General features: G+C 36.2%; 12 protein-coding genes across 17 annotated transcripts; 5 read left to right on the plus strand and 7 right to left on the minus strand.

Annotated features, from left to right (window-relative positions):
• Window positions 1-427: 427 nt before the first annotated feature.
• Window positions 428-28,219, minus strand: LOC137389694 (tubulin polyglutamylase TTLL13-like). The gene is made up of 18 exons (XM_068075771.1): window positions 28,133-28,219; window positions 25,322-25,514; window positions 24,308-24,434; window positions 23,424-23,464; window positions 20,898-21,016; window positions 19,831-19,961; window positions 18,777-18,933; window positions 17,055-17,198; window positions 16,856-16,944; window positions 13,870-14,095; window positions 10,064-10,248; window positions 9,306-9,491; window positions 7,244-7,415; window positions 6,161-6,364; window positions 3,870-4,034; window positions 3,013-3,169; window positions 2,613-2,648; window positions 428-1,133 (listed from the first exon to the last, which is right to left on the minus strand). Exons 2-18 carry the CDS (start codon window positions 25,488-25,490, stop codon window positions 847-849), a joined length of 2,595 nt encoding a protein of 864 aa, XP_067931872.1. The 5' UTR covers window positions 25,491-25,514; window positions 28,133-28,219; the 3' UTR covers window positions 428-846.
• Window positions 28,220-29,452: 1,233 nt separating this feature from the next.
• LOC137389984 (histone-lysine N-methyltransferase set-1-like) lies at window positions 29,453-49,623 on the minus strand. 2 transcript variants are annotated; one of them, XM_068076188.1, is made up of 7 exons: window positions 49,522-49,623; window positions 47,813-48,008; window positions 47,183-47,420; window positions 45,583-45,676; window positions 37,617-37,676; window positions 34,245-34,435; window positions 29,453-30,339 (listed from the first exon to the last, which is right to left on the minus strand). In XM_068076188.1, the coding sequence occupies exons 2-7, from the start codon at window positions 48,006-48,008 to the stop codon at window positions 30,126-30,128; spliced, it is 993 nt and encodes a 330-aa protein (XP_067932289.1). In that variant the 5' UTR covers window positions 49,522-49,623; the 3' UTR covers window positions 29,453-30,125. The 2 variants fall into 2 exon arrangements, with proteins under 2 accessions (XP_067932289.1, XP_067932290.1); XM_068076189.1 differs by having other exon boundaries at window positions 34,245-34,431; window positions 37,613-37,676.
• Window positions 38,401-45,089, plus strand: LOC137392107 (uncharacterized). Its single transcript, XM_068078733.1, has 8 exons — window positions 38,401-38,554; window positions 40,059-40,205; window positions 40,476-40,810; window positions 41,390-41,617; window positions 41,779-41,887; window positions 41,961-42,240; window positions 43,945-44,070; window positions 44,249-45,089. The coding sequence occupies exons 1-8, from the start codon at window positions 38,401-38,403 to the stop codon at window positions 45,087-45,089; spliced, it is 2,220 nt and encodes a 739-aa protein (XP_067934834.1).
• A 4,113-nt stretch (window positions 49,624-53,736) lies between the features above and the next one.
• On the plus strand, window positions 53,737-79,406 carry LOC137391789 (protein strawberry notch homolog 1-like). Its single transcript, XM_068078321.1, has 26 exons — window positions 53,737-53,891; window positions 56,070-56,364; window positions 59,184-59,350; window positions 60,214-60,316; window positions 60,394-60,494; window positions 60,787-60,980; window positions 63,506-63,593; window positions 65,714-65,878; window positions 66,428-66,655; window positions 67,067-67,234; window positions 67,538-67,818; window positions 68,861-68,988; window positions 69,106-69,315; window positions 70,028-70,130; window positions 70,340-70,482; window positions 70,626-70,804; window positions 71,009-71,174; window positions 71,496-71,710; window positions 71,913-71,984; window positions 73,946-74,045; window positions 74,175-74,249; window positions 74,418-74,564; window positions 75,146-75,333; window positions 75,947-76,202; window positions 77,036-77,197; window positions 78,716-79,406. The coding sequence occupies exons 1-26, from the start codon at window positions 53,802-53,804 to the stop codon at window positions 78,865-78,867; spliced, it is 4,176 nt and encodes a 1,391-aa protein (XP_067934422.1). The 5' UTR covers window positions 53,737-53,801; the 3' UTR covers window positions 78,868-79,406.
• Window positions 79,407-80,257: 851 nt separating this feature from the next.
• On the minus strand, window positions 80,258-92,779 carry LOC137391904 (RILP-like protein homolog). Of its 4 annotated transcripts, XM_068078460.1 has the most exons (9): window positions 92,337-92,779; window positions 91,496-91,634; window positions 89,165-89,280; window positions 87,702-87,899; window positions 87,312-87,476; window positions 85,316-85,491; window positions 83,923-84,087; window positions 82,171-82,224; window positions 80,258-80,815 (listed from the first exon to the last, which is right to left on the minus strand). In XM_068078460.1, exons 1-8 carry the CDS (start codon window positions 92,622-92,624, stop codon window positions 82,179-82,181), a joined length of 1,293 nt encoding a protein of 430 aa, XP_067934561.1. In that variant the 5' UTR covers window positions 92,625-92,779; the 3' UTR covers window positions 80,258-80,815; window positions 82,171-82,178. The 4 variants fall into 4 exon arrangements, with proteins under 4 accessions (XP_067934561.1, XP_067934560.1, XP_067934563.1 ...); XM_068078459.1 differs by lacking the exon at window positions 82,171-82,224; XM_068078462.1 differs by lacking the exons at window positions 82,171-82,224; window positions 87,702-87,899.
• Window positions 92,780-93,021: 242 nt separating this feature from the next.
• Window positions 93,022-100,295, plus strand: LOC137391905 (transmembrane emp24 domain-containing protein 2-like). Its single transcript, XM_068078463.1, has 4 exons — window positions 93,022-93,433; window positions 95,190-95,391; window positions 97,412-97,519; window positions 99,959-100,295. Exons 1-4 carry the CDS (start codon window positions 93,242-93,244, stop codon window positions 100,081-100,083), a joined length of 627 nt encoding a protein of 208 aa, XP_067934564.1. The 5' UTR covers window positions 93,022-93,241; the 3' UTR covers window positions 100,084-100,295.
• Window positions 100,296-101,059: 764 nt separating this feature from the next.
• On the plus strand, window positions 101,060-148,339 carry LOC137389737 (small G protein signaling modulator 2-like). Its single transcript, XM_068075823.1, has 26 exons — window positions 101,060-101,171; window positions 101,730-101,782; window positions 103,103-103,178; window positions 105,670-105,841; window positions 112,469-112,615; window positions 115,109-115,176; window positions 117,178-117,344; window positions 117,886-118,026; window positions 118,347-118,531; window positions 119,759-119,845; window positions 120,154-120,221; window positions 122,795-122,959; window positions 125,214-125,234; window positions 127,765-127,914; window positions 129,456-129,604; window positions 130,727-130,823; window positions 134,451-134,596; window positions 137,763-137,876; window positions 138,260-138,496; window positions 143,459-143,603; window positions 144,195-144,325; window positions 144,950-145,109; window positions 146,317-146,426; window positions 146,708-146,804; window positions 147,151-147,318; window positions 147,906-148,339. Exons 1-26 carry the CDS (start codon window positions 101,129-101,131, stop codon window positions 147,992-147,994), a joined length of 3,186 nt encoding a protein of 1,061 aa, XP_067931924.1. The 5' UTR covers window positions 101,060-101,128; the 3' UTR covers window positions 147,995-148,339.
• Window positions 148,340-150,863: 2,524 nt separating this feature from the next.
• On the minus strand, window positions 150,864-166,720 carry LOC137390294 (serine/threonine-protein phosphatase 6 regulatory ankyrin repeat subunit B-like). The gene is made up of 6 exons (XM_068076629.1): window positions 163,924-166,720; window positions 162,495-162,749; window positions 162,257-162,382; window positions 156,143-156,247; window positions 153,130-153,246; window positions 150,864-151,923 (listed from the first exon to the last, which is right to left on the minus strand). The coding sequence occupies exons 1-6, from the start codon at window positions 166,718-166,720 to the stop codon at window positions 151,736-151,738; spliced, it is 3,588 nt and encodes a 1,195-aa protein (XP_067932730.1). The 3' UTR covers window positions 150,864-151,735.
• Window positions 166,721-174,350: 7,630 nt separating this feature from the next.
• On the minus strand, window positions 174,351-184,847 carry LOC137390200 (squalene monooxygenase-like). Its single transcript, XM_068076491.1, has 10 exons — window positions 184,619-184,847; window positions 184,064-184,289; window positions 183,787-183,967; window positions 182,124-182,220; window positions 179,528-179,659; window positions 178,636-178,792; window positions 178,293-178,436; window positions 177,686-177,877; window positions 177,159-177,246; window positions 174,351-175,113 (listed from the first exon to the last, which is right to left on the minus strand). Exons 1-10 carry the CDS (start codon window positions 184,835-184,837, stop codon window positions 174,927-174,929), a joined length of 1,623 nt encoding a protein of 540 aa, XP_067932592.1. The 5' UTR covers window positions 184,838-184,847; the 3' UTR covers window positions 174,351-174,926.
• A 4,638-nt stretch (window positions 184,848-189,485) lies between these two features.
• Window positions 189,486-207,436, minus strand: LOC137391447 (signal peptide, CUB and EGF-like domain-containing protein 2). 2 transcript variants are annotated; one of them, XM_068077927.1, is made up of 12 exons: window positions 207,356-207,436; window positions 206,652-206,790; window positions 204,089-204,163; window positions 201,815-201,965; window positions 198,946-198,983; window positions 198,320-198,383; window positions 197,823-197,911; window positions 197,163-197,226; window positions 194,221-194,309; window positions 193,460-193,575; window positions 191,845-192,013; window positions 189,486-190,168 (listed from the first exon to the last, which is right to left on the minus strand). In XM_068077927.1, the coding sequence occupies exons 2-12, from the start codon at window positions 206,719-206,721 to the stop codon at window positions 190,035-190,037; spliced, it is 1,059 nt and encodes a 352-aa protein (XP_067934028.1). In that variant the 5' UTR covers window positions 206,722-206,790; window positions 207,356-207,436; the 3' UTR covers window positions 189,486-190,034. The 2 variants fall into 2 exon arrangements, with proteins under 2 accessions (XP_067934028.1, XP_067934030.1); XM_068077929.1 differs by lacking the exon at window positions 191,845-192,013 and having other exon boundaries at window positions 190,024-190,168.
• A 216-nt stretch (window positions 207,437-207,652) lies between these two features.
• Window positions 207,653-269,225, plus strand: LOC137391845 (histone deacetylase 6-like). Its single transcript, XM_068078387.1, has 26 exons — window positions 207,653-207,667; window positions 211,746-211,822; window positions 212,729-212,866; window positions 213,990-214,021; window positions 230,323-230,464; window positions 232,119-232,256; window positions 234,004-234,101; window positions 234,402-234,575; window positions 234,863-234,989; window positions 235,636-235,761; window positions 237,358-237,554; window positions 238,469-238,585; window positions 248,831-248,974; window positions 249,238-249,420; window positions 250,734-250,902; window positions 252,453-252,583; window positions 254,295-254,493; window positions 255,664-255,750; window positions 255,883-255,942; window positions 256,620-256,709; window positions 256,903-257,074; window positions 258,620-258,686; window positions 260,853-261,072; window positions 262,302-262,448; window positions 268,035-268,163; window positions 268,729-269,225. Exons 2-26 carry the CDS (start codon window positions 211,772-211,774, stop codon window positions 268,792-268,794), a joined length of 3,204 nt encoding a protein of 1,067 aa, XP_067934488.1. The 5' UTR covers window positions 207,653-207,667; window positions 211,746-211,771; the 3' UTR covers window positions 268,795-269,225.
• Window positions 269,226-271,582: 2,357 nt separating this feature from the next.
• Window positions 271,583-276,635, minus strand: LOC137391647 (U-actitoxin-Avd3i-like). The gene is made up of 3 exons (XM_068078164.1): window positions 276,409-276,635; window positions 272,445-272,624; window positions 271,583-271,929 (listed from the first exon to the last, which is right to left on the minus strand). Exons 1-3 carry the CDS (start codon window positions 276,597-276,599, stop codon window positions 271,893-271,895), a joined length of 408 nt encoding a protein of 135 aa, XP_067934265.1. The 5' UTR covers window positions 276,600-276,635; the 3' UTR covers window positions 271,583-271,892.
• Between the last annotated feature and the right edge of the window lie 3,493 nt (window positions 276,636-280,128).

The raw sequence follows: 280,128 nt of genomic DNA on the forward strand, positions 1-280,128 counted from the left end.
AATCAGATCCATCTATCAACAAGCCACACCCGTGGAGTCATAGAAATCCCGAAATTTGAATTCTCTGATTATTTTTGGTTTTCAATGAAGAGAAACATTTTTTGTAAGATGCAGACAACTCCAAGAATATGTATTACCGGTAATTAAGAGCAAAATGAGCAATTTTTGCTATACAATGAAATCAAGGGATTTGTATTTAGACTTTAATCAAAAGCGCTAGGTTCAAGCACATCTCTAATGCAAGGTTTAAGCACATCTCTAAAGCACATTATCCCAATGAATGGGTTTATGAAGATGCTGACCTAATGCATCTCAGTGAGTTAATGCCAGCAGCACCTAGTTAAGCCCTTAAGTAGTGATGGTAACAAAAACACATACTCATCTTATTATATTTATTAAACACGAAAAACCAAGTAAATTTCCGCAATGTTACTATCTGATGAGCCACATAGTGAGGTAAGTTGATGAAAGGCTGCGCTGGACTGTGCTACTGAGCGATAATTGTCACTGTCCACGCAAAACATTAAACAAATTGTAGATATATAAGATGTACATATGTATATGAGCCCGAGTGTATATATATATATATATATATACGTATGCCTAAAGATATGTATATAAAAAATCTTCATAATGGACGGTAAGTTGAATTGAGTAAAATCCAATTCGTTGTTGATTGTGTACAAGGGCTAGGCAAGCCTGAAAACAGGCAAAAAGTGCTTAAAAGAAAAAAATTTAAAATTCATCTCTAACAAATGAGCACAAAAAAGGACTCTGCATTGTTTAGCAGTGTAGCGTATAAAATGTATGATTTTTTCACATACTAGTTACAAGGAGAACTATCTACTAGCTGTACACCAGGGTATTTGGGCCAGCTTCGAGAGTCTTAAGTTTAACAGTTTTACGAGCGGGTAGCCTACTCCCAGCACCGCGCAAGGCATTTTCTAAAGAAGCCAACTTTCTACTAGGTGGCAGGTCAGGTCGCTGCATAACCGGAGCGGGTGCAGATATGACCGATAAGTGCTGAGTATTGGCTGGCTGAACTTTGCTGCTGTAGCCTTGAGTCGTGATTCCTAGGGAGTTGACGTCTAGTCCAAGAGATGGCTGATTCATAGCTACAGTCTTTCTTGCACCTACACAACAATGTCATCACTTAATTACGCAACAGGCTTAATGTTTCTAGTTTGGCTGTGTCGAACAAATATAACTAAATGGTCATCTACGAGTCTGACATGGGCAACAAAACGGGCATCCTCTAGAAAGAATTGATAGGACATCAAAGAAAAAGGCAAATCAGTTTGTCAGCAGCAATTGTTAATTTATAGAAGAATTATAAAAACAGTAATAAAATTTTAGTACATAATAATAAATTTATAGAGATTGTGTAGCTTAGGCAGTTATGTTCTGGCATGTTGACTAAGCCCATATGTATCGATGTCAGAGGTTAAGCCTTGCCTCAGAAATTTATTTTTCAGCTGAAATATAGAATATAAAAAATGTTCAAACTGATTTGCTGAACTGAAAACTACACTGAGACAGTCGAAAGATGACAATTTTAAGATTGTGTGGCAAGACAAAGGCTGCGCAGACATAGGAGCTTAGACTTGGACATTGTAAAGACAATAGCTAGCAAATGTTTTGCTACTTTCCTAGCAAAGGTGCAGAGAAATATGTGTAATAAAATATATTCAGGGAGAAAGAATTTTGAATTTATTTTAATTATAATGCGCTCAACAAGTTCTGAAGCTCGCAATTTTAAATTATATTTATTCTGTGGTGCTTAAGCAAAACTCTCAATCCCTGAATATACATTTACAAAATGCACCAGCTGCTGCAGTCACCTCTCTTTTTGATTAATGGTATTATCAAGGTAGGTACGCGCAAGTGGTCCTCTGAAATCAAAAACAAAAAAGCTGTGCAGATAAAAGACCCTTTAAACATCAAAGCTACGCTGTATACAGGGCCACACAAATTGAAACAACAAGGTTATTTAATATTCAAGATTATACTCTCCTTTTCTAAATAAATAGGGAATACTCTGAATACCGGAGGGTGTACGAGCGTGATAACAATAAGCAGCTAGTCAAGGACTACAGAACCCTCACACTCTTTGCCTAGTAGGACTTCACCCCAGCCACTTTAACTAAGAACAAAATATTACCTTTACTAAATATGTGCACAAAAGCAAACCAATCGTCTAAAGTGGCAAGGAAAATGGTTTATCAGTAAGCAGCTATAATTACTATGCTACTGTCTAATGGTTTAGTTCTAGAAGTGAGTCACTCTATTAAAACCTGTGTCAACCAGCCCCATTTGAGCTCCCAACAAACTCTTTTTGGGTAAGAAAATCAGTGCTTTACCGCCCACATTTCATATTTGGAGCCCATGAAAACAACACAACCAGGTTTTGTTAACGACAACTTGATAAAGAATGAGTTGAGTATGTAGCTCTATTTTACTTAACGGAGATCTATAAAATGAACAGAATGAGTGCAGCAGCTGAAAGCCCAACTAAACACAACTGCAGGCAAACAAATTGGACTTAAAATCGAGCACCTCCCCGCATGCCACAAAACGCACTCTATGCTAGGCTAGCTTCAAATGCTGTATACCTGGTCGTCCAAAAATATCCCGAGACGGAATTAGCACTGCAACGAAGAAATGACATATTCATTTGTGCTACTTTCTATAGCTCAAAATAGAATACATATTTAAAAGCCTTACGGAAGATTTCAGAACCTCCGATAGAACGTGTGAATAGTACCACAAAATGAGTAAAAAAAGAGACTAATATAATCAATTTTCAAATAAAAAATAATTTAATTTTAAGAATTTTTGAGTAAGTCAACTGTGAAAACCTCTACAGATGAACCTTCGCACAATTTATAAGCAAGAGTGAGAGAAATAACATCACAGAGCAATCATACACTAGCTGCTGTCATAAAGCTGCTGCCGCCGACATAAATGCACATAAAATTATAGCACGACAATTCAAACTGATCCATAACCTACCTGTTCCACTGAATGTCCGTGGATTATAGTAATTAGTGTTAGCTGATCCAGCATCACTCAGGGCATTCCTCATGAGGCTCTTTCGATCAGCATCCACTTCCACACCGTGCTTCTTTGTGTTTGCGAGTTTGCCTCGCTGCCATTGTGTTGTGCCATTCTAAAGAAGAAAAACACTATAGTGGAGTTGTCTGCTCTATCATGCCAATCAACATGCAGCAAATGATAACTCCAGTCAGTGAACATTTAAAATTTTATACTATTGGAACTTTAATCTAGAAAAAAGGAACTTCAATAATCTGGACACGGCTGAGAAAGCTTACATAATGAGCACTAGAAGTGATGATATTTTATGAAAGTGCATGACAAGTACGTAATCTATACGGCATTAATCTATACACATTGACAAAATCCCAGTTTGTCAGTCTGTCTGTTAGTCTGAAGAAACGCTATGCATTTCCACATTATTGACTGATTTTGTCCAAACTTGAAACACATGCTTCATGCCTTTCGCCAAGTCAGTAAAAATATTTGGTTTCAAAACTGCGTCTGGTTCTTGCGAACCGCCATGTCTTCAAAACCCACCTGAGACCAATCTGACGGAACAGGAAAGAACTCCCATGCTGGTAATGGCATTAGCTTACTGCTAATAAACAACTAATATATTAGTAGAAATATCCATCTAAACTACGCATGCTGTAGGCTTGTCACATAATATTAGTAAAAATTATAATAAATACTCCGAGTTGTGGAGACGGTGACAACCATATTTAGACATCAACAGAATGGCTGAAATAAAAGGTGGTACATCTGCAGGGTCAGCACATGATACTTAACGCATACGTGGGTGAAGCACAAACCTGGGCAGAGGGTGACACAAAGCCTTGCATGATTTGACGTCGCTGTGTGGAGGCAACGAATGTGCTGTGCTTAGCGGCAGAGCTAGTGGAGGGGTTGATAAGGGAGAGCAGTGATTGTGCAGTGTTGTAGTCAGCAGCGGCTTGCTGCGCCTGCTCACTAGGCTCCTGCAAGTAGCATGCTGTAGCTTAGGTGTCAGCAGCAGAGGAGGGGAGGAAGTTGGTGCAATGAGAGCAAGCATGTCGGTGTTTTTTTGTCAAGGATTTTGACAAGCCGCGCTTCATTGGCATACAAAAAGAACTGTGTTGCTATCTGTATAGATTTGATCTTGATTTACCAATGTTTATACAAGGAGAAAAAGATTTTGAGTGAGTCGAAATAGCGAAATCATGCTAGTTGAATTAAATTACTAGAATCATGTGATAAACAGAGTTGGTGCCAAGATTTGCTCTCACCGGCCAACACCGTTAGCGACCGAACAGGGAAAGGGAACTGAACCAATATGACACAGGGCACATACAGCTGTTATCGTAAAACCTCTATTTGAACGGCAAGGCGCTCTATTTTTCAACCCTTTTTTAGTGGCGTTTAATGGTGACGTTCAAATAAATGGTGGCACCGTATTTTTCAACTAGCTCGTCAGAATTTTGAGAAGATAAATTTAACCCTTTTATGGGAGAAGTGATGTCATCGTCACCTAAATTATACGCTCTCCTTCAGGTGGATCAACATTAATGCTGTCGGCCTCAGAATTTTTGCTAAACCGTTTTTATATAAGTGGAAGTATCACACTGGGTTAAACAAGAAATGACGATGATTATACAATATTTGATTGGTATCGTTATCAAGTATTTTGATGGTGTCACTTTCAAAGTTTAAAAGAACAAATCATGAAGCTTTAGAGTTAGAAAATGGACACCACGCTTTGAATTTTTAAAAACATTTTTAACGTTTCAAAGTCAGAATACGCCATTACAATGGTTGCTATTGTGTCGTACAAGAAGAGTATTCATTCCTGAAGAGTATTTTCATCATTCATCAAAACGCTTTCAAATCTTCGGGTAAAATTGCAAACATTTTTTGTTGAAATTAAAAACAATAGATATAATTTAGACCTTCAAATCAGTGACTTCGAATCAGCGTGTAGTTCCGATGATTGTGACAATAGACCTTCTCAGGTACATTGTCACTAAAACTATGGCAACCACTACAGCAACAACGAAAAGATTAATTGTTACTGATGTAACCGAGTCAATATTAGTACTATTTTATTATATTAGTATTATTTTGTGGACACTTCTACTGATCACTTTCTATTATGGTTTCATAAAGATCAAAGAATGTCAAAGTGGCGGACGCATAGAGGTGGCCTTCAATTAAAGGGTAGCACTGTATTTTTTAACTCTTCTTTCACAGTGGCCTTCTATTAGAGGTGGCGTTCAAATAAAAGCGACGTTCAAATTGAGGTTCCACGGTAAGTCAGTTTCAGTCATGTGGTAACAGAAACACAGTGTGTAGCTCACCAAAAGCAAGAAATTTATCATGAACCAAATGACTGCGTCTCTAAAGGAATGAATGGTCAATGAGAAGAGAAGTTACGCACGCTTGAGGAAAGGCTGATGGAGGATATAGTGAGAGACAGAGAGAGATTTGTTGAGCTACTATCTAAGTGTAGGCAATAATTGTTGTTTCCATTGGTATTTCTGCAATGGTTATCGCCTTGGCTCTTTTCTCTGGAGGTAGGAAGGTTAGGGACATGACTAAGGCTTTGCATATCAATCTTGTTGATTTTCTTATTAAACTGTGAAAGCATGCAGATAGCTGTTGGGTGGTCAGCGAGCTTTTCTTTTCGTCGCTAGAGAACAGCAAGTGAATCGAAAAGAATTTAAAAAATTAACAAAAAAGTATAATCCATCCTTGTGTCAAAAATAATTTAAATACCTGACTATTTGATGGCACAGTGTGTAAAATTGATAGCTAAAACTTTACAGACAAGTGGCAACAGGTGAATGGCAGATGACTAACAGGTTATGATTGACAGACAGGTAATAACAAATGCTTAGCGAGAATGTGGCACCGAGTGCTTGACAGTCAGATGACACCAAAGTGGTAATAGCTTGTGACACTGTTTCAATGATGGTCATTGTTTAGTGCAGAGCCATTGAGATCAAAATTGTTTGATTAAAGTGAGTAAACATGGACACTGAGTTAAATGCAGCTTATAGCAGAGCATAAAGAGAGCGTGAGGTGTGTGAGACTCAAAGCACCTTGCTAGTAATGTGTACATGGATACCTGTGGCCTTGTTTGGGTATGCACAGTGCCCGGGGCTGTATGTAACATTCTATAGACATGCTCCGGTATACCCAGGCCTCTGATTAAATTTTCCCTCTGCAAGAGCCCGCTGATTCTATCGAGCTCTTCATTTTCAGAGATTTCTTGAGCAGTCATTGTGTCTATGGAGGTCGGTGATAATGTACGAGGAACTGTCAAGGAACCCTGAATAACACAGCCGTTGGAAGTGTAGCTGCTGCTCGCTGTCACTCCATCGTCTCCAAACAAACGCAACTCTATAATTACTTTTTTATTATTTTTATATAATTTTTCATTTTTTTATTATGGCAGTCACAGTCAAATGGCAAATATCGATCCAATAGTAAATGCGTTCAATACTTTTTGCGGATGTTAAATCAAATTTTCATATTTTATTTTTGAAATGCATTTTTCTCTCCTAGCTTCTACTCTAGTTTTATTCCTTTACTACTAAGTCTTGTATGTTTCAATATTGTCTAATATTTTCCCTTCAAAACTGTTAACCATTTTGGCTACAAATTGAGGTTCGTTATGGAAATGCATAAATATCAAAATAAAACGTTACTAGTTTGACTCACTGTGAATCGTTAAATCATTAGTATTTTCACAGTAGATGATTGTCAGTGATATTTGATTTCATCACTGATGTGCAGCATCGAATTCCTCGATTTTTATTAAATGCCATCGTTACAAAAAGAAATACAATGTTTTTAATGTTCTGAACCTTATATTACCGATTTTCATGTGAAAACATCTCAGCTTTGAATCTTTTTTGATTGAAGCACCTTCAACAACAAAAACCACACGCACAATTCAACACACAACCACAACATTCAACACACAACCACAGGCACAATACAACACACAACCACAACATTCAACCACAGGCACTATACAAGCAGAGACTACATGTATTTATACTATGCCAATGCGAAAAATTCCAACCTTTGCCAAGACAAATTAATTGAAATGGATAAATCCAACTAGCACTCCTTTTAACAAGAAGGTACCACTTTTTCAGCGGTGACACAGAATGCTAGAAACAAGTTTAACCTGTTTTCTTACATCTGTTGATTTCTGTTGAGTCTGGTTGACTCGTCGTGAATTAAGAAGGGGGCGCCGCGTCCTCCGCCTTCCTCCACCGGGACTTTCCGGTCTCGCTGAGGAATCATTCTTTTTCCTCTTCAGTATTGAGTCTAACTTTTCTTGTTTCTGTCTAATCTCTTCTCGTTGAACCCTGGTGAGCATACAGGCCGCGCATCAGTACAAACCGCAGAATGGTGAGTCCAGCGCTATGAGTTATTGATTTGAACAACAATCTGTATGGCAGCCTATTTCAAATCAAACTATCAAATTATTCTGGTATTTATGAGAAGTAGTTTCTACTAGCAGTTTGCTACACAACTTACATACAGCATCGTCTGCTGCCAATAGCTAGTTAGCAAGGCAAATAATACAACACAAGGTTAAAAGATTCAGCTTACACTGAGCGTCACACCATTTTACAACCGGGTTGTATTAATTTACAGAGCCAAGTAATTAGCCCCTTGAAGAAGGTCACACGAAGAGAACTTGTCTCGCGCTGACCTGACGTCACCGGCTGAGGTCACCACGAGATGTCGTTACACTTTGCCAACATTCTCCACCAGAGAAGTCTGTTTCATTTAAGTTTGACCAAAGCAAACATTCCCGTTTGGATAACAAGTTTTCTACGTCAATGTTCACATATTGATCGAATCAATTCTCTATTAGCTCTGCATTTTTATGGTGTCCACCCTGAGCCTCGCTCAACCCTTTGACAACATTTTGCAGCAAGTTTTCTCTGATTGTAATGTCGTCATGACAATGTGATCAACAACAAATTTGGGCAGAATGATTTGTCTCCATCATAACAAGCTTTTATCATAAAAAGTGAACTTTTGTTGAAAACAGGTACAGAAAAACGTTACTTTATCCAAGAATTGACATAGCACTGTGTCAAGTCACATCGCCACATTATAATGTATTAAGTCTATGACCTTATGTTTTTCTTTTATTTATTTGAGCAAAAAGTACACATCTGGTAGTTGAACACACTGATTGGTTAAATGTTCTTAACAAAAAGCAGTAACATCCTAAGCAGTCTGTTGCTAGCCAACAGCATAGCTGTTTGATGAGAGCAAAGCTTAATAGTTTTGAATCTCACAAAACGCAAATGAAGGGCATTGTGAAAACGTGTCAACTTTCAACTAGAGTCACAAGCACCTGTACCGAGACTTCGATGCCACTGCTGGTGCCATCATTCCACTATCTCCATCAATAGAACGATGAGATCAGCAGGTGGTTTTGAAGTGACTCGCGGGTGCTTGTAACTTCTGCTGTAACTGAGCTGGAGAGCTAAGATGACTCAATCCAACTTTCATGCTTTGAAAAGTAAAAAGTCTGATTGTGTCTCTTTTTATACCAGAACTTCTTTAGACACAAACATGCTGCTCGCTGGTCATGTGATTTGGAGAGCCAGGCCAATCACAGGGCATTTTATAACTATTCACTTTGATCAGAAATTTTAGCTGTAATATTGCCTCCAGATGATTTCTAGAATGTCCGGTCTAGCAATACACCATGGCATAACATAGGACAGTCTGGGAACAGAGTAACTAATATATGTACTCATATCTGAAGTACTTTAACCAACCACACTGCAGGTTTAACAGAGAGCAGGTGGATAAGGGTAATCGTATGACCATATTCTTCGAGTTGTGCCAATGAAATAACTTTTCTAGTTCTTTATTATTACTGCAATAAACAAATAACTTACAAAAAACCTGCAATTACTCAGCTCATAAATCATAAAATAATGCGAAGACATTCATCGTTGCTAATAATTTCATCTGCCAGCTCATCCAATAGAATTTGATTGCTTGAGCTTGTATCGACCGATGATGAATGAAGCTAAAATGAATTCAATTTTACATTGATACTCGCTGCCTAAGTGTCTAGTAGCCCATGCTAGACTAGATTAGGTGAATAACTTTACATCACTTCCAGCTATAAGCCAGGTCATTGATAGGATTTAATAGGTGTAAGAGGTGATATTAAGTGACTAGCTCAGCTAGTGAGGCGATTAGCTCAGGCACCACATACTGACCTGGCAGCTTCGCTTCTCGCCTTGTAAGCCGCTGTCTCCTGGAAGAGAGAGCCCGAAGAGTGAAAGAATTTCTCATACTTTTCCATGTCGGGCCGGGGGTAAATTCTCCTAAAGTTATTCATGTTCTCGAGCTCGAACTTGTCTAGCTGCTTGAGGTAGGCTGCCTGTTGAATCTCTAATTCCTCCCTGTAGGGTAAAACACTCGGGCTAATTCACAGCTAATTTGTGAATAACAGGTCATTCACACTAAAGCCGTGAGAATCTTAGACTCTATCATAAAAACTCATCACATGCAAAATTTAATGGTTTAGTTGCATATCATACAGATAAAAGCCAAGAAAACTTGGTCTAATTTATATATATATATATATATATATATATATGTATGTATATATATATATATATATATATATATATATATATATTTAAAAGCTGAATAGTGGGCAGTGCAAAGGCTATTTGAGTCCAAGACACCAAAATACAAAGTACAAAAAAGATGCATGAAATGTGCAGCTCGTGGTAATTAAAACTAGTTAGCCCATCGCGTGCGGAGGAGATAACTACTAATGGAAAATCCTAATATAATATGTATTTTCTGAGCAGGATTGTTGACATTATACTGCGGAAATTTATTGCAGGTAGTCATAGAGAGCCGCCAACACAAAACTCATATCTTTACAACAATTTACTAATTCCGTTCTAGTCAGGGAACAAAGCGAAAAAGGAGAGTAATGACATTTGCGCTGTATCGAACTTACTTTGTCTCTTTCTTGCCTGGTCCTCGGTTGAAAAGTCGCTCTTTGATCTTTCGCCTCTCCTCCTCGATTACCTTTTTCTTATCAACGGCGCCGCAGTTGACGAGGTTCATAGTATCATAAAGGAGGGATTCTTTGATCTCCTTGTCAAGCACGGCATCCGTGTGAAAACTTGGTGAGTGGTTGACCTGAAGAAAACAGCAGAGAAATATTGAACCTAATTCTACAGACCACCAACTCACCATTCTTAATTACTTCTTTTGGTAGCAGGTTTCAGCAGCCCAAACAATAGAAACCTGCCAAGTTGCTAGCAAGACTTTGCAAATTCTCACAACGAGTAAGTGTGGTGTAAGTAGTAAGTGTAACATAGAGTGGTGAACATACACAACTTTATGAGTTGAAAAGAAATCAAGAAAGCTTATAGGACTTCAATGTCACCGCTATCATGGTTGAGTCTGGGGGCTCAGAGCTTACAAGCGTTCATGGGCAGGCAACTACTAACTGTCTGTTAATAACAATATCTGTGGATAGAAGAACTCCTTGAAAACATGGTTAAGATGTCATCATTGATTATCGGTAGCTCCGTATAGACAGTGGCAGATGACAAAAATATCTTGTAGTACTTTTAGTCAAACAAGATGTACTTGTAAGAGGCATTTATATATTATTTTTTGCGGATTCATATAATATTTATTGATCATTTATATATTACATTTTGTAGCCTCAAACTGAAATATATTGTACAAGTAAACAGAAAATCATGTGTCATAATGACTTGCTTCTATGAGTGTTTCCAGTAGTCTATCTGCACTGAATTAAACAACCAAGAACAGATCACTTTGATTATTTGCAATCTCACATTTCTTACATACTAGTACAGTAGTGAGCTGTGATATATACTAGTACAGTAGTAAGATGCGAACATTATGCATGTAGTTAGCCTGGATTTTTCTCACTATTAATTAATTTGTCAAATTCTAGAGGAGATGTTCGAGCACTACCTCGTGTCTACAATCTGGTGTGCTGAAAGTAATTATAATGCAACATTTAAGCCAAACAAATCATACATTGCCAACTGCTGACATAAACAAATGAATCTGCCAGCCAGAAGGTTTGACTAAAAAAGTTGCACGGTGGCTTAATATATTCTCAATGCAATTGTCTGGTTAGTTGGTCACAAGGCGTGCATGCTAATCACTGAACCATATTGAATAAATACGTTAATGAGTGCAGACAATCGTCCATACCGTCGGCTTAAACGTCGTCGTAAATGTACAAGGTAACACCAATGAGACACAGTACCATGAACAAGGCCATCATGGATTGCGATCACAAGCCCAGTAATAAAACACTAGTAGGCAGACAATGATATAGTACCCTAGGACACTTATATTTCGCTAGTATTTAGTTTCGTGAGTAGCATACAGAGTAAAATTTCGATGCAACTTAATTTCGCAGCTCTGATGAGTGCGAAAATATAGTGATGTAAAAATAAATGCAGTGGAACAAACATAATTAGATTCCTCAGGTTCGGTTCATCGGTAAGAAAAATTTTTTCAATTTGGGACTAGTTTGTAATTGTGCACCCCAGGTAGAATTGTGTGGCCGAAATCGATAATGCAATTTGATCGCTTGCTGCCATTTGTTTCTTGGACTATCAATGAACAAAGCTATTTAATTCCACGTTTTCGCTCGTTCGTTGTGATAGTTTAGTTTCGCTCATGAAGTTTTCGCGAGAGGATGACTCCGCGAAAACGCGAAAGTTAGATGAGGCGAATACATAAGTGTCCTAGGGTAATCTCCTCCGATTGGGGCAAATGGGCTGTACAGGATACGGGTCGTTACAGCTAGTTGTACGAGCAGAAGTAAAATAGAAAGAATCATATGGAACAGCGCACCCCAGCCATAACTGTATCCTACATCATATCACTCAACAATCTCAAATTAATATCATAGTAACCTTTCTCCCAACCCTCTGAGCTGGAAGCAAAGACCAGCTAACGAATCAGCTACTGAAAGAAACACATCTCCATCCAGCTAACTAAAACGGTATATCGAAACCTATTTCTTCTAGATACAGCCTCAGTCAAACAGGCATTACACGAGCAACAATGCCTTCAACCCTATCGCTAGTAAGTCTCTATTCAAACTTATCAGTATTATGCTATCTATACAAAAGAATTACGGATAACATAAACACAGGTGAGCTTTAATACAAATAATATTTCTTTTATAAAATTGTTACTATTTGTTCAAAGGCAAACACAAGATAAGCACATGCCACGGCTAAAGACAGGGTGTTCGCTGTTAAGGCAGCAGTGCGCAGCGACAAATGTCAGCAGCCGAGTGCAAAGTTGAGGCAGAGTGTAGAGCAGCCAATACAAATACCGCTGACTGCGAGACACTCAAGATAAGAGCATTTCTTAAGCTGCCTGTTTACTTAAAATTGTATATCTTTCTCAAACATTAGTGTCTTATTTGAGCTAGCACCGTCTGCCAACATCTTAGATATAGCAGTGGCTGCTAGCCTTATCATGAAACCATTATATTGTGATAACCTTGAAATGTTCACAGCCAAACGCTGTGTAACAACATTATAAATGTTTTTTGCTTGAATAAATAATATACAGTCTGTTGAGATGGCTAGTCCAATCCCTCACCAAATACCTGTCTGCAGTTCTCTTCTGGTGATGCCGGGTAAACTAGAGACCATCAGTAAGAATTATGCTTCTTATTTATAACTCAATTTATAACTTTAATTACTTTAATATAACTTTAATCTTAAACAGCTAACTCAGTTCTGCAACCCAGAAGTAGATTCCAAGATACCTACAGATTAAGAAAAATGAGAGCTATTCTTCAAAAAAATCCATCCTTCACTCAACAGACAGTTGAGTTAAAAAGTAGAGCCAACCACATTATTACCAAATTTCCATTCATTTTGAAGGATTCATGGTCAAATGTATATCAGTTCATTCAAGAGTTGTCCCATCATGACTGATAAAAACTCTGTATTCCCAAAAACCAAAAATGTTCCCAAAGCGTACAGTTGAAATAATTTATCTAGGTCAGTAAATATTTTTCTACTAATAACCCAAGCATGAAATCATTTTTTATTATTACGTTATATTTTGGGTTGTAATAGAGCATATTAGTTAATACGCTGTCTTTGCATTTACAAAAGTATGTTATCATACTAATAACATTATAAAAAGGTGTGAACATTGTTGTAGCCTTTATAAATGTAACTTTGAATTGCAACATCAGAATTAATGTAAACAACCGGTTCAGAACCAAGACGAACAAAAAGAAATCAATTTTATCACATTCTGATTAGATTCAGCTTAAGTACAGGAAGTGAAGGCTATAACTCATCATAAGACACGGAACAGCATAAGTTCAGTGGTAAAGTTGGTGGTAGAAATACCAGGTGTAACTTACACTAGATACTGTCTAAAGTAATTTACTTTATATATTATTTCATTTTACATATAATTTTAAATTTCTGTTGTCTGTTTTACTATCATCAAAAATTCTAGTTGAAAAGTATTTTGCATCTTGAAACAAATATTTTTGCTCAATTTCTATTTTGTGTTCAAAGATTTGAACACAAAATAAAACTGATTCATTGAAAAGTCTTACAAACCCACCGATAGTATGACAACGAAATCAAAGCCAAACGAGAGTAAAATATCCTCTCAATATTCGCCTACATCTTGTTAGCACACCAACTACACCTACATCTTGTTAGCACACCATCTACACCCACATCTTATTAGCACACCAACTACACTAATTGTGTCCCCTACCTCCACCACGTAAGGCTTGAGCTTCCTATCAAACATGACATCAAAGCCAAGAATCTCAAAACAAGCGCTGCCGCGGGTGTGGTTGGGGAAGCAGGTACGGTAGTTGTGAATGAGAATGTCACTAATGGATATGAGGGTCTTTATGACCACATCGTCTATATCGGCCCATATCTTGTCTAGGTCGTATCCATTTTCCTTCCACCACCGGTTTATCGTTGTGATCCGACTGCAAAAGCAAAGCAGTCAGATTATTTTATACAACGAACAATGAAGAAACCTAAACAGTAAATATGTTCAAATGTTCAAAAGACATTGACTGGTAGATCCACAGACTAAAGGTACTACAGATGCGCTAAAACTTTTCCGCAATAGCGTGTAGGAGCTCATCACTTATTCTACTTCTGTAGTTATCAGCCCATGTATGTTTGTATATACCATTGTATACACCTATCACCTAGATGGTCTGCATTGAGTTCATTAGCAACATAACATATAAGAGCGATAACACTAAAAATTTCATAGTGCAGGTTTTTGATTAACTAACACTATGGTGAATGGTCAAAGAGTTTAGCTGAGCCGTGATTTGATAGCTAAAGAAAACAAGCTAAGCATACAAGACGCTGATTTTATGTGAAGGTGAGAGCTGATCGATCCGATTACAGATAATTAATACGGAAGAGTAGAAGTATAATAGCATAAAGAAAGTCTACATTATGACAGTAGCATAAAAGAGAAGTCACCATGACAATAGAGCGCTGACAGACAGCGATTAATAACTGAATAATAGGGAAACAAATAAGAGATGTGACAGAAAGCTAGAATATTGACTCAGTTGATAGTCCAGGGTATTGATCAGCTAGGCTAATCCTATCGTAGAGAGAATGTGTGGTCTCAGTTATGGATCACTTGATGAGAGGTGTGAAAGCATGCACATCCGGTATGAGGTTGCTTATAAGACCTCATTTAAGTATCATGTGTTCACTAGAATACTTGTCAAAAAACTACAGTAATCTATCCAGTCCAAATCCTGGTGTCCTCTACATTGGTCAGCACACCCATTGCAAGAAGTTCAATACTCAAATACAGCCTGAGAGCTAAAGAGCCGAAGGCTGTGATGATAGAAAGTATAGTATATCTATAGTCTTGACTCCTAGCCATGTCTAACTCTCTCCTTAACTATAACTATCTTCTTAACAATAACTAACTTTCTCCTCAACTATAACTAACTCTCTCCTTAGCTATAACTAACTCTCTCCTTAACTATAACTAACTATTTTCTTAACAATAACTAACTCTCTCCTTAACTATAACTAACGCTTTCCTTAGCTATAACTAACTCTCTCCTTAACTATAACTAACTATCTTCTTAACTATAACTAACTCTCTCCTTAACTATAACTAACTCTCTCCTTAACTATAACTAACTCTCTCCTTAACTATAACTAACTCTCTCCTTAGCTATAACTAACTCTCTCCTTAACAATAACTAACTCTTTCCTTAACTATAACTAACTATCTTCTTAACTATAACTAACTCTCCCCTTAACTATAACTAACTCTCTCCTTAGCTATAACTAACTCTCTCCTTAGCTATAACTAACTCTCTCCTTAACAATAACTAACTCTTTCCTTAACAATAACTAACTCTCTCCTTAGCTATAACTACGATGTCGATCGAGGCTGTCATGCAAGTACAGGCTATACACCAGTTACAGCAATCAAAACCTGTTAGAAAATAAAATTAACACATCTCAAACTAGTCTTGAATAGATGCCACCTCACTAATTGGAGTTATCTTAACATCCATGTATTCTCGCAAAATTTGAGTTTTAAATTTTCAAAAGATTACGAAAAGATACATGTATTTGATCCGAAATAATTTTTTTCTTGAGTAAAATTTGCAGTTTCACACACCTATGCCCCATTTTGGACCAGCAAAACTGTGACCAAATGCTATTGTATTTATTTGGAGCGTGAAGTGCAGAAAAAACAAAGCCGTGTTCATGTCGAGTTGTATGGTGCAGACGAGCTGAGTAACTCCACATGAGATAATTGCATCAACCCTAAACAATTACCACGAGTAAACAAAGGAAAAATGCAATGCAAAAATCAATTTGCCAATGATGAGCGTAGTGAATTTATTAAGACAGTGAAATGGGGAGGATGATTTATCAGAAAGTGGGGGCGGGTGACGCGTCAACTCTTAATCGTTCTCAGGCAGTATGAAAATAATCATCGTCATACTGAAACTATTTTTAGCTTTCCTTCCCTATATATATGTATATATATCATATTCTACATAGAAATAATATATTATGCGTATATTATATAGATGAAAGAGATATATTACTTTCATAAACGCAACAGTTACATGAATACAATATCCATATGGATACAACTATTATACATAAACATAGTATATACATAAATAATGTTTAGATAGACACAACATTCCCATAGACACAATATATGCATAGACATAGGCACAGTATATACAAAGACGCAATATGTGTATAGGCATAGTATATACATAGACACAATATATGCATAGACATAGTATATACATAGACACAGTATATACTTAGACACAGTGTATACATAGGCAAAATATATACATAGACACTGTACAAACATAAACACAGTATATATTTATATAGACACAGTATATACATAGACACAATATATACATAGACACAATATATACATAGACACAATATATACATAGACACAGTGTGTACATAGACACAGTATATACATAAACACAGTATATACATAGACACACTATATACATAGACACAGTATGAAACATAGACACAGTATATACATAGACACAATATATACATAGACACAGTGTATACATAGACACAATAGATACATAGACACAGTGTATACATAGACACAGTATGAAACATAGACACAGTATGTCTATACATAGACATAGTATATACCTAGTCACAGTATAGAGATGGACACAATAGATACTCACCGTTTACTGCCTCCTTCCTCATCATCTCTGATGAAGTTCTCACTAGTTTTGTTAATTGCATAATTGGTGAGGTGCATGAAGACATTATCCTACAAGGAAAGTAGAAGAAAGACTTTACTGTCTCTGCATTTATTGGTCACACACTCTTTCATCACAATATTGACAAGGCGGTGAGATAAGACAGCAGCTACGGACTCACCGTGTTGCCCGAGTTGGGATCATGGTAAGGTACTGTGGCAAACCTGGCTAGGCCATCTTTAAAACAAAATATTCTCAGCGGGTCACAAGAGGTCACCAACACGTACAGACGAAAGTCAAATTTGAATCCGTCAATGAGAAAAGGCTGCAAGAGAATGTACAGATATAGTAACGGAACTACTACTACTACTACTTATAATGCTCAGTGTCCAGTTAACACCTAGTAACTATTTCAGTTTGAGCATTACTGGTCATTTATTGATTAGTGTTATGTGACCGATAATAAAATGTTTAATGGCCGGCCACGTATCTCAGAACCTAAATTTTAACTGAAACTAAATAAGTTTGCAAAGAGTTGTCAGACTACATCGAAAATGACTCACATTGGATAATGAAGACTTAATGGTGAAACATATTCGCTAACAATAAACAATCTAAGCGTATTTGCTTAGAAGTGGTACCATCTCAGAAATTTTGTGATGTCATTCAATCTTGAGGAAAGATTACGAAAGCACTAGAGGTGAAAAAGTAAACTTACAATTTCTAATAACAGTTTATAAAAGTACATTGACTATTTAAACTTAGAAGTTCGCTGCTTTGGACTAAACAAATGGAGCACAAGCTACACAGTCCCGCATGAAGATTCTCATGACTGAATCGCTATATAAACACCGATTCAGGCATGAGAATTAGTGTTTATATACTCTCATCTCTGAGATGAGATGTTTCTGTTGTTAAGGTATAAACACACTAGGCGATATTTAGAGCGATATCGCGCTGCGTGGCGCTAATCTGCGCTAGAATTCACCCAGCGTGCTCATCCAGAGCGATAACGCTAGACTTTCTCTGCACAACTTTATCGCTAGCGAGATGCATTTCGATTGGTTGAATTTTACCAGAATGCAATTTTATGGCGGGTAATTATTTCTTATCGATGTTCACGAACGTACAGCAGCGACAATTTGCTATTTTGTTAATATTGAAACATCTTCAGAACGAGCACTGAATTGTTCACAAATTTAATAATAGCACTCCCAGTCATGTGCACCATAACAAACAAAAATTACAAAAAATCCAAGTTGAAAATCAACATTTGGAATCATCGTTGCACAGGTTGACCATCTTGAGAACGGTAAATATTTAATACATTAGGCCTAAATATAAAAAACCACTACAAAATAAAATATGTATAAAAATAGTGAAAAATATTACAGTTAAAAATGCAATAATCGTTTTTCTTATGTCTCCTTGTAGTGTAGGCAGTGTACAATCCGTGAAAGTGAGATAGGTTTAATAACAAATGCGTAAGTTGTTTACGTTGTCGCCTAGACGGCGCCATATTGACTGACCTAAATTTATTAACAACTCCGAAGAAACTAATGATACGGAATTTTATTGGCAGTTTGTGGGCGTGCCCATTATATCGCTTGCTAGTGAATCGCTCAAGTGTGTTTATGCACACGCTAGCGATATCTCCGCCCTCCTCATGACGCTCGCGATAAAATCGCCTAGTGTGTTTACACCTTTAGAAATTGCTCTCACCTCACCAAGTGGCAACGATGCTTACTCAGCCGAAGCAATTCAAGAAAACAAGACAGGTTTTTCAAATGAATATGGAATTCTAGCAAAATGTAGATAGCTAAAATGGGTGGAAAAGTGTCTTTCCGTAAAATATTATAGGCTAGCCTGTGATCTATACTTGCTGCCTGTTAGTGCAACTGACCCGAGAGAGATACTGCTGACAGACCATATGTTCATGCGCTTTTATTTCCTTGACATTCCTTGTTACCCAGATGCCCTTTCCCTGGCAGCCACTCGCAGGTTTTAAGATGTATGTCTTGTTCTTCTTTTGCCGCGAAAAGCTCAAGAAGTCTCCGTAACTATAAAAGGATTAGACGTGCCAACTAGATACAACAAAATTCATTCAAGTTGCATTGATGCTAATTATTTTTCAGCAGAAAGAGAGGGGGCCAAGCCACCATCAATAATTGCTTGAGAACTACGGCTAAGAAGGCCAGTTAACCTCTCTATATATAGTAAATGTTAACCCGTTGCCAAAAATTAGTGTAGCAGTTAATTGACAACAGACGACCTTGACCTTGTTTTACTACAATTATCTCCCCTGAACTAAAATCTTTGAACACAAAATAGAAAATGAACACAAATATTTGTCTCAGGATGCAAAATACTTTCCAACCAGAATTTTTTAATGATAGTAAAACAGACAACAGAAATTAAAAATTATAAAAATGATATACGTAATATATAAACTAAATTACTTCAGACAGTCCTAGTTTAAGTTAGTAAAGTTACACCTGGTATTTCTACTACCAACTTTACCACTGAACTCATGCCTTCTCGAATCTGCACTTCTATCAGCATGTCATTACAGTCAGATAACAACAAGACCTTTTTACCAATAATCACTTTTAGGTTTCTCACATAGTTACATATAATGTATTAGTTTTAATGACGTATATAATTACATAATTTATCATTGTTGTTTGAGCTCTGGACACAAAATACAGTGTATTTTTGTAAACAGATTTGCTCCAATATAATTCGATTTCGGTAATGAGAAATAACTATGACAGTAGGAGACTATAGACCCTACAGATACTGCAGCAGGTAAGACCACGGTCAGTATTTATATAATAGTATGAGGTTATTCCATGGTCTCAATTGAGCAAATCTTAACTTTAACTACCTCTGGCCGCACCCAAAAGTATTGTTAACAAGTGTCGGACAGTGGGCAAACCCCCTACTGATATGCTTACTCAGCGGGAAGAACCCAGGACTTGGGGAAGACATTGTATTCCTTAGGAAAGAGTTTAATCATCTTGTTGAGATTGCGAGATAGTAAGTCCTTTCTGCAGATCTCCGTCATGCCAGGAAAATGGTTTATTTTCTGCAAGAGAATAGAGGTGAGATTCAGAAATATGTTAACCAAAGGCATAACATATTAACATAATATTTTAATAACATCTTAACATAACATAGTAACATAACATATTAACATAATATTTTAATAACATATTCCAATAACATCTTAACATAACATAGTGACATAACATACTAACATAGCATATTAACATCAAATATTAACATAATATACTCACATAACATATAACATAATATACTCACATAACATATAACATAATATATTAACATAATATATTAACATAACACATTAACTTGTTATAATAGCATAACATATTAACATAACATATTAACATAACATATCAACATAGCACATCAACTTGTTATAATAGCATAACATATTAACATAGCATATTAACATAACATATCAACATAAAATATTAACATTATAAATTAACATAACGTATTAATATGACATATTAACCTAACCAAAAACAAGCTGTTAACACCAAAGCAATGCTTCTTGTCGACAGTGATATTTAATACAATGAACAGACTTATCAAGGTGAGCTAACGTGTGACAATGTCGGTTAATAGATAACCTTTTCATATAAGTAATAAATGTGCAGTTAGGAACCAATTACATGCGTGTCTCGACTCAGAGTTCAATTAGCGTTGTATTATTTTATTGTCGTCTGCTTTTATTCACTCATACAACCCTAAATTTTCATTTTATAGAAAACTATGCTAGGAAAAACTTTCAAAAATCGTGTGAAGTATTCGCAGCGGTGTATCAACTATTATAATCTTTAAAGAGCAGTCATAAATGGCACGTACTGTGTGGGCAATCTGAACCACAGGGGAATAACCTTGAGGTTGTAATCAGAAGGTTTAGCTTTTTAATGATGTAATTTAATGATTATGGTTTGCACTTGCATAAATAGATTGTGTGGTAATGCAGCACCTGGTAGCGTTTCATCTCCATTACTCTCTCAAGCGCCACTGAGTAGTCTGTCCAGAAAAGGTTCCATTCATCCTCTTCTGCCACTTCACGAAACCCAACCTTTTTTGACACTCTTCGAACTAAACACAGAAAACGGGCACCGATTATCAACTAATACTAAACACAGAAAACGGGCACCGATTATCAACTAATATTAAACACAGAAAACGGGCACCGATTATCAACTAATATTAAACACAGAAAACGGGCACCGATTATCAACTAATACTAAACACAGAAAACGGGCACCGATTATCAACTAATATTAAACACAGAAAACGGGCACCGATTATCAACTAATATTAAACACAGAAAACGGGCACCGATTATCAACTAATATTAAACACAGAAAACGGGCACCGATTATCAACTAATACTAAACACAGAAAACGGGCACCGATTATCAACTAATATTAAACAAAATGATCTTACAGGCTGCGACTAAGCGAGGGGAGGGAACTCACTGAAACTATTTGGTTATCAAGTCAGATGATTGTTAACCAATAAGGATACAGAGTTAGATATTAGCCAACCAATAGGGATACAGAGTTAGTTGATTGTCAACCGATGAAGCTACAGACTGAGATGATTTTCAACATATGGGACTACATAGTGAGATAACTGTCAACCAATGAAGCTATGGAGTGAGATGATTTTCAACCTATGGGACTACATAGGGAGGTAACTTGTTAACCAATGAGAGTAAGGTGAGTGAAGATTTATAACCAATGAGGCTACAGAGTGAGATAACTTTTAACCAATGAGAGTAAAGTGTGTGAAGATTTATAACCAATGAGGCTACAGAGTGAGATAACTTTTAACCAATGAGAGTAAAGTGAGTGAAGATTTATAACCAATGAGGCTACAGAGTGAGATAACTTTTAACCAATGAGAGTAAAGTGTGTGAAGATTTATAACCAATGAGGCTACAGAGTGAGATAACTTTTAACCAATGAGAGTAACGTGTGTGAAGATTTATAACCAATGAGGCTACAGAGTGAGATAACTTTTAACCAATGAGAGTAAAGTGTGTGAAGATTTATAACCAATGAGGCTACAGAGTGAGATAACTTTTAACCAATGAGAGTAGAGTGTGTGAAGATTTATAACCAATGAGGCTACAGAGTGAGATGATTGTCAACCAACGAACTGACAGCTAATGTTGAGAAGTCACATTGCAATTATTAATATTGCTATTCTGTATTCTACATTCTGTGAATATATTTTCTTTTGATAAATATTATACATTATCTGCGAAATTTTTATTGAAAAATTTGAACTTACAGTTTCCTATATCTAGAATAATGTGATAATAACAGTCAGCGGCCAAATATGGCGGTTGAAAATAAAATATCTCAGTCAAGGACAATGTGTGGACATTCAGTCTCAGAGTGAGACGATCGAGGGCAAAGCATGGACAGTCACTTAAGGGTGGGTTTAGACAGCTAGTCACATAGTGTGACAGTCAGTGACATGATTTGAAAATCAATGAAGAGGTGTAACAACATGCTAAGCGCCGATAGAACGCCGATAGAACGCCGATCTAAAGCAGAGCTCGTCTAAGAAGGTCAAGCACAAGAGATGTAAATCGCTCAAACCTCTGACAGGTTGCTTAGCAAATGGTGTCTCACGCACAAAATAGCCACTCAGATTGGAGAAGCATGGTATGAAGAGAGCGAATGTTTGTAAAGCCCTAATCATCAGAAGGACTCACGGGTATGAAGCACCCTCTTACAGACTGAACAAACACTCATCCTGTAATGCCTTTATTAAAGCTTTAGCCACTTACAAGCGATGCAAACTTTTTATTTAATTGCTGTAATGAGATATACGTCTCTAGTTCCAATAATGGATTATATCGCACTGTAAGGTTGCTATGACTTGCAAATCAACAGCATAAATTGTATAGAGTAATGAGTAGCTGCGACAAGCAGCCAGACTCCAAGCTACATATGCGGACTATAGACACCAAGCTACATATGCTGACTATAAACACCAACTACAGATGCTGCCTATAGATGCTGACTATAGACGCTGATTATAGACAATGACTATAGACGCTGACTATAGATGCTGGCTATAGACGCTGACTATAGACACTGACTATAGACACTGACTATAGACACTGACTATAGATGCTGACTACAGACACAGACTATAGAAGCTGACTATAGATGCTGACTATGGACGCTGACTATAGACGCTGACTATAGATGTTGATTATATATGCTGACTATGGATGCTGACTATAGACGCTGATTATAGATGTTGGCTATATATGCTGACTGTAGACGCTGATTTTAGATGTTGACTATAGACGCTGACTATAGATGTTGATTATATATGCCGACTATAGATGCTGACTATAGACGCTGATTATAGATGTTGACTATATATGCTGACTATAGATGCTGACTATAGATGCTGACTATAGATGTTGACTATATATGCTGACTATAGACGCTGACTATAGACTACTGTACTTACTGCTGTCGTACTTGCAGTTACTCGTGCAGATGTACAGTATCCTACAACAGATAAATAGTGCTCAATATTACCTTTGACATTACAGACATTGCAAATGTCTGTTACAGATTAATAGCACATTTGTGTTTATAAAAACATTTCTATTGCTTTCATCTGACTGAACACAGATTTCCAAAAGAACTCTAGTGTTTTGAGTGCCCCCAGACAGTAACATGTAGTGTGATAAAAATGATTTCACATTAGATCTAAGAATAAAAGAGGTAAAAGTCGGTATATAAATTAGTACAACAAATTGGTTTCGTGTCAGTATTGTTAGATATGACAAACTACTGTCATGACCTGCTCTTCTCTCTTCATTCACAGTTCTGTTAACCAGCTTTATGTTTAATCTCATTTCCAATACTCTGTCTAAATGTCTATGAATACCTCTGTCTAAGAATTAGTCACTTATTTGTCCAAGAATAGAGCATGATCATCCATGAATAAAAAACCTAGGTCTGAATAAGTCATCTATGTCTATGAACACAATACACAGAGGAATAACCATGAGTCTAAATATACACACAATATATGACTATTTTGGTTACTACTAACCACAAACGTACTATATTAATAATCTCTTGCAGCATAACAACTCCTTAACCTTGGAAACAGTAAATTACAACACACTAGCTCGTAACTGAATCATTTCCTATGGGAGGGGGCTGTTGGCCTGAGCAGTGGTCAGCACAGGTTACTGCCCAGTAACAGAATACCGCTGTCTCTCACACAAATCAGCCTACCAGATATGAAGACAAAAAGTTTACTAGCCGCTCTATTAATCAAAGGAAGTTCATTCATTGCTCCACTAGAAGTTCCTCCCACGAGAGATGACCTGTACTCACTTTCGTTTCTTCTTCTTTTTCTTTGGCTTGTTGTCGCCATCCGCTTCTTCCGTTTTCGTTTTTGATTCGGTAGATGTGTCAGGCAGCTCGGGGACGAGTTCTCGGTAGCTGTCAGTTTCTCCAAGATCTACACGAGGGTGCAAGACACAGGATTGAAGTAACTAAAAAAATCTCTATGCAACAAACCAGCCATGAAATTGAAATCACGTTCTCCTAGTCCAACAGAAAAAAGATTTGATTGTAAACGGGTTCTATATCCCAGGCTTTACCAACAACTTGTCTAGAAGTTTTGCAAAATGAAAGAGATTTCATGATAAAAGCTCCAAACGTCCCTTAGAAGTAAAAAACAATAGACAGAAGGACATAAACAAGAGAGCAGCATGAGAAACACACGCATGCCATACATAGCGCTGATAAGCTTAGGGAACACAATAAAGCACCCGCGAATAACATGCAGGCACTTATTTTCAGATTTTATATCGGTATGATTGGAATCAAAACACACTCTGTAAAAAATCTAAGGTTTTTGCAATGCCTTATATTGAGCTTTCAGTAATATAGGGTGCTTTCAAATTCTCAACCGAATGCAACTGAGTATATACGACGTGTTCAGATTTAAATTATTTACCCCCCCCCCCCCCCCTTTTAGGAATATGGTAGTGTTTGCCTCGATCGGAGTAACACAAAGGTATATGATAACCAAATAGAGCAGGGGCCTTTGACAGTGAACCAACAAAAGCCATAGCCTGAGATCTTTACATATAGTTTATAGGCTTCCATAACCAAACACCAAAAATGTTTCGTCGGATCTGTCCATGGATCTAAAGTAATCATAGAGTAATCAAAGTTTTAGCAGATAACTCCAAGTCTATGACTACTTATAGGACTGAACTAATGCTTATCAACTAGTCCATTCCACTATATATGTTTTTTGACATTTATCACACACACCCATCAAGAGTGCCATCAGGAATCCATGAGCCCCAATGATAAGCTAAAAGGGAGACAACTCACAAGCCTCTGACTCTCCCCTATCATCTGGTGGCAGCACCAGATCTGTGTTAGCCTCATCATCTAGCAATGTGAGACCTTTGTTGCCATTCGAAGGATAAGGAGTTGCCTGCTCATCTTCTGAGTCACTGCTGCTTGAACATGACTCATCGTCATCAGCTCGAGAAGGCATCCTAGTTACTACCTGCTTGTACTCCTTAAACAAACACACTTCATATTACCATGTAAAAACTTGTTAAATTTTCATGCGCAATAGTAGATGTTGCCACGAGTTCATAAAATTATTAGCATTAGGGCTAAATGTGCAATGACAAGATTCATGTGTGACAAAAACAGGCAGGTAGGAGAGAGGTTTCAAGCAAAAATACTATATATTTGGCATACATATCTGCTGAAACTGCTTTTGAAAGGCATGCGTTATATATATTGCATGGAGATATACACTCCATATACATTTCATGTGTATATAAACACTACAAGTGCATATATACATTTTATGCATGTATATATATGTATATATAATATATACATATTACTAAATGTATAGAAAACCATTATTACTATACATATTACTATTACTATATTATTACACACAGGATAAATAACTACGTATAGATAAGTAGTTATTTCAAAATGTTCTACGTTATGTTCAAAATCGAACAAATACACCTGATGGGCGATACCGCGAACCAGACTTGTAGCGCAGAAAAATTCGTCCTTTCAGATAAATTTTAGCTGATACATATATCATACGCAATATATAAGTATTTATATATATTGATGAATATGTAAATATTTACATATATTGCTGAAGTAAATAATTATCTAAAACATAATTACTTAAGCAAAGCTAATAAAGACTGCTCAACACTAAGTGTAGAGTTCAGAATATCAATAGTTTGAGGAATAGTTTGTACTTAGCTTGTTGCTACTGTCAGTTTCAATGATGCAATTATCCCCTCATGAGACTGTTTTAAGGAAAAGAAATGAACTGTAAACATTTGAAAGTACAGGCTGATGAGAGTAAAGACTGCAGCTGACAGTAGCTGGAACCTAAGTACTAACTATTTCTCACACTAATTTATATTATATATATATCTATCTATATATATTTATATATATATATAAATATATATATATATATATATTGTTACATTTTAGCATGCTCCTTTGGTAAACTTTGACCTATTGGTGAACTTTAGTTTATTGACTTGCTGATGACATTCTCTCCTAGCAGACCCACTCCTCATAATTACCATTCTGGCTAATATTCTTTCATGTCATATTCCTATCACCTGATGCCTTATATTCAACCGAGTAAAATGTCATCAGTTATTCCAAATACCAGAAACAGACTCCATATTTAATAATAGTTGTTCAATTTTCACGTTTCGAGTTGACTGGGCAATGTACATAAAAACGTTAGGATAATCCAACCACCCAAAGAGAGTGTATACAGTCCTTTGTACCTGAAAAGCTGTTCAGCAATGTTCATGCTGCCAGATCTACATACTAACAATGGGTTTATTAAATGTAATCCGTTTAAATAAACCAGGTAATTGTTTTCAAAGTACACAAGTCTTGGCTCTAAGTTGGCTATAGCCATGCAGAGGGTCTGAAATAATGCAAAACAAACCGACATTAGTGTTAACAAAAGAAATGGACTGTAAACATTTTGTTCTGAGCCGTTCACATAAGTTGAACATGAATAAAGATGGAAAGATTGCGCATAACTGGTACAGTACTAGTGTTTAGTGGCCAGCCACATTCACATAAATGTACTCAAATTATAAAAAATTACTTCTAAAAAAATTCCTTTTATGATTTTCTCGATGCAGCTTGCAATTTCTGACGCATTGCAATAAATCTTTTCAAGTGATTTATTTTCAACTTGTAAGAAAAACATTATTTTCGTTTGTTTGGACACAAACTGATCAAATCAATCATTAATAAGCTTTACTTATTACTTACGTTTCAGCCATAAAAAACAACAACAAAAAACGGTTTAGGTTGTTAGCATTCTAATTTTTACAATTTATCGTGGATTATCTATCAAACCCTGAGCTGCCAAACTACATTTTAACTATTTCAAATCTAAAGTACACGAAAATTAAATTCAAAGCAAAGCTGAGCCGATTTTGCAAAGAAAAACAAACGTAGAGAAGGGTACATCAGACTCCAATAAAACAACAAAAACTTCATAACCAATAAGATTAATTTATTATTTAATAATTCAAAAAAATTTACGACTCAACTAGCCTTGCATCCACAATTGATCCAGCCATCATCCATGATTACAAGCATCTAATAAACAGTTTAAAGAACTTAACTACAAACCAGATAGTGTTAGATGAACTGATGAGATGAAGCAAGGAACTAAGTTGCCAAAAGGTCAAATTTCAAGCTCCACTGAGTTATAAAAGAATTCATAATAAAAAAACACATTTAACTACTATATTAACTATTGCCATGCAGATGCAGCCTGGTTCAATCAAACTAACTCCTATCAAATCTACATAAACCTTGATCTAAACCTAAATCTTGATAAAACGCTAATTGTCATGTCATTATTAAATGTTGATGATGCTGAATGCAATGGCAACATCGGAGACGAGAAGAGCGCGCAAATTCTACTGACATAAGAAAATTGTGATATAATGACAGGTGTCATATAGGTATCATAGGTGTGACAGGTGTCATATAGGTATCATAGGTGTGACAGGTGTCATATAGGTATCATAGGTGTGACAGGTGTCATATAGGATAGTTTATCTATCAACATGAGTAAATACAATTTTTATCATAAAAACTTACAGTCTTAGCCTTTTACTTCGGAGAAGGCATCTTTGAAAGAAGACAGCAATGAGAGCTAATGAAGTCTTAACAATGACAAGATCTTTTTGTAGAAACTGTTAAATACAATGATGAAACAATTAAAAATCCTGAGCAACTCAGTTCATGACAGTTGTTCTAAACAAGAAGGTTTTTACTGACAATCATCACACGTTACAACACAAATGTTAATGAAAATGAGTCAGTACACTGAAAAATATATAAACTATATATCATTAATGTGTACTTCAAACACTTTTAAATAAGGGAAAAGGTGAATTATTCAATTTTCTTACAACGCCAAATAGTTCAATCTTGGCGAGTTCACTTTAAAATCTTTTAGCAAACTATCACATTTCGGATAACCGAGTTGTCTCTTTTGATGCTTCCCAAGTGACTCGATCATATCGACGTTGATTATGCATATTTTCTAGTACTTCATACACAAATAGTTTTATCTAAAATTTCTGCAAATTGTCTTAGATCAACTGTAAGATCAACGTTATATTTAGAAAATAAAAGGGAGAGACTACACTTTGTAGAAATTGTAGTAGATGTGTTCCTCTTAAAAACAAAACGTTTTTATCTATGCTATTTTTTATGTATCTAAGCTAATGGCGTTGTATAATTTTACCTTAGACAACTGTAATTGACTAGTGATGTCGAAAAACCGTAACCATTGAACAATTAAGCAATAGACAGCAAAGCTAGTCACACTTCAATTAGGACTCGCCGTAATGCTCGCTGCAGGATGCACTACATGCGGTGCAGCATTTCAATTGATTTTTGTGACAGCGCGTCAAAAAGTAACAACAAGGAAAGTTGAAATAAAGTACAATAAAATTAGTTTCGGTTAAATTATGCTTGTATTTTTATCCACTAGTTAAATTTCAAATTACATTACACATTTAAATGTAGCGTTAAAATAATTAAACAACACAAACCAATGCGGCGAAATATTATCGATAAACGAAAATCTCGTACTCGATTGGCCTTTCGGTTTCTACTAGTTACCATAACCTCGGCTTTAAAATTATACTAAATAATCTTTGAAGCTGCTCAGAACCCACGCCGTGTTGTGGATCCTAAGCCAACTCTTACAATTCCATTTAATGAAAATGTGAAAATTCTTGATGCACCTCATTAGCGACCACTCACTAATGTTATTTGTGAAAGTAGAAGATAATTCGTCAAGCGTAGTTTATCGCTATGAATAATGTACCTGAAAAAATTGTTGGCGTAAATAACCTGTTCAAGCAGCAAAAAATAAACTCCCAAAAGAAAAGACATTATTGTGTAGGTTGTAGCTTTTATAGTTTAAATACTTAGCAATCATACAGTATAGGTATGTACATTGTTTCACATCCATACATTTTTATGTACAAGAGAAGTGAGAGTTAAATAAAAACACATTGAAAAGATATCAGATAAAAAATTGTGAAAATGATTGCCCACTTCAAATAAAAACAGAATGGGTCTTGCGCAAGCTTTACCATGCCAGTGGGTTGAAAACGAAGCAAGGATGACAACTTCATTTGACACTGGTCAAGCCTATCATTTGTAAAGTTTTAAATAGTGTGTCAAGACCAATTCGAGATTACTGTATGTCACAGGATGTGATGTCACAGAATGTGCAAAGATAAGTGCATTCGCTTAAATGCAAACAGGGTTGAAATCAAGCCTTACATAAAAATTCTGCGGATACTGGTGTATATAATACCATATACTCTGTGGTGAGATGTACTTGTGAGTAGATGAGACACGCTTGTAGAGTAGTCTTAGAATAGTCTGTGCGCAGTCACATAAATATAACTTGCCAACTGTGTAAAATCCAAACTGCTTCCTGTTGAGATGAATGGTTGATTGGCTCGCGATCAATGAATTAATAAAGACTTCTCCTAGACTTCTCCGATTCCCTACATGATTGCGGTGACATTAAAATAACTTTGAAGGCGATAAAGCATCGACACTGAGATCAGTCTTTAAGCCAGGGATTATTTTCCATAGCCTCTTTGCTTCTGTCTCCATAGTCATAGACAAGTTCCTCACCGGGCTCGATGTCACGACTAGCAACTAGTATAAGATAAGGTTTGTCACCAATATCGAGTGTTTTAGTCACACAGTTAGCTTTAGTTCTGCTATGGTTGAGGAGCCTTCCCTTCCGCTCTGACTCTTTGGTTGCATCAATGCTAAAGCATAGGATTAACTCATTCAATTTGTGTCATTTCTCAAATGACAAGTACAGCAACATAAAATATGAGGATAAGTTTATCTGATACTGCTTTGAAGCCCCAAACACATTAATGAAATCTAGATGTTGAAACAGTTGGACATTCTCAAAAAAATAACATGAACTAAACAATAACATTTAATATTAGAGTTGTCTAATCTTTAAAACCAAAATTATCAAGAAACGACAACTCTATAGTGATCTAAGCCAGTCAATTTACAGAAGAGAAGAATGAGATCTTTACATTAACATGTATGCTGAATGTTAAATGAGATGCAGAAAGACTGAACACTTGAATCCTTCCTGGTGAGCTTTTTCAACAATGATGGTAAAATGGTCCTTCAAAATACATACTGCATATGCATTTCCTAACATCATATCACTTTTACATGTTCTTATAATCTTAAACACATTATTCGTCTAATAGAATGGTTTATGTATGTATTCGGGTGATTTTTGGTAACATAGTGGTAGCTACATTGAACTATTTAACATACTGATTATAGTCAATACACTTTGGCAGCCAGTTGATAGCCCTAAGCATTGCATATAGGTTAAATGACAAACAAAGATATATTGTCAACATCTATAATAGACTTTAGAAATCATTTGCTTAGCGCTAGCATGCAGCTTGGAAGTACGTAACCAAAAATATCTTCGGTTTATTAACTCCATTTAACCATTGGTTTACACCAGCTAACTTCCGATGTAATGAAATATATTAGTTAACAGCTGAGCACGCTTTATAAATAATTCATATTATAGTTCGCTTCTCATAAATTTGACCCTATTTCAAAGATGAACTGCGTTTATTTGACAATAAGCAACTATAAAGTTACTAACTTCGCATTCCTTATGGAATCACAACGAGCTGAAAACTGAAGCCAAGCAATGACTAGATATGTGATTTTCTACCACTCAATAAATGGTGCTCGCTGTCTTATTCTTGCTCTTTGAACTATGTAGCTGCTAGACTAAAAAACCTTCCATAACTTTTGCTGATAAAATAGAGGCTCATTACAAAAAGGCGAGTGACTACATAGATTGTGTGCATTGCTAAAGCTATATGAAGCTACGAAGCTAAACCGATCATCTACAATGTTCCTTACTCTTACAAAACCATTACTTTCACCACTATCAGAGTCAGTGTTACTATTGCTATTTTAATTATCAGTGCAATCAGAAAAATCTGAATCGGCTATCATGTCATCAACATAAGTAGTTATTTGTTTTCTAACTCGGAGACGTTTACCGAACTTACACAAAAAACATTTGTTTTTAAGTTGGAAATTCTCAAACAAAGATTAAAAAATTAAACTTTAGGCTAAATTTATAGAGAAATCTTAGGACAACACTGTCACTACCATAAAAGTTCTAACCATCAGAGTCAGAGCTGTCACTTTTATTATCTGAGTATTTAATTAAAGGTTGACTTGCAACAAAATTCACATTACAGTTATTTGATATGAAAAGATTCACCATGTCTTACTCTGTTGTGTTGTAGGTGCCAAATATGAGGGAATGTGATTACAAGCTCTTAAAAGCTCAAAAACAAACAGTTAATCGCAGCCACACGAGACGGCCGTAGTTTGGATTCTCTTTCCAAAACGGCTCAAATGTGACGTAGCTGTGGTAGATGGTTTCTGTTTACACTTTCATGCAACCTTATTCGTCGAAATAATTTCACAAATATACACAAACCATCTCTATTGTTCTTACGCGTCTGTTTTATCGTCATTGTAATGCTGTCACTTTTAGCACTGATATCTTATAACTTACCTTACCGTAAAAATTCATTCAATTTTTCAACCTTACCTCGAAGGAGTACATATCGTTGTCTAATAATCATGACGAGCCTGTTGGTCACCTGTGATAATCGAAAAGTGCTGCAAAAATTATTTGCGAAGTATTGGGTCACATGATCAAATTACGACTTGCCGATTAGATCAAGCCGAAAAAAAACTGTAAAGTAGCGAGCATCTATATTTGATACAGGGTCTTCGGTAAAACCTGAAGTGTTTGTCATAAACTAGTGCTACGATAAGTTTATATTGAGCTTTTTATTGGCTTTTCAATTCACGTGAGAACATCACGTGACAAGACAATAACCAAACTGTCATGGCTACGTCAGATAAATAAAAAGATTCCAATCTACGGCAGCTTTTCGTTTTTGAGCGTTTAAGAGCCTGTAATCACATTTCCACACATTTGGCACCTACAAAACAACAGAGTAAGACATGGTGAATCTTTTGATACCAAATAACTGTAATGTGAATTTTGTTGCAAGTCAACCTTTAAGTGAAGCTACTTGACCCTCATTTTCAATTGTTCCATCGTCCACAACCCAGTAAACAAAACTTTATTTTTTTGATATCCAACGATTCCAGAAGGCTGTTCAAAAAGCGATTTGTTTCAATTGCGAAATCATTTTTTCATTACAATGTAAAGAATTTGTTTCAAAACTAAAAACGACTCATTTGGATATCATTTGACACAATGAACTGTATAGTAAGAGAACAGGTGATTTTTAAAGTACACTGAACTCATCATAAATACTCTATTAATAGAGAAGAATAGGCTGGGAAGTGTATTACCGTACCTGCAGCAACTCGTACACCAGCCTTGTTTTTCAGACTTGTGCATAAAGTATAATTATGTATGAAATAGCTGGTATGCTTTATTCTAAGGAGAAATAGAATAGTACACTGTTACAGTACGCAACAAGGAATACTGTCAGTATTTGGTACCCAGAATGCTTACAACAGGTCAGCGATCGTTTTTGATGTTTTGGATGTTTGGTAACTTGACTGTCAGAATGCTTCAAAATTAAAATTTATAAAGCTTCATAATAGTTAAAACGCTCAGATCATGCCAAAGTGCAACTATGACGATCATAGTTGCAAAAAGACCGAAAGAATAGAGACGCGTAACGCTGCAACTTGAGCGCAATATCCGATATCAACTATAGTAACATAGCAATTAGTGACATCATTTCGCACTTATTTTTCATTCGAGCGATTTGAACGCAATCAAGCTTTTGTTGATTTTAATCTTGAAGCATCCTGGCAATCAGATCATCTCATACATTAAAAGCAATCGCAAATGATAAAAAAATATTGAAACATTCCGAGAAAAATCTGCAAAGATTTTGTGCAATTTTATCTTTAAATACGGCTTTAAATAAAGATAATGAGGGAGAGAGTTGCGTCATTCAGCAAACGAGTCGGGTCATTGAGTTTCCTCAGCTTATCTCAGGGCTGTTCGAATTACAGGTTTTCGTTTAGTAGCAGAAAATATACAATTTTTTGTAACAATATATACTAGTTTGAGATCTAAAACAATCGAAAACCAAGGTTGAACTCATTTTCAGCAAATTTCATTCGTCCCACAGGCACTCTGTGATCATTTTTCATTCGCTGTTGCAGTGTGTCTAACAAAGCCATAAGCCTGGTTTCCATATCGATTGCGAGACTCCGGCGGTAACTTGAGCGGCAAAACGCTTGTGACGCTAGCCTCGACGGCATCTGTTCACATAAAAGCTGCATCGCTAAACATAATTGCATAATCGAATAAAATGTTCGCTCGCCATGCCATTTCTATAATGGTGACCTTCACCTGTACAGTGCATTTCGGGACGATTTTGCCTGCGGCCTTTTGCGAAATTTGAACAGCGCTAAACTATTGCGTTGCCGCCAACAATTACCGGCGGTCCTCGTCGGTACCCGGCGCATAGGTTTCCATTTCACCACTAATAGCCTGCGGTGCTGTCGCCGGTGCTTTGCGACGTATATGGGAACCAGGCCTTAACTGGCATCTGATTGACTGTCTCATCCTGTCCTCCAAGCTAAAACAATTATAACTCACCAGTAGGATTTGCCGGCATGGCTGAAGAAGTACATGTAACAGCCAAAGCTCACGTCCTTTTTGTAGTGTTGTTCTCTAAACTTGGCTTCTTTCAGTTCTACCAGATCCCCTGCATACTCGACCACAAAGTCTCCCTTACTGAAAGGCTTTGATGCGGCTATACCTCGGCCCTTACCCTCATAGTGCACTACCTGTAGGAGAGACATGGCCTGCATGAGATGTACTATTCCACCTGCAGCATGAAATGTACTACCTTCAGCATGAAATGTACCACCTGCAGCATGAAATATACTACCTGCAGAATAAAATGTATTACCTGCAGCATGAAATGTATTACCTGCAGCATGGAACGCATTACCTGCAGCATGAAATGCACTACCTACAGCATGAAATACAATAACTGCAGCAGGAGGTGCGTTACAGGTTCGAAACACGGGTATGAAAGCGATGAACTACTTGCAAGAGACGACCTACCTGCGTGAGATGATTACCAGCGTGGGATGTACTACATTATTCCGCCTACCAATCCAGCAACTTCTAAAATGTTTTGCTAGGAGGAAAACCAATTTTATTTAGATATTTTCAAGTAACTTGAATTGGCCAAAAAGTGAACAATTTCAAATCCAAAATAGAATTGACCAATTTACTGCTGACAAAAATGAGCTGATAACTCCCAGTTACTGTGTGTCAGCCACTGATCTGCTCACTAATGTAATAACTATGATACCATATGACTAATGATGAGGCGAATAGCACAAAAGCATTCTGGAGCAAAAGACAAAACTATATAAAATGGGAAGGCTATGCATCATCATAGTAAGAAAGTAATTGTGTGCCTTGGGCAGACTTCCCTGCTAAGCAATCAATTTAATTGTGTGAAATTTGGCTGTTTTGACACACAGTTACAAAGATGAAGAGTACGGAGGTAAATACAATTTCACATAATTACGTATTCGTAATCCAAAGCCAATCAGAATCTTGTTTGAAGCGTGACACGCAATTTCCTCCTCGTGGCTGTCAAATGCCAACAATAAAGAGAGAAAAGCAATAATACAGTATGGAAATCATATTTTCCAATCTCATTATACAAGATGCATCAATATTCGTCTTTGAAAATATGAATGAAAAATCTTTGAAGCTAGATTTTTGCACAAGATTATAATTGCAGCGTCAAGAAGAGCAACGCAAAGCAGGTGGCCGATTGCTATATGCGTGTATATCGCCATCTCATGTATGCGTACACTAGGCCTCTGCTAACATACATTACACAAATCTATTTGACTAACAACCAGCTTTGTAGAGTGATAATATAACTCCCATGAAGTTTTTAGATAGTTTAAAACCACATTACCATAAAGCTCCTATTTGAACGCTACCTTTAGTTGAACGACACCTTTATTTGACAAACACTTTGAAACTTTTTGATCTTTATAAACCCACAATAGGAAGTGATCAGTAGAAGAATGTCCACAAAAGTGCATTAATAATGACTCGGTTACATTAATAACAATTAATTCTTTCATTGCAGCTGTAGGGGTTGCCATAATTTTATTGACGGTGTACTGGAGAAGATCGATCCTCAATCATCAGAACTATACTCCGATTCAAAGTCACAAAGGTGTTTGTGACACATCATACAACTATTTTCAGATTCGTCCATAATTGGGTTTACAACCTGACCTGAAGACTTCAAAGTGTTTTGATGAACGATGGGAATACTCTTCAAGAATACTGTACGACGTAATAGCATTCATTGTTATTGGCATATTGAAGTCCATTTTCTAATTCCAAAGCCTTACAGTTTTTTCTTTAAAACTTTGAAAGCAATGCTATCGGAATAATTCACAACTGCATCTGACTAATATTTTTTACTCAAAGTAGTTCCTTGTTCAACTTCGACGTAACTAATAACGGTTTAGCAAAAATGCTGAGGCTGACGGCATTAATGTTGATCCACCCGAAGGAGTGTAAAATAGTGGCAACATCAGTATCACTTCACCCATAAAAGACGTTAAATTGGTCGTCCCAAAATTTTGATGGACTAGTCAAAGATACAGCAATACCCTCCATCTAAACGTCACCTCTAATAAAATGCTGCTATAGGGGAAAGGTTGAAAAATTCAGCGCCGTACCGTTTAAATAGAGGTTTTACGGTATATGAGTATTTGACCAGCTATTTAGAACAAGCCATTTGACATCCATACGTTGAGGCAGAAGACCGTTCAAATCAGCGTCTTCACAGATACGTCTTAATAGCTTTTAGCGAAAACCATTTTAAATTTCACAGCATCTCACTATTTATTTCATTAGGTTTCTACGCAAAGGAACTCATCATTGCTAGACGATTGAAGCAATGTAATCCACCAATCACATCTAAATGATTGCTACAGCAGATCTGCAGTTCATCTTCTCTGATCTAAGTGATTTTTCTAAAGCTCCCTGCAACTTAGCACGAGAAGACGAAAGTGCTGTAGACACTTCAGAAAGCGGTATAACGACCATTGCCATTCATAGAGGAACATTGAAGTGGTGCCAACACAGTTTAACACGGAACACTCCAGTAGTGGTATTATGGTGACTTGTTATAAAGTGAATAATAGGAATGATAACCTCTAGACAACCACGAGCAAGTGCCATTCTACAAAGACAGTCGTTCCAGACATCTCGACAAACATACTCCGGGTGTTAGTCTCAACTGTAGGAACAACCAACATGGTTTCTAACAGAATGTTTTTATCGTACGAATTATGCAAATTTGGAATTGTGCGCATGCTGAGTTACAGGTGTGGAGCAACACAGGCGCTTTGTTAAAAAAGATAAGGAATTCTACCCAAAAGGCCATAGCAGCACACTCCTGTCTCTTCAAATTGAAATAAGGATGAGTGATATGTAAAAAAATGTTTAAATTGGAATAGCTTGTACAACATTTTACTGGTGCATCATCGGCATGTGCCGTTTCTACGTTTCACAAGAATGAAATACTCAATAAAAATTTGCGAGTATCAAAATTTGCTTGACTTGCGTTTTTCGCTGTTTCCTCCTTGCGGGTGACTCAAACTTGCGGATTACCTGCGTCATGGAAACATAGCGACAATTAATATTAGATAGGCACACTGTTCGCAATTTGCTCTCAAGATCTTTTACAACGTTGCCTTGTTATTAATCAACAATCTGTAGGCAATTAAACTCGATTAGCAAGCATCTCTATGTCAACATTGATCGTTAAATAGTAAAAATTAGAGAATGTTCCCTTGCATTGTACTTTGTATTGAATCTAAGGCTAACAAACAACACACATGGCATGAAACTCCTTTGGAGCTATCCATATATCCGGAGTGCGTGACATAAATCACTTGATGAACTTGAACTGACCTTCAAACCATCCTCGCACTCATCCAAAACGAGATTCCTCATCAGTTCATCCCGCTCCCTCTAGAAACAGAAACACTACTAGTATCAGAGTAATGATTATAAAGGCTCTGTGTCCATCGTTGCATTGCCATAAAGCATTTTAAAATTAAGTCTCACCAATAATATCTCTACAATTTATTCGGCATATTAATTGTTGGCGCATAAATAGTTACTCCCAAGTGCTCATAGATGGCCAGCTGTCCATGTCCACGCCTTGCTGCTGAGACCAGACGAGACACAAGTCCCTCATCCCAGCAGACGGTAGAGAACATTAGAGCATTCATATGACAGAATATGCAACTAAATGTCCGTCTAACTCCATTCATTCTATAGGCTGATGCCATGACAGCCATTGGAAACCCCATCAATACAATACAATGCGTGATGAGATTGCAGATAATAGACACTCGACAGCACCCGCGCGTATGAGACATGGGCGGAGACTCAACGCATTCAATTTGAATTCTCTGACTTGAAAAGGCGTAAGACGAGTAACAAATACACTTATCAACGTTCACCATTTCTACGTTAACCTAATCCAATCCCAATATTTGTACTGTCTTTTTCGCACAACTCACGGGTTTACATAATTTTGACAACACTTAGTCTTAGATCCTCGTGCAAACAGACCACCAAAACCAAGAGTATCTATTTCACACTTCATCAAGTATTCGATACAATGCAAAGATTTCAAAAGGGTTCTAACTTGCCTACTCAGTTACAGCGCTTGGCAGCACAGTCAGCAATGGCAGCGCGTCCGAGCAGTGGCTTTGACACTAGAGAAGAGCTGACTTTTAGGGATGTTATCAACATCACGTCCAATCCCCCAGCGCAGCGGTCACGGAGGGAGCTGCACGCCATTAGCGACTGGATACAAAAGAGTGCAGCACTGTTCGCTGGTAAGTCAAATGTTATATGATTAAGCCTCAACTTTTTTATGACAATGATTTGCTACTTTAAAACCTTATACCGTCAAAAATGGACTAACTTAGAGGTGAAATGAAAAGAAGGCATGAGATTACTGGGCATACTCAGAGCTACACCCATTGACAGGTACAACTTGGCCCATTGGCTGTCAACAACTTCAAAAATCTTACAGGAACCAAGCGACAGAGTTACTCTTATCGCAAACATTAGGCATTGTGAATTGATGTGCCTTAGTCGGTTTCCTGTCTGAGCTACCCGTATTTCAGTCTTTTAATTGTGCTTCCGAAAGGACATGGCATTATGTCCATCAAAAACTGTCTTATAACCTAACAAGTAGCAGTGGCCACAACGTATTTTTAAATGTTCAAGCACTCTGCTGGTCGGCCAATTAGGAGGTGAGCCAGATGGCGATTGCTATGAGAGCTTTACCGGAAAAATCTTCTTTCCGCATGACACAATTCATGGTTTGTGCCAATCCGACCCGCACCAAGCAGGCCAGGTAACAACAGTGAATTGTAACCCGAATGCTTAGCAGTTTGAGTTTGCACGACAATGCGCAGAACTAAACCTTCATGCGGAGAATGAAAAGTGACTCAGAAGTAGTGGACCCGTTAGTTAAATATATTAAGGTTAACAGTTGGTCAATCTAAATTTTTAAAATAGGACACGGTCAGGTAGAGCTGTGGAGTCAGGTGGCACCGCAAAAAACTCACAGGATTAACAGCTAATGGAAAAAAAACACAAGATTTGTAAAAGCTCATCTAGTTTTAATAACATTGTTTCATATGGATTGATATATCATATGATTTTCATATGGATTGATATATCATATGATTTTCATATGGATTGATATATCATATGATTTTCATATGGATTGATATATCATATGATTTTCATATGGATTGATATATCATATGATTTTCATATGGATTGATATATCATATGATTTTCATATGGATTGATATATCATATGATTTTCATATGGATTGATATATCATATGATTTTCATATGAATTGATATATCATATGATTTTCATATGGATTGATATATCATATGATTTTCATATATCACTGATTGTATTATAACAACTTCAAGTTGTCACAAGACCTTAGTTTGAATGATTTCCAAACAAGTTATTAAACACAAATCCAGCTATTTGCTGAGCAGCAAGTGTCCTATACAGCAAGCACTTTCAGGTCGTATAGAGAGCACTCTATATAAGACGTGAAAGCTACAATGAACAGCAATTCATAAATTTCTAACAGAAATGTCTATTGTGGACATCACCATGCAACTGAGGCCTAATATCACTAATAGCAGTGCAAATTTTCGAGGCTTTTAGTAAACCGAGGGTAATAAGTCCGGCGTGCAGAATGAAATGAGCCCTCATTACCAACATATTCAAGCAAAATGAATGTTTTTTTGCAGGTAATCTGAGTTATGAATGTTACAAAAATATACAGCAACTGTTTTAGATATGGACAAGGATATTGTGTACAATGTCATGAAGAGCTGCAAATGCCAAGTGCTAGTCAAAGATACAGTCGTGGTTAGGCAAGGAGAAAAAGGAGATGCTTTTTACATTATATTGCATGGGAAGGTATCAGTCTATGTAAATGAAGGTAGGTGAACTGAATCCACGAGCTCATTGTCGCCGGACCGATGATCATGACACTCAGCAAATGTCATTTGTTTTGTAATGCTAACCAAAACACTTCTATATAAGCAAAGATAATTTCAAAACATTTTTCAAATTAAACTAATAGAACGCCAAAGAGTGAGAGTAGCCTTCACTAGATTGTAGACAACTCGTTGTTCATAATCACTGGTTGACATATGATGAAAACTAACTTGGTTGTTTCTTACTTCATAACACCATAACAATATTCTAGTTATGGAAAAGAAAAAAAGCTTGCTGAGTGAACTGCTAGAATCCGATGACGAGCCAGAAAAACCTCCGACACCCGAGCCATCGCCAGAAAACTGTGAAGCCGAAGAAGACAAACAAACCGGACCATCAGTCCGACAGCGATTCAGAAGGTCACTAACCAAACTCAAAATCACACAACAGGTCACACCAAAACTAAAGAAACCAGCGACCAAACCGAACCCAAGAGAGGGACTAGGACAAAAAGTGGCTGAAATGAGTGATGGAAGGTCCTTTGGTGAACTCGCATTGCTAAACAGTGACAACAGAAGGGAAGCTTCCTGCGTGACCGAGAGCGATGTATGAAAATCATGCAATACTGACAGATAAAACTACTCATTACCTGCATCTGAATGCTCGATTGCTTGTCTCATTTACTTTCAAAATCAAAATCGTGACAAATCTAACTGTTGTGGTAAATTCTGTTATACAGGTAGTGTTCCTAGTGGTAGCGAGAGACCTTTACAATAAGAGCATCAAATCATTTCAAGCAAAACAACAAGCATTGATACGAGGATTCGTTAGTCAACATCCTTTGTTTGCCCATTGGCCTAGCAAGATGCAGGCACAAGTGCTCAATAGTGTTATACAGGTATGCAAACACACTCCTGGAGTTGGCTGTAAGTACGCTCTTTAATTCTATCAGTGCAATAAAATTCTCAGTGTGATAATTTTTTTTACACGGAAATGAACGACTTATATGCCCAGAGTTATCTATCGTCAAAACTTGCCAAACACACTTTGAGACAAAGCAACATTAACGATACATGCCGATTAGTCATCCAAAATCTTGGCAATAAAAGTTAAAACAAACAATGTTCATAAATTAAAGATAGTCAACATGAAAACAGCAATAAAGAGGTAGCTTTGATATTGTAGATGAAACAAAAAGCCGGGGAGACTATCCTAAAACAAGGACAGCCATACAATGGCCTCTTCTTCCTTATAGAAGGAGAGGTGAAGGTAACAGTGAACAACAGTAATTACTCCAAACAGGACATTGATACAGCCAATGCTGGTTTCAGGAAAATTAGAAGTATGGAAGACAACTCCAAACAACGATATTTGGGACACAGAGAGATTCTGAGATCCCTCGCAGTGCCCATTGTACATGTAAGAATGCAGCCATTACGAATGCTTAACAAACCTGAAAACATTACACTTTCTCTAACATTTCAACTTTGTAAACTTGACAAAAAAACTTGTGACACGCTTTCACTGTTCTTACTGCAAAATGCAAACTATTCTAGCAAAATCAAATTCTTCAGATACGACGTCGAGGAGGTTACTCTGAAGCGGAGAGCTTTCAAAGCAATAGGCATCGAGATTTATGCTTAAGTGGACCTACTATTACATTTGGAGAGGTTGAGCATGTATGTCTCTATCCAACACAAGTTGTCATGACAACAATATTATCATTCACATATCTGTTTCAGATGGACGACAAAAGATATGCTCTCTTTTCAGATTCTTGGAATTAATTCTTATATACAAACCATTGTGACAGAAAGTTCCAGCAAATTGTTTCATATTAACAAGGAGAACTGGGAAAGGCTTTTAAAACTAGCCAACAATATGGGGCATACAGTGAGCAATCCAACGCTGACTGCTCTGACTGAGATGGCGCATATGACATGGAGCACCAGACTCGAGAAGTTTTCTGTCAATGGGGAACAGTTGTCCTGTCTTCATGCTATGACAAAAGAGCTATTTAACCACCTAATATTAAGGTAAAACAACTCTGACTAGCCTTCATACATTGTCTCACTTCTCTCTTAACATTAGGAAATTATTTGCAAATTTTTCATTACATTAAAACTATATATGTAATCGTACATGTATATGTATAATATTACACATTATATATATATATGTGACATATGTATATGTAATCGTTCCGATTTTCTTATAGGAACATAACCAACTAAACACATTCAGAGTTAATGAATGTGTTATAGGTTTTGCAGCTTGAACATGATAACATAAGATATAAATCAACTTGTTGGGTTTTGCATACGAGTAGAAATATAGTTTTTACTTGATAAAAATTAAAGAAGCCGTGAAGTAAATTAATAACTAAAAAATTGATATTGTGTTTACCAACTTATTTGTCACTTATCACTTGATCACTGTTGATGCAAGAGTGTGAAATGATATTGAGAGAGGACTTGGCATTTAAAACTTTATTGACATCTTGTTTGAGCAGACCAAGAGTCAATGTTTTTCCTATGGCATATTTGGCCAATATAAATATTAGTATGTAGTTCACGCCTTCGCACAATCTTATCTAAAGTCTATATGCTGTAATTCTTACCAGTTAAGATATTAACATGATCGCGCAGAGCGAACTTTCATATATATATATAATACATAGAAATATATATATAATATATACATAATATATATATATAATCTAGATTCATTATATGTATAAAAATATATACATGTATATACATTTATATATATAATATGTATATAGTATATGCAATATATATTATATATATAAATATATTTATGAAAGTACTCTAACAATAACCAACAGACGGACATGCGAAGGAGAGAGTAACGATTTTGTATATTATTTTATCTTAAAACCAATTTCGTGTAAGATTCTACTGCAATACTTGTCTCGATATTCCGTATATATTTGTATCAGAAATTTATCTCCTAACAGGCCTTGCTATTTCAGATAGTTAATTATGTTAAATTATGTTATTACGTAGACTATAGACATTTACAGGTTTAAAGAGCTTCTATGACAATGTCATAATTTGAAAACTACGTAGATTTAGATAAAAAAATATATTGGCAAAATAAAGAACAAAAATTAAATGCTTAAACATATTAATAATATATATATATGATGAAAGGATCGACTCATCCTTGAAATTGACAGTAGCTGAAAGCTAAATACACATGTGCAAACTATTTTTCAAATTATTTATTGATTTAGCTGTGTACTCTGTGTACTTACTCCTTACTAGCTTCACTTAAGTAATTATGTTTTAGATAATTATTTACTTGAGTAATATATATAATATACATATACTTATATATACATCTATATATTATATATTAACATGTAATATCAAATATCATCAAATATATATATATATATCTATAAATATTAACATATGTATATAATTGATAACAAAACTATAAATACATATGACTGACGAGCAATATGAAATATTAGCAAGATTCTGAAACACATGGTAACTTTGATGTTATGACAGTTGCTCAACAAATAATGATGAAACTCTCCAGTAATGAAACTCTCGACTGCATGATCCCAGGGCCTAATATACATTTTATTACATAACAGAGAAAGTATTTCAGTAATTATTTTCCAAAGCTCAAGCATTTGAAAACGGCATAACAAAAGTTATAAGATGTTATGAACAACCTCAACAGTATGTTAGCGTTTGGTACAGGACCAAGAGTGAGACACCAACAGCAATGAGCAGAGAGGAAAGGCTGTTTGAGTCACTAATAACTTCCTACCTTAAAGACGAGACGCCATTGATTTCACCATTTGTCGAAGGTGGTCCGTACTACAGGTAACTATTTTACCATTTCTCTAGGACCGACCTTCTTTAAAACTCTTAGGTCGTATTTATTGACAAATTAAATTTCATTCTGAGATGCTTAAATAAGTGGAGATGAAAAATCTAAAGACAGATTTATTCAACATACTTCTTGATAACTTGTTAATGCAATTATGATGGTCTGGTTCAGGTCGCTGATGAAGGATCGAGCTGAATTGCGAAAAAAGCAAAAGGACAAAAGGGGAAACGTCAAACCTCCCTATTCTCTACAACCACTCAAGAATGATCGTACGCCGCGAAGCATTGCTACCTTGAAGGAACAGATAAAGAAATACAACAGCTCAGACGTAGACCTGCTTATCCCGCCTACAAAACGCCCAACATTGGATCCAATCACTAATGTTACCAAAACAAAAAACACAACTAAGCAAACTGCAGCTTCCCAAAGCTATCATGAACCGATGCCTGTTCCAAAACTGGCATCGGATAATCAGGCCTTGGACCCGTCAAAACCTCTTCATGAGTTTGACATCCTGCTGGAAGAAAAAGCGGAACAGGATGAAAAGAGGGACTGGTACACGGGATTTGAACATATCACGGAACAGGATGAGAACGGAACAGCTTATGATTTAAGCGTATCCGCAGAAGTAAAGGCTGAACCTGTGCTCATCACGGAAACGCATGACCAATCGGAAAACGTAGACCTGGTGCAAGGCAAAAGCCTCAAGTTTTATAGTCAGTATCTCAAGGGCCGGCTTGATAGGGAGCACGACAAACCACAGGTAGATGCTCAGGTGGCAAAAAACAACAGAGATGTAGAAAAAATTGAACAGAAAATGTTTCACTACTTACGAGCGTATGATGGAACAACTGGAGTGAATAAACTGCATCGGATAGACGAGTCAAAAGACATGACTGTTCTGCCAGGAGCGAAATGTTTTGTAGAACGTGCGCCATGCAAACTGCTGAGCAAGGACTTTCCACTGCGAGCTCATGAGCACGTAAAACGCCACATTGTTGAGCATGTGTAATGGCAGCCATATTGTTGAGCATGCGTAATGGCAGCCATATTGTTGAGCATGTGTAATGGCAGCCATATTGTTGAGCATGCGTAATGGCAGCCATATATATATATCTATATATATATATATATATATATATATATATATCAGTGATCATGACAGGTTACAAAATTATACATTTTAATAATTCAACAAAACTATATTTTTACTTTAATATTAGTATCATTTTCTAAAAGGATGCATGTCCAAATAAAACACACTAAAATATAACCAGCACCACAATTCTGTGAGTGAACTACAAAAACGCTCAGAAGTAAAAAACTGTGTTCTTGATCTATGCCATGGCATGTAGCGCATGATTTTTTTCAATGGCTATGCAACAGAATTTCCACATGTTTGCAACAAAACCTTCCCACACGCAAAAAAAATATTCTCTACTTTCCTGTTCATCTACACGTTACAAAATGTTAACTATTGAATATTTTGAGACAGACATTCATACCTGAATTTTCTTTGCTGTTTTTCTGGAACTTTTACGGACAGGAAAAAAGTCTGTCAAGAGATGATTCTGTTTGGACTTGGAAGCTTCTGATTTCCTATAACAGATGCAAAATCTATCCAGAAGTCGTCTTACTTTAGCAATGTTAAGACAACTACGAAATGCACAAACTCAGATACTCTTGTACATGTTCGAGTATTGCATATAGTATATTAGTGAAGAAATAGAGAGACAGTCAAGCTCTCATCTAGGGAAGTTTTCATCTTTACTATGATAAGAATCGTCTCCATCCATAGCCATGGTTGAAAGTTGGGAAAAAGATTGCATTGTATGGGATTCGAACCTACAACTTTCAGCATGGGAGCCCAACACTCTAACAACAGCGCCACTGGCCACTGACAATAAATGTACATATATATTTATTACAACTGACGATTTCCCATGGCCCATCAGACTGCTAAGGTACTAGCATCTATCAAAGTTGCATAAGTTTCACAATAGAAACACGTTGTAATCAAGCTAACTAAACGTTCAAGTTGAGGATTTAGGCTAGGCAAATCTGACATGATGGTGAAATTCTAGGCCTCGTGGCTAACCAACTGTAAAAGCAGATCCCTGGTAAGTTGTTTGCGGTTTGCCACTATACGAGTGAGAGTTTGCAGCAGTAAAATATCCAAAATATGCGGCTTTTTGACCAAACATGGGCAAGTTTAGTCAAAGGCAACAAATGTATGCATATTGGATTACAAGAGAATTTCTACTGATGTATTTACTGGCAATTGCATAAATACTCATATATAGTGAATATACAACCAACTTTATACACACTATCTCAACTACGCATCATTTGGAGTTTCTTAGACGAAGCGGGACATAAACATTGTACAAAATTTATAATTTCACATTTAAATTTCAGTTCAAACTCGTATCAGGTTCGCTCGCATCATTCAGTCTGCCATTTATGCAACGGTGTATTCAAATGTTGACAATTATACACCTTTACTGCTGCCTATGCAATACTTCATACAGGCATATATACAGCGCCATTGAAAAATCAATAGTGTTCATATTGATAAAAAAATGTTTCTGTAATATTTCAATGTTTGATAGAAAATCTAGACAATATAAAACTTTGCTGACCTCCAAGTTAAGGGAGTAGCGATATATTATTGCTTGTCTTGATTTAAATAGAATTTGTATAAACGTATATTTCTTAAAAATGTTTTTTAAGTTTATACACGATGAAGGCGTCATCAAAACTACTCGCGTAGCGGTATACGTTTTCAAGATAATTAATAGGCTATTTTAAACCAAGCTCTATATAACAATAATTATATACTCTTAACCAAAAGTTAAAAAGGCACTAATATCACATTGTTTGTAGCATGAAGTTCTTATAATAAACTGCATTTACATTTCTATAATGACCATAATTCCTCTCTGTCATAGACCCGAGTGTTACATGATTATAGATTGTCACAAAAGGAAATAACTCCTGATTAAAATGATGTTGTCTGTCCTTTGAGTTTTGCAAAATATGCATACTTAGTTGCTGTCACACCTCTTTTAAACGCGTATCTTTCGAGAGAAAACAGTTGCTCACCCGCTGTTAGGTCGTCCACGCCTACGAGGCTTGACATCTGGAGAAGATGCTGAACAGTCCGAGCTATTACTAGTGCTCGATGAGCTCGTCAGCTGCTGACCTGAGTCAGCAACCATCTCTGAGAGCGAAGATGCAGTTATTACTATTTCGCTCTTTATAGTCATCTCGGCTTTTTCAGGAGACACCTCAGGCGTAGACAGGCAGCCTATTGACACTATCTTGGCATCTTCTGTCAGCTCTGCGATGAGCACATACATAAGAGATCTGAAGAGTGACCCGGCAAAACACACTGACCAACTTTAGGTTAAATAAACAGTGGATATGCCTATCCAATCAAAAAGCTGGTTGTTCCTCTAGGAATGTTATAATGCTAGAGTTACCCGACAATCAAAGTTGTCTCATCGACATACATGTTACATTAACCTTACACCGCACATTAAAACAATGTTAGCATGAATTCAGTAACATAATCTAAATTGTAATTATTACTAAGCTAACCAAGTGAAGGCTAAGTTGTCTAAAATCTTTAAAAACATATGAAAGAACATTGGAAGAATGCAAGTCTACAATTTGTACCCTATATCTCTCAAAGTTTTAGATAGCTAAGCAGTATGTTGTGATGATACCCACCATCTTTGCCGTTCTTAGAAACACGCGCGTCATCGCTGGCATCTGACTTTGCAGTGAATCCCAATTTTATGTCAGTTTTATCATCTGTGGGCGTATGAAGAAAATATGCATCGATTTTTTTGCTAGATGAGGTGTCTTCATTGGAAACCACCAAAGGTTTCCGCCTTAAACCGGATCGTTTAGTCTTGGAAGGCATCTTAGAAAATAAAAAGGAGTATTTTAGGAATCGTTAAAAACCTCGTAGTTGCGCTGATAAATTAATCAGAACTCAGAATCCAACCCAGAATACTTGAAACTTATGAACAGCTTTATATTTATGAAATGCTAAGGCGGTAAGTTAATGGTCAAGATGATCTAACTACTGCTTTACTTAAAAGTGACGAGTGATCGTCACTTTTAATCGACGAGTGATCGTCACTTAAAAGTGACGACCACTTGACGAACACTCATCGATTTATCTGCTCCTTAGTAGACAAATACATATACTTAACTACTACTGTAAGCCTAGCTACTACTGTATGCCTAGCTACTACTGTGGGCCTAGCCACTACTGTGGGCCTACTACATTTCCGAAGACCTTTGGTGAATCAAACTACCAACAATCGTTAAAAGAAATGTTGAATAAGCACTGCATGGACCTTTCTAATTGCTTGCAAAATATTCTATGTCATCTTTTCACTCAAACAAGCTAATATGATAGTCAACAGAATAAAACAAATCATGCACTTAACATGAATATCTTTTAAAGGAAATCGAATATTTTTGATAAAAGAGATTACAGATAAAATCTTTTTGGATTTTTCCTGCAAATTCAAAATTTAAAAAAAATTTCAGTGTTAAAACTCAATCTAACAGCATAAACCTTTTATCACTAAAGTATAAATTAATTTTGCTTTTAAAATAAGGGTATTTAAAGGCTTCTATGTTATATGTGGAACATCAAACCTTTTTGCCTTTTTTTACAAACTATCTTGAATATTTATAACCTTATCTACTTAATAAAATCGACAGTCTTGCGCATAAGTACAAATTTGGACAAAAAAATTACTTTATTATTTATAAGCTAAACAAGTTTTCCTACTCTGAGCTTCTTTGGGTCATAGTCAAAACTGGCTTTGCCTAATGTTATTTGTCTTATTTTATTAGAAAATGGCTGAAATTAAATACGCTTGAGAACCACTTTAATCTAGTCGTAAGGCCATAGCAGCATCTCCATTATATACTATTTAGAGAAAAACTGCAACCTCGTCCTTACTCCGACGAGGTTCTGTCTGTGTAACACTGTTGGGACTTGTCAGAATAATTTCCGACCTAATGTAAATTTCATTTTGCTAGTTTTGTTTTCTTTTCGCGTACAACTTTTATTTGATGAATGAGATTTTACAATAAACAAGAGACCATAAAATAGTATAACGGACTAGAGCTACAAAAACCTGGGCACAAACTTGACAGCTAGCTTTCTAATCACTAAGTTTTGTAAAAATTACCAGTTGAAAAAAGTTTAAAAACTAATCTGCTGTGCTCTTATGGGTTTATATTAAACAACAGTTTGATTTCATTTACAGATACGGTGTAAATGACATCAAATAATAGTAATTGTTCGATCAGGGATCAAAGCAACAAATCCAGGTAATTATAATTGCATGACAGTATAAAGTGAACACTTCAAATAATGTATTATTCGTATAAACGTAATAATGAAGTTATACCTTTCCAGAGCGTCATAGAGCGCGTGTGTTGGTATATATACACACACGCGCACACGTAAACGTTTAGATTTATTTAGGTTTTCCGTTGTTCGGAGTTTGAATATTCCGGAAACAAAAAGATCTCTGAATATTCCGCATTGACGACATGGGATTATAGTCATTCGGAAACTGCAGGTCCGATATCTTGTGATCGGATATCACCGAGAGCACATTTTTAAAAGCCACAGGACGAGGATGCATGCTTTAGAAGAGTAGTATGGAAGAGCGCGTTATTTTTTGCTAGAATAGCGTCTTTAATCGTTATCTGTATTGATCATATGAACAAATAGCCATTTTGCAACGGAAAACATTGTGAAGAACTTATATGTCTTCATAAATATTTGAATAATAATAATAAAAAAGGTTTAACAATATATAAAATGATAACCCGAGGCAAGGAATAATACCAAATATACTCCTACTTTGGTGCCCCGAGCAATATATGCGTTTCGAATTGCATGTATTGGCCTACCTGTGCGCGGTACGGCTAACCCTTGTAGGGTGAAACGTTAGTTAAAAGGAAAGATGTTGCTTGTGAATTGGGGATTATAGCAGTAATTTGTATTTGTTATTTCCAGCTTTGTTATTTTCAACGTATTATCGTTAATGCAAGCGCATTGCACCATATTGTTAAATGACCATTTCGGAAGATCGGGCGTTGCAATCAGCATAGACTAGCACAACGTGTCCAAGTGGTTGAGACTTCAATCATTGCATTATTTAGAGGTGACAAAGCTGTTTTGTGGTATTTTTTATGACAGTTATGTAGTCCTATGTCTATGAGTCTTGAATGAGCATGTGATTAGCAAGCATAATGATGATACGTAGGCATTAACAAGCCACTGTTTCTACTAATTTCCTTTAAGTGACCCACAAACATTATTTTTGTTACTTGCTTACTCACTAGTTGTCAAGGTAAATAAAGGTTTAGTCAAAAGGCTATTAGTGGAATTCATATGCTAATAGTCCAATTTGAAGAATATTGGAAGGCCTTGTCATATAACACTATTATTTTGCTATAATTCTTGAAATTACACATCTAGTCATAGCATCACTTTTATGCTATATCAAAATATTTCACTATAAATAGCCTTTGAAACAAATAAACATGCATAGGCCCTATCAGTAAGGTTGTAGTAGCTTTCAACAAACCGAATTTCGCATAGCGATTTAGATCTTGAGTTACGGAACACACAATATGCTATACATGTATCTATTATTAAAACCATGTCACAAAAGTTGGTGCTTGTACATATCTTTTCAACTTAGTTCATACACCCAAAAAATACAAGAACACAACCAAAGTCTGATAAGCATTAACTGCAAATAATGTCACAGTTAGAATAACTTTACATAGTTGGCTTGGTTACACACGAAGGTTTTGGCTTGTATACTCTGTAGTAAGTTGAACAATTCAGCTGAATAACAATTTGATGTCTTTGATAAGACCATATATAAGCCTCTATGAACCACAACCAAAGTTTTGTTAGCGCACTTACATAACATAAGAAATTTGCTCATGTCAATTTGATGAACAATGAAAAAGTATATCATAAAATTATCTTTGAGAATGGAAACACCACTTTGATACACTTGGGGAAAGAGCTACATAACTGTATATGAATAGCTTTTTCAGATCGATCCTAATCTCTCAGCTAAAACCCTAGTGTTTTAAAGCTGCAATGTTTCTAAAGATATACCTGTTCAATGTTATAATGTTAGACAATACGCAAACTCTTCTAGTACGTCACTACTGTGTAAATGAACAAGAAGTGTATCTAGAGAGGCCACCGCGACGTCTTATCAAAAGCTTTAATAAAGTCAAAGGATGCCAAGTAGTATTCGTTAATGTATTTTTCTGTACTATTAAAGATTATGTAGTAACTCTATGTAAGCCTTGCTGAGTTAGCACCAAGTTTGCCACTAAAATGATATTTTTGTTTATATGGTTTCACATAAAATCCCTTTAATACAGCTAAATCTCGGCTTAATTATTGTGTTTCAACGTAGAACAAAAATATGAGGAAATTTTTGTCTCAGTGTACAAAGTAATTTTCAATGTATGATGTTCAAAGTTGTCGTAAATTTTTCAGGTTTGTAAACCTGTACAAGTGCTCGCCTTCCTCTAGTGCTACTGCTCATGTAGGCCTCATCATGCCTTAACAATTAGTTAACAACTGAGTTATCATTTGTTTTGTTTAACTTAGTCAATATTATAACCATATCTTCATTTTGCTTAATGTTATATTTCTACTAAATGATGAAATAAAATACAGACTCACAATTTTTATGTTTCAAAATAGAACAAAAATATAAGGAAAAATCTGCCTCGGTGTACAAAGTAATTTTCAATTTATCAACTTCAAAGTTTCTGTAAATGTTTCAGTTTTGTAAACCTGTACATATGCTCGCTTTCACCTAGTTTAGTTTTACATTACTTGAATACTATTAAACATAACATATTACTGCTAAATAATTAATAAAGTTTAACTTAATGTTTAAGCTACATGCTTTTCGTTTTTAGTATGCAATCATTGATCCAAGAGGACTAGTGAGAGTGGTAGTTATACAAAACCCATGCTTCAATGAATAATAAAAAAATGTGAGCAAAATTCAGAAGACAGTTAGCAGTTACAGTAAGTAAAAAAATTGATACCAAAAAGTCAAAAATGAGTGAAATTGGAGAAGTTGGCCGTGGTAGAAGTAAAAAACTCATAAATACAAAAGAAATATATAAGTTATGTTAATTTGTAAATTAGAATAGCTCCATATCCCCGTTGCAGCCATTACTTGCGCGCTATCCATTTTTTGTTGCACCAAAGTTTCACATCAACTTGTTAGTCTTTAAAGTTTAGGCGTCATGACAATAAAAGCTTCTTATTGATTATTGTTTTATTCAGTTCTTGCATATAATTTAGTTTTTGATTTATCTTTTTACATAGTTTTATTTCATGCTGTTATTTCAATATTGTTATTTGTAATTGAAACATTTATTGCACAGATTTTTGGGCTAGTGGTTTAAATGACATGCAATTTTTGCTCCATGTGACAGTCTCGACATGTGACAGTCTCGACATGTGACAGTCTCGACATGTGACAGTCTCGACATGTGACAGTCTCGACATGTGACAGTCTCGACATGTGACAGTCTCGACATGTTACAGTCTCGACATGTGACAGTCTCGACATGTGACAGTCTCGACATGTGACAGTCTCGACACATGAAGTCTCGACATAAACTAAAATAAAAAAAAGGATTAACTTTGTAAGTTGAGATTTCACTGTGTGTTTTAAAAAAATTTAAATTCCAGTAAACTTAACAAGGAACAAGTTAATTGCTAGTGTCTTGCCTTTAATGATAGGATATATGCTTGCTTTTCGCACAAGTTTTATGTGTCAGATGAAAGCTCAAGTTTTTATTAAAACTGTCTCACATTTGTGTGAAAAAATAAGGAGCCTTGGCTATTTGTTGTATTGAGAGTTTATTACCTGAACATGCAATTCAAAGTCTAAAACACAGTCTATACACAAACTTGCATTTGTTAACAGCTATTCAGCAAATTGTCAAAAATATTACATGTGTATTTTTGGCAGTGCGTATCGCTGATAGTTTTCCTCAAAGGACTTGTGATGTTGATAGTCGTTACATAGGAAATTTCAGAGCTAGGAGAGTTGTAAATAGTTACATAACCTAGTTATTGCGACATTCTTGTTTTAAGATTATCAGGCACTCATTTTCTTCCTCATCTGCTGGTAACCCAATTGTGTATTGAGCCATTGCTTTGTTGTTTGAGTGCGAGTGCAACTGTCAGGCAGGGCGAGTTGAAGAGATTTAGCCAACCATTGTTTAGATATTTCCGGTTGAGTCTTCAGTAAATCACTGTTATATAAGGGCACGTGTGTCCTTTTGGAGTATTTAAGTTCGGGTTACATCTCCTGTTGGCAGTAGCAGGCTAGGTGCAACAGTAGACTCTTCACGCTGTGGTTGCCTGTAGCTTTTCTTTGTAAGTTTTTCACCAGCTTGTATAATTAGTGTAAACTAGCAGCTTTTTGATTGTTTTTGTAGCTTTTATATTTTTTCCAATATAACTAGCAGCTCGGTGACCAGGTGAATGCTAGCTTTGTTTACAACTGTTCAAGTCTGCAGTATGTGTAGGATATATCTTGTGTTTGTAGAATGTAACCACTGGATATTTTTATTACGAAAAGTCAAAGTGTAATAACCCTCGACTCGTTGGGAAATGTCGAAAATAGATTCGTCAAAGGATGACCAGGCTGATCTCTTCAATCAGGCACTTTTTATGTTAGATGAATCCAGCAAAGATGTCGAGGTAGGTCAAGGGTTCAGCCAACATTCTACTTGTTTGTAGTCGTGGTATTATACTTTTGTGTTTGTCTTAGTGAATTCTATAAGTTGTTGTAAATGACTCTCAGGAAGTAGCATTTCTATGGCTGTTTAAAAATTTATGCGCACTAACAAAAAATGTGAAAATTTTTAGCTTATCACAAACCGTTGTTTTCTCTCTATTTCCTTAACCCAAGACTTGTGTGCATCTATTACCTGCTCATCTAATTTTATGTCAACAAATCCTTTATACTTTTGTTTAAGAATCCATACCTATTGGTTTTTCATAGCTATCATTGCAATCCATGTCTAGTTTCAACATTTTAACACTGTATAGAAGGTAGTACAAGATTTTTAAAACCGATCTCTTGAGTCTTTAAAATTAATATAGATACTGTAGCAGTTCAAGTTGTTTCTTTGTGAAATGCAAGCTTTTTACTTATCCATCGTTTTTTTACGTCATCAAGTCGTTTGCACATGCGCTCATTCACGAAAAAGCCGCCATATTTGTAGAAAACGATCATTTTTCTTTTATTTAATAGTACTTTTTGGTGTTGTTTTGATACTAAAATAAAAAAAATTGCAAATAGAAGCATCGATTTCAAACATTTATTGCAAAAGCTTCGTTTTTTTAACGATAAAATTGTCTATAAAGATGGCTGACAACGATAAAATTACGAAGGATTCCTATTCAGAGACAAAATTTCATCATGGTGTGTTTTTCGTTAGTCAACATACTATATTAGTACTGAAAGGCTTCAACTCATTTCAACTTAGGTGAGATGAACAAATTGCGTACAACCACTACCAATTATTTTAAAAATATCATTGCTAGCTTGCTTTAACAATCTTCCACCTAATATCCGTTCTCTTAGCAGAGAAAGAAATTCTAAACACTATTCGTCAAACTATTTATTTGATTTTAGTAGCTGTTTCCCTATTTTTCTTTTTTGTTTTATTATTGTATGGCATAATTTGAAAAATATTTCTGTTTGAAATAAAATTATTGCTAATTAAGTAATATATATGAGATCCATGACTTATGTTCATAGGCATGCGCATCTGTTTTGATGATTTTTTATTAATTTGATCCTTCTTGAGGTAATTTTGCAGTATAAAAACTCCAACAATCATATGAATCCTAAATTTGATTGTCACACGATCATCTGTTACATTCACCCCGCGACCGTTGGAATATTTGTACCTTCTAAGGATTGTTTATGTTTCCAGATAGTAGAAGATGCCTTCATATAATCTTTCAATCATTGCTTTACGGTAACATAACTAAGCTTGTCTCTAATACCATTTCTTAGCACACATTTATATTAACTGTGAGAGCTGACCACTATGTTGGTACGTTTGGGTTATACAGATGTGATGGTTTTGCCAGATGCTTTGTAGTGCCGATCAGATCATTGGCGCTTCATACGTCTGTTTACTCGGTTATGTGGAAAACTTGTTTTGAACTAGTTGCAGTTGCCAGAAAACAAGCAGTTGTGGTGTGAAACTGGCTTCACAGTCCTGTAGTGTCAAAAGCTATTCTGTGAAAATATTTTTCTTTTCGTTATTAACCAGTTTTGTACTCTTCATTTGTTGTAAAAAATTGCTAATTTTGATAATTTTTCTCATTGATTTTTCATGAATTTTATTGTTTGTTGTCATACACAATTGAACAATATTGATCAGAAAAAATTTGTAAAATATATTTGCAACCGTGTGGATGAAATATCAAACCTCAGCCTGAATGCCTTTGTGAAGTAAAAATGCTACTGTTTATGTGTGTTACTGTAGACACCAATGTCTTTATACGGAGATGGATGGTGTGTTTTGACATCAATGTTTTAGAATATTTTGCATCAGAGTTGATCCGTCATTGTGAAAACTACATATATATATATATATATATATGTGCAAAAATTCATCAGAATTATTAGGCATGCAAAAGTAGAATGAGGTTATATAAAACTCTTCATTATATAGTACCTCGGCATATATGATAAACTAGATGAGTGCCTGGCATATGCAATCGATTGTTATGTAAAAGCAGTAAAGCAGCATTCAAATAATTTCTTCTAAATGCTTCCTCACGTATAGCCAATATTGAAGCTGGAAAGGCATCGTTCTGTCGTTCCATTCATTGATGTCTGTCTGGCTTCCTTTTCAGGACACACTCCCTAGCATATCAAGCGAGCCCATCATGGACCCAGAGAGCAAGAAGCCAGAGAGTGAAGAGCCAAAGCCATCGGTCACCGTAGCTTCAAGTTCTAGTGTTAGTGACATTCTTAAGATGTCTGTACAGTCTACAATTCCGTCAGCGTCTCTTGTGAAAGAAGAGGAAAAGCCGACTGTCACTCGGGCACTCACTCCTCTGATAAAGATGAAAGATGGCCGATACATAATGGCGCCACAGACGAATAATATTCAGCTCGGCAATGGTCGTGTGCTGCAGGCAATCGTCAGTAAGTACAAATGGTTCCTCGATATGAATTTTGAATTCAGTTTTAATGTTCAATTCAATTTAGACATGTTCAACTCTCTCACTATACATGTAATGTATATTACATGTATGGTAAGAGAATTTGTGAGAATTTTCTAAACTTTTAGGACCAATAATTTTTGTATTGTCATTTAGGGCAAAACTGAATTTATATTTCTCTCCCTTGGTTCGCCTTTCATTTGATAGCACACTTTTACCTTTTCTCTACAAGCTGTCCTATTCATACAAGTGCATGTAGTGAAAAATGTATGTAATATTTTTAATGTAGCTGTAATTCAGGTATCCTTGATGTTTTTATCATAGGTAAAATTTCACTTTACACGCATTGCAATAGCAGCGGGTCATACACTCAAATAGTTTAGCAATATGCCATGAAGAAAATCAGGATTTATAACCAAGCTCCTATAATTATGGGATTAGTAGGCTTTGTATGCCAGACTAATATTTGGCCATCTTATGTAAAAGCACTGAGTATTATGAACTAACTAGCAGTTGCATAAGGTTGGCAGTGAGCCCCCCAGAAATGTCAGAGTGATTAGAATGACATTTTTCCTTGACTCATGCTCTGGTGCAAGCATCCAAAATTATTCCACAAGGAAAGTACTCCAGATTAAGTTGTCGGCGTCATAACCATTTTCATAAAATTAACTGGCTGGGCTTGTCCTAACTTTTTTTCAAAGCGTCTCTAACTCACTTTTTAGCTGTAGATATCAAAGATGATCCAGTTCTGGTGTCTGTGTTAGTATTGGCCACGAAATAGAATTTTAGTATTTGGGTCAGTGTCGACCAATAGAATTTGGGTCATTGTCGACCAATAGAATTTGGGTCAGTGTCTACCGATAATTTCTTAAATAAATCTTGAAACCTTGTGTACTGACACAAACGTTCTTTTAATCATGGCAATACTATCTTAAGGGGTGGTCACACGAGAGCCAAAACGACGTCGCTGTAAACTGTTCGGCCAAAGACATTTCTGGTCGAAACGAACCATTTCGGTCCTGCTTGAAATTTCTTGGCCGAACCCTTGCTCTTATTGGCTGGTTAAAATTCTAGCGAGCACGCATCACATTTCTCCTTACGTGCGTGTGAGCAAAGTTAAAAAAGAAATGGGACGATACCTTTATTTCGTTAAATAAACAACATGAAGCAATTTACGGCAAGGTTCACCCAGACTTGTGATTGTGTTGCATAAATGTAAGATGTTGCACTTAGGTTTTGCATAAATGTAAGAGAATGGTTGGGATTTTCTTTCGTGTAGAATATAAGTAATGTGTCATACTCATCCTGATGAAGTATCGTTGACTGATTTATTTATGTAAAACCACAGTACTATGATAAAGACTTTTTGTTTGTTATGTACTCAGCATAGAAAAACATTCATATGTTAATAAAAAATATAACTATGTTGTGAAGGGTTCTTTGTATCGAGTGATTTATTTTGAGCAGCTGAACGATCTTCTGATAAATCTGCTGCGTAATTATAACTTATAATTGTTCCTCAAAGTTTTTGTTTACAATAGAAATATTTAACTCAAATACATAAAAACTACCAATGAAACAGTGTCCTGTCTCCATACGTATGGTATCTAGGAAGCGAAGTGACGTCGGTTGCTGTGTTACATGTGGCTTAGCCGAACCGAAGTAAAACGACTTTCGAACCAAACCTAAGTTGGTTCAGTGCTCGTGTGACCACGCCTTTAGCCTACCATCCCAACAAGAATAAGCCGCAAATTTTATCTCAGATAGGAATATCTAATCAAATCAAATACAGTAGACGCTCCTATAACGTATAACTCCTATAACGTGTAACTCCTATAGCGTATAACTCATATAACGTATAACTCATAAAACGTATAACTCATAAAACGTATAACTCCTATAACGTATAACTCCTATAACGTATAACTCCTATAACGTATAACTCCTATAACATATAACTCCTATAACGTATAACTCCTATAACGTATAACTTATGTTTCTGGAATGGATTATTTACGTTGTAAGAGGACGGTACTGTACTGACCATTTGCTTTTTCTCATACCAGATTTGCACCGCGACTAAAACAAATCGTTGACTAAATGTGTCGCAATTTCTATTTACTATGTTGAAAACTATAACGCAGTGTAATATGTAATATTGCTACTTAATAGCATCATGAAATTTAGTTAGATAATTATATTTTTCTTCCTTGAACGCTAACAAATAAATAGCTGCATGTTCTATGCAACCCTTGTATTTTAAGCTGAGGCACCTTGAGTGAACATTACATAACCTACATTACTTTAGACAAACTAAAGTGTACGTCTTTACTTCCATTCTAGTTACAGACATCAAATACGTATCTATTAGTGTAGTATTAATGTACAATTTTTTATTGTTAGTTGTGTTATTTTACAAAACTCGTTTGCATATTGAGCCTGCGGTAGGTTTTTTAAAAGTTGCTTAACATTGGATCATTATTTTGAATGGAATGGTTCAAGAACAGTAAAATATATGTTGTACAAAAATCAACAATTTAGCCTTTGCCATTGCACTTTTCCATGTTAGCCATTGTTAAGAGTTTTTCTAAGGAAATTTTTGTGAATGCAAAAATCTTCTAGTTTTTACAAAGATTTTACGATTATGAAGGCGTGGTTTGCTCTTTAGGCATCGCATTCTACATTATTTCCATATCTTCAAATATAGGCATGTTTGTTTCTGTTTTGATTTCTTTTGTAGAATTTGCAGAGAGATAATTGATTAGTTTTTATTGGGTTAATATGTTTTCTTGTTTTTCTCAGCCGATGGAACTGGCCGAGGGTTGGCTCGTAACGGGAGTGCTCCCAATCTCTCTAGCTTATTACCAGGAAACACTGGCCATCACCAACCGCTTTCTCACAAAGATGTCTCTAAAATATGGAATAATGATTCAGTGAACGTAAGGAGGATGAATCCACTGCTCGGAAATGTACGTACATCGGGTTGTCTTGCCTTTTTCCTTTTAATGTCATTAGGAGATGCAATATTGTTGATTGCAAGTATGAAGATTTAGGGATGCAGTGTGCAAAATAAGGGTCGGTGAAAAGATGATTCAAATTCATTACCTCATTATGTGGTACGGAGACATTCACTATGTTTCTAGGATGCACTCAATCCGCAAGATCGCGTCATTCGTAAGGTGGAAACGCCAGAAGTCCAGTGAGTTTTTTTACTCGCAAATTTTTACCAAATGTTTCATGCATGCAAAAGATAGAAACGGTACTTGCGTATGATGTGCAAAAAAAATTGTGCGCAAGCTATTCCATTTTAAACATTTTCACACTTCAGTTGTTGCTATTTCAAAAGCATGCTGCTAAGCGTGACAAGAATGCGTCGTCATGACCTCTGACATAGAATTCCATATCTTTTTTAACATGCCAATGTCCATTAGAATGCTTATCGCACAAAAACTCGGCGTGCACACAACTCTGAATCCACATTCACGCGATGGAAACGTAGTGATTGTTGTATATTTTATAAAATGTACGATCGGCACACATCCCTTTGTTGTTTCAAAGTTGCAAATAGCAAAGTCGGGACAAGTAATATTTTGTCCAGCCTAACTATTTGACAAGGAGTGTAGAAATGCTCATAGTGTCAGTTACCATTGTTACCAATTATTACACATGTATGTGAAACGGCTGATGTTAAACCATTTGTCTGCGTGTCCTTCAGCTGCCTCTGACCATACAAATTTGCAAGTACTAAAAGATTGAAATAGATTGGTTTCTAATTCAAATGCATCATATGACTATTTTGTTTATATAGTTGGTTGTTTAACTTGTTTATCAGCCAATGAGTGGCGTGAAATCTCCAGATGAACAAGAAGAAGCGGATGAGGAAGAAGAGGAGCTAGGGGTTGCGGAGACGTACAGTGACTATATGCCCAGTAAAGGTAAGTAAGGCGCCAAATCCTATACCTGCACAGTCAGTCTTGCAAATGTTTACGCATTGTCAATATTTATATTGCAGTCCATATCGGTGTCAGACATCCTGATCCTGTAGTGGAGACATCATCTCTTTCATCTGTCGCTCCTCCTGATGTCTGGTACAACCTCAGAATTCCTGAACACGTAAGTCTATTGCCACCTGCTATGTACATAAAGATTTGCTCTTGTATCGTCACTTTTGCAACTGCAGTGGACCCTCGGTTTTTGAACGCGTCGGTTCTCGACCAATTTGGTTTTCGAACAACCTTCTGGAACGGATTATGTACGAGAACTGAGGTTTCACTGTAGTTTGAGTTTGGGAAAAGCAGTTACAAAAGGCTACAGTGTGGGTGGATGCTTGCTCCATTGTTTGTCATCAACATCTAAGAACAACTTATCAGTACATGTACCTTTCTGCATAATTATATCACTTTAGATAATAGATGGTGGGGAGTTGTCAGCTCTACAGTTGGAAGCTATAACATACGCATGTCAGCGGCATGAAACAATGCTACCATGTGAAGAGAGGGCTGGCTACCTAATAGGAGATGGGGCTGGTGTGGGCAAAGGCCGAACAGTTGCTGGAATCATATATGAAAATTACTTGTGCGGTCGTAAGCGTGCCCTCTGGTAAGTGGCAATAAACTGACAAGCTCAGGCAGGTGCTCAGTGTGTTTATAGACTCGCCAATCTATATCTATTATTATACTGTGTACATATATTTGATCATGTAGCTGTAAAACCAATTTTCTTAGTCTAAATTTATTGTTAGTCTTGGGTAGAAGGAATGGCTTAGTAGTGTGAATTGTCATACACGTTTTATGCCATTCCCTCTGGGCCTATTTAGCGCATTATTTGCACCCGTTCCATCTATTTCTTTTCTAATATTACATTTGGCATTCCTTCAGTAATGATCGTGCGTTTTGTTTTTATCCGATCAACTAGTACCCTAGCTGTCTAGTGGGTTGTAGGAGATCGTCAGGTGTGCCAACAAAGCATAGAAAATCACTATATGCAAGATTACGCTGAGAGGCGGTTGATTGGTGCAGGTTTTAGAGAGTCAGTCTATTTACCTGCATGTCACGAGTGGGAATCATGTATGATGCATGTTTTTCCCATACCTGCTGTCATGGCTTCGGATGGGCAGATACGAATCTTATTATAGTAAAGATTTATTACCACAGTGCACCCTCGAGATCCGATGTTAATTCGTTCCAGGGTTGGCATCGTATGGTGAAAAATTCGTATGTCGGGGTATAGAGACCATTGTAATTATACAATGCAAACACCCCCTGGTGAAAATCGTCAATTTTTTTTATAAAAATGTGTACATATTGACAATTAGCAACAAAATAGTATGTTAACTTTAGTAATTATAGTTACCTACAGTAACTGTATTGTATTTAGTGTATTTAAATGGTTATGATCTGCAATAAAACGCAAAATTATAATGTGTGTACCAAATGTAGTACGTACGGTAAGGAGTTCTTGCCTTCAAAAGGTACGCATAACATAATCTTTGAATTCACTTCAAGTTTAGCTTGCTATGCCTACATTTAAAACTAAGTTTTAGTATGTATTTTGAACTATTTTACTGAATTTCAACTTTTTATCACGAAATTTTATCCTTCAGCAGTTCCTATCTTCACTTTCACTATAAACTTTAGCCTATCTGGTTGAAACCTTTTTCAACCTAATTCAATAAGGCCGAGCGATGCAGTTATAGAAAGCGGCCTCTCGCACACTTGACCATTTAATGGCTACCGAAAAGAAAAATAAAATTGTTTTCTATACTGGACGTACATACCTTTGGAATAACATGGCTTTAGCTGGTACATGTAGCGGGTAAAGCAGAGAGGAGGCAAAAATGTATCAATGCTAATTATAGTGCTGTACACTTGAAAATAAATTTAAAACGTAATAAATTGGAATTTTTAGCAGGCTAAAAGAAGTTGTCCATTCCTGTCCAATTTTTCTACGAAAAAATTGATGGTGCAATGCAGAAAATTGCTAGCTAGCGCTTGTAAAAGGATCCAGAGAATGTGGTACAGTAGTTTGTATTGTATGAAATGTGCACAAGAATCAACGTAACCATACATACAAAGTTTGTACGTATTTATACCCTATGGGGGGACAGGGCTTTAGCAAGTTTTAAAAAGTAATGTGGATGCGTCAACTATCTTGAGTAGCTAGTTATATGAGTTACATACATACCATGAATTATATTCACGTAGAAGATAACAAGCCCACATGCGAAGACATGGTTAAACAAGAAAATATAACATAAAATCAAAAGGAAACAAAATTAATAAAATATGAAAAACATGCCACACAAGAGATAAATAATATATATTATACATGCATTGTTTTAATGTACCAGTCCATATCAGTAAATTAAACACTTGAAATATTTCTGCGAATGTGGGATTTTCTGTATCTTCCACATCCTCGCCTTTACTAAATGGTTGCTCCTTTTGAATGCTGATCGCGTGCATGACCTAGCTCATTCAAATCTTCAGTCGGAAGCTCTTTCTTGTGCTTGCTTAATGAAGTTCTTGTTTTAATAATAATTGCAAATGCTGATTGGTTGCGATCATATTCCTTGACAATGTTAATAATACGGGTCCCTTATTTACGACATCCAACTTTGTTGACATAGAAATCATTTTTCCTTCGTTTTGTAACGTTTGTATTGGTCTCAGATTCCATAGATAACAAATTAAATGTAGCTAGTTGTAGTTATATACGTATGCTGACTTAAAGGTTTATAGTAAAAGCTATAATAACGCTACAAATGAATATTTGCTCTCGCTTGTGTATTTCACACGAAATTTTCCACGCGAACATGAGAGAAGTCGATCATCGTGTCTCTTCTAAACATTCTAAGAATGTTTTCGGCAAACTATATTTCGGTGTCTTTTTTATTTCGACGTGTGTTATGAGCACACCGACGACCAAATTTTAACTCAGGCGAAACTTTTCTCAAATTCGTATGGTGAAATAAAATTCGTATAGCGAGGTGAAGATATCACAATGTTTGACTTCGTAAGGTGAAAAAATCGTATATCAGGGTAATCGTATCTCGAGGGTGCACTGTAAATGTCATTAAAAGACTTGATGGAGTTTCACTTCGATGTCTGGCTTCTCTTGTGCAGGTTGAGTGTGAGTTCAGACTTGAAGGAAGATGCCGAAAGAGATCTTGCTGATATTGGTGCTAAAATATCTGTTTATCCGCTAAACAAGGTTTGTATATTTTCCACACCCTTTAGCTAATTTAGTGTTATGTTCTTCTGAAAGATGTTTATAGACTGTTGTCAGACGATTGCTCGGCAGTTCTACATCATTTCCTCAGAACTGGCAGTTTCGTTAAAGAATTTAGTCTCTTCTTCTTATTAGAGGTACAATGTACCTGGTTACAGTGTTCCTGTTTTACAGTTTTTTAGCCTTGCCTTAAGTAACAGGTTTTTCTGTCTCATTATTTACATCTACAAAAGTGCCTCTCAAAATTCAAATGTTGCGATCAGGGTGCTAAATACGTTGGAATCACAAAGATACCGATATGCTATTTTTTTAAATTCATCCCACAACGCCTGAAAGATATATGATGCTCACGCGCTCTTTAAGTTCAGCATTTTTCGTGTTTCATAAATGCCTGCTATTGTGAGCGTGAAAAAAAGTGAAAGTGAAAATTTATTGTGCATTTTAGGTTTTAATATAAGATTTACTATAAACTTCAGTTCATTATACATATCATATATAATTACATATATAACTTTAATTTATTAGCGATGGGTCCTCAGATTTATTATGACGTTAAAGGGAAAGTAAGAGAACGATTATCATGGTAAAGAAGCTACAGTTACTATGTTAACTATAAGATAACTATAGTTACTAAGATTAATACAGTGCACCCTCAGAATACATTTTCGATTCGTTCTAGGGTTGGCATCGTGTGGTGAAAAAAATCGTATGGAGGAGTATAGAAACCATAGTAATTATATAATGCAAACATCCCCTGTTAAAAATCATCAAAATTTTATATACATATGTTCATATTAAAAATTAGTAACCAAACAGTATGTCAACCTTAGTAACTATAGTTACCTACAGTAACTTTAGTGTATTTATTGGTTATGATCTTCATTAAAATGTAACGTTACAATGTGTTATGTGCAGTACGTACCCTAGAGAGTTCTTACCTTCGAGACAGCCGTACGTATAATATGAACTTTAAATTCACCTTTAAAAAATTTAGCGTACTAAACACCTGAAGCTAAGCTTTCGTATGTATTTTTAACTATTTTACTGACTTTCAACTTTTTATCACTAGAATCTTATTACCTATCAGTTTCTGGTTTCGTTTTCACTGTAATCTCAGCCGGCCTCATAAAAACCTTTTTCAACCTAATTTGGCAAGAAAACCCAAATGATGCTGTTTTCGCAAGGGAAGTGCATTTTGTTAGCAGATAAAGGGAAGTTGTCTTATCTCTGACCCTCTGTTCAAAGGGATCGCTATTGCATAACACTTTTCGCATAAGAAATACTGAATTGAAAGAGATCGGTCATCGTATCCTTTTCAGGCGTTTTGAGAAAGTTTTCGGCGGACAAAATATTGGCATCTTTATATCGACGTGCCTAATAAGTACACTGACTGCCAGATTTGAACTCAAGCAAAAATTTTGTTGAGTTCGTATGGTGAAATAAGATTTGTATGGCGAGGCGGAAAAACCATCATGTTCCAATTTGAAAGGTGAAAAAATCGTATAACGGTAATCGTATCACGACGATGCACTGTCTACTATTTTGTTACTAATTTTTGAATATGTACAGTGTGCATATAAATTTTTGATGTTTTTTACCAGGGAGTTTGCATTAGATAATTACTATGTGTTTCTGTACCCCTTTAGATGGGATTTTCACCTTACGCTACCAACACCGAAACAAATTAATGTTGTATGACGGGGATCCACTGTATATGCTTCTCAATTAACTGACCAAGTTTGCATACTTGTCTGTAGCTAAACGAGTTTGCTATGCCTCTCCATGCTATCTCTATCGCCTTGTCAAAATCAGCACAGCTAGTAATTATTTTTTCAAGACCTTTCAGGTATGCAACCGACAAAAAATTGAATTTTGTCGAATTTGAGAACGTATGATCTGTTTTCAATTTTCGCCACTCGCGACTTATGTGAACTGCAATGCGTCATATGCTGTGAGCTGAGTACTTAGCAGCTTTTGAATTCTCTTTTTAGCAAATGGTGGGCTAAAAGGGTAGCATCGGTGGTTGCTTTTTGGCATTTGTAAAATCTTGCCAAAAAATAACTGGCTGTAAGTTGGCAGTCATTGGTTCATTCTTTTTACAGTTTAAATATGCAAAGATCTCTTCAGAGGAAAATGGTAATGTGAAGAAAGGCGTTGTTTTCTCGACTTACTCATCTCTAATAGGAGAGAGCCACAGCTCTAGCAGCCGTTACAAGACGAGGCTGAAGATGTTGCTCAACTGGTGTGGTCGAGACTTTGACGGAGTTGTATCCTATTCTCGTTCATTCCATTTCACCTTTTACCTGTTACCAAGACAGCATTCTCTCAGAAATGTGCTTGTTCATTAATGACAAAAGCACAATAATGGACAGGCACATTATTCATATTGCTGAAACTTATTACATTGGCTTTAATACAAAGGTACAAGTCAATGCTGTCTGTCAAATTCAAATCCTTTTTTTCAAAGAGCAATCGTTACCCCTGCTACTTCGGGCTTCACTTCCTCAAACTTTTAATTGTTTGGGTAATGTCCAGGGTGCTTACAATTGTCCAATGCGACTGTGTATTTCCGAAGAATGACGACAACGTTGACCTTTACGTGGCGACAAGCGACGCGTGCGCATGAGTTTTTTTTTCGCCAGTTTTCCACCCACCTGAACAGTGTTTTCAAGTGATTCTGGAAGAAATTATGCCATCATTTTGCAGTAGAGTAGTCATTGTGCGAACAATTGAAAGTTGTCTGTACTATGTTGAAAAAGCATTTCTTGAACCAAAATGTTGCCCAGTCTGCATCTTCCTTAACCTCAGCGCTTTAGATCGTACTAGATGAGTGTCATAAAGCAAAGAACTTGTGTCCAACTGGCTCTTCTAAACCAACAAAGACCGGTCTTTGTGTCTTGGAATTACAGCAGAAGCTTCCTAATGCTCGGGTCGTGTACGCGAGTGCCACCGGAGCGAGTGAGCCTCGGAACATGGCCTACATGAGTAGACTCGGACTCTGGGGCACAGGAACACCATTCAATGAGTTCACGGATTTTATACAGGTTTGTGACGTGTCTTTGTAGTTCTCTGACAATGGCCAAAATTCACTGAATATTCAATAGAGCATTTGTAGTTCATTTTGAAAACTCACTCTGGTAGGTTTATGTTCTTCAACTGTTTCCTCCTAGATCCTTAAAGTGAATCTGCTAGTACTAGAATCGATATGTTGCATTTCATCAGTCAATGGAGGTCTATGACATAAAATTCCATAATTATAAAATAAATTATTATAAGTAAAAATGCTTTCACGTTATTTGTTATTGATTGCAGCCTTGTGGAGTACTTAGGAATATATGGAACCAATGGTAGCACGATTATGAACATTTTGATATCACAAGAAAACTGATCGTCTCGTTTTGGTGCTTCACTCAACGCATCATCTCGGAATAAAGTTAATATTCTTGTCGTTGCAGGCAGTTGAAAAGCGGGGAGTCGGTGCGATGGAACTGGTAGCCATGGATATGAAACTTAATGGCATGTATATAGCTAGGCAGCTGAGCTTTCAAGGGGTCTCCTTCAAAATAGAGGATATACCAGTGCCAAAGGAGAGCATTAAGATATACAATCAGTCAGTGAAACTTGTGAGTGTTCAATTGGGCAATTGTAGCTTCCGTGTAGCATCTCAACTTTAGTTTCGTCATAAACCTCATGAACTGAACTGGGTAAAATTGGATCTATCTGACTGACTTGGCTAGCAGTGAGTGGTGAAGTATATGTAAGGATGGCCTCTGTTGCTGTAATCTCCATTTCTGTTGAGTTATAGATGTTTTGGTCGGAGAATTGGCATCATTTACTTGAGTATCTACCCTAAATTACTTGGTGCGTGTTCATCTATTAGCATATACGTTTATTTGTCCTTTGTCTTATGGTTATCTCCCCTTTAGTGGGTAGACGCCAGGAGTAAGTTTGCTCAAGCAGCTGATCTGATCGACGCTGAAAAGTCAATGCGAAAGTCAATGTGGGGTCAGTTTTGGTCGGCCCATCAACGCTTTTTCAAGTACCTCTGCATCTCATCTAAAGTCAAGTTCGCCGTCAAGATTGCCAAGGAGGCGTTACGAGAGAAGAAATGTGTAGTCATAGGTTTACAGTCTACCGGTGAAGCAAGGACTTTGGAACAGTTAGAGGAAATGGGAGGAGAGCTCAATGATTTTGTATCCACAGCTAAGTGAGTAAAACTCCTATATCATTTCAATTTAGGTTACAAATGTTGCACTACAGCTCATAGGAAGATGATGTACTAGCTATGCTACAAGATATAGGACGTAGCAGGACGTAGGATATATACAGGATATCGACATAGAAATTGCCCTAGTTCAACCACTATTCTCGTTTTACTAGCTTTGTAGGTGTGTGTTACAGGCCTGTATTCCCTGGGCCCCAAATTTTTAGTGGTTTTCTGTGGCTCAGTACTAAGAATTGCAGTCTAAGCTCATTCACTTATAATTTCCAACAATTAATGTACTAGCAGCTAGCGTTCTATATTGTCTCCGTGGTGATCACTTCAAATGAGTAATCTTGTGAGACTTTGTTAAGACTTGGAAACAGAACTTAGTTGCTTATAGTGGGGATGTGAAGAAGACCCCCAAACTTGCAAAGACCATTTCTGCACTGAAGCGAATCAAAACATCGATGAGGAGCACTGTGGGACAAGCTCGTTTAAATAATCTTCTAATATTACACATATATAAAGATGTTGAAATACATGTAGATACAGAATCAGTTGTGAAAGATTTCTGCCATGGAATAAACGCCATGGAATTTCTGCCATGGAATAAAATAATAAATGCCATTGACAGAACAAGAGCTATTGCGATAAAGAAGTAATAGCTCTTGTTCTGTCAATGTCCCTTACAGAAATCGATGGTGTCATGAGTTTTATATTGTTCGTTGAATAAAGAAAAAGTTTTACCTACCACGAACCATAAACAATATATTTATGTAGATTTTGATGCTTACAATTGATTGCATTTATCATACTTTGCGGGTTGTTAATGCTTAAAAGGTCCAGACCTTCGGGGTGCTGCCCGGGCTTACACCACCCTCCAAACTCCCAGGTTTTCATAACTAGTCGCCTAACATTTGCAGCTCCAGCTTGTAACCAGAGAATAAAGGCCTGGTGTGTTGTAGTGTTGCTTACTTTATACATACGGGTGTATTATAGTGTTATCTGCTTTGTATGGGAATCTTCTAGCTTTACCTGTTTTTAGGGGTGTATTCCAGTCACTAATTGAACGACACTTTCCAGCACCAGACACACAAAAAACACTTAGTATATTCGGGCTGACTGGGATCAGCCTAAACAATGTCCTTTCAGATGGAAAAGAAAAACGTAAAGGTGAGTCATGCCTGTATGCGGGTAACATGGCATAACAATAGCAACTAAATAGGAAGAACAATTCCCAAGTCCAACTTTATATAACATCAACACGGATTGTAACTTCTCTTGCTACAGCGACTCATAAGGTGAACAGCTCAAGGCGGACCCGTTCTGGCAAGGGTAGTTTATACATGGAAGAGGGATCTGGTGGAGATGTCTCTGGATCAAGTCAGAGTGACTTTGAGCCACCAGAGAGTGAATCGTCCTCAAGTGAGGAAGTGTCAGACGATGAGGAGGATGATGATGAAGAGTTTAATCCCTTTGGTGGGTCTGACAGCGACGAGGGTGAGTGTCGGAACAGCAATTATGTTTTCTCCATTCTGCACTGATTTGGTTTTGGCTTCGTACTTGTGCAAAGACTAGCGCTGAAAAATGTTGCTGGTCTTCTGACTACGTATCCGCAATGTTCAATATAATAAACTCATCGAAAATAATGAAAAAGATGGAAACAAGCGTATTAACTTTTCCAATATGTCTAACAATCTAATTCATAAGCATTTAGATCGCAATTGGTATTTGCCAGGTGTTAGGAAACAAAGGAAAGTTGTCTTGTAATGCTGTCGATCTTGTTCATACTTGTTCAGAATTCACTAGCTCAAGTCTTATGTTCACTTCAATTAAAAACCTAGATGTGCTCTTCTAATATTTTGCCTGGGAATAAATTGTATGTATTTATGTTAACTACAATGATTCACTTTCAGCAGATCTTTAATTTTAAATAAGATCTAAGATTTAGTTTTTTCTGAAACAAATTGTGTTTTGGCATAGATGCCTAATTGGGTTGTGCTTCGCTCTTTTGTTTCTGTTTCACAACTACTGCAAGGTTGTTTGAGATACATACGAGTAGTTTTAGTACGCATTCTGTGGAGTTGGTGTTGAGTTAGGATCAACTGAGTTGAACATTCAATCAGTGGTTGTTTGCGCCAACTATATAGAGCAACACTTTTAGGATTGAAGCTGTAGCAAGCTCATAGTAATTCTATTTATCACGCAACAGATCCGTGGCTGAAAAAGTCTAAACAGAATCCCAATGGAAACAAACGGAAAAAGAAAACAAAGCATAAGAAATCTTCAAAGAAACCAAAAAAAGAACATAAAGGGTAAAGTTTATGCTGATTTGTAGACATCTCAGTGACATGCGTTGCGTTTGCCGCCATCATTGGATAGAACTATCTATCTTCATGTGTGTATTTCAGTCGTATTGTAAGCTGATACGTTTGGTCGCCTACACTTATGATCAATCATTTTTACGACCTCACGAGTTTCTGCTGATGTTATACATAAACTAATGTTCTTGCTATGTCTTCAGCGTCAACTCAACATTAAAGCCATCTAAAACCAGACGCGACAGCGGGGCATCCTCATCTGATCTCGCTGGTTCAGACATTGATGATCTAATGGATGCAGTACTTGGTAAAAACTCTAATCAACCTACCTCACAGAAACCTCAAGGTAACATCCCATCTCATTGATCTCATTCTCATTCACTGGTGGTGCACATACCTGTTGAAACTATGTTATGCAGTCAAATACGCGCTTTGTATGTCTATCGGTTATGTACTAAGTAGGCCTGGATGCATCCTTTTTGTATGCAGAAGTGGCTAGTAAGATGGAGTCGTCTCTCCAGAGTCTCAGTCCGGCGCAGGCCAAAGAAAAAGCGTCTGCAATGAAAAGAGAGTTACTGGAAGCGATAGATAGACTAGGGGACAGCCTCCCACCCAATACTCTAGATGAACTCATCGATTCCTTTGGTGGCAGCGATCAGGTGGCTGAGGTAGGTTGTCTGTAGATTCTTATCATAATATCCTGAGGCGCCCACTAATAGTGCAGCCGATTCTGGGTAGTTCTATTATTACTCTTGGTTGGTCGTTGTACGATTTGTTTTTCATTCTGTTATGCGTAGAATAGTGTGTTGCAGAATATCTAAACATCATATGAGCATCTAGACACGTCATAGCTTGTGTTGTCCGTTCTGTAGATGACCGGTAGGAAGGGTCGGGTGGTCACAGATGAATCTGGATCTGTTAACTATGAGTCTCGGACAGCGAATGACGCTCCTCTAGAAATACTTAACCTCACCGAGAAGAAGCGGTTTATGAATGGAGAGAAACTCGTGGCCATCATCTCGGAGGCTGCCAGCTCGGGTAGGATAAAGAGTTGTTACTCAATCATGTCCTACTCCTGAACCTTGTGTTCGTAGTCGATTTTAGATCTTATAGATTGCCTGCCATGTCATTTGGTTTTGTGTATATGTGTGTGCATGTGTATGGACACGTTAGTCTATTTGATTGTGTACCGCATTGTGTTTTTGGAGATATTTTGTTGGAAGAAACAGGGTCTCTTCGAAAAACTGTCTACGGTAGTTTTACCTCAATCAACACACTTAACAATAATAAGATGGTTGCTAATCGAAAAACATGATACTTGGTTTTGTCTCCTTGCAAAATGGCTTTCTCGTATTTAAGGTATTTCACTGCAAGCTGACAGGAGAGTCAGCAACCAACGAAGGAGACTTCATATAACGCTAGAGCTGCCATGGAGCGCCGACAGAGCCATCCAGCAGTTCGGAAGGACGCATCGATCCAATCAAGTCAGCGCTCCCGAGTATATGTTCCTCATCTCCGAGTTGGCTGGGGAGCGACGTTTTGCCTCGACGGTAGCCAAGCGATTAGAATGTTTGGTGCGTCTTACACTTTTTATTTTTCTGTCACTTGTAATTTAGTTCATTTGAGTTTAATTGGACACTTGTTATGTCATCATCTCTTTCTGATCTACTTATATTGCTATTTCCTTTACCATCCCTTCATATCGTCAAACTTTTAAAGGTTCTTTAAAAGCTCAGCTTATACGCTTTAATAGGTAGCTAAATGGTGTTATTTTAGGGGGCGCTGACACACGGTGACAGAAGGGCAACACAATCCAGAGATCTCAGTCAGTTTAACATTGACAACAAGGTAATATAGCTTACACAGGCTGAGTTAGCTACTGTTCGCAGTTGGTTGTTTATGATGATAATTACTTACCCTAGTTTAATTCACGAGGATAAAATTGCCATCACCCACTCATAATAAACTGTGAACTGTGGGAGAAGGTCAACTTCTCAGACTAGGTATTGCAATAAGTTGTCGAAGAATCTAAATGAGGTGTTCAATTCTAGGTTGTTTTTCGCCAATCTCCAAGGTTAAACTCTGGCCTGTCATAATATAAATAATGTTATTCTCAAGTTATATTTTTAGATAAATAATACAGTAATAGCAGTGAGGGCAATTATTAATTTATCCTGTACAGTGCTCCCTCAGGATATGATTTTGATCCGTTCCAGGGCTAGCATCGTACGGTTAAAAAATCCTATGTAGGGGTATAGAAACTATAGCACTTATATAATGCAAAAATATCCTGGTAAAAATAGTCAAAATTTTGTATAAGTGCTGTGCATATTAAAAAACAGCAACAAAATAGTATGTTAACTTTAGTAACTATACTTACCTACAGTAATTTTAATTTAATGAATTTATTGGTTATGATTTGCATTAAAATATAACGTTACAATGTGCTCAGCTACGGTACTATGTACCGTAGAAAGTTCTTACCTTCAAGATAGGTGTCCGTATAATAAAACTTTGAATTCACTTCAAATAAGTTTAGCTTACTAAACACACACACTTAGAGCTCTAGTATGCATTTTCAACTATTTTACTGGGTTTCAACTTTATCACTAAAATTTTATCACCTATCAGTTTCTGTTTTCGCTTTTACTATAACTTTAGCAGACATGTTAAAAATATTTTTCAACCTAATTCGGCGAGAAAACATGAACGGCGCTGTTTTCGTAATGAAATGGATTTTTGTTAGCAAGTTAGTAGAAGTTGTCTGACCACTAGACCATTTGTATGAAGGGCTCGCAACTCTAACTTTGCTTCTTGTTTTCAAGGGAAAACATTACTGCTTTACACACTAAAATTGCTGAACTGAGAGAAATCGATCATCGTGTCTCTTTCTGACCTTGTAAAAATATTTTCGGCAAACAGTATTCCGGTGTCTTTATTATTTTGACAGACATAATAACCACACCGACTGCTAAATTTGAACTCGGGCGAAATTCTTTGCAAATTAATAAAATAAGAGAAATAAGAATAATCTGAAATAAGATTTGTATGAAGAGGTGAAAAAGTCATCATGTTCTACTTCGTAAGCTGGAAAAATCGTATATCAGGGTAATCGTTTCCTCAGGGTGCACTGCATGTTGAAATCATTCGCTAGCTGTGGTACAACAATAGTTTTCTGAATAGCACAAGAAGTCAAGTGATTGGACGCACAAGATTTATTCTTACTGTTCCGTAATTGGTTAGCTGCTATGGATCCTTTAGCATCAACATATCTTTTCACTCAAAAGTGGCTACTTCTAACGTTGATACTAATTGATTGAAAGCCAAGTGTGTTCCCAGTTTGGGAATGCAAATTCAAAATGGTTGTTTCTACGATGCAGTTGGCTGCATTTTTCTGTTGTTGTTGTTGCACTAGTGTTTAATATGTATGAATAATACACATTATTGTGTTAAACTGGTGCGTCATAGTCGAGACAATCCTTTGGTAGATTTGGTAATGATTTGTGGGGAATAATTGCGCTGTTCATGTTTTCTACCAAGATGGTCCTAGCAGAAGGATACCAAAGCATGTAGGTTAAATATGTAGTCACTAGCTAGGTCTACATGGATATGTCTCATGGGTGCGTGGAATAAGTTGATGCGAGTTTTAAGTGCCTGGCCTATGCCTCATTTTTGTCGCAGGGTGATGCTCTTCAAAAGGTGTGTGTCTTATGTTTGGTCAACAGTTTGATAAAAAAAGCAACAACACCATGTGCTCTGTCCTGGTTGTAAAATTATTTCTCTATATATCTCACCTTTTATGTTAATAGTACGGACGAGCTGCTCTTGAGATCGTGATGAAGAGCATAGTTGGATCAGACAGACCTCTCGTTCCCCCTCCATCCTCCTACCAGGGAAATTTTATGGAGGGTAAGCTGTTCACATGCCATGCTCTTGTGGTTTCTTATGCAATCTGCCCCACACTAGTTTGTGTTAAAAGTGAGTACATGCTGTTGTCTTCTCTCTGAATCATCCACTGGCAGCGCTTTACCGTTTTAGACATGAAGGAATCTCTAGCAGGCGTTGGGCTCATTAGTTTTGACAATCCATATAAAGTGGCTTCACTTGAGAAAGGTAGGCAATTTCTGTGACTTTTTACGTCGTAAATGGGAGTTGTCTTGTTATTTACTATTTTATATATTTATAACATTATGCATCTTGTTGCGCAGGTTTTTGCTTCCTTTAGATCCATCAGTAGTCTGAATGTTTCTTAGTGATGCAGGGCTGTTTCTTTGTTCACAGACTACAATGTGATCAGCAAGTTCCTCAATAGAATACTGGGAATCGCTGTAGAACCACAGAATGCCTTATTTCAGTACTTCACTGAAACTCTCACAGCTGTCATACTACAGGCCAAAAGGAATGGCCGCTTTGACCTTGGCATTCTCGGTGAGTGTGTGTGGCTGACACACAACTATTGTCAGGTTACTATATTATGGCATTGTGATGCATTGTACGGATGCTCGTTGTACGGATGCTCGTTGTACGGATGCTCGTAGTACGGGTGCTCGTTGTACGGGCGCTCGTAGTACGGGCGCTCATTGTACGGATGCTCGTTGTACGGATGCTCGTTGTACGGATGCTCGTTGTACGGGTGCTCGTTGTACGGGTGCTCGTTGTACGGGTGCTCGTAGTACGGGTGCTCATTGTACGGATGCTCGTTGTACGGGTGCTCATTGTATGGGTGCTCGTTGTACGGGTGCTCGTTGTACGGGTGCTCGTTTTACAGGTGCTCATTCATCTGCTAGAGTTGAAGCACAACAGTATCACTATGGTTTTCACCGTATACTTAGCACCGTGCTCTGAGTTCTGTTTTTGTTTAGCTAGCAAAGTTGCTCTAGACTTTCAAAACATCTCTCTCTGTTAATGCTGTTTGAAGCCCTGGTGACTGCATGATATCTTGTAATACAGCTCTCTGTCTATGACATAGTATGTCTAAAGTTAATGCCATTACATGTGGTCCGTTGCAGACCTGGGTGCCGGCGGAGAACACGTGAAGGTGCTGAGCAGGAAGTGCTTCGAGCAGGAATGGACAGGTAGTGTAGCTAAAACTGAACTAATCACCGTTAAGGTGGAGAGAGGGCTGAGCTGGGATCGTGCCATGAATGTGTGGCGGGACCACTATGGCTCTGAGGATGGCTTCTATATCAGCATCACTGTAAGGCTTTTATACACATTGTCACTTGTTGATTACAGTTTTCGCAATTTTTCAGTCACATATTTTGTGATACTTATACCCCTCTGGTGTACTTACACTCATCCGGTGCACTTATACCTATATATATATATGTCTGGTGTACTTAAACCCAATTAGTGTATGTACACTCGCCGGGTGTACTTATACCCGTCTAGTGTACTTACAATCATCAGGTGTACTTATACCTGTCTAGTGTACTTACACTCATCAGGTGTACTTATACCCATCTGGTGTACGTACACTTATCTGGTGTCATCGAAGTCTTTAGTACAGGAGTATCTAGCAGAGATAGTCATAGCGATGGCTTTACCTGCACAGCTGGCCTAGTTTGATCTATAAGAAACTTCCTCGCTAGCTTGTGCACTTTTCAATCAACAAGTATTGCGTAATAATGTGTAAGGAGAGTAGTGAGCTCAACATATAAGTATATCTCACATCTCATCTTAGATCATTTGTAATTGCTCGTCATTTTATAGACTCATTTGTCAGTATCTACAGTATCTACAGAATAGTTGACGTTCTAATTTCTGCTCTTACACTAGAAGTGTCGTCCATCTCTCTGTGTTGTTTGTAGTCTACAAGTCAAGGTAAAACTGTGGCAGCTCTAGCTGTCGCCATGACAGGTACAAGGAAAAAGAATAAGCTCTATCAGGTGTACAGACCAAACACGGGTCTGTCACCTAAGGTCGAATCCCTCGGCGACTTTAAAAAGCGCTACAAAAAGTGCACGGCGGACCAGGCGGAAGAGTTCTGGCTAGAGCAGTACCAGCACTCAGCTGAAATGTGCAGCCATCTTTACTGGAGAGGCTCTTGCAAAAGGCACACTCAAGGTGAATGTATTGTGTAGTTTGCAGATTCTTTCCATCCTTCATCTCTAGCGATCAGGGTTAGTGCCTCACTAAGTGTCCGATTTTTGTTAAGTGCCGCAGTAGGGCTCGGTCATCTGTACTAGAGAATGTATAGGTTAGCCACAGTCCTCCTTTGTCTGTGTATATATGCAATTAGATACCTTTCCTGCAAATAATTGCTAATTCAATCATTAATGCAGTTTTTTTCAAATGCTTTTTTAATGATTTAGTGGATAGTTCAACTTTCAAAAAAATTAATTCTCTAATTCAATCTCAAATCTGTTTTCTTGACAAGTTAGTTTGGTAATTTAATGTATGATTCAATTGAATCACTATTTAATTTATTAATTGAATTATTAATGCAATTATTTTACAAATTAGTTTGTTAACTTAATGCACAATTTAATATGAATTGATTTGTTAATATATTAATATATATATTAATATATTTATGTAATTAATCTTCAAACTAGTTTTAATTTAATTTTTAATTGAATTTAAACAGAAAATAGTTTAATTCAATTAATGCGAGTTCACAAACCTGAAATTAATAAATTTAATTATTAATGCATTTTCATACTATAAATTAGTTCGTAATTAAATTGCAATTTTCCCCATCGCTCCAACGCTGGCTAGGATTTTATGGTAGATAAACGTTTGTTAATTTTCTAGTGGCAGCTTGATTCACGGTGTCATTTGAAACAGTCGATAGTTTCATATCTCACTAATGGTGAGACTGCAAGACACTTTGATGTAGCAAACGGCTTTGCGCTATACATTATTTCATCATATCTTGTACGTGTTCCTGATTTTAGGTCTTCCGTGTGAGATTGGCCTAAGGACTCGAAATTATCATGTGCTCACCGGTTCTGTGCTAAGTGTATGGAACAAAGTAGAGATGGCCATAGCCACAAGCGCAGGGACAAGCAAAATGCAGATTATAAGACTGCGAACAGATACTGGGCAACGGGTGGTGGGTGAGTACGCCTTTCGTGTTGCTCAGTTCTTGGCTGTTTGACTTGCGGATGTTTTATTTGCAGATCATTTTGTTAGTCAACAAGTTATGCTATTTGTGACAACTCTACAAAGAGTATGTTCAAAATAACGGGTCAAATATGCAGGATGATAGCTATGTCAATCCTTTTTGTGACTTCCAACCTGATCTCATATTCTCCTTATAACGTCCTACAGTCAAACCTCTGTTTTTATCTTCTGATATGTTGAACATGTTGGCAGCGGAAACAAAAATATGCTTGTTTTGTCATTGTGACATAAATTGACAATAATGCCTGACTCTGTCAGTTACTAGTTCTCTCTCCATGAGAGGACCTGGTTAGTAATCAATGCTAGTAATAAAGGTATAATTATAGTTTTATTGATGCATAATTGGACGACTTGAGCTAAGTTTCTTTCATGGATAACATGATATTTGATAGCTAAATGTCTGTGTACAAAATATTTGGGCGATTCTACCTAAAAGGCTATGCTTCACAACATCTTGTTAAAGGTTGACTTGCAACAAAATTCACATTACAATTATTTGGTATCAAAAGGTTCACCATGTCTTACTCTGCTGTGTTGTAGGTGCAAAATATGTGGAAATGTGATTTCGAGCTCTTAAAAGCTCAAAAATGAACAGCTAATCGCAGCCATCACAAAAATTTCGTAGATAGGAATCCCTTCAAAACGGCTCAAATGTAACGTAGTTGAACACGATGCGCTTCTGTTGACACTTCCATTGCAACCTCATTTGTAGAAATATTTTCACAAATTAACTTCACGCATTTAATAAAACCATGTATATTGTCTTTACGCGTCTATTTTATTATTATTGTAATGCTGACACTTTGAGCACTGATATCTCAAAACCTAGCCTTGAAAATTATTTTATTTTTCAACCTTAACTCGAGAGGGTGCGTATGATCCTCCCATAAACATGAGGAGTTTGTTGGTCATTTGTGATGGTCGGAAAATACTGCAAAGGTTGTTCGCACCATTTGGCAGAAAATATGGGTCACATGATCAGATAATGACTAGATGATTAGACCAAATTGAAACAAATCTGTAAAGTAGCGAGCATCTATATTTGATAAAGGCTTTCCGGTAGAACCCCTAAGTTTTTTGTCATAAACTAGTGCTACGAGTAGTGTTATATTGAGCATTTCATTGGCCTTTCATGTCACATAATAACATCACGTTGAGTTGAGTGCGTCATCAAAATAAGGGGATTCCAATCTTTGGCTTGCTTCCAATCAAAGCTTTTAAGAGCTTGATATCACATTTCCACATGTTTTGCACCTACAACACAGCAGGGTGAACATTTTGATACCAATTAAAGTTTTGTTGCAAGTCAGCATTTAATAAATTTTTTCACCTGAACACTTCCGATGGGACATTTAATAACCTCTTTTATGCTCTTATCATGAACTCACTTGAGTATTTTTGCTACTCTGGCTTGTGAATTAGTAATAGACTGTGTCAACTTTACGTTACAGGCACACTCATACCAGCTACAAGTATCACTTCTCTCACATCTATATTACAACAAAAGGGTGGCCAGTCTCAGTCTAACCTTCCAGCCAGCAACCTAGCTGTGACTCGCGCACCACAAACTATGCAAAGACCCCCAGTCTTTATTGTCCGATAGCGGTATTTGTTCCCCGTTAATCATTATCAATCGGCTGTTGCTGTCAGGCCCTTAGAAGAGGGAATACTATTGTCTACTGCATTTGCTTATTCAAGTTATCTCTTGTGTATGGACAATACCGGTCTCTGATAAGGCATTTTACATAGAGCTATGTATTGGCTAATTCTATTGAAGGATTGGATTATAGAAATGATGTAAATATAGATTATTTTTGTTTGCAGTATGTGATTAGAGATGGCTTGTTATTAGTTTTATCAGGGATAATCTTCCTCATCTTTGAGCTTGTAGGATAATTACTTTCAATTATTCCTCATCATTCCATCCAGTATATTTTTCTTAATTTTCTTCATAATTCTTATTGTCTTTGCTGCTAGACTGTACGAAGCGGAGGCAGCAGGCAGCTGATGCTCATTTGATATTGTAGATGCTGTTGTTATCGAGTTCTAACAAAGCTTCTGAACCACAATAGTAACATCTCATGTTCTGGTTATTCAGTTAGTTTATGATAACTGGAGGCCCATGTTGTCCTCTTCAAAATATTTATTCAGTCCCTGCAAGTGTTTCCTATAAGTTAGTTTTGAGAATTTTGTGCCAAACGCGTGATTTTCGCAACTAAATGACCTTAGTTTTGAATCTCATGCATTAACAATGAAAACTCATGTAAAACTAGTGAGCACACACAGATTAGTATCACCAACTGTCGTAGAGAGATATTGATAACCAATGTACAGAAGGCCATACGCTCTCAAAAGGTAGCGTTATACAATACACTACATGTGCGCACCAACACTGAGTTATTGCTCTGGCACCCGATTCTTACAAAACTGTTTGAAAGCATTGCTCATTGAAGCAAACGGTAACATCGCTCAAATGTATTCGTCTGAGATTAAGCAATCGGTTGAAAGTCTTAATGTGGCGGTGTTGTTTATACCGGTAAATAGTTCTCGCGAATAGTTTGCTTCAATGAGTCCATTTTAAATACTAAACTATCAGTTACTCCAGGCTGTTTATTCCAAAGAAATAATATCTTAAAGGTGATTGTGGGTGGAGCAGTTCTTTGAAGTTTTCTTTGTAGTAAAAAGCCGATCACAAAGGTCGGTGACATATTTATAGAGAACATAATTATTATTAATATTTAATGTTTCATGTCATAATGGTGGTGGTTCATGTATTTGGGAGGCCTTCAGAGAGCACAGATGCCAATACAATATCTTATTTGTTTGTGTGGGAAATCTCATGAAAGCGATAAAATCGTAATTAAAAATTCTAAGGAAGTTATTAAAAGAGCATTACCCCATGAAATATGCATGTAGCATAGTGTTTTATTGGTTGTTCTAGTTCGTAAATTTGTGCTCTGAAGATCGCTTACACAATAAAAGATGGAAACTCGTTGGTTTACAGATTGGTTTATAAAGCGGAAGCTGAATGGTGCCAAATTACTTATAAATAAAAACTGTACCATAATGATTACGTTTCAGTGAAACGTAGCAGGATGTTTGGATAATAAATAAACACATTAAGAAATGAATGACAAAAAATATACAACGAGATGGTGTGCCCGAAAGAGCACTAAATTACTTATATACCAGATTAATAATTAGCGAAAGTATGTCACAACAATCCTGAGATCATAAATTAACACAAACATCTTGAAAAGTAGGCAGCATGTGCTAAAACTATTTACAAAACCGAATGAATATCGAAGCGGCAATAAAATCGACAACAAAATAATTTTATAGACAATAGGTTTTATGGCTAAATGCACAAAAGGTAGTTCACAACAGTAAAAAAAATAGGAGGCATCATTCTCATGATTAGAGATTTGGTCTCAATATGATTCTGAGCTAATTGGTTGTTGGTAGCATATCACTTTTGGGACGTTGAACGCGTCTAGAAGACCTTGCGTCGACGCCGCTTCGGCTCATCCTTAAGTCCCAAAAACTTGAAGCTGCAGTCAGATATACACTGATCATGAGTCTCTGAGTTATAGGAACAACAGGCTATGAAACTGTCAGATCAATAGAAATATAACAAAACAAGCTAAACTACTGCAAGAAATCATTTACCACAGCAAACAACAACTATACACAACCAGACATGTAATCTATATAGCTACTGCTTTTGTTACTGGCTCACAGCTTTGAACATATCGACGCTTAACTAATAATTGGTCCAGTATAGCAACTCGGGTAGTGTGCGAAAATTTTTAATGTATTTAAATTAAATGCCAACACACCATTCTCCTTACAAAGTTATTGAAGTGAAAAACAGTGAACAACAGACTAGATAGCGTTTTGATAAGATGAAATCATGAGATAGATAAAAAAACATCGACTAACATAAATGTATATCACACGTGGAACTACCCTATAAATTATCTTAACATATATCACACATAGAGCTACCCTTCAAACTACCTTAACATATATCACACATAGAGCTGCCCTACAAACTACCTTAACATATATCACACATAGAGCTACCCTTCAAACTACCTTAACATATATCACACATAGAGCTGCCCTACAAACTACCTTAACATATATCACACATAGAGCTACCTTTCAAACTACCTTAACATATATCACACATAGAGCTACCTCATGAACTACCTTAACATATATCACACAGAGCTACCCTTCAAACTACCTTAACATATATCACACATAGAGCTACCTTTCAAACTACCTTAACATATATCACACATAGAGCTACCTTTCAAACTACAACAAACCTTTCAAACATATATTACACACAGAGCTACCCTACAAACTACCTTAACATATATCACACATAGAGCTACCCTTCAAACTACCTTAACATATATCACACATAGAGCTACCCTTCAAACTACCTTAACATATATCACACATAGAGCTACCCTTCAAACTACCTTAATATATATCACACATAGAGCTGCCCTACAAATTACCTTAACATATTTCACACATAGATCTACCCTTCAAACTACCTTAACATATATCACACATAGAGCTACCTTTCAAACTACCTTAACATATATCACACATAGAGCTGTCGATTTTAATCTCTAAACATCCTGGCAGTCGGATCACCTCAAGCATCAAATACAATTGCAAACAATAGAAAAATACGTACTATCATGCACTCACTTTTTGATAAAATCTACTAAAATTTTGTGAAAGTTCTTCTTCAAGCATCTTATGAGGGGAAGTTATCTTATCGTGTGAGAAGGACGAGTGAAGTTATATAGCGAGACAAGTCAGGACAGGCATGATTACTCAAGCTACACAACAGCGAAACGAGGAGTTGTCTCATATTCACCTTAATCGCTACTCTGTGATCATGCCGTTCACCCGCCGACATAGCTCATCAAAGCTACATCAATAACACAAAGGACTTGCATTCTCTCTAGCGAATATGATAGGTATACCCGCAGTAATTTGCAGCTAATAGTCCTTACTATCAGTGCTGCGAGTAATAAATGCTCATTACTCTGTTGGTTCACCGTTTCTAAGTAAATGCTTATGAATGGCTGTTACTCAATTGGTAGAAGACAATTCCATGAACCAGCACAATAGGGAGTACACCCAGTTTCACAAAAATCCAACTACTTTATAATAGTGCTTAAAGTGTAAAGGTGCAAACCGGCTAGGCGATATTTAGTTCGATGTCACGCTGCGTGGCACTAAACTGCGCTGGAACTCGCTCAGCGAGCTCATGCAGAGCGACAATGCCAAACATTCTCTATCACAACTTTATCGCGCGCGAAATGCATTTCGATTAGTCGGATTTTCCCATAATTCAATCCTATTGCTGGTCATTTTTCGTATCGATATTCACCAATGTGTAGCAACAACATTTTGCTATTTTGTTACGATTGAAACATCAAAATTCACAGTGAATTGTTCATAGATTTAATAAAAGCACACCCAGTGCTGTATGACACAACACACAAAAATTACAAAGAAACCAACATTTGGGAGTCAATCGTTGCACAAGCTGACCATCTTGAGAATGGTAAATATTTATTATATTAAAAATGAACAACTACTATAAAGCAAACTATATATGAAAATCGTAAAATAATACTGTTAAAAATACAATAAACGTTTTTTATGTCTTTTTGTTGTGTACAATCCGTGAAAGTGATATAGGTCTAATAACAAAAGCGGAAATTGTTTACGTCGTCGCCTAGAAGGCGCCATTGACTTAAATTCATTAACAACTCCGAAGAAACTGATGATATGAAATTTTATGGGCAGTTTGTGAGGTGAGCGTGCCCGCGTTATCGTTTGTTGGTGAATCGCTCAAGTGTGTTTCAACAAGCGTCAGCCATATCTTCACGCTCCTTATGACGCTCGCGTTAAAATCGCCTAGCGTGTTTGCACCTTGACAACTGTTCTATAAAAGCCTACACATATGTAACATATTTGTTTGAGTATAAAACGCATTCACGTATAAGTTGCACAGCCATATCCGACATAAAGAACAGTACAACAGTCTTCTAACATCGTTTACTCATTGCAGTCCAATAACATGGCATACTTACGCTCTGCAGCTGTTTCTGTATACTACCGCAAATTTTACAACCTTCAGTTTAAAAGCAGCATCATAACATGAATGATTTCCTTTAGCAACCATAACACCATGCAAATTTTGCAAGTAAAATGCTTGTTGTTGACACATTTTAATTCACATGTAACGTCATAATCACATGCAAAAGAATGTTTCAACTAGGTACATCTGTCTCGTGCAATAGTTTATAGAAAGCAATGGTGAGGAAATACCTCTGAAAAGTCCATTCGCGTATGTCGCACCTGATTTTTAGGCGATATTTTATACCGCGAAATGCTACGTACACTCAAATAAATATGGTAAGTAATAAAGTTCAATAATATAATAAATAAACATCTTAAATATAGTAAAGTTCTGAAGAGCTCAAGGGAAACACAAATATTTAAGGTCGGATGGCTAAATAAGCAGTCTTTGCTAACTTGGGATACAAATAGTTGAAAAACTTGAATAAAAATCAAAAACACAATTACTTTATCTACGGGGTAAGCATGCACTTACAATTTTCTGATTCCTGATTCTGGTTTGCCATCACCGTAAAGTTTCTCCCAGGGTTCTTTGTTGATCGGCCCTTGCACATCTCCCGCATAACAGTCATCGACACTTGGTGGTTCTGTAGCTAGCTCCTCTTCTTGCCAGCTTGTGTCACCCTCTGATTCATTTGCTCTACAACGTGAATCACCAAATGCAATGTTTTGACCATTAGAACTGAAGTTGGAAGGACCGATGACAACTTTTTTATCCTATGTTGGGAGAGGACAACTGCCAAACATCCCAAGTTTGATACCACCATCAAAAGTTGTCTTAAAAATAAAATCCAACAAAAACTATTTGAAACACTTGTTTTAAAAGAAAACCCGAAGTTCTAATTAGCTTAAGTCTAAATAATCTCCCAAGGACAGACAACTCCCCTCCATATATCAGTTTCATCATAACTAGTCATGCTGATCGTTAATATTCTTAACACTCATGATTATGAGCGCCGACCTTTGTAACCTATTGACCCTGATAAGCTTTTCAACTAATGACCTTGATGATCTTCTCAGCACGTTCACTGTAAATAACCTTTCAACCAGAATACATCCAGTATTTTTCTTAACCTTATGACCCCCTAATAATCTCTGCAACCTAATGACTTTCAATAACCTCTTCAACCTCATGACCTCTGATAGCTATTACAACCTTATGACCTTATATCACCTCTTCAACCTTATGACCACCTGACATCCTTAACAACGATGACATCCAATAACTTTTTTGACTTTGAGATCCACACAAACATCTTTGCCTTTCTGTATTTGACTTCTAGGAGCATTTCAAATCTTTCAACACTTATAGGCCTTGTACCCATGACAGCTTACAAACGTTAGTCTACAAGGCTTTTCAAATTTTTTAAGGCTGGTTCACACTATATCGCCATAAATCTGCGTTTTCCTTTCGGCGTTCATTGTCAATTATATGAACCATGAATGAAGCATCGACAAAACATCGCGAACTCGTCGAGAAACTTTGCAGCTGTCAAATTTTCCCGATATTTAGCCGAGCGTCGATGACCGCCTTTTCAAATGTGAACCATTTCGGCCATAGTAATTCGCAATCGGCGTGATTTATTCGTGTCCGTTTATGCTATTCGCTGCGGGGCTATTTTTTTATTCCAGCACGCGAAAACAAGGAGTATTCTTCGCGAAAATTTAAAAAGAAAAATGAGAACACGAGTCGCGGAGTATTTCCTGATGCAAACACGGATGGGTTTGTGATAGTGTGAACACCGTTATCATCGACGATCACTGAAGTATTGTGGCATCAATGCCGAGATACGGCAATATTGTGTGAACTGGCCTTGAACCGTACAGATCTTCCTACCACACCCACACAAAGAGCTACATCTTTATACCTCGTCTTGTAATACTGAAGCTCTTCTTCAATTTCGATGAGCTTTGATTTCAAAGTGTTTCGCTCGGTGAGAACATCCTTGAGTTCATTGAGAGTAAATCGAGGATTATCAGGGTCTGACACATTGCCAACAACCTGCCCGATAATATTTGGCACCTCTCCACTTGCCCTGTCACCCTATAAACCATCACATGGCTAACGATCAAGAATTTACAAGTTTGAGAGCAGAAATATAAGGAAAACACATTATTCGCCTAATAGAATGGTTTAAGTATGTATTCGGGTGATTTTTGGTAACATAGTGGTAGCTATATTGAACTATTTAACACACTGATTATAGTCAATACACTTGGCAGCCAGTTGATAGCTTTAAGTGTTGCATATCGGTTAAATGACAAACAATGATATATTGTCAACATTTATAATAGACTTTAGAAATGATTTGCTTAGGGCTAGCGAACAGCTTGGAATTACGTAACCAAAAATATCTTTGGTTTATTAACTCCATTAATCATTGGTTTACACCAGCTAACTTCCGATGTAATGAAATATATTAGCTAACAGCTGAGCACGCTCTTATAAATAATTCATACAATAGTTCGCTTCTCAAAAAATTGCCCCTATTCCAAAAATGAACTGCATTTATTTGACAATTAGCAACTATAAAGTTACTAACTTCGCATTCCTTACGGAATCACGAGCTGAAAACTGAAGCCAAGCAATGACTAGATATGAGATTTTCTACCATTCAATAAATGGCGCACGCTGTTTTATTCCTGCTCTTTGAACCAGGTAGCTGCTCGAACGAAGAACTTTTCATAACTTTTGCTGATAAAATAGACGCTCATTACAAAAAGGCGAGTGACTACATAGATCAGTTTTGAAAAAGTAAACTCTGCACACGTGTTTACTCAGATTGAGTGTCCGATGCTCTTTTTGCGTGAGCAAAACAACCTAAATTAGCAATTTTCAACACTATTGGACAATTGATGCGCCAAAAACTTTTTTAACAACTGTTATTTTTGACGAAAGTAATTTAACCCTTTCTCTACCATCCATGTACAAATTTAGCTTTGACCTACTGCCAGCTAATTCACTGAAAATTGGCGATTTTGTTGCATGATATGTATACACTTCTTTCAATTTCAAACACTATCTAGAACATTCCGAGTTGTCAAAATGTTAACAGAGCTAAGCAAAAAATTCAACGTATCTATATTGTGTGCATTGCTAAAGCTATGTGAAGCTACGACCGCTACGAAGCTATTACGATCATCTACAATGTTATTTACTCTTACAAAACTATTACTTTTACCACCATCAGAGTCAGTGCTGTCACTTTCATTATTTGAGTATTTAATTAAGTCTGAATCTGAAATGACTTTAATGTCATGAACAAAAGCTATTCTTTTTCTAGCACGAGAGGGGCTTGCGCAAGTCATATTACAACTAACAACTTTGCTCATCAGAAAAAAAATGTTCGTTTTTGACTTGGAATTTTTTGATAAAAGATTATAATTTGCTTCACAAATATAGACTATTTTTTTAGAGAAATATTCAGACACTACTGTCAGCGCTTTACAAATACTAAGGATCGTTGGTTATGTAGTCAGGACTACAGAATATTTAGTTACTACAAACCGCTGTAAATTTCACAAAAATGTATCCACGGCAGTCAATCATAGATTTTGCATAAACTCCCGTAAGGCAGTGAAAGGGTTAATGGAGAACTTGTGTTCCTGGTGGTTTCAATTTCAAAATGCAAAAAAGCATGCTCGCTATGATAAGGATTAGCCAATGAGATGGATGAATAATAGAAAAGCACTTCAGATGAATACCGACATTTTGTGCTAAACACCCATAGCACTAGAAGTGTACCAGTACCATCAGATTTAACATGTATGCCAAACATTGGACTGCAATGTCACATCTGCATAAGGTTTTTTCAATAACCAATAATAATAATATTCATAGAAGCCATGAAGATATGAGCACACCTGACATCGCTCTTCTATAATTCGCAACTGCTGATCACGATCTTGCAGTAAGCTTTGTAATTCAGATTTTTCATCTATCAAATGCTTAGCTTGCATGGTTTTGATATTAGTCTTCATCCGTGTGTCCCGTACTGTGCTCGACAACTGAGCAACTTGCGTTTGCATCTGGCAACAACCACAGACATTCCAGTTCTAGGACCAACAGGTTTTATTTTTTAAAGAAAAAAAAGCGAACCACAGCAAAAGCTAAAGCGCCAGGCCGGGTCATATGATGTACAGGCTTACTGCAAGATGGCTACCAGTCAGTAAAACGAACAACGAGAGGACAACATGCAACAGCTCTAACTCAAATAGGGAAAGTGAGCGCGGATGGTTAGCAAACCCACTTACAAAGTTGCTGCAGTGATGTGACTTTTCACACAATGTGATCTTATCTTTGATTGATAATATGTGTTGGTCTTTCTCATGAAGAGCATTTTCTAATTCAACCTGCTGAGAAACTAAATGCTCGGTCTCAGCCCGGCAAGAGGAAGTAGATTTGCGTAAGGTCAGATTATCAAGGACTAACTTGTCAAGCTGTTTCTGTATCTACAAGTCATGCGACAACAGCTACAACTAATAACACACAACAGTGAAACCTGCTATACCCTGCCACAAGCACCTGTTTGCGAAACCGACAAGCAAAGCAGATTCTAGCTTAGAAAAATGTTCGATGTGATGTTGGAGCAGGGCAGGACAGAACAGATAAAATTAACAGAAGTAAATGCATGCCCTGAGCTATACAAGAGACAACACACAAATATTAAAATAATAAAGTGCTTCATTTACACACATCATATGACAGCAAGAGATTTGCCACATGGCAGTTGAATACTTGAATAAATACATGGAAATCGACACTGTTTTAGCATTCCATCCCTGTTCACAACATACATGTATGTACTATTAATGACAACAGAGTCATGCAATATAAAATAATTAGACTGAAACTTGAGAAAGATCATTGGAGAACCAAACTCCAAGTGGAGCAAGATTAGTTGACAGCATTGAACAGTAGGCAGCATTGAATAGTTGGCAGCATTGAATAATAAAAGGTGAGGTTGTTCAAGCGTAGAGAGAGTTAGAACAAAGATGAAAGGATGAATGTATATTGATTAACTCTGTTTATATCAGTGATTAGGCTTAACCCAGGAGACATAGTCTTAATCAGCTATAGCCTAGGTCATTATTCCCTTTTAACCCAGTACAGCCAGTCAGCTAATGCACTGACCAATCAGTCAGTAAATGAGTGGATCAACGACCAATCAGGCTGAACATGAGTGGATCAATGGCCAATCACACCGTCATGAGCAAACTGCGATATAAGCTCTATCATAATTGTAAACAAAAATATGAAATTTAACTTTTATGAAATTAGATTTTTCAAAGATAAACGCTCTTTACTGCAGTAGCAGTTACAAAAAGTGTTAATTGGTTTGCCATTATACTGAAGTAGTGAGCATTTTTAAAGATCACTTCAAATTTGATACACGAAGCAATTTAATGTTACACGATTTTATCCCAGACTAAATTGAAAACAGTGTAAATACATAGCTACTACTGCCATACATTTTGCTATAGTCATGTAGTTGTCTCCTCTTATCATTGGAATACATAAGCATTAGTCCTCTCACAAATTTTGCCTTTGAAATCTGAATCTAAACATAAGTCCAAGTCTATGAAGCATGAAAGTCTTCAACAGAAAATCCAACTACACAGTTTCATAAAAGAAGATCCTCAATTTGAACTTGACACATGGAAGCGGAGAAGCATGGCAGTTTCAAAGGAGTCCTAATTATATCATAAATACTCACAGAGTCTAATTCCAAGTCTTTGCTTTTGACCTCTTTCTGCAAACCTTTGATTTGTCCTCTCTGTTCATTCACTTTTTCTCTTAGGTTTTCTATCATTGTGGAATCTTCCTCCGTCTCTAGTAACGCATTCACACTAGGTTTACGTGCATCACAAGTATTGCTCAGTTCGTTTTCCATAGACATGCTGGTCAGACAACTCCACTTAAGATCACATCCACTTATCGATGGAGAGGTGATCTAATTGACATTTGCATTGTCATCTCAACAGTTTATCAACTATGAAAGATGTATCATTCTGAATGTTTTCATGTGATTCGAGAAAACATGTGCCCTCATTCTTAGAATGTTTTAGAAAATAAAAATGGTGATCATTATGTTTAATTTGCAAAGGTAAATTTTATATTTGGCAGTAAAATTGACCGCAGAATAGCCGATCTCAGCTAGCCTATCAATATTTCTAGCAATAGCTTCAGCCGATGAACTGAAAACGGATTCATGAATAAACATTATCAAAGAACCTTTGCTAAATTAAGGCTTTTTGCTGAGGACTATAAGTAGCTAGAAAAACTACTACAACTACCTCCATATGAGTGTATGGTCTAAATCTGACTTTAAACATATAGTATAACAATATATTCTGTTATCTACAGATGTCACATACAAAGTCTTACTGTCTAAAGCTAAATATCATATCTAAATAAACAGTTGACATAGTTTACAAGTACTTGCAAGTACTTGCCAGTACTGGCAAGTATAAATATCAAACGAATCCCCACTAACTCAGCTTGTCACTCAAACAAAAACTCGCCATGAGAAATTGAACTAGGGTACAAAATTTTATCTTGTACATTACCACGAGTTAAACATATTACATGGAAAATACTTTGAAGTTGCATAAAAATAAGATAAGATACTTTGTATGCGATAGAGGCTGGTCTGCAGGACACAGTGCGAAGTTGCTAGACGACCGCTCTGTAAGCAGACATTGTGATAAGGTTACGTGACCGGTGCTCTCTTATCACAAATGCGAGACATTTAACAAAGTACATATTTAGGGAGGGTCAAGATAGTTGATACAGCATCACTGCCTGATTGAAAGCTGGCTCTCAGTGCAAGCTAGGTGTCTGGCTTCCTTCTGAGAAGCAGGTAATGATTTGCAGCAAGTTATCAGCTGAAATCTTTAAGAGATCTTTGCAGATCAGAAGCTAGATGATGGATAAGTGCCACACTTATAGACGAGACGCAACTAAACGAGGCTGGGAGAGACAAATAATCAATGGAATGTGATGGGCTGTTACGAGCCAATCAATATTGCAGCTCGGAGGAAGCTGACGCTGCCTTGTTTCATTAAACACTTTCCCAGTTATGAGTCATCAAACGGAGCAGTCACGAGAGGCTACTTGTATTCCTATTAACTCATCAACTGGCTTGGCAACTAGTCAAACATTTACTACAGATATGTAGGCCTATGTATCCATGTTATGTGAAATCGGAAGCGCGAGAAAGTCTAGTGTCTATTTCTTTGAGTTCATAAAGACAACCCCATGAATATTGAAACTGTAGATACCAACAGCAGTACTTGCAAGTATGTGAGGGGACTGCCATTAGTGACTTCAGTTTCAATGCCTTACATAACCTAGGACACTTATGTATTCGCTTCATCTCTTTCGTGTTTTTGCGGAGTCGTCCTCTCACGAAAATTTCATGTGCGAAACTAAACTATCATAACGAATGAGCGAAAACGCGGAATTAAATAGCTTTGTTCATTGATAGTTCAAGAAACAAATGGCAGCAAGCGATCAAATTGCATTATCGGTCTCACCCACACAATTCTACCTGCGGTTCACAATTACAAACTAATCTCAAATTGAAATTTGTTTTATTACCGGTGAACCGAACATGAGGAATCTAATTATGTTTGTTCCACTGTATTTATTTTCACATCACTATATATTTGCACTCATCAGAGCTGCGAAATGAGGTTGCGTCGAAATTTTACTCTGTATGCTACTCACAAAACTAAGTACTAGCGAAATATAAGTGTCATAGGGTAATCCGCTACACTGCTGAACTGATATGACATATGTAAACCATATCGTGAGACCAAACAGCTTTATGGGTTACAACCTGCTGATGATTTCTGACTCACACCAGGCAATGAAATCAAAAAGCCAAGGAAAACTTACACAGCTCAATTATTTTCGTTCAGATAAGTCAGTGATTTTACAATAACATAAAAATATACTAAGAACCAGCCACTACTTCAGTAGCTCTATAACTCTTCAAACAAAACTAATAGATTAATCAGGTGCGCTTGAAGACTATTCTTACTTTCTAATGCTTCTTCTTGACCTGATACATTGTCTTTCAACCTCGCCTGCAGTCGCCGATTCTGGTCCTGTAGATGAGCCACCATTTGACACAAGTCCTTTGTTTCTTTCCTATATGACTCTTCAATCTGTTCAATCTCCTGCAACCGCAACGCATACTAGAATACCGCAGTATCGGCAACAGTAATAATTACTTGTTAATCTTTAACAATTATGTTCAGAATATAATTCAATATACATGTATACAAAATAAGAATGTTTTACGGTGACTAACAATACTTTTGATATCAAACAGCAATTTGAAAATAATATGCATAATGTGCAACAAAAATGATATATATATATATAAGTTTTCGTGAGTTACACATCATATTTACCGCCAAAGCATTTTTTTATCCAACTAGAGAAATACAAAAATATGGTGAGCACTAAGTTAGAGTTACAAAGACAACCTACATTGTGATGTTTATATTGACATGCGAACTGAAAACAATAACATTGTTGACAACTGAGCAAACTGTTTCAACTGAAACACTCCGGACACAAAATAATAGCTATGTGAGGCTTTTCTGCCAAACTCTTAACAATTGCTGCCCAAGTTGAGATTACATCACATTCTAAAGATTTTTGACATGCACTGAGTCGTCACCACTTACGCATATGCGCAGCAATGAACTTTGAGAATTATGTACGCGTCATAGACAAAAGACAGTTGCTCCATATCGGAGAGAGCTTTTATTCCTTCGGTAATAAAAGCTTGTGCATTAACTGTGCTAGACTTTTCTACTACAATGTAACAAAATAGCAGGAATTATTTACTGCAAACAATATTTAAATCCTACCTGCTCGTATTGTTGTCTTTCCTTTGTTCGCTCATCTTTTTCACTGTGCAAACGTTTGATGGTGGACTCTAGATGAAGCAGTTCTTCGTTTTCCTTCTCATACTTGCCAGCTAGATATTCTAATTGTTCCAAAACTCTAATGACTTTCGGCATTAAATCTGTTACTGTTTCCACGCCATACTGTTCAATCAAGTACTCAAAGTCTTTGCCAATCAAAGCAGCCGAGTCGTACACATCCACAACTGAGACGTAATCTTCCATTTCTTTTCTGTATAAAGAGCTTTCCATTTCCACCAGAGCAAACAAGAGAAATACCCGCTTTTAAAAGGCACTCTCTAACATTTATGTTTGGTTAATAATTGAAAAAAATACGCTATAGTAGTATCATATCTCGGTCCCAGAGTTAGGAATTGATCGCAAGAAAATTTAGGCCAAGACGAAAACAAGTGACAATCTGGTGTGATGTGGTCATGTGACCGAGGCATGTGCTTTTGCTATTTACTAATAGCATTTCCAACGAATCACGTAACAAAGTTAGACGCACACATCCGGCTTTAATAACATCGTTATATTACAGAAGGAATTTAATGAATTAAAAAAGCATTGCTACTTTGTAGTCTAAAACTATTTGTCGCACACATACATCGTGGTCACCAAAGTTGTAGCGTAGAATCAGCCTGCTGTTTGTAGGACTACTACGTGGCGTCGAGTTTGCTTTTCTGCAAATTCTAGTAGAAGGTTGTATACGAATATTGTACAATACTGCAAAAACTCGAACCACGTAGCCTCTTCACTGTGCGAACCAGTTTAGACTTTTGCTTTATGCCTTTTTGTGCATAGTGAAACACGAATTGGTCTTTTTAGCCACAAGTTTCGTCTACAAACGGTTTCTTTTACTAATCGACATGATTTTTACAAAAATTATAAATTTGTCAACTGTTGTATTGGTTCTATGCATATGCGCCCACGTTCGAGCATACTTCATACACATTGACGCCAACAGCGAAGAATGCTTTTTTGAACAGGCTCAAAGAGGAGAGAAGCTTACGTTGACATTTGAAGTAGCTGAAGGAGGCTTTTTGGACATCGACGTGAATGTAAGTTACAACAAGTAGCTCTTAAATGTCTGTTTGTACTTTTTGGATACTGTTTGGCCAATTTTAATATGCATTTGGCATAAACCTTGAATATAGGTTATTTAAACTTTAACTTCATTAATGTCAATTGAAATATTGCTATCCTAATACTTCATCATTGTATCGCAAAATATTTTAAAACATTTCATAATAGAAGACCCATAAAATGTCATAAAATTTATAACTATAAAGTGTTATAACTACTAGTTATAATAACCTTTACAACTATTAACAAAGAATGACACAATTCGATCTGTCAAGTGTATAATATGCTTGAAAACTTTGGGCTGTGTGATTCTTTATGTTTTCAGTATAGTATATAATCATGTTTATGAGCTGAATAGTTTACTCAAAGATTTAAAAAAATAGTCTTTAGCTCTTTCGCAACTACTGCTTTCATATTCGCATATTGTTTTCATGTTTTTATTGTCATACTTTTGGTTCTGATGGTTTAAATACAAATATACACCATGGTTAGATTAGTGCGTGTGGCCAGTTTTAAACAATGTCACACAAAAAAGTTCCAACAAAATGTGGTTTGAATATAGCATTTACTTTTCAGATAATGGCCGATTCATGAGGTAGAAAATATATCTTTTTTCTTCAAACAAATAAAAGGCCTATCTTAAAAAATAACATGCAAGTATCTTATTATTATCTTGGTATTATCTTAAAAAATAAAAAACTGCAAGTAATTAATTCTGTATATAGCCAGAACATGCTGATCATGCATTATTAGCGAAGACCTTTATTCTTTAAGCTGATTGATCCAGTGGAGAAGGCCATGTATTCCAAAACTAAATATTGAGTTCCTGCAAAAGTTTTATTACGTCTTTGTGCTAGTAATTTGTAACTGCAAGAAACTGGAAGCCATGTTGCAGTGTCCTAATACATCAATGAAGGGTCAAGGCATTCACAAGCACCTTTTTATTTTTCCAAAGCATAAAAAGCTTCTATCAAAGATGTTTCCTCTGATTAATACTTGTATTTGACTCAAAATATCCAATGAATTTCTTAATTTTAAATCTACTTGATTAATGTGATGTTTAATTTTTTTTAAATTTGTAGTTACCTAAAAATATAGATTGTAGCAAGAACAATGAGTAAAATTGGATGTAACGAACAAATACCTGTGATGTTTTTAAAAATGTTGTCGCTCCGATAAAACTAAACATTATGTGAAGAACAGGCTATTCAACTAGTAGTTAAAGCTATTTTCTTTGGAGTAAATTAGTTTCAGAAAAAGATTACTCCCATCAACCACAAAGTTAAATGTAGTGTCTTAATAGGACCTCACAGATCCCACTAAGGTCTATCTGTGTCACTCATAGACTTAAGTTTTCACTACCGTTGTCATACACTCTTTCAGTCAGAATTTTTGGTAGCTTATCAGATAATTGGGTCATTTAATCTTTAATTTTGCAATTAGTCCCGACGCGTTGTGATATTTGACATCATTTTCATATTATCACACAGGTAGCATTATTGGCTCTTATGCCTTGGTTTTATAATGTGCCACATCGACCTACAGTTTGCACTGATGATTGAATCATATATTTTTTGGAGTAAGGTAAAGGTACATCAACTTGACTGTCTGTTTGGTTCACAGATTTAATCACTCGATAAAATAGGAAAAATTTGTCTTCATTTATCTTTTTCTGTTCTTGGTATGATCAAACAATCTATTGCTGGCATTAAACACTCATATCTCTGACAGGTTATTGGTCCAGGAGGAAACTCTTTGTACTCTGGAGAGAGAGAGTCTAACGGAAAGTTTACATTGAATGCTGAAAATGACGGGATATATAAATATTGTTTTGGTAATAAGATGTCTTCTATGACACCAAAAATGGTCATGTTTTCTATGGAGCTCGGGGAAAAGCATCAGAATCTTGCTGAGGAGGCCAAAGATGGAGACGGTGAGCATCTATATATCGTTTATTGTAGCAATTATTAGCTTGTTGATTTGTTTGACAAACGACAAGTGCAGATGGGTTCTTTGCTAATTTGCACCTATTTTTTAAAAGTTTGTCCATCACAATCTTTGGTTCATGGAACATGCAGAACTATAAACGTTCAACCCTTTTCAAGAGGTTGAACCTTTCATGTTTATTCCTCAATTATCCGTCTGTGAATGCTTCTTAGACTTTTGGAAACGCTCATCTTTAACCATTTCGTTTATCATGTGTGATATCCTGTGTATGTTTAAACGCACATACTATAGTTTATTTAGTAGTCATTAGTTTGCTAGAATAAAAAGTCAATTTAACATACAATGAAGTCTGGAAATATTAAGTAGATCAGTCTCGATACTTGCACCCTATGTTCATATTATCGCGTGATCTTTTATTTTGTCTAGATTTTCTTACAGCTCGACATACCTCACTATGAGTGTTTCAAGATATTACATATAGCATTTACACGAATGCATTACATATACCTACAATAACAAACAGTGTAAAAATCTAAATTATTAGTAATAAAATAAATCTAGTTATAATAAGGTATTTTATTGCCGTATCACATTTACATTAAAGACACGTGTAGCACGATACAGGAGAGACACCATAACTAGATAATGGGCTCTATAATGCTACTGAGCTAGCCTAATATAAACTATGTGTAATACGAAAACTTTTTTCAATTTATTTTTGTTTTAGTATTTGAGATTGTTTTACATTTAACTTAAACTAGCAGTCGGCCCCGAGATTTCTCTTATTTTTAATCAGATCATTTGCAGGTGGGTGTTTCAGAGGCTGGTTTTCAGGAATCAGACTGAGATTTGACTCAAATATTTTTAGCGACCTGGCGGAGTACACGAGCATGTGCTTGTTAAGTTTGGATGGTATTGGTGAAAAATGTGGAAACTCAGCGTTAACGGAAGCTCGCATACACACGCAATCTATATAATAAAGTTGGATTTGTTTTCTCTCAAGTTATCACAGCCAGCCTTTACTTTTATCACTTGCATACTTTCTATTATTTGTTTTAATTTCTTTCATTTCATAGTTACAAGAAAGCTTCAATGTTTTTCAAAAAACTTTAAATAATTTGCTCCTGTTTTTTATTTGTTATAATTTCGAATAAAGGCACCTTCTATCTTTCATGGCTACTACCACTCTGGCAATTTTTTTGTTTTGAAACACAGAAGGGAAGGCGTGTGGGACAAACCTATATCAAATCGGTATCAAACCATTTGCTGGAGAACTGTATCAATGTGTACTGGTTTTCAAAATGTTTCTAAAATCTCAATGTCATAGGCTGGAAGTTGTGACAAATCTTTGCTCTAATTTCGTGTTGCATGTTTAACAATTTGTACATAAAGGTGATCTCAGGTAGAGGCTTGGCTACAATTTTATTTTGGCGCCAAACTGTTAAACATTGTTACTATTACATAAGTATAAATAACATTAAAACAAAGTTGCTGGCAGTAGTACATCTGTCGTGAGGGTCTACATGACCAGGTTAGCTACATTATAAAATGTTCTCGTCTGTATGTTTATTTAGATACTTTGGTGTCACTTGGATTTTATGAAATTTGGCTAGATACTTTCTTCTCCTGCTACATCAAAACCCATCGTGTGATGACTCTTGCTAAAGATAACTTTGAAGCTTGGAAAGGCAATGGTTGACGTAGCATATATATAAGTGTGGTTACAAAGGCGATCATGAATCGAGCTGATTATAAAAATGTTTTTTTGTGAAAAGTTCATCTTAATCAATAGCAATTTCATGTATCTCCACATGTATCTTCACGGCGGCTCAGCATGAGAATTTTACAACCTTGGTGCAATGATATATACTTGTTCATAATTTTATTTTTATCTATACTTTTCTGACCTCATGCTACTGCTAATATTGATAGGCTGAGGCATGTTAAGCGCTCAAACGGTGATTGTCTGTTGTCATAGTCGTTAAATTGTTCCCTGATTTTTACAGAGTCACATAACAAGCTCGCTCAGGCAGTGAGCCAGCTATCAGATGCTCTACTTGGTGTTAAACACGAGCAAGAGTTTATGGAAGTGAGGGAACGTGTTCACAGAGCGAGTGAGTTTATACTACAAATAGCGTCCACTCTCCTTTCAAATCTATAACAGTGTTCTACATAATTGGTGTTCCGTTAAATATCTGTACTTTTGCAGAAATGCTCTTTTTACGTATTTCAAAGTGGCTTTGGAAGCGCTGGTTTTGTTTTTATTGGGTGGTTTTTTTCAATGGCTCATATATTTGTATGCAATAGCTGTCCTGGTTATGAAATGATGTGCAAGCTCCAGTGATTATGCACAATTAATTTTATATTGAATGATTTTCAATTCAAACTTTCTTAAATGTGACAGAAAACTTACCAGTGACTATATATCCTTTGTCCAATTAAAGAATCGACCGACACTATTGCGTATCAAAGGATATTTTGTTATTTTAGGAGACAACTCCAGGTGCATACCAAAAGTTGATGAATCTCTTAACAATAGTCCTCAGAAGTTCATGTGCACTGTCTATGACAAAACTAAATTCCACAACGTTGCAACATTTATTTGTTTTTTCATTTACGGTATTAACGTGTAAATTATATCCAGCGTTACAGCGGTGTAAGTCAAAGCAGTTTATGCAAATTTTCCTGTGCCACTGGTGCAATCAGGTTTAGCATTGTGCTGAAGGTTAGCTCACCACATATAAGGTGAATATGTGTGGTACATAAATTAGTTTGTTAAAGACACTTACGAATGTGTAGATGAAACAGCATAATTCTTTGTTTACACTAGAGAGTGGTGTTATCATGCAGGTTTGCATACAAGTAGACATATTCAGATAAGGCAATGTTTGTGTATTTGATAGGTGCTATGCATAAAATACTACTTCATGCATGCAACTTTTTAATACTATGGCAACTTTCTCTGCATTCCTGAATGAGTTCTCTTTGTACAAATTAGAGAGGGTTTAAATGAGAAGGCAACTCTTGTTGTCTCAACAGTGCAGTAGTGTGAAAAATGAAGGGACCACCTATAAAACTGTATCATTGCTACTGTTCAGCACTCGAGGTGATTAAATTCCTCATTAAATTCCTCATTAAACTTTTGTTGTTGAGTAGAACACTTACAAAGTATACATTAACAGAAAGCTAAAATGAGTAGAACTTGAAACAATTAATTTTAGTTTGAAGCAGCAATGCTAGATGACTTTTAGAGAGACTCAAAGTTAGCAATTATTGTTAAACCATAACTGTCACGAACAACTTCTATCGTTTTTACTAGGTAAATCAGACACACTGATTCCGATTTTGTACTCAAAATAAAGATTAGTCCACTAACTTTCAGAGTAATGAAGGCTTTTTTACAGCGTTTTAATATCGGTCTCGAAAACATCACGATCGGCATAACAAGCTCCGCCCATAAATATGTGACGTAACCTAGCTTTTTTGGAACAGAAGTTACGTAGGGATGTTTAGACCGATTAAGAATAATAGAGATGGGTGTTTTAAAATCCATTAATATCTAAATTCAGCCTTAAAAATAATATCAGTCTTTTTTGAAAGGTAGATAAGCTATTTAGCATTGCATATTTAAAAAAGCGCGATAACAACGCTAGCTTGAGATAAAACCGCGCTTTTTGAGCTTATTTTTCTTGACGTTTAGCCCATTTAAACGTCATGTAACAAGCTACGAGCAATTTTAAATAGTTTATATACCTTTCATAAAAAGCTGAAATTATTTTACAGGCTGGATTTAGATAATAATGGGTTTTAAGACACCCATCTCTATTATTCTAAATCAGACTAAACATTCCTAACATCCGTTCCTGAAAAAGCTAGGTTTCGTCACATATTTATGGGCAGAGCTTGTAATGCCGATTGTGTTGTTTTCAAAACGGATATTGAAACGCTTTAAAAAAGCCTAAATGACTTTGAAGGTTAGTGGACTAATCTTTATTTTGAGTACAAAATCGGAATCAGCGTGTCTGATTTACCTAGTAAATACGATAAAAGTTGTTTGTGACAGTTATGGTTTAATGTTCCACTCATTTTGACTAAAGGTAAACCTGTATTTTATTTGCATTCAAACTTAAAGCAGTGTTGTTACTCAGATCAAAGGTGGTGTGTAAAACAATCCTCATATTAGTATGTTTTGCTGGATACAAAACTTTGTCTTTGAAGTCGCTAAAAATTAAAATTACTGATTTTCAGTTTTTGTGCTAGCAAGCAGCGCAAGTCTGCATTTCCAGTCGTAAACTACTTCAAATGTGCTTTTGATAACATATCTGAATAGAGAAGACCCAGAGCTTCATTTTAATATATAATAAGTGCAACTTCAAAGAATTGGCTAGCAACTATGAAACCATATTTATTGAAATTGGTCAAAGTTCTAGGGCTGTCCACTTATTTTTCACTCCACTGTAATTCTACACTCTCATACACCAGGCTTGATTTATTTATCAAATGTTTCAATTGCTTGTTACGGCTGATAACTGATGTCCTTATGTTGATTGTAGTCAATGACAACACTAACTCAAGAGTCGTTCTGTGGGCCTTCTTCGAGGCCCTCGTACTCGTCGCTATGGTTCTCGGACAGATCTATTATCTCAAACGATTCTTTGAAGTCAGAAGAGTTATATAGACGCTTTGTTAAAAATGGTTTTCCATTTTCCATAGGAAAAGTAGTATGTAAGATGTAGGATGGAGTCTTGCTAATGTATGCTGCTTGTGTGATATGCTGCCACGCATCACGCCATGTCATTGCTGGCAACTAGTTAATCTCTTGTATCTGCTCACAGTACTTTGTGTCAGGAGCGATGTCATATTTGATGCAAATAAATCTTATATATATATTGTATGCTGTGTTCTTATCTGATGACTTATCATCCATTTCAAACACTCATCGTAGCAACATGTATTAATGCAATAATCTGCTGAACGGAGTTAGGTGGTTGCAACCAAAGCTCTGCAAAGCAAATGGTAATTTAATCACTTTATTAAAGGAAAAGCAGTGTTGGGTGAATGGAGCTGTGATTGTCAATAGTAGAGCTAGTAAGGACTAGTACGCAATTATAATCTTGGTCATAACATCTTGATCTAGTCCACCAGCAAGTGTTATTCAAGCACAACAACTTCAATGCACAATGCCAAGGTTATTGCGATATTTCGTTTCATAGTGTTGGGGCTCAACTACCATGTTGAGCATCAAATGTTGGTTCCATTCAGATAAATTTTTGTGAAAAACCTCATTTCATACAAGATTAGCTAAAATCACTATGCCTATGTTATTATAATGTAAAATTGGTAGCTCATTCACGTATAAATACTATAGCCTAGGCAACTGCAAGATCTCTCAAACTAGTAGCCGAAGTAACAGTTGTACTATATGTTTATGAAGTTGCTTCCTCCTAACTAGATAGCTGATCGAGCCCCATGTGCTTAGCTCATGATCCATCATGAACAGCGTGCGGCGGAGTGCAAAGAGTTTGTTGATCAACATCCAATGAACTTTGTCTCCGAGCACGATGAACTAATCATAGCGAAGGTCATAACTTTAACCAGCGGTGTATTCAGTTGTCCGACGGCTATTGATTAGTGGAGGCTGGAGTCTGTAACCTTTGAAAGTCAGCATTCTTCGGCATATGTTGACTATGCTCTTCTTCAGAACTTCGTCGAAAACATGAAGCATGACTGCGTTTGCGATGTTTAGGCGTCAGGCCAACGTAGATCGTGAGTATTAGTTGATACGCATAGTCTGCACAACATATGTGAAATTATTTTTATGCTACAGGCCATTGTCTATAATAGGGGCCTAATACTAAGTAACAATATACTGTAGGTGGTTTCCCAATTTTCAAACTGCATATGTTGCGAAGATCATTTTTGTAACACGCGTCAGTAGGTTATGCGATACGCTTTTACTATAATACTAAGGTTTGGTGCGTGATGTACTTTTTTGCAACAACAAATTTATATTCTCATAGTTGTTAATCCCTATTAATTGTTACGAAGTTCATGAAGCTCTGTACATCATGGTTTAACGAATCTTTGGATTACTAACTTATTTACTATTGCTGATGCCATTACTATTGTTATGATATGTTTTATGTTATAGCAAAAAAGTGAGGCAACGTTGTTAGATTTTAGTACGATGACATATGATAACTCTAGTGTTTTTCTGCACCTCTCGATGCTTATGTAAACCTGCAGCAGATTTTTATTAAACTTTTTGCCCTTGAAATGTGATACTTTATTAACTGTTTTCTCATCTGGTCTTTTTTGTTGCAGCGGAGTTTCAAGGAGATGTTGTTGACAATCTACTCAGCTGTGTCAAGCGCCAGGTATGTTTGAGTAAAGTACTTTGCTTGCAAAGCTTTTTCAAGCTACACAGTTGGTTTGGATCTAAACAAAGGCAGTGAATGTAGTCTAAACAACCTAGTAAAAGTTGCACTGGACAGCTGTCTTAGTCTATGGAAGTACCCGACAGCTGTCTTTTGCGCATTTATTGAAAGGATGGAAATTTTATGTGAAATTTCTTAGCTTAGGTTATTGATTATGAATTGTTGATGTGCTTCTCTGAAAACTCAAAAAACCCGTGATCTGGATTGAACTTAGTTTTAATAAATAGTATTTTATATTGTTTAGTGTAATTTATAACATGGATTGTGAAAAGGTTTATTACTAATAGGTCATGGTCGTTATTATGGCTTATGAGCCTGTGCTCCATAACATTGTTGTTGTAATAAAGTTATGCTCACAGATAAAATATCTCATGTTCATACACTAGATTAGCCAAATTAAATATTATCATTAGGTTCTTAAAGACCTTTACAAAATTAGTGGCCGTAGAGGTTATGATTAAAGTAATTACATTGAGCATAAAACTTTCTCGGATGTTTTAGTTAAGGTTTAAACAAATTCAAGTTGCTAATAGAATGAAATTCCTTGACATCATCCAAAGTGTTTCAATGCTAATTATTTCATTGTCTTGTCATCAACACACCGTGTTGCCAATTTACAAATACACAATATCTCTTAGGCCCTCAGCATGCCATATTTTGTTCACTTCGTGATCTCACCTAGCAGCAAAAGAAGTTTGGTCAACTGATACATAATCAATTCAGAGATTTTTGCATGTAAAAATTTCAGGTCAATTCAAGGTCAATTCTCCGATGTCCTTCACTGATACATTAACTCGAATCATGCAAAATCATGCCAAACTAGATATCAAATTGTTCCTATTTTGCAGCTTTTTCTTTGGTTTTACTGAAAATTGACTTTTTGCTATGTCATTGGTTATTTTAAGCAAAAAACTTTTCTATGTGTCCCATCGCTAATCGTTGACAGCCTCATCCATGTTAAATTAGTAAACTGCAGATATTTTACAGTCACACTATATTTTTTTTATATATATTTTTATATATATTCTTTTTATATATTTTACAGTCACACTAAATTCTTTTTATATATATATTTATATATATTTTTTTTATATATTTTAAAGTCACACTATATTCTTTTCTTACTTTATTGTAAATTGCAGCATTATTTTGCTGGTGATAGTTTTGCTTACTGATTTGACAAATAGGACTCTGTGTGAATGGTTTCTCTCTATGTATGTGCAGTATTGATACAGTCAATGTGAATATCTCTTTTTGCAGGTGAAGCAGATTATGGAGGAGTCAGTAACAAAGAAATTCATCCACGAGGACAGCAGCAGCATAACAACATTATGTGGTTAGTTGGATCAATCACTCTATGATAAAAATCACTCTATGGTAAAGTGTTTGCTGGATAGTAAAATGTGATTTCACTTTTACATAGCGCGATCACTCTATACTATGATTGGATAGATCTATGGCAAATTGTAATTCCTATATGGCAATTGTATTGTTCTATGAAGATATTTTTTTGCTCAATGACAACATTTGGTAAAATTCGCTTGCTCTACGATAAACTGTAATAACTCTATGGTTGATTAGTTCCCTCTATAGACAAAACTACTAATGTTGTCTGTAGCTGATATTAAGCTCTGAAAATAAATTTTAACAAATGGTTGCATACGTAGTCTTATACATTAAAAGCAAGATTTAGCTACAAAGATATATCTAAAGCACTCCTGCAAGGCTGTGATAGTTGTTAATGTGGTGCATAGCAACGTAACATGTGATTAACAAGTCGCTATGGTTACAACAGACAAAATTTTTTATTGGTTTGCCTTGCCAATGAATGTGTTTTTTCTACTGTCTAGTGGCTAACAGTTCAGATTCTTCGCCACACCTTTTGCTTATTGGTTATTTTTCATGATTTGTGTTTTGCAACTCGATGTGCCAACAGTCATCAAATCACTTGCTGCAAGTTGCATTGTATAGCATGCTACTGAGCAGCGATTTCTTGCTATTGCTGTATTTAGTGCAGCCAAAGAAGGTTTCTAAGTAACCAAAACTATTTGTACTGATGAACCATTTTGCGATCATAAGTTGTTGATAAAAGGATGTTTAAATAAAGTTTCATGAATTGAAGCTCATAAGAAAAGCGCTAGACATTTGAAATAATAACTATGACTCACTAGTTACGAAGCATACAGAGGAGGCTGCAACCACTACCTTGTCATTTACGCGAATGAGTAACTCTATTCCGTATAACATTATTGATTTAGAATAATTATAGCCTGCCAACAGTGCAATTAAGAAATCTCTTGCTATTGTCCAATGACTTCTTAAGAGGCTGATGTAAGCTGACTATACCGTATTTGTTGTTTCTACCTACTCTACGAAGTATTGTTTTTGCTTCAGCCGTTTTGTAATCCAAGTACTCGGTATTATCTCTGGTCTATAGTTTGTTAAGGACTGCAAAATCTTTTAGCAGTCGTTTCTACATTTGTTTTTGTGTGTAAGTAGGATTCAAGTGAGTTAGGGGTCGGTGAGTTAGGGGTCGGTACAGCTCTTGCGCTGTTTCTAATCATGCTATCGCAAATATTTACTCAATGAATATTGCAAATTGAGGTTAGAAAGACATTCAGCGTGATAAACACTCCAGAAAGGTGAACTTCAGGGAAGACTGTCTATTGATCGGTCATGGGTTTAGTTAAACTTGTGGAAAGTCACTGGAGTTGTGTTCCCAATTACCGAAGACAAACATGATATCGACTATACATTTGTAGTTGGCATTTGAGACTTTGACACTTAAAATTAAAAAGTTGTTAAATGTGATCGCTAGGTCAGCAAGAAACAAATATGGTATTGTTTAATCTAAAAATGTCCATAAAATAATGTTTTAATGTTGAGGCATTACTTGGTTTTATTAAGGAAACTATATCTGTTGACTGATACTCGCCTTGGATGTTACTATCGCATCATCTAGACACAAGTTAATTATCATCGCAGTTCAGTCGCTATTCTCTTACTTAGTGCAGTTTACTTACTCGTCGATTTTAGAGGTAATTTATTAATTAGTCACCCGCTTAGAGCAGTTCAGTCACTAGTTGCATAGTGCAATTTTTAGTATTTTTGCTTCTCAAAAATAAAACCAACATTCATTCCCCAGAGTATTTCTTTAAAGGACTGACAATTCCTATACAACTATAGCTAGTGTGGTTAAGTATAGCTATAGCTATGAAATCTACTGAATTTATTTTTATGACTTCGTTAATTATTGAGCATCAAGTTCCTGCCATTCGTAACAAGATTGACATACCATCATAATACGGTGCGGAGTTAGGCTTTTTTGCGTGGAAGTAAACTTGTCACTCAAGGATAACAGGGAACTATTGTGCAGTTTTGATTAAAAGAATTCTTTGCCTTTGTTTATAATTAAAAATATTTATTAAAATCAAATAATGTAGTTTGAATGGCTAGCTCAACCCACTAAACTTGTTGTCAGCTGAACTTGTAGCTAGCGTACGAGTTCAGCGCCTGTAGTTCTGTAAGCTTTCCAGGGACAGCTTTAGAGAAGTGTTGGGCTGCTTGTAGTCTTCAATAGCAATCATAAACCATTTTTGAAAGATCTTTGCTTCTAGTATGTCACAATTCCGTTATATCTTATAAAAAAGCACTCATTTCTTATCGGTTATTTAGGTGTGCTAGTAGATGGTGACTATAGGTATCTTTCTTCATACATTGATGTCTTCTGCTGTGTGAGTGCGATAGAGACTGTATCGCAGTTTACTAGTTACAAAGCAGTCATGTATCGTCTCTAAGTACATGTCACGATCAACTTTTCTACTCAGGAGCTGTAGAGGCGTGTCTAAAGTACAAAATGAAGCGGCAGTTGGTGAACCTTTTCAGCAACACATCCTCTACGACTTTTCTGTTACACCGAGTGGCTAAAACTCTCGACGAAGCTAAGGAGACATCACGCGCTGTGGCGGAGTTAGAGGGTGGCACAGACGCGTTGTCTAGGTACGTATTTAAGAGATAGTTGTGTGACGTAACGTCACGTTTGAATGACAAACATACTCTTACGTAATGATGTGCGTTTAGACCTTTTTCTGCTAGTCATAATCTTGAGGTAAGGTTGGAGTCAGTAACAAAGACGTACTTACTTAACAGCTCATTAGTTTACTGCGTATGAACAAAAAATGAAATGCTTAGGGTGCCTGAATTCATAGGGCTCTTACTAACTTCTCACGTATCAACTTTTTTACATTAGCCTAGTCTTTACACTTTTTTTTACATCAAGTTTAATTTTATTTAGCATATATTTGTTCCCTATTATTTGAACGCCATCGTTGTACGAAATGCCAGTTTTATAAAAAGGTGGCTGTTGCTTCTGTCATTTCTCTTGATTCATTTGACCAACCTTTGTTGGCTCATGCTCACATGATAGCAAGGGAATCATCAGCTATGGGCTTTTAATTTTTTTTTAAAGTAATGAGTTTTCAATATTTAAGTTGTTTTTCATTCAAGTTATTCCAGTCATATAAACTACTTCTTGATATTTATTTTATATTTTGCCATAAGTTGATAGGATGAAGTTGGTCTGCGAAAGTAAAGGCAACCCGCGTAGCAATCAAACCTAATCTTTGGAAAATGACCACCAAAGTTTGCAATAGGCTGCCAACAGTACAAAATAAAAATCTAATAACATTGTTTTCTTTTGCTGTGCGACTCATTCTGTTATATCGACCTTTTGTGGAACTAAAGTGAATATTCAATTCGCTAATAGCAAATTGTCCAATCAGCAGTGGGATTTGGTCAGATGCGGTTAAACTAACCTGAGCATGACCGAAGTCACTTGTTCGCAAGTTTTTAGGTTTCTCTTACTTCAGTTGGTTCTCTCAACTGAAGTTTCCGTTGGTCGAATCTCTGGCTAAGTTACCATACAGCCATTCCTTTACGATTTGTATGACACCCTAATCACTGGTATTTCATTGTATGCCTTCACTTCTTATCTATAGCTGGAGGGACTATTTTAATATCGCCAATGTATATATATAATGTATGTATATATATACAGTGAAACTCGGATAACTCAAACTTCAAGGGACCGAGCAAAAGTGTTCGAATTATCAGAGTGTTCAAGTTATCAGAGCACTGTCACAAGTCCATGTATTTACTTATTTATTAGTAGATACATGAACATATACAAACTATAATATAAATCAAAAGCACAAATGGCTTGTTTCAAATTAAATGCTTCTAATGTAAAGTTTAAAACGTTTTTTATCAAAAAGTATAGATTTTTTTATCACTTGAGATTGGTTTATTGTTTGAGGTGATGTTATTGCCAGGACGTTTTTTAGATTGACATTGGCAAAACTTGATCTTTGCTAAAATGCTCAAAAGAAAAGACATCTTTTTCTTTTGAGCGTTTTACCCACGATCAATTTTGCCGATTTTTCTTGAAGTTTATTCAAAGATTACCTTACTTTACCTGGCATTCGTTAAGAGCAACACTCCGAGGCAGTTCAATTAAAAGTTTTACGAGGTTTAACGGTACATTGTATATCACTAACGTTTTTTGAATGGATGCTTATTGAATGTACACACGTATTCTGTGTTTAGGTCAAACGATGAATAGTTTTTTTAGCTAAGACAACGTATACGTTTAACTACAATTTTTAAGACGTTTTAAACATTCAACATTCCGACGTTGATTCAACTCGGAATCCACGTCGGAAAACTATTCATCACGGGCTAGCCGGGTCACGCACTCAAGGATTTTCGCCACGCAAATACAAAACAAAAACAACATGCTGTTTTTGTTTTGTATGTGCGTGGCGAAAATCCTTGCGCCCGTGACCCGGCTAGCCCGTGCTTTTCATCATATAGTAGTACGTATAAATCAAATTTTACCAAACCTTTAGAAAAGTTGTTAACAAAAATATTTTGCCGATGGTGGTAATAACGACGCTTATGAATTACGAAAAGTTGAGGTTTACCTCTATGGCTTGGAATAAAGTGATTTTCTAAAGCAATAGCAACCGTTTCGGTAGCCGTTGGGCGAAAAACAGTTCGAATTAACAGTGTTGAGTTCGAGTTATGTAGAGCCAATTATCATTGCGTGGGAACGGACCAAGCAAATCCAGTCGAGTTAACCATGTGTTCGCTATATCCGAGGGCGAGTTATCCATGTTTCACTGTATATATATATATGCGTGCGATTTTATTGATTACTAAGCTAAGGTCACCTTGCCTAATTAGATATTTCTAGCAAATCAACGGTATTCGTAGAGTATTGATGATAGCTCTATAGGTATTTATATTGCTAGCCGGCATAGCGCTCTTTTGATGGGGTATACGAGCAGTGTACCAGTATATCAGTGACCAGTAGAAATTTTCGATGTATGTAGTGACACTCATAAGGTATGGTGACACTCACAAGGTATGCTGACACTCACAAGGTATGCTGACACTCACAAGGTATGCTGACACTCACAAGGTGTGCTGACACTCACAAGGTGTGCTGACACTCACAAGGTATGCTGACACTCATAAGGTATGGTGACACCCATGAGGTATGGTGACACTCATGAGATATGGTGACACTCATGAGGTATGCTGACACTCATAAAGTATGCTGACACTCATAAGGTATGCTGACACTCACAAGGTATGCTGACACTCACAAGGTATGCTGACACTCACAAGGTATGCTGACACTCACAAGGTATGCTGACACTCACAAGGTATGCTGACACTCACAAGGTATGCTGACACTCACAAGGTATGCTGACACTCACAAGGTATGCTGACACTCACAAGGTGTGCTGACACTCACAAGGTGTGCTGACACTCACAAGGTATGCTGACACTCACAAGGTATGCTGACACTCACAAGGTGTGCTGACACTCACAAGGTGTGCTGACACTCACAAGGTATGCTGACACTCACAAGGTATGGTGACACCCATGAGGTATGGTGACACTCATGAGATATGGTGACACTCATGAGGTATGCTGACACTCATAAAGTATGCTGACACTCATAAGGTATGCTGACACTCACAAGGTATGCTGACACTCACAAGGTATGCTGACACTCACAAGGTATGCTGATAGTCATATGATATTTAGGTTTATCGGGACACTCATGGAGTTCATCGTTGTTTGTTGTTTGTTGTTTTGCACAACTGTCCTTCCTGTTGTTCCTGCAGAATTTACTTTTTGTGGTATAGATGTATTGTTTCTGCTATGACTTCTTTTGGATTTCTTGATAACAAAATTGATTATCAGGTTTGATGTTCAAACCTCATTAACTCTTAGTCAACAAAAAGAAAGTTTTTTTTCTTGATACCAAACTGCCCCAAGGGTAAGGGTGTGGGTTGAGGACAGGAAGTTTGTCATGTACCAAACCGACACACGGGCCATAGAGTCTTATTGCTGTTGAAAAGCCTATCAAGTGCTGATCTGTCAATGCTAGATGAAGGAATCTCAAAACAATGGCTCTATTTTGAAATTGCAAATTAATAAAAAAAATGTTCATGATTTTATCCATAAATTACCTTATGTTCTGCTCTTGGCTGTCAACTATATTGTTTTCATATTCGGATTTTATCAGAATAGTTTACTTTTGTGCATTTCTAAGGAAGGAAAAAACAGCGCTGTAGTTCTAAAAATTTATCTGTTGCGAAATGCGACTGGTCATTAGTTAAATTCCCATGGCAACAGATAATTCTGTTCGCCTGGTTATTGGCACAGAGTGTTGGTGATTATACGAATAATTTGCACTAATGGGAAGTAATGTCAGGAATGAGTTCAACTGGGCGCACCAGTGGAGTTCGTGCTCTGTTTATTGACCTATCACCAGCATTACTATGGCTTGCTGCCACTGCAGCCTTTTGCGCTCAGCTGCCACAAACGTCTCCAACCTGCCTTGGCATCACTTATAAACAGAATGTCTCTTTCTGAAAAGCTTTTTCAGCCGTCCCAAAGACCACTGACACGTCCCACTGTTATTTCTAGGTGTGAGCCAAACTACAGTAAATCGACTAGTAGGCAGTGGTTCCATGCGCCGTAAGAGATCATCTGGTGTAATAAGTATCTGTACAATTATTCCACAGTACAGCAAGCTGGTCGAGTGATGCAATTGGTAGTGTGCCAATCTGTTAAGTCGAATATTGGAGTTCACTTTTCGTGCGACGCGTGTTTTTACTAACCTTTAAGCGTGTCTTGTGATGGACGAATGAGAACGGCTCTTACTACAGTGACGACTGGACTGTTACTATTGCTAAACGTTTGCTTTCGTGCGACGACTGCACGTATTTACACAAAGTTTAATTTGTCGCTTGAGGTTAGGTGTTATATGCATGTGTGATCAGATGAACACATTGGGATGCATATCATATCTTGACTGTCATAAGGCTCTATATTCTCTGACAAGTTCAGGCGTCAATTTTTACCAAACTAGCAAAGTAGTAAAGTGGTATTTTAAGACTACTAGGAAAACTCACAGTCATATATGTTATACATTTCCATGCAGGGTGGGTTGTCCTTGCATGCAATTTACATATACTCATGTCAAATTTCAGGTACCAAAATAGTTGAACAATTGAACACATTTCCAATCCGAATTTGTGTTTCCACTTTTCTATTTTATTGTTCTGGTTGTAAACACTGCAAAACTCACATAGAACTGTAACTAACTTTTTTGTAAATTAGTTCTTTGACCATTAAAAAATCAATAGGTCTGTGCTCCTGCTGCCTGTGTGGTAGGGCTACAAAGGGAAGAAGAATCCGTTTTACTATTGGTTAAAGGTTAAAAGTTAACAGTTGATCCAATGAATTTTGTGATCTGCGCCAGCAACTGATATCCTGTATTGGTTAATTTACAATATTATGTCATGCAGCTTCTCGGATGATTGCTAATTTTAATTAGAATCCATTTGTGGACAAAAGGTTATGACCTCCGAAAAGCTAAACTAATTATTCAAAGTTGTGGTTTGCCGAGCTGATCATTCTAAGGCCAGGAATTACTTTCACTCTATAGCAGGTGCTCAGTTTGAAATCAACTTCCTTGTGTCAGCTCAGTTTGTCTCCATTGCTAGACATAGAAGATTGCCTGCAGTGAAAGTGAATGACATTTATCAGAACTCAATATTAACAAATATTTGTGCACACACATGTGTTGTGTGTTATTTCATCAATTAGTAGAAATATAACATTGAGCAAAAAATTAAGACGTAGTTACAATATTGATTAAATAAAAAAATGAAAGCCTAATTCCAACATATGCAAGGTATGATGAGGTTCACTTGCGCACTAGCGCTGTAGCTCGTCCTCTCTGAGGGACTGCGCCCATAGAAATTGGCATATGTTGACTTAAAATTTGAAATATTTGCCATATTTTATCGAAATTCAAGTAGCAGGTCAGTCTTGGATAATCTAGGCTTGACAAGGGGCTCCTAACATTTCTTTTAAAACTATTAAGTGCTGAAATTTTTCGCAAGTCTTTTGGAGGGCTGTTCCATGTGATGGAACTCTGTATTCAGTTGTTTTTTGACGAGAAACACTATGAAATGTTAGTAGTGGTAGATTGGATTTTAAAAATCTAGTATTATAGTGAGAACCTGTTTTCACTTTATAATCATTTGAATAAAATTTCGAACGCACTGTCAAATAATTTTATACTGGTAAAGTTTATCAACAGACAACACAAAAAGCGTTTTGAATACAGTATTTAGGACATTATATTTATATATATATTATTTATAATATAAATGTATAGTTATTTGTATTTATAATGTGCCCTGGACACGAAAAATGTCCAGTCACAAATATTTGTCCTGAATATCTTCACATATGCAAATGTGAAAAAGCCACAGGACCAGATGTGCATTATGAAAATAGCATTTTGCAAATGGACAAAAGTGAACCTCAGCATGTGGTTAGCTGATCAGTGACATTCCAAGTCACTGACAAATCTACGCTGACAAGCATAGATTTGTCAGGATACTCTGTGGTTATCTATCCAACACTAAATATTTCATAGTTCCAGTAAAAAGCTTGGTGGGAAAGATAGTAAAAGCGATTTCAGGATGCAATGCTAAACTTAATTCATAGCAAAAACACTGCTCAACTAGCTATAGAGTTGTCTGTCCATTAAAACATGCTCGTTTTGATAAATCTGCTGCAAAAAAGGCATGTAATAAACTTTTATTGTTTGAATCAGTTTGAGGTTGTTAGGAGTTGTCATCTCAGCTAAAACTACATGAAGTAGTCAACGGTAGTAGAAGGCTATAAATCTGCTGATAATCTCAAAGTTTGATTAATAAGATACAGCTGACTATTTCAAGTGTACTCTCTGGTGGTGTTTTAGCTTATACTAGACTGTAGCCTGCTTGCAGCCATCTAGTAATCGAGCTAATTATGAGGTCATCTACCGTCTGGAACCTCACAAGTCTGATACAGTTGTTCTCAACATTCGCTAGTTCCACTTTATTTAGTTGTCTAATGCAAAATCTAAGAATTTTATTTTAGGTAAATAGGTGGGATGTGGCAGTTTCATGGTTTTGGTAAGGGTGTCACCTTTATGAAGGATGACATCAATCAAATAAGTATTTTATTCATATTCTGGTTGGTTTATAGGTTCTCTCTAAAAGGGTTTAGAGCTGACAGCAGCAATACCTCCCCCAGTCATCAAAGAAATGGGCACCACAAATATGCCTGGATCCGGATGGCTCTTCAAAACAAGGTTCTAGCAAAAATTGTTGCTTACTTGGTCGCTAATAGCAGGTTAGTAGCTCTGCCAGTATTAGTAGTGGTTTACTATACCTACTAATACTAATAGTGTGTTAGTATACCTACTAGTACTAATAGTATGTTAGTAGACCTACTGGTGCTAATAGTATGTTAGTAGACTTACTAGTACTAATAGTACGTTAGTAGACCTACTAGTACTAATAGTATGTTTGTAGACCTACTAGTACTAATAGTATAGTCATATTCCTACTAGTGCTATGTTAGTATACCTTCTAGTACTAATAGTATGTTAGTATACCTACTAGTACTAATAGTATGTTAATAGTCCTACTAGTATTAATAGTATGTTAGTAAACCTACTAGTACTAATATATGTTAGCATACCTACTAGTACTAATAGTATGTTAGTAGACTTACTAGTATTAATAGTATGTTAGTAGACCTACTAGTACTAATAGTATGTTAGTAGACCTACTAGTACTAATAGTATGTTTGTAGACGTACTAGTACTAATAGTACTAATAGTATAGTAATATCGCTACTAGTGCTATGTTAGTATACCTTCTAGTACTAATAGTATGTTAGTATACCTACTAGTACTAATAGTAGGTCAGTAGACTTACTAGTAAAAGCTGTAAGACTTGATGATGCTCTTGTATACCCTCATACTATTAGTATAGCAGATACACAGTTTATTCAAACCCAGTATACTCCTAGCAGTGGCACTAGTTACTTGTCCATAACTTCACTAGGTTTATGTAAAGACTACCAGAGAGAGTGTCGCTGTAGATTATAGCCAATCTTTACTGTAATAAGACTAGTGTTCCTTCGTAGCCGCAGTAAGAGCGTTAGAAAGAATCGGCCTCAGAAGGGAATCGAACTCGTATACTATGATTTGCAGACCGGCGTGCTAACCACTAAACCACTCAGACACCTTGCCATTTCATGAATTGTCTATGCACATACAGATTACGGCTTCTCACAACTGCCAAACAAACTCATCTCATTGTTTTTAATGGAAAATTATGTTTATTCAAAACAATGGTCTCTTTGTTATTTGTTTTTCATAGATTTATAAAACACTTTTCAGAATAAGGAAAGTCATTTCATTTTGTGGAACTACGAAACCACTAATTGAAGTTCACTCTTTGTTTAAATCACAGTACTATCGATGCGAATTATTAATGTTTATATTCCCGATAAAACCAACGAAACAAAGCTAGGAATAAACTCCGCCTTCACCTTTATGCATATACGTGCAACTGGTCGTGTTAATGATAATACAATATGTACATATAACTGGACATGTTAATGATAATACATGTATCTGCCAGTACAGATCTTTTCATTAAACATTTTCACACAGCTGCTACTTGTCACCTATAGTGTTCCTATTATTATTATTATTATTATTGCAACTGTTATTATCATCATGGTGTATTGTTGTCAGATGACTCCTCGATAAGCGAATATCTATCGTTGCTCTAGAAAATATCACTATCTTGAAGCAACGTATACTGCTCAGACTCTGACAAATTCACCTGCTAGCTGATAATGAAATTTGCTTTAACTTTCTTATCCGCTTATGTAAGATCTGCAGTCTCAAGGGCCCAGCTGATTGGTCGACTTTAGTGAAATGTTAAGCCAGCAAGAGTTGGCGCACGGAGGGTGATGGTGAGTTTCCTGAACCTTCTGTCAGTGACTAAAGAATCAGGGTAGCTTTAAAAGGTTTTAGATACTGACCTTCCCTTCGGCTTCAGGCTAGTTACAATAGAGATTACAAAGGATGCTACTGCATGCCTTATGAAGGCTTCCTTCATGTAGAAGGTTTACCTCACAGGGCTGCTGACTTTACCAGCTTCAGTTTGAAGGAGTCACGTAGTTTTTTTTACAAATACTAATTATTGTGTAATTCATTTCCTGTCACTGAACACCATTTGTGTACCTGGCATTACTGTCTTTTTTAATTTTTGCGGTTATTTTGTTTTACCAAATCAAATAGTCAAGTAGATATAAATACTTTAATAAAATTTATTTATTTAAAAATCAACTTTTTAAATAAATTAGAAAGTTTATTAGCCTGCTGTGAGGCACACATACCATATTTAGATAATGATGTCAACCACTGCTGAGTCTGCTGTCATACCTAATGCAGACTTTGTAGAGTCGTGGTGGAGTTTTGGCTAGCTACTTATTTGTGAGATTTCCCCTGTTTGCTGCAAACAGAGCAGGGAAAACTGAAGGTTGAAATTGGTTTTCATTTTTTGTTACAAGAAATGTATACGCAGTGTTTGATAGGCCCTCGCAATAATATTATACCAAACCCACTTTCAACATTTATCTCAGAGCATAAACAAATCAATTTTTGCTCATGATTCTTTTCTGAATGCAAACTGTTTTTAATGTAAACATTTTTGTATGTTCAGTTTTTTTGACAAAATATAATTGCTTTACTTGCGGTATCTGTTTTCAATTGTGTAATCATCTCGGAATATTGATTCACTTCTCCAATTATTCTACTTGCAGCAAGTATTATGAGCCTGCCTCCCTTCTCGCTGACCAGTCTAAAGGAAGACTCCTTGCTGAGTTGCTCGGTATGGTATTGTCTTTCTTATTCTTTACTTATGTAGCGGTGACTCGTTGCTAACCTTCTATGCTTAGCTTTTATGAAGAGGATCTCCAAAGAAACCTAAAATAAAACCTTGTAACTAAATTTGTTTAGGCCAAAGCAATAAGTCTGCGAAGGTTTCATTGCAGTCGAGCCATGTCAGGTTTCATTAAGTGTTTCGGGAAGAGTATCTATGTTTGAGTAGTTACAGCGCTTTTATTGCCTCGTGTGATGAAACTTGTTTCATTCTATTGGTGAATTGTTTGGGAAAATAATGGTGTTTAAGGCGCATGCAGAATATAGCTTGTGTTGTCATGGCTGAAACAGACAGAAAAAATTTGACGAGGTTTGACTACCCTGAAGAAACTTTTTGTTTTGTCTTAGGTTCTGTTGAAGGTTCATTATTTTTTGGACTTAGCAACACGGTTTTGCTTTTTTAGACGACGTGAGAATCATTTTCAGTCGTTATAAATCGTCAGAGTTTGTTGCTGAACTTTCTGTATACAATAATAAGACAGGGCCGCTCGCTGTCGGTTTTACGAATTTATTTTTTAAATAGCGAAGACAGCAAAATGAGTAAAACTTAGGCTTTAGTTATTAAAGAGATTTTATGCACATTTCAATACAAACTTGAGCAATGGCCTCAAGTATTGTCTTTATAGGACAGCTCAAAAGATACCTATATCACATAAATGTGCATACAATCTCGGAGTTGTGCTACCATTTTGTTGGTAAATGAGTATTGCCAAATTACTATAGCATTTTGCCAATTAGGACAGTTACTCCTTATTAGAGGTGCAGAGTGTGACAGATGTATCAAAGTCCTTCATGGTTTAAACAGTATGGAGGGGCTTGTTGACTGGTGCTGTCGCTGGATCTGTGCATGCTGTCGGCACGCTCATTGCTTAACAGTCTATTGATTTCTGCTACACATTTCTCATATCAACTCATCAGAACACTCACATAATTTGAAGCCTCAAGCTTCAAGTATACATGAAGACCATTGGAGAGCCGAATAGCTCTGATGTGTTTGACCATAGACCGATTCAGCTAATTTATGTTGATCTATTTTGCAAAAAAAGTACCAGCAAACTTTTGTTTTTAAAAAGCTAGTCACGTGAATATGACGGTAGCCTGAAGCCATGCCATATTTTGCATTATCGTGTTATCTAAATTTAGAGGGTGGCCTTGGAAAACATTCAGAACATTTGAAGGTTGTGGTGCATGTGTGCATGTATGTATAGAACTCTTTGAAGAAGCCAGTTATGCTAGTTTGCATCCTAAATGGTGTCAATTGAGCGCGTTGTTCATTGGGGTATTACTGTCTTTCAATATCTTTTTTACCTGAATTAAATGTAGCAGTACGCTGGCAGTTCTTTGCGCTGGGAGAGATCATCCTGTGTAATAACTATATGCAAACGTCTTTTTGCTCATCAGCAAGGTGGTCCGGTAGCGCAGTTGGTAGTATGCCTGTCTGCATACTGGTATATTGGAGTTCAATCTCTGTATAAGGCAATTCTTTCTTAATGCTTTTATCATGGTTTTGCATGAATATGGCTTTTCTTATAGACTTATAGTGAAGATTTTTTCCTAACGCTCTTAGTGTGGCGACGGACAGCCACGGCTCTTATTATTGTAAAGATTGTAGCTGTAACGTTTAGTTTATCCAAGTTATCAAACCTTGAAATACAAGCATTTGGAGTTGTCTTGCTTTTGTAAATTGGTAAATACATGTATATAAGCTCTGTTTGGTGGGATTCGTTTGATTGATTAGTGAAGGTAGAGTTTTGGTTTAAGTTACACTTAGCTCTAATATGACTCTACAATGGCAAAAGTTATTCAATAGAAAAGTTTCAGAGCAAGCTTATGGAGGCCATGCCTTCAACCTAACTTAATGGCCAATAGAGTAAGAAGGTTTTTCACTTTTTATTAGTCTGGTTAGATTTATAAATAGCTTTTCTATCAGCAGACGTTTTGTCATCTGCAGATGGTCCGTGTGCCTTGGAGTATAGCAAGATACGCACTACGGACCACTTATATACTGACCCAAACGCAGATGAATTGGTGCTAAGACACAGGCTACATAGTAGCACATCAGTAGTTAGTCAATCTTCCGGATCTTCTCCTCACAGACGTCCTGCTTTAGGCTTAGGGGTGGGTGTCATAGATATCTTATTCTTAGGCTAGGATTGAATACATTCTAGGGCTAAAGTTGAATGTATTTTAGGGCTAGAGTTGAATATATATTCTAGGGCTAGAGCTGATTACATTCTCGGGCTAGAGTTGAATATATTCTAGGGCTAGAGTTGAATATATTCTAGGGCTAGGGTTGAATAGGTTATAGGGCTAGGGTTGAATAGGTTATAGGGTTTGTGTAGAATATTACTCTCCTTCAACGGATGTCCAACTATCAAGTGTGAATATTATGTATTGCTTTTTGTTACAATCAGAGAGCCTTTTGAAAAATCTAGTTTGTGATTTCAGTGGAAGTTGGTCAATTTACTCTTACTAGTCGTTTTTGTCTATCAAAAGACAAAATGGCTTTTTTCTCAATTTTTAATCATATGAAGAGCCAACGTCTATGTCTGTCTGAAGTTTTGCTACAAGCGAACTTGACACTTTCAACAGTTACTAAAATTCAACATGAATTTCGAGTTGTCGACTGCAAGTACATGGATATAATGAACTCTTGCAGAAAGCAAGATGTAATACAAGTTCTAGCTCTGAAGACAGTGCAAGGTCAGTGCCTATGCACGCCAGAGAGTATGTCGACTCCCTTCATCAGAATTTTAAAGCTAAATTGCTCTATGGCAAAAACAATGTCAAGGTTCTTCCTGTGAGTAGCTCTTATTCCTCTCATCCTCTGCCTGTTTGTTTTGCTTTCTAGTAACTTGTACTTACAAGTTCTATGGTATTGATACAGATAGCTGTCATTTGTGGTATAGATGTTAGTTATTGTGATTCGTAATGTCGATATTTCGTGTTGTGAAAAACTTAGCCTATGCAAAATGTTCATAGCCATGAATTTTGCAATAATTTTTATTCTATTGCAGGTTTTAGTGTCTGCGCCCTTGAACTAAGGTTTGACTAGTTCTGGGCTTCTCATTTGATGGTTTTTTGGCATGTAAATCTTTCTCATACTTTTCTATGGTGCAGAGAGATGGAGATAGTCGTCTACCTGGTTACCTTTCCCTCCACCAGACTTCTACCTCTCTCAGTTTGAAATGGACCCCCAACCAGCTTATAAGCAGCAACAGCACTTCGGGCAACAGCACGTCAGGCAGCAGCAGTGAGACTGTGCTTACACCTACAGAAGATGAACCTAGTTTCTCCGACAGCTGGTGAGCTTCTCGTTTTTGGTCTGGTAACACCTTGATGTCTGGGCCCAAGCTAATTCGGGGAATTGTTTCCACCTGATCTTATGCCCGAGTAAACTCTACTTTGTAGTTTCACTCTGTCTTTTTGTACTTCCGGTTTATGTATAGTTATGACATTTTGGTTGCTCTGTATGATATGCATTAATAATATAATTACAAAGTTTCAAGTTAATTGAGTTATTAGTTCTTGAGATGTTGCTGGAATATTGAGGGGACTTCTAGCTGACCGAGAAATCAGAAATGGACGCTGACAGAACATTAGTTCCTGATGACACACTGAGTTAAATTTTTAGTAATAAAGGATGAAAAATAAACAAAGCTAGAAGGCTTCCTCTCCTCTGCAAAAAGAACTTTACAATAAAACTATTTGTTTTTCTATCCATAACAAATATACATCTTTTATTCGACTCCGCGTACTGCAATCAGGATGTTTCTTCAGTTACCTCCAAAACATCTCTTCTTTCAAAGAATGTGCAAAAAACTCTTTACTCTTTTTTTGTTTTTTCTTTTCAATGAGTTCTGCAAACTCGAAGTCTCAAAATGATATGTTCTCAAAGTTGAAAAGGAGTTGTGCTATCTTAAGTGCTTTCATGGTTGATAGAAAGTCGCAAACATGGTTTAAGACTAGGGGATTTGCATGTATATACAGGGTTAGGTATCCAAGGGGCAAAGTTTTAATAGAGGCTATTTTTATTGTGCTCAACTTTTAACAGATAGTGATTTAGTAAAAGTGATATTAATGCTTTACTAGTAGACAATAGCGTTGCCTTCAAATGTTCACTAGTAGGCTAACAGTTCCGATCTCTCAGCAGTCACTGAGTGATGTCATTTGATATCGTCATGTGTAAGCACTATATCCATAATTATTTTGTGGCAAAGCAAGTTGATCGAGTGTTGTAGTGGTTAGTGTGCTGGTCTGTAATTCGAAGAAGCTGAGTTCAATTCCCGTGTGAGGCGATTGTTTTCCTAATGTTTTTCGCAGCTTCCATCCGTGGCGACGGATTATGAAAACTGGTCAACTGAATTTGTAAAATAATGGCTCAGTTCATTGTTTATACATGAATTTCTATCAAAAAAGATTAATTTGTTAACGTTTATTCATCAACTTTTTTAATAAATGTTAAATTGTTTGTCAGTTAGTAGAAATATAATGTATTGAAAGTTTTACATGAAGATTATATTCACTTACAGCTATGTTGGGAAGACCCACAAGTGTCAGACAACTTCCGCTAACTCAGATCCTTCCCACAATCCACGACTAATGACTAAACCTCTAGAGTAAGCTGATATAGTGTATAATATCTTTCATATGAATTAATCTGTTTCTATTCTACCACAGCATTAATATAACCTTGACCTTGAAACTATTTGTCTAGCCAGGACATGCACTCATTTTATACCATATAACATGTTTTGGTCGAAGTGCAATTACTTGCGTTTTATGAAAGTGTGTGGTTTCTTTACTTGATGGAAAACGGTTAACACCCTTTAGTGCTAGCTGAATCTAGCTTCAAGCGTGTTGTATATCACATGGCAGTAAAGAATGCATACGGTTTGTATTTTAAATTGTTGCGCTTGTGTTGTAGACTCCTGTGGGATTGTGCTATCACTGTAAATATTGATGAAATAGTTTATCTGCATTGTCACCATCAAGGTATGTGACATGACTTTATATAATACTAGCTGTAAGCAATGATATACAGCCCCCAAGAATAGCCGACGGCTATCATATGGGTGGGGTTTAATGATGGAGCTCTGTTAGGATTGTGCTAGCTTGGGTTTCGGAGCAAACACAACTCTCGCGAGGCGGTCGCGTTGCCTTGTTAGGTTTTGGAAAACACGACTCGCTGTTATCGTTTCATTAGCTGATTCAGTCAGTAGACTCCGTGGTTCACAATAGCAAACCTTGAATTTCTACAATGTAGGGGTGATACCTAACCAAAATAATAGACCCATGCAAAATAAAACATTTCAAATTACCTACTTTTAATAATTTTAAAATTGGTAAAGGTCGTAGTATATGCTTAAAGTTGAATATAATTTACCCGAACAACGGCCTTTTTTTCCTAGTTTTTGATTAATATTTTGCCACCCTTAATATAAAATGACAAAGTCTTTCATCGTTGTCACATTGTTTTACCTGGCCAATAAGATGGGACAGTAGGCAAAGCTGTGCAGTGTAGTTTTCATACTCAACATCTAAATACAAAACCGAATTTTGGCTATTTTACGATTGTGACTATTAATACCACGAATGCTTGCGAATGGCAACTGACTGATCATAATGGTGACAATATTGAGATACTATATTTATTTGACAACAAAATTAATTCAACAGATAAGTAAAATAACCACTATAGTTCATAATATTTGTAAATTTACAAGGGGCTTTATTCAGTATATTTGTTTGTTCGGGTGCCGTGTTCGGGTTCATCCCAACAGAGCTCCATCATTAAACCCCGCCCATATGAGAGCCGTCAGCTATCCTTGGGGGCTGTATATCATTGCTGTAAGCCGGTGGTGTCCAGGATTTCTTTCATTTATCAATCCCATAGCTCGCAGCAAGCGGGGACATTCTCAATCCTAATTACTACACTGCTTTCATGACAGCAATCCATGAATGTGTTTATTAAAGACAATTGTCCTTCATACATGTGAAGGTGGAACCTTGAGTTTCTAATCTGATAGATTGTGACACATTTATTATGATAATGAAAGTTCCAAGATTGCCAATTGAGCCTGACATTGCTTGAAGTAAGTGTTTGAAGGCATTGCTTGAAGTAAGTGTTTGAAGGCATTGCTTGAAGTAAGTGTTTGAAGGCATTGCTTGAAGTAAGTGTTTGAAGGCATTGCTTGAAGTAAGTGTTTGAAGGCATTGCTGTAAGTCAACCCACTTTTACACATTGAATAAGCTGTAGTGAGTCTGCTCCTATAACTTTTCCCTCACATGACAATCTGTTAACATCACTCTTTTTATCGTAAAGCTTATTCTGCAAAGCTGGATGGCAGTCGGATTAGCTTGTAAAAGAGTGTTCGCCTGCTAAGGCAAATATCACGCATTCGAGTGCCGTATAAAGCAATCTTTCATGGGGCACTTTGATTGCTGCCTGTATTATTTCTTTACAATGAAAGTTATGATAGTTTTGTAGAGTTTTACGAAAATGAAGATGTAAAGATAGATGAAGGTTTTACGATAGATGAAGGTAGATAGGTAGATGAAGTTAGCAATCAGACGGACATTTGCCTAAAAGCCTGTGAAACCGGCACATAGATACAATGTGGGTGTTTCATGCTGAATGATGAATGCTCATTGTTCCCTTATTAGAAGTTACTACAGCGAATGCGTTACTAGTTACCAAAATCTCTTATTCTCAGTATTCTCAGTATTTTGTAATACAGTAACTGTATAACATTTAATACAGTAACTGTATAACATTTAATACAGCAACTGTATAACATTTAATACAGCAACTGTATAACATTTAATACAGTAACTGTATAACATCTAATTCAGTAATTGTCTGTTGTTACAGACCTGTTGGTCTCTAGTAGCATACAGTAAAAACTGTGAAATTTTAGCATTCATCTGCTGGATGAAACTTTAGAGAGTTTAGTAAAAGTGTCTAAGGGCGGTTTGTCTAAGGGCGGTTTGTCTAAGGGCGGTTTGTCTAAGGGCGGTTTGTCTAAGAGCGGTTTGTCTAAGGGCGGTTTGTCTAAGGGCGGTTTGTCTAAGGGCGGTTTGTCTAAGGGCGGTTTGTCTAAGGGCGGTTTGTTTGAATGTAACCTGTTAATTTTTAAAATTTAAAGAATACGAGCTGCTGATCATTTTCACGTTTTGGCAGCTTGATATACAGACATTCCTGATTAGTAGCCTGTGGTCTTCAGTTTCCTTTTGACTTGGAATCATTGATTGTAGCGGCTGAAGTGTGTGTCTGTAGCGGACCATTGCTAACTGTTTTGAGTTTTGTCCAATCACATTTTGCAGTAAAAGGAAGTATGACCAGCTCAAATAATATTGTTTCCAGTTACTCATGCATACGCAGTTGCATTCATCATTATTCTCCATAGAATATTATGCGCTGGAGAAACATAAGTTTCTGGTAGTCGTTAGGGTTTCGGATTGTAATTTTTATAAATGTTGAGTGTAGGGTTTCTTCCTGCATATGCTGCCTCCAGATGCTGCTCTCTCATCCCCTACCAAGAGTCAGCTATGCTGATGCTATGTAGGTTCATGCGGAGGCTCTCTTATACTTGTTGGTATGGACGGAGTACAGAGTCCAGCTTTTCACTTTCCATTTGGTGGACATCTTTTGGCATTTCTTACTTGTTTAGAATCTGGGCTACAACCCCACGCCCACCTCGACCCACCTCTATGGATTCATAGAGATACAGGTAATTTATACTGATCTAGACTATCTGGAGTTGTACGCTTCTTTAATACCATCTCAAGTTATTGCAGACAGACCAATTTTTCACCCTGCTCTTTTCTCACATCTGAACTATTATTTCATTATGCAATTTATTACTTTCATTTGGCATGTCTCCATTCCTTCTGATTTATCTGTGTCTGTGTCACATTTTCCAGGTTTCCATCATATAGATATGTTCATATTTTTATTAAGGATTAAAATATTTGGATATTTCTGACCTTTGAAGAAGACGTTTAGCTATTATAAGTTATATTTATCTGTTATTTATTTATACTATATTTCCATCTATTTTTATTTCATCTATTTTTATTTTATCGATTTATGCCATCAGTAAAAGGTTCACTCGTTTTCGTGACATGCATGGCGTACTTTTACTATTTCGCAGTACGCAGTAAAACTATTTATTAATGTACAGTAAGCAGTATTGGTGGTATCGCCTACTGAACCATATGCAGTGCTTGATGAAATAGGAGTGTTGCTAGTATACATTTCGCAGTGTTAGCTGCAGTAGGAACTTTTGTATTACATTGTACATGCATGTGCAGCAGATTTTTGTGAAAACTCAACACAGAGTCAAATATGTAGTTAGCCTTGACATTGAGTTGACCGTGGCACAACCACAATACAATTGTTAGATAGGAATGCTGTTCAAACTTGAGCATGAGAGGGCAAACCAATTGATCATAATTAGCATGTTGTAGTATTATTTAAATGATAAGTTACCGTAAAACCTCTAATTGAACGCCACCTTTATTTGAATGCCACCTCTATTTGACCGCCACTGTAGAAGAAGAGTTGAAAAATAGAGCGCGACTTTTCAATTGAACATCATCTCCATTTAACTGCTACTTATTCTTTGATTTTAACGAACCCATAATAGTGAGTGATCAGTAAAAAAGTGTTCTCAAAGTCACACTAATAATGACTGGGTTACATCAATAACATTCTTTCGTTGTTTCTGTTGGTCGAAGTCCGTTTTCTAACTTCAAAGCTTTACGGCTTTTTCGTTGAAATTTTGAAAGCAACACCATGAAAATAATTAATAACTGTATCAGGCTAATACTTGTCCCTGTTCAACACGGTCTTGATACTTCGACGTATGTAAAAAATGGTTTACATGTACGATGGTATATGAATGAATAGTTTTATGCTGATAACTGTACTAAGCGCCCATCTAGCTAGGAGTTTATCATCATTTGTTCAAAATGCAATGCGTAAAAGTTATGCTCTGCTGAAAAAATGTTTGGACACTAATATCGACTAGTTCGGCAATGCAGAAAAAGAGTTGAGGTCAAAAGACATTGTGGAAGGTAATGTACAGCCCAGATGTTCGTTCCGTTGAAAACAACAATCAGAATGCAACTGGCCGAGCAAACGATGCAAATATTTTTGTTTCTGCATGTATTATAAGTATGGTTCATTTATGTCACCTGTTGTTAAATACTTATTTGCAGCATTTGATCGATTATTATTATATAACTTGTAAATTTGCAGATTTATATTACATTGATTGATAGCATCCCTGCGTTTATCTTAACTCTGCTTACTATGGATCGTCCCTCATAACTCCTCTTCTGTTGCACATAAAAAGCCAGCTTTGGCTGCAAACTGTAGAAACATATCAATGAGTGCAATGAGCTTTTACGCAACATTGTTAAATATAGTTATAAAATAAAAATATGCCTTCAAATTTAGAATGAAATAAAAAATTGAATGCTCCAACAAATTGCAAAGCAGGGCACAGGCTATAATATCATCGCAGGTTAATTGAATGCAATAGATATAAACTGGTTGAGATATTTCTCGGCTTCCCAATGCATATTTATTAAGAGATCTTTGACAATATCGAGGTAAGTTAGCAGACTTATTGCATCCAAAAAAATTAATGTCGCTCTGCCCGACAGTCACAGTGTACAACTATCCTCTCACAAGACACTATCATACAGGGAGAGAGTATGAAATATGCTGAATCATACCACTGATGTTTGCGATAGAAACTTTCATTGGCATCTTTCTAATGTTCATATTAGACTTCGTTTTCTCTATTTGGTAAATGGACAACAAAAATGTGCGCGACCTGTTGTTTCTGCTACTCAATAAACAGCACGGATACAAACTTTTTTGTTCCCTTTCTTCATAGTATTGCTTCACATTTTGTGCCGTTTTCATGACATCATCACATGACCTTTTACATGAACATTTTGTATATGTTTTAGTGGAAAAGTCATCAATTTTAGGTAGGCCTACTATTGCTGATATCGTAATCTGTGGTAGGCTTGCTATTTCTGATCACAAACTTTAATTGGCTTACTATTTCTAATCACAAAGTTTGGTAGGTTTGCTATTTCTGATCACAAACTTTGGTAGGCTTCCTTTTTCTAATATCACTAACTCTGATAGGTTAGTCATTGCTGACATCACAAATTTCAATAGGCTTGCTGTTGCTTAAATCACTATCTGTTATAGGATTGCTACTGTTAAGATCACTAACTGTGGTAGGATTGCTATTACTAAGAACACTAGCTTTAGTAGGATTGCAATTGCTGAGATCATTAGCTGTGATAGGCTTGATATTGCTGAGATCACGAGTTGTAATAGGATTGCTATTGCTGAGATCACTAACTGTGGTAGGATTGCTATTACTGAGAACACTAACTTTGGTAAGCCTACCATTGCTGAGATCACTAGTATTGGTGGATTTGTTCAGTTTACTAGCTTTGGTAGAATTGAAATTGCTGAGATCGCGAGTTGTAATAGGATTGCTATTGCTGAGATCTCCAACTCTGGTAGGCTCGCTATTGCTAAGAACATTAACTTTAGTAGGCTTGCTATTGCTGAGAACACTAACTTTAGTAGGCTTGTTATTGCTGAGATCATTAGACATGATAGATCTGCCATTTCTTAGAAAACTAACTTTGATAGGCTTGCTAATGCTGGCATCCCTATCTTTGATGGGCTTGTTGTTGCTGAGATCACGAGCCGATCCAATATTGAGATTTGGCACTTAGCACTTAACTGTTTGCTTCAGCCTACTGCTGTGTTTAGGAGTGAGAGAAGTGTGAGAGAGCATTTGCAAGATTTTTATTTTCAATTCTCACATTTAATTTCTTTATCACTCCATAACATTCTTACAGCGTTCAATTAGTTAACAGGTCTACTCACCTGACACTGTTGACCTTCGCTATACATATACGCCGCTACAATATGAAAATCTTGAGCATGCACCAACAACCTGTAGAAGGTTCTTCCGGAATGTTCTAGGTGTGAACCAGGATAGAGGTCTCAATAATCTTAAAAAACAAAATTAGTTCACAGCATGGATCCTTAGGCCATAAGAGAGTGTTTTCGCAATCGCACGTCACTTTTCGTTTGTAATGCAATCAAAAGATTGGATTTTCAATAGATGAAACGAGTAGTAGCTACAGTAATGATACATAAAGTAAGCTAAGAAGCATCCGTCTGCTCTGTCTACACTTCATAGTAAGAGTTACTCTAAATCATTGACACAGGGCATTCAAGATTTGATAGTTGCTCTATAGGATATTTTTTATTAGTGGCATAACTGGGGACCTGCCAGATAGCATGCCAAGCGCATTCTTTGTACTAAAAGATAACAACTTTTGCCAGTTTGGTTTATTAATTGCTATAGTGTAACGAAGCTGTCATTTCTATTTCCCTTCTCTATAAACTCAATTGTTTTGTAGGTTCTCTATTTCACCTCATTTTTCTAATAAATTTCATCACTTCAACCTATTCTCTTCTTATTGCCATCCTTGCTTTTTCACTGATCTACTCTCATTCTATTTCTCTCCCAGCCTGCCTACTTTTTCACTGATGTACTCTCATTCTATTTCTCTCCCAGCCTGTCTACTTTTTCACTGATCTACTCTCATTCTATTTCTCTCCCAGCCTGCCTGCTTTTTCACTGATCTACTCTCATTCTATTTCTCTCCCAGCCTGCCTACTTTTTCACTGATCTACTCTCATTCTATTTCTCTCCCAGCCTGCCTACTTTTTCACTGATCTACTCTCATTTTATTTCTCTCCCAGCCTGTCTACTTTTTCCCTTCATATACTTTTCCCTTTGGTCCTCACTTTTCTTTTTAGCCTTTGCATATTTCGTACTTTGGTTCTTGGTTCCTCATTTTTTCACCACTTCATCTTATCCTCTCAGCCACCCGTCTCTTTTGTTTTTAGCTCCACCCTTTTTTCCTTCCAGTCTCGCCCGATCTCTTTTTCCCACCCCCACTTCTCCGCCTCCTTAGTCTCGCATTAACTCTACTCTAGCCCCACCCAATTCCTCACCAGCATCACCTTATCTTCTTTCTCAGCCTCCACCATATCTTTTACTTCATCTCTGTATCTCCCTCTACTGTCTCCTCTCTAGGCCACCCTATTTTACTACCGAGACACTTTCTTCTCTTCCACTCTCATATTGCAGACCGTTTACCATACAATAGTTGTTACTGATCTCTAGATTAGTTAGATCAGTACCCTAGATTGTCTGTCTGCCGGCTCACTTATAGTATCATTACTACCATATACAAGGTCAATCATTATTACTCACCATGCAGTTTTAACCTGGTCTCAGTAATGCTGCCATTATTCAAATTTGATTATTTTGAAAAAAATATAATTTTTACCCATCAATTGTATCTAAAAAAAACACCAATTTTTATTGTGTAAAAACGCCAGTTTCGAAATAACATTGCATGTTCAGTTCGTCTTAGTTTCAGTTCTCTCTATGGACTCTTCATTAAATTTCAGGCAAAATTTTCCCCAAGGTTAGAAAGAGACCTTCAAAGCATCTTTCAAGTGAGGGGGGTGATCTTCGGGATACCTTCCCAATAAATGCTATCGCTGAGGATGTGGATTATGTGTTCAGAATTGTACTATCATGCAAACCTGCTGGGCTACGTACGTACCGTTTCTATTTCTCGCTTCTTTATTACTACAGGTTACCAAACTGACGACAACTTTATTTATACTGCCCAACCTTTTTACAGCAAACCTGCCGATGTATAGCAGATCTGTCTAGCAGACCCTCTTAATGCTTTCCCAGCAGACCTGTTCAATGTCCTCATAGCAGACCTGTCCAATGTCTACATAGCCGACCTGCTTAGCATCTTCAGCACACCTCCCTAACGTTATCATAATAGACCAATTTTCTCATATCAGACCTGTCCAACATACTCATAGCAGATCTGCTCAACATCCTCAAAGCAGGACTGTCTTGTTCACACTAGACTTCTCAAAGTTATTCTTAGCAAGCCTACAAAATCTTTATAGCAGGCTTGCACTTGCTGTTTATAGCATGCTTTCTCAAATGGTTTATCACAGACCTGCCCAAGATGTTTAGTGAAGACCACTTTAGCTAAATTTACTGAAAACTTGCCCAGTTCTTCTACAGCAGACTTGTCCAGTTTGTCTACAACAGACTTGCCCGGTTTGTCTACAACAGACTTGTCCAGTTTGTCTACAACAGACTTGCCCGGTTTGTCTACAACAGACTTGTCCAGTTTGTCTACAACAGACTTGCCCGGTTTGTCTACAACAGACTTGTCCAGTTTGTCTACAACAGACTTGCCCGGTTTGTCTACAACAGACTTGTCCAGTTTGTCTACAACAGACTTGCCCGGTTTGTCTACAACAGACTTGTCCAGTTTGTCTACAACAGACTTGCTCAGTTTGTTTACAGCAGACTTGTCCAGTTTGTCTACAGCAGACTTGCCCAGTTTGTCTACAGCAGACTTGTCCAGTTTGCCTACAGCAGACTTGTCCGCCGGTTTGTCTACAGCCGACCTGCCCAGTTTATCTACTGCAGACTTGTCCAGTTTGTCTACTGCAGACTTGTCCAGTTTGCCTACAGCAGACTTGTCCGCCGGTTTGTCTACAGCCGACCTGCCCAGTTTATCTACTGCAGACTTGTCCAGTTTGTCCACTGCAGACCTGTCCAGTTTGTCTACTGCAGACCTGCCTTGTTTAGTTTGTTGAACCTAATTCCGTACAACTAGCTTGCCTAACAGTTGTGTCTGACGCAGAGTTGTCATACACCGTAACCCAAATAAAAATTCCTGGACTATTAGAGAAGATTTAATGCACTGGCAAGCTACCTTTGTATCTACACTAGCTATCTGGTTGTATTTTTACAACGCTTACACTTATTTTTAAAAGCTTACGCAAAAGAGTCTACATGTAACAGATAAAGTGTACGGCTTGATGTTGTAGCTATTGCCTCCTTTACTTTACAATTTTGTCTCCCCAAAATGTTCACCAAGTTGAACACTTTAGGGAAATTGGCAGCCATTACCAGCAACATCTGTATGACTTTCTACACTGAGTATATATACATGTATGTAAATATTTTGTCATTAATAAAGAGGTCAAAGTTAAATAGCCTAAGTGTTTAAACTAGGAGTACAGGTCTGTAGTCTGTAGCACCTCATCTTCTCATACAGACAAGCTAATCGATGGACGCATACAAAGCTTCCCATCCCTCGGATTTAGACTACCCTGGGCGCCTGCCAAGCCTGGTTCAGATTATGCACTCGATTGTCCAAATGGCGATGATAATTATGGGGAGACAACACTGACAGTGACGAATGGGGTGCGTATATTATTCAGCGATTCCATGCATTTGTAAAATTTTAGTTCAAAAGTTTTATTCATTGCATACTGAAACTTTGAAAATGAAAGTTGAAAAATCAACAAGCAGTTTGTTACATTCGGGACCACATCTTGTGTCAGTACCTCACTAATGTGTGTTATGGCAGCAATTAATACCTTTCCAATCTGGAAAGTTCAGATATATTTAGATGGAAGTTTCGCTATTATCTTGGAGCTCTAAACCTACGAGTAGAATGTATTATTGTTAGACACACTAGTTTCATAAAGACTAATAGAGAAAAAGCACTCAATATGCTAGAAGGATTTGTACTATAATATATAAAATATTTAATATAGTTTATATATAAAATATATTTTATATATATTATATATAAAATAGTATATATATTATATATAAATAGTGGCAAGAGATTATATATGTACAGTATATAATATATGTTATAATATATAAAATATTGTGTGGAAATATTGTGTTTAAAATATAATGTAGAAGGCAAGAATCTGGCAAATAATTGGACAGATACGGTAGTTGGTAGGGGCTAATGATTGGACAGATAGTAGGTAGTGGCAAATGATTGGACAGATAGCAGGTAGTGGCAAATGATTGGACAGATAGTAGGTAGAGGCAAATGATTGGACAGATTGTAGGTAGTTGCAAATGGTTGGACAGATAGTAGGTAGTGATTAATGATTGGACATATAACAGGTGTCTAAAATGATTAGGTTTTGTCCAATCATAGTCTCTGTTTCTAATCAGCTTTTATCATATTTCTTGCTGCCTATTTAATAATGAAAATTATTCCTACAAGAAAGGTTGCTTTGCAGATACAATCCAAAACTTGCCAATAGTACACAGTATTTGCCAAGTCATACTAGTAGCTTCTTGACTTGAATCTTTCCATAAAACATGCATAAGGGAAACTGTCCAGTTCTATTATTCCAGGTGTTTGATGCATTGCTTGGCTCATCAGGCGCTTTGCTGTGCCAGGTAGCAAGCAACAGTTTTCATGATAAATCTTGGTACAACATTGTTAAGTATTAGCTTCACCTGTCATTTTACCTCTATGCATAAATTACAAGCTTATGGTGATATACTTTCTAGGAGGCCATATCCAAGCCACCCTTAAAGACAAAGGATTCACTGCAACGGCTTTGTGAGACGATGAAACTGAGAATTTTGTCTAGAGCTTTCTATGGCTGTAAGTGTTGAGTCCTTAAACCATAACTGCCACGAACAACTTTTATTGTATTTACTAGGTAAATCAGACATGTTGATTCCGATTTTGTAATCAAAATAAAGATTAGGCCACTAACTTTCAGAGTAATAAAGGATTTTTTTATAGCGTTTTAATGTCGGTCTCGAAAACAACACGATCGGCATAACAAGCTCCGCCCATAAATACTTGACGTAACCTAGCTTTTTAGGAACAGAAGTTACGTAGAGATGTTTAGACCGATTTAGAATAATAGAGATGGCTGTTTTAAAATCTATTAATATCTAAATCCAGCTTTAAAAAGAATATCAGTCTTTTCTGAAAGGTAGATAAGCTATTTAGCATTGCATATTTAAAAAGCGCGATAACAACGCTAGCTCGTGATAAAACCGCGCTTTTTGAGCTCATTTTTCTCGGCGTCCAGCCCATTTAAACGTCATGTAACAAGCTGCAAGCAATTTTAAATAGTTTATATCTCTTTCATAAAAAACTGAAATTATTTTACAGGCTGGATTTAGATAATAATGGGTTTTAAGACACCCATCTCTATTATTCTAAATCGGACTAAACTTTCCTAACATCCGTTTCTGAAAAAGCTAGGTTTCGTCACATATTTATAGGCAGAGCTTGTAATACCGATTGTGTTGTTTTCGAAACGGATATTGAAACGCTTTAAAAAAGCCTAAATGACTTTGAAGGTTAGTGGACTAATCTTTATTTTGAGTACAAAATCAGAATCAGCGTGTCTGATTTACCTAGTAAATACAATAAAAGTTGTTCGTGACAGTTATGGTTTAAGTTTCATGGCAGCTTGTCAACTTCACGGCAGCATGCCATCTTCACACCAGCATGTCATCTTCACTGTAGCATGTCTTCATCACACCACCATGTAATCTTCACGGCAGCGTACAATCTTCACTGCATCATATCATTATTACTGCCATATATGTTTATCAGTTTGTTGAGTTCCAGAGATTATGACTGCGTATATTACTGGTATAATATATAGCTATTCACACTTGTGCTTGGGTGAAGAATATCGCACCTATAAAGTTTTAGCTAACTGGTGAACTGGAGGAGCAATTTCAACATATTAATAACCCAGCTCAACTAAATGTGTAAATACAAATATCCTAAAGGTACTTGTATATAATCTGCATATATATTATTGCTATATAAGTTATTTTATATATGTACATAGATACAAGTCTCAGTGTTTGTTTGTCATTCGTCGGCTCAGATATAGCAACAAAAAATCTCCTTCATACTGGAGTTTAACTCGTGACACTGCAAGTCTACTGAGAGCTTGCATAACCACAAGGCTAAGCCATTCTTATCTTTCCCATTGATCTTACCATATACTCTATATCCGTTCCAGACTGCACACCCTAAATTTACACAATTTATTATTCATTAATATTACTTTTAGCATTTGTTATTTTTGTGAATTTTTTTAAAAGCTTAATTTTTTACCATTACATCCTATATTACCATTACATCCTTTAGTTTTAGTATACTAAATATATAGGATGTAATGGTAAAAAAATTACATACATGTAATTTTCAAATTTGCCATTGCAAATGTGTGCCGTTGCACTTATATTCCTGGTTTGGTAAATATGTAAAAGCTAAATGCTTTTCACATGGACAATTGTATTATCTGAAGTAGGAATTGTCTCTTCATTCTTGCTTCGTTCGGTCAGACAATATATCAGACAAAGAAAGTTTGATGTCTCATTTTTACATTTGTACCCGTATCGAGAGATGCCAGTATCAAAACCTTGAATACAACAAGCTTCTGCTGGAACAGTAACCTTTTTTATACACATACTTCCTTGTACTCATTGTTTATTTATTCTCTTAAATTATTTAAGCTGCACAAAACACTTTTCTCATGATATGAAGTTTAATACAGTCAAACATGGATAACTCGCCCACGGATAGCTCGAACACATGGTTAATTCGAACGGTTTCTTTGGTCCGTTCCCACGTAATGGTAAATTGCTATAGATAACTCGAACTCAACACTGTTAACTCTAACTGTTTTTTGCCCAACGGCTACCGAAATGGTTGCTATCGCTTTAGAAAATCACTTTATTCCAAGCCATAGAGGTAAACCTCACCTTTTCGTAATTCATAAGCGTCGTTTTTACCACCATCGGCAAAATATTTTTGTCAACGACTTTTCTAAAGGTTTGGTGAAATTTGATTTATACCCAACATCCGCTTAGCGATCGCCCTTCGGAAGCGAGGTAAAGTGAGGTAATCTTTGCATAAACTTCAAGAAAAATCGGCAAAATTGATCGTGGGTAAAACGCTCAAAAGAAAAAGATGTCTTTTCTTTTGAGCATTTCAACAATGATCAAGTTTTGCCAATGTCAATCTAAAAAACGTCCTGGCACTAACATCACCTCAAACAACAAACCAATCTCAAGTGATAGAAAAATCTCTATACTTTTTGATAAAAACGGTTTAAACTTTACATTAGAAGCATTTAATTTGAAACAAGCCATTTGTGCTTTTGATTTATATTATAGTTTGTATATGTACATGTATCTACTAATAAATAAGTAAATACATGGACTTGTGACAGTGCTCTGATGACTTGAACGTTCTGATAATTCGAACACTTTCGCTCAGTCCCGTGAAGTTGGAGTTATCCATGTTTGACTGTAGTTAGAACGGTAAATGTATGTGATGTTGTATGTGATAAAAAGAAATTTATTGCACAAAGACTTTTGTGTTACCCGACCAAGGCCAGGCATTCATCTAGTATATATATATATATATATATATATATATATACTATATATATATACTATATATATGTGTATATGCTATATATATATAAATGTATATATATATAATGATATATCGTTATATATATACATGTATATACTATATATATATATATAGTATATATATATATACTATATATATATATATAGTATATACATGTATATATACTATATATATATATATACTATATATATATATACTATATATATATACTATATATATATATATACTATATATATATATATAGTATAATAAAGTTTAAATCTCTACTTGTCTTTTTTCCAGCTACCAGCAGTTTCGTGCATTTGCATTCATTCCTCAGGCTGTACTAGCAAGTTAGTGTCATTTTTACAATTATACTAACATATCTGTGATATACATTTTCGTTATTATAAAGAATAATAAATAAAAGCACTGAGTAAATAAGTTTAGAGTAAACTATAATATAGAATATAAAGAGTACTTAGCTATTGCTCAACTACTACAAACTTGTTTCGAGCAGATACAGATCTGCTCTCAGCAGGTGAAAACTTGAGAAAAATGGAATTTAAGATGGCTACTCTCTGACATTCGTAGCCCCCCAGAATTGCGGCTAAGTGCTTTTTATATTTTATACATATATAGAATATCTGCATTTATAACGTGTTTATAAGATTTAGTACATGTTCTCTATCAACTATGTTCTAGCAGTTGTCTCTGAGCACAGCTGGTGTCTAGTTTAGTCGTATGCCATTCAACTCTAAACATGAACTAGCTCAACCAGGCCTGCTACACGGAGCAGATGTGCATAAATATGACTCGCATGCTTTTTAGGGCTGGCCCACTGCAGACACCTTAAAACTGTAAGGGAGCACTTGTCAGGGCTTGTCTACAGCAATGGAGCTACTTTGCCTGTGCCACCAGAGAATGAGAAGTGTCTGACTTCTGAGTTTTGGAGCAGACTATCCGATACAGATAAGGTAAGCAGAGTCTGGCTTGGTGCTTCAAAAAAGGTAGACAGAGTTTGGCTTAGTGTGTCAGATAAGGTAGGCGGAGTCTGGCTTGGCGCGTCAGATAAGGTAGGCGGAGTCTGGTTTGGCGCGTCAGATAAGGTAGGTGCAGTCTGGCTTGGTGTGTCAGATAAGGTAGGCGGAGTTTGGCTTAGTGTGTCAGATAAGGTAGGCGGAGTCTGGCTTAGTGTGTCAGATAAGGTAGGCGGAGTTTGGCTTGGCGCGTCAGATAAGGTAGGCGGAATCTGGCTTAGTGTATCAGATAATGTAGGCGGAGTCTGGCTTGGTGTTTCAGATAAGGTAGGTGCAGTCTGGCTTGGTGTGTCAGATATGGTAGGTGCAGTATGGTTTGGTGTGTCCGATAAGGTAGGCGGAGTCTGGCTTGGTGCCTCAGAAAAGATAGACGGAGTCTGGCTTGGTGCCTCAGAAAAGGTAGGCAGAGTTTGGCTTAGTGTGTCAGATAAGGTTGGCGGAGTCTGGCTTGGTGCATCAGATAAGGTAAGCGGAGTCTGGTTTGGCGCGTCAGATAAGGTAGGTGCAGTCTGGCTTGGTGTGTCAGATGAGGTAGGCGGAGTCTGGCTTGGCACCTCAGATAAGGTAGGCGCAATCTGGCTTAGTGTGTCAGATAAGGTAGGCGGAGTCTGGCTTGGTGTTTCAGATAAGGTAGGTGCAGTCTGGCTGGTATTCTCATTACAAGTGATAAAAGCCAAGATGAACTACAATATGCAGCGTTTGTTGGACTTGGGGCCATTCATGATGAAGGAGTATTTCATACTGCTAGACCAAAAGCAGACTATTACAGTTATTACAGTTCAGTTTGTACCTACAATCACCTCAGCATAGGAGTATCAACCTAACAGGCTAAGGTTTGACTATATACCAGAATAATTTCCAACATACGATCATCGAAGTTTCTCAAGGCATTACAGTATTAGTTTAAGTATCGCCTAGTGTAAGTTGAAGTAAATTCATCAAATATCTCTGTCATCACCTCCGCATTCATCAGGTCTGCACTTTACATTTAGATGTCTTCAGGGTACATTAACGATAATAGTCTAATTTTCCCACGACCAAACACGAGCGAAGCGATTGGTTTGGGAGATTTATGATACATGCACATGTGCACACAACTCCTGAAAATTATCCGTTAACAGCCGTCACCAAACCCTTGTAACGAAATCCTATCAACAAATTTAACTATTTTTCAGTAAAGTCGTTTAAGTATAATAATGATACAAAACGCATATAAACCTATTTAAAGATGTTACCAAGCCTTTGAAAGGTTACCGCAAATTCATAAAACTAACCCATCTGATCGGATTATACATAAATAGACAGATTTATTTGGCCGAAAATTGTTATTAAAACTTGCTAAGCCTCACTTTTATCAAAGTTAAGACCGGAAATTCAAACGCCGAGCGACAGAGAATAGAACGATTAAGTCGTGCACATTTCACAAAAAAAATAACGTGCACGTTTCACCAGTCTATAGCATTGTCGAATTGCCGAAGGTTTCTGTAATTAAGTTAGGAGTACTGAAATCGTTTCATTTTTGCCAATTTAAAAGTAACTGACATTTTAGACAATTTGGAGTACTTTGGTATTCTAACTGATGTCCAATGCAGTATAAGTAAAGAAAATGACGATATTTTTTCTAACGGTTCTAATGAGATTATTGCAATAATTATGAGTTTGGATGACTACAGAACAATGACTACGTAGTACAGAATTTCTAAAAATCTATATAAATATCACAACTTCGTGATATTGTTAGCTATGACGTTTTGAAATGTAAACAAAATTGTGCATTGGTTTTATATTATTACTATGTTAATAATATTGGTTATTCTAATAATATCAGTGCATTTTACTTCTAATATTGGCCAATATTGCATTTCTCCTATTGCAGGGGAGAGATATAAACATATAATCTTTTCCTTTCATTATTGCTGCTTGTTGTATATAATAACACCCACACCCAGTACATTACAGCTACCATTGCAGTTATCCTATTGCACTGCAGTGCCATTTGACTGCTAATATTGCATTTCTCAACCATCAGTACCCTTTTTTTCCAATATCACTTTGGTCGTGGGCTGTATGACAGTGGAATTTCTAGTATTTATTCTTTTTTCCTTGATTTAGTTTGATAGTAGTTTAGTATAATTTATATATATTTTACATGGTTTCGTGTAATGCATTTGTTATAATGTTCAAATTACTTACAGTACATCTTGAGGAGGTCTCGTAGTGATTGGAACTGTGGATCAAATCAAACTAATTATATTACATTTTAACGATAAAATTTTGTTATAACATACAATAGTTTTAAGATAAGAAGCAGAGTTCAGAGCCGATTGCCTTTGTATGTAGAACACTGTCTATGCCTAAAGCATTGCCAAATATTCAAAGGAAAATCCTTAATTATTGCTTGATATAGCGTTCTATTTATATAGCCTGAGCTCTAAATATACAACCGAGTCGCATAAACGTAATCAATTTTTAACAATCTAAAGCTTTTTCTGTACCTAACTGCAAAACTAAAAAAAATTGGCAGCAACTGTTGTCATTGCAGGTGTAGCTGGTGAGACTACACCATTTCTGTTTACATGTAGAATCCTTGTCGTGATCGATCTCAAAGTCACCAACGTACCTGCACTTTACTTTCTAAATGAACGTACATGCACAAGATATCTATCTATAATCTGTTTTGTAAAGGAAAATCTTCAATTATCAATGATTTTATGAATTCTGGGTTTACATTAGCCTGATGAGCGGCAATAATAAAATGATTTGAGGAGTTGTCTATTCTCTTTTTACATTGATTTAACTTCCTTAATAAAAAGACGGCTCTTAGTTTTCTAACTGCTTGTCTAGTATAGTACCATTTTTTAATGATTAGCAACAGGTTCATTGAGTTGCTGTTGAAGTTAGCTACAGAATTGTTAGAGAGTTACTTCTTCAAAATGAATGTCTTTCACCTTTGGCATTCTTTGAAAATGCAAATATATAAACTTCTCATGTGTCATCAGTCACTCATGGGCAACCTTGTCTTTACAGTTTTTATAACAACTCAACACTGTAGTTCAGGCTGAAGCTCTAAGTACCTGCCTAGAGCCTGCTGTACCTTTTCTAGGTGTTTCTGCAGTTTGAGATATACAGGAGGATCTACTATGGCGGCATGTCCCATGACATCAGAAAGCAAGTCTGGCCATATTTGTTGGGGCATTACAAGTTTGGATGCACAAAGGTGAGTAGAGAGAATTGAAATTATAGTTGACTGGTGCTAGACACTATATACAAAAGTTCATTATCACAGAATAGTTAGAATCTGCTGGGGATTTAAGGAGTACTACAGTAGACTCGATGGAGAACTACCAGAAAGTATAAAAAGTACTACCAGAGAGTATGTAGAGTACTACCAGAGAGTATATAGAGTACTAACAGAGACTATATAGAGTGCTACCCGAGAGTATATAGAGTACTACCAGAGAGTATGTAGAGTACTACTAGAGAGTATATAGAGTGCTACCCGAGAGTATATAGAGTACAACTAGAGAGTATATAGAGTACTACTAGAGAGTATATAGAGTGCTACCAGAGAGTATATGACAGAGATCTAATCTGATGCAGTCAGAGAGACGGCGAATAGACTTGTTAGCTCAGAGGAACTACGAGGTAACAAAGGATGAATGGATGAGTGTTGAAGCAGTGATTAAAGAGAGGAACGACAAGTCCAAGGTTTGTCGAATGGCTTCAGAGAGTGATGAAGATGGAGACGAGCATTGCGAATGTTCATCAGTTGCATCTATGCCAGAGCTGGTTAGAAACCGCTCTCTGCAACGCCAGACTTCAGCTCTTAGCAATGATGTAGGTATTCCATTTTACACCTTTCTGTTTTCTATAAGTTTAGCAAGCTTATGTTATGATGTCTGAACATCTATATTTGTTATTATCTAGTTCAAGGACTTTTGTATTCACTGTTTATTGTGCAATCTTGAATTGGTTTCATGGCTAATTCTAGAGTGAGCAACAAACAGAGGTCAGGTTTGAGCATATGTTGTTTCCCATTGCAATTGTCAGTCTAATTCTTTTTGTAAGGATTTTTATGGGGGCCGAAAATGGCTATAGGGGCTGATTGCCATGTGGCATGGAAATGAGGAGGGGAGGGCGCGCATTGCTTGGCTTGAGCTTGTTTTGGCACTCAGTCTAAGCTACTTGTGGGCTTACAAAACTTGAGCATATATACTAACCAATCAGTAATTGCTCATTCAGTGTTTATAAATATAAACTATCAATGAATAGTCTAATCAAATATTTCCTTCTAGCCAACTCTCTATGTCTCTTCTGCGTTATTGCTAGCTTAGATATTTTATAATAGCCTAATAGCTCTTCCTCCTAACATACCTTAGGAAATAGATACCCATAACTTACCTTGCAAAGTACATACCCTAACTTACCTTGCAATGTAGATACCCATAACTTACCTTAAGAGGTAGATGTCCATAACTTACCTTCTGGAGGTAGATACCCATAACTTACCTTTTTGAGGTAGATACCCATAACTTTCCTTGTGGAGTTAGATACACATCACCTTTAAAGTAGATACCCATAACTTGGCAGGTAGATACCCATAACCTACCTTTTGAAGGTAGATACACATAACTTAGAAGGTAAATACTCATAACTTGGGTAAATATCTATTACTTACCATATACAGTAGTGGTCTTTGAATTATTCTGAGAAACTGGTTTTATAATAAACAGTTTGCTGTCATTTTATACTAATTAATCTTTATGCCAACCAAAATTATGTGTATGCCAGTGTTCATCATTTTTTCGGAAAAGCTTAAATTATTACTAAAATTATTTAATATTTCTGTTTTAAGGACACTCCTGATTATAAATCTGTATCGACAGAAACTGGTGAATTTTTCCGTTTCTTCTTTATTTAGAATTTCAGGCAGCGATCACCCACCTATTAACATCTGTTTTTCTTGTTTATCATTTTATGGCTACTATAGCCTGTGGTCGTAAGTACTTCGAGATGATAGTTAACTTGCCATTCTTATTGCTATTATGCCTTGCAGTTTGCATGCTTGAAGTTCAGCAAAAGGTTTTCTCAAAGTGTGAAATTGATATTCAAAGTTTTTTTAAATCGTGAAAATACTTCAAGTTTTTGCTAATAAAGAAAGCTTATTATTGTTTAGGCTGTCATGCGTATTTGTTGCAAAGTCAATGAGAAATATTTCATTTAGTAAAATGGAATAGCGAAATTTTATTTAAATAAAAATGCATTGATAAGAAATATTTATTGTAATAATTAAATTGATGATGAATATTTGAATTTCTATAACTTTTATATTTTGTTGAACATGCAAGTAATCTGTACAGTTTCAGAGATGTTTACAGAGAGATTTTGGGTTTTCACTTTCACCAGTTGGCAGCGTATTTCTGTAGTAAAGATATATGAACCGAAAGTATGCTATAGTCTATCATAAACTAAGTTCATTAGCTGATTACTGAAGATGCAATGAAGTAACACAAAGCTTGGGAAACTTGGTGTTTAAGGTCGCTCTTAAACTGTTCGTAAAGATAAACCTTTACGCTGCATCTTTAGAAAATGCAGGTAAGGTATCAGCATGGTGATTAAGCCGAGAGAATAGATAAAACCACACACTGTATACCGATGTGTTCTCTGGCAAAGACAACTCTATTTATAAGCACTCTCAAATTATGTCATTGAAAAGCTAGTAATAGATTAGCCTGAGTTCTTAACGATTTATATTCTAACCAAAACATCCCATGCCCTGTAACTAAGTAGAAAAAGCAGCCATTTGTAATATCAGTTTTTTAATGTCGAAAAAATATGCAATGGCTTTGCACTCTCAGTTATGATATTACCAGATATAAGACACTAATATGTACGCAGCAGAAGAGATCGTATAGCAATACGTAATAAATAAAATTAAAATCATCAGATAAACTTTCTCATATTTTTATAAGTTGTATATTAATTTACTCAATGATTAAAAAGCTCCAGTTAGCCTTGGTCATTCTTTGTCATTCTTTGTGGTAATTAAGGTTCTGATATGTGAACATTGTACAGCAGTGTTGAAAGCATCACTCAACAAAACACTTATTTTACCATTAGACTGTAGTTTCTAACTCACCAACCACAAATAAAATTCAAGTTCCTGTTCATCACCGATTCAGACTGACTTCATAGCGCTGTTATCTTAGTGGCTGAGCTAGAGTCAGCGTGCATTAAAGATGGGGTCTATCTGGAGATTGGAGAGGGCTAACAAATCAAGTTTTATTCATTTTACCGAGTAGCTGGGAGATCGTTTTTGGAGATGTTATGTCAGCATGCTTATAGTCAGTCTTATAGTAGGATGCCTCCTTGCGCTGCCGTGAGTGCTGCCTATAGATGCTGCCTGTTGTATGCATTCGCTAGTTGTCCCTCTCTCGCTTTAGTCGGATAACTTTATGTTGGCAGGATGCCAGAGTCGTTCAGGTAGAGTCTATCCGGTTATGGTCACTTATTTCTGTTTGACATAGCCACAATTCCTAACATTTATTTAACTCAAGCTGGCTTTAAACACGACACCGATACTTGAAGCTAATACTAGATCTCGACAGCGGTGCAATGATGTATTTTCCTTTAATCTGAAGGTCATAACACAAGAACCTTGCTATACCTGTCACAGCCTTATTCCTGCAATGCACCTTTTTCTCTGCTGCCTCATTTGTCTTAAACTCTTATAACTCGGGGTAATCGGAACTCATTTCTTTTATTATTTACTTTACAAATACGATTTGTCTTCTCTTACCGAGGTATCTAATACAAAGGCACCTGTTTACTGTATCAAAATAATATATCTTTGTGTTTCATTAGAAGACAATTATCTACAAGATATGATTGGTTCCGTATGCATCTTTTCCTAAGATTAATGGAGCACGATGCCATTTCCAAGCCAACTCGAGCCGGCTCTCAAATGCAACTTCTAAATGGTCAACGAGCACATTTCAAAAATATTTTCTTGTATAATCAAACAAAAGATGTCATTTTCTGACAAGTTGTGCACAAGTGGTTTTATCACATTTAGTTAATCGTTTAAAATGAGTCACCCTTAGTGACAACTTGCCACTCGTAGCCAAGTTATACCTAAATTTAATCATCGGTTACACCACTTTTTTATTTACAGAGAGATGGAGTAAACTTTGCAGTTACGAGGTCTGATCCAAAAGTTCCCGGAATGGAGTTGTATACTCGTGCATATTCACACGATGGAAAAACCCATTGCAGGGTTAGCTGGGAAACACCTCTGGAGTGTTGTCACAAAATTTCAGGTTGCTATGACAATGCGTTCTCATGTGAGCTAACGATATGTCAAGGTCTGTCCGGTGCTTCCGTCTTTTTTTTAACAAATTTATCGTCATGCCTAATCAATATATATCAATAACAGCGTATTTGCATTAAATTTTGTGCGAAATTAGGGAAAACAAGTACTCAGACAGTTGAAATGTTAACTATTGCTTTTGAAGATGCTGGTCTATAAAAAACAAATTTTTGAGTGGTACAAACGTTTTTGTGAAGGTAGAGACAGCACTGAAGATGACGCGAGGTCTGGCAGACCAGCGTCGGCAAGAACCTGCTCGTAAATTGACAGTGTGAGGTCACTAGTCATGCCAGATCGACGTTTAACCATTAGAGATATTTTGAGCGACTGGACTTATCTTTGGAACTGTTCAAAAAGTTTTAACTGACAATTTAAACAATTTTTTAACAAATTAAACGAGTCGCAGCAAAGTTCGTGCCAAGCTTGCTGACTGATGACCAAAACGAGCTCAGGATGCACGTTTGCAACGATTTTAAGGAAGCTTTCAAGAATGATCAAAACTTTATTTTAAAGGTCATAATATCCTTGTTTTTCCTAATTTCACACAAAATTTAATGCAAATGCGCTGTTCTGGTTTATTAGACATGATGATAAATTTTTTTTTTAAATACCGAAGCAACGGACAGACCTTGACATATCGTTAGCTCACATGAGAACGCATTGTCATAGCAACCTGAAATTTTGTGACAACACTCCAGAGGTGTTTCCCAGCCAACCCTGCAATGGGTTTTTCCATCGTGTGAATATGCACGAGTATACAACTCAATTCCGGGAACTTTTGGATCAGACCTCGTATTGTCCATTGAAGCTGTGTAGATTATAATATCAAATTTAGAACTAGTTTATATTCTACAATGTACAACAGCATGTTAGTTCAGCATGTTTAGAAGGTTTGATCAAAGCTTCGGCGCCTCGCACTGTTTGCAGCAGTGTAAAAACCTTTCTTGTTAGCCACTGACAGATTGAGAAAAGTCTATGTCTATAATACTTGGTTACGCCAAAGGAAAATCTGTAAAACTGAATACTAGACTGGCATTTTTTTAGCTTCAAGTACCATAAGAGAAAAAAAAGCTGTCTTCAAGTGTTTCAATCATTGGTAGTAGGTAGATTAGATATCAATGGGTTTTGCATGATTTTGACTTCATGTTTACATCTGCTTAATCGGCGTTTCCCAAATATCCAATAAAACGGGAGGTCATCATTTATGTTGTCTTCTATCTAATGCATTGTTTATCTATCAAATAAATTTAAAATACATGCAGCTTCATTTTTGGTGATTGATTCTAACAGATCGTTTCTCCAAAAAAAATTTAAGTATTAATTTGATTTTTACACTTTTTTATAATTTGGCAGTTTTATTATAAAGTGTTTTATACTCGCGTTGGACCCACTTTATTCATCGAGAGATAGTTTATGGTCTTTTTCTTCAGGTATTCCTCGATACAGTTATAGTTGGGGAGGTGGGCTCCGAGGAGCTCAGTCTAACAACTCGACCGCACCCTCCTCTTACCAAGTGGCACACAGTGGACTCCAACTACAGAGAGGACTTTTGCTCAGTGAAGATGTCAAACACATGTGAGAGATATGACTAGGCTATGTATTATATCAGGAGTTGTGCTCTCACAAGCGACTTGCTCGAACAAAAGTTTACTAACCTTGTGTTTTTGTAAATGAGTGCATCTTAATTAGACGGGTGTAATTTTAAATTATAGAAGTAGATGTTTCATGACACAGGGCAATATTTAGATCCTTTGCTTAATTTTATTCTTACAAGCAATGAAGAGCAGATAACTTCATATAAATAATTCACATGCGTTCTCGTTCATGGTTGCTAAATAATAACCAAGACTTCTGCTGATCACCCATTGGTCAAATTTCTGTTAGTCAATTATTTGTGAAATGGGATGTTTTTTAGTGCTGTTTCTTAGTCTGAAATGGTATAGCGAAACAGAGATAATATGGTTTGAGATTCGAGTACCCAGTAATATCAGAGGGCTGAGTTTGTGCTTAAGTAAAAAGCTAAACTAGTTAACAACAAAAGGAGTTGTTGTCCTATGATTACAATGGGTCATAGTAAAAAACTGAGGCTTTTAGCATATTCTGGTCATGCAAGCAATGCCATCTGAATTTTTGTCATTTCTTTTACCATTTTTTGTGTCTTCACAGTTGGTGGCCAAAGAAGATATTCTTCAGATGGGAATATAGAAACAGAATCATCTCCCCTTGTCAGAAAGGACTCTTATCAGAATGAGAAACTGTTAGAGGAGGTGGACCAAAACCTCCACAGAATAGACAAGGTGCTCTGTGAACTCATAACTAGTAGTTGGCGGTATAGACATGAAAAGCGCTCTAAATATGGAGATATTTTCTCTTTTCAGGACAAGAATATTTTGGTGTTCCTTACTTTATTGACTATACGTGTAAATAACTGAAGTAATTAGTAAGTAATAACTGCATTAGTAAAGCAGAACAACGGTAAATTGTAATTCTCAAGACCATCATATTTTTTCATTCAATCTCTCTCCCCCATTTTTAAAGAATGCCTGGAATTAATGTGGTACTTCATCATATTCTCCAGGTCATGAGATTGATAATGTTCGTTTTGTAACTCCTTGATACAATTATAGAACGTAGGTATATGCAAGTAGCTTTAAAACATGCTGCCAGAGTCATCATTCAGTTGACTGAGATGATGAATATTGGCATCAGGTTTTAACATCCCTTGTGAATGCCAAAAGTAACTTGTTTTAAGCCTTTATTCATTATAAAATCCAAAAAAGTTTATTTTTGCCAAAATATCAATTGGTTTTTTATTTTGTTGTGAAGGTGGCAAATCCAAACATTCAATATTTAAAGGCTCAAGCTATTCTTTAGAAGGCTACATCTTTGTTATGCGAGACAGAAAGTTACTATTTCTGCAGGACGTACATCGGTGTGACAGGACTTACTGGTACTTCACAGAAAATAATCTGAAGAAACTGCGCAATGTCATGTGCACTTATGTGTGGAAAAACCTCGAGGTTGGATATGTTCAGGGGATGTGTGACCTCGTCGCTCCACTTCTTGTTATATTTGATGATGGTAAGCGCTGATGGTTGTCATGTAGTGATTCGTAAAGACAGTTGTTGACTAACCACGGACATCACAACTCTGAGTGTCTAATAGCTCAATATGGTAGCAATCCATTCACTCCTGAGTAGCTAATCTACATGTAGATTACTATTTTTTATAAATACATGTATGCTTTCAAGCTTTGTTTTAAATTCTGTATCAATTGATTTGATTGGCTGGCAGCAATGCATCAAATGACAGGTGAAAGCGAGTGACCAATCTAGCTAATTCTAATCTAATGCTGCTGTAGGCTCTAGAATTTTTAATGTTCCCTATTTCTAAATAGAGTAGATACTCCAACGTAAATAATTCGTTCCATCACTTTATATCCAATGTTTTCACTTTTTTCTATACAGAAATGTTTGTGGTGGAACGAACAAATTTTAAAAAAAAGTGTATTTCTAAAATAAAGTAAATCAAAAATACATTTACTATCAAGAGCTATATTAAGAGCGGTGTCTCTCTGTTCATCTATGAAGCCATGGTTACAGGTTAGGATAAAAGATTGATTTCATTGAGACTCCAACTTGTGACATTCAGATTGGTAGACCGACACCTGCACTTATCGACCGCCTTTTGGAGTTTCTGACTAGTTGTGCAGCTTCATGTAGTTATCCTCTCTACTTCATTAGCACACCTGTTGATCTCTAGATGGCGCGAGTACTGGTATATATAATAGAGATAACCCTATACATTATTTTCTCTCCCAAGTGCAGCAAGAGAGAAAACAATATTTTCAAAGCTAATAATGGAACTCTTGTTATTCAAATCGAGTTTGAGAACTTACGCCCACTAACACTTTACGTTATACGGACTTTATTGTGTAATATAAGGCAAAAGCTTTACATAAATTCTTTACGATAAGTGGAATTTACATTATAGGTTTATGTTATAGGAACGTCTACTGTCCTATGACAGTATGACAAACCAATAACAAGAGGGTGCGAGTTCTACCTTCTTTCTCTGGCGTCTCTCTACCTCTTTTCTTTTTAACTGGCGTGTTGATTACCAAGCTGTCTCTCGCACCTTGTGTCATTCCTTACTGACACAAGGAGCAGGTGTCATTCCTTACTGACACAAGAAGCATGTGTCATTCCTTACTGACACAAGGAGCTGATGTCATTCTTTAATGACACCTGTTTTAAATGCTATTATTTGTTTCTGTTTTTTGTTGTAGAATCATTAACCTACAGCTGCTTTTGTGAATTGATGAAAAGGATGGTGTACAACTTTCCTAACGGAGGAGCTATGGACAATCATATAGCAAATATGAGATCCCTCATAAGGGTATACTTTCTCTTCACCCGCCTATTTCAGAAGCTGTACTAGCTCCTTCTATTTCTAGCTTTTTCCAAGTGACGCAAACATAAACATGAAAATATTTTATGATGCACTAGAGCCCTTTGCATAAGATTGCCTTAGCCCCATGATCCATATGCATTCATCATTATAATTGCAAAGAGAACCTCGTGCTATTACAAGTTGCTGTCTAAACTTTTTCATCTCACCTATGTTACCCCCATCATTTTACTTTACCTCACCTATTGGTTCAGCCGTCTCTTCTGCAGGTACTAGACCCAGAGCTTCATGACCTCATGCATCACGATGATGAATTTTCCCACTTCTATTTCTGTTACCGCTGGCTGCTGCTGGACTTCAAAAGAGGTAAGACATGCGTGCTGTGTTTCTCAAAACTTGTGACTCTGAACAGAGTGACAAAGGAAGTTTTTACATAACTACACTAATGTATGTGTGCACACTTTTCTGTGCCCAGGTGGAAATCATCATGTCAGCCACTCATAGCAACAGATATACAGTCAACTTTTAGATCTATCAGTTAGCCACTCTCCAATTTCTCCATTCAAGTTGATACATTGATGATTCCACGGCTCATTTATTCAACTCGCCACCAAAGGATTTTCATTTTGTTATTTGTTTTCATTTATTTGTTTCAACTTTTCTCATCCTAACTGTTCTGGTTTCTGGTCACGCTATTCTACTCTGTTTTTAGAAATGTGCTATGACGATGTCTTTCTTGTGTGGGAAAGCATTTGGTCAGCGAAGCACATCACGTCTGATAACTATGTCGCCTTCATAGCCCTTGCCATGATCGAGTCCTACAGAGACATCCTCCTCGACAACAGCATGGACTTTACAGACGTCATCAAATTTTTTAACGGTAGCCATTCATGATACTCGTATAATTTTTTAGGCTAGTTCTAAAGGGATCCATTGGTCACATGACCTACATATTGACACATGGCCTCCATATTGGTCATGTGACTATTTTAGTGCAATTGTTTGGTTTCCTAACGCCTCATGTAGTTTCAACTTCGGCAGTGCTGTGAACAGGAATATCTCGTGTTGCAAGTTTTTGGTGTTCAGAGTTTTATAATTTACTAGCAATGACCTCGGATTGCTCCGGGAACTTTTTTTATTTTCGATAAGATAGACAGGTGGGTGTGTAAGAAGCTGGTTCTCATGGACCAGACGGAGTTTGAAAACCAAAGTTTAGTCACATTTTAAAGCATATTCTTGTGAAGTTTGGATGAAATCGCTCAAATAATGTGAAAATGCAGTGTTTCCGCAGACTGACAGACACACACAATAACAAGGTGGAATTTATTAATACAAATGCAGACCTTTAATTTCTGCTATATTTATCCATGGTTGCGTCGTGTGTTTTTAATATGGCCGATTTATTCAACATTCATTTCTTTTAATACTTTTCACCTACCAATAATTTCTTAAATTAATCTCTTGCAGAAATGGCAGAAAAGCATGACGCCAAAGAGGTACTAAGCATAGCTCGAGATCTCGTCTATAAACTGCAGAAGCTTATTGAGACCAAGTAGTCGGTGTGATAATCTCAAACATATTTTTAGGCTACAATGTGGTAAGATTTTATTTTTTAGTCAAAGAAGTCTACTCGGAGTTATCTCCCTCCGACTTAATAAATAAGGTGTAACCTTTTCTTCCTCTACTTATATTATCAACTATATTGTTATGTAGCATGTATACACTTGTATATATTTGTGTGTATCATAAAAATGCAATCAGTCGTACGAATTCAACATTTTGAAATGAAATTCATTGTGATCTGAGAGTCCTGGTGATTAATATATATTTTTACACACTTTCTAGCATTTTTGCTGTGTTCCATTCTAGTCATGTGTTTGTTTTTTGTTTTATAATTGTTTTTAATTCTCTTTTGTTGGACAATATATTTGTATGGTGTTCATATTTTGTTGTAAAGTCTGTCAATGCGTAGGTTGTGGAAGGGGGTTATGGTGGCGCCCTTATTCGTCTTTGAGAATACTTAGTCATGGTATTATTTCTTGGAATTGAAAGCAATATCGTCATTGACCTCTCGTTGATACAGCAAAGTTATTTGTTTGAACAACAAGAAGTAGCTTCTTTTAAACAATATGTGGCTGTTGAAGGGCTCACGTTAGTCAACACTAGAGAACAACTTCCTGAAGGGTTTAATGTGCTACTAGCTTTTACTGAACTAGTAACACACACTTGGCAGTGATAAGGGTTAGCAGTGGCAAGGACAGGCCAAGGCAGACTGAACCCCTCTCCTGTTGCAGTGACCGACCAGAAGAAAAGTTTGTTAACCCCTGCTCTTGTGGCTGTGTGTGTCAAACTTAGACTGTAAACTTTGCCTAGTAATGTGAATGTCTGTACATCATGTACATGTACAACTGTATTGAATGCTTTCTTTCGTGAGCTTTCTTTCACTAATGATAGGGCACAAGCAAATATATAAAAAATATGTAATGTAGGCACGCTTTCCACTTGTATGTTTTTGCAAAACGATGATACAATCACATGGATATCTGAGCACCTGTTTGGAATTGTCAATAGTTACAAGTATTATGAAAACCCCTTGTTTGATCACCTGAAAGAGAGCGCTGTCACCAAGGTATCAAGATTATTTTGCAGAGCTGAGTGTTCATTGCGAAATGTACTTTTCTTTCTGCTAGAGGAGTTCAAGGTGTGAGAATAAACCTTTTTGTACGTACGTGAAGGTTTAGCACTGTATGTCTTGAATTTCATGGAATACTTCACAAACACTGTTAGTACCATCTACTATTTGTTTTAAACAGACAATCAATGATAACTGTCTGTACCTGGTGAGATCTTTTTTAACCGAGTGGAGGGATCAAAATCCTTTCACGCGGGTGACATCATTAGCCTTTACGATGTTTTGGCTTCTACAAAGAAATCGACCCTGATCTTTCTGTACATGCATATGTAATAGTAAAAACTTATTGTAACTTTGCTAGTCACTTCACCCAATCTTACACTGTCATCTACCACAAGGAGTCTAGTTCTATGCTTAAAAGAGTGATTTAATGGGGCTAACTACTTCTTTCTCCACCTCATTGCTAAAGCGCTTTTGTCAGTATTACAAATTAGTGAACTTGGAAAATAAGCCTGAGAGGTTAACTTCGTGAACAGGACATATAAGGCGTAGTTATTAGAACGAACACTAAGTGCCATTGCTCTCAGTTTGCTATAGAGATTAGTTTTACACAGAGGACATTTGATGAGAGGTTACTTGCTGTTGGTGCTGTCTCGATAGTTATATAGCCATAAAGTGAAATAGACGGCTTTTTCAGTCTTGTTTTCAAAAGATGGCGTTTTTCATACACCGTTACTAGAATTTCGGTAATTTGTGTCGACTCACATGTCAGATATAATATCAGATGAGCTATGAAAATGAGAGTTGTCAGGACTCAAGAATTATGCATATTTTTTTAATTCTCTTGAACGAGTCTAATGTCAATGAAACTAAAAGTTTATAAATAGATAGCTTATTATCTTTTGCAACAGAATATTGAAATTCCACTGGTTTTATGCAAAATTACTTTCAAATAATATATTCCATTAGATGGAACATAATTTCTATTCTGGGTTGTTTAAAGGAAATATTGTTTTTCCTTGACCTTTTTGATTCAAATATTTTTAAAATTTAAAGAACATCAGCTTGTGAAAGCAGATTATTGACCAAATGGCAAACTAAATATCTAGAGGTGATAACCCGGCGACTACATAAGAAGGGAAGAAGTTATTTGAGTACAAGGGTGCATAACTCCTATATAGATAGTAGCTAATCTGTTACACTAATTTTATTATGAGCTATTCAGTTATAGTTATGATGTAGCTAAGCTTTTTAAAGAGTCGTTATCCCTGTACCAACTGTCTAGTTTATTAAAGATGATATACCTGTGTCATTCTTGTCATCAGATACTTTTACAGCGTCACTAGTCAAGCCCTTGTAGTCTTCTCCTACAAAATATAATTTAATCTATATATATATATAATAGAAAAAAGAAGAAAGTAAGAAGAATTAAGAATAAAGTAAATTTTCAGTAAAAGTGCTACAAATTTGTTTCGTGCGATACACTCCTCAGGCGCGATTTGACTAAAATGAAAAGCTGTACCGAAATACAGTGTAGAGTGTAGTGTAGAATTCTCTTTTTATACGCTTTCGTACCTGCTTTTAGTTGCTATATATATGTATAGAACTGCTAGCCGAATGCTCGGTGTTGCATGGGTATTAAAACACCACTTATAAACAGTGGCAGGTATTGCCAATGACTAATTTGAGTAAGCTAGTATAGGTATGTATTGTTGAACTTACTAAGAAGCCCCGTGGGAGCAAGCTTTAGTGACATCGCGCGTAACACAGAGTCGCTATATGTATTTTAACACCGATAATGACTATCTGCTATACTGATCCATTGCATCCCGTGTAGCTTAACGGGTTAGTTTGTCGCTATGCGAGCGGGGTGTTCTGAGATCAAATCCTCTGTGATATGGATTTTTCCTTGCGAGATTGTTATCGCTCTCACTAGACATAAGGTGCTCAAAAAGTCAAAAAGACAAACACTGAGATTCATATATATATATAGATCAATGTTTGTCTGTCTGCTTGTTTGTCCGCAGATAAATGACACCTTTTTTTACAACAACTATGAGAAAAATGGAAGCATATTGATTCGATAAAATCTCTCAGAGTTTCATTGTTTACAAAGATGTAACATTCGAGCTTGTTTGTAAAATAGAACAAATGGCAGTGAGATCAAAGCTTCGTTTTTATTCGTAGCCAAACGCAGACTAATGTGTATCTAAAGCCTCCTATTGTTTAGGGGAGATAATATACATTCAAACGTCATAAAACTCATTTAGTAAGGTTCCAGAGTAGTTAAAAAGAATATCCTAATTTCTTAAGTTTAGTAGCAGTAAAACTTTTATAAAAAAATTGGCTTATTTATATTTGATGAAATGCTGTTAGAATAGCTGTACTATCAAGACACATACAGTATGTTCCAACATAGACGCTTGAGTCGCATGTATATTTTTAATGGTTTCTAGTGTAGCATGGTTAAAATAAAAAGTGAGAAGTGAGCGTAATTTCTTTTTACGCGTTGTTGTTGAATTTGGTTGATGGCTGGAATTGTTCATGGCCTTGAAGTGCTGACTGGTGATCAGAGATTTCAGAAAAATTTAACTGACCTGTTGTTGTCATTCAACTTTTGATAGCAGCCTGTAAAACCAAAAAAACCTGGAGAATGGTTTACAAATTAACTTTCATTGCGACATCTTTTTATCACACTAAGAGATTCAAACGAACTCTGAACTGCAGCCATACATTTTAAATGAGAAGCCTTTCTGATGTTTTGAAGAGATTGTTTGTCATCCTTGAGATCCGTTTCGTTGTATTCGGCAAACTCAAGATCCTGCTGCAAATCTTCGTCCAGGTTTTTCACTTCTACAAAGGGATCAAAGTTAAACTAAACCTTTGCTAGTTAATCACTTAAGATAATAAACACTCAGGAACACCAACGCTGATAAACACCAACACTGATGAACATCCACACTGAGAAACACCCACACTCAGGAACACCAACACTGAGGAACACCAACACTCAGGAACACCAACACTCAAGAACACCAACACTCAGGAACACCAACACTCAGGAACACCAACACCAAGGAACACCAACACCAAGGAACACCAACACTGATGAACACCAACACTAAGGAACACCAACACTAAGGAACACCAACAATAAGGAACACCAACACTAAGGAACACCAACACTCAGGAACACCAACACTCTGGAACACTAATACTCAGGAACACCAACACTGAGGAACATCAACTCCGAGGAGCACCGACACCAAGAAACACCGACACGGAAGAACACTAACAGTGAGGAACACCAACACGAAGCACGAGCACTGAGGAACACCAACACTGAAAAACACCAGCACTGAGGAACACCACAGAATCTAATCAATATTACTATTCGCAATAAAAAGAGTCTCAAGATGTCTTTTAGAGTAAATCCCTTCAATCAAATTCCACCATTGCCAACAAAATAGCGAAGCAGTTTTCAAGGAGCTCTTTTGAAGGTTAAAAAGTAAAAAGTAGGAATAAATGTTATTTCTGTAACCAAAAACCTAAAACAAAAGTCAACATGCATAATGCTACACTCTGAGAAAGACAATTACGATAAGTCATGTGACACAATCAGTATTTTAGTAACAAGAATTTAGGTCAAACATAAAGTAGAATTAGGTCAAACATAAAGTAGAATTAGGTCAAACATAAAGTAGAACTACCTCTCGCTACTCGACACCAAACGTTAATCTATACAATATCTCAGCTACTTGCATGTCCTCAATATCTCAGCTCTAAGGGATACTTAATGCTTCAGCATTCATTAATCAACTATCATAGAATTTATGATGTTAGCATTCGGTATTAACAATGCTGATTTCTAAAAGTAATATACAGTGTATAGTTACAATTATGAAAGTAACAATCAAGCGGCAGCACATCAGGAAACAAGCAGGATTCTATTCTATTCTACTGATGACGGCATCATGATCAGCAACAAATGACTGAGTCTTTGACTAGGTGCCTCCCTCTATACAAGTGTACTGTTATTATAATTGTCACTGAACCCACCTTGATCACATTGTTCTGGCTTGCGATGAGGATAGAAACTCGATTTGGGATTTCTGAGCTCTGTTACTCTGGGTGTAACAATATTCTGCTGCAAATCTTCCTCAAGGTTTTTAACTCCTGCAAGGTAACCAAAACCTTAATGTGATTGATGGAAGTGTAGACTTCAGTAAGCAATATGGTTGTAGTTAATATTAATACACTGAGATATTTTCAGCTTTCTGATCGAGTCACCAATTCTAATAAAACTCTTTGCAAGTGGAGTACATCAAAATTTGTATGCTTTGGTTGCTGAGCTAACAATGCATAAGTGTTCTTGTACTGGAGTACTATGTAATCACTCCAAGCTATGATATTTATATATATATATAGAATATATATTACAATATACATGTATATAAAAAATATATATTATAATAAATATTATATAAATTATATATATTTTTCTATATATATATTTCTTTATGTATATACATTATTTATACATATATATGTATAGAGACGATTTTACGGTTTTACGGTTTTACGGTATATATCTATTTATATCTATATATATATACTGTAAAACCTCTAATTGAACGACACCTTCATTTGAATGCCACTTCTATTAGACCGCCACCTCCACTTGACCACCTCTTTGACATTCTTTGATCTTTACGAACCCATAATAACAAGTGATCAGTAGAAAAGTGTCCACAAAATCGTACTAATAATGACTAGGTTACATTAATAACAATTAATTCTTTCGTTGTTTCTGTTCGTATCAAAGTTCTTTCTTTAACTCCAAAGCTTTCCATGTTTTCGTTAAAACTTGGAAAGCAGCACCATAGGAATAATCAATAACTGTATCAGGCTAATAGTAGTTCATTATTTACCGGGGTCTTGATACTTCAATGTATGTAAAAAATGGTTTATGACATTATATGAACCACTAGTTTTAGGCTAAAAGTTGTGCTTAGTGCCCTTACGGCTAAAAGTTCATCATTATTTGAGCGAAATGCGACGCGTAAAGGTTATGCACTGTTAAAAAATGGTTACGACGCTGATAACGACTAGTTCACCAGGGCAGAAAAAGAGTTGAGGTCAGAAGACACTGGAAGGTATCAAACAACCAGAAGATATTCGTTCCATCAAAAGCGACAATCAGAACTCAACTGGCCAAGCAAACAATAGAAATATTTTTGTTTCAAAAATGTTAATTTTTGTTTCTGCATATATTATAAGTTTGGTTTGTTTATTTCACTTGTTTTTGAATATATATTTGGAGCATTTAATAGATTATTATTATTAATTATTATATGATTTGTAAATTTGCAGATTTGCAGATTTATATATTATATTATTTGATAGCATCCTTGTGGTTATTTCAACTCGGCTTACAATGGATCGACCCTCATAACTCCTCTTTTATTGCACATAAAAACAGCTTTGGCTGCCAACTGTAGCAAACATATCAATGAGTGCAATGAGTTTTCATGCAACATTGTTAAATGAACTTATGAAACGAAAATATGTTTTCAAATTTAGAATAAAACAAAAAATGAAAGCTTCAACAAATTGCAAAGCAGGGCGAAGGCTATATCATATGATCACGAGCTGATTGCCAGCAATAAATATCAACTGGAAGAGATAACTCTTGGTTTCTCAATGCATATTTATCAAGAGATCTTTGACAAGTTCGAGGTAAGTTAGCAGATTTACTGCATCCAAAAAGGTTAAAGTCGCTCCGCCCAAAGGAGAGTGCAAAACATAGGCAACATTCGCTTCACCCGTAAAAGGGTTAAATTTGTCTTCCCAAAATTCTGATGAGCTATTTGAAAAATTCAACGTCAGCCTCTATTCGAACCCCACCTCTATTTGACCGCCCTATAAAGGGAGGGTTGAAAAATAGAGTGCCATGGTGTTCAAATAGAGGTTTAACGGCATATATTTGTATGTATATATATCATATATCATTACATGTATGCAGTATACATACATGCATATGTTATATATGCATATTATATATGTTACATATATATTATATATTCATGTATTATATATACATATCATGTATTTTATATATATTATGTATACATTATATATATTACTTCATTAGTAATAATTTTATTTCAAACATAAATGTTTTCCAAATTATGATTGAATTCCATATGATTGAAAATATTTTTAACTAACCGATGTTTGCCTATAACGTCATGAAACACTCGTGTGAGAGACAAACGTTGGGAAAAATTTTAAATTAGTTTATGTTACGCCATCATTTAATCATTTTAAAAGATCACACAAACCCTGATCAGCACTCCTTTGTTTAAGATCTGTAACGGAACCCTTTCTAACATCTGGAAGAGATTGTTTGCCATCGTCAAGCTTCATTTCTTTAAATTCCATCAACTCAGAGTCCTTCCCTATATTTTTTACTTCTGTAACAAGAATAAACGCGATATGTTGCTTCAGGTACCTACTGTGACATCAGTCAGCAGCATTCCTATGTTCATGCCTTATTGTTTGATGAGTTCAATTCCTAGAGACATTAACATGCGCGTTACGTTATTCTATTGAAGGCCTAGCAAAGATTATGTATCTAAGTGAAAATTTGAATTTTAAAGCTTTGTAAATATTTTAATGAGTTTGATGCTTGAGAATTTCAGAAAAACTATATTACCAAATAGGGTACATGTTCAACCAGTTCTGAGCACTGACCTACTAAACTACTAGGGCTCTCTTCTGTATGAGTTGTGAGGTTAGACCTACTAGAGGAAAAATGCCTTACCTTCAATTTGGTAAAACGGCATATTGAACAAGATGTATATAGTGTTGATTCAACAAAAATTCTAAGTAAAGCAGGGCTTTCTAGTATACAATTTTTGGCATTGCAATGAAAAAGTTAATGATCTATCTTCATGAGGTCCCATATTGTGGAGTAGATGAACTATAATGATTGACGTATTGTGATACTAGGTGTACTGTAATAGAAGATCTACCACAGGCAGTTGTTGATCATGGAGGGTAAAAACACCTGTACGGAGAGCAGGCTTGGTCTCCTCTTGCGGGTTTTTCCAGAGGACAGCTGTGAAAGTGTGGGTAGAAGTGTCAGCAGGTTCTGCCATTACAGCTTCTTTCTCTACAGACATTGCATGAAAAACGGTGAAACTAAATGAGTTGATGACACTGAGAGACAGCAATAAAATAACGCTGACGGAAGGCTACCAAGCAGTACTAGACATCAGAGAGCAGCTGCAGTTGAACATCGTCATATAACTTAAATAAATAATGTCATTTATTGATAATAGGTAATAGTAGTTATTTAACATTGCAGTCGCTGCCACAAACTCCTTGGGTTAGCCATAATTATTTTCTTCTAGTTATTGTTAGCTTAGCCTACTGGTTGTCTTTATTCTGTCAACTTGTTTTTTATCTCTACTTAGCCACTACCACTCCTGGTAATTTTCGGCTGCTATATCCAGTAAGAACCGGTTTGATGTTCACGCTATTACCACTCAGTATCCTCCGTTTTTGCACTTTCTTTCTTGTTGGGCAGTTGCAGTTCAGCTGAGCTACAGTTTAGCCCTAGCTACTTGAATGTATATGCCCTAGCTACTTGAATGTATATACCCTAGCTACTTGATTGTATTTGCCCTAGCTACTTGAATGTATTTGCCCTAGCTACTTGAATGTATATACCCTAGCTACTTGAATGCATATGCCCTTGCTACTTGAATGTATATGCCCTAGCTACTTAAATGTATATGCCTTAGGTACTTGAATGTATATGCCCTAGCTACTTAAATGTATATGCCTTAGGTACTTGAATGTATATGCCCTAGCTACTTAAATGCGTATGCCATAGCTACTTGAATCTGTCAAGCAACAGCACAGAGAAACTGACCTCTTTGCAAACATTTGTCCATCTACCGTATATCAAACTGAAATGGATTCTCTAAAGAATTGGAAACAGTTACAAAAGGTAACTGTAGCCAAATCAGGAATACAATAAGTTTATGTAGGTATGTGTAGGTTTTCATGAAGTAACGATTGCTTGACTTCCTGTAGCTACTGTATGTCTGTACATGAGCCTATGTTTAGGCCAATCGGCTATTTCACAATCAGGTGTACGCAAACATATTGGAAAAACAGTATGGGAATATGACCATTTTGATTTTCACTAGTCTTAAGTCTTCTGTATTCCATGGCGTGCAGGACATTCCGGGCATTGTGGTGAAAAAAGAATTTTGTCTCTATGTATTCTTAAAGCGATTTTATGACCGATACAAGGTCAAAAGAGGTGCATTTTTTTGAAGTTTTTGTGTGTCACATATTTTCAATGCTATTTTTGCAGGTAGTCCAATTTGTTCTGGAGCAATCTTTCTGTATAATTCACATGGGGTCCAAATACGGTGACCCTGGTCATACTAATGTTATTGGATATTTTTTGGTGAAATGATGTTTGGGTCGGGTAGGGCAGAATTTACAGTTTGAGGTAGACAGTATGAAATCCTATGAATTTTAAAGTTCAAGATAAAAGTAAATTTTAAAGATGTGTGTCTAAAAGAATATGTTTTGGTTTGCATTCAGTCACAAGCATCACAAAATTCTGTGCATGAGGAAAAAAATGGTTCGAAAGTTCGATGTTTGAGTTGCTCACAACGGCAGAAAGAACCTATACAGGTTTACAAACTCAAAATAATGTAGTGTCCGTACCCCCGCCATCCTACACCAAATGGCTATTTACAAGGATGATTACAGTCTATCTTCACACACCTTTTAATGCACCCTCTTTATGTACCAGATCGCACGACCATCAATGTAATATTGTTTGATATATATGGGCTCAAGTGCCCTGACTGTAGTGTCCGTAACCCTGTAGTGTCCGTACCCATATAATAAGAAACTTACCTAAACTGCCAATTGAAGTTCTATAGCTAATCATTTCTGTGACTAAATTGTAGGGAAACCGAACCCTAAGTCAAAATGCACAAAAGTGTTGACATGCGTATGGACTTTTTGTGATTTTACTGGCAAATGCGCATATTCAGGTATACATAAATTATAAGTTTTGTCTATCAGTGCACAGAACCTTCCAATTCTGCGTTTTATTTTTTGTGAAAATGTTTGGTTTTATTAGTTTATCATGCTTACCTATGATAACACAAAGTTTACTGATTTGGGAACATTACTGTTCAAGCTACATGCCAGTAATAGAAACCACAGTCATTGGGTACGGACACTACCAAAATGTCATTGAGTATATCTTTACGCCGTTGTTGTGTCCTACGTTGTGCTGTACATAACGTCATAACTCAGTGTGCATCCAAAGCAGTTGGGTCAGTGGTAGACTTCCTCACAGTAAGAAAAGGTAAGTTCAGCTTATTTGCATGTAAAAGCTTTCAGATTTTGAGACAAGATTTATGAGATGGGAATTGTATAGTACCATCCACTAAAATGAGTGGTTATATTTTATTTTTAGATGGGTAGAATTACAAGAAGTCGGACGCAGCCCAACGTGAATATTGAAGTGAGTAAAAACACATTAAAGCAACAAAGAAGACGTGCAAAGCTCAAGGAAGAAGGAGGTGCCCGACTTGCTTCTGAGCGAGAAAAAGATAGATTGAGAAAGCAGCAAGCAAGGCAGAAGCAACAACAGAAGGCTGAAAATCCGTCAAATTAAAGGTAGAACTGCGTGAGAAGAAGCGACTAGAAATGCAGCGATACAGAGCAAAGAAAAATGCACAAAAGACACCTACATCTAAATCTGCAGCGGCAAAGAAAAGAGAAATTCAAACATCCCTTGAAAAAAAGAAAATCAAGAGGTTGGAACGCAATGTTGCGAAACTTAGAGCAAAGCAATGGAGAATGAAAATTAAAATATCAGGAAGAGGCAACAGCAATGCAGAATATCAATGTGAGTCTGGATACAACTCCCGAAGTACAACAGAAAGAGCTGTGAGAAGAGCCAGAAAGGCATTGCCTATCACACCCCAAAAAAGCTAGCAGTGTTCCGAAGAATTTTAACACCAACTTCTATAAAGAATCTGGAGCAAGCAGGAGTGCTGAGAAAGACAGCAGGTGATGAAGTGGTGCAGACCCAGAAAGAAAAAATTTCTGAAATGAAGCCATCGGGAACAATCAACAACAAACTGAGATCTAGTTATCGTCTGCTAAAGCGACTTGTAAATTCCGCAGGAGCCAGAGCAAGACAAGCATGCCAAGTAAGACAAACAACTGCCGGGTCAGATGAGACCAGAAGAAAACAAAAAGATGCCTTTCCAGATTCTATTGTCTAGCAGGTGAAACGTTTTTACCTGCGCGATGATATAAGCCGGCAGCTACCAGATAAAAAGAGCACTATGAAAAGTGATAGAGATGAGGCGAGAGTTCTAAGGCATGTTATGAGGTTCACTCTAGGGGAAACACTTCAAAAGTTCAATGAAGAAAATCCAGTATCAGTTGGGTTTACAACTTTCTCGAAACTTCGCCCCCCGCAAGTAAAAACAGTCAGTGAAACGGATCGTAAAACCTGTATGTGTCAGATATGCTGCAATGCTGCGCTCAAAGCTGAGGCAATGGAAAAGTATGTGAAACTTCATGGTCTAAACATTTCTGTGGAGACATCAAAGTCACAGTTGGCAAGGCTCACACTTTGTGATTATTTAACATGGCCTAAAGCAGAATGTGTCAAACGGGCTTGTCAGCAGTGTGGACAGGCTAAGTACATAGAAGAGATCAAGCCACTTCTAGATCTGTCCACTCACATTGAATACTACAAATGGGGTCGAAGGTCATTTGACAAAGCTGATGGAAAATCAAAAGCAGTGACCACATGTGAGAAGTACGCCCCAAGTATTGGGGAATTTCTTGAAGAGTATAGCAAAGATTTGAGAGAGTTGGCACCCCATCTGTTCAGAGCAAACTGGCAACATAAGCAGCAACAAAATTTGATTTCCTGCTTGCCTAAAAAAGAAGTTGTTCTCTGTATGGATTTTGCTAATTCATACCAATGTATTTATGCTGTGGAAACATTGCATTTTTCGACCAAGTAGCCGTGACACTGCACCCGATGAAGCTGTATTATAACATACAGGTAGTTGAAAACCAATCAACACTGGTCAAGCACACCATCATTGGAATCACTGCACATGACAAGGATGCCTTCAGTGTACGTGCCTTTGAGAAGCATGCCATTGATCGAGTCAGAGACGAATTAAAGATTTCTGAAACAGAAACTATTACTGTTCATGAATTCACAAATAGTTGCGCTTCGCAATATAAAGGGCGAAATGCGTTTTATGATCTTGTTCATACTGGTGATAGCACTATTATACTGAGAAATTTTTACAAAACAAGCCACGGTAAGTCAGTGTGCGATGGGCTTGGGGCTACTGTGAAATACAACGTTGGCCAAGCAGTCATACGTGCGAAGACAGTTGTGAGTGATGCTCGGAGTTTCTATGAATATTGTCAGGCTAACCTCGCTAACCCGTTCAAGCTTCAGAACGGAGAAATTACCAAATGGGAGTACTACTTCCTCAAAGACGTCAACAGGGATCGTCCAATGGTAAAGGCACTCAAAACAAAAGTGCGGGAAATACACAGTGTCAGGAAGAACAGCCAAGGGTCGCTAATGTCAAAGAAGTTGACCTGCTGTTGTGCTAGCTGCTTGCAGGGTATGCCTACAGAGTGCGAAAATGAGGAATATTGTGGAATATGGGAACAGATCAACTTTGTCACAGACATGAGGACAGGTAAATATAAAAGTGTTAGTTTTATGGAAAACAAAACTGGCATTGATTGTTCAAAACTGCATGTGGGAAACCCAATCATGACAGTAGATGCAAATTTTTCTCAATTTCAGGCAAAACCGCCTAGGTACGGGCAAGACACAGTTGAGTGTCAGTGCTGAAACAACGAATACGAGGAGGCCTACACTCAATAAGGACACAGAGACTAGAAATTCCAGCAGTGAACAAAGGTCAGTTCCCAAATCTCAATCTACTATAGTCTATAGGCCTACTATGTGCTAAAGCAACTGTGTATGCTTGGCGGATTGAGATAGTGTAGTGTAGTGTCCGTACCCGGGACATTTCATGTACTAGTAGCTGTTTATCTTTGTTCGTTTATTCCAAACTTGAGACTGGAGAGTGGATTGCTGTAGCATATACAGACAGCTTCTATATTGGTGTGGTCAAAGAGTGTGATGGTTGAGATGTCACTACGGATTTCATGGACTTGAAGAATGGATGGCTTAAATGGCCAACCCGCCCAAATGTAGACACTCACCCAAAGAACATTATCCTGTAATGCACACCAATAGTTTGCCCAGAGAAAGATGGCAGATACAGATATTTCATTCCTGAAAACCTGGTTGAGATTCAGAATGCTTATAACATCTTTAAGAACAAATACCTGTAATCATATTCTATGTAGTGTCCGTACCCATGAGACAAGTTATGCCTATTGCCTGAAATTTTCAAAGGAAAGTAACCGCATTGCAATAATTCATTTTGTTTAGGATAAACATATGTTTATTCACTGTTAATAAATAGTTAAATGAGAGAAATAAAGATTTTGTGTTTCCATTTAGTTAATGCAAACTTTCAACATTTAAAATCGCATGAATATTATGCAAGACCCTTACACTTCGACACCTTGGGTGTACAAATTACAATCTCCTAAATGGGAAAAAATTACTTTGGATGTATAGTGTTGAAAAATGTCTATGCATTGTTAGGGTTGTTTTTCTATGGAAATGTTGTACAAAGAAAAGAAAATATATTTACTGACTCCATCACCACATGACGTAGTGTCCGTAACCATTCCTACATAGGTCTGTTTGACCCATGATTTTTCGAAGACACTAGGAGTGGTGTGCTTTTCCACTTGGATATAATTAGCAAGAGTCTTCTGCTGTCCAAAATTAATCAGTATGACAAATTTGGTTGGGGTTGATATTTTGACCTAATGTGACACACTATGTGTACACTTGATTGTGAAGTAACCGAATGCATTCATCAGAACTGGTACATAGCATAGGTCTAAATTCTATTGAAGCATAAAAATACAATGTAGACCAAATTTTAAACTTTTCAACTGATAGGGCAGGGTATTTAATAAAATTACCACAAATTTTGCGTACCAGTATACTGTGTGTTGATTGCAAAGTCCTCTCGGCCAGCAGTACCACTCGTCAAATCGCTACTTTGTTCTCTTTTACACACATCTGGCTTCAGTGTGAGAGATTCACTTCCTTTAACAGTTTCACCTACCAAGTATTTACCACATGCATAGTTCTATAGCAACATTTCAACAAAACAAATAAGAACACAGAGTTTCAACTCTTGCACAGGTAAAACTGAGTTAAGTTCAAGTACTACCATGGGTTTGCGTATTCAGGAGGTCAGATACGCTGTCTTCCTGATCTATGAATTTAAAAATCCGTGTCTCAAGATCTTTTCCGTTTGATCCTTTCAAGTCTTTGAGAGGGTCGTCCCTTTTAGCAGACTCGGGCAGAGTAATATTGCGCTGGTAGGCATCAGAATGTTTGGCGGAATCGCTGACTTGAGACAGTCGATTTTGCGCATGAGGCCGACTAGTTAGACCATCACCGGTATCAGAAGAGAAACTCTGATCTACAAAGATATCCCTATTCGTTAACCTACTCGTTACTTTCACTGTAAAACAAATAGGAATATTAGTTTAGAAAACTATGGCTGGCTGGCAGAGGCCAATGCTTGGTTCTTTAACCTAAAATTTGAACTCAAACACACTACATAGGGCCATCTTTACTGAAGCCTGGTACACGCTGTATCACACTGTATCACAGTATGTCAGGGTTGTCCTCTCGCCGGTTGTGTTTAGATTGTGTAAACGCATTAACAATGGTATCACAGAGGCAACGCAGCTATATCCAGAAATGTTACCGCTGTCAAACTATTCCCATATTTTGCAGCTCATCCGAGGCAGAGTACACAACTTCAGTGATGGTGATTGACTGTTACAGATTGAGTGACCTATATTTTCCTTTGTAAGAGTTGCTGCGGGACTAGTACGTCTGCAACCGTATTGTATAATGAGAACACTATGTCACAGACTATTTGCCGATGTAAGCACCGATGGTTTATGATAGTGTGAACGTTGTTATTACAGATGATCACATGTAGTGTGGGATTACTGTCGATGTACTGCAATATAGTGTGAACCAGGTGTGAACCAGTGTGAACAAATTATAAAGCGAGAAGAAATAAAGATAAGCTAATGGAGTCATTCAGAAAGATATTGGAGAATGAGCGGCACGAGGCCAGCCAACTTGTACGCTGGAGTTTTTTCTTTTAACGGATGGCATTTCTGTTCGCACAAATAGGAACTTTTCAAGTAGATTTGAGACTGATTAATCGCAGGCCAGAAAAAATGCATTTAGCCTTAGTTTCTCTTAGCCTTAGTTTACCCACCAGGTATGAACTATTAGCCACAGCTAAGTAGACCACATTAGTCTACTTAACTGTTTATTGCCCTAGCAGGGGACATGATGTTGGCAAGAAGAAAAGTATTAATTTATATCCCCCTACATAGTGTCATGGCGAGTAAAAATATAACAAAATTATAATTTTGAGTCCAGCAAATTGTGTTCTACATGTAAGCAGTTTTTTCCTGAATAAAATTTTGTATATAAATCCTAGTAAATCTAAAATAATAAAAGAAAAGTTTTAGTCTGAATTATGATTTATAACAAAAAACTATGCTAATGATAAAAGTAAACATTTCAAGATAGCTGTAGATCACTAAGGCTTTGTATGAAGTACTTACTTTTGCCCTCACTCTTTTCCAACGACTTTTGAAGATGCCTGTCTAACTCTTCAGCTGTGTCACCATTCACATCTTTAGTAGACAAAATCTGAGTTAACTGATCATCAGATAATAGTGGCTTCAATCGACCGGTGATAATCTTCAGGCAACCACTGCTTGCAGAGTGGTGCAGAAGTGTTTGTCCTATTACATTTGACATTTTCAGGATTTCATAAACTAATTCTGCATCCAGAAGTTTGAACACCATTTGTATAACATTCATATGCCCAAATATGGCAGCTTCAGCCAATGGGGAATTTCCGGTAGAATCTGGTATTGAGAGAAGTGTTTGTACTTGCTGAACTTTCAAGTAGGAGAAAACTATGGATAAAGTTGAAGAATATCCGTGAGATGCCGCTACATGTATGGCAGTTTTTCCATCAGCAATCGAGCTTGACAGCATTTGAAACACATTTTCAGAATGAGTTACAGAGAGTATGGATTGAACGATGTCTGCATTGCCTTTTGAAACACCTTCAAAGAGGACATTGTTTTCATCGCCATCCTTCAACAACAGAAGCTGAGTCATTTCATCTTTGCTAGTAAGAGAAATAACTTGTGAGAAGATGTCAAGCAGGTTCTCATAAGCCGCTATGTGTAATGGCGTTCTTCCGTTATCATTTGACGTGCATAGAAGCTCGAGCCTTCTTGCGGAAGGCAAAGAGTTTAGTATGAAAACAGCCATTTGAGAGTGGCGTTTGGCGAGTGCACATAATAGAATGTTATCCCCTTCATTGTCTTCAGCTGTAACAATATGGTACCAGTTAGTTAATGTTAGTTGGTCTGCAACTTGTTGAAGAAAATCAGCATCGCCTACTAGTGCTGACTTGTGCAAAGGTGTTAGGCCTTTGGCGCACTTAATCAAAAGCAAGCCACATAAAGTATTTTCAGACAAAAAACTTTTTACTGTCTCGAGAACATCCAGATTTCTGCCCCTGGCAGCTATATGAAGAACAGTGCCTCCACTAGTAGTTGATTGTTTCCCCAAAATGGTGGCTCTATTAGCTGGCTTCAATGCGTCGAGTATAACCTTTAGAACTTCTGTATTTCTATTCCAAGTTGCGGATATTGCTGGTGTATGACCTAGGTTATCTTCCAGTACCAGTAATTGGAGTCGTTGCATCTCAGTAATATTCTTAAGTGAAACATTTATTACTTCAGCATGGCCAGCTTTGGCAGCTCTATGCAAAATGAATTCATTGTCAGAATTTCGTCTGCTTAGCATTTCATATCTCATCCCGCCATAAATCTTGTTAAGGATGCAATTCATGGAATCTGAGTGTCTACCGTAGGCTGCAAGGGTGACAGCGGTGTGACTCTGCGCATTTTCTAGCAACAGTAATCTGTACTTTTGATCTTCTGTTACGGTGTCAAGGATGACCTCAATTATTCTTGTATGTCCGTTTCTGGCAGCTATCTGTAGAGTTGGTTCACTATGAGGATGGTATGCTTGCAACATTTCAAAGGCTGTATCTGCATCAACTTGGCTTAGTATGACTTGGATGACCTGAAGATGTCCTTGTTCAGCAGCGAGATTGATGGGAGTGTTACTATAACGGTTCTGTTCAAATAACAGCTCAATTTTTTCTTTATTTGGAATGCAATTCAAGATAGTTTTAATTATTTGAGAGTGGCCATTATAAGCAGCAACATGCAGGGAAGTACCGAGATCACTTTGAGATTTGAGCACTCTGCAGCTTTCAGAAGAGTCCAGCTCACGAAGCATGATCTGTATTATCTCAAGATGCCCTCTTTCGGCAGCCAGATGTATAGGAGTATTTCCATATTGATTACGTAGCAAGAGCAGCTCAACTCGCTCTTGGCTTCTATCAATCGAGCCGAGAATGGCCTCAACAATTCGAGTTTGACCATTCCACGTAGCCGTATGCATTGGAGTTCCATCATTCTTGTTGAGCATTTTTAACATTTTAAATGACCTCTCATGTCCCACAGAGTTAAGTATGTCTTGTACTATTTGAAGGTGTCCCTTTTCGGCAGCTAGACTGAGAGGAGTGTTACCATATTTGTTCTCAGACATTAGCAAGTCATATTTTGCATGTTTAGTTATGATCAACTCCTGCAAAGCACGGAAAACATCCGTTTGACCGTTCCACGCAGCCATGTGAACTGTGGTTCCTTCAACTTGATTTTGTATATTCAAAATTAAATACGCCGTTTGTGAGTCAATGCGGCTCAGCACATATCGTATGATTTCATGATAGCCTCTTTCTGCTGTAAGACTGAGAGGAATGTTGCCATAGCGATTCTGTAGCAACAGCAAGTTGAGAGCTTGTGCTTCTTTGACTGATCCCATAATAGCTTTAACTATCTCAAGACGCCCGCTCCGCATCGCTAAATGGAGAATAGCTCCTTCTTCTTTATTCTCTACTTTTAACATTTTGTAATTTAATGTTGCGTTGTCTGATCGCAGTATATGTTGTACTGTGTCTGTATGACCTTGGATTACAGCTAGCGCTAAAGGAGTGTTACCAATATTATTTTGTACAAGTAATGCTTCGCATTTGTCAACCTCTGTAGATTGATTGAGAAGGCCTTGGATAATGTACGTATCACCCCGATCTGCTGCATAGTGAAGCAATGTCCACTGATTATGATGCTGTTTTAGTGCCTGTTCGAGTCTGCTGCTGCCAGGCGTACCTGAAAGTTCTGCCATAAGCTCTGGAACGGAAGGCTTTTTGCCATGTGTTAAATACTCTTGCAACATTCGGTATGAACTAGGAGAAGTGCTTGTTTCCATTGTCTTTACCTAAATATAAAACAGAAACCGTGTTACCTGCAGTGCTGGTTATGTTACTCATTAGACTACTGTGAGTTTGCAAGAAAGGCTATGAAGAGAAATAGGTCAGCCAATCAAAAGCTGAGAATGAGATGAGCTATGACCTACAGCAGAAGGCTTTTAAAAGCAAATGTCTACAAGCATGGCTACCACTACTTTGGTGCTTTTGGATTTTCTACACGTAAAGGGTATATTATGGGTACACACAATGGATTAGAATTCAATCAGATTTCCTTTACAATTTTAGAAGAAATGCGATAAATGTTGCATCGAGTTGGATACACGGTGGTCAGGGTTGGGTAATTGATTTTATTCCAAATAGATCTATTTGCAAATTCAATTACCAATTACTATATTTATTTGACTTGGTATTTGGTTTCAAGAATTTCCAGTATTTGGTATTTTATTTGGTATTTGGTTATGATATTTTCCAGTATTTGGTATTTTAATTGGTCCGCCAAATTGGCTAATTACCCAACACTGACGGTGGTACACATTAGCAAAATTAGGTAGAGCATGTTGGCAGTGGATAATCGCATCTACGGTGATGCATCAGCTAAGGCTGTAGCCCGGAATCTTTATAAATGCTTAAATATTTTTAGACTACAATAACAGAAGGCTTGCTTTATAATGAATGAGTTCATAGTAGACAAAAATGCTTTATTGGATTCATTTGTGGGTCTTTCATAGAGCAATAACCATGTCAGCCACATATCACTGAAAGTAGCAAATAGAAGATAACTCCGAGTGTAGGGCTGAACGGTTGCTTGTTGTGTACCCAAATCTACGATAAATATTTTTTTGCCATTTCGTCATGTCACGAGTCTTCTCTAGAAAATGCAAAAACACTTTAGTTATGAGCAAACAAACAGTTATAAAAAAAGCTGCAAAACTCTGAGCAAATAGTATATAATAATTGTACTGTTTGATGATCAGTTCTAGCAATAATATCGTTAACATATTTCATGTGGCAAAACTAAACGTAATTCACATAGCAAAGCTTTGTTTCTGAACTATAAACTAGGTTATATAAATTTCTTCACTTTATAGCATATAACAACATTTATGACAAGTCACTTTGAGAGTTGTTAGATTTGACAAAAAATATGCGGGACATCAAAGACTTGTAATTTTTTTATGATTAATACATGGTTACAACTATGTTTTCTTTCTAATGCACCTTTTATAAATTTTTGATAAGCATTGTAAACAGCTATTGGACAAATGTACGCAGTTAATACGAATCTCAATTTTATTTTTGATAGTTACTAGCTGAATACCCGGCGTTGCACGGGGTAATAAAAAGGTTTATGGCAGAAAAAATATATTTTTAATCAACATATGCAACATTTATCATTTTAATTTTTAGATAAAGGTGTTTGTTTATTTCTCTGTGTGTTTGATGAATGCATCGTTTAAATGTTTGAAAGCTTGAAGCATAGCTAAAATACATGTACACGTATATTGTTGAAAAACATTTCTTACTTCTTAGGCTACACATTTGCTCAAGATTTAAAACAGATTATAAACAGTGGCAGGTAATGTAGTTGCTGGTGGCTAAGTTTCTTTTCCCGATGAATTTGAGTAACTTAAGCTAGTAACTTAAGCTAATATTTTAATCTTTACTATAATAATAGCTGTCTGTTCTTCCAGTTGGACATTAAGAAAAGGATTGCACCTCATGGGAATCGATTACTATGCATTCAGATGCACAGGTGTTAAGCCAAGCGCACTACCTTGCCACAAACTATGCAGCCACCTTGCCATGGTTTGGGATATTTGTGCTTATAATCGTTACACATACTGATTGTTCACGGCGAATCGGAGTGCAAGTGTTGTTTTTGGGGAAGTATTTTTTTCTAGTAGTTCAAGTGCTGCAAGCGTTCCTATTTTAACCAACCACTAAAAACTGGACATACGACAGACAAACAAACACCTAGATTTATATTTATAAATTATACATTGTAATTTTATATATATATTTATCGATATAGCTATTATTATAATTGATATACCGCTTACAACAAAGTTTGTATTTTCTATAGCGACAGTCACTAGCTAGGGCGACAAGCCTTAATGGAGAGCTAGCTTTACTGATGAGGAGTTATGGTTCTTGCGACTTTATTTAACTCAACTGGCTCAACTTGAAGTGTGCGAATTACATGACATGTACATCAATATAAAACAGCTGCATCTTTAATTATTAAAAACAGTGTAAAATATACATATTGATTTAAATATTTTAGAGGCAACTCAAATTTATAGAAGTAGCCAAAAATTGTAAAATAAACACAAAATGAGAAATAGACTGTGAGTGTAACAAATCCCAATGTGTGTAAAAATTTAACAGTTCATTAAAAATGAAATACACAAAATAATAGGCTAAAACAGACTTTGTTGCCTTCCGTGACTTGTCTTGCTAGAATAAACTTGAGAATATTGTAGACTTTAGAACTTGTAAAAGAACAACTTTGTAAACTTAAAAACTTTATCACCAATAATGGTGATCTTGTCGAGCCAAACTGCTCAGGACAAAAACTGCTGCTCTGCTGACCAGATCTAGAGAAGATAGTTGGCCAAGATGACTCGAGAATGCAAAAAGTAAACAAGATTAGTGCACATCGCAGCAGCGCATAAAATAGTCGTAGTTCCAGCCACGTAGTTCCAGCCACGCCAATCGCTTATGGAATGCCTGCAGCAGCAGCTCTCAAGCTTATTCATCTCAGCAGTGAAAAACTAAAAAAGCATTAGTATTTATAAAAAATGTGTCTGTCTTATAGTCATGACACTTCTGTTCAAGTGACTATCTACTATAAAGTGAAGATAAAGAAGTCTGGGACTGATGTTTTCTAGTAATAATTTCAAGAAATGGCTAGAAATAATACATGTATTTAAATTCATTACACTTCCTCCTTAATTTACTCTAAAAAATTAACTACTAGCAAAGCTCTCAGTTTTCTTCAATTAGTTATATTGCTGTGCCAACGTTCTCTACACGAGGAGACAACTCACGAGATGTCACTTCATCATCTACATAAAGATTTCTTTCGATAAACAGACACTATAAGATGTGTCTCTTTGTTCTTCTACGATAACTTGCGATGTCCAAGTTAAATTAATTACATTTAAATTCATTACATTTGTTTTAATACAGCTCAGCAGTTTGTTGTTATAAACATTTGTAACTTATATCATTGGTTAATTTCTTTATGTAGAATTTGTGAGTCACACGACCTTTTACACGGTTCAAACAATGTTTACAAGTTTATTACAACACTTTTAGCTGTTCTAATGACATGACAGGCTGCATTAGCTGACTCCAGCCTTAGTAAACAAGCATAGCTGTTAGCGATAGCTTCATCACTTCACTATGTTACCTGAAGTGGTTAATCCGCGAAGTGGTTAATCCACACATTTCTTTCATCCACTGTAAATCATTTTTGTGAGATAGTTTAGTTGTACTCTGTTTTAATAACATTAAACAGTGTTTTATACTTGTCTCTTAGTTATAAAATCATAGTTCCAAATAAGCTTGGCGCGAGTTGTGTTGGTGTTAAAAAACGGAAAATGGCTTTTCTTGTAATTAAAACAAACAATAAAAACAAGAAAACACCTTGGAACGCGTTTAGTAGTTATTATGAGGTAGAAAGCAAAAATGATGGATTTTACAGTTAATATTTTTAGTAATTTATACTATGTATTTATGCTAATGTTGTGTGAAAAATTTATCATCGTAAGACCTTGTTGGGCTGATCAAATTGAACAAAATACAACCAAATTATGTTCAGGATCTTTGCTCCGACGACAGCCCCGGCCTACAATATGTTTCCATGACGCGGTTAATCCATGACATGGTTAATCCATGACATGGTTAATCCACGAGTTGGTTAATCCACGAGGTTGCATCATCCACGAGATGGAAACAGCAAAAATCCGCAAGCTAAGCGAGTTTTGTTACTTGCAAATTGTTATCGATTGTTTCATGTTTCCAAAAGATGGAAATGAAATTTGCAGATTATGCGCAACAAAATGCTGTGCGAGCCATTGTATTTTAAACATGTTCTACACTTCAGTCGTTCATATTTTGTTTTACGCAGTTTTGAATGCATCGTTATGACCTCTGGAATAGAAATCCTTATATCTTCTAATAAAATGCATGCGCTAATCTGCAACTTGTGAATTTCCATTGAAAAGCTTATCGCATAGTAACTCAACATGTGCACAACTCCAAATGCGCATCATGGAAACATACTGATAGCTGTCTGATAGCTACTAGAGAGGTTATAGTAACTATAATAAGCTGGAGTTAGTTGCCTGCTGAAATGGAATGATTGTGGGAACAATTGTTTAGCTGTTGATCAAGAAAGTTGCTCATAACAAAGTTAAGTTGAAATACATGTGATTTATTGAAGACGTATCCCTGGTAACTAAACAAAAGGTATCAACACAGAAGTCTTGAACTTATTTCAAGCCTTTTTCGTTTATTATTTTGACATCAGATTTGTATTTGAGGTCTTTAAGTTGTTCTGAAAGCTGTGGATCTTTAAATGCTGTAACCCGATTCTGCAACTTCTGCTCTAATCTGAATGTTTGGGCTACGCGACAGCTTATTTTAGTGCTCAACTCAGTAAGAAATAAAAATTGTCAGTGGAAATGTCTGGTTGATTGATAAAACTCAACGAACTGTCCCTACAAAGAGTTACAGTCGCCTGTATCAAACTTGCTCTTGATGCTCTCCATCATTACCTTGTAATACCATGAATCTGTCAAAAACAAAAAGTGGTCCATCCATGGTTCTAACCATTCAGCTAGAACGGTGTTGGCTTAAAAGGTAAGTAACAGACCAATACCTGCTGTGATGCAGAAGGTAGATTCCTTTCCGCGTAATGATCTCCCTGCACACCATCAGCGTAGAACTCCAGTGCAAATGCTCGATGTGTCACAGAGCTGAACGACTGACTGTTTACTGGCTTCACGGGAATTATTCACAGTTGAGTGCACAAACATAGGGCATTTGTGGAAACTATCCAAGGTCATGTCTCGTGACACTCACTGGCATAGAAATGATGCAAAAATGAGAAATGATCAGTTAACCCATCAAAGTCAAAGGGTCAAGGTCGAAGGTTAAACTGAATCAATAGATCTTATCAGGTATTGTACTTTAACTACTGAGCTAGAGTGAATATGACAAGGTGAGAGGTCTTTGGGAGGTTTGCAGAAGTCTGATTTTGGGCTTTATTACAACTGTGTAAACAGCCGCCCATTGAGGTGAGCTTGAACATGAATTTTAAGACAGAACATAACAAAGAAAAAATTACATTATTTAAATGATATGAGAATTTTTAAGATATTACATATTATAATACGTAAATAATGGTACTTCAGCAATGTATTGCATTTGCTACAAGCACTTATGAATTTAAAAAGATGCTTCCTGGGGTACATCTTCAAGGATTACATTTAGAGATTATTTTCAGGGATTATATTTAGGGGCTGTCTATAAAAAGGTTTTTTAGCAAGGAAATAAATTTGTTACATTTCTCATAAGCATATTTCACAGTTGGCACGTGTAAGCTGACCCGGGGCCCTTTTTGATTGGCCAGAGGTAAACTATTATTGCACTATTATATTTTACTTTCTTAGCTGGGAGGTCAATTGATAGCTGATCAAGTTTCCAAAAGAATTTAAAATATGTAAACATTTGGTATCCAGTTGGTAGTTGGTACTCCCTAAGGACCAATCGATACACGCAACCTATTAAATGGCCTGTATATACATGTAGCTACTAGTAGCTATACATGAACAGATTACGGGGCCTTCATCACCCTTTCCTGACAAATCTTTGAAAATGTCAACAGGACTCTGGCAGGTCCAATTTATCACATCTGTGTTGTACAGTTGCTGATGTAAGAGCTCCCTTTGACTATTGAAATTTCCCAACTTTTTGTTTCTCTCTGTAATTGGCATACAAATAATCTTATATATATATGGCAGCATTGTTGTCGTTATCAGACAGCATTTTTTCAGCTGGGTCATCCAACAGCAACTATTTCATTTCAATCTTTGCCTTTTTGCCTGTCACCCATCATGGTGTTTTAGAGATATTTGAAAATGTCAGCAGTCAACCAGATAGGCTAAGTAACTACAAATAAATTGCAGTTGCGTTGAATGGCAGCAACGTTGCTATGAAGCCTAGAACTTCATCTGCTCCTCCTTTTTATTTAGTTCGCTGTTCACCTTCAGCTGATAAAGATGTCATATATTAATCCACCCCAACTCTGTACAAGTTTTGAGCCTTTACTACTGATGCTTGCCTCTGATAAACTGGCAAAAGGTAATTTGATAACTCACCTTTCAGGTTAGTATGCTCATAGATTTACTTATGATGAAGAGTGTCAACCCAGTTGATATGGAACTTGTAGAAGCCAGCAATCTTCATTACTTAACTTCCAGCATTGTAAGTATTTAGTTACCTGTCAACTTTTGCTAGACTGCATTGCATTTTGTAATCCAGCTGTGTACCAGTATAATACCGATTCACATGAAATATGTGCACTTTGTAGCAGTTCCACTTAACAGGGTCAGGACTGAAATAAAGGGGCTTCCAAAACAGATATCGGTATGTATAACAGCAAATGAAAGACATTATTTCATAGACAAAGTTTGGTTCGGTTAACTTATCAGCAATTATTGCCTACCATTGCCTGCATGTGGTTAGAAGATCTATAAGGAAGAGTTGACAAGAATGACAAGAACCTCGAGCAAACACAAATGCACCAACAAAAAGTCAATAAATGTTTACTATAGTGAGAGCTGCGTTGGTCGGTCTGTAGCCACAGTTGGAGGTGGTAAAAAAATTGCCACACAAGATTCAAATTTATGACACTCTAACAACTGTGTTATTCAGATGCCTTACAGCATCTTAAAATAATTGTACATATAATCTACCACCACAAGGTGACTATAATCTACCACCACAAGGTGACTATAATCTACCACCACAAGGTGACTATAATCTACCATTATAAGGTGACTATAATCTACCACCACATGGTAACTATAATCTACCCCCACAAGGTAACTATAATCTACCACCACAAGGTAACTATAATCTACTACCACAAGGTAACTATAATCCACCACCACAAGGTAACTATAATCTACCCCCACAAGGTAACTATAATCTACCACCGCAAGGTAACTATAATCTACCACCACATGGTAGATATAATCTACCCCCACAAGGTAACTATGATCTACCACCACAAGGTGACTATGATCTACCACCGCAAGGTGACTATAATCTCCCACCACAAGGTAAGACAATGTAAAATGAAACAAACAGAAGAACTAGTTATGCTAACAAATCCATCTACCTCATATCCAAATGCTAGCACTCGAAGCCCTGAAGAGCTGGCCACTGGAGCTACTGAATGTGAAGTAAATGGCCTTCACAGAAGATGTCATATTCCCACAATAGAACAGCAAACATAACCTTGCTTAGGCAACTCAGAACATAATGGCATGATACCAATGAATGTGTATTTCTGTGGAGACAGCACAAGCAAAAATAGCCAATGGTAAGTACTCATTCGTTGCATGTAAATTTATTCAGCAATATATTGAAAGACTTGGTGTTTGTGATGAAAGACTGTGGAGTACAGGAATACAATATAGATTGAGTTTAAAAATTTAAAAATAACAAGCATTCTGAAAGACTGAGGTAATAAGGTGATGATACTGTGTGTGACATCACTCTGTACAACAAGATCTTAATGTTATTGGTGACACGAAATAAAAGCGTAGCAAATACATCTAATAAGGTTGATTAAGAATCATTTCAGCCCATGATAAGACAAGTAGCAACAAGCCTACAACTTATACAGTTACTGAACATTAGCTGTTGATTGACTGTCAGATCAAGGAGTGGTTCAACCCTATGAAAACTTCCTTATTAGTAAAATATATTATCTTTGGTACAGCGTGCGATATACATGTAAGTAAATAAAACAGTAATTCGTCTATCGACGTACAAGCTGCTTCTAATACCTGTATTGATATAGCTGCATTGAAGTTGTTTCCTACATAAAATAGTCATCAGCTAAGTTAGCCATGCTGCCTTTGCACTCTTTATAACCCGCTGCCTTTGATGAGAGACAAAGGAGGCTTAAGCCAATGTTCGTATTTCACTCCAGATCAAGGGAAAGATGACTTGGCAGGCTTTGACAAATGTACCTGCAGCTTGGTAAAGCCCAACGTGCACTCTATAGCCTGTACTCTTCATTATCAACCACACACTGTAGAGGGCTACGGCGAAGAAGTGTCCCACTAATGTGAAGGGATCTGGGGACAAGCTGTAACAACACATGTGATAGATAGTATAATAATAAACTATGAGATTAACCTGCAATCACTTATTATGACGGTGTACGGTATATAATTGATGCATTGCTATAACTAAAACATCATAACCATAGTTTGGAGCATAACAAAGCTTCGCAAATATCACTGACCACCTACGACATTTTACAGCACTAGATAACTGAGACACAGAAAGTGCTGCCACGGTTAACCCATACTGCTCCATTGGTATATTCCGCAAATAATATTTCACCACAGGACATCCTCAGAGGTTACTCATCTTCTATGTAAATAAAACTGGATTTTAGCTTATGCTAAATTTCGAAGAATCTAGTTGAAAACATTTTGATATTATGGTGACATGGTTTGAAGGAATTGTAATGACAACATAACATTGATTTTGTGAAGTGTGTCATCTAGACTCAGAACCACACGTGAATGGGCACTGCCTAGTTGTGATCAAATATGTGTTCACATACATGTATTTACCCTTCCTTCTCCTAAACTATAGAAGTAAGTAGCATGACCAGCCAACAATTACCGAGTTTTCATGATTTGAAGACATCCTTTACAAGAGTTGTTAGTCCTTTGAAGAAAGAATTACAAGCGAGATTCCCTATAATAAAAGTTTTTATTTACCGTAACTAAATTTTTCTAAATGATTGTTGATTGTAATGCAGAAACCAAAGCAGATTTAGAGACTAATCAATTATTAAGCACCTTTTGCAGGTGCTTAACAATTGATTTACAACCTCAGTAACTCCCTTCGAGATGATTTACCATAAAACTTTCAGTTGAACATCATGGCAAATAGAACACCACTATATGAGAAAGGTTGAAAAATACAGCACCATCTTTCAATTTCACCGCCACTTTGCCATTCTTTGATCTTTACAAACCCATAATAGAAAGAGATCAGTAAAAAGGTGTCCACAAAATGGCACTGATAATAATGACTCGGTTACATCAATAACAATCAATTCTTTGGTTGTTGCTGTAGTAGTTGCCATGGTTTTAGTGACAGTGTACCTGATTAGATCAATCGTTACAATCAGCAGAACTACACCATGATTCAAAGTCACTAACGTCTAAATCCAATCCATTATTTTCAGATTCATCCATAGTGTGGTTTAAAATCTTGCCTGAAGACTAAGGGATTTTGATGAGAATACTCTTCAGGAACGCCGTATGACTTAATAGCAGCCATTGTTATGGTGTGCCAAAATCTGTTCTCTAATTCCAAAGCTTAACAGCTTTTTAAGCTTTGAAAGCGACACCATTAAAATAATTTACAACTGTATCCAACTAATATGTTTTTACTCAAAAAACATTACACAATAATGAAGTTCCTATAAGTAGTTCCTTGTTCAACTCCGCCTGATACTTCAACATACATTAAGATCAGTTTAGCAAACCGCTCAGGCCAATGGCATTCATGTTACCTTGCTCGAAAGAAAGTGCAAGAAATAAACGACATTAGCGTCGCTTAGCCTGTAAAAGAGTTAAATCAATTTTCAAACTCTGATAAGTCAGTCGAAAAATACAGCGAGCAACCTCTATTTGAGCGTCGGCTCTAATAAAACCACACGGCACTATAGTGGAAGGGATAAAAATGGAGCACCATGTCGTTCAAATAGAGGTTGTACGATATGTTTAAAGGTTTAGTACTAGTAAGTTTTTAATAGGTTTTATTTCCCATCTGAGCTAATTGTGTTCTTATTATTACGAACTGACATCGACTGCCAAAAATGAAATAACAACATGCGATCGAAACCCAAACACATACAAAATTCAAAAGCACCCAAACATTAGCTTCGTTGACCCTAAAAATGCTTAAAAGTTTTAACATTCAACATATTTTTTGAGCATTTAAATATCATAGTGCAACACATGTAGTAACAAGTTCATTAATTTATTGCACATCTGTGTGCGTGTCAGACGATCTGCGATCATATGAAAATGAGAGTGACAACGGATCATCCAAATATCTCAGCCCTATACTATACAGCTTCAACCATAGAGTAGATTGAAAACTTACACAGAGAGCAAGCCAACGGGTCCATCCACACAGCGTCCTCCTAACTTGAAATACTTGAAACAAGCATCTCTCAGTCTAGATAAATTTTCTACAAATATTCATAATCACGCATAACTAGATGTCAGGAGTACATATACATATCTAGATGTCAGGAGTACATATACATAACTAGATGTCAGGAGTACATACACATAACTAGATGTTAGGAGTACATATACACAACTAGATGTCAGGAGTACATATACATAACTAAACGTCAGGACTACATATACACAACTAGATGTCAGGAGCACATATACATAACTGGATATCATGAGTACTTATATATAACTATGTGTCAGGAGTACATAAATATATAATGTGTACATTAGGAGGTTGCGGGAATGATGTTAATATACAAGGGATAACAGGAAGTATTTAAAATAGTAAAAAAGACAAGCGAGACACCAACCAACCATGACAAGTGAGCATTCATTAAAGAGCTCCAATGAAAAAATGAAACTATTGAGGGCTTCTCAGACACGTACCGTCACTAGCAGAAAAGAGCTCATACAGAGCTTGAGCTAAAATATTGACAACAAAAGAGTGTGTCTTCTTCCTTCTGTTCTGGAATAGGGCATGCGCCGCATCCATCTGTTGGTAGTCAGAGAGATCAGGAATCTGTTGAAGCAGACCTCGCCACAGGTAGATGTCATTAAGAGCGACACTCATTCCTCCACCTGCAAGAGATGGTCATCACCTGCTTATATTAGGCAATATGATGGAAGAAACAAAGGAAAGAATGGTGAGAAAATGGTGTAGGATGCTGCTTAGAAATACATATGAAACAAATCTAGAATATTATGTTTATAAGTTATACATAGGTCTGTAGTAGGTAAGAGAAACTAATAGCAGTAATTTTGTTTAGTGCAACAGCTTGACCCACCGTCAGTGGAAATATGCAAGTCTACAGAATTAGCAAAAAAGAGCTGATGTCTAATTGTATCGAATAGATGTGATACGCATTACCTGCAACTGATAAACTCTTAGTAAATAGTATCGACGATGAAAGGGTGCCAGGCAGCACAGCATTCCTGTTGTTTGATTGGTGCATTCAGTAGGATAAATAGCCTGACAGCTAGCGATTAGTCTCACCTGTCAGCGGGTGGCGCATGTTAAAAGCGTCTCCTAGCATCAGTACACCATTCTTTCTGAGGGTCGATGGAGGAAGGAACCTGCATGGCATGGACCTCACTCGGCCATTCAGCACACCATCCTCAAATGGACCAGCCAAGTGTTCTGAATGTATGACAGACCAAATAATATATTAACAGCAATGTCTAATTTAAGTATCTCTACGTCGGCGAGAAATTCATTGCTGTGTAGCTCTTCATTATCGGGTGAATTGTACGTAAGGAAATGCTCTGCTCGTTTCGCACAAAAAACAGGAATGGCTGGAGGACTTACCACAAAAAGCAGAAATGGCTAGAGGACTTACCAGGGAGGTATGGCAGAGTGTTCTCTAGTAAGTAATCTTTGATATCCCTAGGTAGGCTGCTGGATCTGATGTCTACAAGAATCCTAGTCTCTTCCTCAGAGATTTTGTACACCAGTATCGGGTTGGGGTCAGACAGCACCAACTCAGCATGCCGGTCCTTTTAAACAAACTACATGCTATGCACAAGAAACCTGATGGATAACTGAAACCATCGAATGCTTTCTTATCAAACTTGAATACGGCTAAAATAAATGTGGAGAAATTACTCCCATATGCTTTAAATCAACAATACTGCCTATATTCTTCAGTACACATTGAGAGCCCATCGTCCAGTTCTAGCCACAAACTTTGGTGCTTAAGCTATGAATAAACATAGACACGGAGTTTAAAATCTCTTCACATGAGTACTGCATGACGAACCACTCTATACCGTATCTGTTCATGCAAGCAATACAGTTGTCACCTTTGATATGATATAGATTAAATGAATTAATTCTATTACAAGTGCAATACAGTTGTCACCTTAATGATCAGCACATCAAATTTATTTTCACAATCGAATCATATAACACAGTTGATACCTGAATGCAATGTAAAATTACAGTCGTCACCTTAATGATCAGCATATAACATTTATTGTCACAATCTGACCATATATAACAGTTGCTACCATAAGTCAATGTAAAATTACAACTGTTACCTAGATTCAACAGATCAAGGCAGTTTCCATCTTAAACTTTCATAGATTACAGTTAATATCCCAGACTGACAGTGTATAACATATTGCTTACTCTAATGTGAAGGAAATTAAATTGACACAACCTAACAATATAACGGTTGCCTTGCTCCGATCATACAACACATCTGTTACCATAGAATGAAAGACGCATACCTTGATCTGTGGACAGTCTTTCATTATGCAGCCAACAAAGTGCGATGATAGGTGCACCTGATCGTCATGTAGTTGCTTTCTGAATTTGGAAAACCCGCCGTCAGCTACGACGACAAGTGGGGCATACAACTCCTAAACAAATCATCAGAATAATTAAATGGTGTATAGTCTTAGTAAAGCGAATAACCCTACTTTATCTAATTATATATTTGTTGACAAAAAACTAAACCAGCAATAAAAATTCAATTTTTTTGCGACTGAGTCAACAATTTATTATGAGACAGCAATTTTATATAATTGCAGACAGATTTTTATAACTTCATAGTAATAAAAATGTGTACATATTTTGAAAAAAGTCACATCTACCTTGAGAAGTTAACCATTCAATACACACACTAGATATCCATAAACATAGTAATAAAATCTCTAAAATTACGATATGACCAACTTTTAAAAAATGGGCGTAAAAACCGTAAACTAAATTCAAGTTAATAACCAAAGACCAAGACACAAACGAGTACTTTTAATTTTTAAACCTGATCATCAGGAACTCACATCACTCTCATGATTTTTATTAGCGAATTTCAATGAAAGATCATTTTTGAGCTATACCGGCATACTTTGTATGTCTGTAAATATAACAACATATAACAAGATATATAGAAATTATATCTTTGCCTTTTTATACTTAATTTGGACAAACCGAGTTAGCTAAAGACTAACTAACAATTGTGTGAATGAATGGTATGAATGACATGTTTTTATCAATGATCATTATTCTCGGCTATAGCTCAATTGCAATGTATGCTTTTCCTGTTTTGTTTTTGCTACTAAACAGGAGAATTGATTGCTAAATTACTACTTGCAAATGAAGAAAACTGGTTGCGCTTATGTAACTACAAGTCTAATACCATCTGCTAACCTCATCTAGACACCAATCTAGACAAATATAACTTAAACGTATGCATAGTTAACCCAACTTTTCACTCGCAAACAATTAGATTGCATCAAGTATATGACTTCAGATTCTTAAATAAAAATACTTTGCTATTAGTTTCAACTAATATTGTTATATAATAGATTAAGACAGAGTCCAGCTATACCGTGTTGGTCATAGAAATATGCTGGAGAGTGAGAACTGAATCACCCGATCAGAAGATACAGGACAAGAGATATGTGAGGTATTTTACTAAGGTACATCTGTGCACCATTTAAGAACAAAGAATGCAATGTTAGTTAGGTATAAAACATTTCCTATGGTAAGGGAACGATGAAAAAATACAGAAAATATAACAGTTAAATAAAAGTGAGCCTCATAACTCAGGAATAAGGAGGATAATAAGCATAAAAGTAAGGAGCCTCGTCTAGTAAAAGCATACGCATTAGTTAATTAAAATTCATATTTTTATTAATCGTGTTTCATAGATATTAATAGATGTCAAAAAAAACTCATTCAAAATATTATTTGCCTACAGAACGTAGTTACTGACAAAAAATTTTTCTCCGCGTAGAACAATGTGATCTTAGAAGCTTGGATTATCAAAACAAAGGGCTCACACTTGCTAAGGGTTGTTTCCCTCATAATATTACAAAATATACTCGACAAATTATAGAAGATTACATGACTATTTCTAACAATTCATCAACGATATAGTTAAAAAATAAAAGAGAGATCTTGATAAAGCCACATCTTCCCACTTAATTTTTTTATTGACTCCATTGTAAAAATATAATTGTGTATTCAAACAATGTCAGATATATTAAAACTCGTCTGTGATTTCGTCTCGTTGTACTATCAAGCTAAAAAGTACTTTGGTTTGCATCAGATTTAACATATATTTGTTATTTATATCCACAAAATAATTAAGATTAGCAATAAAACTAATTTTAATTATTTTGTGGCTAAATATTTTCTCTTTTCTTATGTTAAGTTCTGACTTAGTAACCAGCCGCAACTCCAAGTTAACTTCATTAGTTGGAATAATGACTGAACCTAGCATGAACTTCTCAGAGCTGATGATAAATTATTTAGATAAAGTACATGTATGCATATTCCAGTGGTTACATGTGTGCATGTACAGCAGGCCTTGATAATTGGGTTGGACATTGAATACTCAGTGACTTCAGTTGGCTGATACCAACTGAGAATGGGCTATGATATGCCGAGTCACTAACAACAAATAAATCATAATAATAAACATGATAAAATTAAATGACCTTAAAACAAAAGCTGTGAAAAAGAAAGTGTTCTGTTGTTAAAGTTTATTTGAATGTTGATTTTTGAGCTATACTTGAAGCTAATCTAGAGTCCTAATTTAATGATAAAAAGTAAACAATGTTAGGTTGGGTTATATAATACAAAGCATAATATAGTACGAAGTACATCATACAATATGGAAATGCTCTACATTAATAGGAAAGATAACAATTGGTTAAAAGAATGGCATCACTCACCATATAGGCTTTTTAACTTATCATACTGATATGGCGTTGAGCGCAAACTTCCGAAATCAATTATTAAACTAGTACATAATTGAGCACTTTTGCATGTTTTTGTTACTATTATCTATTTCACCCATCAAGTATAATATAATACCTCTGAAGTTTGCAGTTGTTTTCTCTTGTAGCTTACGCCGATTACAACGCCATTATCTTCTATCAGAGTCTGAGCAGTTGCCTCCACCACCGTGACACTACAGTACATAAATGTATAGCAAACTTGAAAAGCATAGTATTGCTCTCTCATTGATAATAGGCACCTTCTCAACCTTACACCTTCAACTCCCTGAGTTCACCTAACTTCATATCTGCCATGACAATTTAAAGCTGCTAAAATATGTTTCTACCAAAAGTAACACTAAGATCTTTGCCAAGTTGTTGATGACACATTCTGCTGGAAGTTATCCTACAGAATAATCAGTCAACTGTTGCTGGCAACCCTGGGACACACTAAAAACTTAACAGGAACCCTGTGGTATGGGATTTTCTTCCTAGACAAGAGTGCAACTCCACATCGTAATTACTGCCACCACAAGTGTCATCTTTCTTCCTACCATCTATACAGTCAAAAAAAACACCAAATAAATCAAGTGGCTAATTTTTACATATAATAAACTATCCTTCAAATTGACTATTGCTGCACTCCTGTATGTTTCTTATCTTAACAAACAGGAGTGATGACGATTTTGTTTGCCTGTCTAAATAACTTGCACTTAAAATAGTAGATGATTATAGTCAGTTAATGCAGCCAAAAAAGCTTGTGTCTATAGTGCTCAGTCTTGCAAGAAAAGTAGGCGAGGTCAAAGACAAAGTATTTAGCATATTTACTAAATCACAACAGTTTGTATATGAATGCACTGATTAGTGATTGGCAGAGATTTGAAGTGACGTCTAGTGATTTGCTAATATTACATTTCTACCACATTATCTTATTTTAGCAAAATAGTGGCCAAAAGTGCTGCAGAGTAGTACATTACGTTAATGTAGGCCAAAATAATCACTCTGACAAAATAAGCTTCAAATTCAAACAATTAAAAGTTCCTAGTTTCATAGATGTTCTCCTCAAGCGGTTGTTCATTCTACCGGAGACATACTTGCGCAGTAAAGAAAGTCAGAGAAGGTCTTGTTACAACCAAACATTTCAATTTATTAACATAAAAATAGTATCAGATGTATTTTAAAAACTTGTTTCTGCCACTGTTGAGCATTGTTTCAGCGTTATCATTTTCATTGCTACAAAATGACAAATTTGGTCAGCGGAAAGGCTTTCTGATCTGGTATTCTCACAACGGCTTATTTTTAGCTGTCGCTGCTCAAGTAGTCCGGCTACCCTTTGTTATACCTCCTGACAGGTTGTTTACACATTTTCTTACTTTTGAATCCACAAAAATTGTAAAGACTGAAAATAAGGATTTCTTTGAACTACCAAGTGGTGAATAAATCTTTCTCCTGGAGTCACATGACAGCCTGTTATATTTAAAACTCATGTGATTTACAGGCTCTTGGTTCCAAATTGTTCGGTTTGTCAGCAGAATCAATAGCAGTTTAATTGTTTTTAATTAATAAATAAAGTTTTCAAAGTTCTTTCTGCAGCCATCAAGTGCTTGGTCTTGAAGACAAGCTGACTAATATCAAAAACTTGACTATTTGAGCAGTGCTAATACCAAACTGTGAACAGCAGTGCTTCCGACAAATTTTACCTAAATCCATGATACCGCAAGCTCTCTCGTTTCCTGTCAAAATTGCGAATTAATACTCACTTGGATTCTCGAGCAGCTGCTGATCTTAAAGCCATTATAAACTTTCCATGTCTGAAGGCTATTCCTTCTTTACTAGCTCCTGCGTCTTTTGGGAAAGGGATGTGAACCGATGTTCCAGTCCTCCAATCATGTATGACATAACCTTGTGTCGCCTGGGCACCTTCACATTCCAATAGACAATCTGGAAACATCAAATGAATACAATTTACAACAACTAGATGTCTAAGAGAAAGCTAATGTGTTTAAATTGAGCGAGTGCTTTGAGAAGTAAACGAACCGCCAAGGCCAAGTTTACGCAAAACATCACATCCTCCGGGTTGGAGAAGTTCACCAATAATTCTGTCAGGTTCCTTCATATCTCTTTCTATAAGAGTGACTTGCCTACCATCCTGTGCAAGTACTGTAGCCAAAGAAGAGCCCAAAACTCCAGACCCGATGACTATAACCCGCTGTTTCTCCTCCTTACTGAAGACTCGAGATGGTCGTTTCTGCAGTTCTGTTTTCTAAAGTGAAACATTTTGACTTGATTTACACCTCCAAACCAAAAAATTTGTAATGAAAACTATGATAGCCATTGAGGTGGATTACAATTGACATTTTAATTGCATGCTACCCACTCAAAACCTGCTTGGAACATTAGCTCAAGGTTTGAAAGTCTCTTTCACATGCCTGAGACTTCCACTGTAGTGAGTTACAGAACTAAAATATCTCTCATGCTAAATGTCAAATTAGATAAAACAACGTTAAACCAATGTGTTGTTTTCAGGATTATATAAGGACTTCTAAAGTTCAAATAAATATGTAATGTTTTAACCATAATCATCATTCTTACCTTCCTTATATAGCGAGTGATTCGCCATTGTAGAAATCCGATAAACAAGAGAAAAGTGCACACTGTCAAGGCTAAATAAAATAAATATCGAATTGTAAAGCCACTGCCATTCCCTCCTGATCCAGCCCATCCAACCCCTCCTTCCAGTTGTGATTGGACAATATTAATTACACCGGAAACTCCATTCCGCACAGCTCCGTAAGCAGCTTCTAATACCATGGCAATATGAGTAATCTGAAATTTATAATATGTTCAATAAGGTTTTTTGATAAGACTTACACAGAAAGAGCAAATCTGTACATTTCTTCTGAAATTATCTTGAACTTTTCTTAAAATAGTGTAAAACTAAAAACCTCATCTTCATGCATCGAATTACTTAACACTTCTTACAATGTGATTATTTGTTGAAGTATACTTGTAATGAAAAATAAAACACAATAATAAAATTTGGGTTATATATGTTTGAAACTGAACAGATTGTATATAAAGTAGACAGTTGTTGTATTAACAGTTCGTCTTTGTCGGCAACATATAAAAATCATGAAGAAAAATTTGCTAATTACAGCCATCTATACTGTAATCAATAAATGCTGTGAATAATGCTGTTGAAAAATGTGAAGGCATTTATATAAAACTGTGCAACCTTTCGCACACAAGCTGAAAGATTTATACATGTTTCTGTGTAATATTTGCTGAAAAGGTAACATGGCATACAAGTAAGATCACCGGCTATTATCTTTCTTTTTCTTATTATCCCTCTTGTTCTTTTAGTCAATAGCTAACAATATAGTTATATATTTTTAGCTAATAGGGTTAACTAATTAGTTAACATATATGGTTAACATAGTTATATTGTTTATTCATTAGCTAGTTTTATATTGTTATGTTGCATTTGGTATAATAAAAGCATTCAAACATCTATTACAGTTAGTCCTTTGGTCAGGGTTACTCAGTGTAGTCCCTTTGGAGTCAGTTAGGGTTAACTAAGACCAGACTAAAGTCAGTGGGCACCTGGTAAGACTTGTCAAACATTTTCGTGGATCATTTTCAACTTAAAGAAATCATTCATAGCGAGCAGAAAACCACCTTGATGATGGCGAAATAATGATAGAAGTAGTGAGGAAACAATTTCAGGTAAAATACAATACAGGTATTGAGCATGTTTGAAAACATGAAAGAAAGACAAATAAACACAATTAACCAGAGAAATATGCCTAGTGCCGTGTTCAACATGGCCAATGACATTATCAGTATGAAACACCAACCAATGCACAAGGCGAAAAGCACTCTTGCACCAATTTCCTCCTGTCAATCCCGTGGTTAATCTAACTGAAAGCTTTTGGTGAAAACTTGTTCTAGGTGTTGGTGAAAAGTATTTTTCCATTAAAACATCTACCTAGCCTTTACATTCACATAAATATCTTTACATTTTAGGTCTAAAATATGGACATTGCTATATATTAACTAAGAATTAAATAATGTTGATGACAATAGAACATACAAAAAGAAATTTTGTTGAAAATATATAATTTACAATAAAAAATATTTTTTTCTTTCACCAAATGGGAGGACAATAGCGTTATCCATGTGCTATTAAACAGTATATCAGCATTGTGTCGCAATTAAATTTTTGCGTCAAATACAGTAAAAGACCGGTCTAATGGTATTCAATATGAACAGAGTAGACATTTTGTCAAAAGACTAAAATATTTAAACCAGAGCTTCCTTTATACCTTCAAAAACACCATGCTTGCCATTTAATGCATTACAACAATAAACTTTTCTAGCAACATCGCTCCATTAAGTTAGTTATCGCAATAATTTGACGGAAGCAACTTAAATACATGTCGCGCTTGATGTTGAGCACAGCAGAATTACATATGCTTGTGAGCTCTCTCTTGCCCATTCTTCGAGCCACCAATCAAGCTTAAAACATGCTATTACTTTTTTCCTCAAAGAAAAAACTATGGTGCTGCAAAACCAAGAGTTTTTTTATTAACAAAACTAACCTTAATAACACATGATATTTAGCTATACACAGAGCTGCATGAGAGTGAAGCTCTAGATCTTTGGTGGTGTAACGTAAACTTATGATTTTAACGGGTAACGTAAATTAACTTTTGGTCGATAGTCTAAGCAGCACAGCAACTGCCGCTTGTGGCCAGACTGAAAAGTTATCCAATCACTGAACCCAAATTTAGACACTGGCCAATAAAGTAACATCGACTTTTTTAAGCGAGTAGACAACCCTCAAAAAGGTTTGTCATGCAGGTACGTACTAGTTTTACCAGATTGCAATGATAAATTTGAATTACTAGTTAAATATATAACAATACAATTACAAATTTTGACAAATATAAATGCACTTCTGTGTTTTTAAACAATCTTGATATGCATGTATATATACACATGTATGTATACATACATGTATATAATTATATATATATATATGTATATATATAAAAAAAAATTGTTTCCTCACCCCGGATACCCCGTATGGGTGGTAAATTCTGCTCTAACTCGGGCCTCTTACCAGAGACCTGGGAGTTTGAGCACTCGCCTCAAGATCTTAGCTGTCCCCAATAGCGCACTTTTCTGCAACTCACCTGAGTTGATTGTTGTTGGTATTTGGGCAAGCCACATTTTATGCGCTGGTGTTATTGCGCCCAGTGCCCCAATGACTACTGGGATTACAGTTGTTCGTACATTCCAGCATTTTTCAATCTCTTCTCCAAGAGGGAGATATTTCTCTACCTTTTCTTTTTCTTTGCTGGCTATATTGTAGTCATTGGGTACTGCTATATCTATTATAGTAGCCCTCTTGTTTTCCTTGTCTACTACCACTATATCTGGTTGGTTAGCTAGGACATGCTTGTCAGTTCGGATGTAGAAGTCCCAGAGGATCTTAGCGCAGTCATTTTCATATATATATATATATATATATATATATATATATATATATATATATATATATATATATATATATGTGAATACATTTGAACATATATTTGTTTTGTACATGCCCTTCTGGTTGGTCAACCAGTTGTCCTTCAGGTTGAATCCACCCCGTGATAAAACAGACATTGGTGCACTGTGGAGTACCATCACTGTTTGACAGCATGTTTTCTATTGATATTATAAACAGTAGCGGTGAAAGGATGGTGTCTGGTAGTCCTAACCAGGCTTCTGAAACGAGCTTATTAACATAATCTGTATTTTCTATTTTTAAGAGTGATTGAAAAGCTTTCAGAAACCTTGGCAACATCCCAGTTCAGTCATCCTGTAAGGCTAATATACCATCACACTAGACACTGTAAAACACCTTTTGGGGGTTTTGCGAAAAGGCCTGCAGTCCGACATTTCTTTGTGCAACCATTCCGTATCGTTACTATCGGTATCATTACTATCCGTATCGTTACTATCGGTATCGTTACTATCGGTATCGTTACTATCCGTATCGTTACTATCCGTTATCGTTACTATCCGTTATCGTTACTATCCGTATTGTTACTATCCGTATCGTTACTATCCGTATAGTTACTATCCGTATCGTTACTATCCGTATCGTTACTATTCATATCATTACTATCCGTATCGTTACTATCCGTCTTGTTACTATCGTTACTATCCGTATCGTTACTATCCGTACCGTTACTATCCGTATCTTTACTATCCGTATCGTTACTATCATTTGTGCTAAGTAAGCTTATTTGTTTTTTGTTTGCTTGGAATTTTATTAGGTTTTAATTCATTTTCTGTTTTAACACCTTACAACATTTTTTAAATGGATTCATTTGTAAGATCACTCGCTCAAGGTCAGGCCTATTTGGCAACTAACGTACAAACGAAAAAAATATGAGCCCTGATGAGTTGCTATTCTGTCCATAAATGCTTAATATAATTTAGCTATGGAACATTGTGTAAAGTGGGAGTCAATCAGTAGTACAACAACTTATTACCCCTTTCTATGCATAGCCAGCAATGTGCGATTAATACGCCATTATATATAACTGGATGTGACTTTTGAGTCATAGATTGGCTATAGCTGTATGTATATTGACTTGAAACTAATTGTAAGACTCGACAACATATAGAGTATACTTACTATAATTTCATTTTCTTTTATAAAGTGATAAAATGACGAGTATGCTGATGGGCATTAATTGCTTTATGATTTTTCTCAAAAAGGGCAATTATTTTGAGACGCAATTTTTCTAACAACTTAGTAAAAACTCTGTTTCAGAACCTTATCTACAAGTGATTGTTGCATAACCACACTTCTGAATTGAAATATACAAGTTTATATATTGTTGTCAAGCTAAATACTTACGTTTTTACATGCCCTTCTGAATGGATCAACCAGTTGTCTTTCAGATTGAATCCAACATGGTACCAAACTACTGTGTAAAATTGAAGGTTTATTAATGGTCTTACTTTGCAAGGAAAAACAAAGTTATAAAGCTACAATCTGAGTTAACCAAATAGCTGGTAATTCAAGAAACTGCTTGTGGAACTTATTATAACCACAAAGAGAAACATTTATGTGAATCTTAGGCAATGCACACAAAAGTGCCTTTGCAAAAATTTTACAATTATCCATTTTGAAAATATTACCGCTGTTTCAGCAATGATTTTATAAGCAAACTTTATAATGTAATTATTTTTACCTAAAAAACTAACTATAACAAATAAGGCTAACAGAGAACATAACTTACAAACCAGTTATTGAATTACTTGAACGCTATTAAATCGTTTATAGTTGTAAGAAGTTGTAAAACATGACAAGTGTCAATGCTCTAGCAGTTCTGCAGCCAAGTCTTTTTGCATCCACAAGGTCTTTTATAGCATGCATGAATTATTTGTCAGATTTGATGTAAAATGTATTAAATAGAAAATAAATACAAAAAGTTACTATTTAGGAATCTAAAAATATATGATATCTGCCTCAAAAATCGAACTATTACTAGGGAGTAAATTGTATGTTTATGCTTTATGTAATGTTAAACTGTATATTCAATTATGGCATCATCTGCATTCGCTTAAAAAACTATATACTTCACCATATAAAATAATACAATTACAAGCAAATCAAAACATTGACATCATAAAATCTCTAACATACAAAAATATAAGCAGACATATGATCTTTTTTTTAAATATAACTGCAGTAAGTTGAGCAAGGGAAACAATAACAAAAAATGGCTACAAAAATGGCAACTAATAGCTAAGCTTGTTCATTGTCGATCAGGTCGATTTCAGATGATTAAATCAGAGGGCATATCAACTACCTCAATGCGTGCGCATAGAAATACACAATAAAGAGGGCAGATAACAGCTAACATGGGTTATATACAGAAAGTTTACATACTGTATAATATGCTTGAGCTTGATTAGCCAATCTAGTAAACTGAATGAGCTATAAACCAGTGTACACAGGTGTAGTTGTTATCAGTGATTCGTCTTGATCATCGCTAGCTTCTGGTCTTGGCTGGTTGACCAGTAATCTTCTCCAGATAGTGCATGCAAGGACCAATATTAAAAAACCAAAACCTGCCAAAGAAATACTAAATCAAAATATGACTGAAAATACCTGTAAAATCTTTGCCTGCTCAAACAGAGGTAATATACAGTGGTGTGATTTCTTTTCAATAGCAGATAACTCCACCTAGGCTTGAGATAAAAAGGTCAGTTACAGCACAAATTTTACTTCACTATATAAAGATTATGTTAGGTTTCATTCAAACCTAATTAAGCCTACTATTAATATTAGATAATATTGATATATTATGAATATATTAATAATAATTAATATAATAACATTATATTAGGTTTTATTCAAACCTAATTTAACCTGCTGTTGCAAAGAACTTTTTAATTTTGAAGTTTTAATTTTAAAAATTTTAATTTAAAACTCTAACTGGTTGATAATATTTAGAGTAAGTTAACACAATGCCAGCAGGCATTTGTGACCTATCCGAGTTGTCTACACATGACAATGCTGATAGATTATTGTGTGCGTCTCTGTAACGTTTCCTTTGTATGTCTGCGATTTCATTGGTAAGGTTTGTGGTTTCCAAACTCAGACATTTCTGTGATTAATATTGGTGTGTATCTGTAACTGACCATAGATATCTAGAAAGCTGTTGATCAAAGCTAATGCTGATGTAATAATTGTAAGCTATGGTAAGGCATTGTCATCGATAGTTTCATTGTAACAAATTATGGAAACTTTTTATTAAATTTTGCAACACAAAAAATATTTGCCAACGTACCTTTGGGAATACAGTAAATGATTTGCGATGAGCATTGAGGCCAAGAGTTGATAACTGCTGCTATTGATGATTGATTACCAAGCTGGTTGCTATTTTATTCATTATATAATATTAATATATATTATATAATTAATATATAATTATATATTAATTATAGTTGTAAATTATATTTTCAAATTATTTTAAATCAGACTAGCGTATATAAATCTATATAAATTATTAAATTATGATTTATAATACTAATAACTAATTAATTATTAAACTATATATGTAAAATTAATATATAAGTAATTAATAAATTATATGTTATATATTCTTAATAATTAATTACTAATATTATATAATACATTACATGCATTATATATTATTATAGATATATTATTATGTATATATTATAATGTACATATTATATACACCATATACATTATATATCACTAACTTAACGAAAGACCAACATTTCTGAGAAGCAACACTCCATTACTGGTACCATCATGATAAAATACAGCATGTAGAAGGCAGATAGATGTCATTCATGTAGAAGGCAGATTTACAACCTGTAGGTAAATGTCTTTAAGATTTATATGATGAATACTTATTTCTCATTTTTGATTGCTCCCTCCTGCCCTAGCAAGTAAAACAGGCACAATTGATGCAGGAAATCAACTGAGAATGTCTCAAGCCCTACAAAAGGTTGCTGCCAGAGAAGAACCTACTGTTCTGGCAGCAACTGTTCTGGCAGCAGTGCAGATTGAATAATCAATTGACTCTAGAGTCTATAGATTTGAAATTTGTGTAAAACCGATAGTATGACAAGGTCACAAATGACATCGTCAACAAATAAGCTGTCAATAAATGGAAACCTGTAATCGTAACAGATTACCCACAATGCCAATGAATGACATTTGATTTTTCATTTAAGAAAAATCCGGCAAAAGTTAAGACCTAAAGGCCTACCTAATGTAGAACTAATGACGATGGCATAGAATTCATTTGACCAAGAGCAGGTAATGGTGCCAGTAGAGTTGTGAATATGTGCAGTTTGCAGCGATGGACATTCCCTAGGATTGGTAGAACCCTGAGGGCAGACGACATTACTTGGACACTCATACATGCAGTACGGGCACTAAAACATAGAATTCTAAGCATGAAACCAAGTTTAACTCTATTACAAGATACAGCGAAACAGCACTTCTCATGGTTAATCGAGATCTGCGACCTAAAGCCGTAAAATAGAAACACAAACTGATATCTAATAAAGTCGCATTTTCATAAATCATTTCATCATTTACTTTTTTTTCGGTTCATCAGCAGGTATTTAGAGTTGAGCGAGCTTAAAGGTTGACTTGCAACAAAATTCACATTACAGTTATTTGGTATCAAAAGGTTCACCATGTCTTACTCTGTTGTGTTGTAGGTGCAAAATATATGGGAATGTGATTACAAGTCCTTAAAAGCTAAAAAACGAACAGTTAATCGCAGCCACACGAGACCGCCGTTGTTTGGATTCTCTTTCCAAAACGGCTCAAATGTGACGTAGTTGTGGTAGATGGTTTCTGTTTACAGTTTCATGCAACCTTATCCGTCGAAATATTTTCGCAAATATACTTCACGTATTCAATAAAACCATGTCTATTGTTCTTACGCGTCTGTTTTATCGTCATTGTAATGCTGTCACTTTTAGCACTGATATCTTATAACTTACCGTAAAAATTCGTTAAACTTTTTAACCTTAGCTCGAAAGAGTACATATCATTGTCTGATAATCATGACGAGCCTGTTGGTCACCTGTGATAATCGAAAAATGCTGCAAAAATTATTTTTGAAATATTGGGTCATGCGATCAGATGACGACTTGACGATTTAATAATGCCGAAACAAAACTGTAAAGTAGCGAGCATCTATATTTGATACGGGGTCTTCGGTAAAACCCGAAGTGTTTGTCATAAACTAGTGCTACGATAAGTTTTATATTGAGCTTTTTATTGGCCTTTCAATTAAGGTGAGAACATCACGTGACAAGACAATAACCAAACTGTAATGACTACGTCAGATAAATAGATTCCAATCTACGACGGCTTTTCGTTTTTGAGCTTTTAAGAGCTTGTAATCACATTTCCACATATTTGGCATTTACAACACAACAGAGTTAGACATGGTGAATCTTTTGATACCAAATAACTGTAATGTGAATTTTGTTGCAAGTCAACCTTTAAGAGGCGTAATGTAGGATGTTACAAGTACTTTGCAATTTGTAACAAAAAAAACATGGACTAGAGGGTGGCAGGAGAAAAGTTGATGCTTTTAAGACTAACTTTGAGACTCTCGTTTTTCAGAATTCTCATTCTCTAATTTAAGAACTTGCACCAAATTGACGCTTTATATTATAATAATGTATTATAATACGATGCAAAAACTTCACAGTCTTTATGTTCGGTACAATTTACGAAAAAATAGGCTTACGTTTTAGTGGTGTCTACTGTACTGCATCAACTTATAAAGGTGTCCACTGTAGCCTAATGCTGATATTTTGAAATATGAACACAAAAGGTTTTAAACACTTAGTACTCACAGGGCAATAGTAGTTCTTTGGACAGATTGAACAGTCCTGCTGACAGAAATCTAGAGTGTAATATTTAGAAGGACAACTGTGGCAGAGTGTTGGTTCATCATCCTTCTTGTATGAGCCTTGAAGAACAATGCAATATTTTATTGACACGGAAGGCACAGCATTGTTCTTACGAAGTGTAACTCATTAGTAATATTTTCCAAAGAAATTAGACTGCAATCCTCATACCAAATACTTCACGAAACAAACCAATGAAAAAGTTACACTAGATATGTTACTACATTTATGGGATTTATCTACTCCTACTCTGATCTACATGGAGAAGAATGTTCTAACCACCAAACCAGTTCTTGCTAGCCACATGGAAGAATGCTTTTACAAATTTAGTAAGCGCACAAAACTACCTGGGGTGCTTGGCAATCTTAGGAAGCTGTGATATAATTGCTACATCTACAACGTTTTTAGTGTAAATTTTTATTCAAAAAAGTCAGAAAAAAATGCATAGCATGTAGCTAGCGGCTGCCCATATGATGCAAATCTGAGAAGTCTCAGTATAAGACTTTTGTTTGTTTGTTTGTTTTCATCTATAATATAACCACAAAAAATAATATGAAGAGTGTTTCTCACAGTGTAAAAGGACAAGAGAAATAGAAAAAAAATGTCATTCCAGGGAAGGTGATGATGAGGGCCCTGTGCGCAATAGCAAGGCTAATCAAGGCACGGAACCTGAAAGTAGAGTCGGCAAACTTGTAAGAGATACTTACCTGGGCCGCAACAGCTGCAGTCTAGAGAGCCAGTTTTAGGAGTAAACATGCCATAGTCACAGCTAGTACAGTTTGTACAGCCTTCATCGCTACAAATCAGATATGCATATAAACCACGAGTCTGTGTGTGCTTTAACACTGAACAAACTGAGTAAGTGCGCCAGAAACACAATTCTATATTATCATTACTTTTAACTTATTATCAGCTGATGCAGCAAAATGATAATTTTTACACCATGTTGACATTTAATCATTTTCCAATCATATGAGATGTTATTACTATGCTTGAATAAAATTACATGAGCTCTAAAAACAACATTATAATGAGAATCTTACTTGGGGAAATATTGAAAAAATGTACTGAAACTCAAAGGAAAAGGCTAATAAACTAACACAGGGACATGAGTGTAATGATGGCGGTCAATAGTAAAATGAACACCATGAAATCTCCAGTCAACTATTTAAAAGTTGACTTGCAGCAAAATTTACATTACAAGTATTTAGTATCAAAAGTTATTTGGTATCTTACTCTGCTGTGTTGAAGGTGCAAAATATGTGAAAATGTGATTACAAGCTGAAAAATGAACAGTTAATCGCCGCCATCACGAAACTGCCGTAGATTAGAATCCCTTTCCAAAACGGCTCAAATGCGACGTAGCTGTGGTAGATGGTTTCTGTTTACACTTTCATGCAACCTCATTCGTCGAAATATTTTTACAAATATGCTTCACGCATTCAATAAAACTATGTCTATTGTCCTTACGCGTCTATTTCAGCATCATTGTAATGCTGTCACTTTGAGCACTGATATCTCAAAACCTACCGTAAAAATTCGTTAAATTTTTTAACCTTAGCTCGAAGGAGTGCATATCATCCTCTAATGAACATGACGAGCCTGTTAGTCACCTGTGATGGTCAAAAAATACTGCCGAAATTATTCGCATTATCTGGCAGAAAATATGGGTCAGACGATCAGATTATGACTAGATGATTAAACCAAGCTGAAACGAAACTGTAAAGTAGTGAGCATCTATATTTGATACGGGCTTTTCGGTAGAACCCTAAGTGTTTGCCATAAACTAGTGCTATGAGACGTTTTATATTGAGCCTTTTATTGGCCTTTAATTTCACGTGATATCATCACGTGTCAAAACACTAACTATAATGTTTGAGTACGTCGTCGAAATAAAGAGATTCCAAACTACGGCGTTTTTGTGATGGCTGCGATTAACTGTTCGTTTTTGAGCTTTAAAAGCTTGTAATCCCATTTTTACATCTTTTGCACCTACAACACAGCCGAGTAAGACATGGTGAATCTTTTAATACCAAATAACTGCAATGTGAATTTTGTTGCAAGTCAACCTTTAAAGAACTGGTTGACCAGACATCAGAAAACTTATTTATCTTCAAAATTCAATCACTTGTAGACATAATTCAACCACTTGTAGACACAATTCAACCACTTGTAGACACAATTCAATCACTTGTAGACATAATTCAACCACTTGTAGACACAATTCAATCCCTTGTAGACATTATTCAACCACTTGGAGACATAATTCAACCACTTGGAGACATAATTTAACCACTTATAGACATTATTCAACCCCTTGGAGACATTATTCAATCTCTTGTAGACATAATTCAACCACTTGTAGACATAATTCAACCACTTGTAGACATAATTCAACCACTTGTAGACATAATTCAACCACTTGTAGACATAATTAACCACTTGTAGACATAATTCAACCACTTGTAGACATAATTCAACCACTTGTAGACACAATTCAACCACTTGGAGACACAATTCAACCACTTTTAGACATAACTCAACCACTTGTAGACATAATTCAACCACTTTTAGACATAATTCAATCACTTGGAGACACAATTCAATCACTTGTAGACATAATTCAACCACTTGTAGACATAATTCAACCACTTGTAGACATAATTCAACCACTTGTAGACATAATTCAACCACTTGTAGACATAATTCAACCACTTGTAGACATAATTCAACCACTTGTAGACATAATTCAACCACTTGTAGACATTATTCAACCACTTGGAGACATAATTCAATCACTTGTAGACATAATTCAACCACTTGGAGACACAATTCAATCACTTGGAGACATAATTCAACCACTTGGAGACACAATTCAACCACTTGTAGACATAATTCAACCACTTGTAGACATAATTCAACCACTTGTAGACATAATTCAACCACTTGTAGACATAATTCAACCACTTGGAGACACAATTCAATCACTTGTAGACATAATTCAACCACTTGTAGACATAATTCAACCACTTGGAGACACAATTCAATCACTTTTAGACATAATTCAACCACTTGCAGACATAATTCAACCACTTATAGACATAATTCAACCACTTGTAGACATAATTCAACCACTTGTAGACATAATTCAACCACTTGTAGACACAATTCAATCACTTGTAGACACAATTCAACCACTTGTAGACATAATTCAACCACTTGTAGACATAATTCAACCACTTGTAGACATTATTCAACCACTTGGAGACATAATTCAATCATTTTTACATAAATCAAAATCTAAGTGAGATAGACAAAACAAAATATAAAAATAAGATAATCTAACCGCTTTCCCACCACACATATGATTTACTAAAAAGCTGAAACAAGAGATGAACTATAACCCATCATGTCAACACCTAAAAGTAATTGATAACAGAATTGAAGCACCTGCAATAATTGTCACTAACTGACACTTGAAAAAGTTTACACCCTTATGAACAGTTCCTGTCTAATGTCCAAAACTCAAAGCTCTAGAGTTATATGAATATAAAAACTTGCATTCCATACAAATTATGAAATATAGAAATATAGAAATACTCTGGTAAATATATTGATAAGATAATATATATGTAAACTGAAATCATACTTGCAATAGCTGCTGAGAGGACAAGCCGCGCAGTTTACTGAGCGTTCCCCACTTGCATAGTGTCCTGTAACAATACTATTCATATTCAAGGGAATGTATAAAAATAATTAAGGCTGCCTCTCAGAGAGTTAGTAGCAATTGTAAACAACACACTCACCTCTATATAATATACTAGTGTATTCTGGAATACTTGCAACAAACTATCACTCAAGTAATCTTCATCAATTACTTAACAAACTCCCATATACGGCAAAACATCTGATCACTAAATAGTTGATACAGTTTAATACTCACCAGTGGCATACTAAAAGAACCCATCAATTGTGTTTCACTATGTTAATGTAAGTCACGTGTTTTGCATAATTTGTCGAAATATTTTGATGAGTTGATATTAAAGATAAAGGATGTATGACAAACCCACATCTCTCTTGTTAGCACAGCGAAAGATGCATTTTCTAAGAAAAAGAAATTCCACAGCCATATTGAAATTATGAAGCAACAACTTAATGCTAATGTCTGTTGCTTGCATATCAATATGGCAAACATCTGTTTTATGTGATGCACAAATTCATTTGTCATACCTACAAAAAGTTGTCTGCTCAATAGCAATGTACAACATGAGCGGATAACATTCACACAAGCTAATCGGTGTAGACTTACCCCGAGGACACAAGCTGCATGCATACCGATCAGTTGTGTTCTTATAGTATCCTGGGGGACATGCTGTGCAGGTTGAAGCTCCTTCATGCCTGTTTAGATACAGAGGGCCATGTGATAATTTGCAATGAGCTAATCTTAGAATCTTGTTAATTGAAAAGCATGTTTTATCAAATGAGAGTTATCCTCTCCGGCAGTGTTCCTCTTATCGGGTTTACAAAAGGGAGCAATTTCATTTCTGTTTGCAGTTTCAAAAATACTTTTTAGTCGTTCTATCGCAAGAGTGGTTTTACAAGTCCGTTAGTTTTAGGAAATCATAACAAAAAGAGTAATAAAAATAATAACATTAAAAGTTGTGCAGATCACTGAAGTCCACAACAATGTGGAAAAAAGTTAGCATGATGGAAACAACATCACGCGAACAAGTAACAAAAGCAAATAAACATAGGAGGTATAATAGGCATGACTGCATAGTATTTACAAATCTGAATGAGACTTACAGGGATTCAGTTCCAGGAGGGCAAAAGTGACAGGAAGTGGCTCCGGTAAGTGGTTGGTACATACCTGCAGTAAGATATGGCATAAACATTTAAATAAAAAAATTTTTTTTGTCAAATTATGATGATTTTCTTACCTAATTAAACTACCTAAAACATCTAGTGATATCCAACCACTTCATAGGTCAAATAACTTCTTTTCAGCCCAATATCTTCACACTAACTCTAAAACCTGTTCAAGAGGTCAAAGAGAGAGGATAGCAGCATTGGGACTGTGTCCTTCAAATTCCTAAACACCAATAAAATGTATAGCAGCTTTTCAAAACTAGGTCAGCATCTACTAAGTCACAAAACTAGGTCAGCATCCTTAAGTGTCACAAATGTGACTGAGTAAACAATAGTTGGCCCAGAGAATTGTAGCCAGTTAATCTTATTTAGGTAAACATCACACATTGGTACATGTAAGTACGGTAAATATTCTGGGTGACGTATAAAGGGTAAAATTAAAAATAATGTTTAGAGGGACTATAATAAGTTAGAGAAGAGACTAAGAACGAGAGGAGAAAAGGAAATAAAAGTAAAAAGGAATAGTGAGAAAAAAGAAGAGATAAAATAAACAAGTCGCTTACCTTTAGGGCACGGAAGACACTCTCGACATCCCTCTGACCTGCAAACAGATAAAACTCAGTCTCTATAGTTAGACACAAAGAGAACTCAGTGTAAAGAGAGGTGAACATAAGGAGAGTAACATTGTACGACAAATCAGCTAACGAAAGCTACAGATATAGAAATGCATTGTTTTATACAATTGTAAAAGATTTTATTGGCTTTTACTCAGGCAAGCATGTGATAACTGTTGCGTAAATGTAAGAGGAATAGGTGTGATTTTACTTTCGTTTTTATTACCGAAGGAAATTCCATTAGTCGTGGAGCTGCGACTACTGCTCTGCACTCCTATCGAGAGCACTCGCTATATATACATGCATTTTACCCGTTCCGGATGATGGAACCGAGTAGGAAATCGTATAAAAGTAAGAATAAATAGAGTCGCTAACACGTTGCCATGGTTATATTAAACTAACAAATTATTAGCGATATGATACACAATAAAAGAAACAAACACAACATTCAAAATATATACGAGCAGTTATAAGAATAATACATTAACAGAAAGTCATGGCCCGGCATCCACCACACAATGATAGAATTTCCTGATTTACCATGGCAGTATAATATTTGCAAGAATAGGAATATTGTAGAATGTAGGCAGACAGGATGTCCACCAACAAAAGTTTAGACAAACCAATGAGGTGAATAGAATTTTATTCAGTGGTTCATTATTACTTAGTCTCATTGGCGCGCTAAGATGAGACTTGACATCAACAGAGAAGTCAGCATCTGTTAGGTAGTACTTTGCCAGTCAGCAACTTGTAAAGGATTGTCATAGTATAACTTTTACCAACCTGCCTCATCAGGATGCTGAGGGAGAACTGTGTATGTTGCACCCTTGACTAAATCTACTCCATGTACAGTTAGTTTGCCTAATTTTTTAATGTTGTTCACCTTTTTTATTACTATTGTTGATAACACAAACACAATTATTCATAACTTTGAGTGGTCTATAAAAAAGGTAGAAATCATGTTTTATTAACGCATTCAGTCAAGTTTGGTTAAATAGTTGCCAACCTTATAATACATATGATTTTGTTCTTTCACAATCTGAAAAACACAGAAGCACATATTGACTAGCATAACTTATAACATTTTGTGAATCCATCTTGTGCAATCAATGCTCAAGTGATGCAAACAAATATCCTCCTTAACTCTTGCAATGTATATAGTATTTGTATTTCAAATATTAACGCCGGAGCTCTTGGTGCCATGATGAATTCTCGACAACATCTCATTACAGTATCAAATACCAACAAAACCTTAGATTAGAATTCACCCCGTCAGTTTTCTTTAATGGAAATTTAGGAAAAATATGCTATGTTACTTAGTACAAATTAAATAATGTAGCAAAATAGCTTGGATCATTCAATTTGTTTTGAAACATTTGAATTGCAGATGAATTATTGTGGAGGCAAAAAGTGCACTCTGTGGTTTACTTTCTCTTTGATTGAAACAAGCAGGCTGAAAGATCGAGAAAGCTCGCTCTTTTGATAAAAAGTGAGTTTCTTCAATAGAAAGCTCGCTTTTTCAATAGAACGCTCACATTTTTGTGCTAGAAAGCTCACTTTTTTCATAGAAAGCTCACCATCGAGAAAGCACACTTGATGGTGAGCTTTCTATATATGTATTATTAGAAAGTAGTGCTAGCACAACCTTTCGAAAGTGTCACTGTTATACCAATAAAAAACCACCTGCCTTGTTATCGGAACACATAGGAATGGGGAAAAGCTCTTCACTCATTTCTCTTACACGTAGCATCAATTACCAGAAAAATTAGTGTTAGGCTGAGACCAAGCAACTGAACTGAATTACTTCAGTACATTTGAACAATACTGGTCCACTTATGGAAACACAGGCTAAGTGAGCTCATAAAGACTGTATGATAAAAGCGCATGACACGTGATGCAACCAGTGCTGACTCACACTTCACAGATGCGCAGGTAACTGAACACCCATGATCTATTCGACCTACATTGCTTACATACCTACGACAAAGATAAGACGCTGTTAATATCTTTTCTTTGCTAGTCAAATAATCAGTGCTTGTTGTGATGTTTGATTATCACAACGGCTTTGTATGTCATACATGGATTTCTTGTTATAGCATTTGAGCTGGAGTGCATACTTGACTGAACTTAGAAACAAGCAGTTTGCTAAGCTCTACAAATAGTACAGGTGCTGCAATTTGGCTATAGCACGGCTGAGGTACCTAGATAGTAAACAGGAAAGTAGAAATATAATTTTTTACAGTTTAGTAACAGATCCAATAATACACATGATAGGCCAATTCTTGTCTTTTGTTATTTGTAGTTATGCTTTTAGATGACATTGAAGGATAATCTGATGTTGGCTTTAGGCTAGAGATAGAGTATATCATAAAATATTTACTATAATAAGAGTCGTGTTCGTTCAAAAACACGCTCAGAGTGTTAGGAAAAAGGATTGCACCGGATGGTAATTGAACCTGAATATTTTGATTCAAAGATAAGTGTGCTACCACTGCACCGCCTTTCCACATCTAAGAATAATTAGGCACATACTTATTACACATGATGATCTCTCGCGTGTTACGGTACTGCCAGTGAACTAGTCGATAGAATAGACCAATTGTTAAAATAGATGACCGATATGTTATATTAGTTGGAAAGAAAGTACAACAGAGTTATTTGCTCTTGCGCCATTAGATTCTCAAAGTGCAGAGAGCATATAGTTTAAGTAATACTGCTACTATTCAACCTGAAGTCATTCTACAACAGGAGAGCAGGTTTTTATACATCAGTTGCAGACTTCAACATACATAGAAAAGAGACGAGAGCTGATACTCACGAGCAGTAGTAACCCTTTGAGCAGGGGTTACATTCCGAAGACCTTGATGAGTTTTGGAAGCTGCCTGCTGAGCAATTAGTACAAAAATTTTCTAGACATTCTCCATCTTGGGTGTGATTTGACTCTTGGCAAAGCCGGCACTCTGGCACCGCTGTCAGTAGCATAAATGGTACATGTAGAGGTGACAGCCGTCAGTAACACAAGTGACATAACTATAACTGACAGTTGTCAATAACATAAGTTACACAACTATAGGTGATAGATGTCTGTAAGAGAAGTGACACAACTATAAGTGACAGCTGTCAGTAAGACAAGTAACGCAACTGTAAGTGACAGCTGTCAGTAACATCAGTAAGTGACACAATTATATGACACAATTATAGGTGACAGCTGTCAGTAACATAAGTGACCCAATTATAAGTAGCAGATGTCAGTAACATAAGTGACAATTCTTAATGGCAGATGTCTGTAAAACAAATAACATATGTATAAGTAACGGCTGTCAGTAACATAAGTGACACATTTGTAAGTGACAGATGTGAGTAACATAACTGAAACATGTATAAATGGCAGCTGTCAGTAACATAAGTGACACAACTATAGGTGACAGCTGCCAGTAACATAAGTTACACAACTAAGGATGACAGATGTCAGTAAGACAAGCGATGCCACTATAGGTGACAGCTGTCAGTAACATAAGGGTCACAATTATTAGTGGGAGATGTCAGTAACATAAATAATATATGTATAAGTGACAGCTGTCAGCAACATGAGTGGCACATGTGTAAGTGACATATGTCAGTAATTTGAGTGAAACAAGTATAAGTGACATTTGTCAGTAACACAAACGACACGTGCCTAAATGATAGTTGTCAGTAACAGAAGCGACCGGAATGTAAGTGACAGCTGTCAGTAACATACGTGGCACATGTATCAGTGACAATTGCTTGTAACATAGGTAGTACAAGTGTAAACGGTAGCTGTCAGTAACATAACTGGCATATGTATAAAAGATAGATGTCAGTGGCATATGATTAGGTGACAGATGTCAGTAACATTAGTGGTACATATAAAAGTGACAGCTGTTGCAGCTGAAGGTAACATATTATGATGCATATATTAATAATAATAACCGATAGAAGCTGTCTAGGAGAGACGTACCAGCTGCATATGCATAACCACACACTAAAAGGAATTGGATATGTAAACATTTGTTCTAGATACCACAACAATCTCTGGTTGCAGAGACAGCAGAAACCAACAATATAGAAATACAATAACCTCCCATTATGCTTAGTGATTATATGTATACAGCGAGAATTGTTCACAATTGTAGCAAATGGATAGATCATAGTCCAACTTAAAGGTTTACTTGCAACAAAATTCACATTACAGTTATTTGGTATCAAGAGATTCACCATGTCTTACTCTGCTGTGTTGTAGGTGCAAAATATGTGGAAATGTGATTACAAGCTCTTAAAAGCTCAAAAAACGAACAGTTAACCGCAACCATCACAAAAACGCCGTAGATTAGAATCCCTTTCCAAAATGGCTCAAATGGGACACAGCTGAACAAGATGGCTTCTGTTTATTCTTTCATGCAACCTCATTTGCCGAAATATTTTTGCAAATATACTTCCCGAATTCCATAAAACCATGTCTATTGTCCTCACGCATGTAATTCATCATCATTGTAATGCTGTCACTTTGAGCACGGATATCTCAAAACCCATCGTAAAAATTCGTTTAATTTTCTAACCTTAACTCGAAGGAGTGCATATCATCCTCTGACAAACATGAGGAACCTGTTAGTCCCATGCGATAGTTGAAAAATGCTGCAGAAATTATTCACGCTGTTTGACAGGAAGTATGGGTCACATGATCAGATTACGACTAGACGATTAGACCAAGCCGAAACAAAACTGTAAAGTAGCGAGCATCTACATTTGATACGGGCTTTTCGGTAAAACCTCGAAGTGCTTGTCATAAACTAGTGCTACGAGACGTTTTATATCGAGCCTTTTATTGGCCTTTCAATTCACGTGATAACATCACATGTCAAAACAATAACAAAATTGTTTGAGTACGTCAGAGAAATAGTAATATGAAAACTTAAATTAGAGACTTATTAGTACAACTATAAAGAGTAAATTAAAACAGGATTACAAGCGATATGATATATATATATGATATAAACAAAATGGCAGCAGATATTCAATTTTAAACTTTTTATCTTCTGGAAGCTGACAAGTCGAATAAGAAAATAAAACTTACAACCATTAGCAAATGAACCAGGCCTACAAGCAGTACAAGACTCTGTTGATGCGCCGACCAATGATGCTGCAAAACCTGAAACAGCACTTGACATGTTATGAACTATGCAGTGATATACAGGTACAATAAAATATATAGGGAGAGTGGGGTAGGTTGAGCCAGAAGACAGGTTGAGCCATAGTGATTTTTTGAAAACCATTAAACATTAAGAGTTGTGTTCTTTTTCAGAAGGTCAACACTCAATGTCAGCCATTTTAAAACCATTGGAAATTGCATCAGATGTATGGCAAATGAAATATTTCTAAAATAGTGGAAAACACCCTAAAAAGTAAATCTCGTCTACCATAACCAACCAACTGTATTTTCTTCCCATTTTTGTTTACAATCTTCTCATTAACATATATTTAGAAGTGGCATGTTTATGTTAATTCCTTCTTAAATTACCATCAACTTCCAAGAATATTTATTTATTTTGGCATTTGAATTCAATATGAGCATAAGGGGCAAGTTGAGCCAATTGGTTTGGAGGCAGGTTGAGCCAGGCTCAACCTGCCCCAAAGCCAATTGGGAGATACATAATCTAGATGAAGTGGGCATTACAACTCCCCAGGTGCTTGCCGAAGTGATTAGCTCTAAGGGTAAAAAACAGGTTGGAGCCGTTGCATCCCATGAGCGTGGCGAACTTTTTACTTTGCGCTGAGCAATAAGTGCAGGTGGAAATTACATACCACCTTTCTTCATATTTCGGAATGTCTTTATGAGAAAGGTTTTCGTGAATGGCACTTTGCCAGGTGCAAAACGAGTAGCTTCTAAGTCAGGCTACATGACATCAGAGATATTTGTAGCTGATTACATGCCATTTTTTATCAAACACTCTCATTGTTCACCAGATAATCCAGTTCTGCTGATTTTGGATAGCCGTCATTCCCATGTGTCATTAGAAGTAGCTGAGCTATGCAAACGATCAAGTATCAAGCTTCTCACTCTAGGTCCACATACCTCTCACACATTTCAACCTCTTGATCGAGCAGTCTTTGGTCTTCTGAAATCCTATTGCAATAAGGCTTGTGACAACTTTATGTGCTGTAATCCTGCTAGACCTGTATCAATCTATGACATAGGTCGATTGGCTGCTACTGCATTCAACTTGAGTATGACTCCAGCTAATATTTTATCAGGGTTTTTATGTGCAGGCATCTTTTCTTTAAATACTCAAATATTTGGTGATCACGAGTTCATGGCAGCCAATGTGACAGACTGACCACTTCCAAACTCTGTTATTGATGAAGATATACAGCCTGCAACTCTTGCTACTGCAAATGATGAAGAACATCCTGCAACCTCTGCTACAAACTACTTCCGCTCAAGAGTACACTCATATTCAGGCTTTAGCTTCTAAGAGAAAAGTCATACCCCAGCAAATTATGCCTCTGCCTACAGCAGGACTCGGAAATCGATCTAGATGTAAAAGAAAAAAAGACGAGGTCTGCAATACTGACTGACACGCCAGAAAAAACTGACTAGAAGAGGGGTTCAGATAAAAAGAAAATTAGGAAGAGACAAAATTCTATCGAAGGCAAGATCACAGAACAAAGGCATGAATCCACATCAGAAGAAGAACTAGCACAAAAGGTGTTGGATACAGACAGTGACAGCATGGATGACGAGCCAGTTCATGATATAGCTACTCACCTGAAAAAGGAAAAACTAACTATAAACAGTCATGTACTAGTGAAATATGCCACCCAGAGAAAAACTCAAACCTACTATGTCGAGCTAATATTGCTGCAAAAAACAACCTGCACAAAATAAACTTTATGCGTAAAGCTAGTGGTACTGCGGCCTTTTTATCTACCCTGAGAAACAGGACATGGATGAGAACGTTGGAATAAAGAATATTGTTAAGGACTTGGGTAATCTTATTAGAGTTGGTGGAACCAGTCCACTAGTGAGCAAGGTTGTTTTCAGTAGATATTAGTGGCTTCAATGTTCAATAAATGATTGATTGCAAAGTTCCGAACAAACATTTGTTAAGTGATTATATAGCAATATTTTAGTCTAGTTCTAACACACAAATTATATTTTAATCATGTAACAATAGTTTTTTTATCAATATTTTAAGAATATTTACCAAAATAATATGTTCGTAATAAGCAACCTTGTTGTATTGACAGCATAAGGTTCTTCTCCAGGATCATTTAAAGTTTGCAGCTGTTTGGTTACATTTATGTGAGTGGCTCGACCTGCCCCATAACAAATTATTGAATGGCTCTACCTGCCCCAAGTGTGGGACAGGTAGAGCCAGGGGAAGACCTCTACTAAAATCAATGTAAAAACCAAAAGCATTATTTTAGAGGTTTTTTCTTTGACGCACTGCTGCTAAACATTGTGGGGTACATTAATCTCGAATTTTTGCAAGAATAGTTTCGATAGTTTAAAAATTAACTTAAAAAATAGAAAACGTGGCTCAACTTCCCTCACCTTCCCCCCTACTTCGTGCATGTGATAAATAGGTGTGACATGTCCAAACTTTTAAATGGTTGATGCTGAATCAGAGACTTACCTAATAACCATAACCATGTTAAGCTGTAAAAGAGAATGCCAGAAAGCCCATACAGGCTTTGTGTAACCATGGAGACTCGAACGTTAGGATCCTAAAAATCCCAGAGCCGAAATTTGCTGATTCTTCATTGAACTTGTTTCTGTTAAAGTAAAGTATGCTGATAATGTCATATTTAACATAAAGATTCAAATCAAAATTTGATAAGCACTTTCTAAGATGTTAACTGCGACCTATTTCTTTTGGCTAATTTGCAAACATATCTAAAAAAAACATAAGTAGCTTGGGAAAATGTAGACAGAAACAATTGTTTCTCTCTCTTAAACCTTAAGTTTAGTGTCTTTCCGCCACTCTTCAAACATTTTTAGACCCTGATTGCTAACAATTAGGTCGTGTAAACAGTGTCAACTGCTACCAACGACTGTAAACCACTACCAACTGCTACCACCATTATGAAGTAAAGGGAACCACTCTAGACATTTTTGACAACTTGCAGCCAGTCATTTGTAGCAAATCATCCACTAACAGCGTACGTAAACAGAACAAGTAACATATTTAAACAATTCCAATACATTGTTTTGGAAATACATGCAATTTTATTTATTTTAATACTACATCCGAGTTTTATACTTTCTATCAAAATTCTACTTTGATCATTATTAAAAACCAAGCAAAAGCATAATAGAAAATTTTAAGCATTACTATACCCTGTTGTAAATTTCAATTAGTTTCCAGTTGGAAAGCTACGGTGCGTAGCAGGAAGATTTCTATCATATGCAGGCCATGCGGGTATAATGTGGAAGTACAAATTGCGCATCATTATTAGTCACATGACCAATAACGTGCTTCGCTATGGCGATTACGTGATTGGTTCGTAATGTGGCACTACAATAGTACACGTACGTGTGATATTAGCGTAACCCGTGGTTTTTATTGAATTTCCTTTCGGAAAGGAAAGTAACGGGGTCTTCCATAGCACAACACCTTATGAGAAAAACTAAATATCCGCTATAACAGATGTAAGGCTTTTAAAAAATTACTCTATTCTGCAGGTATTTTTGTTCTAGAATTTATTCGCTTTATCAAGTTTACTTTTGAAAATTAGGTATCGATAGTTTTTGCACATTTTTACACGGTTAGCCAATGTTCATTTGTAAAAATAATAAAATATATTAATGTTTCACTGCAAAATACTGTTGGCGCTGGTATGTAAATTATTAAGCTCTCTCTTCGTCTATGTGAGCTCATGACGAACTACAGAACTATGCAAAATCAGTTTTTTGCCAGCATTTTTTTAGACTAATATTGAATTCGTTGTGCTGTGACTCCTTGTTTTGGTTTTAGTGCGTTATTAAAAAGCTTGTCTTCGTTCGTGCTTGGTCTCATTTATGTAGTATAAATCTACTGTTCTGCCTGTGACCTCAGGAGTACCACAAGGATCTGTATTAGGGCCTACTTACTCTCTTCTTAGTGTACATCAACATACCTGCCAACTCTCACGCATTGGGCGTGAGACTCACGCAATCACCCCAAAGAAAAAATGAAAATCGTGAGATTTTTGCCCCAATTTCCACAATTTTACATATACTATCATTGATACATCAATTGCCCCAAAACCAAATCTCACGCATTGCCCCACTCTTGGGTTGGCAGGTCTGTACATCAATGACCTTCCAGATCGCATAGACTGCTCAGTAAGTCTGCTTGCAGATGACACTCTGATTTACCAAGTGGTCAACAACACAACTGATGAAAATCGTTTTCAAAAAAGACATTGATTAACTGCAACAATGGACAGATAAATGGAAAATGAACTTCAATGCAACTAAGTGTCACGTTATCGGCTTTAACAACAGTAGAGTAATACCAAAATACGCTTTTGGTGATCAAGTTCTGGACCATGTGGAAAACACTAAGAAACTAAGATTTGACAAGAAAAAGCAGTTTCTGAAACACTTTAAAAAAAACAGTAGTTGCAAAGCGACAACTAGGCGTGATAAAAAGAGCCTTATACTGGGCTCCACAATGTGCTCGGTTGCTGGCATACAAGTCTCTTTGTCGTCCACTTCTTGAATATGCTGCAGCAATATGGGATCCATTTCTAAAAAACACATAGCAAATATAGAAGCTGTCCAAAGTAAAGCTGCACGTTTTATAAGCCACCTTAAAGGACGAGAAGGTGCTAGTGAAGCAAAAGAAAAGCTTGGTCTTGAGCTACTACAAAAGAGACGTTGTGACATCAGACTACGACTTTTAATGAGGATACTTAGTGAAGAGGATAAGCATTCAGCACGGAACAGTTCATACGACCAACTTATTAACCAATTCGAGTCTCACATTCAAACTCGAGCAAACAGTAAAGGACTACCATCATCCGCAAATGCCACTAAAAGTGAATACTTGAACAGCTTTCTACCATAAGAGACATTAAAAATCCTACAAATAACCACTCAGCTAAAGCACTATAAACTTATATAGCTAGTTAAGCTTGCACTAGTGACTAACATTAAACTCAATTACTTGAAAATTGAAAACCACTGACAAAATAAATTAAATATGGGGCACACCACTTCCACATTAAGTGGTCTTGTGTGAAGACAACTACGAGGTAATACAAGGTAGGGGAAGGCGGGTAAGTTGGGTCATGGGGCAAGTTGGGCCATAGGGCAAGTCGAGTCATGGGGCAAGTTGGGCCAGGCCACATATGTGGAGCTGCCTGTTATGTTTGTTTACTTTAGTTAGTTCACTAAAACATCTTATGTTAAGGTCATTTTCTACCATTACTTAGTAAAGAACATTTAGCAGGTGTTTTTTAGACATTTACTACTATTCTATATCAAATGCAAATTTTACCAGCCATATTATATGGTTTTGGTAGAAAAAACTGCATGTTTATTTAATGTAGAATGACTAATGGCGAAAATATCACCTTTAATTTAGTACATAAATATTTACAGCTGCTAGAACCAATATTGAGAATAAGTTCATTTTGTGCAAAAAAACAGTTGGAACAAGTTTGGTAAGCCTTGGCCTGGTTAAGATGGGTCACGGACCTAACTTGCTCCGTAAGCTTTTAGTGATCTTGTACTTTTGATGTCATCACCAAAAGGTAGTCTAAACGAATATCGGCCAAATAGCCAAAAAAGTTTAATACAGTCAATATAGGCTTCAAATTCAGCAGTTGAAGTATTTGAAACTACTACCAAAGGGGCCGCATAGAAAAGCTATTATAAAAGTAAGAAAGAGAGCGAAGACTGCAATACTAACTGATACTCTGGAAAAGCAGCAACTGAAAAGATCCCAAGTAAGATGAAAGAAACTACAACATTTAAATAATTCGTTTTTTGGCTTAGTTGAAAAAACATTCTGACGAACAGTTTGATTAGTTCAGACAGTGATTCACAAGTGTGTTATCATTAAAGTACAGGTGACCCATTATCTACTGTAACAACTACCAGAGCGATTGGAAGCGTCAGCTTTGGTGACAAGATACATGTAGATATGAAGGACATTTGCGTAGAATTATGCTAACAATGTTTTTTACACTTTCCAATAAGGATATGTTATAATGTTTTATGTTAATTATATTACTATATTACATATATATGTACGTTCGCATAATAATTGTAAGTGTGAAATATATTTTGGTGTAAATCCAAAATATACAGCAGTTGTAGTTGTAAAGCTTTATTGTGTCATAAAACTACTTTACTGAGTAACTTCTATGCTGACCCGGCTTGCCGGCATCGACTGACTCAACTTATCTCACGTGTGGGGCAAGATGGGTAACACGACAAGTTTTCAAACAAGTATTTTGTCAGTTAGACTAAGGATTAACCATTGTACGTTTTCAGCAGAATAGAACACACTAACCTATTCATATAGGAAAAGTTTTACAATCCTAAACTTTCTTTCATATGGCTTCTTCCATTAAATGGCAAACACGCAAGTTTTAAATTGTATCTAGTGTAACTTATTTAGTCTTTTTATGTAAGTTCAGATGATGTAAATCTTAATATTTGGACTTTGCAGAATCACGTGCATTCATGAGGACATTTCTGCTAATTGTAATTCGAGTCCGCTATTTGGAGGTTTGAAACATTTAAACGCGTGAAGAATTAAGCTTTATCAGTTCATTTTATCTACATGTAATTGCAAACTTTTACTCTTGAAAAAAATCTTTATTTCAATAATGAAATTTTTTTTGTTTGAATATTAAATACGTCAAGAAAAGAATACATTTAAGAAATCAATTGTCATTTGTAAGTTTGGCGAGACATGGCATGCTGGTCTTCCATTCACTACTATATTTGGTAAGTTGAGGACCATATTTTAACCTGTTGGTCACTAATCACGTCGCTACATCGTAACTTTTTACAATAATTTAGACCATCAACTCATGCTCTTGCTCAGCTCAAGAAGATACCGATAGGTGTAAAACCAAAAGGCCTATAACCCCTTTTACCAAAATTATATATAGTCTATTCTGCCTTATGCTGCTCCAAGCTGGTATCCTTTTGTATCAAAGACAGATAAAGAAAAATTTGAAACTCTTTCAACAAGTTACGTTTCATGGTTATGCTACCTGATTTTGCAGTTACGATCAGTGTCTAAATGCCCTTAATGCTGAAGATCTGTGTTTTCAGATATTTGCTGTTGAAAATACTCAGATCGTATCTTCAATCTGCCTGACCATCCATTACATTCCTACTTCTCCAGCAATTCTATTACACCTTATACCAAATACCAACACTTTGTAAATACACATTAAAGAACAGCTTTATCCAAAAAGAGCTTTTTCTTCCAGTACTCATAATTTTACTATACTATTCTTTTTGTCTGATGATCTAACTTGGTTACAATTACATTGATGTGTCACTGCCTACAACTGCATTAATACTCAAGTAGGCCGGGATTCACTTTTAACTTTTTTGTCTAATGTCTCTAGGAATCGACAACTTCTATAATTGGTGAGCTTAGGCAATCAATTATATTTTCTGTTTCATCATCAATCTTCTTGGTTTTTCCAATCTAGTTAGTTTAAAATAAAGAACATATTGAATTTCCTCATAACGTTCATACATTTGTTTTTTACAGTCATTCTGCGTCTTATTAGAAGGTTTATGCCAGGCATGGCTTCTAGACCCAGTGGAAAGGTTAGATCTTCGCCTAAGGTATCGTAATATATAGTTGTTTTGTTTATTTCTTTCTGATAGCTTTTATTAACAAATAGAAATTATATTATAAACATTTGCTTCAAAATTTCTTTTCTGTAACCCTTTGGACTAATTTGCAGTTTTAGAGAGATTCGCTTGTCACTGGCAATAAAAAAGTTTACGCTATTGCAGCATGCTGCATAATCTTGCTGAATCATAGTGATAAGTCTTGTTTTGATTTGCCAACTCGTGTGTCAAAATCTAGAAATCTTTTCTATCTACTGTATGATTAGAACTGCGGCTCCATGTTCATGCAAATAGCTATGGTTTAGCAAGCACTGCTTTCTATTGTTTAGCACTCGCTGTGTTTGTTACATTGGCAAGTAGCAAAAAGGTTTGTGAATATATAGCATACTTGAAAAGTTCTTTATGAAAACCATTCATTACCTATAGTATATACTTCTCAGCCTACAACCAGCTAGTTAACAGTATCTTAGAAAAGGTCGATTATGATGTCGTGAAAAACATCCAACCATAGTTGTCCCTACATTAGTACTTTGTCATGCTCCAAGTCTGGTGAACACACCTATCTCATGCCTAACTGGTGTGAACAGTAGGATGTGATAAAACTGAGATGGTAGACAAGTATTTATTCTATGTGCGTAATGTCGGAGAGCATGCAGATGAAAGTTTGTAGTTATAGCTGTTATCTAAAAAGGCTGATGCTAGCTTCATCATTGCACTCTCATTAGTCAGCCTTTTTAAACATAAAATGCTATAACTATAAAATCACTATTCGCTTAGTTTCTCCAAATGGATGTATGCATCTTTCTAAAAATGTTTTAATTTGCACTTTGTGATCCTGTATCAACCGTAGTTGCTGTACAGAATACAGGGGTATTTAGCATTGTTCTACTGTTTTAGAAGCCGAACACCAGTCCTTCACAGTCAAAACCTGGTCTAGGCAAACCTAACTCTAGCGGAACAAAGCCAAAGCCGAGTCCTGTGAAACCGAGCAATGTAAAATCTGGCGTTCATGTGGAAGATAAATTTAAAGGACTGGTAAGTGCAAATCCTATCACGTTATTGCAGGTTACTTGTGTTAACATCAATTGTTATTGCAGGTTATTGCAGGTTAACATTGTTAACTTGTGTTAACATTAATTTCTGTGACAACGAACTTGCATCCTGCCTTTGCAGATAGGTTTAATGCTTTGGTTCTACTATTAGCCCTTTGCCTTGTTAGTAAGTTATTAACATTTTTGTTGGTGAGCTATTAACATTCCTGCTGATAACCTGATAGGTTATTGACATCATAACTGGTAGGTTGTAGAACTTTTTTGCTAGTAAATCTGAGACCTTGATCCTAGTAGGTTATTGAACTCTTTGTTAGTAAGTTATTGACTTTGTTGCTAGTAGGTTATCGACCTTGTTGTTAGTAGGCTATTGACCTTGTTATTAGAAGGATATTGACTTTGTTATATTGACCTTGTTGTTAGCAGGGTATTGACCTTGTTGTTAGTAGGTTATTGACCTTGTTGTTAAAAGGGTATCGACTTTGTTGTTAGTAGGTTATTGACCTTGTTGTTAGAAGGGTATCGACCTTGTTGTTAGCGGGGTATTGACCTTGTTGTTAGCAGGGTATCGACCTTGTTGTTAGCGGGGTATTGACCTTGTTGTTAGCAGGGTATCGACCTTATTGTTAGCAGGGTATCGACCTTGTTGTTAGAAGATTATCGACCTTGTTGTTAGCAGGGTATCGACCTTGTTGTTAGAAGATTATCGTCCTTGTTGTTAGCAGGGTATCGTCCTTGTTGTTAGCAGGGTATCGACCTTGTTGTTAGAAGGGTATCGTCCTTGTTGTTAGAAGGGTATCGACTTTGTTGTTAGTAGGTTATTGACCTTGTTGTTAGAAGGGTATCGACCTTGTTGTTAGCAGGGTATTGACCTTGTTGTTAGCAGGGTATCGACCTTATTGTTAGCAGGGTATCGACCTAGTTGTTAGAAGATTATCGACCTTGTTGTTAGCAGGGTATCGTCCTTGTTGTTAGCAGGGTATTAACTTTATTAACCTAATCTTTCTCATATTTTAGAACTTGAATTCTATCGTTGAACGAGGCAATAAAATTTCCATTACTAATTCTGTAATGTTTATTGTTGTATTTTTTCTTATCTCTCATTGCAGAGTCTCAGGAGCAAACCAAAGAGACCAACGAGGTTAGTTGTATAGACTTAAATAAAATAATTTAGATCCGTGGTCGTAGTAAAAATCAAGATTATTTTGCAAATTTGTAGATTTTGATCCTGATATAATGCATGGTGTTTAGTTGTGAATGACCTCTAGTTTTTTTATTTTTGATGCAGTAGCACACCTAATCTTTGGTTCCAATGTTCTCAGAGTATCGCCATAACCACCATTATTCCCTTCTTAACAAGCATATCACAATGCTATCATCATTTATATGGGCTAGCTAAAAATGTTATCAAAAATATTGATCAAAAAATAAATGATTCATATTCTTTCTGATCAACTGCGCATATAAACAATTTGAGCTATTCGTTCTTGTTTCCACACATTAATGTGGAATGACTTACCCAGGTGAGGCGAGGTGCAACCCAGGCGAGGTACAACTGTTAAACTTCTGACTGGCCATCTTGGAATTAATTTTCTCTCTGATTGCAATGTTAGTTAGAGAATGCATTGAACTGACTAATTTTCATGGCTGTGATTTCTGACTGTCTGCTGCTTACAAGGATGGCTACATTTCTATTCATCTAAAATTCATCATGATAATATGCGTCACATTATTATATCATGTTAATAAGTGCCATGTTAATAAGTGTCACGTTAACATGTCACGTTAATATTTGTCAAAATGATATGTCACGATAATATGTGTCACAATAATATTTGCTATGTTGATATGTGTCGCATAAAAATGTGTCGCGTTAATATGTGTCACACTAATATGTGTCACACTAATATGTGTCACACTAATATGTGTCACACTAATATGTGTCACACTAATATGTGTCACATTAATATGTGTCACATTAATATGTGTAATGTTTTATTCTCATCTCAAACTTGAAGTTTTAGGCTTTGTTCTAATATTGCCTTTTACCGTTTTTATAATCTGCTCAATGGAGGAATATTTTGCAGAGCTGCTTTTCTCAGTAGTTGGAACTTAGAACCATGTTATAATTTTCTCTTGAAAATATGATTTGGTTAATTTTACTTCATCTTCATCACAACGTGACTATACAATTTTGTGTCAGTGATTGTCATGAAGGATGCGTTTAAACAAAATACGAATGTATTCTTTTGGATAATGCTTATTTTATGAATGCAATGACACTCTTGTCTAGTTCATCTACTCATATCTATTTAGCAGTTGCATAAACCATTTCCTGACTTTTTCATTGAAAATGGAATTATCTGGAACCAATTGATTAATGATTAAGTTCTGGAAATCGTCTGATCATCTGCTGGTCAAACTCTTCCTGAATGTTCAGTCTAACTTTTTGCTGACCTAATAACAAGTTGCCTTAATAATATGACCTAATAACAAGTTGCCCTAATAAGCTAACCTAATAACAAGTGGTCCTAATAAAATCACCTAATAATAAGTCGTTGCGATCTCTGTTGCGGATGGCACTTGGCAAGCCAGCATTATCTGATATTGAGTGACCTTCACCTAACTAACAGTCAGTCAACCGTAATAAAACAGCATAAGCTAATCTGAGGCTTGCTGTTACTCCTAATATAGTAGAGATACTGGTGTAACCAAATTCTGAATTGTTGAAGTGGCATGGTGTCTCCTAACACAGTAGAGTTGCTAGTCCGATCAATCAATGTCTGTTGGGGTGGCATGGTTTCTGAGCAGTAGAGCCTTCACCTGCTAACGATGTGATAAAACGAGCGGTGTTAATTTCTTTGCTATTGAATGTGTCACTTATTATAAAGGCTTTTTTTAGGTAAATGTTTAATTTGTATTGTGTAAAAATTTTGGGTTGATACAAGGCGCCTTCCTGCTTTAGAACCCCTAGCTTTCTATCCCCTAGCTTTCTAACTCGTAACTTTCTAATGCCTAGTTTTCTAACAACTAGCTTTTTAAATCCTAGCTTTTCAAATTTTTGCTTTTCAACTCCTAGATCTCTAACTCCTACCTCTCTAATGCCTATCTCAATACTTTTCACCAGTTTATCAAATGTGTTAATTTCTCTTAATTCTTATTAGCTGCCTTTTTGGTTGTTACAAACTATATTTGATGATAACTTGCTAAGCTAACCATTAGAAAAGTCTCTGCTTTGATATTCCATATTCTTGTATGTGCCAAAAGCTTTGTTAGTCGTATTAACCCAACATTTACTTCGATTTGATTGACTCGGCTAGTTTATACATTTCCATCTGTATGAAACATCTCACATGTAAACGACTACGAATTTGAACCAGTTTGTTAAAAGTCTAGGTTAGTAAATCGTAGTGTTGCTATTCACTGCTCCTATGCATTTTCAGTTGAAATTTTTTCATGCACCTCTCCATTTGGCCGCAACTTTGACTGTTTTTGATCTTTATAAACCCTTGATATCAAGTGATCAGTAGAAAAGTGTCCACAAAATCGTATTAACAATGAATCGTTCATATTAATAACAATCAATTGTCTCATTTTCAATCTCCAAAGCTTGTCGCTTTTTTTCGTTAAAACTTCGAAAGCAACACCATATAAATAATCTCATTTACATCTCACATGTAAACAACTACGAATTTGAACTAGTTTGTTAAAAGTTTAGGTTAGTAAATCGTAGTGTTGCTATTCACTGCTCCTATGCATTTTCAGTTGAAAACTTTTCATGCATATACATTTCCTTTTGTGGTTGTTTAGCGCTGATGAAAGGTGACCAATTTAAACCTGACTTTTGCAATAGTGGTTCTCAGCAAACTAGGATGTTAACTCTATGAAACTATGAAATACTGTGTTATACGAGTAGAGCTGTCTTTTATTAAGGAGATGTCATTCCACAGAATCCATGAACGCAGCTGCCGCCGACAAAATTTGTTTGTTTGTAAATCAAATCATGGTTTGTGTCCCAAGAACACCTCATGACCCTTATTTTGTATGCGTATTGCTTGCATATAAATTGGGATTCAAACGCTTTCACTGTCACCATCCTTCCAATCTCTTGAGGCATGATATCATCGGTCCAAAGGGGGTACTTCGTACCACAACTCTCTGGTGTAGGACAAGTGTTCAGCATCTGGTTTCCAGCAGCGCCGGAAAATCTGAACCAATTTGTATCATTAGAGTCAAGGTCACAATTATATCCCTCAGATGAATCGACGCCTCCTGGTTTAATGTTTCCACCATTATGATCTCTTCTCCATGATTCGGTGTAATTGATAGCTTTTTGGCATTCTATTGGCTGGTTAGGAGCTAGGGTTGTCGTTGGAATCGTAGTCGATGTCGTTGGAATTTTAGTCGATGTCGTTGGAATCATAGTCGATGCTGTTGTTGTCGAGGTCACAGCTGTTGTAAATGTGGATGAAGTCTTATGGGTTGTTGGGATTGGTCTGGCCTTTGTTGTAGTCGGTGTTGTTAGATTCATAGGAATTGTCTGCTCTCCCTTAAAACTCTTTGTTATGGTAAAGACCTCATTTCTGCAGTCAATGAGCTCCTTTAGTAATCTTTCATAAAGTTGCATTTGTACTTCAAGTCGAGTTTCGAGGTTCTCTGGTGCAGCTCTTTTGAATAAGAGTCTGTGAGGACAGTCTTTAGCCAGTAAATCATAGACGACTCTAACCTGTGCCTTGTAGATGTTCAGTTCCTTATCGACAGACCCCTGCAGTATCGTTGACTCTGTCAGCAGTGTGATACACACCAGTAGAACAGCTAGTAGAACTCTCATATTGGTCTTCTTGGTACTGGTTTACACCTAGTAGACAAATGGGAAAGTCTTACGTGCTGAGCTAGAGTTAATAGCCGCTGTTGTAGGAACGAATGGTAGGAATTTTCAGAATAGCAATCTACTGGAAGTTTTGATTAGCCTCCCATCGTGTCTGAAGCTCTCAGTCTAAGTCTGTATGGCTACTTATAACTGGTCGAGCGTTTAACCATCTGTTTTCTCTCTTTGCTCGATAGCAGATAAGCTCCAATTATCATCCCACAGTAGTTGCCTTGTATCAAAGTAAACTCACAGTTAGTAAAGGAATGACTGAACATTTTAATGTGATGAAAAAGTAAAAATAACTCTTGACTGTCAATGAGATGACTTCTCTCAGTTTTATCTCAAGTGAATACTTCAAAATTATTAATAAAGTTATCTTGTTTCTGCATGAGAATCATTTTGATCCAAAGCAGCCTGCATCCGTCTTTCCGCATAGGCGGTATAATATAATACGTATATGGGGAACTAAATATATTATATTTAGTTCCCCATATGCATGTATCATTAAACCTATTCCTATTTGAAAGTTGGCTAACTGTTACGTTATCTTGTAAGTAGCTGTGATCTCACAAGTTAAGTATTTTTGTAACAATGAGAGTTGTTATCAAGATCTGTATAAAGTGTCCACTCATCAGGATGCCATTTTAACTGATAAATAAACAATCTTTACTATAATAAGAGTCGTGCCTATCCATCTGTCTGAAGCAATAATTGAAGGCTGGAAAAGTGGCATCAGACAGAATTAGAGCTCGTTATGTATAATTTGTCATGCCGTGTTAGCAAATAAGTAATAACTTACCTCCCTTAATTGTGCTTGAACCGTTGGGTTGTTATGGCACCAAGTTGCTAAGTGAGTCAGGAAAGGCTCACTTGCAGCGCTTGTTTTTCTTGATATTTTTCAAACTGGTTTTTTGTAGTTTTTACGAGCTGGCATTCTTCTTACGCTCTCTAGAAGCTTGTTAGTCATGAACTACTCACCATGATTGTATCTAATAAGTTTGGTAAAGTAAAAGATGAAAAATTTACATGTTATATGCTAATTTCACCTTTCACAGGGTATAAAATATCCTAGTGAAACAAGGCCATATTAGCTATGACTAATGAAGTAAGTCTGCAGGCATCTGATTGGTCAATGTTCATAAGACATCTATTCTTGGTTGCTTAGTAAAATGATAGGACTGCTTGTGTTGGTAGAAAGATTATTATGCATGTAATACATATTATAGGTTGTCTAACTATTGATAGGTTGGACAGTATCAACTCTCTCATTAGAGACAGGCATATACCTAATTGATTTAACTGTGCTGAAACTGTTCTTTATTGAAATAAATGCATAAAGATAGTGTTTGAATGGCTATTATAAACAAGGTATCAAGAGTTTCTTGCCAGAATCGTACACTGATTTAATTGAAATAACCAAAGGATATGACAACTGCGATTAGTTTTCATCTCGTCTACAAAATTTGGTGTCAGAAACCGAAAAAATCTAAATGAAGTTTATTCCACGCACATAGTCAGAGCTAACTTCAACTCGAATCGTTGAGACAAACTGTATTAATAATAAGGTGACATAATCCCCAGACCACGCTAAAGATTTATTGATAAAGTATCTTCTATGATGTCCGTAATCATATTCATGTACAAGCAATTGAGTACAATGACTATGAAAATCTCTTCAGTTAATACAGAAATCTATTTAATCTCTCCAGTTGATCTCTACATTTGAATCATCAAAATTTTTAAGCCATATATCTTTTTTGTAAAACCTTCTTTGCATGTGATAGTCATACAAGAGATAGTCATACAAGAGATAGTCGTACAAGAGATAGTCGTACAAGTAATAGTCGTACAAGCGATAGTTGTATGAGTTGAAGTTTTTCTCTAACAAAGATAATTAATAAAAGGTTTGCTATTAAAAACCACATGTGAGTGGAGATTTCATCCTGCCTCAGATCTCTTTTCGTATGTGTATCCTATCAGTAAAGTGGAAGACTTAATATTTCTACTGAACTAGGATTTGAGTTCAAAGAACACTTTATATTTATTTCATCATATAAATAGAGCTGTACTTTATTAAGGAGAGGTCATTCCACAGAATCCACCAAAACAATTTCCGCCCATAAACTTTGTCTGTTTGTAAATCAAATCATGGTTTGTGTCCCAGGAACATCTCATCACTCTTACTTTATATCTGTATTGCTTGCAATTATTTTTTCAAGGTCCATACGTATCTACTTTCATCTCCATTCCTATCTCTTGAGGTATGATATCATCGGTCCAAAGGGGTACTTTGTACCACAACTCTCTGGTTTAGGACAACTGTTCAACATTTGGTCTCCAGCAGCGCCTGAAAATCTGAACCAGTCTGTATCATTAGAGTTGAGGTCACAGTTATATCCGCCATATGAATCGACACCTCCTGGTTTAATATGCGCACCACTATGATCTCTTCTCCATGATTCGGTGTAATTAATAGCTTTTTGGCATTCTATTGGCTGGTTAGGTGCTAGGGTTGTCGTTGGAATCGTAGTCGACGTTGTCGGAATCGTAGTCGCTGTCGTTGGAATCGTAGTAGATGCTGTTGTTGTCGAGGTCACAGCAGTTGTAAATGTGGATGAAGTCTTATGGGTTGTTGGGATTGTTTTGGCCTTCATTGTTGTCGGTGTTGTTAGATTCATAGGAATTGTCTGCTCTCCATTAGAAGTCATTGTTATTGCGAAGACCTCATTCCTGCAGTCAATGAGCTCCTTCAGTAATCTTTCTTAAAGTTCCATTTGTACTTCAAGTCGAGTTTCTAAGTCCTCTGGTGCTGCTCTTTTGAATAAGAGTCTGTGAGGACAGTCTTTAGCCAGTAAATCATAGATGACCCTAACCTGCGCCTTGTAGATGTTCAGTTCCTTATCGACAGACCCTTTCAGTATGGTTGACTCTGTCAGCAGCGTGATACACACCAGTAGAACAGCTAGTAAAACTCTCATATTGTTCCTCTTAATACGGGTTTACATCTGGTAGATGAATGAGAAAGTCTTGTGTGCTGTGATCGAGTTGATAGTTGTCGGTGTAGGAACGGATGATAACAGAATGACAATTTGGTGGAAGTTTCCAATTAGCTTCCCATCCCGTCTGAAGCTCCCAGTCTAAGTCTGTATGACTGCTTATAACTGATATAGCATTAGGTCATGTTTTTTCTCATTGCTAGATAGTAGATAAGCTCCAATCACCATCTCACAGTAGCTACCTTGTATCAATGTAAACTCACAGTTAGTAAAGGAATGACTGAACATTTTAAAGTGGTGAAAAAGTAAAAACAACTCTTGACTTTCAATGAGAGGGCTTCTCCCAGTTTTATTTTAAGTAAATATTTCGAAATAAATTTATCTCGTTTGTTGTTTGTGCCTGAGAATCATTTTGATCCAAAGCAGCCTCTTGTATGCATCTGTCTTTCTACATAGGCTTAATGATAATATATGGGCAACTGCATATATATATATATTATATTTAGTTCCCCATATACATGTATCATTAAACCATTCCTATTTGAAAGTTGATAAACTGTTACGTATCTTGTAAGCAGCTGTGATGACACAAGTTCAGTATTTTTCCAAATAAGACGAGTTGTTTATCAAGATCTGTATAAGAGGTCCATTCATCAGGATGCCATTTAACTAAAAATATTCTTTATTTATCAGTTAAATGGCATTCATTTATTCTGATAAATATAACTGATGAAATTTATTCTTGCAATTGTTACTATAATAAGAGCCGTGTCTGTCCGCAGCCATAATTGAAGGTTGGAAAATAAGTTGCCTCAGATGGAATTCGAACTCGTTACAGATAATTTGTAATTTCATGTTAGAAAATAAACAGTAACTCACCTCCCTTAATTGTGCTTGAACTGTTGGGTTGTTATATCACCAAGTTGCTAAGTGAGTCAGAAAAGGCTCACTTTCAGGGCTTGTTTTTCTGGATATTTTTCAAACTGGTATTTTTTGTAGTTTTTATGAGCTGGAATTCTTCTTACGTTTTCGAGAAGCTTGTTAGTCATGAACTACTTGCTATGATTGTATTTACAAGTTTGGTAAAGTGAAAGATGAAAAATGGACATGTTATATGCTAATTTCACCTTTCATGTGATATAAAATAGCCTTGTGAAACAGGACCGTATTAGCTACGACTAATGAACTAATGCAAGCATCTAGTTGTTCAATGCCCATAAAGGTATAAACACACTAGGCGATATTTAGAGCGATATCGCGCTGCGTGGCGCTAATCTGCGCTAGAATTCACCCAGCGTGCTTATCCAGAGCGATATCGTTAGACTTTTTCTGCACAACTTTATCGCTAGCGAGATTCATTTCGATTGGTTGGATTTTACCAGAATGCCATTTTATGGCGGGTAATTAATTCTTATCGATGTTCACCACTGTACAGCAGCGACATTTTGCTATTTTTTTAATATTGAAACATCTTCAGAACGAGCACTGAATTGTTCATAAATTTAATAATAGCACTCTCAGTCCTGTGCACCATAATAAACAAAAATTACAAAAAATCCATGTTGAAAACCAACTTTTGGAGTCAATCGTTGCGCAGGTTGACCATCTTGAGAACGGTAAATATTTAATACATTAGGCCTAAATATAAAAAAACCACTACAAAATAAAATATGTATAAAAATGGTAAAAAATATTACAGTCAAAAATGCAACAATCGTTTTTTCTTATGTCTCCTTGTAGTGTAGGCAGTGTACAATCTGTGAAAGTGAGATAGGTTTAATAACAAATGCGTTAGTTGTTTACGTTGTCGCCTAGACGGCGCCATATTGATTGACCTAAATTTATTAACAACTCCGAAGAAACTAATGATACGGAATTTAATTGGCAGTTTGTGGGCGTGCCCATTATATCGCTTGCTAGAGAATCGCTCAAGTGTGTTTATGCACACGCTAGCGATATCTCCGCCTTCCTCATGACGCTCGCGATAAAATCGCCTAGTGTGTTTACACCTTAAGACATTTATTCTTGTTTGCTTAGTAAAATGATAGGATTGTTTGTGTTGGTAGAAAGATTATTGTGCATGTAATACATATCATAGGTTGTCTAAAGCCTGGTTTCCATATGACTGCGCAACAAGGCGCAGGACGTAGGCCGGCTGTGATGTGGAAACCTCATCGCACGACGAATGCACGTCGAACGTGCGATGATCGCAAGGATCCAACCGATTAAATCCTTGCGATGGGTGCGTGCGATGTTGTATCCCACAATGCACCGCTCGACCTTTTGAACCTATCCCACAATGCAAATGGAGGGCTGTTTTAGTTTATATCCCGAAGAAATCGGTCTCTCGTACAAAAGAGTAAGCGGAAATTACCCACCCTGTTCGATGAAAGCATAGAGCCTATGCACGCTATGGAAACACTGCATCGCTGCCCAAGCAGTGCATTGTGCACGGTCAACTCGCCACGCACGATCATTGCGCTGTCATGTGGAAACCAGGCTTTACTACTGATAGGTTGGACAGTATCAACTCTCTCATTAGAGACAGGCCTATACCTACTTGATTTAACCGTGCTGAAACTGTTCTTTATTGAAATAATGTGCCTTTGTTTGGCGGGCTATTATAAGCAAGCTATCAAAAGTTTCAAGCCATATTTTATCACACAATGATTTAATTGAAATAATAAAAGGATACAATTGCGATTAGTTTTCATCTGGTCTACAAAGTTTGGCACCAGAAACCAAAACAAAATCCAAATGAAGTTTATTCCGTGCACATAGTCAGAGCTAATTTCAACTCGATTTGTTGAGGCAAACTGTATTAATAATAAAGTCAACATAATTCCTAGACCACGCTAAAGATTTATTGATAAAGTATCTCTTATGATGTCCGTAATCATATTCATGTACAAGCAATTGAGTACAATGACTATGAAAATCTCTTCAGTTAATACAAAAATCTATTTAATCTCTCCAGTTGATCTCTACACTTGAATCATCAAATTTTTTAAGCCATATATCTTTTTTGTAAGGGCTTCTTTGCATGGGATAGTCATACAAGAAATAGTCATACAAGAGATAGTCGTACAAGTAATAGTTGTACAAGCGATAGTCATACGAGCGGTAGTCGTATGAGTGATAGTCGTACATGCAATAGTTGTACAAGTGATCGTCGTACGAGCGATAGTCGTACAAGCGATAGTTGTGCAAGTGATCGTCGTACGAGCGATAGTCGTACAAGCGATAGTTGTGCAAGTGATAGTCATACAAGCAATCATCGTACAAGCGATAGTCGTGCAAGCGATAGTCGTAAGAGTTAAAGTTTCACTCTAACAAAGACAAGTAATAAAAAGTGTGTTATTAAAAACCACATCTGACTGGGATTTCATCTTGTGTCAGTTCTCTTTTTCTTGTGTATCATATCAGTAAAGCGAAAGACTTAATATTTCCACTGACCTAGGATTTGAGTTCAATGAACGCGTTATGCTTCATATGAATAAAGCTATATTTGACTAAGGAGATGTCATTCCGCAGAATCCACGAAAACAGTATCTGCCAACAAAATTTGTCTGTTTGTAAATCAAATCATGGTTTGTGTCCCAGGAACATCTCATCACTGTTACTTTGAATTTGTATTGCTTGCAATTATTTTTTCGGGGTTCATACGTGTCTACTGTCATCTCCATTCCTATCTCTTGAGGCATGATATCATCGGTCCAAAGGGGGTACTTTGTACCACAACTCTCTGGTTTAGGACAAGTGTTCAACATTTGGTTTCCAGCAGCGCCTGAAAATCTGAACCAGTTTGTATCATTAGAGTTGAGGTCACAGTTATATCCGCTATATGAATCGACACCTCCTGGTTTAATATGCGCACCACTGTGATCTCTTCTCCAATATTCTGTGTAATTAATAGCTTTTTGGCATTCTATTGGCTGGTTAGATGCTAGGGTTGTCGTTGGAATTGTAGTCGATATCGTTGGAATCGTAGTCGTTGTTGTTGGAATCGTAGTCGATGTTGTTGTTTTTGAGGTCACAGCAGTTGTAAATGTGGATGAAGTCTTATGGGTTGTTGGGATTGTTCTGGCTTTCGTTGTAGTCGGTGTTGTTAGATTCATAGGATTTGTCTGCTCTCCCTTAGATGTCTTTGTTATGGTGAAGACCTCATTCCTGCAGTCAATGAGCTCCTTCAGTAATCTTTCTTAAAGTTCCATTTGTACTTCAAGTCGAGTTTCTAAGTCCTCTGGTGCCGCTCCTTTGAATAAGAGTCTGTGAGGACAGTCTTTAGCCAGTAAATCATAGACGACTCTAACCTGTGCCTTGTAGATGTTCAGTTCCTTATCGACAGACCCCTGCAGTATCGTTGACTCTGTCAGCAGTGTGATACACACCAGTAGAACAGCTAGTAGAACTCTCATATTGGTCTTCTTGGTACTGGTTTACACCTAGTAGACAAATGGGAAAGTCTTACGTGCTGAGCTAGAGTTAATAGCCGCTGTTGTAGGAACGAATGGTAGGAATTTTCAGAATAGCAATCTACTGGAAGTTTTGATTAGCCTCCCATCGTGTCTGAAGCTCTCAGTCTAAGTCTGTATGGCTACTTATAACTGGTCGAGCGTTTAACCATCTGTTTTCTCTCTTTGCTCAATAGCAGATAAGCTCCAATTATCATCCCACAGTAGTTGCCTTGTATCAAAGTAAACTCACAGTTAGTAAAGGAATGACTGAACATTTTAATGTGATGAAAAAGTAAAAATAACTCTTGACTGTCAATGAGATGACTTCTCTCAGTTTTATCTCAAGTGAATACTTCGAAATTATTAATAAAGTTATCTTGTTTCTGCATGAGAATCATTTTGATCCAAAGCAGCCTGCATCCGTCTTTCCGCATAGGCGGTATAATATAATACGTATATAGGGAACTAAATATATTATATTTAGTTCCCCATATGCATGTATCATTAAACCTATTCCTATTTGAAAGTTGGCTAACTGTTACGTTATCTTGTAAGTAGCTGTGATCTCACAAGTTAAGTATTTTTGTAACAATGAGAGTTGTTATCAAGATCTATATAAAGTGTCCACTCATCAGGATGCCATTTTAACTGATAAATAAACAATCTTTACCATAATAAGAGTCGTGTCTATCCATTTGTCTGAAGCAATAATTGAAGGTTGGAAAAGTGGCATCAGACAGAATTAGAGCTCGTTATGTATAATTTGTCATGCCGTGTTAGCAAATAAGTAATAACTTACCTCCCTTAATTGTGCTTGAACCGCTGGGTTGTTATGTCATCAAGTTGCTAAGTGAGTCAGGAAAGGCTCACTTGCAGCGCTTGTTTTTCTTGATATTTTTCAAACTGGTTTTTTGTAGTTTTTACGAGCTGGCATTCTTCTTACGCTCTCTAGAAGCTTGTTAGTCATGAACTACTCACCATGATTGTATCTAATAAGTTTGGTAAAGTAAAAGATGAAAAATTTACATGTTATATGCTAATTTCACCTTTCACAGGGTATAAAATATCCTAGTGAAACAAGGCCATATTAGCTATGTCTAATGAAGTAAGTCTGCAGGCATCTAGTTGGTCAATGCCCATAAGACATCTATTCTTGGTTGCTTAGTTAAATGATAAAATTGTTCTTGTTGGTAGAAAGATTATTGTGCATGTAATACATATCATAGGTTGTCTAACTACTGATAGGTTGGACAGTATCAACTCTCTCATTAGAGGCAGGCCTATACCTACTTGAATTAACCACGCTGAAACTGTTCTTTATTGAAATAATGTGCCTTTGTTTGAAGGGCTATTATAAGCAAGCTATCAAAAGTTTCAAGCCATAATTTATCACACAATGATTTAATTGAAATAATAAAAGGATACAATTGCGATTAGTTTTCATCTGGTCTATAAAATTTGGCGTCGGAAACTAAAACAAAATCCAAATGAAGTTTATTCCATGCACATAGTCAAAGCTAATTTCAACTCGATTTGTTGAGACAAACTGTATTAATAATAAGGTTGACATAATCCCCAGACGACGCTAAAGATTTATTGATAAAGTATCTTTTATGATGTCCATAATCATATTCATGCACAAGCACTTGAGTACAATGACTATGCGTATAATGACTCTATAAATCTTTTCGGTTAATGCAAAAATCTATTCAACTTCTTCAATTGATTTCTAAACTTGAATCATCAAATTTTTCAATTCATATATCTTTTGTTTGTAAGGGCTTCGTACAAGTGATAGTCGTATGAGTGATAGTCGTACGAGTGATAGTCGTACGAGTGATAGTCGTACGAGTGATAGTCGTACGAGTGATAGTCGTACGAGTGATAGTCGTACGAGTGATAGTCGTACGAGTGATAGTCATACGAGTGATAGTCGTACGAGTTATAGTCGTACGAGTGATAGTCGTACGAGTGATAGTCGTACGAGTGATAGTCGTACGAGTGATAGTCGTACGAGTGATAGTCGTACGAGTGATAGTCGTACGAGTGATAGTCGTACGAGTGATAGTCGTACGAGTGATAGTCGTACGAGTGATAGTCGTACAAGCGAGAGTCGTACAAGCGATAGTCGTACGATCGATAGTCCTATGAGTAAAAAATTTACTCTAACAAAGATAATTAATAAAAAGTGTGTTATTAAAAGCCACATCTGAGTGGGATTTCATCCTGTGTCAGATTCCTTTTCAGGTGTGTATCATGTCAGTAAAGCGAAAGATTTAATATTTCTACTGAACTAGGATTTAAGTTCAAAGAACACTTCATATTTCATCATGTGAATATAGCTGTATTTATTAAGGAGAGGTCATTCCACAGAATCCACGAAAACAATTTCCGCTAACAAAATTTGTCTGTTTGTAAATCAAATCATGGTTTGTGTCCCAGGAACACCTCATCACTCTTACTTTGTATCTGTATTGCTTGCAATTATTTTTTCGAGGTTCATATGTGTCTACTGTCATCTCCATTCCTATCTCTTTAGGCATGATATCATCGGTCCAAAGGGGGTACTTTGTACCACAACTCTCTGGTTTAGGACAAGTGTTCAGCATTTGGTTTCCAGCAGCGCCTGAAAATCTGAACCAATTTGTATCATTAGAGTTGAGGTCACAGTTATATCCATCATATGAATCAACACCCCCTGGTTTAATATGCGCACCACTGTGATCTCTTCTCCAATATTCTGTGTAATTAATAGCTTTTTGGCATTCTATTGGCTGGTTAGATGCTAAGGTTGTCGTTGGAATCGTAGTCGATATCGTTGGAATCGTAGTCGTTGTTGTTGGAATCGTAGTCGATGCTGTTGTTGTCGAGGTCACAGCAGTTGTAAATGTTGATGAAGTCTTTTTGGTTGTTGGAATTGTTCTGGCCTTCGTTGTAGTCGGTGTTGTTAGATTTATAGGAATTGTCTGCTCTCCCTTAATAGTCTCTGTTATGGCAAAAGCCTCATTCCTGCAGTCAATGAGCTCCTTTAGTAATCTTTCATAAAGTTGCATTTGTACTTCAAGTCGAGTTTCGAGGTTCTCTGGTGCCGCTCTTTTGAATACGAGTCTGTGAGGACAGTCCTTAGCCAGTAAATCATAGATGACCCTAACCTGTGCCTTGTAGATGTTCAGTTCCTTATCGACAGACCCTTCCAGTATCGTTGACTCTGTCAGCAGTGTGATACACACCAGTAGAACAGCTAGTATAACTCTCATATTGGTCCTCTTAATACGGGTTTACACCTAGTAGATAAATGAGAAAGTCTTGTGTGCTGAGATAGAGTTGATAGTTGTCGGTGTAGGAACGGATGATAACAGAATGACAATTTAGTGGAAGTTTCCAATTAGCTTCCTATCTTGTCTGAAGCTCTCAGTCTAAGTCTGTATGGCTGCTTATAACTGGTCTAGCATTTGACCATCTGTTTTTTCCCATTGCTAGATAGTAGATAAGCTCCAATCACCATCTCACAGTAGTTACCTTGTATCAATGTAAACTCAAAGTTAGTAAAGAAATGACTGAACATTTTAAAATGGTGAAAAAGTAAAAATAACTCTTGACTGTCAATGAGATGACTTCTCCTGGTTTTGTGGTGGTAGCACAGCTAGTTGAACTCTTATATTGTACATCATGTTAAGTGTTTTGAACTTAGAGACTAAAAGGTAAACTTGATGTTACAAGATGTTGATGTGGGATCTAAGGCTTCGATGACTTAGCGGAAGGTTCTGATTAGCACCCTTTCCTTGCGATGGGTCTCAAGTTATATTTTTTACAGCTGGTAAAACTGGCTTGCTATTTAATCATCTGTCTTTTCTCATAAGATATTTGATAAGCTTCCATTAAACTGTATTTAGAACTGAGCCAGGTGGTCTTAAAGATGAACCTACACGAAATTTTAGTTGATTTTATCAAAAAAGTATTGATAAGTTTCTATCATTTGCGATTGTTTTGTATATATGAGGTGCTCTGGCTGTTATAATGTTTCAAGGTTAAAATCCGCAAAACCTAATCGCTGTTAAAATGCTTGTATTCAAACAAAAGTATGATTATGATATCTATAGTTCCACTTCGGCAAAGAAACTGACAGAATAGAGACACACAATGCTGCAACTCGAACACAATAGCTGATATCAACTACAGCAACGATAACAACTAGTGACATCATTTCGCGCATTTTTTTCTGAGCGTTTTAACCGCGATCAAATTTTGTTGATTTTAATCTTGAAACATCCTGGCAATCTGATCATCACAAACATAAACAACAGCAAATGATTGAAAAATACCGATGCTTTCTGATTAACTCTACAGTTCTGTGCAAAATTAAGAGACCGCCCTCAGTGTTTTCAAAAATCCTAAAATGTCTTTATTTTGATCACTGCTACAGCCTCAAAGTTTCATTTAGTCTTTAATATGCATATAAACAGGCTCAGAATTTTGTGCCGAAGAGAATGGTATAAGGTGCAACTATATGCATTGTATATAGACGCAAACATTTTTAGCTAATCAACTTATCACGCTTTGTATTTTTCAAATGACATGTTATTACCCATATCAACAATAACATAAATGGTCGGTAAATTAATATTTTATTGTTATATTGTATTATTATACACAATTAAATAAAATATGAGGAGAAATTATTTAATATTTTAAATTTAATTAATCACACTCAGCTTTGATTAGATTTGTCTTACATTAATCTGGTGCCACTAATCTGTTAATTAGATTTAAATAAATGGTTTAACACTAATTTATTAGATACACAAATTATTATTATTTTTGTATTGTTCAAAATTTATTAAAATACAAAAATCTGCACTCATTGATATATACATTGTGTTGACAATAGAGTGAGTTGGAGGTTGGAAGCTCCTATAGAACATCTCGAAATCGAAAGGTCTCATAATTTTGCACGGCACTGTACTAAAATTCTATGCAAGCTCATCTTATTTCAATCTTAGTTTTAGGAACTACAGTGTTTTAATGATTCTGTTTAGAGATCATTGGCACGCAATATTAGTTTTTAGCAGGCATAACTGTGGAGGGCAGCTTTTCCTCAAGTCCTTTTTTGTTCATACAGGACCGGATTCATGTACGATGAGTCGATGCTCAATTATACATCCCTACACGATGAGAACTACCTTGATAGCCCCGATCGCATCAGTTGCTGTTACGATAAATGCAGGCATCTCGGTCTTGTCAAGCGTTGTATAAGGCTGAAGGTAAGGTTTATGTCAGTCAAATAACTAGTTCTGCCGCTTAACTTATTCACACGTGGTCTTCTTTTGTTAGAGTTTTGTGCGCATTGCCGACAGATCTCTCAGGCAGCAGTAATGCCTGCAGTCACAAGATTGCTGGAAGGAGCATATATATGGATTCCTTTCAGAGATACCCACACTTAAAAGACCAGTGTTTTTTTGAGAAGTCTGACATCAGGCCTTGAGTTATACGTATCTCTTTAAAGATAAGGCTGCGAGTTCCCACCAAATTTCTATAGTTGCTAAGTTACCCAAGGTGTCATAGAGAGTGAGAGACATTCACTTTGTTACCATTGTAATCAAAATCACGAAGCTACAAATATGACTGCTTACCACCCTACTACAGGATAATATACGATATATCATTGTAAATAAATTTGTTCTAATTTGTTCAACATATGCTCCATGTCTATGGGAAACCTAATTGTTTGCAAAGATGATTATGGGATGAACAACTTTGGGTTTTTGGAGTGATGTTCTCACGGAAGCCTTTCTGATCATTTCACATACATACCCATACCTTTTGTATGCTAGATGCTGTCTATAATTACTATATGGTGTCTATAATTACTGTGTGCTGTCTATAGTTACTATGTGCTGTCTATGATTACTATATGGTGTCTATAATTATTATGTGCTGTTTATAGTTACTATGTGCTGTCTATAATTACTATGTGATGTCTATAATTAATATATGCTGTCTATAATTACTATATGGTGTCTATAATTACTATGTGCTGACTATAGTTACTATGTGCTGCCTATAATTACTATTTGATGTATATAATTACTAATATCTGTCTGTTTTTTTATTGAGGCTGTCTATGGTGACCAGATTCTGTATACAAATGCTAAGTGGTGTCTATACATAATTACTATAATGTTGATTATAATTATTATAATTACTGATTGCAGACTATAATAACTATAGGCTCTCTAAACTTCTTAAGTGCTGAATAGAATCAAGGGGGATGCCTATAATTACTGGGTATTTCTATAATTGTTATATACTGTCTATATTACTAGATACTGTCTATATTTACTAGATGCGGAAGTGTGCGGCTCCAAATAAAAATTAATGGCCGCAACATAGTAATTAGTTGCTCAGTATTTATCGATTTTAATGTCATTTTCAACTGATCCTTTGGGAGAACAGGATACGGCGCCATCTTTCTATGCTTGTATTTCTGGCGCTAATGTGAGATATGATTGGTCAATTTTTTGTTGTACACCCTCGATGAGGCTCGTCTAAAACGGACAAACACAGCGTGCTGCATTTCACCGATCTTGTGTCGGTGACTGAGACAAAGTAGTTTTTACAACTAATTTGCGTTTTACATCAAACCGACTTTAAAGACGTGGAAGCAACTCCCACCAATCGGCCTGATGTAAATGCACCTTAAAGCAGAGAAACTTGCTGCTTTCACTTTAGCGGTTCCAGTAATCCGGGTTGTTAAACCACTATACAGCATTCGTTATTAGAGACGGTCATTTTTTTACTAACAGACCTTGAAAGAGTGTATCTATTATTTGTATGTACAACAGGCCTGCTGGCGGTGTGCAGTCAATGCTCTTGTGTATCATTAAACCCTGTAGTTTTTATCCGACTGTATTTCAGGTTACCATGGCTACTGATGCCGATCTTCTTACCACACACGAGGAAGAATATGTAGAAAAAATCAAATCCACGAGTAGAGTTTCAGACGATGAGCTGATTAGCATGGAGCATGGCTACCACAACATTTGCATGCACAAGGTCTCTTATACATACATCTATTATATTAACTGAACTTTATTGCAGGTCACCCCTGCTGACGATGCTGACTTGCTAACTATGCATGCACGAGACTATGTGGAGAAGGTTAAGTCTAGCCGTGAACTCTCCGACGATGAGCTCATCACCATGGAACATGGTTTTGATAGCATCGCATTTCACAAGGTGTCGCGTGTCTTGTATATCGGATCGTAGTAGCTGAATGATTCAGATCTTTGATGACTCTGAACTGGCAGCAGTGGTGGTAGAGTGGTCTAGGATACTGACCAGCCTGTCAGTATCTTCGACCACTCTACCAGTCTGAGTACCAAGACCTAGTCCTACACCTCACTAGCCAGTCTGAAAAAGCCTTTATATTATGCGCAATTAATTATTCATCGATCACGTTCAGCAATGTGATAAACTTGCTAGCGACTCTTTCTGTTATTATTACTATTGTTATTATTATTCTGTTATGATTATTGTTTATTAAAAGCTGAAAGGACAACCTCTTTACATCAAGTGTTTTGCACTCTAATTCGAGAGCTTGGGCGAGCACGTTTTTACTCTTGGCCTGGTTTGCCCGAGATTATCTGGCCTATTAGACTGCATTCTGGTAAAGCCACAAAAGTCGGCCTGTCAGTTCAGCAGTAGCTGGCGCAAGCATGAAAAGCTAACATTTGCAAACGTTAACTTCTGTAGGCATTAAGTCACCTTTGAAGTTATATCTATCTATATATCTTATTGGTTAGATGCAGATCTAACCAATAAGACACCTTGTTATATCTGAGTCTATCCATTGAGACACCTTGTTATATGTAAACTAGCCACTGAGACCTCTTGTTATATCTGAGTCTATTCACTGAGACACCTTGTTATATCTAAACTAACCAATAAGACACCTTGTTATATCTGAGTCTATCCATTGAGACACCTTGTTATATGTAAACTAGCCACTGAGACACCTTGTTATATCTGAGTCTATTCACTGAGACACCTTGTTATATCTAAACTAACCAATAAGACACCTTGTTATATCTGAGTCTATCCATTGAGACACCTTGTTATATCTAAACTAACCAATAAGACACCTTGTTATATCTGAGTCTATCCATTGAGACACCTTGTTATATCTAAACTAGCCACTGAGACACCTTGTTCTATCTGAGTCTATCCATTGAGACACCTCGTTATATGTAAACTAGCCAATAAGACACCTTGTTATATCTGAGTCTATCCATTGAGACACCTTGTTATATGTAAACTAGCCACTGAGACACCTTGTTATATCTGAGTCTATTCACTGAGACACCTTGTTATATCTAAACTAACCAATAAGACACCTTGTTATATCTGAGTCTATCCATTGAGACACACTCTCACTAGCAATACATTCTAGTCACAAATTTTCAAATACTTCCAAAGAAGCTTTTTCATTGAATATTTCACATGTAATACGCTTCGGTTGTTGTTAACAATAGAGTTTGGAGTTTTTTTTTCGGTTTTAAAGTCACAAAAGAGTTTTTCATTGTATACTCCTATTTAAACCTCAATAAACATATTTAACACTAAAAGAAATTTCGATTATGTTCGCTTGAATGGACTTTGTAAAATGTGCCTCTAAGCAATCCTGATAAGAATGTGATTGCGTAGGCACATTTAGTCAGACTTGCCGTATGTGTAGAATATGATAGCTAGTAACATAGATATCATTGGACACACTATTTTATGTAGCTATCCTTTCTTTTAGAATGTCATGGAATGTGCCAGGCTGGCAGCTGGTGCTGCCATTGAAATGATGAAGGCAATAGTCTCAGATAGGGTGGGCAATGGACTGGCTGTCATAAGGTATGGCATATACTCTTTCGTTTTTCTCCTGCGTTTATTCACTTTAATGCTATTATTACATTATTATTATTAATTGATGCTGGTTGAGTGCATGTGGCTGTTCAACCCTTAACTTTAGTGTCTCTGTGTGATTACGTGACTGTGTAACTTAATGAACTTATTCACTTTTGTTTACTTAAATAATTCGTTGGCCGTATAACTTTGAGACTATACATTCTCAATTTATATATGTAGGACTATATGATTGTATGACATCATGTCTCTGCGTAACTAGTCTAGGAACTGCGTCTTTCTATGCAGACCTCCAGGGCACCACGCCACTAGGGAGGAGGGTGCGGGTCTCTGCTACTTCAACAATGTGGCTATCGCAGCCAATCACTGTTTAGAAAAACTGGATATTAACCGAGTTCTCATTGTCGATTGGGACGTGCATCATGGCAATGGAACTCAAGACTTGTTTTACAAAGATTCAAGGTAACTGAACAATTTTGTAAATTGATGCAGTTTACCAAAACTATTGTCTCTTGTTTACCTTCTGTTGTAGTACTATTATATGCTAAATGTCACTTTATACAGTGGTTTACTCTATGAACCATATAAGATGCTCTCATAACTCATAGTTCAATACGGTAGGTAGTTCTTTTGAAGGAATATTTATATATAAGCCATGAAGTTTATATGTATATATAAATGTAGATGTATGTATAGATGTGTGTATTTCTATGTACTGTATATATCATAAATCTTGTGCTCTATTATAGAGTGATGTACATGTCAATACACCGATACGAGCATGGTTGGTTTTGGCCAAATCTGAGGAAGTCCGACTATGACCATATCGGGGAAGGAGAAGGACTAGGATACAACCTTAATATTCCACTGAACAAGGTAACTATTCTACTGATCATGGCAAATATTCCACCGACCAAGGTAAATATTTTACAGAACAAGGTAAACATTTCACTGAACAAGGTAACTATTCCACCGAACAAGGTAAATTTTCTACTGAACAAAGTAAATGTTTCGTCGAAAAGGATAAGTTTTCATCAGAACAAGTTAAACTGATATATAGTAGTTGAATCAGTTTGTAATGCGTAGTTGAATCAGTTTGTAATGCATAGTTGAATCAGTTTGTAATGCATAGTTGAATCAGTTTGTAATGCATAGTTGAATCAGGTTGTACTGCGTAGTTGAATCAGTTTGTAATGCGTAGTTGAATCAGTTTGTAATGCGTAGTTGAATCAGTTTGTAATGCGTGGTTGAATCAGTTTGTAATGCGTAGTTGAATCAGTTTGTAATGCATAGTTGAATCAGTTTGTAATGCGTAGTTGAATCAGTTTGTAATGCGTGGTTGAATCAGTTTGTGATGCGTAGTTGAATCAGTTTGTAATGCGTAGTTGAATCAGTTCGTAATGCGTAGTTGAATCAGTTTGTAATACGTATTTAGATCTGTGTTTCTATTTCACAACACTTCATACTGTGTTACACTTTTTGTAATAAGTGCTTTTTGTCACATATTTGTTGTGTGCTGTAGACTGGAATGACAGATGGAGACTACCTGGCAATTTTTCACCAGCTCATCATGCCTCTTGCCATGGAATTTAATCCGTCTGCTGTCATTGTGTCAGCTGGGTATGACTGCGCTCTTGGTTGTCCTGAGGTACAATATTTGATACAACTAGCATTAAACCGAGCGTTGCTCGGGATTTGTTTCATTTTGCTAATCTGCCTTATTGCTATTGGTCGTTTGCTACTCTGCTGTATTGCTATTAGTCGTTTGCTACTCTGCTGTATTGCTATTGGTCGCTTCAAATTATGACTACTGCTCTCTCTGTTTGTAAGCCTTTGTAATTGATAAGGAAGAAATAATTTTTGTATGTTTGATTCGCTGAAATTATTGGTCGTCGTCCGACATATTACAATTTTCATTAAATGCCCTTTATTTGAAATCAGGTTCATTTTACATTTGTTGCATCGATTTCCATTTTACCCATTTGCTCATCGTTAATAAAGGTGGCTATTGAATCAATGTTAAATTGGTCAGAAATGATAACGTGCAGTATTGATACCAGCACCTTTTATTTTTGTGTTACAATAGCAGTTGTTCCTAATGTGCCAAATTTTATGCTATCACAAAATTCTAGTTATTACTAGGTAAAGCTTGTCATGAGTCCTATGCTTTCTATGATTTCTAAATAAGCGAGCACATTGCTGTTGCAAGGAATCCGTTCTGTCACAGACATTTGTATCAACTAGCACATCAGCCATTGAGCAAAGTCACTGGCAGGTTAATGGGAGTATTGTGTTATTCCAGTGTCCATATGTACGATATCAATACAAAGATAGTATGAGTCATCACTCAGTAATAACAAAAAATTGTGAGGATTCGTGATAATAGGTGATGGAAATTGCCACTCTATAATAATCAGTGACAAATAATGTTGAAATGAATATGTTACGCAATCGTGATTAAATATTTGCCGCAGCAATAATATGAGCAAATCAGAGAATATATTTAAGTAACATGTATATCAATAATGTGGGCAAGTGTGTGAATATGTATAACGCGTGATGCTCATAGTCAACGTTACTACTTGTGCGTTTGTTTGTGTGTTCATTAATGTTCAATTTTGAGGCACACCAGTTAGGTTAGAGGGAACACCGATTCTCAAGGCGTTACAGTGGTTAGGACTCGAGGTCCACAACTAACGGGCAAGAGTGAGAGTAGCTCAAGCAGATCATTTCACAAGGCTAGAGGGTGAGAATGTGAGGCCCAGCTCACAAGGCAGAGCAAAATCTGCTGACTGTTGAAAATACCTCGCCTTACATCTTCTTCCTTCATGAGAGTAACTCGCTCTCTATTGTCCTCCGCTAGTTGAAATTCTAGCGTCCCGATTGGGCAGCCAATGGTAGCGGGCGTAATGGACCTTAAGTGCACTGTTGAAATAAAATGGTACATGATAGCAAAACTCCAAAAGAATTTGACATAATTTTAAACATAATTATACAATTATTTCTAGCGTACCTGCGCTTCTTGTCATCTGACAAATACATATCGTAAAAGTAACTTTGAATTTTCGTCGTTGCTCTGGACGAGCCCCAGAGGGACTGGTAGACAAAAGCCAGCCAAAACACTCGGCATTTTTCAGGGCCACCTTTAAAGGAGGCCCTGAAAGAGTTATGTTTACTATAAGAGTTACGTTCCACTTCACTATGGTTGTTTTAAATATTGTTTGCATAGCCTGATGCGTTTTAGGGTGAGATGAAGCTTTCTCCTCCTGTCTTCAGTCACTTGGTGCACAAGTTAAAGAGTTTGGCCGATGGGCGGCTGGCAGTGATATTGGAGGGAGGGTACAATCTAGAGTCTCTGAGTGAGTCAGTTGGCTACTCTCTCAGGGCATTACTTGATGACTGCTGTCCCATGCTCAGCCCTACTCAGCCCCCTCAGCCTGAGTATGTTAATAGGCTTCCTTTAGACAAGTATGGCAAGTAGATCAGGTGCTCGCTCATTGTTTTAGTTTGGATATGTAGGTAGGTTTGGTTTATCTATGTATGGCAAGGGGATCCAGGTGCTTGCTAGTTGTAGGAGAATCAGAAAGAGTGAAGCTTCATGTTGATTTTTGGTTATTTTTATGACGAGTTTATGATACTTTATCATGTAGAGCGTATTTTATTTTATTATGAATTGGAGTAGTATTTGTAAAACACAGAGAATTCCAAAATGACAGAATTGATAGAAATGCCATCAGTAACTGAGTGTGCCTTTTACTAGTAAGGACTTAACTTGTCTTTGTAGTTACTTTCTATATATAGATGCCAGCTATTCCAACAGTAGGTGTGGCTTGCATTGTTATTTTGTATCATTAAATCACTAAATCATTTAAAATGATTTAGTAGTAACAAGTTTTTCAAGCGTGTTGGAATTTGCGCAATTTCAGTTTAGTGATTTATACCATTAAGCGTAAAACATAAACCTATTGTAAACTATCATTGAATCTGTTGTTATTACTCTTTACATCGTTTATCTGACAATGATGAAAAGTGTGTGTAAATAATTTAGTCATGTTGATACTAGCATATAGTAAAAACTGCTTTCAAACTTATTTGAAAACTAATTTAAAATCTATTATTCCTTTATTTTTATGTAAAAGACCAAAGGAATTTTAAATTTATAAAAATGCAATATCCAGCTACTTCATGTTTGTTATTGTGTTTTCTTTCAAAAGGGAAGACAACTCGGTTTAATTTTTAAACAGTTTACTTAGCTGCACTATTTACAATTCTGGGCTTTTAAAACATTCAGGTTCAAATGAATGTGATGGCTTGATGGCCATAGTAGATTATGTTTGTGTATGCTTTTGTTGCAGACTCGTAAACACATTGCTCAATTGTATCAATGTCATGAGACCTCATTGGAAATGTTTCAAGTATCAGCGTACAGATGTCACAGAAAAAGCTGTGAATCTGGACAGCTTTGATTCAAGGTATGTTTTTTCTCAGATTTTATAATCTAGCTTATTATTTTTCATAGCCTTCATTAGGTATAGAACCTTAGCCTTAGAACCACTAACATGTTGTTTGCTGTCAACTTAACCCGTTTCAATGTTTAATACTTTGAAGCCTGGGTCTGAGATTATTTGGGAATTGTTTTCCCACCTAATTCCACACCCCAGTAAACTCGATTGCGTAGTTTCTCTTTGTTTTTTCGCACTGTTGGTTTACCTAGGTTTACAAATTTTTTGTCGTTAATAAGTTTTCCATAAAACTCTAAAGTTTCAAGTCAATTGGTTTATTAGCTCTCAAAATATCGCCAAAATTCTGACGGCACTTCTATCCGACCGAGAAATAGAAAATGGCTGCTGACAGAACATTTGTTTCCATTGACACACTAATTGACATTCTTGGCAATGAGTCAAAAATAGACAAAAGCTAAAAAGCTTCTATTCATAATAAATATACACATTGTATCAGACTCCGCGTACTGCAATCAGGATGTTTCTTCAGTTACCTCTAAAACATCTCTTCTTTTTAAGAATGTGACGAATGTGAATACGATCACGCCTTGCCATACGAGCTTAATGCGTTCTGAGATTAAACTCGTGTGTCAATTTACTCGCGTCTCAAGGCACTAATTCCTATATAAAATAACTACATGCAAATTAATCTGTTACTATATTTTGAAAAAAAAAACACATAAAACAGCATATTACGATGGAAAAATGTGTTTTTAATTGTTGCAATTCAGTACCTACGCTAAGAAAGTAACAAATGCGTAATATGTAGTAATATGTAGTTGTCAAAATCTGCAGTAAAATGTAACATTACTATGTACACTACTGTAAGTTTTTACCTTCTTGACAGGCGTTGAGGCGAACGGCAGTCTGAGAATTACTTGACAGCAAAGCGCTTGGTACACTAAATTTTTGGTGACGCAATGTAACAGAAACTTTGAATATAACTAAAATTAATTTACCTTACTAAACATACACTTAAAGTTAAGTTTTAATCTCTGACTAAACTTACCTTGATTTTGGCTTTTTTGGTTTGGCGCTGTGTGCAAGTATTCACTATAACTTTCAGCCAACCTTTTTCAAACTGATTCGAAGAGAAAGACTGACCGATGCTGTTTTTGAAAGCGGCCTCTCGCATACTTGACCATAAAGTTGCCATCGAAAACTAGGTCGTACGCTCGTATCTCAAAGATTACTCGTATCTCAAGAAAGAAACTTGCTCGAAATTTGGCTCATATCTCGAAATCATGCAAGTATCTCGATTTTCTCGTATGTCGGGGTATGACTGTATTTGACTTCTGTTTTCCTTTTTTATTGAGTTCTACAAGCTTGGAACTTCAAAATGATATTCAGTTCGAAAGGAATTGTACTATTCTAAGTAGTTCCACAGTTGATAGACAGTTGTTAGTGTTAGTGTATAGGTCTCTATGATCAGGGGTCCTGCTTGTATATATATTGTTAGACTTAAAGGTTGACTTGCAACAAAATTCACATTACAGTTATTTGGTATCAAAAGATTCACCATGTCTTACTCTAATGTGTTGTAAGTGCCAAATATGTGGAAATGTGATTACAAGCTCTTAAAAGCTCAAAAAAGAAAAGCCGCCGTATATTGGAATCTCTTTATTTCGATGACGTAGCCACGAAATTTGGTTATCGTCTTGTCACGTATGTTCTCACGTGAATTGAAAGGCCAATGCAAAGCTCAATATAAAACTTATCGTAGTACTAGTTTATGACAAACACTTCGGGTTTTACCGAAGACCCCGTATCAAATATAGATGCTCGCCGCTATTTTACAGTTTTGTTTCGGCCTGGTCTAATTGTCAAGTCGTAATCTGATCATGTGACCCAATATTTCGCAAATAATTTTTGCAGCACTTTTCGATTATCACAGGTGGACCAGCAGGCTCGTCATGATTATCAGACAATGATATGTACTCCTTCGAGGTAAGGTTAAAAAGTTACATGAATTTTTACGGTAAGTTATTAGATATCACTGCTAAAAGTGACAGCATTACAATGACGATAAAACAGACGCGTAAGAACAATAGACATGGTTTTATTGAATGCGTGAAGTATATTTGTGAAAATATTTCGACGAATAAGGTTGCATGAAAGTGTAAACAGAAACCATCTCTCACAAATGTGTCACATTTGAGCCATTTTGGAAAGGGAATCCAAACTATGGCGGTCTCGTGTGGCTGCGATTAACTGTTTGTTTTTAGCTTTTAAGAGCTTGTAATCACCTTTCCACATATTTGGCACCTACAACACAACAGAGTAAGACATAGTGAATCTTGTGATACCAAACAATTGTAATGTGAATTTTGTTGCAAGTCAACCTTTAACTAAAAGCGTTAAAACAGTTTGGTTATATTTGCTACGATTATTTTTATAAAAATAACATGTGTAAGTAGTGTTAACGTATTAGTAATTGAAAGCTTGTATTCTTTTCTGCCGTATTTGATTTTATTACAATGTGACAGAGAAACTTATTCCTGACTGCAGTTGATGATATCAAAGTAGTCAATAAAAAGGCTAATGTTTGGAAAAGCCATATCGGGAATTTTTTGATTTTACAATAGCAGGTTTCATGGCAAAGTTTTTAATAAAGATTTCATGATAAAGGTTTTAAAACCTGCATACCTTTGCTTTTCTGCAATCCAACACTTCTCTGACAGCAGTGTGTGCAGTTGCTATCACTGCTACATTGACATTTAATCTGCTGAGGCTCTCTTCTATTTGGATGTGCTGTGAACGACATCCAAAAATAGTCCAACACTTCTGGCATAACATCACAGTACAGGTATCATCGCTGTTACATGGACATATACATTACTGAGGCACGGTTCTTATTGAATGGGCTGCAAATGGCATCAAAAACTAGTCCAATACTTCTCTGATCGCATCGTGTGTGGTTGCTGTCGCTGATACATCAACGTTTTATCTACTGAGGCACCATTCGTATTGGATGTTCTGCGAATGACATCAAATCAAACAACAATTCAGCAAAGAATTTTACTATGAAACTTTATAAAACATCAAACGATTTTTTTACCAATATATTTGACAGTTCTTACGTCAAACCATGATAAGCCTATCGCTTTCTCACTAGTAAGATTTCCAGCGGACGTTTCGCTGTGTTGCCTTCATACACATTATAACTTGTGAGCGGAGGATACTTGAAGATTCAAAATGGCATCAGAGGGTAGTAGCCGCCGCCGACTTACACCAATGTCACGCCTGTTTCCAGAACAAATGCTGCAGGAAACATTCATGGTTCTTCTGATCATCATATTCGGGCAGATGACAGCTACAGTTATTTATTCTATCGTATTCGCCATTTCAAAGGACTGCATTTCTGAAACAAGGCTGCCGGATTTCTTACTCCTCATTATAAACAATCTCTTTACGACTGACTGTGTTTGTAATTTGTGGATTGCATCTGGTCAAGAAAACAGCCATAATCCACATCTTACCTCTGCTGATTATAGACGCCATGGTTACAGTCGGATTTTCAGTTTTTGGATTGGTAATTTGGCTTCAAGCGTTTGTTATGCTTAATGAATTATCAAGTTTGGGGAGCAGCACTGGTACATATCACGTTCTTATATGTATTCTCACAATAGCTGTATTCCTGGAGTGCGCGACGTTCGTCTGCGCTGTTGTCATTTTAATGATGTTAACGCTGAATTGCTGCAGGCCTTCAATTGTATGCAAGGCAGACACTGATGTACCTGTAAACAATAACTGCCACTCAGAAACAGTTTAAACACTGCTGTAGCTTTGTTGTATGATTAAATCTTTGTTTTCTTATTTTACTACAATAATTGCTTGTGTTGACTTGTAGTTTATTACTAACTCTTGCACTGAAGTTCATTTCTTATCATATCTTTTGAATTTTGTTTATATAGTTTTTTTCATTATTATTTGAAAGAAATAGTATCTTTAGCAAAAAATTTATTGATATCATCTACTTTGTCTTGGATGTCAGATTGTTTGGTTTTAGTTAAATAAAAAGTTTTTATCAGTGTCCTATTTACTGTAACTTTAGTTCATCTGAAAGGTGTCATTTTGGTTTGATCCTTTCTGTGTTATATCTAAATATCTACTGTATATATTATTACCTTTCCCTATACACAGTGCCCCATATCTTATACATGATGCACTATATCTTACACATGATACACTATATCTTATACAAAATGCACCATATCTTATACACATGATGCACCATATCTTATACATGATGCACCATATCCTTTACACATGATGCACCATATCTTATACATGATGCACCATACCCTATACACATGATGCACTATATCTTACACATGATGCACCATATCTTATACATGATGCACCATATCTTATACATGATGCACCATATCTTATACATGATGCACCATATCTTATACATGATGCACCATGTCCTATACACATGATGCACCATATCTTATACATGATGCACCATGTCCTATACACATGATGCCCCATATCTTATACATGATGCACCATATCCTATAAACTTGCAATGATTGGTTGATAGCCGTTTGTGTTGCTATTACACTATTCCATGAAGAAATGTCTAATTAATTTTGTGTGAGCTTTAAATAGCACAGGGGATGAAATCATAGTTGACAATTCGTAAGTCATAACAAGTTTGAGAGTTTGATCTGTGTATCAATCATTACATGTACACAGTTTGTATCAGTTAGTATCAGTACACACAGTTCACAGTGAAGCTATTCGGTACACACAAAGAGATTACAATCGGTCCACACAAGAGACGTTATAATACGACAAGTTGGAATGTCTAGAACAGGATTGCTAGTCAACAACTCCGAATTTACATCCTCATCACATCTTCATCCAAGACAATCCTTTGCCGTTTTATGGAACTTTTACATTTGGTTCATGGCTGCTTCATTTTTGCAATTTGCAACAGGAATAACAGGGCTTGTATGGGGAATTCTACTAGTTTGCTTGGAAAGGAGCTCTCTCGACGGTAAACTGATGTTCATCTTTATCATGAGCATCAACTTCAGTCTCATCTTGATGATAATCTCCATCCTTGGAATAGTCACATCTTTGAATGTTGGTTCAACTCAAAAGATTTTTCTTTCCATAAGCGCCTCTAGTATTTCAGCATTGATTACTTTAACTTTGATTTATGTATCGGTTTACTGCCACTCGGAGAAGGCTCAAGATTCTAACCTTCTTGTTCTCATTGGCCTGTCATGAATGGTCTTTCTCATAGCTATGACATTTATATGTAGTCTTTTTTCTTGTGTTGTTGGTGTATGCAAGTACAATAGACCGATGTCCCCAGTTTCAGATATAACTTTATATCGCACGTCTATTGAACAAGACAGCAACTTCGTGCATGTAACCAGAGTATAAAATCAACAGCCCCATTTTTGACAGTTAAATCTAGCGAGTTATTAGCCATCTTTTAATATACGTAATTATGAAGCTATAGTCAAGTATATGATAACAATTTTCGTCGTGTTAGCTAGTGTATTTTCTGCTGTTTTTTTAAATTTTTATGCGTGTTTGTAAGACGCGCTATTTATGAGAAAGTTTTTATTTGCCAAATAAACCAAGTTTTCTGTAAAAACCAACCTTCGTACAGGGTAGATTTTTGCTTTTCAAATATGTAGAAAATAGTTGTAGTTTAGTAGGTATAGTAGAACGACAAGTCGAGAACTATCAGTGGCTTTTTTATCATACAAACTGGTTTCAAGATTTTTTTCACCAATTATCTTGGTCAAGGGTTCGAAGCCAACTCAAGGATTCAAGTTCAAGGTTCAAGGAGCCACCCATTCGACCATTCATCTTCGTGCTACATGTACATGTATATCATTCCTCTTCGTGCTACATGTACATGTATATCATTCCTCTCTGTGCTACATATACATGTACACCATTCCTCTCCGTGCTACATGTGTATGTATATCATTCCTCTCTGTGCTACATATACATGTACACCATTCCTCTCCGTGCTACATGTGTATGTAGATCATTCCTCTTCGTGCTACATGTGTATGTAGATCATTCCTCTTCGTGCTACATGTGCATGTATATCATTCCTCTCTGTGCTACATATACATGTACACCATTCCTCTTCGTGCTACATGTGTATGTAGATCATTCCTCTTCGTGCTACATGTGCATGTATATCATCTGTTCGAACAACCTATGTAGCACTTTAACTGCTACGCTATTTTATGAGACAGTTCATGATAATTCCTGTATTACTATTTACATGTGAACTTATTTCTTTGTTTCGCCTCATACAGGAAGTGCCTGAAACACACTCGGCTCCTAGTTATTAATCACTATAATTGGACACAGCTATGCCAGAAAACAAGCGACATACACTGAGATTTATATATAGATAAAAGTGAAACACATTTATATATATACTTACATATACACTCACATAAACTATCTACACTTAGATAAACTAATTACACTTATATATTCCCATATACTAGTGGAGTTCATCGAGTTCAACTCATCCATCTGTTGTTCCTTATCTATTTGGCTTCTGATCCCCAGGTGTAGCAATACTAATTCAGGAATCATCTCCCCATAGCACATTTCATTTGATACGAATTTGTTGCTAATAAAGTAATATACAATGTGTATAGAGCACTTTGTAGTAAAGAGCTATTAAAATTGTCTATGCTGTTAGCCAGGTCAATTCCATCCATGAACTCGGACTGAGTCAATAATTGAATCGACTCACTCCAAGTTCATATATGTACAATAATTGAAATGACTCAGTCTAAGTTCATATATGTGCAATAATTGAAATGACTCAGTCTAAGTTAATATATGTACAATAATTGAATTGACTCACTCCAAGTTCATATATGTGCACTAATTGAAATGACTCACTCCAAATTCATATATGTACAATAATTGAAATGACTCACTCCAAGTTCATATATGTACAATAATTGAAACGACTCACTCCAAGTTCATATATGTACAATAATTGAAATGACTCAGTCTAAGTTCATATATGTACAATAATTGAATTGACTCACTCCAAGTTCATAAATGTACAATAATTAAAATGACTCACTCCAAGTTCATATATGTACAATAATTGAAATGACTCACTCCAAGTTCATATATGTACAATAATTGAAATGACTCACTCCAAGTTCATATATGTACAATAATTGAAATGACTCACTCCAAGTTCATATATGTACAATAATTGAAACGACTCACTCCAAGTTCATATATGTACAATAATTGAAATGACTCAGTCTAAGTTCATATATGTACAATAATTGAATTGACTCACTCCAAGTTCATATATGTACAATAATTGAATTGACTCACTCCAAGTTCATATATGTACAATAATTGAAACGACTCACTCCAAGTTCATATATGTACAATAATTGAATTGACTCACTCCAAGTTCATATATGTGCACTAATTGAAACGACTCACTCCAAATTCATATATGTACAATAATTGAAATGACTCACTCCAAGTTCATATATGTACAATAATTGAATTGACTCACTCCAAGTTCATATATGTACAATAATTGAAACGACTCACTCCAAGTTCATATATGTGCACTAATTGAAACGACTCACTCCAAATTCATATATGTACAATAATTGAAATGACTCACTCCAAGTTCATATATGTACAATAATTGAATTGACTCACTCCAAGTTCATATATGTGCAATAATTGAATTGACTCACTCCAAGTTCATATATGTGCAATAATTGAAATGACTCACTCCAAGTTCATATATGTACAATAATTGAAATGACTCACTCCAAGTTCATATATGTACAATAATTGAAACGACTCACTCCAAGTTCATATATGTGCACTAATTGAAACGACTCACTCCAAATTCATATATGTACAATAATTGAAATGACTCACTCCAAGTTCATATATGTACAATAATTGAATTGACTCACTCCAAGTTCATATATGTGCAATAATTGAATTGACTCACTCCAAGTTCATATATGTGCAATAATTGAAATGACTCACTCCAAGTTCATATATGTACAATAATTGAAATGACTCACTCCAAGTTCATATATGTACAATAATTGAAATGACTCACTCCAAGTTCATATATGTACAATAATTGAAATGACTCAGTCTAAGTTCATATATGTACAATAATTGAATTGACTCACTCCAAGTTCATATATGTACAATAATTGAATTGACTCACTCCAAGTTCATATATGTACAATAATTGAAATGACTCACTCCAAGTTCATATATGTGCACTAATTGAAATGACTCACTCCAAGTTCATATATGTACAATAATTGAAACGACTCACTCCAAGTTCATATATGTACAATAATTGAAATGACTCAGTCTAAGTTCATATATGTACAATAATTGAATTGACTCACTCCAAGTTCATATATGTACAATAATTGAATTGACTCACTCCAAGTTCATATATGTACAATAATTGAAACGACTCACTCCAAGTTCATATATGTACAATAATTGAAATGACTCACTCCAAGTTCATATATGTACAATAATTGAATTGACTCACTCCAAGTTCATATATGTGCACTAATTGAAACGACTCACTCCAAATTCATATATGTACAATAATTGAAATGACTCACTCCAAGTTCATATATGTACAATAATTGAATTGACTCACTCCAAGTTCATATATGTGCAATAATTGAATTGACTCACTCCAAGTTCATATATGTGCAATAATTGAAATGACTCACTCCAAGTTCATATATGTGCAATAATTGAAATGACTCACTCCAAGTTCATATATGTACAATAATTGAAATGACCCACTCCAAGTTCATATATGTACAATAATTGAATTGACTCACTCCAAGTTCATATATGTACAATAATTGAATTGACTCACTCCAAGTTCATATATGTACAATAATTGAAATGACTCACTCCAAGTTCATATATGTACAATAATTGAAATGACTCACTCCAAGTTCATATATGTACAATAATTGAAATGACTCACTCCAAGTTCATATATGTACAATAATTTAATCGACTCAGTCTAAGTTCATATACATGTATGTACAATAATTGCAAACAACTGTTTTGCATTCAGACGTTTCAGTTCGGTCCACATTCTAATCAAGCAAATATAGTGAGTACTTTGTCAAGGTCACTTATACACTAAGCATTAGCTCATCTCACTCTCCTATCTCCTAAACATCATGTTCTAATAATTTTGTCCACACCTTTCTTGAATTTTAATAACTGCGTTTATATTTATTATGTTGCATTGAAACAGGTTTTCACCAGCCATAAATTGTGGCTTTCATTTGGAGTTGTCTTCTCACATCATTAGCCTCAAACTATTTGCTGCAATAAAAATAGATGGTCGCAACGAGCCCTTGTCTTTGAGTCTATGTACTTAGTTCTGTGGAGAATGTGAAGATAGGCGTGTTAGTTGTTACTACTTGTTCCTACGGTGAGCACATTCATCATGCTTTGATAGTCAAACTATATGAGTATAGTTCATATACTCGTATAGCTTGACAAGTATATAAAATGAATAGTATATAAAATTATAATCATTTAGTTTCATATACTTATAGGAGACTATGAGTATATGAGACTATAAGGAGACTATAGGAACTGGCAGTTAAATCTTTCCAAAATTAGTTTTTTGGCATCTAATGTGTACCTCTCTTCGCAGTGTTTAGTATGCTCCCTAGCATTTATCTGTGCTTGATTGTGATTCGGAGGCTACAAAGGATTCTGTGATTGACCAATTTATGTTATGGGTTCACACTGAGTGTGACTGTTAGCTTCTTCGCACTTTTAACATATGAGTGCTTTGCTATTTCTCACTAGTACTCTGGCAGCCTCGTTTACTGTGAAATATCGTCAGGTGAGCCAATGAAGCGCCGAGAATAAATATGTGCACAATTATTCAGCAATGGCTAAGGTGGCTAACTACTGCAGACGTTACCGAGTCGAGCCATTAAGCTGAATGGTGTGAGTTCAAAACCCACCAGATGCAATCTTTTGTCACAACCACTATGGCTTCGGACAAGCGAACATATACGGCTGTTATTATAGTAGAGATTCTTATAGAAAAGCTTATCAGACCTTAGTGACAATGTGTGAAGATGTTTGATAAAATGCTAGACTATTCAGGCTTATGTTACTAATGTACCTTTTTTGTAGAGGTCCGGCGCCGTTTGTAACTGGTTCTCCCGCATATCATGAGCTCAATAAGGAAACCCCACAGCCAGAAGATGTCAAAGAAAAGTTTAGTGAGCAAATAAGAAAGATTGTTGCCGAGCATCCAACAAGAACTACAACAGCGAGGTTGGGCTATTTAAACTTTATCAGTAGTTCACAGTCATGGCTGAGGTTATTTCGTAACTGTAGGCCTAAGGCTATGTTTTGTTTTTTGAGTACATACATAATTCTATGAATGATGAAATTGTATGTCTTGTTGGGAAGTCTTCACTTTGCATTAATGTTTTAGAACCACCTTTAGTTCTCTGCCAAACATCTGCTGGTTTGTCGTTGTTGGGTTACGATGTGGAGTGTATATTCCGTGGATATAACTGTTGTTTCGTGTGCAGGTCTAGCTATGTATATGACGAAGGCATGCTGAAACACAAATGCGCCATGGATCCAACACACCCGGAAAAGCCTGAAAGGATAGCTCGAATTCATCAGATGCTGGAAGACTACGGGCTGCTCAGCAAGTGTATCAAACTAAAAAGTCGTAAGGCAACCAAGGCTGAACTAAGCTCAGTGCACAGGTAATAATGGGAGTTATCCCCTACTAACTCGCGTGTTTTAAAAGTTTACTGTTTTTAGTTGCTAGTAATACATGTACATGTTAAGAAGGATATTATCAGCCAGTTTTACCCAACTGTACCTCACTAACAGTTGTGACATGCTTTAATCATACGATTTCAGACCTGAGTCTCTGTCATTTATATCCTACAGATTGAGCAGAATGTTACTTTTTGGCGCAGACATTTTGTGGCAGGACTTTTTGGCGTGACGATTTCTGGCATATGGCGTTTCGGCACAGACATTCGGACGCATGTTACGAGTTCAGAATTTATCTATCTTTCGTTGTGAGTTATTACGGCTCAACAAATTTTAAGCAAAGCGACAATTAAAAATTTTGCATAACAGCTACATTTACCTATTTGACAGATTTAGTTCATGAAATTTTTTAACCCAATTTGGCGATGCGAACGTAAACATTCATGTAATTAACGAAATAGTGATTAAAAGTGAAAAAGTGATGAAGACCGAAATTGCCATGGACCATCAGCTGTATCAGTTGGAGCTGCTCACGTTAAATGTACAATAAAATGCCTAGTAAAATACTGAACTAAACGAGTAAAATACACCAAACTGAAATAAAATTTCAGTTTCTTTGTTCTTACATATTTCTCATGTATATGTATACTCTTATGTGTGAAGTTTCATGAATAATATGTTTTTGCATGCTTTGTTATTATCATCGTGTTATTTAGTTATCGTATATTTGCATAATTTAATTGGTGTAAAAATAGCACTGCTAAAGAGTCTGGTGCCAGAAAGTCCTAGAACTGAAATTGCTATAGGAGTTGTTCGCCGTTTCTATCATGCAAGTGGCAAATATTGTCTGCTGTTTATATCAGACAATAAGAAATAGAATAACAGTAAGAAGAAGAATAGGGAATAAGAAGTAAGAGGGAATAAGAATAAGAGTAGATTTGCAACTTAATGTGAATATCTATCGTGTTGTCAATACGGGTCATACGTCTTTGGTTTTTGTCTATTTAATTGTTTCATAGTTTTACCAAATAACATCAAATGCTCTCCTCCATTTTGCAGGATTCTTAATGGCAAGGAGCTAGCTTAATAATCTGCTAAAAAATATTTTCTTTCTCTCACCGTTTACTGTCCTTAATGTATCTTTTTCTTGTTGCTCCGTTTTACATCTCCTGGGAATTTACCTGCTACTGCTTCATATGTTACCATCTAGCGCTATAATGTGAATCGATACTCAAACCTAAGACTTGGTATATATTTTCTAATTGTGACAGTCTCGGCGGGTGCTTATCTATTGCAGCCAGAAATACATAGCAGAGTTGAAGGCATTAGAAAGCACGAAACCTCGAGATTTCAAAGAACTTGAGGAAAAGTACAACTCCATCTACCTTCATCCTGACACATACAGTTCTTCTCTACTGGCTGCTGGCAGCCTCCTCAACATAGTCGACTCTGTCATGACCAACGAGGTAGGTCTCTATTGGATATAAATAGCTTATGAATTTATTTCTGATCAGTTGCTCTTTAGTCTTTGGTAAATTTATTTGCCTCTTTCATGCAAGGTCACAGAGGCTTTAGTTAAAACTAGTCTGCCGCTCTGATCTTTGAAGAAATGTGATAACAAGTTCTTGTCTCAGTTTTTAAAGGTTTACGCAGTTCTGATTGGGAGGTTATTCGACCTCGTCCCTATTAAGAGGCTTTGTGTTGATTTGTTTCAAGATTTTGTCAAGCGAACATCTTATTTTCTTTTACAGCATTGTAGCTCATCTAGTTTGAATGACCTTTGAAAAACCTTCAGGGTTATTCATGTTAAAAAATTATTCTTTTTCATGGTTAGTTATTTGAAGTTTGATTAGGTTGGTCTGCAGTTAAAACACATTTTTATTATTATTGTTGAGTTTGTACTTTACCATGTTAGTAAATGAAGATATAGGAAATTATACAGTGTATGAACATGTGGGCTACCTTGTTAAACCTTATTTTTTAGTTGTAATCTATTGAAATTGCTCTGTTAAAAGTTAAAACCTGATTTCTGTCTTCTCATGTTTTCTTTTTGACATGTAATCAAAAACATAATTTTGTTGATTACTACTGCCAATAAAAAGTTATACTGTACATAAAAAATCTATTAGAGTAACTATTGCAGCATTTGTCATGCGGCATTCGTCAACTCGTGATGGTGCCAATAGCGCACCGGGTGAGTTTCAGAGTGCTCTGAGTGTACCTGTAATAAATACCTGCTCTCCATTTGGTTTGGGCTAGAGGAATTTACCTCAACTAATTAAGAAATAAGACTATTGAATTATATTTCTATTGGGGGCATATTTATGAACTCGTTATTAATGTGACCATTAAAAATATTTTATATCTATTTATTTTGACTTGCTAAACAATAATTAATTTAAACAGGAATGTCTGCCATGTTAACCACGCTATGTCGTAGGGGTCCATAATGTGGCGGGTTTCATGCAAAAAGTCAGAAGGGAAAATAATTATGGCATCAAAAGAAGAATTTTCAATCTGCAACCCTCAGCTGTATATACATACGTCTGGCATATGTAAAGAACTTTTCTGTGTCCGGGTACAAACACATAGAGTTGTCTGCTCTCTCCAAAATGATATATGTGAATACGTATGAAACATAAATGTTATATAAAATCCTAATATTTAAAGTATTATTGTTATTATAAATTCAACTAAAGCTACTAAATATTGTAACAATATAATGATTATTGATTTCTTGAAGAATGAGCCCATACGTGGCTATCTCCGAGCAAGTTGGCAAGTAGCAGATGTACACATCATGAACACTTGTACCACGGCCTCTTTCGATGTTGTTTTTATATAGCATAGGTGTGATTGACTAATAATTTTACACACTTGTAAAGCTCTAAGTAAGGGTGGCTAGCCTGTGTACCTAGTAACCACTCTAGGTAAGGGTGGCTTTGAAGAGCCAACACTAACACTCACACACTTTCATGTTTAGGTTTCTCTCTAGTGCTTATTGTTTTGTATACAGAGTAGAAACGGGTTCGCTATAACAAGACCACCAGGTCATCATGCCGAGGAAGGGACAGCATTTGGATTCTGTTTTCTAAATAACGTACCTGTGGCTGCCAAGTACGCCCAGGAAAAGCATGGAGCTAAAAGGTAGATACCCACTGTGTGTGCAGGCAGACGTTATTTTAATCTATAACCATTAATAAAGTAGATATACATGTATGTATCTTTTTAAATTTCAAGTTCAAATGGTAAAAACGGGAAGGAAGAGTGATTGATTAAATGGCATACTCACTATTGTGCTTCATTTTGGGTGAAAAAAAGTAATTTGCAACAATAGATGAACATGCAGAAATGTAGTCAGAAAAACTGCACAACCGCAGCCTTAAAGAACTATTTGTCCAGTCAAGCACTCATGGTGAAAACATGAAGGTTTTTATGGTATTGTTGTGACATTTTACGCATAAATCATTTATACCCATTGTACAATCTTTATCAGCTTGTAACTTACAGTTGCTGATCAACTTGCACTGATTGGAATATATACCCATGTATTTTCGCATATACTGCGACCTTTAAAGTAAAAAGATCACCCTTAAAAGTTGGTGCGTCTTATACAACCGATATAAAAGTCAGACCTTGTGTTCTACATACAGACTTTTCATCTTGCATGGAAGCAATCGGTATCATTTTGGTTGTAAATATAAATGGTTGATTACATACTGGCAATTTACTGATTGACTTAAGACCTATTTCAGGACTATTTTTTCGATTAAGCACTACTGTTCCAAGAAAGATTCTGATAATGCTTCACTACTCTTTTATTCACTCTAAATTATGCTACTCGATAGAATCATGGGGAAATGCTTCTTGGGTTCATCTTGACAAATTAATTAAGTTTCAAAAAAAAATATTGCGTATTATATATAAAAAGCCTTTTGGTTACCCAACTTTTGATTTATTTCACGACTCCAAGATTTTGACTGCTGATAGAATGTATCATTACAAATCACTTATTAGAGCACACAAACTGTATCATTCACAAATATTTCAAAAACCTTCACATTATAACACCCGATTTCAATCATCCTCGTTTCCTAGTCCTTTTTATTCTTCATCTGCTGGTCAACGAACATCTAACTTTGTGATGTCTGCACCCGAATAAATTGCTAGCCTCATTGAAATTAATAAAACCTATTGGTGAATTTAAAACGGAGATAAGGCTCCACCTTAGCTCGGCTTGGTGAGTATTAGTGTCTACGCCTTATGCTGTCGACTCGGGCCTGCGACCGGTTAGCTCTGCTATTTCGCACTGGCCCCATCATCTCTATTTTTGTTTTATTCTTGATATACGATTGTATGAAACTTTTCTTTGTTTTCTTGTTCGTATGTTTGCAATTGTATGTATTATATATTTGATGAAATAAATCACACGCACACACACAATTTTATTTCTTAATAAAAGTAGATATTACATTACAGTAGAACCTCGGGATACGGTGGCCCTAGGATACAGTTTTTTAGGTTGTGATGTGGGATATGGCATTTCTTCAGCTCATAATTATGGTGTTTCGGCCAGTTTACAGTGCAGCCAAGAAAGTACTAATTTGCCGTCAAATTGGTCAAAGTTCTGCCACAATACCTTAGAGCGATCTGAGACTATCCATTGTTTACAGTGTAGAACCAACGGAAGATTGCATCACTTTTTATAATTACTTTTAAGCACAATTAATTTATCAGTCGTCTTATAGATTTGTTATATGTTAAATTCATCAACATTTGTTCCAATTTTGTATCTCGTCTTAGCTGACGGTCGCCTTATATGCCTTAATATATAATAAGTGTGTATGCTCATATGTAGGATAGCCATAATCGACTGGGACGTACACCATGGTAATGGTACACAGCACATGTTCGAATCAGATAACTCCGTGCTCTACATCTCTCTCCACCGATATGACAACAGTTTCTTTTTCCCTGGCTCTGAGGACGGAAACTATGACAAGTTTGGTAAAGGCAAAGGAGTAGGATACAATGTGAATATTCCTTTCAACAGGAAGGTATGCCTATGATTCATATGATATGATGGAGTTATCACACTATTTGACTTACTACTTGAGTTTGTAATCGTATTATTTGTCTTCTAATTTTCAAGTTCGCTGTTGTCCTATGGTATAAGGTCTTATGAGTGTCATATTGCTTGTCCTACTGCCAATATCTCTGTAATAATTCTACTTATTATAGAAGTAGAATTATTATAGAAATTATTATATTATTTCTATAATAAGACATAGAAATAATATAATAATTAGTTATATTATTTCTAATATAAATAGTTATTATTTATACTAGAAATAGTATAAATAATATTATATTATTTATACTAGAAATAGTATAAATAATATTATATTATTTATATTATTATCTTATAATAATGTAAATAATATATTATTTTATTATTATATTCTTTATATTATAAATATAAATTATATTTAATACTATTATTGAATATTATTTATATTATGTAAATATTATTATTTATATTGTCCATATAATTAACAATATTTATACAAATTAAATATTATTAATTGAATATTATTATTATTATCTACAGAAAAACTGGCGTTGCTTAATGTTTGAGCTCGAAACGGGAAGTGTTATACGTTATGTTAAAGGAATCTTATTTTAATATTAGTTTTAAATTTTCGTGAAAGTGTCTAAGACATCAATCAAGCTTACAAGTATAACCAAATAGAAGCCGAGAGTCTTAGCGTCCATAGAAAAAGTTGCTACGCTGTTGTACCTATAGAAACAGTTGTCATGTCGTGGCATGCATAGAAACAGTTGCCCTCTTGATAGGTCCATAGAAACAGTTATGTTGTTGCATCTATAGAAATGGTTGCCATGATTTTGTATCCATAGAAATAGTTGTTATCTCAAAACACTACTTGTCATGACTGTTGCATTAATGATCATTTTGCTGTTTTCCCATCATACATAACTAAGAGTCGACTGCGACTTGCACGAGTACCATATATAGAATTTCCCAAATTCAGATGCTGATGCTTCTATTTCAGCAGAGTTTGTAGTCTTTCTTGGCTTTATACAGTTAACTGCTAGTCAGCTAGTATTACTAGCTTCTACAGCAAATCAAACTGAGGGGTCAAACTGAGGGGTCAACTGAGGGGTCTGATTGGCATACACTACTCATTGTTTTCTTTCTCATATAGTGGATAGACTTTAGGTCAAGCCGACCTCCGGGTGACCCTGAGTATATCGCTGCATTCCAACAAGTAGTCATGCCAATCTGTTACGAGGTAATTTGCACCTGTTATTTTCTATCCCATAATCCATTTCATAATCTAGCCTCTGGTGCTAGTATTATGTTTTATCGAGGAAGCAACTACACACATGGATGTTAAGTGGTTCCATGTTACTATATGTTTTAGTTTGCTCCAGATCTGGTTTTTATATCTGCTGGATTTGACGCTGCCAAAGGTGATCCACTGGTAAGGGCTAGTGTCTCACCTAAACTATGCAAGTGATCCGTGTTAGTTTTTTTCCGAATTGATCATCTTTTTAAAAAATCTTTATTATACTAAAATATATTATTATTTATTAAATCTTTATTATACTAAAACATATTATTATTTATTAAATCTTTATTATACTAAAATATATTATTGTTTATTAAATTTTTATTATACTAAAATATATTATTATTTATTAAATCTTTATTATACTAAAATATAATATTATTTATTAAATCTTTATTGTACTAAAATATATTATTATTTATTAAATCTATTATACTAAAATATATTATTATTTATTAAATCTTTATTATACTAAAATATATTATTATTTATTAAATCTTTATTGTACTAAAATATATTATTATTTATTAAATCTATTATACTAAAATATATTATTATTTATTAAATCTTTATTATACTAAAATATATTATTATTTATTAAATCTTTATTATACTAAAATGCCAATTCACCAATTCAACATTTCTTAAGAGTGCTTTCTAGTCATTCAGCTTGCTTGATATATGTTTCCTTGCTATCAAGATAAGTTGTGTAGCTGCAATGCCCATGTATATAACCGCAAACATGAAACCTGTCTTTGGCAGCATTATAGTAACTATATCTGTATGATTGGACCTTGACACTGTTGCAGGGCGGATACAGTCTGACACCAGGTGGTTATGCACACATGACCCATATGCTTTCCTCCCTCGCTGATGGCAGGCTTATCTTAGTTTTAGAGGTTTGACCTTGACCTATTCTAGCACATCTCATGGATATTGACAAAGATTAGATACCTTAAAATTGCTAACTTATTAAAGGCAGCTTCTCCAAGTGGATTGAACTAACAGCTAATAGTGTGCTGGGACAGCGAGTTTTGTAACCTGAATAGTAAATCACTTGCAATTTAATGGATGAGTTGTTCATTTCTTTAGGGTGGATATAATCTGAACTCAATATCAGAAAGCTTCTCTTCCTGTGTGGACATCATGATGGGTGGTACACCTCCAAGAATTGACGACACCGAGCCAGATTCTTCTGCTGTCTCCACTATACAAAATGTCATAGCCGTTCACAAAGCCTTTTGGAAGTCGCTTTGCTGTGACGGTATGCTTATAGTTTAAAAATGCATTGTCCTTCTCCAGGTTTTGGATTATTTTCTCGAGTATCTTGTATTTGGCAATTTTTTTGTATGTGCCACATTCAGGAGAGCAAACACAGTACAACAGTGCTGACAAAATGCCAATTTCTGGGACTTGAGCTCTACAATGCTGAACAAAATAGTGCGGACACACAGTCAGCAATCCATAGCTTTTCAGCTTTAGACTTAAATAGCTTTCAAGATATTCCAGATAGTTCTCTAAAACTATATACACTATGTTTTGGTTCTTTATGCTGTTAATGATATAATGAGTTTATTTTTATTATTTTTGGTCAAGTTAAACACTATTTCATGGAGCATACTGACTAGTATGACCAAAAGTTGAAGTTTTAATTAAACAAAACATCTCTGATCGGAGAAAATTTAATTTTTGTTATGGTTTGAACAACTTTTTGTAATATGCTGCCTCTGAAAACAGCTGTTGGGCTCAGGAAATTATTTTAGTATTTGGTGGGCTCATCCTCCAGTAAGTGATCTTTGGCAATCTTAAAGCTTTAATTACAATAGAAATGGTTCAATGGAAATGGAAAAGGAGAGGAGATAAAAGCTAATTGTCTCCTAAAACAAAATTAAAACAATTTTGTTTTAGTAAAATAAAATAGTTTTTTTAAACTAGATTAGTTGAATTTATTATTGTCTAAGTATCTTATCGATAATATCTCCATATATCCATAGTAACTGAATGAGAGACAAAAAATACGTTGAAATAACAATTTTAGTTTGAATTAACTTGTTTAAGAATTGCATCCCAAGTATTTTCTTCGGCACTGTATATTAATTAGTGCACTTTCCAATCCCGTGAACTGTGAGAGATGGTCATGAGTAATCAGTGTATGCATGATTATCCATAGGAGGGGTGATGCGATTGAGTGGTCTAGTGGCAGCACGCTTGCTTATGAATCTGACACCACTGGTTGATTCCTGTGGGAAGCAATTGTTTTTCCCTAATGCTTTTAGCATGGCTACGGTTGCACCCGGCTCTTATTATAGTAAAAATTTCAAGCTGACCACTCTTATTTTTTATTTCTAATCAGTTCTGTGACTGGTTGTTTATGGATGGTTGACACTCCTTCACAGGTGGTTGTTTATGGATGGTTATCTAATTTAACTATAGCAATGAAGATGTCACTGTGCATTTTTCATACTCATTGGATAGAAATATTGTAGTTATTTTCTGTCAGATTCTGCCACAAAACAGTTCAACTCTGTAAACTAGCCAGTATTTCAAATCGTCTGCTATTGTACAATCTATTTGGTCAATCAGGTAGAGGAGGCTTGACACTCCTTCGCAGGTGGTTGTCATTTTTAGACAGGTGTTTAGAGAGTTTAGTAATAAGACAGATTGAGGTGGCTGGCAATATTAACATCATACTATGGAAGATGTGAAGATGTGTTACTCATTGTCACGGACAAACCTCTAGCTCTCAGCCTGCATGAATATTGAATGCTCGTATGAATATTGGAGCTAAGAATCTTCTTGTGTTTTGTAGCTGTTTTGCCACTCAGCAAAAAAGAACTGGAGCAAGACAAGGAGTCCACTGAGGAAAAAACTGACAGGTACCCATCATATTTATTATTTCTTTTACTTTTACTCTCAATCCTGCTCACTCAGAATCTTGTAGTTTGCTTTAAGATCTTTACAATTTACAGTAAAACCTCCATTTAAGCGCCATGGTGCTCTATTTTTCAACCCTTCTCCTAGAGTGGTGCTTTATTAGAGGTGACGTTCAAATAAAGGGAGATTCACATCGTCAGATTGCTGAGAAGATAAATTCACCCTTTTACGGGCAAATCGATTGTCGCCTTATTTTGTGCTCTCCTTCAGGCGCTGCGACATTTACCCTTTTGAACGCAAAAAATTTGCTAACTTACCTCCAACTTTTCTTAGGCCTTTAAATAAATATACATGAAGAAGCTGATACATGTCTATACTGGTTGATATCTATTGCTCACAATTAACCTATGATGATCTTATAGTCTGCATTGAAATTGGTTGAAATTTTGAAGTTTTTCGTTTCATTTTAAATTTTATAACTATATTGAACAAGATTGCATAAAAGCTCATTAAATTCATTGATATTTTTGCTACAGTTTGCAGCCAAAACGGCTTTTATGCGCAATTAAACAGAAGTTACGAACGTTGATTTATTGTAAGCTGAGTTCAGATTACCGCAATCGTGCTATCAAATAATATTACTAAGCTATATATTAATACTAGCTGTGCAACCCGGCGTTGCCCGAGTATTAAAAATCAGCTTATAAACAATGATAAGTAAAGAGCGTTGCCTGCCACTTACTGTTAGCCTGGCAGATTGCCAATGGAAAATTTTAGTAAGCTAACTAATGACAATCACTTACTTATTAAATTACCCTGCGTAGTATGCACAGCCGTTGGGTATGTGCTCTCATATAGCGATTTATATTGGCAAGCCATCAACTCATTCTCTGTTGTGGCCTATTGGGTAGGTCATCGGACTAGTGAATGGTAAGGTCTGAGATCAAATCTTCTTCGGTATGAGTTCTTTATTCCAAGACTTTAATAGCTATAGCCGGAATGCATGCATACAAACATACTTATGTAGGTATGACGATACGTAGGTATGATGATACGTAGGTATGACGATACGTAGGTATGGTGATACGTAGGTATGACGATACATAAGTATGACGATACATAGGTATGGCGATACGTAGGTATGACGATACGTAGGTATGACGATACGTAGGTATGACGATACGTAGGTATGACGATACGTAGGTATGACGATACGTAGGTATGACGATACGTAGGTATGACGATTCGTAGGTATGACGATACGTAGGTATGACGATACGTAGGTATGACGATACGTAGGTATGACGATACGTAGGTATGACGATACGTAGGTATGACGATACGTAGGTATGACGATACGTAGGTATGACGATACGTAGGTATGACGATACGTAGATATGTCGATACATAGGTATGACGATATGTAGGTATGCAGTGATGAGTATTTTGCTTACAAAAGGTAAAAACCCCTGATAGCATTAATAGTAAATATTAACTACCGCATTTTTCAGGCTGTAAGTCTGGTTTTTTTTAGTTTTGATGGTGGTGCACCTTATACTTATGAGCTACTTCTTTATCAATCGAAAAGCAAAAAGAAAAGTTGGAGTTGTTGAGAAACTTGTAAGGCGAAAGGTGAAAGGCAAAGATTACTCTTACTGAAACAAAGAAAATATAAAAATAAAAGTCAATCACGGGCTAAAAGCTAGGTGGCTGATTCTTCTATCTTCGGTGTCAGTGTAGTTGAAAGGATTGGCGTTGATGAAAATTTCATTGAATTTTAGCTGCCGGGGAATTTGGGTTGACACAGATAGTTTTGGTAAATTTGTCAGCATGTTATTTATGCTGTAGTCATCGGCCTAACTCTGGACATGTTAACATAACATGTCAAGAGTTACGCCTTCATGTTATGTTATGGGTTATGTTAATACATCAGGAGTTATATTAACATAACTTAACTCCTGACATGTTATGTTAACATGTCAAGAGTGTCTTACTGATGTTAAGCGGGTCTTACTCTCTCATATTATAGTAGGTAATTACTACTACTCACTCACCCATTTACTTTAAGCAGCTTATATACAGCTATATACAGCTTTTTGTTCCTCAGAGTGCTTTTATATTTATATTTCTGGAGTTGTTCATTGGTGATGTTGATTTATTTCTCTCAGCCTTGTGGAATTATTGGTGGGGAAGCTTAAAGCAATGGCAGTCGAGGAGGGATCTGCTACGAAGGAAAACTCGAGTGATGCTAAACCTTCGACTCCGGCAGCCAAGAGTGATGAGTCCAAGGGTACAGCAGAAACATTAGCAGCCGGAGAGGTGGCAGCAGGAGCAGCGGCAGCAGGAGAAGCGGCGTCAGGAGCGGCAGGTGCTGGGGCAATGGATGAGGTTTGCATTGTGGAGTCTTGTTTTCTATTGGCTGTTTCACCAGAGTGTTATCTAGTTGATCCTTTTCTGGATGTAGCGCCATTTATGTTTTCTATATATTTTGCACCCTCTAACGGTCAGAGAGACTTTAATGTCATTAATGTCACCTGTTTCAGCGATGTTTTAAACGGTTTGTCGTATATGTCGAAGCATAAGACCGAGTCAAACAAGGGATTTTCTAGACTAGTTGATTTATTACATTTTTCGACTGTTGTTTTTGAAAAAAAATGAAAAAGCTTTCGAGTTACAAAATGAATTTCAACACTCCGTAACAACGTAATGGCGTCGTATGCTGCTGTCGAAGAAGATTCTAAACGTTTATCTAAACCTTTTGAAATTTTTAAATCAGCTTTTAAGCCACCTTAGGGACAAATATGAAGACAAAAGATCAGATGTAGACCTGAGAGACTTTGAATCAGACTGTAGTAGTATGTATAACTTCTTATTGGCATTAATAGTCATCAAAAAAATGGTGTTTTTCATTACACGCTAGAATAAAGAAAAATAATGAGACAGAAATCAGGAATTATTAAGTTGAACAAAAGTGTTTTAAAAGTTGGCAGTCTAATAGTATTGCGCAGGAGTCAGGATTGTGAATTGTAGGTTGTACTAACAAAATATTCATTAACTGAAGCATACGATGTGGGATGTAGTGTGTTGGTGTCACAGAATAGAAAATGATGTTTGTCATACGTGTGGAGGATAGATATAAATATTCTGGGCACTGTTTACATGGAATGGTTCTAATTTTTCTGATGGTCAATCTTCTCAGGCACACTAAAATCACGGTAATGTCAATAGAAGAAATTAAGGATGTTGATATGATTTGTCGTTATTAGTACCAAATTGTCGAGAATGTTTTGCTGGCTCCTTTTCTTTTTGGGTCCACATAATATGAAACAAACCATTTTTTAGTTATGACCAAAATAGTAAATATTGGAAAATCAATAAAAAATTTTAATTCGCTCGTGGAGGGGTAAACTCTGAAAATAAATTTGCTCTCAAATAGTTAAAGCTAGAAACCTGAGCAAAGAGGCACCCATTGAATGAACTTGGCTTTTTCATTGCTAACTTAACTATGTGCTTTGATGTCAAGTTTTTCTAGCGCTAAACGTCTTTAAGGGATTTTATAATCCAACGAAATGTACAAATTGAGTGGAGTACTAACACTGCTTCCTGTTTTCTGTTAGTCAATGGAGATGTTTGCGGTCACCCCGTTGAGCTGGTGCGCTCACATAGAAGATAACTTGCCTCTTCCAGGAATGTTGGATACGTCCTCACCTTGTTTGGATTGTGGGCATGTGGGAGAAAACTGGGTTTGTTTGACCTGCTATAAGGTGAGCCAAGCTGTATTTTTAGTCCCTGGCTCATATGCTAAATACATATCAGTCAGTTCTCAAAATGCGTACTTAACGATTTGTAAATAAATATAATTTTATAACATGCCAGAATGCTTTGTAGTTTATGTTAGTAACCACTATAACCGTAAAACCTTTAATTGAACGCTACATCTATTTGACCGCCAACTCTATTTGACCGCCACCTCTATTTGACCGCCACCTCTATTTGACCGCCACCTCTATTTGACCACCACCTCTATTTGACCGCCACCTCTATTTGACCGCCACCTCTGTTTGATCGCCACCTCTATTTGACCGCTAGCTCTGTTGGACTGCCACTATAGGAGGAGAGTTGGAAAATAAAGCACCGCCCTCCAATTGAACACCATCTCCATTTGAATGCCACTTTACTAATCAGTGATCAAAGGTACCTATTGCTGTTTTGATAGACTTTGATACTTATAGTTTTGCGAGCAAATATACCATACATTGATCGTGTGGTAAACACTTAGGGATCACACAAGTATGGATGTACATGGATTATGTACACAGAAGCCTACTAAATTGAGAACTTTGCATTCAATTAAAATGTACCTACCGCATATTTAGCCGCTTAAATTTCGTAGAACAGCACGAGAACGTACGTACCTATAAACTTTGGCAGACATGTCACGCAGGTACAAATCTGAAGACGTTACTTCTCTGAATTGAATGAGATATTATCTGCATTTTGAGGTGGATGTTGTTTTGTAAGCTGAAAAATACAATAAATCAAAGACTTCCTAAGACAAGGTTCGTTGGTCGTGTTTCAAAGATTGGACGAAACAAAATGTTTAACTCGAAGCTCACTTGAAAACGTCTCCTCATACTATTTCATCGAACAAGCTACTTCAAGGTTCAAAACGCGCTTTGCATGACAAGGATTTCTACGAGAAGCTCATCAGCTATATTCGCCAGCAACGTCAAAAGAAACTTCGTGTCAGTCGAACAATGTTTCAGTGAGAAGCTCTCATATTTGCAACAGATAAAGATTTCAAAGCAAGCAATTGCTGGTTAGAAAATTTTTTGGTTCGCCACAACTTAATCTCACCTCGTCCAACAACGACTTGCCAAAAGGAGCCAGAGGAGTACGCTTTGAAGATAATTAGTTAGTTATTGTTCGTCGAACAGCAGCATCAATCGTCAGACTATAAATACATTTATGCTGCAGACGAGACTGCCGTCTATTTGGATTATTTGAACAGTCTAACTGTTGAAAGTAAGGGCGTCCGAGAGGTTCCTGTGAAGAGTAGCGGTTACAACAAGCTACATGTTACCGTCATGCTGACAGCTAGATCTGACGGATTTAAATGTCGACCATATTCAAAAGTTTTATTTTGATAGATAATTGTTATGTTTCTGCACAGAAGCAATTAAATAGTGTATTAAATTACAGAAATGGTTTATTGCACACTCCAGAGACAACTGATTTGATAACAGAAAACCCAAGTATTTATATGTTTGGTCATAGAAAAGCTTTGTAAAAAGCTACAAGCATTATTAATAGCTATAATGAGACAGTACTATATAATATTAGCTTGTATAAAGCTTTAGCTAAAAAGCATAATGTTTGTTGGCAAAGTACCAGTAATACTTGGCACTTGCATGACACCTCCTCACTAAGCTAAAGGTTCTTTCTGGTTCTCTTAGACCTTCGGGGTTTGTCTCTGCTATACTCATCTCCATCAGGTAGACGAGGGTTGCGTGGTCTTCTTCTAGACAGAGGTTGCTCTGTTACAGTTGTAGGGGCTGGTAGTTGCAGTTTTGTCTCCTCTGTTATATCAGGTTTATCTCCAGGGTCTTGATCTTCTTCTGTTGAGTATCTTGGTCTGAGTTGTTCAACATGTCTTCTCCAAGTAGGTCCCTTTGGTACCACTTTGACATTGAGACTACGAGTTCCATATATCTTAGTAACAATGGCTGGAACCCATCTAGGTTGTCTGTTGCGTTTAGGTCCATGATACAAGGCATAGCATGGTGCTCCAAGATTGTAGCTGTGTATCTTGCTGTCTTTTCTGCCGATCGGTTGAAGCTCTTTTCTTGTTCAGTGCCCCACTTCCAGGTCTCTCCTTTGCGTGTCAGTTTGTGCAATGGTCCTGTGAGTTGTGACAGATTGGGTATGAACTTGCTGTAGAATTGTGTAGCTCCTAAGAAAGATCTTAGCTGAGTTAGGTCTGTTGGGACTGGCATCTGTTGTACTGCATCTGCCTTCTTTCCTTTAGTGATTCCCTTTGAAGTGAGTTTGTGTCCCAGATACTCTACTGTAGGTTGAGCAAAACAGCACTTGTCTTTTCTACATCTGAGCCCTCTTTCTTCTAATCTTTGAAGAAGTCGACGTAAGTTTTGTAGATGGCTCTCTGCATTGGCTCCACTCACTAGTATATCATCTAGGTATACTGCTACTCCTGGGAGGTCTTGTGTCAGTTGCTCCATGATTTCTTGAAAATACCCTGGTGCTGAGCTTATGCCAAAGGGCAACCTTTTCTGTAGTAGTACTCCTCGGTGTGTTGATAGTGCTAGTCGTCGTTGACTTTCTGGTGCCAACAATATTTGATTGTAGGCATCTGCTAAATCAATCTTTGTGTAGCAATAGCCTCCACCTAGTTTTCTGATTAGATCTTCTGGTAGTGGGATAGGTTTCCTATGTGTTTCTAGCTGATTATTGATAGTCTTGGAGTAGTCTCCACATACTCTGATCTTCCCTGCAGCTTGACCTGTTGTAGATTTGCGTACAGGTACAACTGGTGTTCCATACTGGTTGAATTGAGTTGGTTCCCATATGCCTTTAGCTACACCTGCTTCGTATGCTTGGTTGAGCTCTTCTGTCAAGGCAATAGGAACTGGTCTGGGTCGGCAGAAGACTGGCTTTGTTGAAGGTTTGAAGTTTATCTCTAGTTCAAAGTTCTTGAGACATCCTAGCTCGTCTTTGAATATTTCTGGAAATTCTTTGCACATCTCCTTACACTTGATTTGTAACCTCCCATCTGGCTGGTTCTCTGTGATTGTTGATACAAGGTTCTGTTGTAGCTTGTCATCAATAGAGATGCCTAGTTGCTGTATAGCAGTTCTTCCTAGTAGGTTGAGATCTTGTACAGCACTAATCACAAATGGTAGTCTGACTTCTTTCTGTGCATCCAATTGGGCAGTTAGCTCACATCTGCCAAGCGTCTCTATGAGATGTCCTGAGGCTGATTTGTAGTTAACTGTAGTAGGTTTTAGGTTTGGCTTTCCTAGCTTCTCTCATATTGATTTACAGATGAAGTTGTCACATGCTCCAGTGTCCAGTTCAAGTGTGAAGTTGTCTCCCTCCAGTTTGATGTTTTCAGCAAGTTTCACCATCTTGGTTGATGTGCATTCTATCATCTTTACTGGTTTTTCTGCTGCAGATGATTTCTTTTTCTTGCATGCTCTTTCTATGTGACCTTGTTTAGAACAAAAGTTGCAGGTGGCTGCTTTGAATCTGCAGTCATCCGCTGTATGGTTAGTTCGGTCACATCTGTAGCATAGCTTTCCTTCCTTCTGCTTGTCAGGTGTAGAGTTGTTTTTCTGGATTGGTTTGTATCTTGATTTCTGTTGAGCAACCTTGTTGACTTTAGACGAGTTTCCATAAACTGTCTCTTTGGCAACTTTAGCTGCTTCTTCTGTTTCCTGTGCTACCTGTATAGCTTTGTTGAAGTTGAGTTCATTGTCCTTGACCTTGAAGAGAGATTTGAGAACTGCTTCATTGTTTACAGAGCAAATAAATCTTGTTCTGAGAGCCTCATCTAATGGATCTGTAATGTCTATGAAGGCACATGTAGTTGCATCCTGACGAATTCTGGCAGCTAACTCTTGAATAGTTTCTCCAGGTTTCCTCTGCATGTCACTCCAATACTTGTAACGCTCTCTAACAATGAAGCGCTTAGGGTCATACTGGTCTTTGAGAAATTCCAGTATTTCATCCATGTTGAGGTCGTTGATCTGCTTGGGTGTTGAAAGCTGAGCTGCCATATTACTAAGCTGCTTGTAGAGTGTAGGCTGTTGGTTGGTGAGAAAAGTGCCAGCAATCTTGTCTTGATGAATAGAATTTGCTGCAATGAATGTGTTGAATCTGTCTATGTAATCTGTTAGTAGCTCTGCTGTTGGGTCAAAACCTGGGAAGGCTGGAACAGCGGTTGCAGCTGTTTCTTGTTTCCGTTGTAGGTTTTGTAGTAGTAGCTCCATCAGTTTCTTATTCTCCTCCATTCTTTCATCTTGCTGACGTCTGTATTCCTCTTGTTGCTGCTTGAACTCCTCATGCTGCTGTTGTCTATGCTCTTCTTGCTGCTTTCTCTGCTCCTCTTGCTGCTGTCTCTGGTCCTCCTGCTGCTTCTGCATTAGCTTGATCAGGTCTGCTACTTCTGCCATTGTAGTGGTGCAATTTTGAACAGTTACTCTTGTAATAAACTAGAACTCTTTGTATCGATTTTATCAATGATAAAATCTGAACAAAACTCTTTGTAACTGTTCAAAAGAGAAATCCTTGTCGCCAATTAGCTTCTGTTATGTTTCTGCACAGAAGCAATTAAATAGTGTATTAAATTAGAGAAATGGTTTATTGCACACTCCAGAGACAACTGATTTGATAACAGAAAACCCAAGTATTTATATGTTTGGTCATAGAAAAGCTTTGTAAAAAGCTACAAGCATTATTAATAGCTATAATGAGACAGTACTATATAATATTAGCTTGTATAAAGCTTTAGCTAAAAAGCATAATGTTTGTTGGCAAAGTACCAGTAATACTTGGCACTTGCATGACAATAATACTGAGGAAAAGTGTATATTAGAATTTCATGTGAAGTAAACATATCATGTGTGGTTCATGTAAAGTAAACATACCATGTGTATGTCATGTAAGGCAAACATACCATGTGTGTTTCATGTGATGTAAACATACCATGTGTATGTCATGTAAAGTAAACATACCATGTGTATGTCATGTAAAGTAAACATACCATGTGTGTGTCATGTGAAGTAAACATACCATGTGTGTTTCACGTAAAGTAAACATATCATGTGTGCTTCATGTAAAGTAAACATACAATGTGTGTGTCATGTAAAGCAAACATACCATGTGTGTTTCATGCGTAGTAAACATACCATGTGTGTTTCATGCGTAGTAAACATACCATGTGTATGTCATGTAAAATAAAAATACCATGTGTATGTCATGTAAAGTAAACATACCATGTGTATGTCATGTAAAGTAAACATACCATGCGTATGTCATGTAAAGTAAACATACCATGTGTATGTCATGTAAAGTAAACATACCATGTGTATGTCATGTAAAGTAAACATACCATGTGTATGTCATGTAAAGTAAACATACCATGTGTATGTCATGTAAAGTAAACATACCATGTGTATGTCATGTAAAGTAAACATACCATGCGTATGTCATGTAAAGTAAACATACCATGCGTATGTCATGTAAAGTAAACATACCATGTGTATGTCATGTAAAGTAAACATACCATGTGTGTTTCATGTAAAAGAAACATACTATGTTTGCTTCGACAGGTTTACTGCAGCAGATACCAGAAAGAGCATATGTTATTTCACAGCATCGCTTCAGACCACAAGATGGTATTGAGCTTCGCCGATCTCTCGGTATGGTGCTACGCCTGTGACTCGTATATCCATCATCCTGTAAGTTTACCTGTTGTCTATATACTATATCCACTATGTTTAGTATTCTTAGTGACATTGCGTCATTACAATATCAGCTTATCACTTTGTAATAGCTTTCTGTTTTGCACCTGGAGACACCTGTGTACTGCTGTAGTCAGTGTCAAGGTATGTCACTAGAGATGATGTCTATATATGCTAGTAGGCACTGTTAGGCCCCATACATATAAACTCCGGTAGGTGTCTATATTAGACGTCTGCTGCTGCGAGAAACATTTTTTGAATGCCTGACACAATTTTGAGACATTATCTAGCATTTCTACAGCCACACTTTACATGTGATTGCGGGACAAAATAAATGCAGCAGTACATTTTTTGTTCCATCTTTATTTCCATCATTGTCCGTCAAGTACTCGACTTCATCCATGCTATAGGCTATAAGAATAGGTAGAGTTTCAATGATTTGAGTTGCCTATAATACTGTACTATAGTGCATAATGCATGTACACATTTTTTTCATTCTTATTCATAATCAGGATAATAATATTATTATAATGTTATTTATAATATAACATGTGAATTTCAGGATCTCATTCCTATGAAGAACTCCGCCCACCTCAACAAGTTTGGCGTAACATACCACACTGACTAACCACGTGATGCAGCTGTTGTTCCAGCGTTGATAGCTGTGTTATTGCTGATCTGTTTTCTGTTCTTTTGCTTGTAAACGCTGACCCTCATTGCTAATATTTTAAGCACGGTTTATTCTCAACTAGCTCGGTGATATTGCTGGTCTTTATTGTAAGTAATATTTATTAAATTTTCTGTATGCGCTGTTCTATTGTTTGTATGCTTCTGCTGACATACTGTTATATTTTAACTTTTTCTATGGCTGGCTTGTTACCGTTACATAGACTGAAGATTGAAGGACAAACCAGTGGCATAGATATGGGTCAAAGTGACGCCAATTTTTCTTAAATACAAGGCCTCTGTTTTTTCCAACTTAACACTATCTTTTTTACATCGGACAAGCTTGCACCAGTTAGAGATTTATTTAATATACGTTTGAATTTGCCTTTTTCACTACTTATTATTTGTTGCTGAACATTAAATTTAGGTATTAGATTAGGTATTAGGAAGATTTAGGTATTAAATTTTGGGTACAAACTTCACCTGCTGCCAAATTACTAGTTGCAAAGCTTTGTGCAACGCTTGCTATTGCTAATTTTAAGTCTGCAGAGCAAATGTGTTGTTTGATAGTTGAATAACTCAGTCGACGAAAGGCTTTCATCCACAATGAAACTGACTAAGATTCATTCACCATCTTGAGTTGAATAAGATGCTAATAACTAGCACACTTGCACTCATTCCATAGAAAACCATACTTTTCAGTTGCTAAATATATAACTATAATTTGTGTTCAATAGTTTGTCTTTTTAAATGGAGGTTAGTTTAAATACGATAAACAAATAAAAAAGGCTTCATTCTTTTCAGTTAATATGCTGGAAGAAGAAATGGTCACAAGGCAAGCGGATCATTCAAATTCTTAGCGGGATCACCGACTTCTTTGTCTGTGTAATTGTCTGCTCATATCTGCATTAACATTTACTTAAAATTCACCCAGTGTTGTTTCCATAGAGCTACACTGTGATATTTTTATTAAGAGTGTAACAGTGTAATGTTTAATTTAGTGATGGACTCAATTTAGTGTTACCTAGTGACAACATTCAAATAGTACCAGCAGGAAACTGATGTCATTATAGCGAACTTCTATAAATTCTTTATTATCATCTCACAAAAGCAACAAACAAAAGTTTGTTTTAGGTGTTAGAAATACAACGTTTGATTTGGGTAAAAATGATTGAATACAGAATGCATTCATGAACTTCTGACTATCTTTAAATCATTCCACAAAAACCTCCTTGACAAGTTGTACGATCAATGTTAGTTGTTTGCTTATAAATGAGGTCATAAGAAGTATCCCAGGAGCATCTCATTACCTTCAACTTGTAGGTCTCTTGTTTGCAGACTGACCAGTCTGCTCCGTAAACATCCACTGTCTCCTCTACCCCGATCCATTGAGGCATTCTCCAATCGGTCCAAAAAGGAAAAAGAGTACCACAGCTGCGGTGCTTTGGACATGTGTCTGCCATTCTGTTTCCAGCAGCACCAGAAAATCTGAACCACTCTGTGTTTGTTTTAAGAAGGTCACAATTATACCCATCGTAGGAGTGCAAGCCTCCTGGTTTTATGTCCGAACCCTTGTGATCTCTTCTCCATGATTCAGTGTAGTTGATTGCAAGTTGACATTCTGGTGGCTGAGAATGCGATACGGCTGCGGTCGCCCGGGTTGTCTGAGAATGCGATATGGCTGCGGTCGGCCAGGTTGTCTGAGAATGCGATATGGCTGCTGTCGGCCGGGTTGTCTGAGATTGCGGTATGGCTGCTGTCGGCCGGGTTGTCTGAGAATGTGATATGGCTGCGGTTGGCTGGGTTGTCTGCACCTTGATAGTTGATGTAATCAGCTTTGACGACCATGTTGTTGTTAAATTCTTTTCTGCTACCGTAGATGGTGTGAACTCTTCTCTTTGTGTATTTTTTATTGTTGATGTTTGACTTTGACAACTGGCTAGCTCCTCTAGCAGCTGCTCATAGAGCTTTCTTTGAACATCTAACCTTGTCCCGTAACTCTCCACGAGTTCTCTCTTGAGATGGATTTTGGAAGGGCATTCCTTTGCCAGCCATCTATATGCGATTCTAACCTGAGCTTTGTATATAGCCAATTCCTCCTCAGGAGATCCTTGTAGAAAGGCTGAGCTGACCATGAGGCCAGTAGCCATTACAAATATTGGTATTAGACTTTTCATGTTGCCCTACATGAATCAGCCTCAAAAATAAATCCTGTGTCAACAAGAAGAAGCCCTCACAGGCTAGTTTTTAATAATTGGTATTGAGCAGTTTCCTATCGTTCCGTTGAGCCCATGCTCTGAAACTGGGGTTTTCAGCTATCTACAGCTGGATGTTCTCACCTTCAATTTGTTCTGAGAGTCGGATGAAATTGTCATTGCTATGTACATGTGTTTATCTCTCATAACACAAGATCCGAAAGCTATATAACGTGAATTATTCACCATATAGCTATTCCCACAATCTACCGGTGTTACCTTCTAAAAGACAAGCACATTGTTTATGTAGCTCGCTAGACTAAGGTCAGTAGACGGTGTACAGAGCTTTTAACCTATATAAAGATGTCTATTGAAATATTCATGGCTACTTATCTACCACGAAATAATCTGTCTAGTGGAGTAAAACAACCTTTAACTGCACCATCACACCTGATACTGTGCTGTAGTTATCTTCTCTTGTTATGTTGCATATTTATGCTCTCTTGTTTTCTCTTGAGAATCCATAAAAAGCAAGTGGAATATTTTCTTTCAACATACATGTATATTTATTGAATATGTTTATTGAATATGTAACAATGTTTATATCATATAATTATGACATTCATAGACAGATTGCTTATGCCCACAGAACGACCGTTGTTAACATGGATAAAGGCCAGTGGCCTTCCTCCAGGATAACAATATAAAGCTCTCAGTAAGGATTTCATTCTGGAGGAGATAATATTGGTATTGTAATGAGTCATATTATGGCATTAAACTGCTACAGCTGTTTAGGGAAGACAACTCTATGCCTTGAAGAATCTGTTGGCAACTGATGCCATTCATGAATTCTTTTCGAGTGTCTTTAGTTAAAACATCTCCTCTCACAGGCCCGCCTTGACCTGCAAATATAGATGTAACCTTTTCATACACTATGGTAAACTGTGAGATAAACAGACAACCTGTTAAAACCTATCAACAGGGTATACAGGTGATTAGTGACTCTCATTTATTAGGCTTTGTATTTACAGGAGTGTAGCATAACTCCAAGCCAACTGCATGTCAGAGATAACTCATTCCCTATTTGGTATATAATCAGAAAAATCACAGCCAGTCTCCTGTCACCTTGACCTTTGATTATGGTATAATGAGCCAGGTTTTCACATTAAAGAGTTTCTTGTCAAACAATATGTATATTAAATCTAATGATGGTGAAATATTAGATTATGTCAATCATTAAATTTGCAATGCTCAGTGACCTCTAAATGCTCACTGACCTCTAAACATTCCATGTGACAAAGGTTATTTCTATCAATTCTCATATTTTTCATGTGTGCATTTAATACTAGTAGAAATACGGTATAATGTCAGCTGATGGAAGATAAAGGTCAATTCTGAGCTATATTAAAATCATTACCTGAACCCATATCTTCCACAGCGGGGCACCTGAATGCACCTTCGCGCATCCTCCATGTTTGTGTTTCGGACCCAAGTAGTCCTGCTTGTCCTGCATACAGCCAAGTCTCGCTGCCTTGCAAAACATCTCCTCGGAGTGTTACCTCTTCTCCCACAACGCTCTTCACATTCGCTGCGTGTCCTGTAGGAGAAAAGTAACCTCACATAGCATGTCATTCTTTACCAGCAGCCTACGCAGCCCAGTAGGTTAAATAGAAGGGTTGAGATTAAGGACTCCTACCTATTATTTGGTTGTTGAAACAGCCAAGAAGATAAGCAACACCAACCCGCTACAACTTTAACTGTTAAAATTGTTTTTGAAAGACTTTACAAAACATACCGTAAAACCTTTAATTGAACGCCATGACGCTCTATTTCTCAACTCTTCTCTTAGGGTGGCGGTCGAATAGAGCTGGCGTTCAATTAAAGGTTTTACAGTATTTTTTAATAGCTATCAGAGGTCATAAGAACTACGCATGGGGTATATTACCTTCCTCCTATAGTTTTGCACACACCATAAGGTTGATGGTTGGATAAATCATTTTATTCTGGTGTGCAATTTAGAATCCAATTTAAGCTCACCTGTTACATTGAGTAAAATTTTTTAACATAATTTTGTCAAGCAGTTGATCATAATTAGCAGCAGTATATTACAATGAACGTTTTTTTACTTTTCAACAACAGAGTTATGTTTCAATTAACCTCTTGAATTAGAGAATAAAACATTTTATTTTTAATAAATATTCAAGTTTATTTCTAAAACATGCTATAATAAATTAGCAGCCACTGACAAGACCAGCCATAAAAAATTGTAAAATATAGTTTAAATTCCTGTTGTGCAAAACAAATATGATTTAGTGCGACACATGAATATGTTAGTTATTACACCTTGATAAGTTTATCTGATTCAAAAAGATCCAGTGTTAAGTTTAGAAAAACAGAGGCTTTGTATTAAAAAAAACTAGATTTACTTCAACCTATATTTATGCCACTGGTTTTGCCTTTCAATTTTTAGTGTAAGTACTGACAACATGTCAGTCATGTAAAAATATACAAACAATAGAGCTGCGTGTACAGCAAGTTTCATTGAAATTTTTTATAACTCATAGCAAGGCAATGAGGAACAATATGACTAGCAGTAAATGTATACCCTGAGAGACTCTGTAAGCGTTTGTGACCGTCATTGAAGTCTGCGAGTCTTGAAAGTTGAAAATCTACGAAAGTTTTCAATTTTGACTATTCTCTCAGCAAATGTTCACTTTCCTCTTTCATAAGCTCATTAAAGAGACATTTTGATTTATGAAAAATCGAAAGTTGAAAATCAAATACAAGTTATAACAAACCATACTGGATCTAATAATACTCTGGGACTAAAAGGATTAAGTGTTCATAAGCTCAGAATATTAGCGAGTTGATGTCCGGAGTCGAGTTGGTTAGCCTATTAGCTATTGTGAGATTATCTGCCAACATCCTGTTAGTAGAAGTCAATAAGATTATCGTAATCTTATGTGACTCATCAGGATTTGTTAAATCCTAACAGGAATGATGATGTGGTGTAGGAGGTCAAATACTAGTTTGATAATGAGTAATAACAATATTTGCATCTATACATTGTATTCCATGTAGTAGGCAGCGGTAAACTCTTGAGAGCTGATGCAATTTGTGGATTTGACGACATACTTGTCAAATCTTCCGAATCAGGAGGACGCTTTTGGTTTTTTACCTCTTTTGATTACAAATTTTGGGCGACTGAATCACGAAGCTAACTTTTGTTATTACTTTTAATTACAGCTGCACCTAAAAGTCTATAAGAGCACGTGTGGTGCTTTACTTGATATACTCTATTAATAGTTATCATTACATCAGTGTGCCCATCAAGAAGACAACTCCTCTTTTGGAGCACACTATTCTTCTACCTCTGCTATGGGCGTATCTCTGCCAAAACAGCCTGATAATTGGTACATCAGAAAAATTTTAGCGTGCAAAGCTATCAGGTATTACATCCAACTACTTGTTTTTTAATTTTCTTGATCTCCACCAGAGGCTGTGACCAAACTATCTGGCAATTTTGCCTGTGAGACAGGTAGCTACCAGAAATATGAATCAGAGCATAAGAGCCACCCTCTATTCTAATAGAACTATTTTGAAGTCACACCTGCACCACAGGTCTTGCCTCGTCGTCTTGCCTCCATTGCAACCATCATGTAGTGTAAACATTGTTTGTACACTCTATCAATCATGAGTTCAGAAAGAACAAAAGACTTTGCTACTTGCATATTTAAGATATAATACAATTACTGCATTGTCTCAACTGGATGACTTATTCTTGAGATTACTTGAATTTCTAAGTGTTGTGTAATATAATAAGATAAAATATACCGCAGTTACTAAAATAAATTATTTGGCATAATACATGTAAATAGTTATTTTGATTAAAAAAGTTCTGAAGTCCCATATAGTCACTTTTTAATAAATACTGAACCAAATAATCTACCAGGGTAGACAAATCCAACTATTGGCAAGAGATAAACAGCCCTATATAATGCTAACATTCTAAATTTGAGCAGCGTGGTTGAACCATCATCTTGCTTGATTGTTTCTTTCATACCACAGAATTGTCATCAACATTTTACAAAATTTGAATTAAGAAAATTATTTCTAACAAGCATATCAAATCCCAATGCTCGATACAGTTATTTTGATAATTTCATAAAATGAAAATGTCGTGAGGTGTTTGTTGTTGATAGTGCATGTAGATTTGTTAAGGTGGTTAAATATAAAAAATTGTCATATCCTGTTCCAATTTGAACAGAATATAGCAAATGCGCTGCCACTTGCAATCAATGTAAGCTGCCTACATTTCACACATGCATGTAATTCCATAAAAAGGGTTTTAAAATAGCAAATGTATATATTATTCAATTATTAATGGTGAATGATTTTTAAGATATAAAATGCAATTTATTTTTGTGCATTTATCACACTACAAACCAGCCACGCAATCCATAATCCAAATAGATTCAGAGCCTCCAACCGTAACTGTTATTCTAGACTTTGGTAACTCTAATACAATCGTCAAGTTTGGTTAAACATTTTTGATAAATTCATGGCAAAGCATAAAAATATAAGATAGCATATTATTATTAGATACCTTGTCTGTTAACAGTTGAATGTTATAGAGGTATTACCTACAGTTTTTGCTCGTAAGTTTTCCCTGACCTGTCCAATAATCTAACCTCTCTATTGATATTGTCTCTATTGATATTGTCTTTATGGATATTGTCACGCGTTTATGATCAATTACGTTGTTTTTTTCTAGATTGTCAGTTTATCATCCAATGCAATGTACCGGCTGCCATTACTTTGCTGAAGGTATAAAATTACTTAATTTACAGCTGCAATGACTTTGGAACTTGAAGCCTTCAAGTATTTGGGAATGCTTAAAAATAGACAATTAGCTTTTTTACAGAAATATGATTAGGTTCTACAAATACCCTGTTTTCTCTACTTTATTACTGCTTTGATCAAACTACGGTGAATTTTTCTCTATATTTGATAAGTGATGAGAAAAATCACTGAAGCAGAGCACTAAATAAGCTACCATCAATATTTTTTCATATAATCCCTTTAAATTTCTTTTTAAGTATTGCTTTTAGATCAACGAAAAATAAAACGTGCTCAATTTTATAAGCAACCAGCAAACAGAGTGTTTTATTATTAACTTGATAAGGATTTTGTGCTCATCAATCCGAATTTATATGGTTACATAACTAAAAAATTTTAACCAACCGTTACCATAGCAATTGACTATGTGCTTGTAAAATTAAATATTTTAAGCCAAATATCATATGCTAGAATTGCCTCTTTATTGGTAATACCACCATATGTTAAGCTCGCTGATATAGATTCTACATGTAAATACTTACTGAAAGTTGTTATCGTTTCCCTGACAGCCTCCGTAAGTGAATCGAACACAACGACCATCACGAAAGGCCCACCTACGAATAGATGCCCTGCATGGCCCAGGTACTACTGGCAGCTGACAAACGCTTCGGTCACTCTGTGCATAAACGGCAGCAAAGCACGTCAGCAACATCATCACCTGAAGGATCTTCATTCTCAACTCTCTGTGAATACGACTGCTCCCTCTTGTTGGCTAGCTTAAAATGACTAGAGAGTGTGTGATTTCACCCTATACATAGTATCGCTGAGGTATTCAGCCATGACAGGTTCAAAAGGATTATCTAAGAAATATATTAATCCCTTCATGGTCTGCAGTACATCGGTGCCAGCGTGTACCACATTCCATTCTTATAATAAAAGACTGATTTCCTTATTCGCTTCCTGACCAACCCACTTAAGCATGAACAACTCACCTGCATAATACAACACTATTGTGTTCAAGCATTTCGGGCATTCAGGGTCTAGTGATAAATTATAACATAAAAATAGATCTTTCAAGTAAGCAAACCTATAATATTATGTCTGTGGCAAAGCACCATAACCAGATCTTATCGACATAAATCAAAGAAACACGAGTAGACAACTTTAATAACATTTCAGAATTTTCTAGAAATATTGATGCTTTGTACACAGGCTTTATCCAACACAGTTGATCAGAAACTTTAGGAAAAATATTCTGCTTGTGAATTGTATTGCAGTGATGATGAAAATACCAGATTATACATAATGCAGCTTTACACATAATGGTCACTGCTTGACTATCTCTACTGGCAACAACATCTGCAGATCAATGGGGTAGCTAAACTATTATTTATTACAAACAAACTGCTGCCAGGGTTACATGGCAGCAGTTTGTAATAAACTTACCTGCTACATCATTTTGATAAGTTTTTGTGTAATTTTTGATATACCGTATATACATGTATATATATACAATATATATATAGATATATACTGTATATATACATATATATATATATAGATATATACTGTATATATACATATATATATATACTGTATATATATATATAGTATATGTGGTTTACACTGTAAAGTAAAGTGCTCAATAATCGAGTCAATTAAAGCTGTGTATGAAGTTTATTAAAAACTACAGGTTAAAATCATTACTACTATTAGTTTCATGCAATAAAAACTGTAGTTGAAACTATTAGTTTCTACCTGAAGATTGCAACACGATTGCATGAAACTAATAGTAGTAATGATTTTAACCTGTAGTTTTTAATAAACTTCATATATATATATATATATACATATATATACAGTATATATATACTGTATATATATAGATATATACGGTATATATCTATATATATAAGGTATACGTTTATATATATTTCTCAAAGTATGTCTGTGGATCTGTGGATCTGTCATTCCGGCTATAGCTATAACGCATGCTGATTATTTTACCGATGCAGCCATGCGTTACGGTGCCCATGTTAAGAAATATTTTTTGTAAGGTTCGGTTACTATATCTGGGGGCAAGACCAATTCTTCTCGCGCAGACAATTATATTGTCTCCGTATCGTCATGTTCAAAGTTTTGATGGATAGCTTCTGGTGGAACAGTAACCTTTTTTATACTCACACACTTCTACTTCTATACCATATATATATACCGTATATATATATATATATAGATATATACAGTATATATCTATATATATACTGTATATATTTATATATATACTGTATATATATATACTGTATATATACTGTATATATCTATATATATACGGTATATATCTATATATATATACTGTATATATTTATATATATACAGTATATATATAGATATATACTGTATATATATATAGATATATACCGTATATATATATAAACATATACTAGTTGCCAGGGTAAGAAAAGTCTCTGGACAGAAAAGTTTTTTTTTTATCCTATACAACATTTACCATTCTAACTTTTAAACTTCATATCATGAAAAAAAATTTTTTTGTGTGCAGCTTAAATGAATTAAGAATAAAAAACGACTGTAAAGGTTTTCAAACTTTTTCAAACTGTAACTTTTAAATTTCATATCATGAAACAAATGTTTTGTTGAAGTACATTAGGAGGAAAAAGAAATCTGTAAATGTGTTTAAATTTAAATGTGAAATCATTAGCAATTAATGGCTAAATACAGTCTGTTTAGCTAGGGTTACAATAAAAAATTATTTAGTATACAATCATATGATTTTAGTGCGTTTCAGTGTCGAAATCATAAGGCGAAAATATGGTATAAACGTATAGCGGTATAGAAACTCATAGTAATTATCTAATGCAATCACTGCCTGTCAAAAATCATCATCATTAAAAAGTAGTAAAAAACAATATGTTAACCTTAGTAACTATGGTTACATACAGTAACTTTAGCGCATTTTGTGGTTATGACTGCAAGCAAATGTAATATTACAATGTACTACATGCAGAGTTCTTACCTTCAAGACAGACATGTATCATAAATGCTGAATTCAACTTATATGAACTTAGCTCACTAAAAACATACTTGAAGGAAGTTTTAGTATGTATTTTAGTAAACTTTAAACTAAAATTTTAGCACTTAATTGTTTGCGAACCCGTTTTTACCACAACGGATGGTGCTGAACTTATATACAATGCTCAAACTTTAATTTTGAGAGAAATGTTTGTTGATATCATTTGGCGAAAAACAAATACTCCTAGTACGGGCGAGAACGAAAAATCATCGTGTTTTATAGGGTTAATAGTGTTTCAATTAATATGTCACTTAGCGCGTGCAATCGAGAAAAGGGTATACGGTGTATGATAAGCACGACACAATCGTAAAAACAGCGTAGCCTAGATGCATGGTTCAAAAGTTGTGATTATAATCTTTGTGAGTTCAAAACCAGCAGAGTGTGAGCTTTTAATTCCAAGATTTTAATAGCTATAGTCGGACATACCGAAGGACATACACACACACAAACTTTGAGATTTATATATCTAGATATATATATATATACTGCATATATGTATATATATATAGTAGTTGTGTAGTTTTGTCATTTAATATTTTGGGTTCTTTGGCTGAACCATAGAATTATATCCACAACAAACAAACCATAGAAATATTTTCATTATAAATGACCAAACTAGAAATATCTTTTCCATTGAAGACCAAGTCATAGAAATTTCTCACCCATAAAAAACCAAACCTAAAACATATTTCCCCTGCAGAAGACCAAACCACAAAAATATCTCACATAGAAGACTAACTCATAGAAATACCTCACCTGTAAAAGTCCCAACAATAGAACTATCTCTTTATAGTCTATTCGCTTATATAAAATACTAGAAAATCTAATGATGGTGAGTAGTTGCATAAACATTGCTTTCCTTATATAACAACAACTGTGCATCTTCAATTGAAGCTCCTTAACAAAGTTCCTCCAAACGACCACATTTCATTTGGACCATGGAAGATGTATAACACCCTGCATTGATAGACACAACTCAGTGGTTTAGAATGTACCAATGACATTGCATGACACATTGCAATAACCAATGACATGTATGACACATTGCAATAACCAATGACATTGTATGACACATTTGCAATAAGGATATGCTCCCTACTTCACTGTACTGCTGAGCTCAGTGAATTTAAAAGGTGCCATTTCGTAGATAACTTTTTTTCATACTGACACA

The sequence above is a fragment of the Watersipora subatra genome, chromosome 3 (genome assembly GCF_963576615.1).
Source record: "Watersipora subatra chromosome 3, tzWatSuba1.1, whole genome shotgun sequence".
Lineage (NCBI taxonomy): Eukaryota > Metazoa > Bryozoa > Gymnolaemata > Cheilostomatida > Watersiporidae > Watersipora > Watersipora subatra.

Bases quoted from the DNA above. Each gene is read 5' to 3' on its own strand.
- LOC137389694 (XM_068075771.1), bottom strand. From the start codon at position 25,490: ATGCCTTCTCGAGCTGATGACGATGAGTCATGTTCAAGCAGCAGTGAC. The intron at 18,934-19,830 runs GTAAGCATATCA...ATCCTTTTATAG, and splicing joins TCCTGGGTTCTTCCCGCTGA to TTACGGAGACTTCTTGAGCT. The intron at 1,134-2,612 runs GTATACAGCATT...ATTGTTGTGTAG, and splicing joins GGATATTTTTGGACGACCAG to GTGCAAGAAAGACTGTAGCT.
- LOC137392107 (XM_068078733.1), top strand. From the start codon at position 38,401: ATGGCAGCGCGTCCGAGCAGTGGCTTTGACACTAGAGAAGAGCTGACT. The intron at 40,206-40,475 runs GTAGGTGAACTG...ACAATATTCTAG, and splicing joins ATCAGTCTATGTAAATGAAG to TTATGGAAAAGAAAAAAAGC. The intron at 40,811-41,389 runs GTATGAAAATCA...TTGATATTGTAG, and splicing joins CCTGCGTGACCGAGAGCGAT to ATGAAACAAAAAGCCGGGGA.
- LOC137389984 (XM_068076188.1), bottom strand. From the start codon at position 48,008: ATGCCTTCCAAGACTAAACGATCCGGTTTAAGGCGGAAACCTTTGGTG. The intron at 47,421-47,812 runs GTGGGTATCATC...TGCTCATCGCAG, and splicing joins TTCTAAGAACGGCAAAGATG to AGCTGACAGAAGATGCCAAG. The intron at 37,677-45,582 runs GTATGAATGTCT...TTCTGTTTCTAG, and splicing joins AAACAGCAAAGAAAATTCAG to AGGGAGCGGGATGAACTGAT.
- LOC137391789 (XM_068078321.1), top strand. From the start codon at position 53,802: ATGTCGAAAATAGATTCGTCAAAGGATGACCAGGCTGATCTCTTCAAT. The intron at 60,495-60,786 runs GTAAGTCTATTG...ATATCACTTTAG, and splicing joins ACCTCAGAATTCCTGAACAC to ATAATAGATGGTGGGGAGTT. The intron at 74,250-74,417 runs GTAGGCAATTTC...CTTTGTTCACAG, and splicing joins AGTGGCTTCACTTGAGAAAG to ACTACAATGTGATCAGCAAG.
- LOC137391904 (XM_068078459.1), bottom strand. From the start codon at position 92,624: ATGGAAAGCTCTTTATACAGAAAAGAAATGGAAGATTACGTCTCAGTT. The intron at 89,281-91,495 runs GTAAGAATAGTC...ATGCGTTACTAG, and splicing joins TCAAGAAGAAGCATTAGAAA to AGACGGAGGAAGATTCCACA. The intron at 84,088-85,315 runs GTATAAAGATGT...TTCACGTTGTAG, and splicing joins CTTCAGTATTACAAGACGAG to AGCAAATGAATCAGAGGGTG.
- LOC137391905 (XM_068078463.1), top strand. From the start codon at position 93,242: ATGATTTTTACAAAAATTATAAATTTGTCAACTGTTGTATTGGTTCTA. The intron at 95,392-97,411 runs GTGAGCATCTAT...TGATTTTTACAG, and splicing joins GGAGGCCAAAGATGGAGACG to AGTCACATAACAAGCTCGCT. The intron at 97,520-99,958 runs GTGAGTTTATAC...TGTTGATTGTAG, and splicing joins GGAACGTGTTCACAGAGCGA to TCAATGACAACACTAACTCA.
- LOC137389737 (XM_068075823.1), top strand. From the start codon at position 101,129: ATGACTGCGTTTGCGATGTTTAGGCGTCAGGCCAACGTAGATC. The intron at 127,915-129,455 runs GTACGTACCGTT...CTTCTCATACAG, and splicing joins ATGCAAACCTGCTGGGCTAC to ACAAGCTAATCGATGGACGC. The intron at 138,497-143,458 runs GTAGGTATTCCA...CTTTTTCTTCAG, and splicing joins CTTCAGCTCTTAGCAATGAT to GTATTCCTCGATACAGTTAT.
- LOC137390294 (XM_068076629.1), bottom strand. From the start codon at position 166,720: ATGGAAACAAGCACTTCTCCTAGTTCATACCGAATGTTGCAAGAGTAT. The intron at 162,750-163,923 runs GTAAGTACTTCA...ATATCTTTGTAG, and splicing joins GGAAAAGAGTGAGGGCAAAA to ATCAGAGTTTCTCTTCTGAT. The intron at 162,383-162,494 runs GTAGTACTTGAA...AATACTTGGTAG, and splicing joins CCTGAATACGCAAACCCATG to GTGAAACTGTTAAAGGAAGT.
- LOC137390200 (XM_068076491.1), bottom strand. From the start codon at position 184,837: ATGGTATTAGAAGCTGCTTACGGAGCTGTGCGGAATGGAGTTTCCGGT. The intron at 184,290-184,618 runs GTAAGAATGATG...GTTTCACTTTAG, and splicing joins TCACTCGCTATATAAGGAAG to AAAACAGAACTGCAGAAACG. The intron at 175,114-177,158 runs GTAAGTTTTCAA...GTGTTGTTACAG, and splicing joins CCCGTTGGCTTGCTCTCTGT to CTTGTCCCCAGATCCCTTCA.
- LOC137391447 (XM_068077927.1), bottom strand. From the start codon at position 206,721: ATGGTTACACAAAGCCTGTATGGGCTTTCTGGCATTCTCTTTTACAGC. The intron at 204,164-206,651 runs GTAAGTCTCTGA...GTGCTGTTTCAG, and splicing joins AACATGGTTATGGTTATTAG to GTTTTGCAGCATCATTGGTC. The intron at 193,576-194,220 runs GTAAGTATCTCT...TTGTTCTTCAAG, and splicing joins CTGCAGCTGTTGCGGCCCAG to GCTCATACAAGAAGGATGAT.
- LOC137391845 (XM_068078387.1), top strand. From the start codon at position 211,772: ATGCCAGGCATGGCTTCTAGACCCAGTGGAAAGGTTAGATCTTCGCCT. The intron at 237,555-238,468 runs GTATGTTAATAG...CTTTTGTTGCAG, and splicing joins ACTCAGCCCCCTCAGCCTGA to ACTCGTAAACACATTGCTCA. The intron at 255,943-256,619 runs GTAAGGGCTAGT...ACACTGTTGCAG, and splicing joins CTGCCAAAGGTGATCCACTG to GGCGGATACAGTCTGACACC.
- LOC137391647 (XM_068078164.1), bottom strand. From the start codon at position 276,599: ATGAAGATCCTTCAGGTGATGATGTTGCTGACGTGCTTTGCTGCCGTT. The intron at 272,625-276,408 runs GTAAGTATTTAC...TTTCTCCTACAG, and splicing joins GGAAACGATAACAACTTTCA to GACACGCAGCGAATGTGAAG. The intron at 271,930-272,444 runs GTAATGATTTTA...CTATATTTGCAG, and splicing joins TGTGGAAGATATGGGTTCAG to GTCAAGGCGGGCCTGTGAGA.